Consider the following 282,374-nt stretch of genomic DNA (forward strand, 5'->3'; position numbering starts at 1 on the left):
TGTATGAATTTTTGCGTTGTTTAAAATTAAATTGATCTAAAAAAAATCATTGCACTTTCAATGTTTTATTTGTAAAATATATTATGTTTTTTATTAACTGAAGTAAAAAAAAAATCACCTTCGACTTATGGCTGTCACCTCTGTCCCACCTCCCATCCCCCTGTGGTCCAGTAGTCGCCAAGTGCATTTCTTGTTGTCCAGTTTCAAATGGCTCGAACTTGGCGTAAAAGCATTAGAGGGTGTTAAGACAGAAGACCGCCAGGATAACTTAGTGTGGTTAGCTTCTTTAAGTTACTGCTAAACAGAGACCCCATCCACAATCAGGGCTGGAATCAGCATCAATCTCCTGTACACACTAATTTCCGCACTAGAATATATTCAACATTACATTCCAGTGATGATGAACTGGTTACAAGGCAGCATATCAATACTTGGTTACAGAACCATACATGCTGATGGCTCTGTAACCCAAGATACCACAGAGGGCTTTACATGTGCATTGTATTGAATTCTATATGATCAAATCCATTATTTGTAAAGGCACGGGGTGATATGCCCGGAATTACAGAATATTGAACCGACGACGGAATTTCGTTCCCCGTTTTTACTGTCGGTAGCTCGGACTGGTACGCCACATCTCCCCCCACCCCAGTCATGCCTATGATAGCGTCGAAGCCCTGTTCACACTGGTCACCTGGGGCTCTACTTCCCTTCCCCTCTCTTCTGACCCCTTCCACCATCCCTCATCCTTCCTATCCAGTACAGCAGACGCCGGTGATAACCTAATAGTAAACGGGCTCTACCTCACTTGAGGTGAAATAGACCCAACAAAAGCCTTCTCTTCGGCTCTTTCTCAAAGATGGGTGGCACCCACTGACTGTAAGCACAACCAATCAACACTTTAGGAATTCTTTATAGCGCGCTAGGATTGGCTGGAGTGCCTCGCAATGATCCAATCGTAGATGACCTAACATGTTACCGGTACTTTCCGCTCATATGTTACGCCCAGTATATGTTCTGCCGTGGTATTGGTTATTATGCGACCCGGAAGTGTTAAAAATTATGGAACCAATAAAGTCCATTTGAAGATTAGCTACGGACGCCGGAGATGAAGCTGAACTTGCGGAGGGATCATGTAAGTATTTGACAGGTGGCCACTGCAGGCTCAAGATATGGTGGTGAATGTAACCAGGTGTGTGATGGCATGTATGTTGATGCCAGAGATACAGGTTAGGGGAGTTGGGTCAGGTGATTTAAATGGTGCAGTGCTTGTTGTGTAGTTAACATTGATCGCTGAATGAAGGAAGGGGCAGTGAGTGGGTGGCAGCTGGGGGTAAATCTTCTATGGTTTGTAGTCGAAAAGTAGGTTGTAGATTACCAGAGACCAGTGGAAACGGATGACGGTAGGTGGCTTGGCCATCTGCATCGTACTAACGCAATTCTTTGTCCGCATAAATTAAATTTGCTAAAATAAAATAATTCTTTTCTGAAGCATTTACCATTAAGGAACTTGGAGTTCAGGTTAAAAACGTATTCTACTTCTTTTTCTGAATTTTTCAACATCTTTCCTCATTTAGAAAGTTCCTCTATCGAACCGCGTTCTAATATTTTAATTCATTCTAACAACTGCTTTTTGAAATTCCATGTCTTCATAGCTTTTACCGTAAAAGTTTCTCGATTTAGACATCCACATTCTACACTGTAGTAAATTTACTACCTACAAATTTGACAACTTTACAGTTTAGTTGCGCCCTAAATATTGTGGTGTCTTGGTCGTAGTGCATTCTCTGGTTTCCATAGTGGTGGAAGATGCACTACGACCACACTCCAGAATGTAGTGTTGTTGGGCAGTTATCGTACGAAGCCTGACCGGTTAAGGTGTACCTGCTTGCTATCCAATAAACTCCACTTGGATACAAATATATTGGACAGTCATTCTTTACAAATATGTATTTTTCTTAAAGTAATTGACTGACTCTGAATACTCTATTTTTGGTGTCTTCTCCATCAGCAAGAGAATGTTTAATAATCGAGTGTTCTAGATATAATCACAAAATATCCTCATACAGAAAAAAATAGCAATGCATGTGTGTGCATGAGTACCAGGTGAGGCCTAAAGGAGCTTTGCATCACAACAGGTACATCATTACAGAGGCCAAGGCGGCATACTACAAGATCACTGACACTCAAATATTAAACACACATCCACACACACCCTCCCGCCCCCTCTAAATAACGTCTCCAAAGGTAGAACCTGGCAGTACATTTATGGTCACACTCCACAGTGCTCCATCAATCATCTTACAATGTGTCTCAGTGGACCACTTGACACCCTCTTCTGGTGACTTTCTTGCGACATTCCTTTTTAGGTTTTGACTGGCGATGCGCACGTGCCAAAAAACCTTATGAGTTGTGTGTGCAGTCGGGTATATGCCCCCTCCTCCCATTGGCTAGCTCCATAAATGGAGGCTAGCCATTGGGAGAGGGCTCTGTCCGTCAATCTCGGACCAGATTCGGGGGCGTTCCCGACAATGTTTGGCTTTTGGCGACGTCACGCTATGTCAGCCAAAAGCCGAGAACGCCCCCGAATCTGGTCCGCCATTGACGGCACTCAGCGCCCCCTCCACGAGTCCTGGGACCAGGTCTGCCTCACCTCGCAGCGCCAGATGGCAGCTTTAGGCAGAAGGGGATGTCCGCTGCACGCCTTCTCTCGTTTGCTTTGTTGCCGTCATGTGAGCTGATCTGGTGTAGCACTGTGACATCGGCACCCGTAGAAAGGTCTCGCGCAGCCGGAAAAGTTCTGCATTCCAGGAAGAGGCAACACACTGCAACAGAGTCAAGATGATGAGATACAGGCGGGAATTGTAGAGCTAGGGAGCTGACTGCAGCCCGGCGGGAGGGGACCCAGAGCGCACCAGAAGGCCAGCGAGCTTAAAGGGTGTACAAACACGGCACCCCAGAGAGAAATATCTTTATGGCGTGTATGATTAAGGTTAGTGTAGGGTGTGGCTTTTCAAGACAGAGGGCAGTACACCGGAGCTCGGCCGACTGACATAGTTGCCCGTTCCCACCCCCTCTCCCGCTCTGTGTCTCCGGACCCCGTTCCCGCCCCCCTACCGCTGCCTCGCTCTCCGTGCCTCCCTGGCCCCGTTCCCACCCCCGCCCCCCTACCGCTGCCTCGGCTCCCAGTTCCCGCCCCCCTACCGCTGCCTAGCTCTCTGTGTCTCCCCGGCCCCATTCCCGCCCCCCTACCGCTGCCTCGGCTCCCGTTCCCGCCCCCCTATCGCTGCCTCGCTCTCCGTGTCTCCCCGGCCCCGTTCCCGCCCCCCTACCGCTGCCTCGGCTCCCGTTCCCGCCCCCCTACCGCTGCCTCGCTCTCCGTGTCTCCCCGGCTTCGTTCCCGCCCCCCTACTGCTGCCTCGGCTCCCGTTCCCGCCCCCCTACCGCTGCCTCGGCTCCCGTTCCCGCCCCCCCACCGCTGCCTCGGCTGCCGGAGTTGCAGGAGAGCCCCACTGGCTGAAAGAAGATGCTAGGTTTAGCTTTTTTTCTCGTGTCTTTTCTTTTATTGAGCCATGGGGAGGGGTAGGGGGTAGGTGGAGAGGGTAAAGGAATAAGCCCTTTCAGTGCAATGCAGTTCTCTCCAGCCATCCATCATATCTACGCTATCCATCAAGTCAGCCAACTACATTCGAAAATATGTGCTCTGTCCCTGTTCATTGAGGATATCCATTTTACCCGTCATTACACAGTTACCATTGCTTGTCCGTTTCATAGGGCTCTTGCTTATGAAACATCTATCAGAAGTAATCTCCCTGGTCCATGTTTATCACTTCTAGAACAAATAGATAGCCACCCCTCTGTTGACGGTAGAAGACCTAGAATAATATCACTGTCCACCCCATTTCTCTGCTAGCTTGGAATACTCCATGTGCATTTTAATGTGTTTCCTGCAGGAACTCGATTCCTACCCTGTTCTGTTTAAGGAAAGCAAAACAAGTGATGGGTCGACTTCATGAAATAATGTCAGCCACCAGTAATCGTGTGCCCCTGTTGCCTGCGTGTGCCCCTGTTGCCTGCTTGTGCCTCCGTGTGCCCCTGTTGCCTGCTTGTGCCTCCGTGTGCCCCTGTTGCCTGCTTGTGCCTCCGTGTGCCCCTGTTGCCTGCTTGTGCCTCTGTGTGCCTCTGTTGCCTGCTTGTGCCCCTGTTGCCTGCTTGTGCCCCTGTTGCCTGCTTGTGCCCCTGTTGCCTGCTTGTGCCCCTGTTGCCTGCTTGTGCCCCTGTTGCCTGCTTGTGCCCCTGTTGCCTGCTTGTGCCTCTGTGTGCCCCTGTTGCCTGCTTGTGCCTCTGTGTGCCCCTGTTGCCTGCTTGTGCCTCTGTGTGCCCCTGTTGCCTGCTTGTGCCTCTGTGTGCCCCTGTTGCCTGCTTGTGCCTCTGTGTGCCCCTGTTGCCTGCTTGTGCCTCTGTGTGCCCCTGTTGCCTGCTTGTGCCTCTGTGTGCCCCTGTTGCCTGCTTGTGCCTCTGTGTGCCCCTGTTGCCTGCTTGTGCCTCTGTGTGCCCCTGTTGCCTGCTTGTGCCTCTGTGTGCCCCTGTTGCCTGCTTGTGCCTCTGTGTGCCCCTGTTGCCTGCTTGTGCCTCCGTGTGCCCCCGTTGCCTGCTTGTGCTGTGTGGGTGTGTGTGGAGGGCTCTGTGTGGCTGGGTGTGTGTGGAGGGCTCTGTGTGGCTGTGTGTGTGGGAAGCTTTGTGTGGCTGTGTGTGTAGGAAGCTTTGTGTGGCTGTGTGTGTAGGAAGCTTTGTGTGGCTGTGTGTGTGGGGGGCTCTGTGTGGCTGTGTGTGTGGGGGGGGGCTCTGTGTGTTTGTGTGTGTCATTTGCGAGAGATAAAGCTAGTGGCATTGTAAATGACAATGCAATTTATTTATGTTAAAAAAACATAAATTAAAAATGTCAAGAGCAATGCCAATAGCTCTAACTTTAACAAAGGCAAAACCATTGCATTGTAAATGCTTGTTAATATAGAGATGGCAACAATCCTAGTGTTTGACTATTAACAGATGTGCGAAGGTAACTTTAAGCACAATTAATCATCAAGCCCTATGACACGGTCATTTAACGAATGTACTTCAATGAAATCATCCTGCTGTGCTTAAAGTCTGATCTAGTGAACAGAGCGCAGATAAAGTCTAGATGAGTTCTTCTTGGTCTAAGCTTATCCTGTTCTACTGTCGTGTCCACAAAGGTTCATCTTCTTGTCGGAGAACTTCAACCCGGATATGGAGCACCTCAGTGCCTTGATGGTGAAAAAGATGTTAGATTCAATGGGTATGCAATGTTATCCTAATCTGTCTGAAAGTAACACATGCCTTCAATATTAATTGCCTGAAGGTCCTCGATGTAATAATACCTGTTACTTTATGGAAATGACATCGTTGATTCTAAATGATGTAGGAATGTCGGGATAATGGTCTGGAGAGTCAGTGGAAATGTTGGCTTGCCTGAGAGGAGATCGCCTCTTCAGTAGTCTGTAGTATTAATCATCTTAATTAATGTGCAAGTCACATCTTAAGTAAACCCTTAAAAGCATGTGTAGTCACAGAAGAGCATGTTCGTACTCGCAGGTCAATGGGCCAATAAGCATGTGTAGTAATAATACTCTTAATTTACATGCCATTTCTATTGAGAACCTTTACTTTAGTTTGACAACGAGAGTTGCCACCAGTTCCTGAAATGCTTAAGGTGACCCATCCAGTATTAGGAAAATGTACACATGCTGATTGGCCCTTTGACCTGTGAGTACGAACATGCTCTTCTGTCAATACACATGCTTTTAGGGTTTACTTAAGGTGTGACTTGCACATTAATTTTGAAACCGACTAATAATTTAACATTTTTACTGCAGCAGAGTAGCTTAGTCTGAGCCTAAATCTTGAAATGGGCACTGAAGAGTGATGTGCACCATTCTCTTGGTAACACTTGCCACGCTCTGCTCAGTGTAATTTGAACTCCACTGCAGGTGCCTGTCAGATAAGGCAATCACAAGTACTCCACTCTAGTCTGAGCAGTCCCAAACAGGTGGAAGCAGAGAGCGTACAAATCTGCGGGACGTCTGAACTCTGCAGTACAACAGCTCCCCAAGCACAACAAGATGAAGTGATTTATACCCCTGAACAAGAATGAAGGAAAACAAAATAGTTTGTTCATAATTCAGTCTTACACTGCCACCTTTTTAGCCAAACCTTGTATATTATAGAATCCAAATATTAAAGGATATATACTCCAGTCATAATTCAAGCGCCTGGCTTCCAACACCAAGCAGCCTTTCAAAAGACTGAAAGGAATGTATTGAGATTTTTAAAGACTACTCATTTGCGTTGAAGGCCAAAATGTCAGCCAGAAAGGAGAGGGACGGGGGAAGCAGTTCTTATAAGCGCTTTGGGCAAGGAGGCCCTGTATATTTTTTAGTTGTGGCAGTGGCCCAATGAAGTCATCCCATTACTGTCAACAAGAAAGCAACATTTAGATTGTAGGCAGGATGTGCCAAAGCTTTAAAATTGGAGTGATACACCATAACCTTTAAATGCAACCCCCTTAGACCATAACTAGGGTGACCTAGTTTTAGGACACCCCCGCGCCGCACGGCCACCAGCTGCTGCGTGTGCCCCCCCTTCCTTTGTGCCTCTCTGCCCGACTGCCGGCTCGTGACCACGCCCCCTCCTACGAGCGGCGTGGTCCGTGATCAGCGCTCCTCTCCCTGTGCCCCTGGTTCACTGTGCAGACCCGTATTAGTGCTTATTTGTGCTTATTGTTGTTTTTCCGCCGTATTGCCTGTTGAACTGTATTTGTGTTCATTGTTGTTTTTTCCGCCGTATTGACTGTCTTTTTCCCGCCTGTTGCCGCCCTCCCCGCTCCCCGCCACCACCGTTGACCCCGCCCCTTTTTTCCTTCTGTTCCCTCCCCGCTCCCGCCTCCCAGCTGCTCCGCCCACCCGCGCACTTGGCCTTATATGGCGACCGTGCGACGCAGGTGAGTGTGACCTAGTTTTAGGACACCCCCGCGCCGCACGGCCACCAGCTGCTGCGTGTGCCCCCCCTTCCTTTGTGCCTCGCTGCCCGACTGCCGGCTCGTGACCACGCCCCCTCCTACGAGCGGCGTGGTCCGTGATCAGCGCTCCTCTCCCTGTGCCCCTGGTTCACTGTGCAGACCCGTATTAGTGCTTATTTGTGCTTATTGTTGTTTTTCCGCCGTATTCCCTGTTGAACTGTATTTGTGTTCATTGTTGTTTTTCCGCCGTATTGCCTGTTGAACTGTATTTGTGTTCATTGTTGTTTTTTCCGCCGTATTGACTGTCTTTTTCCCGCCTGTTGCCGCCCTCCCCGCTTCCCGCCACCACCGTTGACCCCGCCCCTTTTTTCCTTCTGTTCCCTCCCCGCTCCCGCCTCCCAGCTGCTCCGCCCACCCGCGCACTTCGCCTTATATGGCGACGCGCGAACGCGCAGCGGGCGCGCCGATGGCGCGCCAAAGGTAAGCCCGTCTACGCCCGTCCGCGCCTGGACCGCGCCCAGTGCCAGGACCCCTGGCCCACGAAGACCCCGACCGACCCGCCTGACGTACACCGCCGCCACCCTCATCGCACTCAACACCGGCCGATTCCCAGGATGCCACCAAGCCACACCACGACGCACCCACGGACCCTTCAGCTGCCACGCCTGCAAGTTCACCTGCATCCGGACCTGCCTCGCACCAGCACCCGCCAAGTCGAACACCAGCAGCACCCACCTCAAGTGCATCCTGCTGAACACCCGCTCTGTCCACAGACACGCCATTGAACTCTGGAACCTCCTAGACGCCACAGCCCCTGACGTTGCCTTCTTCACGGAGACCTGGATGAACGCCTCTTCAGCTCCCGACATCGCCATCCCAGAGGGCTACAAGATCACCCGGAGGGATCGCACCGCCAACCAGATGGGAGGAGGCATCGCCATCATCCACAGGAACACCATCCGTCTCACGACCAGCACCGACAACACCCTGACCACCGCCGAACACCTGCATTTCCAGATCCACACCGACCCGAACACCACCCTCGGAGGCACCCTGATCTACCGACCTCCGGGACCACGCACCCAATTCAGCGAGGACATCGCCGACTTCGTCAGCCCTCATGCCCTCCCCTCCGCTGACTACATCCTCCTGGGGGACCTCAACTTCCACCTGGAGAACAACAACGACCGCAACACCAGCACCCTGCTCGACAACCTCGCCAATCTTGGACTCAAGCAGCTGGTGTCCACCCCCACCCACCTCGCCGGACACACACTCGACGCAGTCTTCTCATCCAGCACAGACATCGACTTCAGCCACGCCACAGAGCTTCAATGGACGGACCACAGCTGCGTCCACTTCACCTTCAAAAGAACTACGACCCACCACCACCAGCAACAGGCTGCCTGCAGAAGCTGGAACAAGATCACAGCAGACCAGCTCGCCACCTCCCTGAGCCAGCACCCTCCTGCCAGCTCAGCGAACCCCAGCCAGGCCGCCGACAACCTCACGAAGTGGATCAGCAACTGCGCAGACGAGCTCGCCCCGCTGAGGACCCCGCCCAGCAGACCCGGCAGCAAGAAAGCCCCATGGTTCACCGACGAACTCAAGAGCTCCAAGAAGAACTGCCGAGCCCTCGAGAGAGTCTGGAGAAGGGAACCTACACCAGACAACAGGACCACCTTCAAGCTGGCCACCCGGAAGCACCACCAGCTGATCCGCGCCGCCAAGAAAACTGCATTCAAGGACCGGCTGGACAACAACGCACACAACTGCAAGGAACTCTTCAACATCGTGAAAGAGCTATCCAACCCCAGCGCAGGAAACAACGACATCACCCCATCGCAAGACCTCTGCAACTCCCTCGCCTCATACTTCCACAACAAGATCGCGGACATACACAACAGCTTCAACAACCAACCAACGCACACCACGACCGAAGAACCACCCCCCACCACCACCCTCCACGCCTGGACCCCGATCAGCACCGAAGACACCATCCGCACGATGAACTCCATCCACTCCGGATCACCGACCGACCCCTGCCCTCACCACGTCTTCAACAAGGCCGACGCTGTCATCGCAACCCACCTGCGAGACATCATCAACACATCCTTCGACACCGCCACCTTCCCTGAGAGCTGGAAGCACGCCGAACTCAGCGCTCTACTCAAGAAACCCACAGCGGACCCCACCGAACTCGAGAATTACCGCCCCATCTCGCTCCTCCCATTTCCAGCCAAAGTCATCGAGAAGACCGTCAACAAGCAGATGGCCGCCTTCCTCGAGACAAATGGATCCCTCGACCCCCTCACAGTCTGGCTTCCGTGCCAACCACAGCACCGAGACCGCCCTCATCGCCGCCACCGATGACATCCGAGCTCTGATGGACAACGGAGAAACAGCGGCCCTCATCCTCCTAGACCTCTCCGCGGCATTCGACACTGTCTGCCACCGCACCCTAGTACAGCGCCTCAGCAACGTCGGAATCCAGGACAAGGCGCTGGAATGGATCATCTCCTTCCTCGACGGAAGAACACAGAGAGTCCGCCTACCACCGTACAAGTCAGAGGCCACCGAAGTCATCTGCGGCGTCCCTCAAGGATCCTCACTGAGCCCCACCCTCTTCAACGTCTACATGAGCCCCCTCGCGGCCATCGCACGCCAACACAACCTCAGCATAATCTCCTACGCCGACGACACCCAGCTGATCCTCTCCCTGACCAACGACCCCGCCGCCGCCAGAGCCAACCTGCACGAAGGGATGAAAGAGGTAGCCGAGTGGATGACGACCAGCCGCCTGAAACTGAACTCAGACAAGACGGAGGTCCTCATCCTGGGCTCTTCACCCTCCGCCTGGGACGACTCCTGGTGGCCTCCCGCCCTGGGCACCGCACCCAAACCGACAGACCATGCACGCAACCTGGGATTCATCCTGGACTCCTCCCTCTCCATGACCAGGCAAGTCAACAACGTCTCCTCGGCGTGCTTCAACATCCTACGCATGCTACGCAAGATCTTCTGGTGGATCCCCACCGAGACCAGGAAGACCGTCACCCAGGCCCTCGTCACTAGCCGACTGGACTACGGCAACGCCCTCTACGCCGGTACCACCGCCAAGCTCCAGAAGAGACTCCAGCGGATCCAGAACGCCTCAGCCAGACTCATCCTCGACATCCCACGAACCAGCCACATCTCCGGACATCTGAGAGACCTACACTGGCTCCCTGTCAACAAAAGAATCACCTTCCGCCTCCTCACCCACGCACACAAAGCCCTACACGACCAAGGCCCGAGCTACCTCAACAGCCGAATCAACTTCTACGCTCCCAAACGCCACCTCCGATCAGCCAACCACGCCCTCGCCGCCGTCCCCCGCATCCGAAGAGCGACTACAGGAGGAAGGTCCTTCTCCTACCTGGCCGCCAAGACCTGGAACTCCCTCCCGACCGACCTGCGCCTGACCCAAGACCACCTCTCCTTCAGGAAGAAGCTGAAGACCTGGCTGTTCGAGCAGTAGCGGCACCCCCCCACCCCCAGCGCCTTGAGACCCTACGGGTATGTAGTGCGCTCTATAAATGTCTTTGATTGATAATAATCTGTGGAAGAATGTGTGCTCGTTTAAGAGTTGCCAATCAGATGCCAATTTGGTGAAATGACTGCGCTTTTAAGGATCAACTCATCGTCCAATTTTCAAGCAAGCAGATACAGGTATGAATGTGAGCAGCAAAGTACCCTATACTGAAGGAAGAAATAGACGTTGCCAAATTCGTTGATGAATCCAGTGCCAGATTGAAGGAGATGGAGAACCAACAAACAAGAAAGGGGAGAAATAGGTTTGGCAGAAAACAGAAGCGATAATATTAAAAAAAAAAAAATCTAACTTCAAGGGAAAGGGTGCATTCAGGAAAGATAGTGTAGCGGTAGGAAGGGGAACACTATCCTACTCCACAGATGGAAACCTTTCTTACCAGATGGAGGTAGTTATCTCCTAGGCACTATTCATGAGCTCCAACTGACTGCAATGAAGAGTATCCTCGATGCAGCAGTACATCGAATTAAGGTCTTTGGAAGTATGAGAGGAACGATTGACTTTTGGTAAACTGCACTGCTTCATGCACATAACACATTCAAGACTGCTGATCAATCTATAAGGCAACCAGATCTGGGAACCCTGCCTCCTGCCCCTCCACCCTATACTTGACGACTAAGATCAAAGACTCAATAGAAAGACACAGAGCAGCAACACTGCCCACTTGGAAATTGGGGAAATTCATTAGTGAGATGAAGAGGTGCAATTAATCCTTATATTTTCCTGTGATCTGGTGTTCTACCCTAGTATAGATCCAACAAGCTCCATCCACTTCCCACTTCATCAGCGAGCCAAACACGCGTATTTGGAAACAACACCTTGCCAAAGGGATATCACCCCGATACTGGTCTACTCCTGAGGGCCCTTTGCTTTTCGACTAGTTTCCAATAGATCTGGCCATATTTACTCACCACTTTAGTTATAGTAACTTGCATGATGTATGTTTTTGAAGTGCGCATTCACCCAGAAGGGAATCTTATTGCTGAATAACAGACGTTTAATATTTCCCTACTCGAAGATATTACATCTATCGTCCACAGAAGAATGAAATGCTGAGTGGATCCGCCAGGATTTGAATCTGTGATCATGAGGTCAAACACAGGAGTCCACTGATCTGCCAGACCCGACTTGCAGCATGTGTACCCTCTATGAACTGTGGTAGGGCAAGATGAGCAACATATTCCACTAGATGGGAGTGTGCAGCCATTGCCACAGCTGAAAGTGAAAGCATACCTCCAGCAGAAACTTCAAGCGTGAGGACTGCCAAATGAGTGGTGCAGAATCCAGGAGTAGCACTTTGTGTTCATTGTGTTTTTGCTACCAGCTTTAAGGAAGGCAGCTGACTATTAGTGAATTGGGGGTGGAGGAGTTTTGAGGCTTTGGGTACGAGAGCTTCGGTGCATAAAGAATCATGGCCGTTCATGTCCCAGTAGCTGCATCAAGTGACAGAGGAAGCACTGAGTTTGTCTTGCCTCCATCTCAGGACTGCAGTTACACACACGAGCATAATTTAAAATATTTGAGGAATAGGAATCCTTCTGAACATTTTGTTTAAACATTCCAACTGAAAATACGTTTTGATGGGTTCCTTTTTTTTATGAGAAGAAGCCATTGTGGTTGGTCAACAGAAAGGCATGTAGCGTGTGATCTCATCCAGGCACTGGGAACAAAGAACATTCTCCTGTTACAAATTTGTGCTTTCAGCTCTCAGCAGAGAATAATCTTTAACACAAAAGCGCTCTGCTCTGCACCCTAATTATGGATCCTAACTGTGTTTTATTCCTTTGATTCATTTTCCGTTTGTCTTGTTGACATGTTAAGTGTACATTAGTTATACAGAGTATGTGTACTCTGGATCCTGAAAAACAAGAACTAAGATTTGTTTACTTTCCTTTGTCCTGTGAGACTGAATCGCCTTTGAGTTCCTTGTAGCTACGGAACAAGGAAAGGTCGATGGTTTTCCAGAAAATGTTTTATTTTTCTCAAGGTATTTTAAATAGTCCATGCTCTATAATCACCGTCTGTAATCTACGAGTCACAAAATTGGGGGAGGGAGGCCAGGGGTGTGAGAGTGTGTGTTGTGCCATGTCTGGTGCCCCTACCCCACTATAGTCTTGACTTCCAAATAGAATATTAAATGCAGCGGTTGAAGTACAAAGATTTGAAAATAAATGCAACTAAAGATAGTAGTTGTCATCTCACCTTTCTTACAATCTGAATCCCTGAGCATTTTACCATGGTTGTCGGCCTCTTGTCATACTGCCCAAACGTGCAGAAGGCATAGCTGTGTGACTAGGCTGCTCTCAGTGCTTAATTTGCGCAATTGAATTGGAGGTGGTGTGAACACGCACTCATGTTTGCAGCCCTTTACTTATTTTTGATGTATTTATGATTGGACTTTGAGCGAGTGAAGCAGAAAAGGAGGAAGTGTAAGTTCACAAAATAGTGACAAACTGAGAAAGCAGTATTGAAAATTAACCTCCACATTTCGCAGCACCTTGTTGGGTTCCTAAGAAAACACGTGGTCCCCTTTGTAGTGTGTGGTTTGTGCATTTATGTTCTCGAATATTCTTATAGATGCTTCAATGTTCCCTGTGTACTTGCATAATTTTATTTGACGATCAGAAATCTGGAACTGGGGGAGGGGGGGGACAAAGAGAAAACCAGCCCAGTTCCCTAGCTCCCAAGGCTAATATAATAATCACTCGCGGGTAACTGTTCCTAAAGAAAAGACCAGAAGAGCTTGCCTATTTTGGTCTTTGGCAGAGACTTTGAGTGAGACTCACTTGCAGGGTCGGTTGGGGACGGAATAGTGTGTAGCTGGGGGATTCCTCCTTTTGGAAAAAGTGCCCTCACACACCCATTCAGGTGTCATGCTTCATCATCGGGCGTTGCTCCTCGTGGGGGTGGCGCTGCGGTCCCGCGAGAGAGCTCCACACTGGTACCCTAAGAAACCTTTATTCAGGAGTCCGTGTGTTAAGGTTAAAACTGATGACAGAGAAGGCCTCTAGAAAAATTGTATCAGAAGGGTGATTATTTTCCTTCTGTTCTGTTGTCAGCAAGTGGAAGTGATAGTGGTGAGTGAGTATGTTAGGTCAATATGTTTCACGCCTTTTATGGGTCCCTGGAGGATCCTGTTACGTTTCTTCAGGACCGCGCTAGAAGGGAAAAAAAGTAAAAAATAGGAATCTGAGAGTGACGGCGACAACCAGTATTCTGATAGTACCTATATACAGGTTTTAGTCTGTGTCAATGCACCTTAAGGAACGTCCTTTAGGAGTTCCTTGATCCAACCTAAAGTGAGAGAAATGAAAGAAAAAAGAAGTGGCACTTTTTTCGAGAGAAGGACATGTCACTTATTTTTATCATGACTAATTGGTGCATATGACTGTCGCAATCCATGCGGGCAAGGAGGCATGCTGTCACACTCATACTTCAGTCGCTGGGGACCGGCTGTGCAGTGCTCATTCACACTGCAAACTCTATGCCCAAGGCATTCGCTTGTTGCGAGATTTAAGGCACCTCTACACACAGGAACTGTGCGGTAGAGGAAGTATGCTCGTGTGCACACAACTCCAAACATGTATCCCCATTCAAATTGATACAAGTCTATGATGTCAACTAAATTGGCGTGGGAGCTGTGATACGGGATTCACTCCGATAAAATATATTTGTTTTTCCGCTCCGGTGTGAGTAACTGCTTCTGGTAGAACCGTGTGATAAACATACAAACAGACACATAACCTATATCTCCTTCCCCACCTGTATTCAAGGCTGGCCTCATTGTTTGTAGTGCGGAATGGAAAGGACTATCTGCGAGTGACATTGTCAAAGAAATTAAATGTGGCCAAGACATTCCCTCTTTTGATGTGCATGCCGGAAGGAACAAGCATTTACAATGCAACGGTCTCGCCTTTGCAAAAGTTCGAGCTATTGGCATGGTAAATGACAAACCTTTTATTTATGTGTTGGTTTTGGAAACAGATAAATAAATGGCATTGTCATTTACAATGCCAATAGCTTAATCTCTCGCAAATGCCAAACACAAACACACAGACCCACACACAGAGCGCAACACACACACAGAGCGCAACACACAGTGCCAGTGAAGAATCAACACATATTGCACTATGAAGGAAACTCCATGTATTTCAGCGGCATGCCCCCACAATATACCACATGTACCGAGGCACAGTAAAATATGACCCACTTAAACATGTCATGTCCTAAAATGTACACAATACGGTGACATACACTTAAATACCCCCCCCCCATGACTATGATCAAAACCAACATGTACCCCACTTCCATTGACAATTGCTTGCAGTAGAAGGCCCTTCGCGAAGGCTAACTGTTCATCTTTCAGTTTCTTATTTTAGTATTTGGTTGTTAAACTGGTATTAATTAGAGTAAATCTTTGCCCAGACAATATTACCATGTGTAAAATTACAAAATGATGAAGTAATACCATCAAAAATTTGCACCTAGGGGACAGGGGTTGATGTGCGCAACTTACTAGTCCATGCCGCGCCTCCCCTGGAGCCACGACGGCAGGGATTGCAGGCTGCGGTGGTGCTGGACTCTAGCATTTGCAATCAGGGAGGAGGATGCAATGGCAGCGACTGGCAGGGACTAGTAGACACTCTGGGAGACAATAGGCTTAGCAAGCAGGTACCGCTGCAGCAGAGTGTCCGTAAAGCGAAGCACAGCGACATTTGCACCCACCACTGATCGCGCGAATAAAAAAAAAAGAGCGCTTAGGCTCTATATTATTGTAACTGGGAGACTAGGCAAATGGGACCAAGCGCGCTCGTCTTGCATAGCCCGCACCCCAGTGCACTTACCCTGGGTAGTTGGCAGCAAAGCGGACCACGCCACGCACACCACCATCTTTCTCCGAGGTCATGTAGATATGCCTCGGAGAAAGGGAGCATCATTTTGGGATTCTGGGGCGTGTTTTTTTTTCTTTCTTTCCTCTTCCCATTGGCTGGAATGTAAAATTCCAGCCAATGGGAAGAGGAGAGAAAGAAAGTAAAAAACACCCCCTGAATCCCCAAAAGACGGGGCTTAAATGGAGTGACATCCCCTCTCCTCCAATGGCTGGCCTCCGTTTAGGAAGCCAGCCAATGGAGAAGAGGGGCGAGTTCAAGCCCCACTCTGCAAAACATCAGTTCTCCCCAGCGAGACTGCGCAATCTTCGCCAGGCAGAGACCTAAAAACAAGCACCTCAAGAGTGTGACATTTGACCTCCGTCTTTGAAAGCCCAGCAAATATGACAAGAACGAAACAGTATTTACAGGTCTGTTTATTACAGAAAACGAGTTTGTAGAATACTGTACATACTGCTTTCGTATGGGGAGGTACGAACTCTAGCTCGACAGCCTAAAGCAAATAAAGCCAGCAAAAAGAAAAAGGCAGAACACACGAGTTTCAAACCACTAAGCCAATGGCAAGCGACGGACAGAATATATTCCCAGGTCAACTTTCTGAAATTTCACAAGATGTCTTTTTGCATAACAGATACTAGTGCTGTCTGGTAGGTTGCGACCTAAAAAGGGACTATCCAATAGCACTGAATCTGACCAAAATAGGAAACTGGCTATATATCGTATATAAAAAAGTCTATTGGTTTATCCAGGTTCCATGACCTCCGTGAGTCGGTAGATATTAGACAGAGTACAAGCAAATTCTGCTGAATTTAACACAAAAATGTTTCTAGGTTTAATGGTTCGAAGGTTAATAAAAACAAAGTACCATGTTGCGGTGTAGTGAAAGGCCTGCTTTTACAGAAGTTGACAGGTCCCGTTTCTGTTGCTTATTGCTGTATTCGGCTGTTAAACTGGTATTAAGGTGCAACCAATGCGCAGCCTTAAGTGTAAAAAAGACAATTGGGTACTGGCAACGCAAAATCGGCTGCATTAATCAGCATAATTTAGTTTTTCTTCCGGACATAATTTACTTAATAATGCCGCATAATTCGGCCCTTCCTGCCTCGTAATTTCAATGGCCCGGATTAGAACCCAAACATAATATCAATAGCTATCGCAAGCGACAATATAAACCTCTGACATATATGTCAGAAGAGGACTTGATTTAAAGGAGAGTTTAAAATAAAACCTCAAACATCCGCTCATATTTTCACCCGAAACGAACATTCCTGCGCCCCCGAGGTCTTCCCCTTGGGAAGTGCCCTAGCAATTCTACACTTGACACCCCTTGATTACGGCTTGGCACACCTTTAGTAATACCACCGTTCAATTTGCCATCGTCAAACTTGCACTTTAAGCTTACAACTGCTGAGAAATGTTGACCAAACCCGCGGTCATCTTTACACACAATGGTGTCAAACTGCCACCACGTTTTACTTGCCAACCACGAACATACATCAAGATTTGCCAAACATATATATCAAAGACTAGCGTGGTGTTCCGATTAAACTTTGCAAACATTACGAATAAACGGCCAAACGCCACTCCAATAGGCAGCTTAAGACCTTTCTTAAAGTTTTAGATCCCAGGTCGAAAACTAAGCTATAGCAAACTCAAATCGAATAACAAGACCTACCAGAAGGATAGGAATACGAAAGGGAACCAGTACTCCCTGACTTACATTTGTGGAAACATTGTACTACTTCTTCACGACCTATAAGGTACAGGTTGTACCCACACGAAGGTGAAGGGGAAAAGAGGTTTGACTAATCCGAGCCAACACTTTAAATAGATTTTTTTTTTTTAAAGCGAAAGACTCGCCCTCCTATCCGAGGCCTTTTCAATCTAGCACCTACCAAGCTGTCGGATTGGTTCCGACACCACATAGGAAATGACGCTAATAGCCATCGTAAGATAAATGAGCCACGTCTAAAGCTATAGGGACTTACCAACTACGGCTTCAGGACAAGGTCAAGACTATGCAACAGAACAAGGAAGACAACAAGTACTTAGAAATCGCTTGAGTTCCTGGCAAGCCGCTGGCCCGATCTGGCGCGAAATCCGGAAGTCCGGCAGCGTCATGCTTGTTGTGGGGCGGGACTTCCGCCATAAGCTCGTGCACAAAGTGACTCGCCGAGATGAAAGTGGTGACGCTGGGCTCCCATGCCTAAAAGGGAGCCCGGCGGTGGCGGCAGAAAAGTGGCGACTGAGGCTGTGGATGAAAAGTGCGGGGCTCCCATCAGTGAGGGAAGCCCCGCTTGTGCCACGGTAATGGAGGCGGAAGAGATGACACCCGGTGAGTGGGACTTTTTTACACCGTGGGGGCTTGTGCACTGGCTTGGGGCGGCTGGTGAGTGTGTGGGCGGCTGGTGCGTGTGGGGGCAGCTGGTGCGTGTGTGGACAGCTGGTGCGTGTGTGGACAGCTGGGGGCGGCTGGTGCGTGTGCTTCCGTGAGTGTGTCTGAGTGCGCGCGTGATTGTGAGAGGCTGCCGCTGTGACTGTGGAATGTGGAGCAAAAGATGTGCACGGCTCCAGGGGGCTGGGCATGCGCGTCCACGATGTGCAATCGGCGCTCGTACCCAGGTCTATATCCCTTGAGACCCAACTTGGCAGCAATAGGTCTCCAGCAAGACCTAAAAAATACTCGCGATGCCTCTCCCGGAATGCAGCGTATTACCTGCCCTCCACTGCTCATATGCCGGTGAGGGGCAGTGAGCGCTGCTTCCGAATATGTACCACTCCCTCTTGTCTACACAGAAGACCCGGTGACGTGGGGGAATGGAGCCAGGTGACACGCATGTAGACGTGCAACCGTTACAAAACGTGGTAGTCATATTTGGGGTAGGAAACACCTTGTAGTTGGGGTAAAACCTGATCATAATTTTGTCAAACCAGGGACAAAACGTTAAAAGTATTGATGGGCAAAACATATGTGCAAGTCCGATCATGTGCTACTCGGCAGTTATGTTTCCAAGTGTCCCCCCCCTCCCCCCCCCCCGCTCCCCCAGGACCAACGCCTAATGATGAAGCATGACACACGCATGGGTGTGTGAGGGCACTTTTCCAAAAGGAGGAGTTTTTACCTGTTTCCTGATCTGACTGGTCCTGCTTTCTAGTCATGGGCTATGCTTTTGGGAAATAAAACACTTCAGACTTACTGAGTATCTTGGTGATGAGGACCAGTGCAGGAACTTGACTCCACCCACACAGTGTTATTGTTGGTTTTGAAGCACAACAGATTATGCTGTTGTTTTCCTATGATGCAGAACTAAGTAACGTGTTGTAGAAGTTGGAGACAAAAACTGCTTAATGAAAGTCTTCCCTGTCTGTCAATTTTGGGTAGGTGTGCAATTGGAAGATTTTCAATTAAATTCTATGCGGCCATAAATGGCAAAGAAATCATAGGGTGGTAGAATTTAGTAAAATAGTGTTTGCTTTTGAAGCCTATGAAAGAGAACCCCGTTATGTTGGGTGAAATGCAAAATTCAAATGTGGATAGCAATGCTGATTTTGTGGGGAATGATGAGAGGATATTATGTATGTTCTCAGAAATTTCTGGTAGAGTGCAGATCCTTTCCACCCCTTCCCTTCTTTGATGGAAGCACCTTTACTGAGCCCATTTGGTTACAAGTGTCGTCTGTAACCTGTTGAGCCATTAAGTTGAATTATCTAAACTTGTGCCTTATTCTTAAATTTCCCCCTATTCATATACATTCTGAATCCTGTGATTTTGATTATGGCGGTAAGGAGTTAATAATGCACTTTATGCTATTTTGCACCAAGACTAAGCATTGACGTAGTAAATGGTTAATCCCATTGTGGAAAACAGTTTTAGATTGCAACTTGCACAGATTAAAGTCAGATCAGAGTTTACAAGCCTGTGGCTAGTTGCATCATGGGAGCCAGGTTTACAACCAGAAGAGCGCAGAGAACCCCTTCTATGGTTATTGATTAGCCACAGTTACATCTTATTGGGACTTTTTAAATTTACTTTAGGTTTTATTCGATATATTCTATGCAACTGGAAAGTTTATTATTAACATGTTATGTTAGGATCTTATAAGTAAATATGCTATTAAAGAGATGCATGTAATTAATACAGGCTGTTCGTTTTGCACTTCACCTGCTCTTTAAAACCCACTCTAATCCCAATAAACACTATAAGGTCTGATGCCCTACATGAATCTCAACCATTGTAATTGTGCAATGGAATCAAGTAAACCCACTTCAGCAGATGAGAAATTTGTACTCTTATATCGTCCCTGTCACAAACACTCTGGTGCACTCCATTAGGAACTCCGTTCTTTACACAAACCGGTGGTTGGTGCTAGCAAAAGTAAAACCCTGCAACAGCCCAAAATGAAGGATAGGCAGGCAATCCTGGTGTACCCAAAACCAGGCCTAGTATGCGTTGCTTCAGTGGCGAAGGTGACCACAGTCCGTCTGAGACAATGCATGTCACCCAGCAGAAGTCTGGAGCCTTATGAGAGAAATAAATATGTAGAAGCTGTTTTGGGAGGTGGAAGTGCATAATAGCGGTTTTAGGAAGTCTGTTTAACATCTGATAACATTCATTAATGTTTTCCTATTCTTCAAACCAATAATCTAACTGAAAAGAAATAGTTATGTTTATTTGCTATATTGCGGTATTAATAGCTGATGGTTTTCCTACTCTTTAAAGCATTAAAGGTTCATATGCACTATTAGATCATCAAGGCACCAAGACTTTGGCGCTCAAGAAATGCAGAGCTGGGTAACAGCAGACTTTAGTAGCAGCCTGAATTCCTCGTATTTGTCATGATATTTAGATGGGCAAAACACACAAGGTGATGGACGGAATGTTTTTTTTTTTAATTTTTTTTAATTGTTTTTTAAATTTTTTTTATCCTCATTTGCGTGCACGGCTCCAATCTATCAAAATCAAAAGACCGCCACAGAGCAATAAGGCGTATGGTCGTGTTCTGTGCTGTCTCAGCGTATAGCTGGAGGGAGAAATCATTGGGGAGGAAGGAAGACCAATTCCCATCAGCACCATTCACACAGGCCAGACATGATCTTGCTTAGGGCTGAGCCTTAGTAGATAGTGCCCGAGTTATAGAGACCCCCATAACTCCAAGACACTCAGTGATGGAAACCAGGGTAGGCAATGCGCGCATTAATCATAGGACCTGGGGAAAAAAAAAAAACCCAGGCTTATCGCTACTATCCAAGCATGGCCCAAAAAGCTCTCCTATTGGAATTTCCTGCCCTGGCGAGGTCCAGTTTAGAAATTTGAAGAAGTGATGCTCGCCATTCATGCACTGTGGGTGGTTGAGCATCTTTCCAGTGTCTACATATCTCCCTACGAGCCGCTAGAATGTCATAGAATAGCAAATTGGTTGAGGCGTTGTGGACTTTGCTATTAAGACCAAAGATAACAAGAGCAAGGTCTATAGAGATGTGTTCACCCAAAGATTGTGATAGCTTGCTGCTGATGGCTTCCCAATATACGGATAGATTTGGACAGTTGAAGAACATATGAATGTCTGTTGCTGCAATTAACCCACATCTTGGGCATACCACCAGACCTGTTAGAGAAAACTTGGTCAACCTATGCGGGGAATAGTATACCCTATGTATAGTAAAAAGGTGGTTCCTACGAAGCCACGCAGGTTTAACTAGGTCCCAGAGTGTTGAGCAAGAGGCCATCCAAAGCTCCTCCACATCCAAACCTGGTATTGATTCAGCCCATAATGATGTCGGTAAATGGAAGTTAGCATCTATTTCATCTATTATTTTGTTATACCAGAGTGAAATTTCTTTCTTTGCCACTGGGCTGTCTAGAAGGTAAGTTACCAATTCACTATAACCACCTATATGCAGCTTACTAAACCGTGCTGGCTGCTCCTTATGACTGTGCCCAGCTAGAGATCTGAATATATTTAAATCTCGACAGATTTGGGCCTACTTTGTTAATTAAATAGTCCCATGGAAGCAAAGACCCATCCATAAACAAGTCATCCCAACTATTGATACCAGCTTCTATTAACGGATTGGTAAGTGCATCCGTTGTCCATGCAGGGGGAACGGGCAAGTTACATATAGGAGCCTTCCCAGAATAGTAGCCAACTTTAGTCGCTTGCCTCACTTTATACCAAGTAGATGCAATCCCTTGTAAAACTTTTAATTTTATTTTCTTAAAGAATTTGGGGTCTCCAAATTTAAACAAGAAACCAGATTGGTCTACTCTTTCACATTCCAATAGTGTAGAAAAAAGAAGGCCCATCCCTGTAGATGTAGGAGTTTTAAGCAACATACGTGTATGCGAGAGCTGGAAAGCCCATGCATAGATTTGAAGGTCTGGACCAGCCAGCCCTCCCTTCTCCCTACGACGTCTGATTTTTTTTCCACGAGATTCTGGGACTTTTACTATTCCAAATAAAGCTGGTAATTTCGCCCTGCAGCTTTGAAATTAATTTTACATCAAAAGAAAGTGGAATTGAGTTAAACAGAAAAGAAATTTTCGGTAAGATACTCTTCTTCGCTAGGTTAACCTTACCCAAGACAGTGAGCGGGAGATGTGACCAGGCTCTCATGAGTTTCCGGCATTCTGCAGCTACTTTGGTGAAGTTTAGAGAAGCAATTGCGTTGATGTCTTTAATTATGTTTATCCCCAGGTAGCGAATTTGGGTTTTGGATGTCCCGTTATTGTCAGTTATATTCATATTCCAGGACATTGACTCTGTCTTTGAGGCGTTAATCTCATAACCTGAGACTTTACCAAATTTGAGAGCCAGATCGATTATCTCTGGGTATTCCTCATCATAGCTAGAAGTAAAAATCATAATGTCATCCGCATAAAGTGCCACCTTTTTCTCCCAGCCACCAAAAGTAAAAGGTTTAATGAGTGTACTATCTCTTAAAATTTGAGCAAAGGGTTCGATGTATACATCAAAAAGGAGGGGGGACAGGGGACAACCCTGCCTAGTTCCTCTCGTGACCCTGAATGGCTCCATCAAACCGCCGTTTATCAAAAGTGAAGCAGATGGGCACCGATATAACAAGTTTATCGTTCTTCGAAATCTATCCTCTACATTGAACTTCCTCAAGGCCTCCGACAGGTATAGCCAATTCACCCTGTCGAAGGCCTTGGTAGCATCCAACGTGAGGACAGCCAAGGGGATCGCCTCTTTTATAGCGATATCTATAGAGCCTAGTAGTTCATAAGTGAGCTCAGACAGCTGTCTCCCCTTTATAAACCCTTTTTGATTCGGAGCTATAATATCTGGCGCTACCCGGCCCAACCGATTGGCCAATATAGTGGCAAAGATTTTGTAGTCAGCGTTTAGAATAGAAATAGGCCGATATGAGCCACAATCTGAAGAGGGTTTGCCAGGCTTCAAGATGAGGGTTATGGAGGCATTATCCCATGATTCAGGTGGCAATTCGCCGTCTCTCAGAATTTGATTAAATAGGGTGACTAATACTGGAGAGACCTCTGTGATCAATTTTTTATATATTTCACATGGCAAACCATCAGTGCCTGCCGCCTTTCCACCCTTTGCTCTCCTTATAGCCTCCTCTACCTCTGTAATGGTTATATCCTCATCCAAGGAACGGCTCTGATCTAATGTTAAAGATGGTAGAGAGATACCTCCCAACCAACTCGTGATGTCATTCTGAGTTACATCAAGATCGTCTTGATATATAGTTTGAAAGAAAGTTCTAAAAGCTACTCTGATTTCGTCGTCCCTGGAAAAGGTACCCCTCGCTGATGTAACAGAGGAAATGTTGTTACGGACCAGGTCAGATTTTGTCTTCCAGGCAAGTAATTTCCCTGCCCCCTCGCCATATTGAAAATGTGAGAGCTTGCTTGCCTCCCATCTCTGCAAGACACGTTTCTCTAGAATTGCCGATAATGCGTGCTTTAACCTATCTAGCTCAACGTGTTTTTTGGCAAGGTCCTGATTGTCTATTAGACCAATATTATCGATGTCAGACTGAACTGTCAAAATGTTTTCTTCAATTGAAGTTACTTCCTCTGTATACTGCCTTCTTCTATAAGCAACTTTATTTTTAATGAGGCCTCTTAGTGTACATTTAAATGCATCCCATATAGTTCCTGTTGAGGCTGTTCCAATGTTAGTGTTGAAGAAGTAGCGTGTTTCTAACTGTAAGAATTCAATATCTTCTATTGAAGAGAGTAAGGACCTATCAAAGGACCACATTCTTGTAGGCGGTGCCGTAACCAATTTTAATTCTAACTCGATTGCCGAATGATCCGAGAGATGTATTGGAGTATAGGGTATTGAGGCAATGTCATCGGCCAAAGCTCTACTAGTAAGAATAAAATCAATTCTAGATTTATGTCTATATTTAGAATTTCTAAATGAAAAGTCTTGCCTTTGACCCTCCCTGATCTGCCAGATGATGGACGGAATGTTGCACATTGGCAAAACATTTACCCCCATTTACAGATCTGGGTTTAATCCATCATTATTTTGCTCACCACGCCACCCTAGTTCAGGCATGGTCATATGCAAATCAGTCTTGACCCTATGCCTCATGGGAACAGTCCAGACTGAACTGCCAAGCCATGTCTTCCCTGGACCGGAATCAAGCATCCTAGGACCTGTTTCTGGCTATCAGCCGTCTTCAGCCAGGATAGCTTGACTTCAATGAGCACGGGACCCACGTCTGGGCATACCCTTCCCACATAGTGAACAGCAAAACACACAAGGTGATGGACGGAATGTTGCATAATGGCAAAACCTTCACCCCCAGTCACAGATCTAGGTTAAATCCATCATTATTTTGCTCACCAAACCACCCCAGTTCAAACCTGGCCATTTGCAAATCAGTCTTGGCCCTGTGCCTCATGGGAACAGTCCAGCCCGAACTGCCAAGCCAGGTCTTCCATGGACCGGAATCAAGCATCCTAGGACCGGTTTCTGGCTATCAGCTTGTGTGTTTTTATGATATTATGATTGACAGCATTTATTAAGTAACAGACGTCCAGTTTGGTATTAGTCACACGCCACTCTGCCATGAATGAGAAGATATACTAAAGAATCAATTCTCATTGGCATATCCTAAATGCAAAAAGAGAACAGCACATACCTAGACCTCTATTTGCACATAGGAGGAAAAAAAATACCAAGGACTACATCGTTAGATCATGTATGCCACAAAGGAAGCTGGCCATCCAAATAACTATAGATAGCAATACTCTTCCCATAGGAAATTTCAAATGCACCATATGTAATGTGTGTGATTTTGCAATTGAAGCAACTAAATAGAGCATCAATGGATACAATGTCAACTTGAAAAGTCTCACAAACTGCAAAACCATCAATATCCTATATTTGCTGCTCTGCCCCTGCAAGCTGGGAAATGTGGGGTAATGTTCACGCACCATGGCTACTAGGTGCAAGGAATATCGGTCCGCCATACAAACAAAACAAGCATTTGCAATGCAATAGGTCTCGCATTAGGAAAGTTTGAGCTATTGGTATTGTAAATGGCAAAGTTTTTATTTGTTTCTTTTTTTTAAACAGCTAAATTAATAGCTTCGTCATTTACAATGCCAATAGTTATAACTTTCGCAAATGTGATACCTATAGCATTTGTAATGCAATATGTTTTGTATTTACAAACGGCGAGAGGACAAAAAAAAACTCCGGACCACTGCCTCCTCCCAGGCCTTCAAAAGGGACCTCCAAGATAGTGCCTGCTACGGAACAATTCCCTAGTGCCGCAAAGTGGCTGTTTTAAGCTAAAAAGACAACCTCTGTATAAAACTCTATTGACGTTACCACAATCCCAGACCACTTCCCTCGCGTTAGCTGCGTTTTATCAGGCAGTCCCATGTCACAGAGCGAGATTAGAAACAGGGCTCTCGACAAAAAGCTTGGTTGGTTACTATCACGATTACTCATATTCTTGCAAATTAGACAAGTTAACTTTGTATTTCTTAACTGCTATATTTGGAAAGCGCTCCAGTTGTTTCCCTGAACTGCAGTAGTTTACTTCCCACCAAACCACGGCGAACAATTTACATCAAGAGAAAAAAAAATACTGCATGTAAACACTGTGCATGAAAAAAAAAAAACACGTTAGCGTGCGTGACCAGAGAGGAAGGGGCAGACTCCTAGCAGATTGCATAATCTTCCCAAATAACACGAAGATAATAGAATATAAAATGCATAAATACATAAATAAATAAATACCGCCTTCGGGTAAAGTCCGCGCTATATAAAAATGCATAAATAACTAAATAAATAAATACCGCAAATCACCGCCGTCACTCTGCCGGCTTGCGACCAGGAAGTCAGGCAGGCCGGCGCGACAACAGGAAACGGGAAGTAGGAGGGCGGGAGCCTACCCCGCCTCCCACGGAAGAGCCGCGATTGGACGGAGCCGTGTTTGGAGCACCGGAGCAGGCAGGAGCCTACCCTGCGCCCCGGTGCCGAAGGAGGGAAGAAGAGTCCTGCTGCCGGGCCCTGCAGCTGAGGAGAGCCGCCGCACGAAGGAAGCCGGTGAGTGGGTTGCTGAGCGGGGGGGGGGGGGGGGGAAGCATGTGCGGGGGGGGGGGGCTTTGTATGTGTGTGCGTGCGTGTGTGTGACTGTGGGGGAGGGGGGGTGTGTGAGCGAGTGTCTGTGTGCCTGTATGTGTGTACCTGCGTGTGCATGTGCTCGCCTGTGTGTGCGTGCGTGCATGCAGAGGGGTGGGGGCTGCCTGCCTGCGTCCGTGTGAGCAAGGGCTGTGAGTTACTCTGCGCATGCGCGGGTACTCTGCGCATGCGCGGCTCAGACGCGCGCTCCCGCAGTCAAAACTGAGACTGCAAAAGCGCGCGTCTGAGTCGTGTCCACTCTCCTGAATACGGGCGACATTAGGTCTGTAGCAGACCCTCTCAATGCTCACGCATTGAGAGTACGTCTGCTCGACCTAAAAACGAACTGCACCACTAGTAAAGGATTACACAGAGGCACAACGTACACCTAATGACATACAGCGGATCATGTTGGAAAAAACAATACGAAGGCAGACAGTTTAAGGACAGAAATCAGGAAACTCAGAAGTTTTTTTTTTTCATATTGGACACGTATAAAAGAGGCTTGAATAGTGAAATTCCATGGGATCAGGCTATCTGATGTAATACCAAATGATTTCACGGATCCTCCTCTCATCTGTCATCTCCACCCCCCACTTCCCAAAAAAATTAGGGAAACTTGGTACATTCAGGTGGTTAGTTTTCAGATTGCAATACTAGCCATTATTTAAACTTTGTGTGAAACTTCCTGTAATATCCCTCTTGCACTCGCACTATGGAGTGCTTTTGCTGTAACCTTTGGGTTAATGAGACCTGGTATTATGCTATATACTCTCTGTCGATGTTCTTACAGTTTGACTTACTGCATAGTCCTTTCATGTTTGACAGCAATTGTCTGTAAAGTGTTAATATGAATTAAGAGGCATGTAATATTTTTACACAAACTTTTTTCTAGCTTTATGTACCCTATTTTACATAAATTAAATACTTTTCTCTAGGGTGTCTGAGTTATCTCCACACATCACTTATAACACCCAGTAATATATATTTGGTCCACATATAAATTGCTGCAGTTTTCGGGGTACTTTCAAATGTTCTTGGTTGTCAATGAAGATTTTCTTCTCCAACATGGCTGCTATTATCGATTGTTTGAGGATTATTCCCCATTCGAGCGTAACACTCAGGTCAAAGTTGGGATTTAGCCAGTAGACCATTAATAATCTTAGACATTAAGAGTAGAACAACTTCTTTACCTTTTTAATTACCCTTTATATGTATGACCTCTTTGGCATTAAGTTGTTCTTAGATTTTTTTTTTTAACAATAGGGGACCCTCCCAATATGGCTGCTATGAACACGTCCTATGAACACACTAGCGACTGGGAACGTGGTGGTGTCTATATAATGGGCACAAACAACATCTGTCTTCAACCCTTGCAGTAATTTCTTAATGTAGTCTTTGTTTGCCCCTATTAGAGCACTGGCCCTGTATTTTATTGACTCCCTCCACCAGGGAGTGTCCATCACCTAGAACTACTTATATACACTAAGTAAACATTCCATGATAACTCTATAGGATTTGTTAGCTGTCAGTGATGGATGTGTGACTATTTTGTTACACACTTTTATCAAGAGCCAGACACCTTTCTCGAAGTTATTCCCAGTTCTCATTGAATAGATGAACAAAAATAAAAACACATTTAGTTTTCTCGAAGTGTTCGGAAAGCTTTGCCATTTTTTTCTTCTTCCGGTCTTAATCCTTTAAGCTTCCCGGACTTTTGGGGTTCTCGTTTTCAACTACTATTATCCATAGACATGGACTTGGATCTATCCATGGACGTGAAATGTTTTATTGTAAATATGGGAAATAAGGTGGGACACTGGAAACATGAGTTTGAACCTATCTATGGACATAGATTATCTAATCACAGACATGGGACATAAGGTAGCACACTTGGAACGTGACGCACAAAGTAAACCGTAGCTATTAATGAAATACTTTGGAGGGCTGTGAGACAATAACCGAGATCCCTTTTGCTGTATGTGTTTTTATAGGTTTTTTCCATTACACATGGCTTCCTGGCGAAGGATGTCAAGCTGAAACACGTGTAGGAGGAGATTGAAACACAAAGCCATGATGGATACGAAATATCAATTCAAACAACCCTCCTAGTTTGAAAAATAACTTGATTTCAATAATGACTAAGAATATTTAACCTCATCGCTGCTGTTGATATTTTCCTCCTGTGCTGGGCCCCAATGATAATGAGTGTGGTCGTGACGGAACCATTCCGTCATCAGCACAGCTCAACCGTGTCTGATGACGGAATGGTTCCGTCACCAGCATCGAAGGGGTTAAAAATGTATCAAAGTGAACAATACTGTCACTATATGAAAAATATATCTGAAATGTTAATACATTGAATAAGGAAGAATTGATTTCAATAAAGAATCAATATTGTAATATATTATTCAACCTATAGTGAAGGATGAATGAGGAAGTTTGAATGAATGATGGGGTTGTTTCGTTTACAGCAATGACAAAACATTTTTAATTAATTGAACTGAATATATATTGAAATGTATTTATGTGTAATTTCTCTTTTTTTGATACAATAAAAGTATCCAATCTAATCCTAGATCTGGGTTTTGGTATTTACATTTTGATGCACCCATTACAAATAAAACATTTAAGAAATAGTTGCCTAAGCATTTTCTAATACAATTGGTTTTCCTACTCTATACAACATTAAAGGTTCATATGCAGTATTAGATCATCTAGGCACCAAGACTTTGGTGCTCAAGTAATGTAGAGCTGGGTACAGCAGGCGGAAGAACCAGCGTGAATTCCTCGTATTTGTCCATGCTACCCACGCCTCACTCTGCCTGCCCCTGTGTATCAGACACCTCTAGCGCCTCACCCTGCCGTTCATGATGCTCCAGACGGTCACCTTGACTATCCAGGAGGCCCCAGACCCTCACCTTGACTGTTGATGCCCTCTGAGACCCTCATCTTAACACTTGATATATTCCCAGTACTTGCCCTATATGTCCATGTGATTCTCAGTGCCTTACCTTACCTGTCCTGGTGCCGCAAGCTCATCTGCCTGCCTATTCATGTTTGTATGCATACACTATTTCCATAGCGCAAATCTACCTACAAGGCAGTGGAGCTTTGTACGTGGTCTAAAGCAAGCATTCAGTGAATGAGTAATGGAGAGGAAGCTGGGTTATGGACAGTTAATTGTGATGTAGTGTTTTTAAAAAGGTGAGTCTTCATCATTTTCCTAATTTGGAGCAGCAATTGGGAGGCAGTGTTGAAGTGCAGTTGAGAAGGAAGTCTTTGCTGTGGTTTGATTTCCGAAGAAGTTGAGACCGTATCGATCAGGCAGGATGGCTAAGTTATCAGAATATCAAGGCAGGAGGCTTCAAATTACTCTGCCGCCTTTGATATGCGACCCAGGCTGCCCCCGGGCCCATTTGCCACCAGGACGGGAAACACCCATCACAACGCAACTATTACAATGACCTACCATTACAACGCTACATCCATTACAACGCATGCTATTACAACGCATGCCATTACATCCCAAATGCTATTACAATGCACACCATTACAACGTAAGTATAGGTAAGTATTTTAAATAATTAAATATTTTAATTAATTAAATTAATATTAATTATATTAATTACATTTATATGTAAAATTATTATCAAAAAAATATATTTTTTAATTTAGTAATTTTAACCCCTACACTATCCAACATTTACCCTACTATTACAGCCCCCTGGAGTTAGAATAGTAATTGTAACCCCTACACTATCCAACACTTACCCTACTATTACACCCCCCTGGAGTTAGAATAGTAATTGTAACCCCTTAATTGAAATTAAGATTTGTATTAAAAATGTATTAAATTATTAAAAAAAAATATTAATATTTAATTAATATAAATAAAATTAAATACTTACCCATACTTACGTTGTAATGTATGCGTTGTAATAGCATCGGGGATGTAATGGCATGCGTTGTAATAGCATGCGTTGTAATGGATGTAGCGTTGTAATAGTTTCGTTGTAATGGTAAGTCGTTGTGATTGTATGCGTTGTAATGTCATACATCCCACCAGGACAGGTGGGAAAATTAGCATATGATTCCACCATCTTAGTTTTGGCAGAATTAGGTTTTCTGGTTTAGGGTTATGTCCACTTCCCACAAGAAGTGGTCATATAGAGGATGTAGGCACTATAAAGGTAAGCAGCCCATTGGCTAATATATGTCACTCCCTGTAACAACCCTGAATTGAGTGTTTAGGTGGTACTAGGAACTCGGATTTGATGGCTCAAGAAGAGAAGGAACTCAGAGAGCCGCAAGCAAAAGTGAGAATTGAAGACTGATTTAGGCATTTGGTGCCAAACCCTGCCTGCTGCGCTAAGGGCCTTATTATGACTTTGGCGGTCTTTGGCTGGGACTGCCAACGCTGCAGTCCCAGGAAGACAGCCAAGGCCGTGGTGAGTGCCACTGCCGGATTACAACTTCATCCTGCGGCCGTCTCACTGTAGTCATAGGAGAGCCTAACAAATATATTGCCGCCATAAGAGCCTGCAGCACATTCCTGCATGGTGTGGCATGCGCCAAGTCATGCATGCCACACCATGCAGGAACAAGGGTGTAATTCCAGGGGGGCACACATGTGCTTCCCCCCACCCCGTGCATGCACCACCAGGCCCAGAATCATCCGAGGGCACTGACGGGGCCCCCTTAACTGCATGTCAGTCACCCTTTTCATGGCTGGGTCCCGCCATGAGAAAGAAGGTGGATATGCAGGTCGGAATATGCTCTGCTGTTCCGGTATCAGCACTGCCCGCATATTCAGGCCGTAGTCAGACTGCTGCAGCGGGATCCTTGATCCCCGGGGAGGCGGAGGTCTTGTGGCGGTTCCACTGCCACACTCCCACCAGGGTTGACGGGTGGTGGTGGTCGGACAACCACCACGAGTACGGCAGTCCCAGGACTACCGTACTCTTAATAAGGCCCTAAGTCTCGACAATCGTGACTCAGAGACTCGTTCTGCAGATAACTCCGATGGGCTGGCAGCTTCCAGGAACGCTTGTCTTCCGCTGCAGCTGTCTGATTCACTACTATGACAACAACTCATAATGTTTCTGCACCGGACTCCATGACCCTTCTCATAACTTTCCTTGCTTGTCTTTGGCTTTACCAACACCAATACCATTTTTGGATACATGCCTGATGATCTATACTTGCCTACTACCGAATTCTCTTTGAACCCAACCAGGTTGGAATTATCACCGCTTTAGGAATTATACAGTCTACCGTGGCTTGGGCCCTGAAGAGTCGGAGATCACTGTTTCTCTGACGCAACTCGTGTCGACTGGCTGTTCTGTGCCAACACACATTAAAGGAACCAATAAAACTACAGCGAATATTGACTTGATGTATTGAACACAAACCTATATTGTTTAATATTGATTGTATGTGTGCACGCGACTGTCGCAATTGTTGTATGCGTTTGGTTTTCCACCACAAAGTAAGGCGTTAGTAGGGTCATCCCTTTCCTGTCAACACCATAACTAATAGGTCTGTGTCCAACTGACCTCCGTAAACTTTGCACAGCCCCACTAGTTCCTCTACACTAAAACCCTAGCTCCTAGTATCGGCTTCCAGGAACCACTAATGTTGCTTAATTCTTGAAGTAACATTTGTAAGGCACAATTTGTTAACTATGAAGTATCGCATCTACCAAGAGAGTAGATCTTCCAGCAACTATCGGGCAGTTTGGAATTTCTCCTACTCCATTGTTCCATGAACCGGCTTCTCAATAAAGAATTTAGAAAAAACAATACACACAGTTAACTATTTACACAGTCACTGCAGGCAGAGAACTTGCATAATGCGCCTATATTAGTATACAGTGGATGTGGAAATTATATTTAGATTTAAGAATTCATTATAACATGTGGATAGATTTCCATCCTCTACCAACAATAATTTATTTAATTTATTTATAATAATTTTTTGCCACATTATAGAAGGGCCATGGAATGATGTGATGCCTAGGTGTGTGTTAAAATATTGAAATGTTCAACATTGTGCTGCATAATTTGGTGAACCCTGCCGCTGTGCTTTCGCTGTTGCCTCAAATTTCTGAACCTCTCATAGCTTTTGCATCATGCATCGGTCTTTATAGTCAGCGTGACAGAATTATTTAGTAATAGAGAAAGAGATGCTTGTCCGTAGGCTGTTGAATGCTTCAAATTATTTCTGAGCGCTAATTAAATTACTATACTAGTGGATCACAAACACTGAATTCAAATGCTGTTGCACGTGGGCACTTTCAAGGGTTCAATAAGGTTGAATGCTGAGCTGCAGTTTTTTTTCTAGTGGACACCATGTCTACCCATTCTCATTTGTCGTTACAAGGAAGAGGATGATGAAGATTGCAGTGTGGCACATATGAATTTAAAGGGATGTCCTGGTGTTAAGGCAGGGTTCTAGATTGAAAGTCGTCATTTTAGCAAGTATTTGCCTATTGAGTAATGTTTCACATGTGTTGCAAGAATTCTGGAAGAAAGTGCAAGGAGAACTTTTCCTTTACAGGGGGATTTCTGAGTAGAAGGTAATACGTTTGTAGTTCATGCCTCTTACCCATTTAGCCAATACCATGGGAAGCTTAAGTAGTTACTTTTGGTTGGCAGCCATTTAACTTTTAGTGAACACTTGTACTGTGTGTTGCTTAGCTGACACATCCCTGTGCCTTCAGAACACTGCCTTGTATTCTGTGGAAGTGCCTAATGCGCCTTTGTAAACGTTTGCCATCTGTTTTATGGACTGCAACACACTTACCAGGAGGTTGTCCATATATTATTACTTTGACTGATAGTGTCTCAGAATGGTTTGAGTTGGTTTGAGTTCAGTTTGTAGTACATCAATGGTTTGATGGTGTGCTGCCTAATGACTGAGAGGAATCCATTACATAGCATTCCATACTCTGCCAAAACGGCCATGAGGTTTTTTTTTTCTTTCCCCATGCAACTGATCCTGATACAGTGGAAACGTGTTCCTTTACCAAATTCATCAATATAGTCTTACTATATGTGATTTAGATGTCATCAACTGTGCTGTCTGTCCGGTAAACTCGTGAAGTTTTCAGTCCTGGCCCAATGCCTTGAAGCTGTGTAGAGACTCTTTAGAACATGGTAGGCCACCCCAAAGGATGTAATATTTATTTTTAAAAATCATAAGGATCCGCACATCTTATCGTATTACTATTTTAGCAAAAATTATTAGAACTGCTTCCCTCTCTAACACAATAATCCATCTCATTACCTATTATGTTGCAGACCACTGAAGCCAATTGGGCAGTGTCCAAATGCAGAATAAGAGAGCAAATCAAAGAATTTCATATTGACCTGTATGAAAGACTAGATGTCTCTGAAGATTTATGTGAGCAGCTGAGCTATTGAGATAATTAGCAAACTAGATTTATGAAAAATGTATGAAGTGAACAGAGTGGTAATGAGTAATCTGAAGTCCAGTCAATCCAAGGGAAGGTACTGTTCCTATCAGAAAAATAAGAGCAAGACAAAATGGTGGACCAAAAAAGGAGGAGAAATCCTATGGATTCTTTCTTGGTGTCATCACTGGGGATGTCTTGCTTCATCATCGGGCATTGCTCTTCGTAAGGCCGGCGCTGCAATGCCCTATGAGCCCCGTGAAGGGCTGCTTTGGCAGTGATCTTCTATTGTATTTGCTGCATGATGATGTCTGTGGAGTGATTGGTATTTAGGAGTGAGGAAAAATAGGATAAAACTGTCTAAGAGCTACCAGAAAACCTTTAAATGTGATGGCTCTCCTGGCAGGATTAAAAATCCCATAAAATGGTTGGGGCTACTGTAAGGGCGTTATGTACCTGAGTAGCTTCAAATCTATCGAAAGGTCAACATGTTTCGCACCCTACGGTCCAATAATGATCCACATCGCTTCTTCAGTACTTACAAAAGGAGTGGTAATCCTACCCCACACCTATACTATAATATAAAGTGTAGGTATTCCCCTAAAAGAATGCCTGGTTCCATGTTAAAAATGTGTTGTCCAACCCTTTGGATCAATCAAACAACACATCACAATTACTCATATGGACCGTAATGGAGACTTCACATTCTATCACTTCCAGTGGTCCCTTTTGCCACTCCCAAGAGGCTTTTTTGGTTTGTTTGGGTTATGTTTGATGTTTTATGTCAGAATTTATCTGGACAAACAGATTAAGAGCAGAGTAAGCCTAACAACTTTAATGCTAGACACTAAATGGAGAGGCCTGTGAATATGGTTATTTGAAGTAAATTATTGAGGGGCTACATTGTAATTCTTAGGCATTAGTTTGGTGATGGTGAGTATTCTACCCATTAAAGTTTATTAAAGAGCTAGGAGTAGATTGGCTGTGCTAAACGTGACCTACAAACTGGTTTGTGTGAAAAGTGCAAAACCAAACATTCATCCCATTGGGATTTTACAATTGCTACAGCTCTTTATAGGAGAGTTGCACAACAGGACACATTGTACGAGTCCCTGATAAGTACATCAATTTTCTGTGAACAATGGACTGTTGGGAAACAATCCTCCAAAGATTTCTTGTATATCACATACCAGTGTACCAGCCTTTAACTGAAGAGTTACTCCTAGAACAGCTGGTCCAGATAACCTCCGAGACATACAAACGAAGCAGTGAACAACTTCAAATGATCACCTGCCACCCAGTAGAAAGGTGTCAACTGTTTGTGGTGCATTGATAGATAACTGATATTTATTGTTGCCCAATGCAATTCACATTCATTTTATTGAATAGAAAATTATTAAAGGATCTGTGGGATTCCAGCTTTTAACCATGGAGTCAAAACATATGCCTGCAGGGGATGTATTAGTTCACTGAACTATCAGATCAAGCATAATAATTTCAGTCTTGCTATGCAAATATATTTTATTAAAGCAAGAAAGTTCATCCTTTTTGCATTCTGCTTCCCGCTACTGGAAAGGCAATATTCTCAAGTGCAATATGGTTGGATTACCTATTTATCCAAAACAGATTTTCTTTTTAAACTTTTCTCCAGCTCCTGGAGGACAGCAATTATGATTCTTGGAAGTAAAGATGATAAATCGATGCAAGATCATAGATCACGAGAAGTATTACTTCTGCCACAAGCATGATTATTCGCAAAATGAATACTCAAAGGGAAACGTCACCCACTGCAAACCAACAATCTGGTGTCACACTTACTGACCTAAAATTAATCGAGCCGTTTCAGAATCTTGAATCTATAACATTTTAGGGAATTGGAATTAATTATTTTTTTGTTTGAATATTTTTATTAACGTTTTTAACATTTTGCGGTTTTCGATACAAGGTTTCATGGATGCAACAAGCAGGATTAAACACAACATCTATTGGTCTGGTGCATGTACCACTTGTTACACATGTTATTTAGGTCTAAGCTATTGAAGAATGCAGTAAGACATGCACATCTGGTAATATTTCGTCTTGGCATCCGTACACAACAACAGTTCAGCGCCGCAGTCAGTGGCAACGCATACGTCCCATGAGCTAAATTAACTTAAGTGAAGCATACCACACTGAAACCATATGGTACAGGCACTTGATAAGGGCTATACTAGCCAATATGCGCGTCCCCAGCCAGGTAGTGTTGGTTTTACGCCCATATTATGTAATGTTTCGAGTAATTGATACACCAGGGCCTATGCAGTGCAGAACATTGAGTGCGCTCTCCAGTGTCAGGGTTTAGCTATCCTAGTGGGATATCCCTGTTCATGAAATCGTGCCAACTGTTTCTCGATCAAATAATACACTCAAACTTCTGGGGATCCTGAAGTATCGGTGCGACGCAATCCGTTCCGGCGGACTCTACATGTAGCTCAGGGAAAAGTAATTTCTGGTGCAACTGTCAAAATCCCAATCTGGGAATGTTCGGACTAAACCAAACTCAAGAAAATAAGAACCGAACAAAATGCTAATCAAAATGGGGCAAGGGACAAGTGCGTGTGGGGTGCGTGTTTCGCCAATCGTTGCATAAACAGTTCAGTGTGACCCCTGGGGGGTTGGGGGGAGGGAGAGGGCGAAGGAACGCTAGTGATGCAGCAACATCCACTATCTCGTGTGTCACCCTGTGACCGTGACAAAGTGCCATCCGCTGCTGTCGGAAGGGCGCAGGCGTGGGAGTGTCGTCTGGGCGGATCTCTTGCATCAATGCTATCCCGGGGGTCTGGGGAGTGATGAAGGATGTGTGCAGTGATGAAGGATGTGTGCCTAAGCAATGCCTCTCTGTATACACACCTGGTGAAAGGCGGCCAGGATATCATCCCAGGTCTGGGCTATGGGGTATTTGCGAAGGCCTGCAGTCTCCTCCCTATGTAAAGCGACGCTTTCTGCTTTTGCCCAGTTATCAAATGACGTGCGCCAGTGTATGGCCTGTGGGGGTTCTCCATTTTTCCAGCGTTTGGTAATGAGCCTTTTTGCAGTTATGAGTCCAAGGTCCCAGAAGCTAGCTGGGATATTCGACCGCTTCGTCCTTCTGTATAGGCCCAATAGACAGGCTTCCCATGTGTGTGGCAATCCACCTCCCGCCCCTAATGCCAGTGCAGTTGAGACCTCCGTCCAGTAACCTTGCAAAGAAGGGCAGGCCCAAAGCATATGCAGAAAGTCTGCATCTAGTAATCCGCACCTAGGACAGGATGCTGTTGTCAGCCCAAAATAGCGGTTTATCTGATCAGGGGAAAGGTATGCTCGATGTATAATATAATATTGGATGATTTTAAATTGGGAATTGCGTGGGATATCTGATGTTCCGGCTAGTGCCTTACCCCATTCTTTATCGGTCCAGTCCTGTCCCCTGTCTCTAGCCCACTTGTCTCGCAGGCGCTGGGAGGAGTATTGTGTATGCATGTGTAAGGCTTGTGCTAGCCAGTGTACCAAGTGAGACCCATTACCCATCATGTGTAGGTATTGTATCAGTAAATGAGGTGGTGGTTGTACCGCAAGGCCACCCCAAGCATCTGTGAGTATGCACGTTAGTGTTGCGTGCATGAGGAACTGGCCTGCTGGAATCCCCGCGTCAGCGACCAGCGACTCGAACGAGAGCAGCGAGCCATCCTCGTACAGGGCGCCCACCGTGTCTAGATCTGCCTGTAGCCAGCTGCTCAGTGCCGCTTCCGTGAGTGTCCCAGTACCCCAGGGCGTCCCCAACAATGGCAGGTTAGGCGCATAGGGCTTAGTACTGTTTGTGAGCTTTAAGCTGCGTGCATAACATTTTCGCGCCACCGCTAAGTGTATCTGTGGTGGGCATCGGGACTTAGAGAGCGGATGAAAAAGCTTGTGTGTCTGAGTGACAGTTAAAACTGTCACATCTGTGGCAGTATTGGCCAAATTTTTCCCGCTTAGCCAGTATCCACCCACTGCAGCTGTGCTGCTAAATAATATCATTCATGGTTTGGTACAGCTAGTCAGCCTGCTTCCAACGATGCATAGAGGGTGTGTAGTGCTACCCTGGGTCGCCCCTTGTTCCAAATCAATCGTCTGCTCAGAGTCTCTAGCTCGCGGAATATGCAAACAGGAATATAAACTGGCATATTGGCGCAAAAGTACAGTAATCTAGGCAATACCACCATTTTCGTCAGGGTGATACGAGCCGGAACATTTAGCGGGAGAGAGCTCCAGAATGTCACCTGTGCAGTGAGTGAAGAGATTGCTCGTATCAAGTTCCCCTCCAACACATCAACAGGGTCACGGTAAATATACAACCCTAGCTATCGAAACGTGTTGGGATACCACACTAGCCGTTCTCCCATGATGGCAATATCACACTCTTGTGTTGCGGCATTAAAGGGATAAACGCCCGATTTGGTCCAGTTGACCCGGAGTCCCGACATTTCGCCGAATTCCCGGAAAATGTCAGTGAGTTCCTGTGTGAAGCTGGTCCAGTCACGGATGTAAAGTAATAGGTCACCCGCATATAATGACACTGCATGCATCCCGTCCGCCAGCTGTATTCCCCAATCTTCGCCTGAAGCACGCAGTCGAATCGCCAATGGTACCATCATGAGGGCGAATATAAGAGGGGAGAGGGGCACCCCTGCCTAGTGCCTCTACATACCCTGATCTGGTCAGAGATGAGCCTGCCCGTCCGGACACGTACCACTGGCCTTTGATACAGTAGCTCCACCTGTTGTAGGAAGCCCTCTCCCAAGTCATATTTTCTTAGCACCGACACTCTACAGAATCGAATGCTTTTTCCAGATCACGCACTAAGCATCCCGAGTTAGGCCATCGGTGTAGGGCCAGGCTTTGCACACAAAACAGCCGTCTGATGTTGTAGGATGTGCTGCGCGCAGGTACAAAACCATTTTGATCACTGTGGACCAGGGTGGGCACCAACGGTGCCAGCCTCTGTGCCAATGTAGAAGCCAGGATTTTATAGTCCGTGTTGAGGAGTGCTAGGGGACGGTACGACCCCAGATTGGCCCCATCCCTGCCTGGCTTCAAAAGTGATATGAGATTCGCCTCATTTAGTGTGGGAGGAAGGGCAGAGTCCTGAACTGCCGCCGCGAACATGCGCAATAGTTCCGGGATCAGTATGATAGAGTAGGCCTTATAAAACTCTGCGGGAAGTCCGTCGGGTCCCGGGGATTTGCCATTTGACAGAGAAAATATGGCAGATCTAAGCTTTTCCGATGTCAGGGGAGCCCCAAGGTCTTCCCATTGCACATCGGTAACAGCCGGTAAGGGCAGGGTGGTTAGATATGTCGATCTGTTCTGCAGTAACCTGTATGCGAGAGCAGTACATGCCCTCATAATGTGTTATGAAGGCATTGTGTATTGCTTGTTGTGTGTATACTATGGTATTCTGTGCTGCTGTTATTGACCTCAGCGGGGTAGTTTGGGTTTCCCGCCTGATCAGGCAAGACAGCAGCTTGCCTGGTTTATCCCCGGAAGCATGCGTGAGTGTGCCGCGTAATTTAGATGCTTCAGCCTGTCTAGTAACTCCGCATGTCGTTCTCTGTTTGCCAACAAGTTTGTGTCGTCGCCCTCAATCGCCTCACGTTCCCCATCCAGCAGTGCGGCCTCGACTCAATCAAGTTCTCCTTCAATCTGCCTACGCATCCCTGCCTGCGTTCCCAGACAGTGTCCCCTGACCACCACCTTGAAAGCGTCCCATTCCAGCTGCGGAGAGGAGGCGGTGTCAGAGTTCTCCTCAAAATATTGCAGGAGGCGGGTTTCAAGTGCTCCCCTGAACGGGCCATCCAGAAGATCTGGTTGCAGGCGCCAGGTTGGCACTGGTGGATGTGGGCGCACCCAGGCGAAATCTAAAGTGTGGGGGTTATGGTCAGAGTGGGTGCGTCCTAGATAGCAGGAGTCAACCACTTGGGGGAGCAGATCACTGGTCAACATGGATCTGTCTAACCTTACGTGGAGTGTGTGTGCACCAGAGTAATATGAGTATGTCTTCGTATGGGGGTTGCGCACTCTCCAGGCATCATGCAGATCTCATTGTGCAGCCCAATCCCTGAGCGCCCTCATAGCCCTGCTCACCCGTGCACTGGCCAAGGGGAGGAACTAACGATCCAGAGCGACATCCAATACACAGTTATAATCACCTCCCAACAAAAAAGGCATTCCCAGCCATGGCGCCAGTACTGCCGACAGCCGCTCAAAAAAACGGGGTTGATCAGTGTTAGGGGCATAAATGGAAGCCAATACTACAGGCTGACCGTCTAGGGATCCCTGCAGCACTACATATCTGCCATCTGTGTCTATCATGCAATGGGAAAGCGCAAAGGGAACTCCAGGTCGTACCCAAATCGGTACTCCTCTCGCATAAGCCGAATAGCCAGTAGCGTGAATTTGCCCCCTCCATTTGCGGCGGATCGCCAATGCCTCCGCAGCGGTCAGATGGGTCTCCTGTAACAGTGCCATTTGGATGTGCTGTCTTTTAAGATAGGTATAAACCTGGTAACGGCGTGATGGCGTGTGCATTCCCCGCACGTTACAGGTGCAGAATTTAACCATAGTCATAATTATCCCTCAATCTCAGCGTGACCATCACCCTCCCCCCTCCACCACCCCACAGCAGCGCAAAGTCACCTAAACAGGCATGAAAATCTGCCGTGGATCTCCACTCGCACCCATTACCCAATGATAGCAGGGAAACAAAGTACATATAAGCAAACAATCCTGTGAACATTAGGAGCAACAATACAATACCAAAAGGTCGACAGCAGAACATGTTATCGTCCAAACGCTCTAGAGAGCTTAATAACAAAAAAAAAACTTGAGTTCAGGGGGGGGTCGTTAAGCACTCGGCTCCGAAGGTAAGAGCCTAACACATGTGCAGGTAGAGGGTGTCTTTCCCCCACAGGCCATATGGCCCCTCGTACTATCTCTGGCTGGTACTTTCTATGTCTCTGGAGAGCTCATCAGGCCAGTCCCCGGCACCCTCCACAGGGGCAGGGCAGTCTCAGCAGAGTACCAATGGGGTAAGACGGTGTCAAAAAGGAAACCCCCTACCGTGTGGCATAAAGAGGTTATGGGCTTAGCAAGAAGGGGCAAACAGTTCAGAAAGACATTAATGAATGAAGTCAGCTGTTTGAGGCGTGACGTCAGGTAGGTCCGCTCAGGGGCGGCTCTAGGCTCATGGCGGCCCTGGGCAGGGAGCGTAGGTAGGCGGCCCCCGAAGAGGGGGGCTGGGTGGGGCGGAGCGCAGAGGCCAGTGAAGAGGGGGGGTCAGGGTGTTTGGAAGTGGAACAGAGCCTGAGGCCGCCAAATCCCTGCCAGAGGCCGCCACGCTAATATGTATCCATCCTCAGAGGATTATTATATTAAGGATATATATTGGTGTGGTGGCCCCTGGGGTTTGATGGCCCTGTGCAGGTGCACAGCTTGCACATGCCTAAGGCCGCCCCTGGTCCGCTGATGCCTGCGAGTCCGGCAGTCCATATATGTGTTCATCATCACTGGGGAGGTCACGGGGACTAGTCACCAGGAGCGAGTCTTCTTCCTGCGAGCCGCTTATCTCCGCCACCATCCGCAGAGCCTCCTGTTGCTCGCTGTGCATGAGTTCGGTTGGAGGGCCTATTTCAGTTTCCATCCGAGTTCTTCCTGAGGGTGATAGCCTCCGCTGGTGGCGACGTCGGGGACATCTGTTGTGTCGTGCAGTTGACCCGGTGGCCACGGCGCCGGGTTCTACATCAGTTCCCGAGTCTAGCCAGGCTTCCACCGCCACCGGGGTGTCAAAGAAATGGGTTTTGTCGTGGGCGACCACGAGCAGCCGCGCTGGGAAGAGCAAAGAGTATTTTAGTGTCAAGTCGCGGAGTCGCTGTTTCACCGCCAGGAAGTGTTGTTGGCGCTGTACCTGTATTGTGTAATCAGGAAAGAGCATTATCTTCGCGTTTTCAACCCTGACCTCAGATAGCTTCCTAGTCTCCCGCAGCACAGCATTGCGGTCTCAGTAGTTCAATAGTCTGATGAGCATGGGTCTCGGGTTGGAGCCCTCTGGGGGCCTCGCTGGCACTCTATGAGCTCGCTCAACCACAAAGTGGGGAGAAAGGGAACCCTCAGGAAGGAGGTCCATGAGCCACTTCTCCATTCGGATTTCCGGTTCTCTGCCCTCCCATCTTTCCGGCAGTCCTACGATACGGACGTTATTTCTTCGTGCCCTTCCTTCCTCATCCTCTGCGCGGTCTTCGAGGAACTCTACACGGTTGAGGAGGTCCTGGACGTGTTTGTCCGTTTGTGATACTTTGGGTGTGACGTCCGCCACGGTAGCTGTGCGCTCAGACAATTTCTTATGATCCTCTCTGAGGTGTCAGGTCAATGGCTACGCTATCCATCTTCGTCTCCAGTGACGTGCAGGTGAGTTGTAGGGATTTCTCTAAGCGCTCCATAGCCGCCAGCAGAGTGTCCAGCTTGGAGGCGGTTTGATCCTGGTCTGCCTGTTTCGCCATCCGTCCCTTTATCCGTGCGCCGCCAGCACCGGCCCTCGTCTTAGGCCCTCCAGACATGGGCAATTTGATACAGGTCTATGGGCAACCGCTCTCAAAGAAAGTTCTCTGACGTAGGGAATGTTCCGGTGCCAGTTGCCACAGATGAGCACTGTCTGAAAAGGTGCAACAGTGCCTCCTGGTACACCGGCCGCCTTTTTGTACGGTAGGGGGAGAGATTCGCCGCCCGGTGGATGCAATGAGATATACAGTTTACTTCACCTTTGTAGGTTCAGGTCCTCCACGCGATAGATGATCCACCGCAAGGGTTGGCTCAGCGGAGTTGATGGGAAGCACACTTAGTTCGCAACAGGATAACCCACCCGGTTGTTCGGACGCCCAGTCGGGACTGGTCTTTCCAGCATCTGTTTGTTATGGGCGCTGAGCTGCCACACAGTCAGTCAAAGGCCTCGGCGACCACTACCACCTCCCCAGTTCGGGCAATGCTCCCAGCCGCGGGGTGGGCCGATCCAGGTCCCCATTTCAGTCAACGATAACACCCCCCTCTCTCCTTAGACGCGGGGTGGGCGGCAGGTCCGCACCGGTCAGTGCTCCGTGCGTCCACAGCCAGTATGGATGGGACCCTGGCCCACAATCGGCAGCACATATAGGCAGGGTCAGGAGGCAAAGAAGCGTTTTGAATAAATGCCACAAGTACCTTCACTCCACATGTATGCTGCCCCTCAGCCGCGCCCGCTCATCCGCTCAGGGAGGCCCCAGCGTCGCCACCTGCAGGGCGGTGCCCCCAGCGTCGCCACCTGCAGAGCGGTGCCCCCATGCTCCAGCCGGTCTCGACTGCGGGCCGGGACTCTCCGTCAGCAGGGGGGTATGGGGGGGAGGGCATGTGGGCCAGGCTCCCTCGGGCAGGTCCGCGATGCTGCTAGTGCAGCGCCAATTTCATGAGGGTCTGGGCGCTCCGCAGTCAATCAGTGTCTGTGAGGGTTGTGTTCACTCAGCGTCGCCTCCGGTAGTCGCCTCAGGCAGGGCATGGGATCCTGTAGGTGCGCCGATCTGCGCATCGGGTTGAGAAGGCCCACCAAGATGGCCGCTCTGGTTGCCCAGTTTGAGAGCAGGGGCCCAGGGAGTTCAGCTCGCTCTGCAGCAACCCTTCGCCTCCACCCCAGTGCAGGAGGGAGCCCAGATGTGGTACTCAGGGGTCTCGTCCCGTCCGGCCGTTGCCGGGGTTGCCTCGCTGTGTCCTCACTTGATTCCTCCCGGGCCCGGTCGGGACCAGCCCGTCAATATGGCCGCCGCCGTCCTTCGCCTCCATGACGGAGGCCCACACCTCGATCGGGCACCGCCAGCAGGGGGTCTCTCTCCTCGTCCGGCCGATCTCTGCAGGCATCAGGAGGAAAACTGGCAGGATTCTGATGTCTGCTGGGTCCTGAGACCGCCCGGCTATCTCGCCCGGCCTGCTTCACAGCGCCCGACCTCGGGCTTGCGTAGGTGCAGGCGCCGGCTCCGAGGATCCGCAGCAGGGGCCGGTGCTTCCCGCCCCCGTAGAAGTGGCCACAGGCCGCCTCCCAGCTCCAGTCTTTGTCAGTGTGTGGGGAGCAGTCACCCACAGCTTTGCTGTCGACGGGGGCTGTACACAGGGAAAATTGCCTGAATGAGGGGAGCTCAGCACGGAGCTCTACCCAGGCACATCTGCTGCCATTGCGTGCTTAGCCACGCCCCCAGGAATTGGAATTAATTATTCCATTCACTTTGTGAATGGAATGTGATGTAAGGGACTACTCCAAAATGTACTCTGCTGAATCGATATCTTAAAAGTAAAGGTTTTAGAATTAATAAGTCTGCATACTCTTAAACAATATTATTGGGTCAGAGAATATTACACCACTACCGCCATTAACCATCGTGTTACGCTTCGAGAATCCTTATATCAACAAGAACATAAAGATTTTCAATACACCTTAGCCTGAACACCATTCATTGAATCAGCAGGGCAATAACAGTTGACACTCTTCAGCTACATGCGGATGAAGTTCAGGAAAAGGGTAATAACATTTTCCATTCTGATGCCAGTCGCTTCAAGTTATGAAGAAAACTCGTTCGTTCAATATTCCAAACGATGCTTGAAAAAATTCACAAAAGATGTCAATCCACAGAATATTTAGACCAAATTCAAACCGCAGCAATACTACAAAATCTTTTCTGAATAGTAATGTGAACATCGTGCACCAATATGCCTGCCACTGAAAGATATGGGTGTAAATATTAGAATGTTGCTTGGAAATCGTGGCGAGGCAATGCACAGGTGGTCTGTGATAAAAAAATATATATATAATGGACAAGTGTGGGGGGGATGCAGCCAGATGTCACACCCTTCATTCTGCACCTGAAGGCACAGTCATACATGTGAAGTGTCTTTGACCCAGTATGCCTTGAAAAAGGTCTGGGCACACAGCTATCGACTGATGAACCGTGTGTTGGCTGGACACAACTCAGGTGTTTCAATTTTAAATGGGTTCCAACATGGAATGAACCAGTACTTCATTTTCCCTTGTCCTCATTGAAGGAGGTAGCAAAAGACGGTTGAAAATGCTTGTGAAAGAAAATATCGTTATTCATTATTTACAATTGTTATGTTACTTTCTCTTCTTTTAAATGGACACAAAATCTACTGGATTCTTTTAAATGAGAAGAGTTACTAGAATAATATTTAACTCTGTGACCAATACCAAAGTCCTGTTTCTGTTAATACATACTGGGAACTAATGCTCTCCCAGTTATCCTAAACTGGGAGAGAATTCGTTTGAGAATTCACACGATTTAGGGAACATTGAGGAGTAAGTCGAGACAAACTAGCCTTATCCTCAGTAGAACTTTGTAGTGGGTTTGGGATGATTCAACTAGGGCTGGGAAATTGTTAGCAAGTACCAACTCATTTTTTATGGAATGTTATGCTAGATTTTTAAGGTCATTGGTGGTTGATGAGTAATTGTTGCCCTGTTCGTTTGAGTTGGAGTACTGAGTCAGTTGCAAAATCTATGGTCCTTAAAATGGTGTGCTGATACTCAAGTGATAGAACCGTTTTCTCCTATCTAAGCTGCTCTTTTCTCAGTAGGACTGGCTGCCTCTCAGTAAGTAAGTCCGTCTGTCCGTCCATCTGTCTATCACACTTCCTATGCTGGTATTGTTTTTTCGAAAATAATCAAATGTGCACAAAAGCAAATTGACAAAAAAGGGCAGCCTCTAGCAGATTGCCACTACTAGACCCTCCTAAAAAGTTGAAAATAATTTTAGTCCGGAAAAACGTGCCTCCTCCCTCACCTATCCGATTTCCCATCTGCCAGTTCGGCAACTGGTAGACAACCTGTCGACTGGGCATGTGATAGCTGACACAACAGGCACATTATCCATGACAACTTTGACTAAAAGGGACTGGCTCTCCGATCTAACAAGTAAGCTTGAACCTTATCTAAATTTAGGGTGCCGTTTGAAGAATTAATAAATGGGTAAGAGAGTGTCTGGACTCTTGTTGGGGCATGGCACAAGTGTAGACGGGAGCACTGATAAAGGCAGATGGCCCATATGGGCTATAAATGCAGCCAAAACATGTTGGCTCCTTATTCTGGGTAGATGAACCATTGAACTTTGCTAGCGGGAGTTAAGTAGATGACGTTTAAGGCACTATGCGTATTAAGTGGTGGGGGGGGTGATAGGAGTCTGGCTGAGCCGAGGTGTCTAGTTGTTGAGGTACATGGGGCCAATGTGGTATAAAGCATTGTATGTATTGATGAGGAGTTTGAAGAGGGCTTCTTTTTTTTAGGTCTCGCCTAGGCAGCGCGCATGCGCTACTCTAGGAGATGACCTTAGAAATTGGTCAGCTCTTTTCAAGCACTCGTGCTTGTGCTGGCATCCACCTTGCGGGAGCGAGCAGCGGCACGTGCGGCCACGGTAATTGAAAACAGATGGCCCGCGCGCCGCTGCTCGCTCCCGCAAGGTTGATGCCAGCACAAGTGCTTGAAAAGAGCTGTTTACATTTGCCGGCTCGCAGTCGCTTTAACTTTCACTTTCGTGGTCGACTTGTTTTTTATTCTAGCACTGTGGAAAATCGCCAGCAATCAGTGTATATGCACTTTCTGCAAAATAGCATGTCCCTGTCCACAATGCTATACTGCCCTCTCTTGACAGGACAAACAAAAAGCAGTCCAGGCCTTTTATTTCCAGCACAAGAAATTAATAAAGGCAAAGACTACAAAACGTTCATGTTATTTTGGAAATATATACTTTATTTGTTAGGATTAGATATTTGCTTGCACTTGGGGGGGGGGGGGGGGGGGGGGAATGGGAACAATTTAATTAACGCTCAGATGTTAATACGGTTCAGAATCCTAGTACAAATGTTTTCAACCAACTTCGACGTTACTTTGATCAAAGATTTCATGTCTGCTAGGATATTTTTCCAAGTCCAAACGAGCCTTGGAATTCCTGTTGCTTGCGCACAGAAGAAAGCGAGGTACAGCAGTTTGACCTTGTGAGTTCATTGTTTGGTGAAACTGAGCTTTCAAACCAAGTATGTGGCCACTCCCTCTTCCCAAAGCAAAGGAATTTAAACAGCCATTGGCATTGCCAACAGGTCTCACTTTTGGGACCTTATAAGTATTTAGTTATGCAGCACAATATCCTTGGTGGAACAACATTAACTGTTGCATGGTTAAAAACTTATAAGGTCCCAAAGGCGAGACCTATTGTCTGTGCCAATGATTGTTTAATTGGGAGCCAGTTGATCTCTTTGAGATGTTTTGTGATGTGATTGCAGGGTGGAAGGTTGAAGGCAAGCCTGGCTGCTGATTTTTAGAAGGTCTGGAGTTTTCTGGTCAGTTGCGTGTCGATTCAGGGCATAGTGCATTGTTGTAGGCCAGCTTGCTGATGGTGCTGTCCTACGATTATTGGTGGGAGCTAATGAAGCTCTTTTTGAGCAGCTAGAGTGTGTGAAAGCGGGAGAGGGAGACTGCATTCATTTGGCCTTTCCATCTCTCGAAAGGTGGGAGCAAGGAGGTTGTAGGCTAGATCTCTCAAGTGCTGAGCAGAGGCATGTTTGAAGAGTAAGTTAGGGTGAATGCTTTTAACCTACCAGGCCAGACACAATTTGTTGTTCATGAGTTATTGTCTGAGTTAGCATATTCAGTCTTATAAAGAGTGAACAGGACCCAACGATATGAGTGTTTTATGTAAGAACAGGATTCAACCATGCATGTAATTAACAAGGACAATATCTGTTATACGTTTTTAGTTACATTTAAGATTGTGACATACAATGACACATATGGTGAGTGTCACTATGTTCAACAACTACATGTTGAAGTAAGGTGTGCAGGATATTTTATTTTTGGTTTACACTAATTCAGGTATGCAATAACCTGCTCCTCTTATGTGTAATAGAGCTTTCACCTCATACTGTAAAAGCTGAAAAGTGATTTGTAAGTGGTCCTGCAGTGCGCAGATAGATAGATGAGCGTGCAATTCAGAGTCTATGAATGAATGAATGAATGAATGAATGAATGAATGAATGAATGAAATTACTTATAGAGCGCACGATGGCCAAAACGGCTTCCTGGCGCTGGGAGCTCTAAAGAACCGAACAGACAGGGCCAGGAGGTTTAGCTGGGGTAGGCCAGGGCAAACAGAAAAGTTTTCAGCGCTTTGCGGAAGTGTGAAAAGATAGGGATCGAACGCATAGAAAGAGGAAGGGAGTTCCAGAACCGGGGAGCAAGAACAGAAAAACGGGTTCCACCAGTGCGAGATTTGTGAAAGCGGGGAATGGTGAGGAGGGCAGAAGATGATGAACGGAGAGTGCGGGCAGGAGTGTGAAGGGAAATCAAAGAATTGATGAAAGCCGGTGCAGAGTGATCAAGGGCCCGATAAACAAGGCACCCTAATTTGAACAGAGATCTCTGAAGAATGGGCAACCAGTGAAGGGATTTGAGGACGGGAGTGATGTGATGGGTTTTGGGCAAGTGAAAGATAAGACGGGCAGCCTGATTCTGGATAGCTTGTAAGCGGCGGGTTTCATAGGCAGGAATGCCAGCGAACAAGCTATTGCCATAATCAAGGCGGGAAGTGATAAGGGCAGAAATAATGATTTTAAGGGAGTCAGGAGAAAAGAAACGAGAGATTTTCCGGATCATCCGGAGGGAAAGAAAACAGGAGGACACCACGGCACTGACCTGGCCGTGCATGGACAGGTCCTGTCTGCCCTTGATGCCCAAAGTTTTAACAGAAGGAACGGGGGTGGGAGGGGGGCCAAGAATGGGAGGCCAGAAAGCAGGGGACCAGGGGCTGGATGAGCCGCCAATCAGGACAAGCTCAGTCTTATCTGGATTGAGCTTGAGGTGGTTGGCGCTCATCCACCCAGAAATAAAGACCATGGTAGAGTGAAAAAAGGATAGGGAGTGAGAAGAAGAGGAAAGATCAAAGACGAGCTGGAGGTCGTCAGCGTAGTTATACACAGAGACCCCCAGTTCAAGAAGGGAAGAGATAAGAGGGTGAATATAGAGGTTGAAAAGAAGGGGAGAAAGAGAAGAACCTTGGGGGACCCCACAGGGCACCGGGAGAGGGGAAGCAGAAAAGCCGGGAAGGTGAACGGCTTGAGAGCGACCTGTCAAGAAGGAGGTGATCCAGGAGAGGGCAGAACCTCGTATGCCCGCTGCGCTGACACGATCCAAAAGAATGTTATGGTCGACCGTGTCAAACGCAGCGGACAAGTCGAGGAGGATCAAAGCTTGGGGGGAGTTGACGTCGGCCTTGGCTTTAAGCTCGTCAAGGACGGCTAGCACCACGGTTTCGGTCGAATGACCCGAACGAAAACCGGCTTGGTGAGAAGCCAGGAGCTGGTTTTGTTCAACATAAGTAGAGAGACAGGAAGTAACGTAAGATTCGAGGATTTTAGCAAGATAGGGGAGAAGAGAGATAGGTCTAAAGTTAGAGGGAAGAGAAGAATCGAGACCAGGTTTTTTAAGAATGGGAGAAACCATAGCAGATTTAAATGAAGAAGGAACCAATCCAGTGGAGAGAGAGGCATTAAGAAAGGAGAGAGGGGTATCGGGACAAGAAGAGAAAAGGGTTTTAAGAATACGGGCAGGGGCACAGTCAGTGGGGGAGCCCGACTTGATTTTAGTGAGCAGAGCTAGAAAAGAGTCCAAGGAGAGGGGGGGAAAAGAAGAGAAAGAAGATTTGGACACAGAGGGAACAGAGTGAGGAGGAGTAAAAGGAGTGACCAAGATGTTAGATTTAATTTTAACAATCTTCTCGATAAAGAAGTTGTTAAGAGAAGAGCAGAGGGCCTGGGAGGGAGTGAAGTGAGGGCAAGCACGGTCAGAGGTGGCTAAGTTGTTGACTAGAGAGAAGATTTCTCTCTATGTTGGGTTTTGCTTGCTGGATGCTATTTGGCACAGGTGCTAGATTTCATTAGAGAACATAATTGCTTGGCAGGGCTGGCAGCTCTGTTTAGAAGACTAGTGCCAGGAAAGAGCACATTTTATAGGTAGTTACATTGGGGCATATTTTGAGAAGTAAGTGTCCTGTGCCAAACATTCTGCAAGAAAGGACCTGAAGGACGCGCTTCCTTTTAATTAGTGGGTAATGGTGCACATTTTGATGAATGTGTGTATTTTGATAGGTGGCACTGTTTGGATCGATTGATAAGGGGGCCCTGGGTGTGTAGATTTAAAGAAGGGCACACAGGAGGGTGTGTTTGATAAGTAGGGGTTAGGGCTACATTTGCTAAGATGACATGTGAGGTGTTGTTCCTATGTAACTCTGCGAGTCGCAGCACGCCCCAAGCAGTAGATGCTTGGGATGGCCCCAATGATGAAGCATGTCACCTAGAGTCTCCCTAGAGGGGACTCAAAAGGAATCTTTCTTTTCGGCTAACCGCGGTTGGTTTTCACCCAATTAGTGAACCACCCGTATGTCCTTGGCTAGGTTCTTTTAATCCGTCATCCACAGATCCTTTTTGCTACACTTTGAACACATAGGAGGGTGAACCTAGCCCAGTCCTCCTTCTCCCCCTGTTGTGGTTGGTTTTTATTTGTGTTCTGTACCGTATTACTAATGAGTTATTGTAATTTTACCCGATCAGTTGCATAGCTTTGGAACGAAGGAGGACTGCCGTATACCAACAGTTGAAATGATGAATAGTGTAAAGCGGAGTTTCTAGCACGTAAGGATAAAGAGACCTGGTTCTGAATTGGTGCTAGCCATAAAATATAATGGCCGCTGCCACCTGTGATTGTATCAACCAATCTGTTCATTTATGAGAAGGCCTCTGAACTTTGGGAGACCCCTCCACATTTCTGCTCTGTGCACAGATAGCGAGGCAGCCAAATAAAATATACAATGTAGCTTTGAGTGCACTGCAGGTCTAGTGTAACCTTATTTTGACATCTGGCAGGTATTCCAAAGCAGATCCTATCATACTTTTTTTTTTTTTTTTTTTTACGTTTAAAAAAAAAAAAATGTAAAGTCTATGTAAGTTTCATCCCAAATGACTGGGATGTTTCAGACGTGCAGTTACACCTTTTCAATGATTACAAGTACTATTCGGTTGGATATATGTAGGGCTACTACAGTGGTGTAACAAAACTTGAGGGGGCCTCCTGCCAAGTACATAGACTCCCGCCCCATCCCCCCCCGAGGACTCACTCAGAAACTTTCAGGCCTAGTTACTGAGCTGAGGGGCCCCTTGGAGCTCGGGGCCTCCTCCCACTGCAAGTGCTGCAGAGGCCTTGGTTACGACACTGGGCTACTAGTTAGTTTATGGAGTAGTTCTGGACCAAAGTATGTAGGGCTGCCTAAATTATACAGCAAAATAAGTCTATTATGGTGCATAATGAGGTACATTCTGTTCTTGTATTGTCATTTTACAATCTAATTATAGCACCTGTTCTATGGTTGCACACATGGATACTAGTCAACAACTGAAAGATGACTAGTAATACATCCTTGAAGCACAGTTCTACATGTGGGTGCTTTTTAGTAACTTTTAAAATTAACTTCAGCACATTATTTATAGGTGGTCGATGTGTGCCAAGGGTGGTCAATCCATATGCCAGAGTGTAGAACTGCAGGATTCTAGTTTCCATGGATATGCCAATAGAAGCTTCAGTTGGCTATATTATGGGATTTTCTGGTCATCGTAGCACCATTTCTAAGCTGGTGCATGCCTACTAGCCTGTGGCAACTTTTGGACAAGGTTTAGTGGTTGCAGGGTTCCAAAGAAGTATGCATCCTATATAGGACCTCTAGTGTTGGAACCTTCACAGCATTCTAGGCTTTTCACCTCTCCCCAGCATCTTCAGACACACAGCATGGTGGGCGGGTGGTTGACTAGCAAGAACTCTTCATCTCTATGGCTTCCTGTGCCTGCTTTGGAACTAGTAATCCTGATTCTCACCTGCACGTTGCCATTTGTAGGTTCATGTCTTTTTCTCATTAATCTACCCCCACTGCATTGTCTTTTGCTTCTCAGTCAGTCAAGTTTTAAGGTCTCCTTGGGTAAGGAGACACTCTTGATTCTGATCACTTCTCCAACTGGATGTTTCTGGTCTGCAGATGGCATGGTGAAACCAGAGCTTAGGCAGAAGTGTTCTAGTTTGGTCTCAGCCTCTAGGCGGGGGTGAGGTCGGAGCAGCAACCTTCATTACTAGCTATGAAGCCCAAGATAGCTCCCTCTTGGGATCTCTCTCTGTACTTCGTCAACATAAGTGCTAAAGGACTCCATACATGTGCCGCTAAGAGGGGCACAGACAGGGGTTCAACTCCAGTCAATGTATTTGCTTTTTAGGTCGAGCTTAGCTATTGCGTAAGCAATCGCTATGCGAGAGATATAGAGGGGCACCAGAAAATCCTGCCAAGAGGGCTTTGGAATGCAGATTATGGCCAGTGCATGTGAGCCGATCGCGCACTCGCCATTTGCTCCCCCGCCCCACCCCATCAGACTTGAAAGGAAGGCGCTCGCACACCACCATTTGTCTGAGCCTCTGCATCAGACTTCAAAGGAAGCCAAGCTCCCCCCCCCTCTCCCCTCAGTCTTCAAAGGAATGCGCTCCCGAACTTGCTGGCCTCGCTCTCCTGAACCTTTATTTATTTGTTTTTCATGGTCTGTTCTTCATCCAGGTCTCTCTCTCCTTACCTCTGTTTCTTCCCCTCTCTCTCGCTTTCAACATTGTTTCCATAGATTACTTTCCTTCCCCCATTCACTAATTTTTCCCCTCCCAATACCTGCTTTCCTTTCTCTCAGTTCTCTGCTTTTTCTTTCCCACATTCTTAATTCACTTTCATTTTTCCGTGCTCTCTGTTTTCCATTCTGCTAAGCTCGGTACTTTTCTTTCATTTTTCGGCGCACTCTGCTTTCTTTTCTCCTATGTTCTCCTTCCTTTCCTCCCACACGCCGTCTTCCTTACTGCCATTCTTTGCCTTCCCTTTTGTCACATAAGCTGCCTTCTTTTTTCACATACGCTCTTTGCTTTATGTGATAACGTTTGAATACTTTCTCCTAGTCTACCTTCCATTCTTTTCTGTGCACTGTGCCCCAAGTTTCTCATGCACTCTGCTTTTCTTCTCCCATGATCTCTGCCTTCCTTTCTCCCATGCACTCTCCCAACCTTTCTCCCTTGCTGTCCGTCTTCATTTTTCCCATGCACTCTGCCTTCGTTTTTCCCTCTCACTCTGCTTCCCTTTCCCCCATGCCATTCACCTTCCTTTTCCCATGTCTGCCTTGCTGTCACCCTCGATCTCACCCTTCCTTTCTCCCATGCTTTCTAGCTTCTTCTTTTTTCCTTTCTCCCATACTGTCAGCCTTTCCTTTTTAGGTCAAAGCCTGCGTTGCAGCACAGCTTCTACAGGCAAAGCGATATTGTGAGCAGGGGATTTCAGTATGGCGTGAAGCCATGCCCATTTTTTCCCTTGGCAGGCCTTTCGAAACGGAAGCCTGCCATTGGAAAAAGCTCCTGTTTAGCAGATTTGTCTGCTCTGGATCCCGCCTCTCGACGACTCCATGACCTGCCTTGCGGTAGCACGACAATATTTTCAGAAATATTGCCTTGGCAACCATGAGGCAGGTCAGGGAGTCCTGGAGGGGCAGGATTCAGTATCCTGTTCCCGCCCCTTTTTTCTTTTTTGTGTGCGTGCCGTTTTCGTCATTGTTGCCTCGTTCTCCTTGCTGGAAGGAGGCATTGCAGTGGACCCTCCTTGTTTCCAAAGTAGCAAGAAATTCAAAGGTTAGCACTTTTCGGCTGCAAAAGAAACTGGGTATAAAGTATTTCTCGCTAGATGGTGATTTTATAAACCGCCTAAGAATCATGCCGTTAAAATGGGTACAGTTCTGATATTCTGTACACTGATACGGTGGAGTCCGACGAGGCGTGTGGTGTTCATGCCTGGCCAGGAGAGCGGACACGGGGTGGGTTCGTGGGTGAGTTTTGGGAACTGCTTAGCATAACTATCAGTGTCAGCACGGGAACATGTATCTGTGTCATTGAAAGGGGGAGTGGACCTCTGCACTGTCTGGCATCCCTCTGTGCCAGGTGAGGACTCTGCCCGTTTTGCTCTGGTGGGCATCTGAACCCATCTTGCAGAGAGGCAGGACACTATAGATCGGACCGTAATGGTGTATGGTGTCCACGAGGGATATTTATTATTTATAGTCGAGGTTATATATTGGGGAATATTAAGGAAGGGCGGGTACCCCTCGCTGGTGGGGCGCAGAACAGTTATGCACTGGTTAGTCTCGAAGTATTCCTGGGAAAGGGGGACGTCTGCGCTAGTTTGTCTGGCAGGCCCTGTGCAGGCAGGCCCTAGTCTGTTCTCGTACCTCAGGGAGTCCGTCCGCCATGTTTGCATAGTTCTCGTACTGCGGCAGAAAGGCTCTGCACTAGTTCCTTAACCTAGCTTACTGGAAGGACTCTAGTCCAGCTTGCACTTGTCTTTCTGCTCAAACCTTGCTAAACGGGCCGTCAGCACTGGTGTTTCTCGTTATGCTTTACTTGAAGGGGTGCGGTCCAGGGCGTAACACCAGCCCCAGCGGGGCACACCACTTCAGGGGCCTCCGACCTTCAGGGAACCTATTCAGAGCAAGGTGAATCAATGTTTGAGAGATACGGGAACTCTGAGCCCCTTGATTTCGTTCTGCAGCGAGGCCCCATGATTTTGTATTCTGACACTGGGCACGGCGGCCCTGCCCAGTCTGCACTGGTGGAAGGGGCGGCGACGCTGACCAGCCCGCACTGCTCTCTGCTCACACCTTGCTGGTAGGGCACCATCGCCCTATTTATTTATTTATTTATTTATTTAAGGTTTTATAGAGCGCGAACATGACCCGTGAGGGTATCAGAGCGCTTTACATATTCAAAGGGTAGTATAGAGTGCACCAGCCAGGGCCTGTCCATGCGGCTGGTGACAGGTTGCTGACTCCGCTGCTTGGTGCTGCTGTGAGATATCCGGCAGGCGTGTCCGCAGTGAAAGTGGGTGCCGTGTGTCGCACGCCGGGACCTGTCTTGCCCAGAGGTGGCACCTGGCGCAGGAATGCTCCCCTGATGACAGGCTCCTGCCACTGGGCCTGTCCGGACCCATTTTCTGCTGGTCGATGTGAACGGCAGCTCTCTGTATCGGCCTGGCCCTCCTCGGCGTGTCTGAGTCTGCCTTGTCCGGTATGTGGCGGAGATATAGCTCGGATGTAGAATGTATGGACGCGGTACAGATGAGCATTCCTAGGCCTGGTTGCCAGTCCTTCCCTCGCTGCTGCTTGGCTGGCACGCACCATCCCCACCTGGCCCTCTTCCTTTATCTACCCCTGGGGAGCTCTTCCCATGTTTGGTTGGGTTCCCTGGTTGGTCCTTATCGGTGTAGGCCTCCACCATGCAGCAGTGGTGCTAGAATAATACAAGAGCGGGGTGCTGCATCACTAAAGTCTCAGCGATTGTGAAAAATCCAAGCATCGTACCAAAAACAAGTCTAGCAAATGTACCGCGCCGATTCAGCAGGAGAGCGGTAAAGGTGTGGTGTGTAGCTGCTGGTGCATTCTAGAACACTGTTGTGGTTGCACACCGTCACTTACAGACAGCACATTTTTCATTGGAATGGATATTCCATTTGCATAGACATGCCGTTTTACTAGTATACTACAGAGCACTGAAAAGATCATCAGCGGATATTTGTCATGTGAGTCAATCACCCAAGTAAACGGCCCTGATTTATTTTAATCCTATTAAAATATGTTTTCATCACACTTCAGAATTGCAAAAAAGTGTGCTTCGTTTACTCTATCGTAATTGCTGAGCTATTTTGAATCCTATGTTTAGTCTATTTACATTATTTAAACGTTGTTGTGTGTTTAAAGGGAAAAAAGCTGAAGGATATCAGTTTTTTTAAGTTGTGGTACCATAACAAGATTGTCCTCCTATGTCACGTTTACAAAATCCTCTAAGTCCGAGAATTATAAGTAAATACAAGTTTCTTAATAAGCAGAAGTTTGTCAGAAGTCCTAGCATGACGTTTGACCTTTTGTTTTTGAAACGCAGAGCAAATGTGACCGGGGAAACAAAAATCTTGCTCATTTACCTTCTGGACTCCAACATGATTAATTTTGTGCTGCTGCACCACCCTTACTTCCAGTCCCCATGCTGTGCAGTGGTCATGCCAAAGGTTGGTGGTTCTCACCTGGTCTAATACCTGGCCCTACGCTTCTGCTTGGCCTATGGCAGGTCAGGTGTGGAGGAATGCCCCCACAGAATAGGGGTGTGCTGGGCTAATATCCCCCCCACCCCCATGGATTCACCTGGCCTAGTATCTCTCCCAGTTTATGATTACTCATCTGCAGCAGTACAGGCACGCGCAGCTCGCCCACGAGGTCATAGACGGACAGCAGATTGCTTTCACTTACCGGTGTACTGTGGTTTTACTCGCTTCATTTTCCGCATCCATTAGCTGTCGTCAAATATCGTGAGCGTTCAGTATAGCTGGTGGATGAAGAGATCTGGTTGTGCCCCGGCTTTAGGGTTGAGGCCGCTTGCACACCGCCCATAAATTAACACCGTTCATTCATTCATTCATCCATCCATTCTGTCCTTTCTGATTTGTGCGTTGGTGCAGATGAGCGCAGCTTGGACTCCCTCCGGACACTGCAGTACACCGCCTCTTATGTTGTGGCTTTATTCAAATTACCACAAAGGTGGACAATACCTGCAGGATGCAGCTGCACTTTTGTATCTCCACTTGGCTGCGTTGCCTGGCTCCGCTTTGAGTTAGCAATTGAGGCCCGAGCGACTCTTAGTTGTGACATTAGTATAGCCCCACTGCCCCTGTTTCAGGTGCCGAGGGCATGGGTCTTATCAGCAATCCCTTCTTTTCTGTTGAAAAATCACTGCCGATGCCGTAGAACTGGCCAGGTTGCTTTCTTGGTTTTCCTCTGTCTATGGCTGGCTGTGCTGCCTGTATCCAGGTAGGTCTGTACCCCATACATGACCTGGTTTGTGGCTATTTTGCTGTGGCCAGCAGCGGTCTTCTGTTTGTCTGCACTCTGGCTAGCAGTGGCTTCGAGCGATTTCTGTTTGCCTGCGATGTGGGTACCGGGGGTCCGTGCCTGCTCCTGCTGCCCACACTAGTATGTGCTGTGCTCTCTGTCTACTGGCTAGTGACATCCTCAGCCGTTATTCCTCGACTGTACTGTCATCCATACTAAACTCTGCATGGTAAGGGTAGCAGGAGTGGTTGCTGTGGTCGCAGTTGAGACTTGTTGTAGAGTCGCTCCCCGCAATATGTAGTGCCATTATCCATTTCCGTATGAGGAACATTAAACCACTATAGTGCTATATTTTTCTACTTTGCATCAGCTTTTGCTGTCAGTTTTTTTTTTTCTAGGCCCAATACAGCAACAATGCAGCACAACTTCAGCATCACTGCAGCACAACTTCAACAACAGCACAGCACCAAATCAGCATCACTCTGCACCACCTGAGAGCCAGCTTAACACCACCACCAAAGCATGACTCTGCACAACCTCCGGGTCACTCAGCGTCACCTGAGCACCACCTCCGCATAGCACCGTCTCAGCACCACTTCGTCAGTGCACCACCACCAGCCCACCACAGACTCTGCATCAGTGCAGCTCCACCTCAGCACCAGCCCACCACCTCCGCATCAGCACCTCAACATCAGCACAGCCCCACCTCAGCATCAATTCAGCACCAATGCAGCACCACTTCAGCATCAGCACTACTGCCGCATCAGCACAGTATCATCCAAGAACAGCACCAACTCAGCACCACTAGAGCACCAGTGTAGCACCACCACCTCAGCCTGACTTACCACCACAGCATCACTCAGCACCACCTCCGTATCACCCAGCATCACCTCTGCACCAGCACACCGCCACTTCAGAACTACCTCACCTTATTTCAGCACCACCTGAGTATCATTTACCATCACCTGAGCATCACCTCCGCATCGGCACACCACCTCCTCAGCACCACCTCAGTCTTCCCTCAGAATCTGCCATCTTTTGATTCTCTCCTAAAGTCTGTCTGCTGCTCATGTTGTAATTCCGGTACTATTTTCCAGCCTCCAACCTCCTGTTTATGTCCCCCCCTCCCTCCCATAACAAAAAATAAAACTATAACAAACCAGCATTAGAACAGGCAGGAAGAAGTTGCTAGAATTGCAAGGACAAAAAACTAGAAGACATTTTTTAAGTTAATTCTTTATTTGGGTCGTTCAGTTGTACGTAATGTCTTCTTAGAGATTATATTTATATATCTAGATATAGATATATATACACAAAAATGCTTATACTTGTTTATTATAACTTTTCAACATGCTGCATAGTAACCACAATCCTCTACAACATAGCTTAGACATTGGCAAAGCCAGTATCTCTGGCTAAACACTTATAAGTTCCCAAAGGCGAGACCTATTGGGTATGCCAATGCTTGTTTTCCATTCTTTCTGCCTTACTCTCTCCCATGAACTCTCCCTTCCCTTCTTCCTTGCTCTCTGTTTTCCTTTTTCCCATGTCGGCTTTTGTTTCTCTCATGCTCTGTCTTACTTTTACCCTTGCCTACTGCCTCCCTTTCTCCCATAACCCATCTTTTCTATTTCCTGTTCCCTGATGCACACTGCCTTTTGATCTGTCTTAAGGTCTACTGTTGCTTCTTTCATGATCTATCATCCTTTCTTCCATGCAGTAGGGTGTAACTTTCCCCTTAGTCTCTACCTTCTGTTCTCCCATAAACAGTTTTTAACTTCTCCCAGAATCTTCTCTGCTTTCTCCATTAGTCTATTTGTCTCCCATACAAATATTTTATTTTGCATAAACTGTATCCACCTTTAACACATGCACTCTTATCATACATTATGCCATACAACCTACCTTCCTTACTCCCATACAGTCTGTAGTCTTCTCCCATTCAACCAGACTTTCTTTCTCCTATATGCACAGCTTTCCAGTTTTTTACAGTCTCCCTGAATTTGCCTCCGACATGATGCCTCATTTCTTAGGCTGTCCTATCTCCCATACACTATACCTCCCTATTTCCCATACAGTATGTGTTCCTTTCTCCCATGCAATATTCTTAACTTTCTCTAACCTAATTCCTCAGGGGCACCACCACACCCTTCAGGGGCACCACCACACCCTTCAGGGGCACCACCACACCCTTCAGGGGCACCACCACACCCTTCAGGGGCACCACCACACCCTTCAGGGGCACCACCACATCCTTCAGGGGCACCACTCGGGGGCACCACCACATCCCTCAGGGGCATCCCTCGGGGCACCACCACATCCCTCAGGGGCATCCCTCGGGGGCACCACCACATCCCTCGGGGGCACCACCACATCCCTCGGGGGCACCACTACATCCCTCGGGGGCACCTCTCTGGGGCACCACCACATCTCTCTGGGGCACCACCACATCTCTCTGGGGCACCACCACATCTCTCTGGGGCACCACCACATCTCTCTGGGGCACCACCACATCTCTCTGGGGCACCACCACATCTCTCAGGGGCACCACCACACCACTCTGGGGCACCACTCAGGGACACCACTCGGGGGCACCACCACGCCACTCGGGGGCACCACTCAGGGACACCACTCGGGGGCACCACCACGCCACTCGGGGGCACCACTCAGAGACACCACTCGGGGGCACCACCACGCCACTCGGGGGCACCACCACGCCACTCGGGGACACCACCACGCCACTCGGGGACACCACCACATCATCACTCAGCACTACAACAGCACTGTCCTTGCTTGCTACCAACAAACATTGCCATAGCCGATAGGACTCTCATTAGGAAAGTGTAAGCTATTGGCTTTGTGAATAACAATGCTATTAATTTATATATTTTCAAAGCCAACACATATTAAAAAAATATATATTTACAATAGCTCACACTTTCCTAATGCGAGACCTATTGCATTGCAAATGCTTGTTTCATTAGCCGTCCGTAGAGTGAAGGGGGAATGGGAACTGACGCGAACTGGCATAGGAGCTTGTTTTCAAGCTTCACGTTAGTTATCTGGTAAACCGCGCTCTACCTGGAGATCCTGTTTAGGGTAATGTGAGGCGGAGCAGGTACGCATTTTGTTATTGTATTGGGGGAAATTCTTCATCCCAGACCCACTCCTAGAACAGGCGTCTTGGCTAGACTGAGCCGGCTCACCACTTTCAGCGGTGAAAGAAGCGGTCCTGTTATGAAGGGATGGCTGTGGGATCAGAAGGCAGCTACACCAGGTGTACAACAAGCGGGCTGTAGTCCCAGGCCGCTCCCACAGCACATATGAGGTTTCCCAGCCAGGCAAATCACTCCATTCTCAGCCTTCCTGGGTCAGTGCGTGACTTGCTGATAAAGTTCAGGTTTCCGTTTGCCTTCGCAGACTTGCTAATTAATGTGCTTCCCCCAGTGGCGTAACATAGGGCTTCGCAAGAGCTCCAGGGGGGGCACGACGCAGTACCCTTGCCTGGGGCTCACAGGGGGTGGGAGCTCAGGTTTCGTTACGCCACTGGCTTTTCACAATGGAATAAAACCTCTGGTTTAATGGTCTGTTCACGCACGCACCCAGAGAACGTGAGAACTCGGCTAGGCAGTCAGTGGGCCCACATCAGACCCGGAGGACTCTGACATTAGACCCCTCCGGTGAGAGCGAAGTGCCGACGGACTGTGGGCGTAAAAGGGAACCCATTGCAGCGTGTGGGAAGTCTGAGGGGACCTCTATACCTGTCCTTCCACTCACTGTCCCTGTTTCTATCCTCAGACCGTGTGCTGATCCCTGCTGGCCTCGCATCTGCCCCCGGGCCCCGGCTCTGAGAGGACGATGAGTAAGCCCCCGGGGTACTACCCTAGCGACCTGGAGCAGAGCCTGCCCGCCATCGCGTCCATCAACACCTCCTACTCCCAGAGCCAGCTCTACTCCCCGCACTACTTCCTGACTCCCGAGAAGAAGAAGCCCATCTCGGATGTCAGGCGGACTTTCTGCCTCTTTGTGACCTTTGACCTTCTGTTCGTCTCCCTCCTGTGGATTATTCAGTTAAACGTAAGTACACCCCTCTCCAACACACCCTTATCCATTTTTTTTAATTGAGCTATTTAATTAAATGTCGTTTGTAATTAGTTTTTGAGGGTCTAGAAGTGAATGACGACCGTCCACCACGAATGACTGAATAGATGACTCTTGCATCGGAGAGGTCTGTTCACTGAACTGCCTCACGGTACTTTTAGATGCAGGCGTGGATGCTGCGGCGTTTCTGATGAGGAGGGTTGGGGATCAGAGGTATGATATGATACAAGGAGGGGGAAATATGGAGGAGTCTAGAAAGGGTTATTTTGGGGTTTGAGATCGAGAGTGGAGTTAAAGGATATATTGATGGAGGTATAGGGTGAGAAATATGATCCTGATTTTTTTTTTTTTATTCGACAACCCATTTTTTACTTAGGATCGGAAAGAAGCCTTGCAGAAGGCCTTCATACATTTCTTGTTGCGTATCACAAGGCCAGTCTGGTAGTCATCCTTTTGGGGTCTTAAATGTATGACCTATTCAACCGTACTTACACTCGCTCTTCTAGCTTGCATTTGACCCTTTTTCACATTCACCCTCCCGCAAGCCCACCCACACTGGCTTCAGTGAAGAAGCATTTTCACTTGTAGAGTAGTTGCTGCCTCTCTTACTTTGAGAACTGTTGTTTATGCTATATATATACTCTAAATATGGCAGACTTGGAGTTAAAACTCTTTGTGAGTGTGCCCCGTTCCTAAGTTTTAAAGTTGGTCTGGAAGGTGAGTGGTGAAAACAGAGGAAGCTTTTTTTTTTTTTTTTTTTTTTTGCCGTTTTATATAGTGTGAACTCGACCCTAGGGTATTGGAGCACTTTACATGTGCTAATTCTAAGGAATCTTGATTATGGCACTTGCGGCGAATTTAAAAATCCATTGTATGATCGACTAAAACCTAAGAATTGTCTAATCCTTATTCATTAAAGTTGTGTGGAAGGTAATTTTTTTTATTAGATCGAGTCTGGCAACTGTGAAGTAGGCCGCAACTCTCCAGAGTTTGCAAAACACTTGTTTACTGTAGAAATACTGATGTACTTTCATGATTCAAAAAATCATTGGTCGGCTATAACTAATGAATAAATGACATTCAAACAATGGTATAGATGTCCAGTGGTAGGATTTGGGGATTTATTTTTTTTATTTTCCCTTTACCACACATGGAATTTTAGAGGGGATCCCCAAATATTACAATTTCTTAACAAAATTAATTACTTGAATCACAGCCGCAAATATTTTCCTTTTACCGTAAACTAATGTTGCACTTTTGTGCAGGTTATGTTCTCATAAAGTGCATTCTTTTTTAGCTGCTATCCCTCCGCTGGGACGTGAAGATGCCATGTCTCCGCGTGCACCGCTGCGTACTGCGCCGTGCTCTCCCGTGCACTGCTGCGTCCTGCGCCGTGCTCTCGAGCTGTCTTGCGCTTTACTGAGGTCCGTACGTGAGGCAAACTCGCACTGCTGCGGTTGCTTTGGTATTGGAGGACTTGCACAGCCACTGCATGTGTTGTGTGATGTCTGGCGGTCGTGGGGTGGGGAGAAGTTGTTGGCTCGTGTGCTTGCAACCGTCAACGTATCGGTTTTGTTTCCTTAATTGACTGTGATAATCTATGTGTTGCAATGCGACATTTCTGTAGCGCTGTGCAGGTTCGGGTATTCACACACGGGCCTTTCACTTCCTAGTCGCTCTTCGCAGTCCTATCTTATCGATTGTCTCACTTCCTCTCGCTGGTTATCTGCGACCCACGTAGTCTGGCCTGCTTACCTCATCCTGTGGTGTCCCAGTGGATTCTTGTTTTCTTTAACGGTGCGCCTCATTGGCCACGTTGTGTTAGTACTTGAAGCTGTTTGCCCTGTTAGTAGTATATTATACACAAAACTCGTGGTGTTTATATTCCCCCCCCCCTCCCCCCCCCCCCCCCCGGCCCTTTTACTTTCCCGTTTTTCACACCGGGTCTTGTGTTCAATTCAACCAATACCACATAGTGCATTTAATCTCCAAGTAGTGTCTCTACCCCCAGTGCAGTGAGCCAGGCGCAGCCAGTGCCCCCGACCCAGTACTTAAAGCCACCTTGCTCTGTCAGTGCACCTCACTGCATGACCCATGACCGCGGCACTGGGCAGCGCCCCGTTGTTCGCGTGTCTTTTGTCCTCTTCGGCAGCGTCGAGACAGAGGGCGGTTTATTGGCCAGTGCACCTCTGTTCTGCCTCCAGCGCTCCTCCTACCCTAGTTCTGAGACATGCCCATTGCTGTGCCAGGGCACGCCACTCACTCCTGACATGCACTAGTCACTCTCGTCCGGTAACCCAGCTTTGGGCACAGCTGTGCCAATGCGAGTCCATCTTAGCTCCTGGACTACGGACAGTGCACTGTTCTTCTGCGGTTCTGCTACCTTCCGCTACACCAAGGCCCACTCATAGCTCTGCCAGGGCACCTCCCTGCTGGCCGGCAGCCCCTGCTACACCAGTACTGAGATGCCCCATGCCTCAAGCACACAACAGGGCCTCTGTCCTGCTCTAGAACCCCTGCTACTCCTTGGCACTCTCGCAGCTCTGCCAGTGTATCTCGATACTGCCCTGTAGTACATTCTGAACTCCAGTACTGCACCCGAACAGCTCTGCCAGTGCATCTTGATCCTGTCCTGTAGTTCCTACTGAACTCCAGTCCTGCCCCCTGCACAGCTCTGCCAGTGCATGCCTATCATGTGCTGTAGGACCATCTGAGCTACAGTACCGCCCACCCCCTCGCACAACTCTGCCAGTGTATCTCGATCCTGTCGTATAGTACCTTCTAAGCCCCAGTTCTGCTCCCTCCCCCAGCTCTGCCAGTGCATTTCAATCCTGTCCTGCAGTACCTTCTGAACTCCAGTACTGCTCCCTCTGCACAGCTCTGCCAGTGCATTTTAATCCTGTCCTGCAGTACCTTCTGAACTCCAGTACGGCCCCCTTCCCCTGCACAGCTCTGCCAGTGCACCTAAATCCTACCCTGCATTACTCTCCTGTGATTGGTGGCTCGTGCCCCTCCGTCCTGACATGCAGTACCGGGTTCTTGAATCTACCCCTCATTGTTTCCAGTCTTGCTCTGAGTAGCTCCGTTTTGTCCGATGATCTTCGCTCTTTGGGCCCTCCCAGCGCTTCCTTTCCAATGTTCCCTTCTGCAATCACTCCAGCACTGCTTATAAGGTCACCAGCCTCGGGATCCGCAGCACCCTGTGATTTGTGAGCCTGGCCTGGAAACAAATGTGCTGAAAGGAGCATATATCCTGGTAATGGGAGCCATGACTCAAAGGGTAACCGAGTTAGCATTGATGGTGTGATGACGTCCGCGGCCCCTCGGGAGGGCTCAAGTGATTGAATCCATAGGAGCGCTCCACTTAAGAGCTCATTGTATGATTTAGGGCCCAGGCCGGGCTTCTGAGGACAGCCATCCCTCAGTCACTCAGCGCAACTCCGCCAGAACTTTCCACCATCATGTGGTTCCGGTCAGTGCTTTAAATGGAAATACAGAAGTGCGGGTACTCCTTATTTAGAGTACCTTTTTGCTCCTGATAAGTTCCGGTACTCCACCCATTAAATGTATTGCAGTAGTGCTGAGAAGTTCACATACTCTCCTTTTCATATGAAAGAAATGCAGGTACAGGACCTGCCCATTTAAAGCACTGGTTCTGGTGAGGCCTGCTGTCTAAATCGAAGTGAGGTGTACCCTCACTGTGTCACTGGGGTGTTACTCAAAGGTAGCCAATATGCAGGAGGATCTTCTAATCCGGGGAATCTTTCTATGAAGATTAACCTTTACAGGGAGGACCATAGCGGAGCGGTGCAGAGTTCCTGTAGCTGGCAAGGACACACTTCATGCCATAGACACTTTGTGTGATGCTTCTGTGCGTTGTGTTGAAGGCTCCTGCGTAACAATGCTCTCGTGCCTTGGGTGGAAGATCCCTCATGGCACAGTACTCAGTCTCTGGATATTGTGTTGTGATGAAGGCTCTCGTTCTACAGTGCCCTGTTAGTGTGTTTTACCCATGTCTGCATCCTCATGAGACTAGATGGAGGAGACCCAGCGAACCTCCATCCTCATGGAACTCACCGCAGCGTTTGACAGGGTTTCCCACCCCATCCAACACTACAGGATATCTGAATCCAAAGATGCGCATTCCGATGCGTCTGCTTTTTCTCAACTGGAAGGACTTAGTCAGTCAGCCTGACACTGTACACACACTGTACACTTCGGACTGCCACAACCTAATCTACAGTGTTGTGTAAGGGTCCTCCCTGAGCCCCACCCTTTTCAGTGCTTACAAACTCCCTCTAGTCCGCATCATCTGCTCTCATGTCATAAAAAGTCTTCTCCGATACTTACGACACCACTCATTCTTCCCCCTCACTGGCAAGATGCCCAGTACCCAGATCAAGTTCAATCGGCATGACTGAAATAGCCCAGTGGATGAAGGCCACCTGTCTGAAGCGGAGCGCCAACAAGACCAATATCATGATCTTCTGGGAGACCACTTCACTATGGAACTCCACCTAGTTGGCAAAAGAACTAGGATTATCAAAACCAAGAAATTTGGGATCCAGATTTAAAAATGGTTCCCAATGAGTCACGCCCTCATCACAAACAAACTGAGCTAGGGGAAAATCCTCTGTGCTGGGATCAACACAAATCTCAGCAGAAGACAGCAGACCACTCAGAACTCTGTGACCACAATCCCCATCAACCTCCCATACACAAGCACAAGCACAATTCAAACTCCTCACACACGCATTCAAGGCATTATATAACACTGGCCCAGCATACCTCAACAATCGCATCTGCTTTGACAAACCTCCCAAACACCTCCTCTCGTCCGCCCTCCTCTTACACATCTCACGCATATTGAAAACCAGATCTGCCAGTCAAGCCTTCTCCAACATTGTTCCTAAATCATGGAACAAACTGCTGATACACATAAGAGCCTCCTCTTCACTTGAATTCTACAAGAAGCCGTATACTTGGCTTTTCGAGTAGTCGTCTAGGACCTACGTTTTATAGACTCTCATCTGCTCCCAAGTTATAGTGCACGTTACAAATCTGCATAACTTTTCCTATTTGTTGAAGACTCTTGCAGGTGTGAGGTGATATTTTGATACAAGTCATCTAATGGCTTTGTGAATCTGTCCTGCTACTATTTTTCTGGACATCCCTTTGCAATCCCCCAACACTTTTGCACATTTGAGGTAGATCATTATGCAAGCCCACTAAAGTTATTCCTGTTTTATTGATGTGAGGAGCCAGAGCTGAGCTAGGTTGTTTAGCTGATGCCCACACTATTCCTCTTTGTGAAAGTGGCTACTGCTTTTTTGATTCAGGCCGTGAGACGTTAAGAAAACCGTGGTCCATATAATAACAGTGATATTTGATCATAATAAAATTATGTAACCAAATAATGTTTTAATAATAAGGCCAAACAATTTATGCACAGGGATTACATTGAGGTGGTAAGTCGGAGAGATGAGAAAATGTGCTCAGGCAAGAGTGACTCATGTAAATTACGCTCTGTGTGTTTCACATTATGCAGTGTAGATATAGAGCCCTATTTCACAAGTTTTCATGTAAACATGTCTGTATTTGCTATGGCGTTTAGATCCACTACAATTGTAGGAACATCATTGAGACAAAAAATTCGATGTCGCCCCAAGCTGATGACTTATCGAGGAGAACAGTTCTGTGGGTGATGCAGGTGCATCAGTCGAGGAAAGCAGGTAGTTAGCAGGCTGGGTGGTCTGAGAGTAATTAATGTTGGTATGGGCTGCATATGATGGTGCCCAATTTTAGCTGTGCTCGGGCTATTAATTATGAAGTAGCTAGAAAGGTGGACAATTCTGTCTTGGATATAGCTGAAATGAGGGAAATGCAAGTCCCGCCAACTCACTGTGGGTAACGAGGAAAGGCTAATGAAATTAGTGTGGCATCGTATCAAATGAGGAGACCGCTAAGGACTGCATAGCCATCATCCCATGGTCGTAGTGGATCGAAACGCCATTGACAAATTATACAGGCCGTTTACATAATGCTAATTTGAATTGTGGGATATATATATATATATTCTGCAAACACTGCTGTATCACTTTTGCCTGAGCACCGGGCAGGTTTTCTCACCTCACCGTTAGGTAAATTGTTTGGTCTTTATTAAAACATTGCTTATATCATTCTGATAATATTGAATGTCACTGTTATCAATAGGGACCGTTGTTCCTTTGAAATGTATTACCCCAGGTGCCTACGGATGCCAAGGTGCTTGTTGTGCTACCTAAGATAGTATGTGCAAATGGCCCATGAGGCTGACTATGGTAGCAGAATATTGTGTAGTCGGGGGTACATCCCTATTTTACTGTACCACTGCAGAGGGATACCTTACTGACTCTCTTTCTTTAAAGTCTATGCAGTCTCCCATTGTTTGGGCTCTTCACCTTCATGGTGTATGTATGTATGTGTAGTTTAAACTATTTAACCCAGTATTTCCCAAACTGTAGGTCGAAGCCACTAGTGATTTTTGGTGAGTCGTAAAAGTCCAAGCTGACTTGACGCTCAATCAGGCACAGAGAGCATGTGCCATTTCTCCATTTGGCTGTGTATCACAGCTGGGTTGGAGAAATGTTAGTGCGCATGTCGGTTTGGCCGTCCTAAGAAAGCTGGCCGAACAGACAGACGCACTTACAGTGCACAACTCTCCTCCCTGCAGCTGAGTGACGCTCTGTCAGGATTGTTCTGCCCCTGCCCTAAGGCTGGCGATTAACTACGTAAGAAAAATAAAATTATAATAAACTGTGTAATGATCCAAGGGAGGCAGTTGAGTAGATTGAGATAGATTTATTGAATGGCATACAGAAACAGCCAACCAGTTCAGTTAGAGTCTAAGGTAGAGTGAATCCCTAGTGGAATGCACCTCATGAACATAGCAAGGTTCTAAGAATACATTGGAGTCACATTTAAAGGGACAAGGTATCAATAAACAGTACAAAACAAACCTAGAATATTACATCATCTCCTTTTTAGGTCGAGCAGACCTACCCTCAATGCGTGAGCATTGAAGGTGTCTGCTTCAGACCTATTGTGGCCCGTATTGGCCTGTACCTAGGAATGTGGACACATAGCAGACGCGCGCTTTGAGGCTGTCAGATTTCACCTCGGGAGCGCGCTGCTTGCTGTGTGTGGAGTGGCGTGTCAGTTTCACTTTTTATTACTTTCGTTTTTGCCTAGACTGGCTTTCAATGAAGAACGCTTGCTGGAATGAAATGTTGTTTTTTTCTATTTTAACATGCGAAACGGGGTGAAGACTGATAAAGAAAATGACGGTAAAACGCTGGCAAAGGGGGAGCTTTAGAGCTTCAGAGTGGAGCTTCAGAGTGGAGCTTCAGAGTGGAGCTTCAGAGTGGAGCTTCAGAGTGGAGCTTCAGAGTGGAGCTTCAGAGTGGAGCTTCAGAGTGGAGCTTCAGAGTGGAGCTTCAGAGTGGAGCTTCAGAGTGGAGCTTCAGAGTGGAGCTTCAGAGTGGAGCTTCAGAGTGGAGCTTCAGAGTGGAGCTTCAGAGTGGAGCTTCAGAGTGGAGCTTCAGAGTGCAGAGTGGAGCTTCAGAGTGGAGCTTTAGAGTGCAGAGTGGAGCTTCAGAGTGGAGCTTTAGAGTGCAGAGTGGAGCTTTAGAGTGCAGAGTGGAGCTTTAGAGTGCAGAGTGGAGCTTTAGAGTGCAGAGTGGAGCTTTAGAGTGCAGAGTGGAGCTTTAGAGTGCAGAGTGGAGCTTTAGAGTGGAGCTTTAGAGTGCAGAGTGGAGCTTTAGAGTGGAGCTTTAGAGTGCAGAGTGGAGCTTTAGAGTGGAGCTTTAGAGTGCAGAGTGGAGCTTTAGAGTGGAGCTTTAGAGTGCAGAGTGGAGCTTTAGAGTGGAGCTTTAGAGTGCAGAGTGGAGCTTTAGAGTGGAGCTTTAGAGTGCAGAGTGGAGCTTTAGAGTGGAGCTTCAGAGTGGAGCTTCAGAGTGGAGCTTCAGAGTGCAGAGTGGAGCTTCAGAGTGGAGCTTTAGAGTGCAGAGTGGAGCTTCAGAGTGGAGCTTTAGAGTGCAGAGTGGAGCTTTAGAGTGCAGAGTGGAGCTTTAGAGTGCAGAGTGGAGCTTTAGAGTGCAGAGTGGAGCTTTAGAGTGCAGAGTGGAGCTTTAGAGTGCAGAGTGGAGCTTTAGAGTGCAGAGTGGAGCTTTAGAGTGCAGAGTGGAGCTTTAGAGTGCAGAGTGGAGCTTTAGAGTGCAGAGTGGAGCTTTAGAGTGGAGCTTTAGAGTGCAGAGTGGAGCTTTAGAGTGGAGCTTTAGAGTGCAGAGTGGAGCTTTAGAGTGGAGCTTTAGAGTGCAGAGTGGAGCTTCAGAGTGGAGCTTCAGAGTGGAGCTTCAGAGTGGAGCTTCAGAGTGGAGCTTCAGAGTGGAGCTTCAGAGTGGAGCTTCAGAGTGGAGCTTCAGAGTGGAGCTTTAGAGTGGAGCTTTAGAGTGGAGCTTTAGAGTGGAGCTTTAGAGTGGAGCTTTAGAGTGGAGCTTTAGAGTGGAGCTTTAGAGTGGAGCGTGGAGCTTCAGAGTGGAGCTTTAGAGTGGAGCTTTAGAGTGGAGCTTTAGAGTGGAGCTTTAGAGTGGAGCTTTAGAGTGGAGCTTTAGAGTGGAGCGTGGAGCTTCAGAGTGGAGCTTTAGAGTGCAGAGTGGAGCTTCAGAGTGGAGCTTCAGAGTGGAGCTTTAGAGTGGAGCGTGGAGCTTCAGAGTGGAGCTTTAGAGTGCAGAGTGGAGCTTTAGAGTGGAGCTTTAGAGTGGAGCTTTAGAGTGGAGCTTTAGAGTGGAGCTTTAGAGTGGAGCTTTAGAGTGGAGCTTTAGAGTGGAGCTTTAGAGTGGAGCTTTAGAGTGGAGCTTTAGAGTGGAGCTTTAGAGTGGAGCGTGGAGCTTCAGAGTGGAGCTTTAGAGTGCAGAGTGGAGCTTCAGAGTGGAGCTTCAGAGTGGAGCTTTAGAGTGCAGAGTGGAGCTTCAGAGTGGAGCTTTAGAGTGCAGAGTGGAGCTTCAGAGTGGAGCTTTAGAGTGCAGAGTGGAGCTTCAGAGTGGAGCTTTAGAGTGCAGAGTGGAGCTTCAGAGTGGAGCTTTAGAGTGCAGAGTGGAGCTTCAGAGTGGAGCTTTAGAGTGCAGAGTGGAGCTTCAGAGTGGAGCTTTAGAGTGCAGAGTGGAGCTTCAGAGTGGAGCTTTAGAGTGCAGAGTGGAGCTTCAGAGTGGAGCTTTAGAGTGCAGAGTGGAGCTTCAGAGTGGAGCTTCAGAGTGGAGCTTTAGAGTGGAGCTTTAGAGTGGAGCTTCAGAGTGGAGCTTCAGAGTGGAGCTTCAGAGTGGAGCTTCAGAGTGGAGCTTCAGAGTGGAGCTTCAGAGTGGAGCTTCAGAGTGGAGCTTTAGAGTGGAGCTTTAGAGTGGAGCTTTAGAGTGCAGAGTGGAGCTTCAGAGTGGAGCTTCAGAGTGGAGCTTCAGAGTGGAGCTTCAGAGTGGAGCTTTAGAGTGCAGAGTGGAGCTTCAGAGTGGAGCTTTAGAGTGCAGAGTGGAGCTTCAGAGTGGAGCTTTAGAGTGCAGAGTGGAGCTTCAGAGTGGAGCTTTAGAGTGCAGAGTGGAGCTTCAGAGTGGAGCTTTAGAGTGCAGAGTGGAGCTTCAGAGTGGAGCTTTAGAGTGCAGAGTGGAGCTTCAGAGTGGAGCTTTAGAGTGCAGAGTGGAGCTTCAGAGTGGAGCTTTAGAGTGCAGAGTGGAGCTTCAGAGTGGAGCTTTAGAGTGCAGAGTGGAGCTTCAGAGTGGAGCTTTAGAGTGCAGAGTGGAGCTTCAGAGTGGAGCTTTAGAGTGCAGAGTGGAGCTTCAGAGTGGAGCTTTAGAGTGCAGAGTGGAGCTTCAGAGTGGAGCTTTAGAGTGCAGAGTGGAGCTTCAGAGTGGAGCTTCAGAGTGGAGCTTCAGAGTGGAGCTTCAGAGTGGAGCTTTAGAGTGGAGCTTCAGAGTGGAGCTTCAGAGTGGAGCTTCAGAGTGGAGCTTCAGAGTGGAGCTTCAGAGTGGAGCTTCAGAGTGGAGCTTCAGAGTGGAGCTTCAGAGTGGAGCTTCAGAGTGGAGCTTTAGAGTGCAGAGTGGAGCTTCAGAGTGGAGCTTTAGAGTGCAGAGTGGAGCTTCAGAGTGGAGCTTTAGAGTGCAGAGTGGAGCTTCAGAGTGGAGCTTTAGAGTGCAGAGTGGAGCTTCAGAGTGGAGCTTTAGAGTGCAGAGTGGAGCTTCAGAGTGGAGCTTTAGAGTGCAGAGTGGAGCTTCAGAGTGGAGCTTTAGAGTGCAGAGTGGAGCTTCAGAGTGGAGCTTTAGAGTGCAGAGTGGAGCTTCAGAGTGGAGCTTTAGAGTGCAGAGTGGAGCTTCAGAGTGGAGCTTTAGAGTGCAGAGTGGAGCTTTAGAGTGCAGAGTGGAGCTTTAGAGTGCAGAGTGGAGCTTTAGAGTGCAGAGTGGAGCTTTAGAGTGCAGAGTGGAGCTTTAGAGTGCAGAGTGGAGCTTTAGAGTGCAGAGTGGAGCTTTAGAGTGCAGAGTGGAGCTTTAGAGTGCAGAGTGGAGCTTTAGAGTGCAGAGTGGAGCTTTAGAGTGCAGAGTGGAGCTTTAGAGTGCAGAGTGGAGCTTTAGAGTGCAGAGTGGAGCTTTAGAGTGCAGAGTGGAGCTTTAGAGTGCAGAGTGGAGCTTTAGAGTGCAGAGTGGAGCTTTAGAGTGCAGAGTGGAGCTTTAGAGTGCAGAGTGGAGCTTTAGAGTGCAGAGTGGAGCTTTAGAGTGCAGAGTGGAGCTTTAGAGTGCAGAGTGGAGCTTTAGAGTGCAGAGTGGAGCTTCAGAGTGGAGCTTTAGAGTGCAGAGTGGAGCTTCAGAGTGGAGCTTCAGAGTGCAGAGTGGAGCTTCAGAGTGGAGCTTCAGAGTGGAGCTTCAGAGTGGAGCTTCAGAGTGGAGCTTCAGAGTGGAGCTTCAGAGTGGAGCTTCAGAGTGGAGCTTCAGAGTGGAGCTTCAGAGTGGAGCTTCAGAGTGGAGCTTCAGAGTGGAGCTTCAGAGTGGAGCTTCAGAGTGGAGCTTCAGAGTGGAGCCACCCCTCTGCATGCACGCACGCACACACAGGCGAGCGCAGGCACACACATACAGGCACACAGACACTCGCTCACACACACCCCCCCTCCCCCACAGTCACACACACGCACGCACACACACATACAAAGCCCGCCCCCCCCACTCGCGCACATGCTTCCCCCCCCCCGCACTCGCGCACATGCTTCCCCCCCCCCGCACTCGCGCACATGCTTCCCCCCGCTCAGCAACCCACTCACCGGCTTCCTTCATGCGGCGGCTCTCCTCAGCTGCAGGGCCCGGCAGCAGGACTCTTCTTCCCTCCTTCGGCACCGGGGCGCTGTTTCCTGTTGTCGCGCCGGCCCCGCAACAGGCGCCACACTCCTCCTTCTCCCCGGCCCCCTCCTGGGGACCCGGGCTGATTCGGACAGGCAGGGCGCTCCATGCGCCGGCAGCTCGGGAGGCGGGACTTCCGGTCGGCCGCGACCGGATTGGCCGGCCGGCCAAGAGCTTCCGGGTCGCCGCGGGACTTGTTTCTATTTCTTAATAAATCAAACTTAAAAGAGACAGCGGGCCATGCTCTGACAGAGATATACAGGGGCACAAACAGGCGAGCGTGAACTTTTGTGCAGCACAGTCCAGAGAGGGAAACCTGCCCCAACTCCCGCTTTGTGCGTGGTATCCTGCTGCACAGCCTCCGTGGGTTCGAGTTGTGTTTCTGTGAACGTGTTTAATCCCTTTACACCTATTTTGTGTTCAGTTCCTCTACTGTGCCTCGTGTGTTCGCCCCGAACGGTGGTCCTGTCTAGTATGTCTAATCTATATGTGTCCGAGCCCTTTCTCGCGCTCCACGTATCCCGGTCTCCCCCCTGGGGTCATGTGGGTGTCCGATCCATCTGAAACATCATGTGTGTGTCCAGTTCATTTAAATCGGCCACTTGGGGATTTTAGCCCCCTGCCACCACCGTTCACCGAACCCACACACACTCCATGCCCCGGTTATATGCGTGACACGAGGCATCAATGTACACATGCTATATACGGGGCTTACACCAAGCACGCCATGTGCTCGCCCTTACACCAAGGGCGCCAACTCGCTGCTACCCACGGAATACCGCTTACAAGTCCTCGGCTTTTTAGAAAACATTCTAAAGCCAAAGTAAAGAACTACAACACCCATACTGCACTGGGGTGGTCATTTAAATCACCGCAATGAAATCGCGATGCTGACTCGGGGGTATGGCTAAACTACCTACACCAGAGCTCGGACTTTTACCAAGCATTGGCAGTCTGGGGCGGGGTGGGGAAACCGAGGAGGGCTGCCCTGTAAACAGTGCAGAGTACAGTACACACGAGAATGGCTTCCCCTTCCACCCTCTTGGAGCCGCCTGGCCATGCCTACGCCTGATCCGAAACGGTTTAAAGAGACCTCGTCCTGATCTGTCCGACCCCCACAGAGCGGTCGCACTTTAATTCTTCTACAGCTGTCAGACTTCTATCGCGCCTGCCGCCGCCACCCCCTCCCCTCGCTCTTTCCAGGAGCTGTCAGCCGCTTCTAGGAGCTGTCGCACACTGCACCGTGGGCAGAGCTGGGAGACGCGCCACAGATCTGCCAGACCACCCCTACCCGGAGCTGTCTTTTTCCAGGGATCTCAAGGGCCCTGATTTCCCCGCCAGTGCCTCCAGAACCCTCAACCCCTTCGCCGTAAGCCCCCTCCCCAACCAGCATGCCAGACCCTTCTCATGAATGTCAGACTCCCTGTCACTCAATTCCCATTCCCCCTGCCCCGTCATTTATGTCAGCTCCCCTGTGCTAGAGTCCAGGACCGCGCACGCCCTCAGTCCGTAGCTGAGACCCCATCCTACAGACACAAGACCCCCGCTCCGAGATGTCAGATAAAAACTATTTAAAAAAAAAAACACACTAGCAAGGCACCCTCTGGAGCGGCCTCCTTTCTAAAAGTGTCAAACCTCCCACATCAGCCTGGCCCCGCTCAGAGGTATCGGAAATGACTCTTAGAACTTTAACACCCCAAATGCAGCTCAGGCCCCCAAAAGATGACACACACACCCTCCCCAGGACTGTCAGAAACACTCACGAGTGGCCAGACGCGTCTCCCCTTGCTGTCAGACACCCCAAAGCTGTGAAACCACCGCCGCCCCCCAGACACACACACACACGTCCGCCCCCCTCTGAGCTACTAAGGGACAGCTCCTAGGCGCACGTGCCACGCCCCTGCCACCAGGGGCGGCTCTAGGATCATGGTGGCCCTGGGCAGGGAGCGTAGGTAGGAGGCCCCGGAAGAGGGGGTCCGGGCGGGGCGGAGCAAAACATACGTGATGCAATGAGCTTTAAAAGAATCTCCCACCTAGATAAAGTCAGAAAATCGTGTGAAAACGCACACAGTAAGTGAAAATCAGATAGACCATGAGTGATGTTACTTGGCTTTAAAAGAAAGTTAGAGGACGACAGTGTACAGTAGACTCCAGGGTTCAGGAAGGTTGAAGTTTTTAAAATTGTGAATTTTTACCAATTTGGAACAATTGCGTTTGGGCACAATTAAAACATCAGTCCACTCAAGCAATTCTATCAAGCAAATTGAACCCGTACTTTACAGAATTTCAAGGCCAATGCAGATTTAAAAAAATATGTAAAGCAATCTCACACAGTAAGCAAGGGCATACTGAATGAATCAAATATTTCAGTGAGTTCATTTTTTTCGCTCTTCTGTCGGTTACTGTAACCCTTTGCATGTCAGTCCGTTTTTAGCCCATGATTAATAAATTAACGCAATGGTTGTCCATTGCACCAACCCTGAATTTCTTCCTAAGGTGGTCTCTCCATATCGTGTGCCAGAACCGGCTGTCCTGGACCTCTAAGCAGCACTTCGGACCCGCCAACATCCACCACGTGCTTTTGTAGTGGCCCCTATAACTTGACTTTCACAAACAGAGCGCTTTAGGCAGAACACTGACGCCTCGTGTACACAACTCATCACTGAAGCCACGTAGTTGACACTGAACAGCACTCACCCTCCCCCCACCACAGCAACAGCCCCACAATTATAGTGTTTTTGTATTAGCAGACCAGGGGATGGGGGGCATATTGCTTTGCTTGCATCACGGCCAGTGACGGCCTGGCTGAGTCTCTTGACTGCACAACCGACACGTAACGGAAGCATGTTCGCCCAGAGGCACAAATACTCAAAGTGTGCTTGTGCACATGGCATAGCGAGGAGCACAAAATGCAAGGTGAAACACAAAGTGATGACAGGAGGATGCTTGCTTTGGCAGTTGTGTTTGCAATGTACTTTTGACCACCAGATTTGTCAGGCCCTGACAGTACAACTCGTTTCATGTTTTTGTAGAATGAAAAGCTTTTCTCGAACGTCACTGAGGCACAGGGAATGGGTACCTTCTGGGCACCAGCAGTGCAAGCTTCCACTGCACACGCGTGCCCCAAACAGGTGTCACACGGGCATTAGAAGAGACATCAGGCAACCTATCATGCGCGTGGCTTGCATCGGGTTGGCACGCGTGCATGGTGGGTGACATGGGAAGGAGGGTGTTGAGGGGGAGAGGATCTGGCATAACGACCAGAGTTGCCGACTTTGAAACTGGGGAACCAGGTTCGAGTCTGGGTTTAACATCCTGTAATTCTCGGCAAATCACTGCATCTCCCCGTGCCCATAATACTGCAAAAAAGAAATGTGAATTTGGCAGATCCTGTTCAAACCTTGCACTCCGATTTTGTAAAGCAATAGTGTGCAGCAATTTCACCATGGGGGCCGCCAACAAATTCCCTTGTTCAGGTAACACATTTGCATAATAACTCACTTATCCTTACCTGGGCTGCCCGGTGAACTGCAGTGCAGACTCGACCCCTGACTAGCTGTCACGGGTCGGGACTCGAGTGAGAGTAGACTCGTCTCTGCAGTCTGTCCGTGTCCGTCTAGCTCCAGGCGCTGGGAGTTGATGGCACAGTGATGGCAGCCAGGCTTCCTTCTTCGAGTACGTTCCGAGGACCACAGAATGCAGGCACACGCCGACGGGGGAAGCAGTATGAGGTTGAGTCTGCGCAGACTCGAATCCTCGGCTTCCGGCGTCTGCCAGACCCCACGCCGTTGGTGATTAACACCGCCACTGCCAATCAGGGACGAGAGCCGGAGGCCGCCAAATCCCTGCCAGGGGCCGCCACGCAAATATTGTATTCATCCTCGTGGCGGCCCCTGGGGTTTGGCGGCCCTGTGCAGGTGCACAGCTTGCACATGCCTAAAGCCGGCCCTGACCCCGCAACATAAACATTAACCCTTCATTGCCCCGCCTCCTGCTCGCCAAGTCATGCGGGTTCACGGGCCGTGTCCTTACCTGCTCTGTCCCAGAGGGGCTATCGGTGGCCGGGTCCAGTGCACACGGGGTTCAGGGTTTGAAGGGGTGGGGGGGGGGCTTCAGGCCAGCCCGGTCACGCCGCAGCTCCGGGGGCTGCCGCCCCTGCTCAGCTGCAGTCCTGCTCGCCCCCTCTCCACCAAAGCTGCATGGCTGGCTGCTGCAGGAGAGAGCGGCCCGGTGCCTCCAGTCCAACACCCCCGCCGGCCGGCTCCTCACTCCACCTTGAACGCCTGGTGGTCCCCTCCTTCAGATCCCGCCCCCACTGGGGCTGCTTTTGAAAATTCGGGGGTGCAGAGTGCTGTTTTCTGCTCTTCTCGCCCTTTCCAGCCTCCTCTGCTCAGTGTGTGTCAGGGGCAGAGGAGATCATGAGACAGCCCTGCCAGCTCCCGCCCGCTCCTCCCAGCCTGGTCTGGGCCAACTCCCATTGGCATTTTTGAGGTCTAAGCTACATCTTACTGGTAAGACAACTGTTAACAATATACAGGTGAGAATTTTGAAAAGGTACTCACGTTATTTAAAAATCAATGTGTGGGAGGAAAATTGTTTTCTTCTTTAAAAATCAATGAGAGTTTATGGAAAGGCACTTTTCTGTACATACTGTTTTTGAAGATGAACTGGGTTTCTCCCTTCCTTCCGTCTTTGTCAGCTTTAATATCCGCAGCTGACCCTTTACCTTTGTGCAAGGCAACGTGATCACAGGACAGTTCATGATTGTCCCACCTCCATGTCTATTCATCACACTGTCAACATCTCAATTATTTTAGCCAACTTGAGTTTGTTACAGCACACATACCATTGTCCTGAAGCTTCTCTATCCCACCCAATGCTGTGCCTTTCTCTTTTGACTTTATTCAAATGTCTTATTTCCAAATAATATGTAAATGTGAATCCAGTATTTGTAAAGCGCACAGCTACCCGGAGGCATCCCGGCGCTGGGGGCCATTGGGAAGATTAAGCAAGCTATTGCCCAGAATCACATGGTGCTGGGCAGACCCCTGCCGCCTAGCCCGGGGATCGAACCATAATCCTCTTACTCACAAATAGCGCGAGGACGTGAATTACTTTTGGAGGTGTCTCTGGAGGAGGAGAACTTTGAGGTCCCTTTTGAAGGCAGTGGTCCAGAGCTTTTTTTTGTCCTCTCGCGGTTTGTAAATACAAAACATATTGCATTACAAATGCTATAGGTATCACATTTGCGAAAGTTATAACTATTGGCATTGTAAATGACAAAGCTATTAATTTAGCTATTTAAAAAAAAAAAGAAACATAAATAAAAACTTTGCCATTTACAATACCAATAGCTCAAACTTTCCTAATGCGAGACCTATTGCATTGCAAATGCTTGTCTTAAAAGAATGAATAGTCATGAGAAAAGAGAAACACAAGGGAAAACAAAAGAAAAGCAGAGATAAATAACAGTCTAATTACAAAATACATTTGTAAACTTACTCTCTAAATCTTAAAGGTCTATTTACAATGCGAGAGCTCTTCCTGGTACCTGTGTCAGCGGAGGAAGTATTGTTGAGTACAGAAGTATTGGAGGGATTTTCAGAAACATGTGAGGAGGAATTAGCTTTAGAGAGAACCCCAGAGTCACGGACAATTTTAGCAACTCTATTGAGATTCCACCAGAAACCTCCTTCAACTTGTATGGCATTGCCTGTGACTTTAACAACTTTTACAGGAGGTCCAAACTTGCTTTCCCCTTTGCTGACATGCCCAGACTTCCTGATCCGCACATAATCGCCAACTTCCAAAACACTCTCTTTCGTTCCTTTCCTTACATCAAAATATTCCTTTTGTTTGGACTGGGCAAGTAAGACATTACTTTTAACAATGGACATGAGACTTGAAACATCTGAACTTGACTTAATCCATTTGGACATCCACCCAGGACAAAATGAAGTGTTAGGCTTCCGACCTCTCATTAACTCAAAAGGAGAGATCTTAGTGGAGGAGTGAGGGGTGGTTCTGTAAAACCAAATCATGCTCTTCAAAGCTTTACTGACCTCAACATTGCTACTTCTAGCCCACTTCACACAGTCGCCAACCACTCTGTTCATCCTCTCAACGAGACCATTCCCTTGAGGATGATAAAGGGAGCTCTTGACATGCTTGACCCCAGACTTGAAAAGAAATTCAACAAACTCATGGCTCACAAATTGCTTCCCATAGTCGGAAACCAACACTTCAGGAAAACCTTCCCTGCTCCATACATCACAAAGAAATTCAATTACACTTTTGGTATCAGCGTCTTTAGTTAGTTTAAACTCAGGCCATTTGGAAGCATAGTCAACTAAAACCAAATTGAACCTGAAACATCCACTGAGCATGGAGTAGGGACCCTTTATATCAACACCCAGCTTAGCCCAAGGACGATCAGGACATTCAACTGGCATAAGAGGGGGAACCCAAGTCTTGAGACTCTTATCAGAAGATTTACATATACAACATTCTGCAACAAAACAATCAATGTCTGAATCCATGGCAGGCCACCAGAACATCTCGCGAATCCTTCGTTTGGTGAGGGAACAACCTAAATGACCCTCATGAGCTTTGGCAATGATGTCTTTTCTAAAAGCAAAAGGAGGGATGATTTTATCATTGCGTAATAAAATACCGTCCTCAATGGAAATCTCATGCCCAACTTTAGAAAAGGGTTGAAGGGAAGCAGACAACACTTTTTCACGTGGCCAGCCCATCTTAACAAAGTTGCAAACATCTTGAAGAATACTATCCTTATCAAAAGCCTTTCTCCACTCAACTTCAGAACAAACTTGTAACTCAGGAATGTCCACACAAGCAACTAAGCAATCATCACAATCTTCATCAATAAGATTTGAAAATGGGATGTCGACATCGTCGTCACACACAGTAGGAGGAAAGCGGGACAAGAAATCAGCCCTTACGTTTTTCCCCCCGGCAATATGCACAACATCAAAATTGTATTGTAAGAGCCTGGTGACCATTCTTAAAATCCTGGGTGTACAACACTTGGTAAGGCCACCACCCAAGATGTTAACCAAAGGTTTGTGGTCGGTTTGAAGTAAAAAACGCCTACCCCAAATGAACGGTCTGAATTTCTCAATGGCCCAGGTACAAGCCAAAAGCTCCTTCTCTATCACAGACTATTGAATCTCAGCCGATCTCAACACTCTTGAAGCAAAACTGATGGTTCTTTCCACACCACCTTCGTTTTGTGTTAAAGTGGCACCAAGACCGACACAACTTGCGTCAACGGTAAGGCAACAAGGTAAGGCAGGGTCAAAGGGCTTAAGTACAGAATCAGACATTAGGGAAGTTTTCACTTCTTCAAAAGCTTGGACACACTCTTCACACCAAACGAATTTGACTCCTTTTTTCAACAAATTACTGATAGGACGTACAATGGTCGCATAATGGGGAATAAACCTGGAGTAGTATTCACAAATACCCAGAAGAGATTTAACTCCAGTTTTATCAGACGGAGTAGGAGCTTTAGAAATAGCGTCCAAAAGTCCAGGTCTAGGCTTAATTCCGTCTTGTGTCAAAATGTGGCCGAGATACTCAACTTCCGTACACAAGAATTTGCATTTTTCAAGTTTCAAAACAACACCATGATCTTGAAATAAACTAAGAACATTATCCAGAACACAATCATGAGAACCTACATCTTTGCCAAAGATCAACACATCATCTTGGAAGACTGTTACACCCTTAACACCTTGCAAAATATTACCCATAACTCTCTGAAAGACCGAAGCGGCCGACGCTAGACCAAAAGGCATGCGTTTATACTGAAACGTACCCAAAGGGGAAATGAAAGCAGTAATGTGACGGGAATCGGGATGTAGCTCAACCTGGTGGTAGGCACTGGCTAAATCAAGTTTGGTGAAGAACTTTGCTCCTTTGGTAGCTGCAAAAAGATTGTTAATGCGGGGAAGGGGATGAGAATCTACCCAAATCTCTTTGTTGACTGAGCGAAGGTCAACACAGACCCTAAGTTTGCCATCCCTCTTACGGGCTACGACCAAAGGCGAAAGCCAAAGAGAGATTCAGTAGGTTCAATCTCACCACACTCACATAACATTTCCAGTTCTTTCTTCAAATCATCTCTGACGCTGAAAGGTACACCCCTAAGTTTGTGTTTAACAGGTGTTGATCCTTCTTTTACAATGATTTTGTGCTTGAAGCCTTTTATTTTGCCCAATTTTGAACTAAAAACAGAGGGAAACTTGCATTTGAGCATTTCTAAATAATCAGAACATGTAGCAATAAAAACTTGTTCCCTCGCACCAGGTTTAAGTGTCATTCCGAAAAGACCCTGATGGAACCAACCCAATATATTGAGTCCTTTAATAGCAACATAAATTTTCCCTCTAATCTTCCTTCCCTGAAAACATAAGATGTCTTCAAAGAAGCCAAGGAGACTAATCCTCCTCCCTTCGTAAGACACAGGAGCACGGTCTGGAGGAAGAAGAGGACGAGAGTTATTCCATGTAATGTCAAATAAATCCTTATCAATCATGGTGATTTTAGCACCAGAATCTACAAGGAGTTTCAAAATTTTGTCACCAACAGCCACATCAATGATGGGGTCAACACAGGAATCAGGATCACCTTCGATTATTGATTCATCAGGAAAATCAGAGACAACTCCAATAGTTATCTCAGAATCTGAAGAAGAATCAGAATCTACAACACCCACAACAGGTTTATCAAAACTTTTCTTGTTTTTCAATTTTAAGCAGACCTTAGCAAAATGTCCCAACTTTTTACAATAGTTGCACACAACGTTGGAAGCAGGACAAGAAGAACCTTTAAGGTGTTGGGGGTTGCCACATCTTATGCACATTTGAGAGGAAACAGTTTTATTCCAAACTTTACCTTTAGTGATATTCGGTACAGATTTTCTTTTATTGAACCTAGAAGAAGAATTTAAACTTAAGGCATTTATAGGTTCAATAACTTTGTCCTCAAGTTCTTTGAGAGAAACCATAGATGTTTCTACACTTTTAGCTAATTTAATAGTGTCATCAAGAGACGGATCGCTCAATGCTAACAACTTTTGTCTGATGTTCTTATCCTTGCAATGACACACAAACTGATCCCTTATAAGTTGTTCATTGAAGTTCTCAAATTTACATTCAGATGCCAATCTGCGTAAGATAGAGATATAAGTATCAATATCTTCGGAATCAGCTTGTTTTCTCTTAAAGAAAGTGTGTCTACGAACCATAAGATTAGGTTGTTTATCGAAACGTATTTTAAGTTTCTGAATGGTGTCACTATATTCATCAGAAACAACACCTTCAGTAACAGGTAGGTCAGGGAGGTGTTTGTAGACTGACCTGCCCTCAAAGCCTAGGGAGTGTAAAAGAAGACATTTCTTACTTTCAGGGCGAAATCTAGATGCTCCAATAGCTCCTAGATAATTCTCAAAAGCATCATGCCAGATTTCCCACCTTATAGAAGGTTCGCCAGGAGTTTCCAGAAAAGCTGGAGGTGGATTAACTGACTGTAGAGTAGACATAACTAAAAAAAAAAATTGATCAATAAAATCAATAAAGCAAAGTGAGTAGTATAAACAGAAATGTGAGCCAAAAGTTGTATATAATAAAAACTGTGTGTACCAGCGTTAAATATGGGAACTAGTATCAAATAAATAGAATAAAGGTAAAACAGTACTTTATGTACGTAATTTAAACAAAAGGAGCTGTGCACATCAGCGAGTGTTCAAGAAAAGCTGTGCACAAAAATATGTTGAAAGCGGGAGCTGTGCGCATAAATAACTTGAAAGCGGGAGCTGTGCACATCAGCGAACAAATGGTTGCTAAGCAATGAACGCTGTGCGCATCAGCGGTGAATGCGCGAAAATGAAGATAAGAGCTGTGCGCATCAGCGGTGAATGCATGAAGAATGTTCAGTACGTCATAAAGACGAATGGTAGGACCAATCCCGACAGTCAAAGCATTCGTCCAATGAAAAGGAACAATAGAAGACGTAGGGTGATGACGTATGACGCTCTTCACAACGCTCTTCACAAACGTGCTGACATGGAGGCTTGAATAGACGTCACAGGACTGCACACGGAAACAGAATGCAGAAGATCAGAACTCCAGCCACAGAAGGGCTCGAGGTATGGCTCGAGGTATGAAATGTAATTTTTTTAATTGACAACGGTCAAAGCCAAGGCAGAGCAAAAGTATCAGGAAAGGAAAATAAAGTAGAAGTCCGAGTAACCACAAACGATGAATAAGACAAATAAATAAGAATAAATAGTCTTACAGTTTTCAAGTAGTCTTTGTTTGAAGTCGGTTGATTTAGTCCAACGAAGGATGTGGTTCTCGAAAATCCTTCCTGATATCTCCGTATTTGTAGGAATTAAGTGTAGATAATTCCGAAACGGTAGAAATATACCTCCGTAATTGTAGAGAGCCCGTTTGATGATTCCGTGTTGAAGTAGGAAATGCCGACTCGATCCTTAAAGTGACGGGTGGTCAACAATAAGCAGGAACGAAGCTCTATCTCTTGATGGCCAGACCCAAGGGTATTACACAGCACGCATCGTCGCCAATAAATTTATGTAATGATCCAAGGGAGGCAGTTGAGTAGATTGAGATAGATTTATTGAATGGCATACAGAAACAGCCAACCAGTTCAGTTAGAGTCTAAGGTAGAGTGAATCCCTAGTGGAATGCACCTCATGAACATAGCAAGGTTCTAAGAATACATTGGAGTCACATTTAAAGGGACAAGGTATCAATAAACAGTACAAAACAAACACTGGTTTTAATATTTTATTTTTTAGTGGGGTGACGTCTCCGCCATAATGGAGGAGCCGCCCCTGGTGAGTCTTGGGCTGTTCTCAGTCCCATTCTGTTAAGAGCTACAGTTGGGGCTGTGATACTGCATAAGCATGCAAGATACTAACCCAAGGTGGAAGGGCCTGGGCACCGGCTGGCAGTTTCCTTGGGAGCTTCAGACTCTGAGAGGTTTCGCATCTGAAAGTGTTATGTTATGGCAATTTTTAAAGCGCACGATTACCCGGAGGTGTCGTGGCGCAATAACTTCTCCCTAATGCATGGCTAGAAAAAAGAAAACGTTTATTTATCAAAAAGCCAGGTCTTCAGCCCTTTCCTGAAAGCTAGAAGATTGGTGGCGTTTCTCCGATGGAATGGCAAGCCATTGTTAGGAGACGTAAAGGAGCCACTGTTATCCGCAATGCCCAGACCCTTTCGATCTCCAGTGTGGAGTGGTGTATATTTGAGAGATGGCACAGGTAGGACTTGGCGTGCCAGAAGATATAGGGTGCCTCAGACATGGCAAACCGTATCAGCAGGCCTCCCTATCCGTTTGTTGGAACAGCATGGGACATAGCAGAGATTGTGCCTCAAACCACTATTCCCTGTGAAATCTGCAAAATTGCAGGTAACTATTTTTAAAATGCACTATTGCCTTCACTGTTTTTAAAACTTAAAGTACTTTCCACTCATCCACTTTGTGTTTTGCACTTCGATCCCGGCAGCAGCGTTTTCCCCCGGTCCACCACGGATTCTTCCGCTTGAGTGGAGGGAAACTACACGTCCTAACCGGAAGTGCTTTCCATCACGCATACTTGGATAGCAGTGTAGCTGCTGAAAGTGTGTAAATTAGGACCATGAGCCCGACGTGCAGCTGGCGCGCCAAAGGCAAGCCCGTCTGCACCAGGCCTAGGGCCAGAAATCCTAGACCCTTGCCAAAACACTCCGGACCTGCTTCGAATTTTAAACTAAATATTAAGACGCACACTAATGGACTCATATATTCTGCTGAACAACTAATGGCCCTCTACATACCCCCACACCCTAATTGCACCAGAGAACACCCACTTAAATACAAATCTTGCACAAACTGTGGCTTTCTCTTTACTCCCAACCCTGAAGCCAAGACTCACTTGCCCAGCTCAACTCATCGGCCTCTGAAAATAAACCCTTCTCTTTTATCAGTCTTAAATGCCGCTCTCTACCGAAACACAAATACGATATTTTTTATTTATTAGTAAATGACAAACCCGATGCAATCTTCCTCACAGAGACCTGGCTTCAAGATAGCTCAGGTCCTGATATAGCTGCTGCACTACCCGATAATTATGCCGTAGTAAGGAAAGATCGAAACGCCAAAATAAGAGGTGGGATAGAGGTTATCTTTAAAAAAACAAATTCAAATGCGCTTTTGAACACCTGCCTTTCCCACATTGTGAGGCTGCCCTTTTCAAACTACTACTATCCCCAAAATTCACCTTTTCTGGTGTACTGGTATATCACCCCCCCACCCCTCCCCCACTTCTTCCTTATGTACCACGAGCTTTGTGGAACTCATAGCCCCTTTAATTATGAACGCAGCTAATTTCTCCCTCCTTGGAGACCTCCATCTCCATTTAGAAAACTCTTCAAATAATACTAGCGCAAACCTGATCGCTGATCTAACCTCTCTGTACCTTCATCTAAGAAACTCCGGCCCTTCACATACAGCAGGACACTGCCTTGATCCAGTCTTCTCAAACCTCACTGAGATCTCTTGTCACCCGACGCTGCCGACAAGTTTGATTAAATTCGACCTAACTCTTCCAGCACATCTATCTTCCACTCCTAATGTGCCAATCTCAAGGAGCAGAAATTGGAAAAAGTTAGACATTGTAGTCCTAAACACCTTTTTGGATTCCCATATACCCGGTCCAGTATCCCAAGTAAACCAGCTATCATCTTCAGTACATAACTGGCTTTTGGAGGCCATGAATACATGCTTACCTGTAACGAATAAAAAGAGTACACAACCATCTGCCTCCGGCCCCTTGGTTTAACGTGACACTAAAAATGGAAAAATCCAACTGCAAAAGCTTAGAGAGAAAGTGGAGAAAGAACTACACTTCTCTGTCAAAATCGGTCTATAAAAGTGCCCTAAAACACTATCATAAACTCTGCAAACCAGCTATAGCAGAATATGTCTCAACTACTATTGCAAACGTTGCTAACTGCTCTAAGACTCTTTTTAATACCGTCAAAGAACTGACGGGATCCAAAACTCAAGCGCCTGCATTAACTAAACCCAAATGCGAGATCCTGGCCTCATTCTTTGTTCAAAAAGTGGACAAAGCCTGCATTAACTAAACCCAAATGCGAGATCCTGGCCTCATTCTTTGTTCAAAAAGTGGACAAAGCCTGCATTAACTAAACCCAAATGCGAGATCCTGGCCTCATTCTTTCTTCAAAAAGTGGACAAAGCCTGCATTAACTAAACCCAAATGCGAGATCCTGGCCTCATTCTTTGTTCAAAAAGTGGACAAAATCTATCATGATATTGTGCTCAATCAGGCAAAGACAACCTCCTGTTACCCCACCACTTCCCCCTATCCCGCTCGACATTGACCCACTCCCTAACCTAGCAAAAAAAAAAACAATCTCCCCGAACGCTCCCTAACGATCTGGCCCCCATTCACCATAGAAGATCTAACACACCTAAATAACATCAAATCTGGATCGCGGAATGATCCCTTACCTGCCTCAATACTAAAGCAGCTAAATGCTTCCTCATTGTCGGCGATAGTCCATCTTCTGAACACCTCTCTACAGGAAGTGGTTATTCCATCATCCTGGAAGCACGCTTTGATTCACCCACTCTTGAAACAGGCAAACGCTTACCCGGATGAGCCCAGTAATTACCGCTCCATATCCTTACTTCCCATCTTCTCTAAGATTTTAGAAAGACACATCCACCAACACCTCAACCGTTTTTTGTAACAACACATGGTCTTCTCCATCCCTCCCAGTCAGGCTTCACAGCGGGCTTTTCAACTGAAACCACCCTAGTAGGGGTCCCGGAAAGCATGCGTCAACACCTGGACAATGGAGACACTGTAGCGCTCATTTTACTAGATCTAAGCACAGCTTTTGATATGGTGTCTCATACTGTGCTAATTAACACACCCCTGTCACAAGGCATAAAGGGTCTCACCTTAAACTGGCTCACTGCCTTCCTTACTAAACGTACCTTCCAGGTCTTCTCACACTCAGCCTGCTCAGAAACCCACTCTTTTGCCCATGGGGTTCCTCAGGGCTCTATCCTCAGCCCCTTGTTATTCAATCTCTGTTAGACCACTGGCCAAGGTAGCAGAAAAATCAGGACTATTCCTTTTTTCCTATGCCGACCATTCTCAAATCATTTTCTCCTGGTCTTCTCACAAAACTAATGACCCATCAACGCTTAAAACTGGCTTGAACAAAATGGCTCTCTGGATGCAGCAACATTTTCTCAAACTAAATGGAGAGAAAACTGAGATTCTGTTATTGGGAAAGGAGAAAGAGCTATGGAACCCTCAACACTGGCAAAATGAAATGGGCAATCTTCCATCTCTGTCTTCCAAGTCAAAATTCTGGGCATCATAATTGATGACTCACTTAGCATGCATCCTCAATCCATCAAAGTTGCAGCTACCTGCTTCACCATTCTCAAATGGTTAAGGAAAATCTGTTGGATGCTACCGGGAATCCACCAGAAAAACCGTAGTCAAAGCTCTAATAACATCCAGACTTGACTATGGAAATATCCTTTACCTAGGGTCGAACAAATCAGTAGTCCATAGGCTGCAGATGGTACAAAATGCCGCTGTTAGGCTTCTGTGTAATGTCCCAAAAGCCACTTCCATCTCGTCCTACAGACACAAGCTGCTCTGGCTTAAAATTGAGAACCGAATCAAATTTAAGGCACTGAGTTACATGCATAAAATAAAATCCTGCTGCGCTCCTCGTTATCTCCAGTCTTTGGTTAGTCCCTACCTTCCCTCGCGAAATCTCCGCTCTGCCACACAAGTGAGGTTCATTGTACCAAAATTCAAACTAGCCCGGATGGGCGGCAAGGCCTTTTCCTATCTTGGTCCCGCAATTTGGAACTTTTTACCCACAATACTCTGCAATGAAGCCAATTACAAACAGTTTTGCAAGTCTTTAAAAACCTGGCTTTTCGATAAATAACCACCCTGGCCACCCGTTATCTCCGTCTTCTGTTGCGCATTACAAATTGAAAAACTAAACTATGCCCATCCATGATTCACTATCTTATTGCCTACAACCTTATGGAAAAGAAAGGAGCGCAGCGGGTGCTAGCTGGGAGGATGTGAATCCTCCTATCCCTCTTGTGAAGGAGCTATGTTCCCAACAAGGGAAAAATATAGGAAGGGAGATCTTTACAGAGGTTGTGGAGCTCCTGGGGCTGTACTGAGTGTTGCAGCATATCTTAAGCCACATTAGGAGTGACCTTTGTGATGGATGGCCATTTGGATTAGCCGTGTTAGGTCCAATACTTCTAAATATCCTGGTTTTCCTGTAGATGGCGAGGTGACCTCATAGGATAACTCTCGATCAGGCACAATAGCTATAATAAATATTCAACCATGGCACCCAGTCAATACTACTGGGTCCTGCCCCCTTGGGAGACACATTAGTGTACTTTTGGTTCTTTAGGATGAGATTTGTATTCTTTCCCATTTAGCTTTAGATGGAAGACAATTTAAAAGAATTATGCATCTTTTAAATGGTCCTACTTATGTCTAATGTATTTAAAACCAAGAAGAGAACTGTGCCTTTAGTTGGGGCTTTAAAAGGGTTTTAAGTGACATCCTATATATAGGTTGATTATCTTAGTGTTTACGAATGCCAGTGAGTATCATAGGTCTCTCTCTCAAAGGGATTTCCTGTACGATACACAGGTGTTGGTGCCTTGAAGCACTTGTTGGCTGTGCTTAGGTTTCCCAGGGTAAGCTTTATCTTTTAGTCTTCATACAGTTTCACCTCTGATTTCCGCAGCCCTTCTCACTTCTTTTTGTTTTTTTTCTCATCCTTAGACCAGTGATGGGATCAAGGAGAATCTGAGGAAGGAGATTTTGGAGTATACGTTTTCAAGCTCGTTCTTCGATATATTTGTAAGTGACACCTGTTTTAAGGTCTGAGAGCCAAGACCTTTTCATTTTACTACCATTATACAGATAATAAACTTACTTATGGGGCCTTCAACCAGCCCTCTTCATATTTTGGTCTTTTGTAGTGGGTGGAATAAATGTCCATAACTCAACAATATACATCATGGGACAATGTGTCGGGTGCCAGCATGCTGCCCTTTCGCAGATCACAAGGAGCACGTCCAAAAAGTCAATTAAGTGCCAAGGACTGCTATTGCAATGTGTCCTCTGAGAGCAAAAAATGATTTTGCTTTTTGCCAATGTTTTTTTTAATGTTTTTTTTTTATTGCGAGCCCAGCAGTTTTCCTAATAAAGTTTATTTATTTGAAACATGATAATACAACAGTAGCATTGACAAACTAACCAGACTGGCGACAATGCCTATCCCATTGACTTTGGCTGTGTTTGCTTCCACATTCTTTAACTCTAGTAATATGCAACAGCAATCCAAATCTACAGGATTTATTTCCCAAAACCAGGATAAAAGCGTGCAACATGCAGAACCCATGATTAAAACAATGTATATTCAGATATCTTTTCTACGTGTTCACGACATACAATTTGTTTCACTGTGTTCCTGTTTTCAAACTCAGTTTAGAAGCAGAATACTCACTCACTCCTTCACCCCTCTGCAGTGCTCCGTTGTTAATACTGAATTTTCTTTTCCTGCCTCACTTTTGTTCAGCCATCAGTTTCTGACCTTTCCCCATTTTCCCCCTCAATTCCCCGCACTTCCTGTTTAGGGTTGCAGGTGAAATAGAAAACAGACTACTGCAACCCATGTCCCTATTCTAGTGTTCAGGTTTTCGGTTTTATGTTTTTTTGCATAAACATAGTTATTGTTAACTTCTAACCGTTCATTAAAAAAAGTGTGCATGTTTCAAAACTTTGTGTTTACAGTTTGCATATATCTATATCTATATCTTTACATTTGTTTGCTTTGCCTCGTCCGGTGCCTTGAAGCTGGTTGTGCTAAAAAAATGAAGTAAACTAATCTAACCTGTGGGTCGTTCCAGGTGTGCGATAATGTCCCCTTTTTTCATTTTGAGTATTCACAATTTAGACATTCGTTCAGAAGTGTCCTTGGCCAATGAAGAGCGGTAGATAAGACGGTCTGGCTTCAATCAGGATATTTCTTCAGAAACCTTCACTACATTGAATTTACTCCTTCTAAAAAGGCTTCTCAGAAGACCCTACAGGCGATAGTCCAAGGCACTTTATTTTTGACAGCAGTGAGGACACCACTGAGTACAGGGTGAGATGCTGTTCCATTGGAGTGCAAGAGTCCTCCTTCAAGAAGATCCTGAGCGCCCTCCCATCCATTGGTGGCATAAGATCTTTTACCCTTGACCACACTATTTTACCCTAGAGAAGACCTCCACTGACAGCGTGGAATGCCTGGAGTACCCCACAGCTGTCAAAGTGAGATCCAGTCATCTTTGACTGCATGGAACTCCACATTGGCGGACATCCACCATAGCCTACAGACTGAGACTCATTCATCAGGACTCCAGGAATGTTCTTTCTTGGAGAAAATTCTCCATTCACCCCTGTCAATAAAAGAAGGAAATTGGGCGAAACGGAGAACTGGAGCCCAGCCCCCAAGACTGTGCAGAAATGTTTGGGCTAATTTGAGCACGAAGCCATGTAGTGAGCAGAAAGGCGAGGCTGTTAAAGTAAAAGATAACACAGAATGAAATCCGTTATTCTTAGCAAACCAGAAAATGCAAGTGTGATTATGGGCCTCTATTGGATCTGGGACACGATTTTAAATCTGCACCACACTGCCTTTGAGTTAAAATGCTCCATCTAATCTCCATTTCACAAACTCCTCTCCACCTCTAATCCACACACCTTGTTTCTCTTCTCTAGGTTCTTGCCTTTTTTCGATTCTCCGGCTTGCTGCTGGGGTACGCTGTATTTCGTCTTCAACATTGGTGGGTGATAGCGGTAAGTAGTACTGTAACTTTTGCCCCATATGGCGGTGCACACTGTGATAGTCATGCCTGTTGGTTGAAGCGGTGATGCCTGGATTGAGTAGAGGTCATGGGACTAGTGAGTTTAGGGAAGGCGCTGGTTGTGTTTGTAGCTACATGGTTTAGCAGCAGCCAATGCTGGAGCCAGGTACTTGGAAAGAGGTATGGCCACACTTCCAACCAAATTAGAGCTTCAAGCAATCAGATTTATAAAGTGTGGCTAATCACCTGATAGGGTATCCAGGAGCTTGCAGGCGCTAGAGGCTTATTCGACCAGCCAGGCCTTGAGGGCCATTAGGAATCTCAGTGAGGTGATGGTCCGGAAGTGCGTGGGGAGTATGGCGTGAGACCATGTTTAGAGGAGCAGCAGCGGATGCTACTCTGAGGAAGGTGAGGCTTGCTGTTTGGAAGGCCGCAAGGACTGCGATGCTTGGAACGGGAGATGCTGTTGGTCTTTGGAAGGCAGTGTGACAACTGGCGCTTTGGGGAGATGGGTCATTCCCGTTTTGAAGTGGAAGGTGGAAGTTGGCCTTTAGAAGTGGGGAACTGCAGAAGCCAATGCTTTAAGCTGACTGAAATATGCAACCAGTGCGGGCTTCTTAAAGTGAGTGATACAGCTGCTTGGAAGGAGAGATAATGGACAGTAGGTTCTTTAAAGGTGAAGGGCAATTCAGATGTTTGTTTCTTGGGTGGCATTAAATAAATCCAATGCTTAATTCGGCTTCATTTAGCAAATCATTTCTGCATTTTCTCATTGGTCCACTTCGGATTGCCAACCCCCCCCAGCAGGTCAGTGAGAAATACATGCTGTCCATGAATTCTTCGAAATGAAACGGTTCTTTTTTTTTCCATTTTTATACACAGAATATCTCACCACTTTTTCTATCGGTAAATACCAACATCTCTATAATTGGAAGTGAGCAAATACCCTTAAAGCTGCTACAGATGTTGAGCATTTTTGCACTCGTCACTATATATATGTTGTATTTGCTCCAAAAATCAACAAACTGTCATGTTAATAAAACAGAACTTTGTCTATTAGTACTTTTACCTATTGGCAGTGTGCGTTTTATTTATTATTTATCGCGTTATTTCAAATCTAAACAAAACTTTGACATTTAAATTCGCTTATTCATGCTGGCAGATCTTGGTTTGCTGATGCAAATGTCTACTTTGCTAAATGAGCGCTCAGACAGCATCTGGTTTATCTGGTGCTATAGATACCCTACTCTGTGTAACCTGTGGTGGGATGACCTCCGACAGGACTGGATGGTGGAGGGATTCTGGTGCTTTGAAGGGAGGTGGATGCTGCACAGAGCTGTGGCAGGCGTCCGCTAGTCCCCGAATGGCATTAAGTGAATGTCAGGCAGGTCACTTCATTGGTTTTTCTAAGGGGGTATTGAGGTGGGTGGGCCTTCGGAGTATATCCGGTATGGTGAAATGTGCACCACTCACTGTTGCCTTTGCTCTTTTCTCAGATCACCACACTCGTGTCCTGTGCCTTCCTGGTCGTAAAGGTCATTCTGTCCGAGGTGAGTTGGCTGTTCTCAGCTCTGGCCGCTTGTGCCCTGGTTCAAGTTTTACACAATGACAGTTTATGGTTTCTAGTTTGACTAGTCTGGGGTGAAAGAACTAATGTATATTAGTGATTTTTCTGTGAAAGAGTTGACTTTAAAATCTTCCTGTTATCAAAACTATCATATGACCTTAGGCACACAGTAAAAGTTCACAAGATAATAAAATATATATATAGTAAACATTTGTGTCCTTTTTTCATGGTTTGTTTTCGGCCAGTTGGCCAACCAGCGTCTCGTCATCTTAGGGTACATCCCTACGACTTCATCGGGGCTGTTTTGCCAAACAGTTGTTTAAAGCCTTTCCTCTACTCCCGGTTGACAATCAGACCCGGAGTAGCCTGTTTCGTACTTCACAGTTAAAACCAATATCGCGTATTGTTTTAAAACGCCGCCAGTATGCGCTCTTCAGTCCGCTTCCATATTAACATCCGTGTGAAAAAATTATTTTCGAAATTGGGAAAGCCCTCCCGTGGTAGTATTCCAAAATTCGCCTGAGCATGTGTGCTGCAGTCTTGGCGACAGTCGTAGGGATACCCTAAGACGACGAAACACGTGTTAGCTAAACAAAGAAGGCTAAAAGAAGAGGCCAACTGGCCGGAAATAAACCATCAAAAAAGACATCCATGTTTACCACTATATATTGTATGATCTTGTGAACTCTTAGTATGTGTGCCTAAGGTTGGTTATATGATTTGTTTGTCAGTCCTTGGATGGGGGAGTTGGTGAATCTCCCCATCCCTCATCAAAATCTGATTTCTTTCAGGCGGCAGACTTACAAGAACCTCTTTCTTGGTTAGGTTGTAAATGTAAATGTACAGGAATTTATATAGCGCAAATCACCGAGCGGTTTCTAAGCGCTTGCTTAGGGAACCCGTCCTGGTATTCCCCTGTGAGATAACCCTGGCAGGGTATCCGCAAGGTGAAAGTCAGGCATCCCGCCGCGAGGGGCCGTTGTGGAGATTAAGCAAGCTATTGCCCAGAGTCGCAGAGTGTGAACCTGTGAATCGAGTAGGCACCGGAGCGAGAATTGTCAAGTCCATGGACATTTTAGGACTCAAGACCCCGCCGAGCCGGGAATTGAACCCTGGTCCCGGGCTTACCTCTGCTTCCAGGTCTGCCTCCTCAAACCAGTGAGCCACACTTCTCCACGGTTGGCAGGGTGCTCCATGATGAGGAGATTAAGGGTGTCACAGTTGTCTGATTAAACATTTTTTTTAAATGGTAACCACACCGCACCCGCACGCCCCATCTTGTTTTGCACTGAAATAATTCAATTTCCATTGACCCCTTTGTGACACTTCTCATATTGTTTTTTTTTTTTTATTGTTACTTTAGGTCTTGCCTAAAGACAGCTTTAGGAATACATATTTTTACAATTCCTATAAGCTTTGATCAGCCCCTGGCTTATGACGGGATAAAGTTAATATCTGTCTAAGTTCGATGCTACTCACTGGCTTTCTCTCTATTCTTGTTGCACCCCTGGAGCATAGCTTCTGTACCATTGTTATTACTAGACGATTTGTATCTTTAAATTGTTGACATCATGGAAATAATGTATTTTTGTTTTGCCCGTCCACCCACTACCCCATGCGCCCCGCATTTCCATTCTGTTCTTGTGGTCTTGTATAGTGAGTGCATGGCTACCTGGAGGCCTCCCATATCCTCCTTTCTCAGTACTGTGCCACCAGTGAGGCCCGCACTACTTTTTTTTTCTTCATTTCTCAGCACTTCATCCGGTACTGTGCCACCAGTGAGGCCTGCACTACTTTTTTTTTTTCTTTCTTAATTTCTCATCACTTCATCCGGTACTGTGCCGTCAGTGAGGCCTGCACTACATTTCTCTGCACAGTAATACATAGCGTACCTGGCGAATGAGGCCTACACCTCCTTCACTTGACGCTAAGAGTGCAGTGCCACAGCTCCTCGTGAAGTCTACTCTGCCTTTCTCTGTGCGTTACCATGCAGCCTCTGAGAGCTACATTTGGCTTCTCTGCACAGTGACGCTTCCAGTACTGCACCACCTGTGATGTGTGTAGTTTATTTCTCTGCACAATGACCCACCCATACGATGCTGCTGTGAGATCCACAGTTTAGTTCTCTACACAGTAACTATCCCAGTACCGCACCACCTGTGAGATCTCCCTGTAAGTGCCTTTTGTGCTATCTACAGCTCCTTTCTCTGCACAGTAGCTCTCCCTGTACAGTGCCTGCTGTGAGATCTACAGCTCCTTTCTCTGCACAGTAGCTATCCGTGTACAGTGCCTGCCGTGAGATCTACAGCTCCTTTCCCTGCACAGTAGCTCTCGCTGTACAGTGCCTGCCGTGAGATCTACTCCTCCTTTCTCTGCACAGTAGCTCTCATTGTACAGTGCTTGTCGTGAGATCTACAGCTCCTTTCTCTGCATAGTAGCTATCCACGTACAGGGCCTGCCGTGAGATCTACAGCTCCTTTCTCTGCACAGTAGCTATCCGCGTACATTGCCTGCCGTGAGGTCTACAGCTCCTTTCTCTGCACTGTAGCTATCTGCGTACAGTGCCTGCCGTGAGATCTACAGCTCCTTTCTCTGCACAGTAGCTATCCGCGTACAGTGCCTGCCGTGAGATCTACAGCTCCTTCCTCTGCACAGTAGCTCTCGCTGTACAGTGCCTGCCGTGAGATCTACAGCTCCTTTCTCTGCAAAGTAGCTCTCGCTGTACAGTGCCTGCCGTGAGATCTACAGCTCCTTTCCCTGCACAGTAGCTCTCGCTGTACAGTGCCTGCCGTGAGATCTACACCTCCTTTCTCTGCACAGTAGCTCTCGCTGTACAGTGCATGTCGTGAGATCTACAGCTCCTTCCTCTGCACAGTAGCTATCCGTCTACAGTGCCTGCTGTGAGGTCTACAGCTCCTTTCTCTGCACAGTAGCTCTCCATGTACAGTGCCTGCCATGAGATCTACAGCTCCTTTCTCTGCACAGTAGCTATCCGTCTACAGTGCCTGCTGTGAGATCTACAGCTCCTTTCTCTGCACAGTAGCTATCCGCTTACAGTGCCTGCCGTGAGATCTACAGCTCCTTTCTCTGCACAGCAGCTATCCGCGTACAGTGCCTGCCATGAGATCTACAGCTCCTTTCTCTGCACAGCAGCTATCCGCGTACAGTGCCTGCTGTGAGATCTACACCTCCTTTCTCTGCACAGTAGCTCTCGCTGTACAGTGCCTGTCGTGAGATCTACAGCTCCTTTCTCTGCACAGTAGCTATCCGCGTACAGTGCCTGCCGTGAGATCTACAGCTCCTTTCTCTGCACAGTAGCTATCCGTGTATACAGTGCCTGCCGTGAGATCTACAGCTCCTTCCTCTGCACAGTAGCTATCCGCGTACAGTGCCTGCCGTGAGATCTACAGCTCCTTTCTCTGCACAGTAGCTCTCCCTGTTCAGCACCACCTGTGAGATCTGCACCTCTTTTCTCCGTACAGTGACGTTTCCGGTATTGTGCTGCCCCTGAGATCTGCAGTTCTTTACTTTGCACAGTGACGCACCTCTGAGGGCCACACCCCTTCACCGCAGCTCTCCAGCAGCAGCCTTTTCTTGAACCACACCGCTTCACATGACCACTGTTTCCTCTCCTCGTCAGACTGGGAATGTCCCTTCTGAGCTCCGATTTCATTTCCTTCTTTCTGCGACTGTATGAGGCTCTATCGCAAGATTCTACTTTCACGTCCCAAAACCCCAGTCTACTTTACAATATCCGTCCTTTGTTCTGGTCTACGTCCCGCAGGCCTCCGAAGCGTCGTCATCTTGTGCAGGGGTCATGTGTGAGGTCACCTCTGCTGGCACCAGGGCCTTCAACCACTTTAGCCCAGGAGTAACAGCTCCCCTGCGCATTGTGAGCGAGCTGTGCGGTGCTTCTAGGGCAGTGGTTTCCAAACTTTTTTAACCCGTGGCTCCCTTGACCCAATAGGCAGTTGGCCGTGGCTCCCCACCATTTTTTCACCGGCGGGTGGGGGGGGATGTAAGCAAGACCTTGGGAATACTTCCTGTTGGCTTCCTTAAAGTAATTGGGATGCAATGAAGGTATTGGGAATAAAAATGATAACAGCTGCTAGCTAGCTTTAAACTACCAGCAGACCATTATTCATTCTCCATGCCAAAGACTGACAAATTAATATTTGTCAGTCTTTGGCATGCTGCTAATCAGAGCCCACTGGTATAATCATTTTCAAACTTTCACACATGAAAGGCGAGTCTGGCTGCTAGTTGTAACAAATAAATGCAATAGCCGAGGGGCATCGATGGATGCTACAGATGTGGGGCTAGGACCTCGTTGTGCTTGCTCTCCTGCCCCCTCGTTGTGCTTGCTCTCCTGCCCCTTGCTCTCCTGCCCCTTGCTCTCCTGCCCCTTGCTCTCCTGCCCCTTGCTCTCCTGCCCCCTTGCTGTGCTTGCTCTCCTGCCCCTTCGTTGTGCTTGCTCTCCTGCTCCTTCCTCTCCTGCCCCCTCGTTGTGCTTGCTCTCCTGCCCCCTCGTTGTGCTTGCTCTCCTGCTCCTTGCTCTCCTGCCCCCTCTTTGTGCTTGCTCTCCTGCTCCTTGCTCTCCTTCCCCCTCTTTGTGCTTGCTCTCCTGCCCCTTGCTCTCCTGCCCCCTTGCTGTGCTTGCTCTCCTGCCCCCTCGTTGTGCTTGCTCTCCTGTCCCTTGCTCTCCTGCGCCTTGCTCTCCTGCCCCCTCGCTGTGCCTGCTCTCCTGCCCCCTCGCTGTGCTTGCTCTCCTGCTCCTTGCTCTCCTGCCCCCTCGCTGTGCTTGCTCTCCTGCTCCTTGCTCTCCTGCCCCTTTGTGCTTGCTCTCCTGCCCCTTGCTCTCCTGCCCCCTGCTCTCCTGCCCCCTTGCTGTGCTTGCTCTCCTGCTCCTTGCTCTCCTGCCCCCTCTTTGTGCTTGCTCTCCTGCCCCTTGCTCTCCTGCCCCCTTGCTGTGCTTGCTCTCCTGCCCCCTTGCTGTGCTTGCTCTCCTGCCCCCTCGTTGTGCTTGCTCTCCTGCTCCTTGCTCTCCTGCCCCCTCTTTGTGCTTGCTCTCCTGCTCCTTGCTCTCCTGCCCCCTCTTTGTGCTTGCTCTCCTGCCCCTTGTTCTCCTGCCCCCTTGCTGTGCTTGCTCTCCTGCTCCTTGCTCTCCTGCCCCCTCTTTGTGCTTGCTCTCCTGCCCCTTGCTCTCCTGCCCCCTTGCTGTGCTTGCTCTCCTGCCCCCTTGCTGTGCTTGCTCTCCTGCCCCCTCGTTGTGCTTGCTCTCCTGTCCCTTGCTCTCCTGCGCCTTGCTCTCCTGCCCCCTCGCTGTGCCTGCTCTCCTGCCCCCTCGCTGTGCTTGGTTCTTTTACTCATTAAGGATTGTAGTTTTTCTTTTTTAGCCGAGGTCCATTCCTCTGCTTCTTCTTTATGGTAGACCCATCAAACCTCAGGTGATAACTTGTCAAATATTGTCCGATTGCCTTGTGGCTTGAAACAATCTTTGCTGATCTTTCGTGTGGTGGTAGCCTTAGGTCAACATCCGCGTTCACCAGGTTCAAAGTAAATGGTGCCAGTGTACTTTATATTCTTCTACTGAAATTCTGGATGGTTTGCCTCGTATTTCACCGACGTTTGTGGGCTAAGCATGAAGTAGTTGTGTCGACTTCAATAATAGCACTGATGTGATTCATACATTTTTTGACACTTGATTGATTCCGGTGTCCCCATGTAGGAAAAGAAAGAAAATGGGGCTTGGCTTGTTAGAAATGAAGCCTGTGCGCAGCGTTTGTGTGTTTATTCATGCATGAGTGTGCGTGTGATCGTGTCTTTGTTTGTTTTAATCGCGCATAATTACTCTGGTGTTGTGGCACTTCTGACATCGCTGCACAGGGGGCCTAACGCGGCCAGATGCTATATTTCCACATAGTGCGGTGGCGCCCCTGGCTACTGATAACGGCGCACCAGGGCGCCGCGGCGCACAGTTTGGGAACCACAGTTCTAGGGTCAGGAGCTGCCCCATGCATTGTGAGTGAGGGCCCGGGGCTGTGCGGTGCTTCTAGGGGTCAGGAGCTGCCCCATGCATTGTGAGTGAGGGCCGGGGGCTGTGCGATGCTTCTAGGGTCAGGAGCTGCCCGTGCATTGTGTGTGAGGCCTGTGCAGTGCTATTAGGGGTCAGGAGCTGCCCTTTGCATTGAGTGAGGTTCGTGCAGTGTTTCTAGGGGTCAGGAGCTGCCCTGTGCATTGCGAGTCAGGGCTGTGAAATGTTTTTAGGGGTCTGAAGTTACCCCGTGAGTGAGGGCTGTGCAGTGCTTCTAGGGTCCGGAGCGTCTAGGGTCCGGAGCGTCTAGGGTCAGGAGCTGCCCTGTGCATTGAGTGAGGGCTGTGCAGTGCATCTAGGGGTCAGGAGCTGCCCCATGCATTGCAGAGCGGCAGACCCTGATGCAGATGTCCAGGGTTCAATTCCCCGCCTCGCCGAGTCTTGGGCTCAAAAAATTCCACGGACCTGATAATTCTCGTCTCGGTCCCTATTCCAATCATGGAGTCCCACTCTGCAACTCTGGGCAGTAGCTTGCTTAATCTCCACAACGGCCCCCACAACGCTAAGGATGCCTGGCCTCCACCTTGGGGGTGCCCAGGAGTGGACACCTCAAAGGGAAAGCCAGGATGGGTTCCACAGCGGTATTCGTACAAGCGCCTTGAGACCCTTGCGGGTGAGTAGTGCGCTATACAAGTATCAATTTACATTTTTTATTTTAAATTTATCAATTTACAATTTACAATGCACAGGGCAGATGCTGACCCCTAGAAGCACTGCCCAGCCCTCATTTGCAAGTGTGGGCTTGGGCTGTGCAGTGTTTCCAGGGGTCAGGAGCAGCCCTGTGCATTGTGAGTGAGGCCTGTGCAGTGATTCTAGGGTCATGAGCTGCCCTGTGCATTGAGTGAGGGCTGTGCGGTGCTTCTAGGGCCAGGAGCTGCCCAGAGCATTGTGAACGGGCTGTTCTGTAGGGGGTCAGGAGAGACCCCATGCATTGTGACAGCTGTGCACTGCTTCATGGTGCAGGAGCTGGCCCGTGCATTGTGAGTGAGGGCTGTGCAGTGCTTCTAGGGGTCCACTCATTGTGAGTGAGGGCTGTGCTGTGCTTCTAGGGGTCCCGTCATTGTGAGTGAGGGATGTGTAGTGCTTCTAGGGGTCCCATCATTGTGAGTGAGGGCTGTGCAGTGCTTCTAGGGGTCCCATCATTGTGAGTGAGGGTTGTGCAATGCTTCTAGGGGTCCCGTCATTGTGAGTGAGGGCTATGCAGTGCTTCTTGGGGCCAGGTGCTGTCCTGAGCATTGTGAGTGAGGGCTGTGCAGTGCTTCTAGGGGTCCCATCATTGTGAGTGAGGGCTGTGCAATGCTTCTAGGGGTCCAATAATTGTGAGTGAGGGCTGTGCAGTGCTTCTAGGGGTCCCATCATTGTGAGTGAGGGCTGTGCAGTGCTTCTAGGGGTCCCATCATTGTGAGTGAGGGCTGTGCAGTGCTTCTAGGGGTCCCATCATTGTGAGTGAGGGCTGTGCAGTGCTTCTAGGGGTCCCATCATTGTGAGTGAGGGCTGTGCAGTGCTTCTAGGAGTCCCATCATTGTGAGTGAGGGCTGTGCAGTGCTTCTAGGGGGTCCCGTCATTGTGAGTGATGGCTGTGCAGTGCTTCTAGGGGTCCCATCATTGTGAGCGAGGGCTGTGCAATGCTTTTAGGGGTCCCATCATTGTGAGTGAGGGAGGTGCGGTGCTTTTAGGGGTCCTGTCATTGTGAGTTAGGGCTGTGCAGTGCTTCTAGGGGTCCACTCATTGTGAGTGAGGGCTGTGCAGTGCTTCTAGGGGTCCCGTAATTGTGATTGAGGGATGTGTAGTGCTTCTAGGGGTCCCATCAGTGCTTCTAGGGGTCCCATCATTGTGAGTGAGGGCTGTGCAGTGCTTCTAGGGGTCCCATCATTGTGAGTGAGGGTTGTGCAATGCTTCTAGGGGTCCCGTCATTGTGAGTGAGGGCTGTGCAGTGCTTCTAGGGGTCCCATCATTGAGTGAGGGCTGTGCAGTGCTTCTAGGGGTCCCATCATTGTGAGGGAGGTGCAGTGCTTCTAGGGTCCACTCATTGTGAGTGAGGGCTGTGCAGTGCTTCTAGGGGTCCCGTCATTGTGAGTGAGGGAGGTGCGGTGCTTTTAGGGGTCCCATCATTGTGAGTGAGGGCTGTGCAATGCTTCTAGGGGTCCCATCATTGTGAGTGAGGGCTGTGGAGTGCTACTAGGGGTCCCATCATTGTGAGTGAGGGCTGTGCAGTGCTTCTAGGGGTCCCGCTATTGTGAGTGAGGGATGTGCAGTGCTTCTAGGGGTCCCATCATTGTGAGTGAGGGCTGTGCAGTGCTTCTAGGGGCCCCATCATTGTGAGTGAGGGATGTGCAGTGCTTCTAGGGGTCCTGTCATTGTGAGTGAGGGCTGTGCGGTGCTTCTAGGGACCCCATCATTGTGAGTGAGGGCTGTGCAGTGCTTCTAGGGGGTCCCATCATTGTGAGTGAGGGCTGTGCAGTGCTTCTAGGGGGTCCCATCATTGTGAGTGAGGGCTGTGCAGTGCTTCTAGGGGTCCCGTCATTGTGAGTGAGGACTGAGTGGTGCTTCTAGGAGCCCAATCATTGTGAGTGAGGGCTGTGCAGTGCTTCTAGGGGGTCCCATCATTGTGAGTGAGGGCTGTGCAGTGCTTCTAGGGGTCCCATCATTGTGAGTGAGGGCTGTGCAGTGCTTCTAGGGGTCCCATCATTGTGAGTGAGGGCTGTGCAGTGCTTCTAGGAGTCCCATCATTGTGAGTGAGGGATGTGCAGTGCTTCTAGGGGGGTCCCATCATTGTGAGTGAGGGCTGTGCAGTGCTTCTAGGGGTCCCGTCATTGTGAGTGGGCTGTGCAGTGCTTCTAGGGGTCCCATCATTGTCAGCGAGGGAGGTGCGGTGCTTTTAGGGGTCCCGTCAATGTGAGTGAGGGCTGTGCAGTGCTTCTATGGGTCCCATCATTGTGAGTGAGGGCTGTGCAGTGCTTCTACGGGTCCCATCACTGCTTCTAGGGGTCCCATCATTGTGAGTGATGGCTGTGCAGTGCTTCTAGGGGGTCTCATCATTTTGAGTGAGGGCTGTGCGGTGCTTCTATGGGTCCCGTCATTGTGAGGGCTGTGCAGTGCTTCTAGGGGTCCCGCTATTGTGAGTGAGGGATGTGCAGTGCTTCTAGGGGTCCCATCATTGTGAGTGAGGGCTGTGCAGTGCTTCTAGGGGTCCCATCATTGTGAGTGAGGGATGTGCAGTGCTTCTAGGGGTCCCATCAGTGTTTCTAGGGGTCCTGTCATTGTGAGTGAGGGCTGTGCGGTGCTTCTAGGGGGTCCCATCATTGTGATCACCACCCCCTTTTGGCTGCCATAAGTGTGGCAGGGTATGCTCAGACGTGAGTCCCTTGCTCACTTTGCCACTGGATTCAAGCAAGCCGGGCTAAAGACGGCTGGAATGCCAGAAACCGGTCCTCGGAAGCTTGTTTCCGGTCCAGGGAAGACATGGCTTGGCATTTCGGACTGGACTGTTCCCATGAGGCACAGGGTCAGATTGATTTGCATATAGCCATGTCTGAACTGGGGTGGCAGAGTGGGCTAAAGAACGGTGATGGATTAAACCCAGATCTTTTGACTGGGTGTGAGTGTTTGATTCAGATGCTCCGTCCATCACCACCCCCTTTTGTACCGCTGTTGGTCTACTATAAACATGGGCCAGCCTCCAAGTCCATCATTAGAAAACCAGCGTTAGTAGAGCCAAGAGTTCTGGCTTTAACCCCTTCGATGCTGATGACGAGCTCAGCTCGTCATCACCCACGGGTGTCGTGTGCTGATGACGAGCTGAGCTCGTCATGGTGCCACTAAAATGGCATTTTCCAGCACAGGGGGGGGGAAAACGCCTAGCAGCCAAGTGGTTAATGAGCTAAAGTTTGTGAACAGCATTTCTATATGACTGTTTTGCCATATTACAGTCAGACCTATTGGATTTGATAATGCTTGTTTATTAGTGTATGGGGCGCTCCTGCTGGAAAAGTGCTAATTTGAACTAAAATATTTACAAAAGTGATTAACATGCTAAACAAATTTCTTTCTTTATACAATGCATACATGGCAAAGCATTTAATGTGTGACCGATTTAGTGCACTTTTAAAATGTACAATAGTCCATCGTGCATTGCAATGCAAGCACTCCATAGGTGGCATGATAATACATCAAACAGCCCCTAGCATCAGAGGAGAGTGAAATAGTTGCTCCTCTGGGCGGAGCCGTAGTACACTGCATGTATATTTTAAAGAGTTGCTAATAATAGGTCTAGACCCAGGCCTCCTATATATCACGCAAGACAACAGACCCTCGCATTAAAGAAACACACTTTGTCATATGTTTACATTCCGTTTATTCCACGGTTTATGTAGCAGGTTTATTGATGGCTCGGCTCATGTTCCATCTTGTAAGGCCAAACCAGCCCCCTATTAATCTGATGGATGGCCCTGCCTTTAGCGGAAAGATCTGCGTCCTGTGATTAAATCTGAGATATTCCTGTGTTTTCGGGAGGTGTGCAAAGTTACCCTGCTGTGCTCTAGAAGTCAATAAAATATGCGTGAAAGCGCAGCAAAGGCTCTCTTAACAGTTGCAGAAATGCAAAGAAAATAAGCATTTGCAATACAATAGGTCTCGTATTTGTGAGAGTTTGAGCTATTGGCATTGTAAATTACAAGAAGCAAGGCTGGAGGCAAAACGGGCAGTTAATGCCAGCCTTGTTTCTCGTTATCAATGACTAGAAGTACAAAGTGTGTGTTTATGCACCACTTGCAGGTTTTCAAAACACGCAAATAAAAGGCATTGTCATTTACAATTCCAATCGCTCAAACTTTGGCAAATGTGAGACCTATTGCATTGCAAATGCTTGTTTTTGTGTGGTGTTGTGTTGTTGCCACTGAGCCCCTCTGTTTGGGTCATGCGGTGGAGCGGGCTCCACCAGGTCTATACGATCGTTGCTTCTGTTGGTGCCTCTCTTAGTTGATGGGATCACCCTGGTTACCAGTCCCCCAGAGGGAAGGTGTTATTTATTGCGCCCAACAAAGCCCGACTTCTCATGCTTCAGAAGTCACCCGGTTCGATATACTGGTTTTGGGGAATAACGTGAGGATTTTGGTGCCCACTAGAAAACACTGTACTGATGTTTACCTGTTTAAATTCTGCTGGTTTGACCTGCTGACCTGGTGTGCGGAGGTTATCACCCAGCAACCAACACAGTTCAGACCCCCTGCTCAAGCATGGGTGTGTGCTTGAATCGGACCCCACTATCCGCCCTACCCCCCAGCCCACTCATGATCCGGCCCTAGTAATAGGAGTTTGGTACCAAAAAGCAATGTAGGGGAAAACTAACCGCGGCCAGTGGCCACTACCCAACTTCAGTTTCAGATGCGTAAAGAGACTGTGTTTAATGTCCTTCAGGGGTGGACTATGACGGTGCCTGCTGCGATTGTGGTCGAGCTCCAGGGGATGTTCCTCCGCGGATGAAGAGTATATGGACCCCCCCACCACTCATGGTGCATGCTATCACACTTAAATAGTGTTACTGGAACTAGATGACCGGACTTTCGCCCCCTCCAACCTCCCAATCAACTTGATCAAACACACTCTGATTCAAGGCAATTTCTTAACCTCCCTCCGCTTGTTTCTTAATGCGTCAAAACTGGGAATCTAGCGTAAAATACTGAAGGAACCTCCCAGGTTGTCCGTGTGCTGCAGAACCCTCGCGCTGACGCACGGTGGCGCTATGTGCTCGTCTATTAACTCCTTTGTTTAAACCCATGATTGGTGAGCTTGTACTTTCTGGGACGTCTATTACTGGGACGTCTTGCCACTCCTAGCCATCTAGACGACCCGGAAATATTCAATAACATGTAGGATCTGTTTGAAAGAACTGTAAAAAGGTGTATTTGGGATCGCTTTATTGTCCCATGAATGATTTCAGGAGGACCTTGCAGACTTCACTGACGTGATTGCTCTTTGCTAAGTGTATCTGTGTCTTGTCCCGCGCGCTCCAGCTCCACAAGCGATGGCAGCTGTTGCAGGGAGACAGTGAAGAGTGAGCCCAGATGCATCCGCCCAAACTCATCGCAGAAGCCCCCTTATACGCGGACTTCACAAGGCCCGGCCTGCTGCCTGCAACCGCCGCTGGGTGCCACTGGAGGTGGAAGAGTCGTCTCTGCGGCTCAAGCACTTCATGGTGAGATCAGACTTCACGGCGCTTAAAGAGTTGAGTGGCATCCGGAAAAGGAGTTTCTCCTCTTGGCACGGCCATTGAATGTATGATTCTTTACATCCTGGGTGAACATTGATCTGCTCCATCTGACTATCTATCCGTCGCCGTCTTCTGCCCTCTCCCCTAGGGCTGCCCCACATCAAGATGCTGCTGCAGGGCACTTAGGATCACTAGTGACCATACGAGATTACAGAAAATGAATCTTTCTCACTAGATCTCGCTTTCACACTATTTCATTCGCCTGCACTTTTTTTGCCTCCCTCGTACAGACCACCTCCCTCCCTCTTCACATTGCGCCTTTAAACGTTTTTGCGCGTTGCCAGGTCCAAGCACAATCTCCTGCTTTCTCTGGCCAGATCACATTAGTGGTCATTGTCGAGCATTCACCGGCTCCCTGCCTTGGTCGTGGCCAGGCCCCTTCGCGTAGTCTCACCTTGAAAGGGCTTGTGGACCTCTCCACTCTCTGCCTGGCTCAGGCACACCTTCCCTCATCCTGCCGCGGTCTCCCTGTCGGATTTTTACTTTTTTTTCCTGGCTCTGTGGCACTACTCGGGGCTTTAAGTGGGATGAAAAAACGGGGGGGGGGGGGGGGGGGGTCTCTCAAAGGGGCGTGGTCAGTGTAATTAGGGGCGTGGCTTTAAATCACTTACGCAAAAAATCTGTGCTTAGCATAGTGTGCTGCCCGACTTGTATGTTTCTGTCATTGCATCCAGATATTTGATGCAAGTAACATCATGCCTACATTAAGTAAGGGATATTGGCTTTGTCAATGGTTATTACTTGCAGAAGATAAATAAGCTGCAACTATGACTTGTATATAATATTGACAAAGCTTCCAAATAAATCCCTGGTGACCCTACCACAATGTTGCTGTTCCTGAGTTTCAGAAAGAGAAGGGAAATCCAAAAATAAAATTACTCTTAAAGGATTTCCCTTCCCCCACAACACTCTCCTGGCATGACGTCATGCTGTAACTTCTCTACTACTGAGAAGTGAGCAGTGTGAGGAGAGCACATCCATGTGCCTGCTGTCTCGAAACGGGTCTCTATCAGGCTTTGTTTTGCGCCCTGGCACTTTTTTCGAGACTGCAGTGACAGCAAACAGCTGGCACTGCAGTCTGGGGAAAAAAAACGGACTGCCTGTGTCAGGGCTCAAAACAAAGCCCGATAGAGACGCGTTTCGAGGCCCCCTGAAAAAAAATGCTGGTGCTCAGACCCCTTGAGACCCGGCCCACTTAAAGCCCTGGCACTACTACTGTTTGCTTGGCCTTGTGACGCTACTATTATTTGCCTCGCCCCGTGGCACGCGGGAACTGGCGGGAGCTGTTGGGGTGCAACGGCCGTGCAACACGTGGGGTGCAGTCCCCTGCTATGCCACTCTGTCCTATGCACAGTACATGCACTGCAGGAGGGGGTAGCTGCAGTACAAGTTTCCACAGAACACCGTATAAGTACTGCAGGATTGCTTGAAAAAAAGAGGGTGCAACCCCACTAGCCAAGAGAAGGGGTACCACAGGTGTATGATACATTTTACGATCGAGGGCCGGAGTTTCCGCGCATGAAATATAGCACAGCAAGGTCCCACTATTAGTGGATGAAATTGGGGATCCCTTATATCTGAACCAACCAGTTCAAGGATTCCTAGCAACATCGCAGGTCCTCATATTGACAACAATCCTTGGATTCCTAATTTGGACCAAGGCTGTAGGGGGCATCTGACTGCACCTCCACCATTTAAACACTTAAGGAGTGTTGTGCCTATGAACCAGAGATCGTGTAGAATTTGCGCTTGGAGCCCTAAGGAGCCCAGTCCACATTGATTGAAGGATACAAGTTTCTGATCCATCCCTGGAATTGATGAGGACTTTTCCGGGTCTTAATACAAGAGAGACTGTTATATAGTTTTAGTCTTGAAGAAGGTGGTTTCATCAAGAAAAACTCCACCGAAACACGTCAACGCCTTTGTTTTTTATTTTATATATGGTTGCACCCAAGGAACTGGTTTATGTCCAATAGATAGTAAGGGCTGTGAACATTTTAACAAATAGAACGAATTTCATATGGAACAACCGAAATTAGATGTGATTTATCAGTTTGCACTTTTATTTGTTTGTCTCTCATTATCACATGTATATAACATTGTGTTTTTAATGTATTGTTGAACAGTGGACCATCCATCAGATACTAAGAGAACTTGGTAAATAATATTTTTAATAAATACTTTTTTAATGCATTCCCTTGTCTCATTACATGTACTATAATTGGCCAATAGGGTCTGGGGTCTTTTGATTGAGCGTGTAGAGCTGATGAACTGTGTTGTGTAAGGTATGAAAGAACACTAGAAGTTATTGTGAATGTTCTGATCCTCCCAAAGAGAATCTCGCATTTTTGATTTAAGTACTGCAGGAGACGGCAGCTCTAGTGCAAGCTTCCCTGTGCACAGCACCTGTACTGTAGGAGGCTGAAGCTGCAATGCGAGCTTCCACAATGCTTACTACAAGTGCTACAGGAGGCAGTAGCTGCAATGCAATCTTCCACAATGCACAGTACAAGTACTGTAGGAGGCAGCAGCTGCAGTGCAGGCTTCCCTGTGCACAGCACCTGCACTGCAGGAGGCTGCAGCTGCAATGCGAGCTTCCACAATGCTTACTACAAGTGCTACAGGAGGCAGTAGCTGCAATGCAATCTTCCACAATGCACAGTACAAGTACTGTAGGAGGCAGCAGCTGCCGTGCAAGCTTCCACAGTGCACAGTACAAGTACTGCAGGAGGCAGCAGCTGCAGTGCAAGTTTACTTTAAACACCAGTCCACTTGAAAGACTGGTACTGCTGTAGTAGTGTGTATATATATATGACAGCCCTGCAAGCTTCCCTCGTCTGCGGGTATATTGAGTCCTAATATTGTAAGGCGCATATTGGGATACCATGTCAGATTTTGCAGAACAGTCAAACCATCGGAGGAATGCGGGAAACAGGAGTGATATTAAATAAACATTGTCTAAACTTAGACTTTTGTTCTAACTTTACCTTTGTGAATCAGGCCCTGTATTTACTCACAGGCTGGCGTGGGAGACATCTCCTTGTCCATAGTCATGCGTTTAGTTTCGAGTTGAAAACCGCCCTGTATGTACTTATAAGCTGGTTCCTAGTGACCGGAGTCATTTGATTCTTCAGGCAATTTGCTATCATGTAGTGTTGTATTTCAGTTTGCACCCACTTGCCTTTTAAGACCCTAACTGGGAATGTTGTTCATCTGCCCGGTCTTGAGTAGGGAACTAGAGCATGTTCTCACTCCCCTTCCTCAGACGTCCTTGAACGTCATGCTGACTTCTTCTGTTATAAACCTGCATTTAAAGACCTGGAATGAATTGCAGCTTTGTAAATCGGAATTGCTCATTCAAGTTTTATTACAGTTAATGCCAGAAACACAGCGGAGTACTCCGCTCTCAGTTGGTGGCTGGAGTGCAATAATGAGCCAGGCGTTTATATACGTATGTGGTATTGCTATTATGCAAACCTAGCCGAAAGGCAGCAGAGTTTTGTACATGGTCAAAGGCAAGCCTAAAGTTTACAAGTAAGAGGACAGGAGACAGAGTTGTCAATGGTTAATGTATTGTGTTCCGCGATGTAGTGTTCTTTAAAGAGGCGAGTCAAACTCTTTCCAGAATTGGGGCTGTTCTGACTTGATACTGGGATGTTGTTCTAGATCCTAAATGAATAGATGGCTTGCACCAATTTTCTCAAAGATGCCCACTCTTGAGTTCTTATTAATTGTTGCAGAGAACCCAAGTTGCCTCCGTGGTTCTGTCCGTCTTTTTTTTTCCCCCTTTGTGTTTTGGGATTTGGAATCTTTCACTTCAAACTCTTGTGGGCAGAGGCACATGATGGAGTTTATCTGATGTGTGAGGTGTCCTTTTCAACTAGGTCTTCCCTAAAATCATATGCTTTGTCCCTCCAGTGGTAAGACTGAGCAAGCCCTCCTCTGAAAACTAAGCACAAAGTATCTGGTGTGTGAAGTCTCAGTATCTTTCTAGTTGAATAGTTTGGTGGTACAGCACCAGAGACTCCACAGTGGGTGAACCAGAACCCCCTGTATCCTTTTAATTCTGGCAGCATCCATGATGGTGGAGCGCAATAAATGGAAGCGAAAGAGCAGTGGGTCATTTCAGAGGGGTCAAGGTTGCCTTCTCTTGGAAGAGTGTAAACTAAAGGAAAAGGTTCCCAGCACCGGCGCCTGCTCCTTGTGCTCTTAACTGTCTGCCACATTATAAAGTCCACATGCAGCTGAGGCGGATGGATCCCTCAGTAGAAGAGGATCTTGTGTCCACTTCCTGACACCATTGAACTCCATGCTCAAATAATGGACCTATGCTGCAGAGTTGGTCCCAATCATTTTGTGTGTTTATAGAAGTTGCGCTGAGATCCAACCGAGCTCTTGAGAGTGAAGGCAGGTAAGTGAATGATTATGTTGTCCTGCACTCTGCGTTGTAGCTGAGGCAACAATTTCGTCATAACAGATAGCCAAACAAAGTGTCGCATCTCACGTCTTGTGTACCTCCTTTCATTGCAGCTTCTCTCGAAAGGGGCGTTCGGCTACCTGCTTCCCATCGCGTCCTTCGTCATCGCTTGGTTGGAAACCTGGTTCCTTGATTTCAAAGTCTTATCTCAGGAGGCCAATGAGGAGAGATGTGAGTTGGCTACTTGGGCTGGGAGCGCTGTGTTTTTGTTTCCTGGATTCATGCTATCCTTGCCGATAAGTATGGGCAAGTTGAACAGAAGCCAGCTGGCCCAACTAACATGGCACTACTGCCCTTGGGGAGACCTGGCACTACTGCCATTGTGGACATGGGGAAGCATGAAACTACTGCCATCGGGGAGACAAGACACTACTGCCATTGGGGAGGCATGACACTACTGCCCTCGGAGACAGGACACTACTGCCATTGGGGAGAAGGGGAGGCATGACACTACTGCAATTGGGGAGACATAACACTACTGCCATTGGGGAGATGGGGAGACATGACACTACTGCCATCGGGGAGACATGACACTACTGCCATCGGGGAGACAAGACACTACTGCCATCGGGGAGATTGGGAGGCATGACACTACTGGCTTTGGGGAAGATGTGGAGGCATGGCACTACTGGCGTTGGGGAGGCATGGCACTACTGGCGTTGGGGAGGCATGGCACTACTGGCGTTGGGGAGGCATGGCACTACTGGCGTTGGGGAGGCATGGCACTACTGGCGTTGGGGAGGCATGGCACTACTGGCGTTGGGGAGGCATGGCCCTACTGGCGTTGGGGAGGCATGGCCCTACTGGCGTTGGGGAGGCATGGCCCTACTGGCGTTGGGGAGGCATGGCCCTACTGGCGTTGGGGAGGCATGGCCCTACTGGCGTTGGGGAGGCATGGCCCTACTGGCGTTGGGGAGGCATGGCCCTACTGGCGTTGGGGGGGGGGGGGACATGGCCCTACTGGCGTGGGGGGGGACATGGCCCTACTGGCGTTGGGGGGGACATGGCCCTACTGGCGTTGGGGGGGGGGGGGGGGAACATGGCACTACTGGCGTTGGGGGGGGGGGGGGGGGGAACATGGCACTACTGGCGTTGGGGGGGGGGGGGACATGGCACTACTGGCGTTGGGGGGGGGGACATGGCACTACTGGCGTTGGGGGGGGGGGCATGGCACTACTGGCGTTGGGGGGGGGGGGGGCATGGCACTACTGGCGTTGGGGGGGGGGGGACATGGCACTACTGGCGTTGGGGGGGGGACATGGCACTACTGGCGTTGGGGGGGGGACATGGCACTACTGGCATTGGGGGGGGACATGGCACTACTGGCGTTGGGGGGGTCATGCCACTACTGCCGCTGGGGAAAAGTCGGGAGACATGACACTACTGCTATTAGGGAGATTGGGAGGCTTAATCTGGCCCCTATGTAACCAAAGTACATTAACAACGGAGGTCTAGGAGATGGGTAGGGGGAGGTGCACAGATTTGAAGGACTGTTTTAGAGGCTGCTACACATTCTCCAAAAAAGCGCTTCAACACCCCATCAGGGGTAACGAGCGCTATATAAATACAAACCTTTTGTCCCCTCTTCTATCCCTCCACTACCCTTCTGAAATCCAAATAACTGACTAACCTATCCACCACTCAATTTACTTTCATACTTCACTATACTAATTCAACACTAATCCTTTTTGGGTTCCCGAGTAGTGGGCTACTCTCCAAAAAGCGCTTTGACGCCTTGTCAGGGGTAGTATATAAATGCAAATACCATACAATACATTAGCCTGAAAACTATCCTTTACCACCCAATCAGACACTTTGAGGAGCCATGATTGGAAGAGGTTGGGCTTCAGTGCAGAAAGACTTCAGAGAACTTCACCTCAGACAAGAGGACATCTACACCTTTAGTATCTGCCCTCGTTCCCCCAGCCTTTCTGTACACAAACCGGCTGCTCCTGAAAGACTTTATTGGGCTGGCCAAGGAACTGTGATGCTTGCATCTCCTGTATTAAATAGGTCTCTTGTTCACTCTTTCAGGGAAGGTTATTTTCATAAGTGTATTTTTAAGTACATTTTTTTTTATTTCAAAGTATTTTATTGAAGATTATATAGATATATACAGTACAGTAGTAGTGGTGCGTCATTCAATTTCTTTACTCATGTGAAATGCTTGCCAGTTCTATCCTGGATTACTGGGGCAGTGGTGTCTGGGTTCCACACAGCCATATCGCACTGGCAAAGGATGATGTGAGTTGGGTTTCTAGTAGGAGTAATTTCACCAAACTTCAACTTTCATTCTGTAATGACAACTTAAGATAAAGCCGTTAGCATCATTAAACCTGTGCATGTGCGCTCTTTCTTTTTGTTAATTTTCTCGCAATTTTGTTGGTTGCAGGGTATCTGGCGACACAGGCTGCGGCCAATCATCAGCCCCTGCTTCAACCCCGGCCCTTCTCAGGACAATTCTACTCTCCCCCGGAGTCCTCTGCAGGTGAGAAGGGGATGCCTCTAAAATCTTGAAGGGATTGGGAGCAGCTGAAGTGTCCCTGCACTACGGGAATCTCTTGTGGCGGTCTCGCGCACCCAAACCCTGGGCATGAAGATCTTATTGTATCCTCTGTGATGCATCCTTGCCCTGGTGTTGGAAATGCCATGTATGATAGTGTACATTCCCATTGTGCTAGTGAAAACTTGTCCCTTTCGGATTGTGCCTAATTGTTCCAGTGATATTGCATCCCTTTCCATCATACAAATTTGCACCAGCTATAAATTATTACCAGAGGCCTCTACTCTAGTGTTCCAGTTAAAAAAATAAATAAATAAACACCCTTTGTCAGAAAATGTCCTCTAGTACATGAAAATCTGTTATCCTGGCGGTTACCTGTCTTTTGACCTGTGTCTCTTTGCCCTTTTAAGGATCTGACAATGAGTCTGATGATGACGGGACAGGGCGGCAAGCAGTCACAGCTCAGGTACATTGTCTGGTTTGCTCATTGTTGAAGGAATAGATAATTTGGTGGAATCTCGAGGATATATTAGGAGACGAGACTGCCCTGCTGGCTGAAAAGATCCAATGTGGAGTGTGGTAAAACCTTATTAAAAGCTTTGAGGAGAGTTTGTTTCTTCAACTCTTACTTCTCCTTCAGCTTTCCAAGTAGTCTTAGCCAGGTGGGCCTCTCTTCTCCTCTCTACCAGTAGCTCGGGTATCGCAAGCTGGGCTTTCAAACAATATGCGGCTCTAGATCGCAGAGGGATAAGTGATGGGTTCCGACTATTTTGACCTACTGTTAACTTTTTTGATATGGCGCTCTTCAGAAATGTTATCTTTGCAGTGGTGTTTGTGGAAGAAATGTGTCAGCAGCTTTATTTGCATCTACTTTAGACCTGTATATTTGTGCTGGGTGAGCGGTGACTTGAGTCAATTTATAATTTACAAAATATCCACTTTATTTTTTAACAAGTATTTCCTTTCTAGTACACATTCTGACTTGACTTTGGTAGGCAAAAGAACCAGATAAAATAGTTAGAATTAATTATTGTCTTAGACAGTGGAACTAGTAAATATTTGAGACTTATCTGTCTAGAGAAGAGCCAGGTGAAAAAAGTTACACTTTATTTGAATATCAACCAGTTATGCAGCTTGTCTAGCCAAATGGTTGACATTGGATCCCAAATAACCTTCATTTAGGGACGACTGTGAAGGGATTTGGTCTGGCCATTGAGAGAGATAACTGGTATGTTGCTTTGTAATGGAGACTAGTTTGAGTAATTCCTTCCCTTCAAACCAGAGCGTGTCAGGAAGCTTCCAGCATCTGTTTTTTAAAATTCTGCCCACTGATATGCAAAAATGTGTGTCCATACTCGGGCGGTGTCTATCACCGAGCTCTGTCATGGAAATGCAAAGTCAAACAAAACAGACTAAGCCCGCTCTATAGTCAGAGTGCTAGTTGAAGAATTCTGGAATGCACTGATTGCCTCAGTAAACTTTAATGTACATATTTTAAGCAGGAGAACTATGGACCTATTTGCCTGACAATCTTGTTATATATCAGCAAACACAAGCCGTATTACACTGACTACTTGTTTACAAATATCTCATTTGCACACGTTTTTATACACAAGATTTTTTTAAAGAAGTTTATCTGATAATTGTTTACTCTTTGTAGATCTTTTCTATTGTAATGGTTTTAATTAACTAAACAATAAAGCTTACAAATACATAGCCATACTCCTAGTATCCATAAAACGATTGTACTCTACCCGCCCAGTCATTCAGAAGTGTAGGTTGTAGGAATCTAAAATGTGTGATATGAAACAAAAGAAACAGAGGGGTGTTCAGAGTTGTCCAGTTTGTTACTTTTCGGATATTTCCTATATGATGCCGGTCAGCGTTGAATGTGCACCTGGCTTTGTGAAGTGGGTCTCTGTCCCAAGCACCCCCCAGGAATAACCATCCCTTGTGTTCCAGGAACGCGAGTATGTGCAGCAGGGCAAGGAGTCCTTGGAAGTGGTCGAGCAGATCCTGGCACAAGAGGCCAGCTGGAAATTCGAGAAAAGCAACGTGAGTGAATACTGATGGGATCTATGGCAGAATGTGCAAGGCATGAGTTTGTATGATCAAATAATGTATTTTCTTGGGAAAGGCAGCTCTTTTTATGAAATCTGAGTCCTTTTCTTGCTGCATTTCACCTCTTTCCTCCAGCAAGTTGGTGAATTGTCAAGTTCCCTTTCTACATTACACATCTGCAGGTGCATTGTATCTGCAACTGGATGTGTATTTAGGAATACTCAGCTTTTTCTTTTAGATCTATTGGTAAAACAGTCCTGCTAGTAAATATATTGTAGAATTGTGATCCACCAATCCAGTTCCAGCAGTTGGGCTTTAAGTCATCTTGGCGCAGAGCCTGTTCCTGAATACAGTCCATAAATATAGGTACATGGAGCAGTCACCATTAGGATCTATTTCTGATGAGCCACTAATTCAAAGATAGTAGGATATTGGTGACAAAATGACACCCGAGTCCCTTGGTGATCAGTCAATTCACTGAGTGGCACACTAGTTTCCAGTTGTTCAGAGGGCCGGTCTCTACTACCACCTTGAAATCCCTAGAACCAACTTAGACCATTTTTTGTAAATATGCAAACTTGGATGGAACGGAATTGGTATTTAGCAGCCACGTAACTGACCGGTCTAACTCAGTGCAGGTCTGAATCATTGATGAACCATGAATGGCTTGTAAGAAGAGGGTATAAAAGTGGAGCAGTGCAGAGGGTACAAAAGTGGAGCAGTGCAGAGGGTACAAAAGTTGAAATGCGGTAGACCCACTCCACAGATATAGTGCGATTTTAGAGGTATTATCTACAAGGCATAGATGGTCCTTGCGTTTAACAAACTCCTTATAGGAGTAAGAGACTCCAGAAGGAGCAGGGGATAAGAAAGACCAGGCTATTAGTCGCAGGGACAATCTAGACTGCTGGCCTGTCCTGGTGATTCTCCTAGACCATAACAAACTGTTACTCATAACCACATGAAGAATAAGGCAGTTAGCCCCCAAAGGAGACCAGCAGACTGTGATCACCACCCAGAATATGGTGCAAACGTTCCACGCCCTGCGTTGTATCAGAGATGTGTAAATGTAAACAGAAATACATTCATTCTTTCCCTGATGTTTGCCCTGGTCTGCCCTTTCCCCTGTCTGTTAAATCAGCCACGAGTGGCTCATTCTCCCGCTTAGCTGAATCGGTCACTGAATGCTTATCTTTTATGTATGACTGACGTTGCCTGCCTTCTTTCATGGCTGACGTTGCCTGCCTTCTTTCATGGCTGACGTTGCCTGCCTTCTTTCATGGCTGACGTTGCCTGCCTTCATTCATGGCTGACGTTGCCTGCCTTCTTTTATGGCTGACGTTGCCTGCCTTCATTCATGGCTGACGTGGCTCACCTTCTTTTAGGGCTGAAGTGGCCCAAGGATGCTCCTCCTTCTACCTGTCTGATGTTGCGCTGCACTGGGCTCAATTAGGAAGCATTTGTGAAACCACAGTCAGTTTTCGTCTTCTGCACCTACATTTCCTTATAGTGCAGTCTGTTTTAATAAGTTCTATATGTTTTTTTCGTTATTCAGGAAGTGGGAGATATTGTGTACACCATCGAAACACCATTCTATGGGAAGTCCTTTATCTTGAAGGTAAGAATACCTACTTAATACACTCCTCTTCACACAGAACACTGGCTTACTTTTCTACTCAATATCACACCTACCTGGGTATTTTCTGCTTCATGCAGCACGTCTTTCTTTAATCGGCTGAGGCCTAAACTACTGCTCCTCTCCATGGCTAACCCACACCCTTTCACAGTGCAGATGAACAGGTCTTCACTCCTACAGTTCACTCAAATTTCATATACACATGTGCATTCTTTCTTTAATAAATGACACCATCCCAAGATCCATCTGGATATTTCTTAACTCGTTCATCGTGCAGATGTACAATATTGCATCCTCTATCATCTCCCAAAATACAACAGGCCATTTCCTATTCCCTTCAGAAAACACCTTGGTCTCTGGTCTTTCTAGCCACCTTCAATCCTTGTGTGTCCTGCCTTTTGAGCCCAGTAAGCTCGATAGGCTGCAAGTGTACTGCATTAATGTAGTTTTGGAGTTGTGTGTGGATTTCTGGTGATGGCTAAAGTTTGTGTATGTAGCATTGACGCAAGCCCGCTAGCCTTGCTCTGTAAGGGTGGACTGCACAAGGCAAACTGTCAAAACATCTTTAATTAGATATAAAACACCACAAGATATGCATCAGTAGAATTCTTACGTTTCTACTTCCTGATACATATTTACAATTCCTGTGAGAGTTAACAGACTTTGTTCTATCCACCTTCATTCCTGGGTCAATTTTATGGTTTTGCTTAAATTCAGCGAATCAGAAATTACCATATTTCTAATAAGAGGCAGGTGGAATATTTCTCCTGATCATCCCACCACCGCCCCTCTGTCCAACTTTCTTTACTAGATAAGATGGACAGATGTACATCTTTAAGCTACTGTTAATCTGCCATATCTGTTATAATGCGCGGACAGCCATCTAGTCTGGAGAACGTATATTTGTACTCCTTCTGGCCACAACCAACTAGCTGCTCTCTCTCTTCTCCCCCTTCTCCTGAACCTCATCCCCTTCTTTCTGCTGCTGTTTACCATCCATGACTGGCTCCCTCATTCCAGGCTTTATCCCACTTATGTCTGATACATTACTTATGCATGCTCTCGTACAGGACAACTTTCTTTCTTAGCAGCTGTCCATCTCCTGTTTAAATCTTTCTCCTCATAAGGTCTTTCATTTCTTCTATTTAATACTCTTTCCCACAGGCTCTTTAATATTAATGACTCGCCACTACCCCAGAGCTGTTCTCCATTCTTGTAGCTTCTCTCCCTTCAGATTGTCACCCATTCTTGACTTCCCTTCTTTCAGCCTCACCCATTCAGGGCTCTTGTCACCTCTATTCTGTCATCCTTTCAAGACTCTTCTTTATCTCCAGAGTCAGCAATTCATGACCTTTCTCCTCTGGTCTAAAAAGCTTCTACATTTGGAAGCTGTGCTCTCCCTCTCCCAGTGCAAGTTCTTCTGTTTAAACCACCAGTGACACTCTTCTCGAATACCTGTAGTGCACTTTATCGTTGCAAGGCTGGCTGCTGCCCCTCTACCTAGGCAATGCAGGAATGACAGCGGTGGCATCGTAGAGTGGAGCTGAGCACAGACCTTTGCATCTGTACTCCTGTGGGAGTTAGGAGCAGGTCCGCCGGCATCTCTCTCATAAAGTTCTTTCAATCCTCCACATGTGGATTCTTAGTCTTCCTCATGACTGGTAGATGCGTGTGTTTGTCTATGAATTGACTTGTGACAGAACATTGGAGTCCATGTATATGTGTGTGCTCATAAAATGATGGACTCCGTTGTCCCCGGCTGGTTGTTGACCTTTCAGACTTGCCAGCTTTCAAATGCGCATCTTTCTCCTTTGCCAAAACCAAATCAGGCCGTTTAGTGGGAAGAGTTAGCCGGCCACTGCTTCTTCAGTGTAGCAGAGATTCCTATGAACAGGCAAAACATGAAATTCCCCCTTTCCTGTCTGTGACCACCTCCTGTTGTGAAATGGTTCCCCAGCAATGGGCCATTACACATCTACACAAGCAATGTCAGGAGATATCACAGACTTGGAGTAAAAAAAAAACTAGACTCTAATGGCTGTAAGAAAACTCCCCCAGGCATTGAGTAACATCTGAACATTAAGAAAAGACAGCATGTCAAACATTTTAAATACATACAGCTCCTACATGTCCTATGATCAAGTGTGGGTAAGACCACTAAAAGTACAGAAGAATTGATTGTGGAGGGTAAAACTCTAGACACCGTTTAAAGCCAGGAAAGTAATCTCTTTAGTCTATAGTAAGCTACTGAATAATACCCAGAGGGATTTAGCGAACCCTATAATCGCACTGAGAAGCTGGCAAAGGTACACCTGAGCGGGAGGCCGGAGAATAGGCACTCGAGCACTCTAGGGAGCTCTCGTTGAGATTGTGGTTAAACTTGGTGCAACTTGGTCCTTCACAGAATATACATGAGGGCTCAGATCTTTGCTAGAACGGTTGGGGACACTTACCTGAGGGAATGCAGTGAACATGGAATCCTCATGCAATATGGTAGTGAATAGTAATAGCAAATTTCTGGCTTGGTGTCTTAAATAGCTGCCACCCAGGGATTACCACTAGGCTAGGAAACAGCATCTGTACATCTACGAACATGGGATGATCAGACCTTGAATAGATACCAGAGATTGATTGTGATCTTGAACTTCAATGTAGAAAAAGGGACATCGTATATTGATTGGTCATCCCATCACCCCAAAATAATTGTGGATTGGAACAAAAACATGGACTGTTGCGTTGCAGCAGCAAAAAACAGTTGATGCTGCCATGGGCTGCCCTAAATATATTTTGAAAATGTATGAGGCATTGGATGAAACTCAATTTATCTGATCTAGTGTGAGGATGGAAGGAACAGTAAACCAACCAGAAAATTAGGTAGAGCAGCCTATGGGGAACAGAAATGTTGCCCTACAACCAAATGAGCTAGTTCGTCAGTCCTGCACCTGCCACTGGGTCTGTAAACTTTTTCTAATTCTGTGGAAACTTGTTAATGATGCAGCACTGTAAAGCCCTGCAAGAAATTATCTGTAAATATTCAATATGTTACTTGTTAGAAAAAAAAATGTCATACTTGTTAGAAAAAAAAATGTCATACGGACAAAACAAAAATATTAATGAAATATGATATAACATAAGGCAGCCTCACTGAATGGCAAGGCAGCCTCACTGAATGGTATGGCTTACTCACCAGAGGAAGGGTAAGTTCAAGCTTCTTAGTTTGTTGTCACTGCTTTTTTGCAACTGTCTTTGAAGCAACTTAAATCAGGGAACCTTGCCGGAGAGACTTGTTGAAGGGCCTGTGGAGATAGGAAGACAAGCCTGCGTATGACAAGGAGGTGGACTGTCCCTGCCAGTCTGAGTAATCTGATTTACAAAGGGTAGCCAAGGACCAGCCGACTGAAAAGGCCTGCATCGAGGACATCTTGATGTACTCTGTCTGCCCCAGAGCCACAAGGCATCTTGAGCCAGCTACCCAGGAACAAGCACGATGGTCTCTTAATTGAGGAAGTCGCTTTATGGCCCTCACAGTCGAAAAGAGCCTGCATGGTCGCAGACCATTCTTTGAGCCTCCCCCTCTGCTACTCCAGGAACTCTGGAGAAATAGAGACTTCAGTTTCCTGGCCTGGGGTTCCATCTTGTTAGCTGGAGGAGGTTGTCTTGATTCTGGAACCATTGTAAATGACTTAATAGCTTCTCTTATTTGAGAGATCACTAGTCAAATCTGCAACTAATAACACTTGGTTCTTGATGGCCTCTCAGTTGTATGGCGTGGTTGTTACAGCACTTTGGTGCACCTACCACCAAACCATCTTCACCAACACGGTTTGCAGTTCAAAATAAATTCCCATACTTCCAAAACCGCAATCAGAGGGACTCCTACTGTTTAGTTGCATGCAAGCCAGCTACTGTCCCCAGCTTAGAGTTCAGCGCTTGACTTGGTCCCCTTTAATTGGCACGATGCGTCACTTCACTGGACACCACACAAAGTCCTTGAAGACTCTAGAAAGCCTTTGTGAAGGGTGGACACTTGTTTGCTTCGGTGTTGAATTGTTTGGCCTTAGGAGCTTGGAAGATGCACAGCTTGCATCCCTTAAATAGGTTTAGCTTCAGTCTACAGCCTGATTCATCAAGCCGAATTCTGAGAATCTGGCCCTTTGCAAGCGCTATTTTTGCATTTGGGACTCATCATCCCAAATGCAAAAATCGGTAATAGCGATTTCGCTTTTTTGCGGTGAATTACATTTAAGGAATCTCTATTTGAGATTCCTTAAATGCAATTCATCATCCATTTAAAATGTGCGAATTCGCAATTTCGGCCCGCTATTTACCGCGAGGTCAAACCTCGTGGTAAATAGCAAACTCAGAAAAATGCTTTTAAAAGCATTTTTCTGAGTTGCATGTTGCACACACACATGTCCTTTGGACATGTGTGTGCGCAACACCTGTTTAAATTAGCATTTAAGGGGTGCTACAGGGTGTCCTCTGGACACCCCTGGCACCCTTTAAATCGCTATCTTATTTGCGATTAGCTAATTGCTAATCGCAAATAAGGAATACTCCCCATTCATTCCTATGGGCCTTTTGGCCCATAGGAATGAATGGGGAGTTATTCCTTATTTGCGATTAGCAATTTGCTAATCGCAAATAAGGAATCAGTAGGAATCGCAACAAATTTTGCTATTCTTACATGAATCCCGTTTTGCGAGTCTGGAATAGCGATTCCTTATGATTCGCTTTTTCAGACTCTCAAAACCTCCCAATGATGAATCAGGCTGTAAGTCCCTGAATATGAATAAAAGACACAGATTACCAATAGTGTAACACTTTATCTTTCCATCTGAATGTTCCCTCTCAGTGACTTTTTTGAAGAAGCCAGCACTTCTGAACGAGCCTTAGAAAAGGTTAAACATTTGTCATCACTTAAAATAGTCTACAGGGCTCAGTGTTAAGCTGATTTGGGGCACCTAGCTTTTTACGTTTTGTGGTGGTTGTCTAGGATAGAATGTGGTAGGCACTTCACGTTTTCATTTTGTTCTATTTTTAAGCTTCTTTAATGTACTTGCATGCATTAACCTCCTTTTTCTTCATAAAAGTTAAGAACTGACTGACCAGACCTTAAAATTATTAATGGTTATCTGTACTATAACACTGTTTCTGAGTGTTTAATCTGACACCACCTTTTGAAATAAGTCTTGAATGCAGTCCTGTGAAAGTCAAGTGCTGAAAAGGAGCATTTGGTTATTCAAATGTGCACAGATGTTGTGGCATTGGCACACCACTGAAAAAGAACATTCATTTCTTAAATTAAAGCCAACTGTCTCCAATTTTGACGACTTCTCAAAACCGTGCTTTTTCAATCCCCTTCGATGACTCTGTAATCCCTCATTTACCTGACGCTGACATCTAGGCACTCCTATAGCGCAGAGATACCCCTTTGGGGGTGATTCGGGCACTCTATAAGACACATACATAAAAATAAATAAATTGCCTCCAACTGGCATTAAAGCCCAAGAAAAGTCCTTAAGCTTCTCTCCTGCTCTTGTCCATTCATGACCATACATTCTCAAAGCTCTCGCCTACTTGGGTTAGTTTTCCTCCTTCATTGTGGCTCCCATTCATGATTCTCTTGTTTATAGTGGCTATTTCCTTCAGGTCTTCCTCCTTGCCCATTCTTAACTCCCCTCTCTGCAGGTTGTTTTCTGTTCATGACTCCAAGTGTGCTTCTCCCTTTCCCCCATGTATGCCTATCCCTTTCCCCCATGTATGCCTATCCCTTTCCCCCATGTATGCCTATCCCTTTCCCCCATGTATGCCTCTCCATTTCCCCCCATGTATGCCTCTCCCTTTCCCCCCCATGTATGCCTCTCCCTTTCCCCCCCATGTATGCCTCTCCCTTTCCCCCCATGTATGCCTCTCCCTTCCCCCCATGTATGCCTCTCCCCCATGTATGCCTCTCCCTTTCCCCCCATGTATGCCTCTCCCTTTCCCCCCATGTATGCCTCTCCCTTTCCCCCCATGTATGCCTCTCCCTTTCCCCCATGTATGCCTCTCCCTTTCCCCCCATGTATGCCTCTCCCTTTCCCCCCATGTATGCCTCTCCCTTCCCCCCCATGTATGCCTCTCCCTTCCCCCCCATGTATGCCTCTCCCTTCCCCCCCATGTATGCCTCTCCCTTCCCCCCCCATGTATGCCTCTCCCTTCCCCCCCATGTATGCCTCTCCCTTCCCCCCCATGTATGCCTCTCCCTTCCCCCCATGTATGCCTCTCCCTTCCCCCCCATGTATGCCTCTCCCTTTCCCCCCATGTATGCCTCTCCCTTTCTCCCCATGTATGCCTCTCCCTTCCCCCCCATGTATGCCTCTCCCTTTCTCCCCATGTATGCCTCTCCCTTTCTCCCCATGTATGCCTCTCCCTTTCTCCCCATGTATGCCTCTCCCTTTCTCCCCATGTATGCCTCTCCCTTTCTCCCCATGTATGCCTCTCCCTTTCCCCCCATGTATGCCTCTCCCTTTCCCCCATGTATGCCTCTCCCCCATGTATGCCTCTCCCTTTCCCCCATGTATGCCTCTCCCTTTCCCCCATGTATGCCTCTCCCTTTCCCCCCATGTATGCCTCTCCCTTTCCCCCCCCATGTATGCCTCTCCCTTTCCCCCATGTATGCCTCTCCCTTTCCCCCATGTATGCCTCTCCCTTTCCCCCATGTATGCCTCTCCCTTTCCCCCATGTATGCCTCTCCCTTTCCCCCATGTATGCCTCTCCCTTTCCCCATGTATGCCTCTCCTTTTCCCCCATGTATGCCTCTCCTTTTCCCCCATGTATGCCTCTCCCCCCCATGTATGCCTCTCCCCCCCCCCCATGTATGCCTCTCCCCCCCCCCATGTATGCCTCTCCCTCCCCCCCATGTATGCCTCTCCCTACCCCCCCATGTATGCCTCTCCCTTTCTCCCCATGTATGCCTCTCCCTTTCTCCCCATGTATGCCTCTACCTTTCTCCCCATGTATGCCTCTCCCCCCATGTATGCCTCTCCCTTTCTCCCCATGTATGCCTCTCCCTTTCTCCCCATGTATGCCTCTCCCTTTCTCCCCATGTATGCCTCTCCCTTTCTCCCCATGTATGCCTCTCCCTTTCTCCCCATGTATGCCTCTCCTTTTCTACATGTATGCCTCTCCCTTTCTACATGTATGCCTCTCCCTTTCTACATGTATGCCTCTAGTCTGTCCTAGCTCTGCCCTATGCATGCCACTCTTCCCCAAGACTCTAGCCCACTGGCTCATTTGTTACTTCTCAAACTCTCACTAATTGCTCTCTTCCTCCACAGGTTCTCTTATGCATGTTTGTTCTCCCTTTAAGCTTTGTCCCACTTGTAACCTTCTTCTCCTCTAGGCCCTCTCAAATTCATGACTGTATTTCTTCCCAGGCTCTCATACAGTGTACTGCTGAAGTGATCTACCAGGAGCTTATCCTGCAGCCGGAGAAAATGACCCTGTGGAATAAAACCGTCTCTCTGTGTCAGGTGTGTAACCCAGGAGTCAGTGCATCAGCATCAATTCCTTTGTCTATTCCCATTGTGCCTACCCTGCAACCCTGTCATCCTGCCTGTCCCCTTAGAAACGGGGAAGGAGGGAAGGAAAGAAGACCATGTTGTACAACTTGCAGAAGGCCACTAACATTTCAGTTTTTAGTTGTCTCCGAATACAGCGCTTCCAGGGAGAGATTTTGGTTACAGAAACTTAAAACTTGTGCCTTTTTCCAGTTTCATATTCAGCTTGGTGCTTTCACTGTTCCATGTGCTCACTGATATAATCAGTCCTCTGAACCTGGTAATCTCAGATCCATCCATCCATGATTTCCAACATGCACTGTACACCTACGATTCAATCACAGTGAATAAATCCTATTTCTAGAACACACTGCTGCCTCATCTTGGTGTGCCTGATGCTGATGATCCAAGCATGGGCGAGACTCAAAGAGCAGAATAATGATTCATGCAAGTACAGGCCGAAGGCCCAGCCATGATCCATACAAATGTAGAAGAACAGAGGCACAACCATGGTTCACTTGGGTACAGAAGACCAAAATATAACCTCTGCAAGTATACAGGGGCCCAAAGACCCAGCCATGATCCTTTCAGGTATGTGGGATCCCTGGGCTATGCCTTACACCCTGCAGGTACATGAGACCCAGCACTGAATAGTAATGTTTGCAAGTACTGGAGATCGGGGACACAGTCATAACCACTGCAAGTACAGGAGACTCTGGGCCCAACCATAACCACTGCAAGTACAGGAGACCCCGTACCCAACCATTACCTCTGCAATCAGGGGCCCAACCATAACCACTGCAAGTGCTGGAGACCCGGGGCCCAACTATAACCACTGCAAGTACAGGAGACCCGGGGCCCAACCATAACCACTGCCAGTACAGGCGACCCAGGACCCAACCATAACCACTGCAAGTACAGGAGACCCGGGGCCCAACCATAACCACTGCAATCCGGGGCCCAACCATAACCACTGCAAGTGCAGGAGACCCAGGACCCAACCATAACCACTGCAAGTACAGAAGACGCAACCATGGTCCTTGCAATTGCAGGAGGTTCAGGGCCCTATCATGACTCCTTTAAGTATAAGAGACCCCTGGTCCAAGCATGATCCTGCAAGTACAGGAGTCCCAGGGACAACCATGATCCTTGCCTGTATGGGACACCCTGACTTAACCAGTCTGCCTCACGCAGACACTCTCTGCAGTTACAGGTAACCAGGCCATTCTCCGACTGCACCCTATGTCTGTTCAGACACAGGCAATACAGAGCCTAAGTGCCTCTTCCTCTAATGCGTACTCTATAGAGCTATGATTGACATAAGGTAATAGAAATGGCAACTTGAATTGATGCAGAAACAGATTTTACCCTTGTAAATAATAGGTACAGGGAACGTCTCTCAATAAAGAAACGTAAGTTGAAGATATTCTGTGCCCATGCAGCACTGTAATCTTTTTAGATGGCGATCCTCACACTTAACATTTGCAGTTGGCTTCTCCCAACACACCAGCGATGTTACCCAGATTCCAAATAATAAAAAATGAACAACAATCTGCTCCTGTGCGATCATCGCTCTGGTTTGGCCCAGCCTGTAAGGTTCCTAAATCTGATTATGTGTATCTGTCAGTAGGGTTGTGATAAGGATCCTCAACACTGCTGTTGCACTCCCACTTCTATGGCTTCAGGCAGTAGCCCACTGTACACCTTCTCTAATAAGCGTTGCACAGTTTGAAAACTAAAGTGGATGCTACATGGGTGGAGATGACGCGATTTACTGAGTGGTAGGGAGAATGCATTCAGAGTTTTGTGAAACACTTCCTACAATTCACGCAGTAATAGGGCTTTTGAAGGGATAAAAGCCCGATCACTTTTTCACTCTGAGGGATGCGGAAGATCACTGTACTGATCATAAGTAATATTCTTTATGGGCATTGCAAGTCACTTAAGGACAACTCGAGATTCACAAACTATGACCACCGTTGACATGCTGTGACATAAAGCTTTCTTTTGCATTACAGTTCTAGAGGAAGTGACATCACATAGTCTCTGACTACAATGGCATCACAGGAAGCCACGTCTTCGATGGACATGCAGTTCCTAAAATAATTCTACAATCTTGCAGAACCTGCTAGGAACAGCCCCAGTAGGATATTACTACAGATACCATCAAAATTATTTCTGCACTGTACAACAATTACCTGTTTTACAGCATTGCGAAGTTGGACAATGACTGAGAGTGAACCAATCCTTTGAAAGATAGCATTAGGGAGGAGGAGAATGGGGTATTGGCTTGCTACACTATTGCACTTTAACCAAAGACCTTTTCCAGTAGTTGTCAAAGGAGGTATTGTAAAATGTGAAAAAGTCTTTGGTTGAACAGTAATACTAAGTTGGATTTCTTCTCAACAGCAATTCCATTTATTGTACACATCCTTGGCCCCCCACGTTCACATTTATAATAATTGCAAGGTTCCGCCCTGACGAAGGCCTAAACCCACGCAGGCCAGTACAATAGGGCCGAGAATATGTTGGCGTATTTATGTTAGGGTCATAGGACCACAATATCCTTATTGCCCCTTCCTAAAGATTTTAATTTCCCCGCTCACCCCACTAATAAAAGTACACCTGGGGGTGAGTTAGGGCTTTTTATCTTCATGTAAACAACAAAAACAATAAAATCTCTGTTCTCCCTGAAATATGGTTGAGCCCACCCTTACCTTTAGGAGTTGGGGTGAACTCAATGATCAAGCATGCCACTACTAGAGTGGGTGAGGGTTATAAATAAAAAAAATAGGTTTTTCCTCTTACCACCTCTGAGTGCGGTGGGAGTATGTTATTTTCTCCTTCTCCTTGATCAGTCACTTCAAGCAGTGAGTATACAATTTTTGAGTTAGGATTATTTCAGCAGGAGTACGTTTCCCCTCTCCTTTCCACCCGTCTCAGGTCTTGGAGGTTTTTTCCTAAGACCCTTTTTGTTATAAGACTGGAGAAAATACTTGTGGTTAGATGATTGTAAGAAGGTAAATTAACAGTGAAAAAAGAGGTGAAGTAAACAGCCTTATATCCTGGAAGAAGTAGATATCCGTCAACAACCTAAAATGTAAATTCCTTGCACCTTGGCTAGACCCAACCGAAATACTGTAATTAACCTCTTAAACAACAAATGATGTTAATGTAGCCGAATGGAGCATAATCTAAGAATTTGAGAAGTCTCCTGCAAAGCTATTGCAGTTTGAATCAACCATTCATAGTAACTTGACTCCCCTGAATAACCTAAAATAAATCCTGAAAATCAATTAAAGCCTGAAGGCTTTCCTGAATGCAGGTTTCTATTAGTGTAGAGGCAGGGCGAAAGAAGTGTGTGTGTGTGTGTGTGTGTGTGTGTGTGTGTATATGTATGTATGTATGTATATATATATATATATATATATATAATCATCAAAACCCATTTTCCTCCGAAATTCATTCAGTTTGCATCAATTAAATGTATTTTAAGTGGCGCTGTGCATTTTACTTCCTTTACAAGGGTCAGCAGCAGAAGTTCAATATCCTATATATATTTTCTCTTACAGCCAGCACTTATTTTGCCCCATTTCAACAGGCAAACCAAGGATTTTCTCAAAGCTTGCTGTGTGTTTTTACTGTATGTGACTCTTAAATATCTTCTTACTGGTATAGAAAATTAACTTGTCATACATGTTTGCAGTCTGGATAGGAGGGTCTTGTGGGCGTAAGTGATATTGTATCCTCATATTGCATTTCCTGAAATGTAAGTCATGGCTGTAATCTGGTGGAGGGCACCGGTGGCTCCTGTACATTACTGGTAGGAACCTGTTCCTTGACTGTTGTGACTACAGGAGAGGTTCCTCCCTGATGTGACTCCCTTGTGAAACATCGAACAATTTTAAGGTGAAGATGGTGGACTGGCAGATGAGACTTATTCTTACCTGCATGCACATGATTGGTGCAATAAGGACTGATAAAAGGAGTACAGCTGACTGCCATGATGAAGGCCCTAGACCCTCTTACAAGGGATCTTCTGGAGGCCGAAACATGTTGGCAAGGATAAGGACAATGTGTTCGAGCCTAGTAGCAGCCTTTTCTTTAATGTTTAATCCATCTGAGTGTACCCAAGAATAAAGAAAATAACCGGGTTTACACGGAGGTTGTTTTAAAAAATCATCTGGACCCCATTAATGACCAGAGAACACTTAATCTGATATCCCTTCTCAATGAGGTTGATCCACCATGTTAGTATCATGTTAACATGGTGGGACAGACTGGCTGATGATGAAGTATGCCATAAAGAGTGGGAGTGGCCTTTCCGTCCAAATCTTTTTCCTTTTTTTTATTTCAACCTTTTGTAACACATAGTTCTGTAATTCCAGAAATTAGTATAGAAATGTAGGTCTTGCCATACCTTGGTGTGTTAGGCTTCATGTGTCGAGGATGTACGGCAGGCAGGCCTCTGGCTCCCTTACTGTGATTTATTTTATTTTGATGAGTCATTGCCCCAGGTTCCCCATAGCCCCCAAACTCCAGACAGTGCTGCAATATGCCTAACTAAAAAAAAAGATGGATGTGTTCGAAACCTAGACCTTAAGGCTACATGGATAACCGTTCCAGTCCAGACAAAACAAGGTCCTTGCCAATCACATAGTGCCCTTTGTTGAGTGAAAGCAGAACTCGGAAGCCGAACCCTCAGACATGCCACTGTACTTGCGTAGAGTACCTATGAATACACTCCGCGCTTGGACCATTGGATCACATTTGATCTGCTCATTTGGCAGACAGACTGCTGCAAAGAAGTTCTGCAGCTGTCCTATCTTTTTTCTAAAAGGATTTGCAGGACCTGGATATGGATATGATTGAAGCTATACTTGCAGTCCCCTTTCTGCTACTCCGTTATTGGAAAGATCAGTGCATATTCTATTAATGAGAAATAAGCAAACGCAATATCCCTTAATAGTTGTTACAAGTTTTTAACACTGAGCCACAAACACAGAGGTATCTGTTTATCATAGTTTGGTGTAAGACCACAAAGATCTTCATTTACGGATGTAAGCTCATATGTCAACGCCATTTTTCAAGTGTTGCTTTTAGAGCGGAGGTTTCTTTTCTGGGTGATTTTGTTCAGTTCACTAAATAGCACCCTACAGCTGTTGCTGAGAATGAATAATACACCAGAGAGACAACATCATGTGGTGAGAAAAAGCCCCTCTAGTATGAGCCAAGAGGTGATTGATTTCAACCAGCCAGTTGCAGAAGGGAACAGAGCCTGTGTCTACATTATGCCTATTGTAACCAACAGGTCTTATAGGCAGCAGCACTATGTACCCAATCTAAAAATTGTCATGGCCGCGAGGGAGCTAAATCACACCCCTTCTTTCTAAGTGAGCATCTCTGCCTTGCAAAAGGGGCCTCAGTTTAATGAAGTATTGGCCATATTACCTTACCCAGGGGTGAGGGGTAACGTTTATCATCTTAGGGCAGCTCGAGCTACCGCCTTATGACTGATGTAATCGTGCAGGACACGGAGGAGCCGGGCAGCTTGGAGCTGTACTCACCCAGTCCATGGAATCGAGTTGCACATTTCTGAGCTGGGGACAGGAGGCTCACAGCAGATAACATGCAGCAGTACACTGATCATTTAGTATAGCAGAGCAGCACACAAACGCCAACCTAGCATTCGATAAGTGATGCCAACTTGTTAAATGACCTACAACTTAACACAATATTTATGTATTTAAGGGTGGGCAGCTGTGGTGTGTGATTGGATGTTCCAAAGTAGTTTCAACGCAGTTTACTCTGGCAGTACGTTCTGCTAATGGGTCAAATTCTCCCGCTGCAAGACCTACGCCTTTGACTTCACGCAAACAGTTATTTGTGTATCGACTACAGACCTACACCGGTCCCAATATCCTAAATTTAACCTTCGTTTTGTTTTCTGAATGCAGGTCCTTCAAAGAGTGGATGATAATACACTGGTGACCTATGAAGTGGCTTCAGGGGTTGCAGGAGGTGTCATCTCTCCCAGGTATGTCTTTAAATATACTACCAGGCTTGTGTCTTCTTCTGCACGTATGTCAATACAATGTACCATGGTTTCTCAATGCTGGAGGTGTTTTGACACAAGTCACGTAAAAGGTTTCTCTGCCATCTGAGTTGCATGTCTTCAACGATTCCATTCAAGTGGGTCACCAGATTTGCACTGGACAATCTAGGATTCCCAAAGTATTAATTTACTCATCCCCCTCCTACACCTTTATTATTGATGAATATACAGGTCTCCAGGTTTATCTTCATTGCATTGAACACATTGAGTACAGGTAATTTGTATTCTTTACCAGAAGCATCAGTGCGGGGCCCAGCAACCTGTCTGTTATCGGCTGAAGAGTAAACCAGATCACGACTGTACTCAATCAGACGTAGTGACTTAGTCTTAATATCCATGCCGACTGAGACATTCCTAACAGTCTTTGCTAGGTAACTAAATACAGACACATCAGCTTGATACTTCTAAGTTCTACCCTTCTACGAATCATTGGAGCAAACATCTGTGCCAGGAAAGAGTCAATCAAGTGGATTTATCGAACTAGGTAAATCTCCCGAAAGGGTAACCAGGCATTTGAGGGGCATAATCGTTCAAGTGCTCTCCAGAAGTCCAGTAAAGGGGTGGAGGTCCGGAGCTGCAGAGGGAGGTCGTTCAACGTTTTTGCTGCGAGGTAGGTGGAGCGTCTTCCATTGTTGCTTTGGTGGCTACGGGCGGCGTGGGCGAGTGAGAAGGAGGCAGAGCGTAGTTGTTGGATCATCAGCTAGAATTTGCATCTCTTCGGCATGGGGAGCCTGTAGAATTTTCTAAGGTGGGGGGTGATGTGGGTCCATTTGTGGAGGTCGAAGATGAGTCTTGTGGCAGAGTTCTGTATGGTCTAGGGTACCTGTACAAGGTGTTTAGCGTTCTAGCGTAGAGTGCGTTGCCATAGTCTCATCTGCTGGTGATTAGGGGCTGAGTGACTGTACGCCTGATGTTCAGGGGGAGCCATTTGAAGACTTTTCGAAACATTTGAAGTGTGTGAAAGCAGGCGGTGACAACTTTGTTGATCTGGGACTTCATGATCAGTTTGCTCTCCAGGATTATACAGAGGTTTCTGACGTGGTCGGTCAGTTTGGGTGATGGTCCTAGTTCTGAGGGCCACCAGGAGTCGTTCCAAGGGGTGGTGCTGCCGAAGATCATCACTTCCATTTTGTCCATCTACATTTGGCATGATGCTCATAGATTCTGATGTGAGTTCGGAAGCTGGATATCACTACTATCTGCCACATCCATTTAATGGGGGCTATGCAACCTGAACAGGCCTTGAGTTTGTTCCAACTCTAAGTCTTCTGTTTATTGACTGTCTAGGCTTGCCCAATTTGTTTTTGTCTAAGCATACACGATTCACCAACAATTTGTCATTGGTGCTCACTTGAAGAAGACTGCATTCAAAGGTGGATGTGTCCAATACTGTGTTAAATATGTCTCCTAAGGATCACCCCTTCATCGTAATCGCAAATCTCCCTGTTCATTAAGCAGTTGACACATCAACCAACTCTTTTCCCAATAACCTTAAACATACTTGTTCATCATTGACTACATTGACGAACGGCTTACTTCTTAGACTGCTTGTCTTCTGGACTTCAGCAGCCAAGGAATCTACTTTGCAGCAGCTAGAGATCAACAGAGACCTGATGGGCAGAGCTGTGAATGGCTGACTACACTCAGGGACGCCTGGCTCAGGACATACACATTAAGGCCTAAGGCATGAAGGTGCTTTTTGATGGCCAGACCTTTATATGCACCTCCGACTGGTGAAGTTGTTGAAGTGTGGATGGCTATTAACTTCTGAATCCCAGAGTACATTAACTGCTAGCTAGCAAAAGTCTGTTTATCAACATTCACATGCTTTTCTATGATCGCCGCAATACAGCCTTCACAAAGCTCCGTACTTTTAGCCTCCACTGGACAAACTGCATCAACAACAGACTCTACCCAGCTCTACGGGGCCGCACACTGCCATGGGCGAGTTACTCATTGTTTGTGTCCGTCCGAAAAATAATCTACTAAAGTAAGATTCTTTGTTCCCTTTTTCAGGCCAAACTTATTCTAGATCTCCAGACATCCTAGCCATTTCTGAACTGACCCGGAGAGACAAAGCTTCATTCTGGGTGTCCACGGATGTTAACTATCCAAGTGGGTGATTCAGAACACCTTTCGTGCAGAGTTTTGTCTTGAGGGTTAAAGCAGTGTTTAAGCGGAGAGCCTGAGCTGGGGCTGTCCTCTAGTAGATCAATTTGTGACAAAGGACAGTCATCAAGATTTTCCCTTCTCATGTACGTAAACGGGAGAGAATTCCATACGAGGGTTGTGTTTAACTAAAATTATCGGGTGCGTTCCGTTATGCCTTTCTTTATATTCCTTTGGTTCACAAGAATCTTAAGAAAGTCAATGCATCAGACAACTTGGACATGGTCCTCCTAGCTTCATTCAGCTGCAACTGCGAGAATCATGTGAGGTTGTACGATTATTGCGGAATATTTATCTGCATGCCACTCAGTTAGACCACTTAACCACACACCATGACACCGTCCTTAGGACAAATCTATTTCTTGTATTAACCATCAAATAAATCTAGTCTGCAGCTTTAATCTTGTACTTTGCAAATACCTGAAATGAATGAGCAGACTAACCTGGTTGTTCCAAACGAAGGTGTATGTCCGGTTACATAACGATTTTAAGCCAATTTTGCACTGTTACCCTGTAGTTTTGGCATCAGAAGGCGTCGATTGGCTGTCTGGAAAGCTCTCATGTGAGATCAGGTCTCATAGGTAGGCTTGTGGGGGTGGGGTGGCTGTGGAAGAACAGCTGATGAACACTATGGCAAGTACCCTAAGGATGGGCATAGAGATTCAGACACTAGGGAAGAGGCCTGATTACGGTCGAGCATGAGGGGTCGACGCAGGTCGATGGTGCTTTTGAAAGAGACTACTATTGGGAGTCTTGAGAGATTAAGAGAAACCGGCTGTTTCACTGAAATGAAATGGTGGTCTCTGTTTCTTAGATGGTTGAATTGATGGGGTTCCTCATGGCTCATCTCTGTGCATACCTTCTTCAATCTATACCTTGCCGCCTTTGACATTTTCAAGTGCAGGTGATTGTCCAATGCTACGCTAATGATAGACACCCTTGTGGATGTGCTGTTCTTGGACCCCCCCACACCACATCTAGATCATGTTCATTTACTTGCAGGGGTTCAGCCTCCCCAACAGTTATCTTCAACTTAGCAATTTCAAAAAGGATGCTTATATTTGCCCACAAATGCAGACCTTCTCTAGCAGGCCTATCAACTCAAAGAATCATTAGTATGGACTTGCAGCCTACAAATAAAGTTTAAAAGCTCAGCTTTTCTTTAGAACGGCAATGTCTCTTCTGCCTAAAGTCAGCTTGGTAGTGGCTTACTGCTAGTTTCAGTTTATGAAATGACATGCAATCTTTCTGCTTCTTTCTGGGGGAAGAAACACAGGCTTTAGTTGACTGTGCAGCAATAAATCCCTCTTTGGACTACTGCAATTCCGCTATTGCTTAATACCTCAAACTTTGCCAAGTCCTCCAAGTCAGAACTGTATCTGGCTTACATGTAAAGGACCTTAACATTCATACAGAAAAGTAAATATCTTTTCACAGTTCTGATTCCACGTTGGTTCTTGGAGTGGATATCCTATTTAGCATAGTACCCTTGGGGGAGACGCTTTTGCTGGACAATAAGCTCTTCCCTACACTGATAATCTTCCGGAAAAGACTAAAGATGTCTGTTTGGCAGACAGTGCTTTCAACCAGTGCCAAGAGACCTAGCAAGTCGTTTCCACAACATAAGTGCAGTCAGTCATTTAGCTTCGCCCTCTACTTTGTTGAAATACTTGACTTCCTGCATCCTGCTCTGGTCATTAAGTATTTGCTGCTTTTCCTCTTTTAGGGATTTTGTGAATGTTCGCCGGATTGAGAGACGAAAGGATCGCTATATTTCCTCAGGGATGGCTGTCTCTCATGCAGACAGACCTCCTCATCCCAAATACGTGCGGTAAGCATTTTTCTCAATCTTGTGGGTGGGATATTTCTCCAGAATTTGAAGTGTGTGTGTGTGTGTGCACATGCAGGTGTATACACGACCACTGGATGTCTTCATGTAGCTTCTTACCATTGTGCGTGTTCATTCATGTCCTCTTTCTTTCAGTGGAGAAAACGGTCCTGGTGCTTTTGTGGTCTTGAAGTCTTCCCGGAATCCAACAGTGTGTACAATCATCTGGGTCCTCAACACTGACCTCAAGGTAAGTTGGATAGTTCATGCCCTTCATTATTCTCCTACACCGTCGGGTGTCACCCCACCTCTGGCTTTTACTCTTTCCCTCTCACCCAGAACCGTGATCCTGCTTCTGCAGTCATCGCTCTCCTCCATACTCCTCTTCCGCCTTCATTCCCGTCGCTTGTCCCCCCCCCACCATCTCTACTAGACTGTCTGCTCCGGCATCCATCATCTCTACTTTCTCCAGCCTCAAAGCCTCTACCTGTGACTACATCTTAAATCATCCTCTGCCTACATGCAGTCTACATGTTCTGTCTCCACTCCCCTGGCCCCACCCACTTTCACCCTTCTCCATCCTCCACTGATCTCCTGCACCTTCTATGGCAAGGTGTCCACTTGCTCATGCTCCTCCTTCATCCCCCACTTTGTTCTGCACCCCACTATACAATATTATTGCTGTTATCTGGCACTGCACATGATGCCTCCAGCCTGTACAACAATGCAGCTTGCCTCCCTCGTTGTCTCTGCGGATATTGCCGGGTACATGGACTCATCCATCTCCAGTCTTTGCTGCAGTAAGCTGGCCCAAGACACCTATTCAATGTCATTGCGAGCAGTGCATGAGTTTGACCGGGTCAACTAATACCACTCTTCTGCAACCCACTGTGTACTCTAAATACTCTGTAGGGAGAGGGATCTGACAGGAACTTCTGTGCTCTTATCACAGTGGAAGATCAGATTTTCATAGTTAAAGTTGGGAATCTGGTTCACTCCCATATGAGGATCACAATACTAAATATCTATTTCTGTCTAGAGAGCGCATAGGCTGCTCGTACTTTTGCTCCCAGGGACACAAGTGTAGGGGATGCAAAGAAAGATGCCCAGTCAAGTTTACTGCAGCAGCATTCTTGAGGGTCCTCCTAAAGCTTCAAGGGGGCACACAAGTAGATTGCCAGGAGGTTTTAGAAAAAGATATATTAGAGCTCCAGGGGACTTCACTGGTGGAGTGAAGGAGCGGATTGTGTTCAGGGTTGCGTGTCTTTCTGTGAAAGCTCTCACTGAAAGTGTCGGGATTGTGCATTAAGCTAAGCATTGTGTCCTGAATAGGTGTGTGCATTTCCGGTCTTCCTTCTGAATGTTCCAGCAGGAAAGTTGGAGGGTGCACGCTCCTCATTCCATTTCATAGCAAACTTGTTAAAAGAATCACCTAGGAGCTTTCCCTGCTCTCCTTGCCTAGTGCTGATTCACTGCAGGCAGCTACCATTGCTCTGAGTACTGTGTGCCCAATCACTGAAACTCTAGAGGAGGATGCGAAGTAAACAGCAAACCAGCATACCAGTCTTACAATGTTGTAAAGAGAATGAAGGCAGGGTACTGGGTGTCGGTGAAGAACGAGATTGAAGTGCAAGTGACGTTTGTGCTGTGGAATCTCTGTAGCAAACCTGGCTAGGGATGGATGGATGGATGGGTGGATGGATGGATAGATGGATGGAGTGCTCGGATTAATCTCCACACTGGCGTTTGCTTGTATTTTTTCTTATAAAGCGCTAACAATCATCCTGAGTAGGATATCACGGCGCTGCAATAACTATGATGAGCGGTTTGGTTGACCTGAGTCCTACAATTTTAGTCTGGTTTGGGGAAAAGGAAGGTTTTCAATTGTTTCCTAAATGACAGGTGGCAGCCCCGTAAGTCTGAGAGCCACGGGCAACTCATTCCATTTGGTTGCGGCTATGTGGGAGAAGGCTCGCTCTCCCATCCTGGCTCTCTTCACTCGAGTAGTTCTTGCTCTTGCTGTGGATTGAGAGCAGAGATTTCTAGTTGGTGCATAAAACTTAATCTTATTTCTTAGGATAAGTGGGCCTGTGTTATGCAGTGCTCTGTGCTTGTGCCTTATACCAGCCTCTAAGCAGGCCTACAGTGGCAAGCTTGTAGAAAAAAGTGCAAATTCCAGCAATCCGAAGAAATCATTCATGTTATTTTCCTGATACACAAACTGATAAGTGAATGAAGGACTTGGCGAGGCCAATGTACGGTTATACATCTTGAATAGGTATAGCACACTGACAAGGCAGAAAAGGTGCTGTTTTTATTATATAGATTTAAAAAAAATATATAGCCTTGTATAAGAACAGCTGATAACTATGCTTCTCAAAATGCTATCTTAAAGTCTTCAACAAATAAAAATAGGTGGTTTTGGCCTACCCAACTGCATACACTGCTGAATGTTCATATTGCTCTTTCCGCTTTGTTTCAGTCCAGTTTGGTGTGTTTATCCCAGCTGTATGCTTTAGCAAATGTTTTTGTGGCCCCATGGCTGCATGCAGTAATTGCTGTTGACTGTATTTGGGTCTGGATTTTTCTCCTGCTGATCAACATCTTTCTTTCTCTTATAGGGCCGCCTGCCCAAATATCTCATCAGTCAGAGCCTTGCAGCGACCATGTTCGAGTTCATTTTTCACCTTCGCAAGCGTGTCTTGGAGGTTACTAACAATGGTGTGCCTTAATGACTGTTCTAGACGAGAGCCCTCACGTTCCTGTATCCCCTGCATCCATCCTTTGCTGCTTGTCTTACTTTATCAGTCTCCTGCCTGCTCAAGGCCTTCTTGTCGGGACTCCTCTGCTGTGCTCTGGAAGAGCTTGACAGTACATCCAGAAAGCAGCTGCTGTTGCCCAAATGGCAAGGATTCAAAGTGCTTGAACTGGTGATAGGTGCTATCCTTGCAGCTCTTAGGATGTGCCAAAAACTGAGGAGCAGACAAGAAGCTTTCTGGCATTCCTGGGGACCAAAGTCCTAAGCATTTAATGCCTGGTGCATGAGCTCCTAACCTTCTTCCCTGAAAGACACTAACTGTGCCCCTCTGGAAGAGCCTTTGCATTCCTCAAAGCATCCATCTGAGTCTACACATTTCCGTCCACAGGGTGCCGTACACCTCCATGTGAAGTTCCTCTGCTGCTCATAAGTTTGATAGAGACCTTCTATCCAAAGGCTGCGATTCAGTACGTATGAAGGTGCTCTTCCTTCTTGCCTTGACTTTTGGTGTTTCAGGATTGGCTGATTGTTTGTTAGGTTATTTTTTTTGTATCTGGGTGTGCCTGCCTTGGTTTTGAGAATAACCCCACTTGCTCATAAGAATGGATATCTAAGGGGCTGTGATGATGCTCTGATTAACACATGGTCGAAACCAGTTTGTCCCTTTATATGCAGCATTTGAGAGGTCTTTGAAGAGGTTTTTTCCAGTGCTGCAATAATCTGAACAAAATCTTCTGTTGTGGCAGGACCATGTAATCCTATCCCTTATATGTTTGTAGTGAAAAGGCCCCTCCCTTGCTAGTACTGACGTTATCGTGGAGGCTTCTTACAGGTATGGAACACGACCCAGGATTATCACGCTTTGAATTGTGGTAAGCAATCAGTATGGCTATTGAGCATGTACATTTGATCATTGTCACCATTGAGCCAGATCTGTTTAAATCAGAAAAAGGTGACTAGTTAAGATGATCATTGGCTACGGACTGTCATCTAATGGCTCTGGGATGCAGAATTCAGGCTGGGTGGAGTTCTGGCCACAGACCAGTCACCCCAACAGTGGCTCCACGCCTTGATGAGAAACTGACCTAGCATCCTGGATGAAAGGACCAGGAAGTGCAATGGGAACTCAGTATTGCAAAGACCCGTTTGACTTATTTATTGATATGGAATGCCTCTTGTTGGTTTAAGATGACAGACACACTTGCCAGTGTGTGTGTTGCCCTTCTTCCTGCCCCTGCTTGGTTTCCTTTTGTTTATTTTCCCTAACTCTGCATACCTCTCCAAAGTGGCAGCAACTGGCAGTGCCGGTGCTGTTCCGTTTTCCATCATGCACCCTAGTGTGTGGGTGGCGGGTCTAAGCGAGGTCCTCTGCCATTTGCTATGATCACCATGTTCCTCTGCTTGTGGCGAGACCTCCAGTGAAGGTCCACTCGGCGAGTGGCTTTAGCCTTTGTACTGCATTTGTCTAGTATCACTGTTTTCTGTTCATGTTGTTCTGTGACTGATCATCGCAGCCGCTGCTAATGGACTTTGTGGGTCTTAAAAGAAATGTGTGATATATGAGAAAGGCGGGGGAGCAGGAGGGCATGGGGAACAAGTCTTTTCTGTCTCTATAGGGGTAGGGTGTTGATATAGGGTTGCGAATGCCTTACAGTACTAACCACCTTCAACCTTAGTCACAAATTGGAAGAGGGTGAAGGGGATCACTTCATTAAGCCTGGAATGTTTTCTTCTAATTTGTGGTTTAGGATCCCAGTTGCCCTTTATGTTTCTGTCCTAGTGGGGTCATGAGATGTGGAGTGCAAGGCATATGTGGCTCCACCAAATTTTCTCTGTTTTTGATTGTGTATGATGTGAATTGGAGCATTTTCGAGGGCTCCAAGAATATTGATGGAAGCAAGGTTTATTTTACTGTGCTGTGCCCCAGACCATCCTGCAGATGATGACTGAGAGGCAGCAGGCACAGCGTTCTTTTAACGAGGTTCACAGGACTGCGCTTTTGGGGTTTGACTTACGGTTTACGTCTGAAACCAAGTACTCACAGGAACCCGTGGGAACTTTGTTTGGTCACCCAAGTTTACATGCTTAATGTTGTCAACAATCGCACCCGGATTTAACATATCACCTTTGACATTGTTTTAACTTAAACCTTTCAATTTTTTAACACAAATTTGGATTAACCAGACTCTTTGGGGATTCAAATATCTTTTACTATGATGTTTTTGCACTTTTATGTTTGCACTCATTTACCATCCGGCTCTTGACGCCATCCTTTGGATTTCGTTAAAAATCCTTTGATCATTGATAATTCATCATCTCCCTTTGAAACGTTGTGCCCATATCGAAGAAAAATTAAAAAACCTTTACAAAAATGAGAATTATTGTGTGTGTGTTTTTTTTATACTAACTCTGAGCTCATCTGTGCCCATTCAGTCTGCTCATTTTCCTACTGTGCTGCTGGCTCTACTTTGTTCTCAGTTTACACCACTCTTCCCCCACGGTGTCATTCATACGTCTATGTGCGATCTTCTTCCCTACACCTGAAATGGGGTGGATGGATCCTGCCAAAGATTCTTAGGCAAGCCGGTGATCCTGCAAAGCTGGGATCGGCCTGTCTTGTAACGGAACCACTGGTTATGAAGTGTTAAAATGAAAAACTAAAACGACGGAAAGCCTCGAAGTCCAACTACTCTTTAATGCTAAATAGAAAGCGTCAATCAAAAGATCAAAGACCATTGTCATTTCAACCGACCAAGGTTCTCACTAGAAAACGGTCAGTTAGAGCACAGAGCTTAAAAACATGTACAATTGACCTAGCATATATCCAATTTCTCTGACTACAAATGTAAATGTAAATTGATACTTGTATAGCGCACTACTCACCCGCAAGGGTCTCAAGGCGCTTGTACGAATACCGCTGTGGAACCCATCCTGGCTTTCCCTGTGAGGCGTCCACTCCTGCGCACCCCCAAGGTGGAGGCCAGGCATCCTTAGCGTTGTGGGGGCCGTTGTCAAAACAATTCAAATACAAAACAAATACAAGTCAAAACAATAAGATTACTTGACGAACTTGTTTAGGGTAAAAACGTATCGGATAGTGCAGGTGTTAAGATCTTCCCCTCAAGGAAGTGCAGGGCAGCCTTGAAGGGAAGATTACTGGAAAATGTACAACATGTAGCATTAGAGCCTCTCAGCCAGCTAAGGCCTGCAACCAATATCATGGGAAGCTTCAAGCAAATATGACATAATGTTCATACTTGATTTACAGTTGTTACATTTGTGATTACATATATGGTTCTCTTCTTTTCATATATAAAGAATATGTAAACCAAATGCAAACTAATATTACGTATTTCTCAGGAACACATGTACAGATATGTACATTTATTGCTATTTATACCCTTTAGTAGTGTGAGCCTTTCCAAAGGGCAAACTTGTGCAAATGATCCTCCTCCTAGATTTCCCACTATATCTACTACCTGTAAATGTATATATTTGCTAGGTTTCTTTGTGTAGAACTTGGATGGAAGAGTAGTTGAAGATACGACCTTGGTGTTCAAAGCAAGCCCCTTCTTTGCAATTCTACTAGTGACATGTATGTGTTTCCAACCCAGTGGCATTCTTACCAAAGGAATCCTTACACTGCATTTGTGGAAGAAAGACCACTTCTGAAATTGGGAGGACCTGATCATTGATAATCCGGACTTGGCCTTGGGTGTATTAATGTTCCTTTTCCTGCCCTCCCAACAATTCTGGATTGTTTTTTGGATTTGCACTGCACTATATCTAAAGTACTCGTAGCCTTCCTCCACAGCGGTCACCTAGATGCAGAACAATGTGATTGAATCCTTTCATTTGTACCATATTTGATATTTCCACCCCAATTTACAGTTTGTCAGGCGTGATTTTACCTGCTAATATTAGTAAATAGGAAAAACTGAAAACTTACAAAAGAGCATGTAGTCCAACCTGAATATCGGCAATTGTCACCTTACCTAGCGACCTTATAGCAGTGGCCAGAAAAAAGCTCTGCCTACCCTCAGTTAATTTAGCTGGATTTGCCTAGTAATGGTGATAGTAATGAATATGTGATTGTTCCACTGTATGTGCTTTAGCATAGTGCTCCAGGGACTACAGAGCCTTACCAAAACCTACTCTTTTGGCCCTGACTTAACCACATTTCTTCACAAAAAGAACTAGCATGGGTAATTTTCAATTCTGTAATAATTTTGGGGGTATGGATAATAATAGTAATTAATTATTACAAAACCTTTCATTGTAGTCTTCAAATTTCAGAACTTTCTATTACGATACTCTCAAGTTTCTAAAAGCGGAGACACTAGTAGCAAAGCAAACTCCCAACATAAGTGTAATTGTTTTTCATCCGTATTGAAGATCATCATTTACTGTCATTAATTGTTAGATTAGATATTCATGGCTGCTAGGTTCCCTAAACAAGATCACTGGGAGCCTATAATCTTGTAAGATATGAGGGCAGAAAAGAGTAAAAGGATTGGTTTAAGATCCGGTTGGGTCAGTTTGAGTATAAGATTGCCAATCTGCTAATTAAGTGAACTAGCAACATTTCGGCGTTTTTGCTAATTCAGTATTCATGAGCTGGCTGTATGTGTTTTGATTTATTTGGATGCCATTCTAATCTAATCTACTAATAGGTAGTGTAGAAACCCTAACAGCTTATCTATGAAGTGATCCAAAATCCGTGACAACGTGATCTATGTGGCATATTATTTGCATGCGTGTTTCATGTAGAACAGCATGAATCCAGATGCTTTTTCACTTTGTCGCCAGGGTTTATTCTGAATTATAATAAGAGAAGATTGGAAAAAAGCTAAACCTTGTTAAAGACTCAAGTCTTTTTGGGGTTTACAATTTTCTGTACAAGATGTTCTGTCATGGGTATGAGCCTTGCATTTACACTGTGTTAAGTCAGCATGAGCTTATTAACAGTTTAAACGCCATTTTTCCTTTTTGCTGCCTTTAAACATTTGTAATAATGTGTGCCGTGTGCAGAGTCTAGCAGACTGTTTGGCTTCACACGAGAATAATATGTTTTCCTATAGTAGCAGCTTTGCTTGGTAAGCTTTGTCTGAATAGTGAGTGCCGAGGCCTTCAAGGTTATTTCAACACAGTGGTTGTTCGGTCTGATCAGCGCACGTTCTAGACATAACATATATGCAGCTGTGGCCACCTCTGATTTTGGCGCGTTTAATAATGCACTGCGCAGGCATGCAAACACACTTTGGAGAACATTCGCATGCAGAGAGATGGTGTAGAAAATGATGTGATCCATTTCTACTAGGACCAGAGGTATGGGGCCGCCCTTGTAAACCCAAGAGACCTTCTGTAGATATAAAAATAACCTACCAGCAAGGGAGGGTGACATCTAGGATAATCTAGCCTATTTCCATTTAGCATTTTAACATGCTTTCTCCTTTTGTATTTTATGGAATAGTAACTATGCTGATAATCTTGTTGCTTATAATATGTCTGCTTGTATTAGCTAAGATACCGCGCCTGAGAACACGGCATTAGAAATAAATATTTCAAACTTGCACATGTCTTCATTTACTCCCTGTTTTGGACTGGTATGAGAGTATAACGAAAGAGTGTTCATGTGTCCCACATTGCCGGAGGTATTCTAAGTTCCATGTTCTGGGTTGTCTAATCATTGGGGGTATGGAAGAACCAATGAGACACTGATTGCTAGTCTGGTAGGGGATTTTGGTTACTAAGGTGAGTTTTGGACACCCTAATTCACTGAGGTTCCAAGTCTCTATGCACAGTTCTGTGTATGAGCAGAATCCCTGCTACAGTTCTTCTTGCATATTTATTTATTTATTGTAGGCCACTTGACCAGGCCAAGAAGTGTATATGGAAAGAGAATAAAGAAATTGAAAACCACAACCATTGTTTCAGCCACAGTGCTTCAGTAACTTCGGTGTTTGATACTTCCAAGATTTAGCTACAGAGCAGTGTCACCCCAGGTAGAGGAGGATTGATGTGATAGGCCTTTTTAGTAAAAAAAAATAGTAGCCTGTTCTCGAGTGCCCCAGCAACTGGTTTAAACTGGGAAATGCATGGAGCAGCTTGTGTGCCCCAGGTAGTGTCTGAAAAGTATTCACTGAATGCAACCCACCTTGCCCCAATACACTAAAGCCTGTCTAGGGACAGGAAACCTATTGTCCAAGCCTCCCCTGCTTGAGTTTCGTCCAGCAGCAGGAGGTCATACTTGTGTCTGTACAGCAGCATCCATTTTGTGATGCTGGGGCTCTGTTGAACTTTAACCGGGTATATCAGTGTGTACATGTCTTCTCCCTCTAGAAGGGTGGAATGCTACCCCCGTCGCCAGAAGTGGCGGGGGGGGTAGTATTCCAAAGTGTTTGACACCTTACAAGACATGTTTTGATAAAGCCAAGCCAATCCAAAGTTAGCATTAACCGCAAGGATTATAATGCACTTAAGAGTATATGGTATGGCTACATCATAGAACCGCTATAAGGAGATATTTACGTAAGCTGCAGAGGGGCTCAACTCATGCTAGGGCACCCTCTCACAAAACCAAGCACTCTGCCTTCAGGGTTGTCAAGGCCTGCCATAGTAGTGACTTATAGGGGACTAGGTGTCTATATGTAAAAGTAGATATAGGTATACCAAATCTAAGTAAGAGGTGCTTACACCACCTTATGGAGGCTGCAAGTGCAGACCTGTGGTGCCATTTTTGAAGGCTTCCCAGGGGTGGCATAATACATGCTTCAGCCCCTGGTAGGCCTCTGGTACCATATACAGGGACTCGCAAGGGTAGCGCATTAACCAATCTGGTATGTACCTAAAGTACATGGTATCAATTTAAAGAGAGAACAGCCAGGCTGTGGTCCTGATTAGCAGAGCCACAGCCAGACTAAAGTCGAAAAAAAACAGTGAAACGCAGCAAAAAGTGGGGTAACCATAGGAAGCTGACCCTACTCTCCTACACAATATAAGGTGCAACTGAAGTTAATCACCTCAGTGTCTGTGAAAATAAGTAATACTCACGGCTACAGTGACCTTATGGTAGTGGTAATGAAAATGAAACCATACATATTCAGAAATGCACTTTTGCATCAATAGAGGAAATTTAATCTGTTCTTTCTGTATAACTAAACAACAGTCAGGAAATCTGCAGCAATGAGCTTTGAAGATATGGGTATCGCTTCGCCCAGTTAACAACTATGAAGCAACGAGGAGAAAGGATCCGAAGGTTAAAGCCTGTGCCTAACATCTCCTGCAATGGGAGACCTTCACGCAACAGAGAGGTGGATATGCACAGCCACTGTCCAGCCAAAATGGCTCCGGGATGCACGTGCGTCGTTTTCAAAGAAAGGTGCTCTTAAAACAAAGCCTGAAAGGCAAATGCTTTTCAGACATGATACCTCGTTCTGATGGGAATAAGACTACAAACGCAGAAGCGTTTCAGCGGCTTCTTGAGTCAAAAAGTATAAGGAAGACACCTCCATCAAGAGGCATTGATAATGTGGCTCGTGGCAAATAAAATATAGAAACTAAGGTTTAGTCTAGTGATGGTGACTGATTAGATGCCTCGATGAGATACTTCAAAGCACATAACACTAGTCTAGCTCAGAGGGCATATCAAAACAAACTAGTTGTGCATAATTTTTCTATAATTCTTCAGTTCGAGAAAGAGTAGGCTCTAGGGCTAGTGTTACTGGATCATAATCTATGGCAGATCAGAGAAAATACAGATAATCTTAGAAACAGAAAAACAAATTTCTAATCAAGTGGACTATGAATGTTTTGTTGAATATGTGAACGTAAACAAAATAATCTCAAATTCACCTACAATTGTGGCCATGGCTGCATACCATTTCTAGACCTGATTATTAAACACAATGGCAATAAACATATTCCATCTCTGTACTGGAAACACAGGAAGGAACTACTGTTAAAGTAATTTATTTTTTATCACTATGCGGAAGCGTAACGCTTTTTGTCCAATACCCCAACCGCATTGGGCCCTCCTACTATTGGAGTATCCTGATCTTCATTTATCTCTAAATCTTCAATGTACCTTTTTTAGACGATAAGAGGGGTGAATTCCCATCTACTCTCCATAAAGGTTTTTTACTTACTCAAATAGTAAATGTAAAATGTAAATTGATACTTGTATAGCGCACTACTCGCCCGCAAGGGTCTCAAGGTGCTTGTACGAATACCGCTGTGGAACCTATCCTGGCTTTCCCTGTGAGGCGTCCACCCCTGGGCACCTCCAAGGTGAAGGCCAGGCATTCTTAGCGTTGTGGGGGCCGTTGTGGAGATTAAGCAAGCTATTGCCCAGAGTTCCAGAGTGGGACTCCATGATTGGAATAGGCACTGAGGCGAGAATTATCAGGTCCATGGAATTTTTGAGCCCAAGACCCGCCGAGGCGGGGAATTGAACCCTGGTCCCGGGCCAGACCTCTGCATCAGGATCTGCCACTCTAACCATTGAGCCACACTTCTCCACAAATAGTCAATTTCCCCATACTTCCTAATAGTTGCATAGTTCAATGAAATAACATTGACACAAATAAAGTCACAGACCAGATTTAGTTTAATTATTGATTTAAAGATCCAAAATCATTCATTATTCATAATCGTTTCAATAATTCAGTTAGTAATACAATTGCTTTAATCAAAGCTTTCAGCATGTGTGCAAAGACATCCGAATCAAAACTCAAAGGTACAGAATCCGACTACCATTGGGTAGCAGGATAATTCTCCAGGTCTAACAAAGAAAGAGCTACACTAATCCAAGGATAGGAGATTAAAGTCTCTATGGCATTGTCCATTAGCTAAAGAGAGAGTCTATCTCAAGATTAGATCTGGTTCAGCAGGGCAACATTTCAGTCCATCTGCTACTGAATGTAGCACAGAGCCATAAATCCAAAATAAATTCGAAAAATCCTCAAATTAGTCTGCATCGAAAAGCAAAGTGCATCTCTCAGAGTAAAGAGAAATTGGGAGTGCTTTGCCATACACAGAAAATTAAATTGTGTGTTGCCCCTCCTTCCGGGTTCCATCTTATATAAGATTTCTTACAAATGTTTGCATCAGGTGGTGTCAAACCACCATTGAAGACATCAGTCCAGGATGTAGAATTAGCACATCAACTAATCTCACGCATTACATGAGAATGGAAAAGTATGAGTTAATATCAAATGCTGAAAAGAAACATTATCAAAACATACATGCTATGGTTAGCATAACTTTCAGGGTCTCCATATTCTCATGAGAACCGAATCCCATAATGTCCATTGGAATGTTCACTCTGTAAGCATGGAAAAAATAACTATTTCTAATATCAGTAGGCCATTGTTTAGCTGAGAACATGTTTAAACTTGTACCTCTAACATGAGGCATTGCTCGATTTCAGAATCACATTATCATTTTATAAACTCAATTAAAGTCACTTAAAATCAAAATAATTTCATAAATCCATGTTCATTCTCATATATCTTGAAACTACACCTTATTCATACTTGGGTATACTCCATTACTGCAAAACTTTACTGTAGCATAAAAGTTTCTAGTGAAGCACCATGGTGCAAAGGAAAGGCTGTATGGGAGTAAAAAACTTGAATACCTGTTGGCGCCAGAAGAACTGGAGAAAACGCCTGTGTGAAGGAAACACTGGAACGCACAGGTAGGCGTCCTCCAGGTCTATACAAACCGTCCAGTCAGTGGGGCAGGGAAAATCACAGAGGAGATTCCCTCCATCTTGAAGTGGCAATATACTAGCCCCTCGTTGAATTTGTGTAAGTTCATAACTGGCCGTTGTCCTTTGTATACCAAGAATATGTTGCTGATAAAGCTGTGAGAATGTAGAGTGGTTGGGCAAATAGCCCATGTAGCCAGAAGTGTGGGGGACCTCTGCATCCACCAGCGCATGTTCCTGTGCTGAAAACTGGACGGCTCTTGGGTGCACTGCTCGAATGGGGGAACCAAGGAACTCTATTTGAATCCCTTGGATGTTCTGTAGGATGCTCGCATTGGTTGTGATCTGTTTCCAGACTTGGATAAAATTCGCTAGACGCCCCTCCTACTTTTAGGAAAAAAGCAGGGTTGACACTCACTGGAATTGGCAGCCTGGTCGAAGCCTCTGTGCCACCTTCCCCTAGTTGGGTAAAAGTTGCCGAACCGGGACTGGTCCCGATATTGTCCCCCTCTGCAGCCTTACCCTCTAGGTTCGTATTGCGAGGTCTGACTGGTCGAGTGGCTCCTGCCTCGACTGCAACCCCTGCCACCCCCTTCCCCCCCTTTGAAAACCAGAGTGGGGAAAACTCTTTAAATGAAGGACTCTCCAGAATTGGCAGCCTGGTCCAAAGGCTTGAACTTATTCACAAACCTTCCCAATTCTTTGATGAGTTATTCCCCTAGTTGGGTAAAAGTTGCTGAACCGGGACTGGTCCGGATATGGTCCCCTTCTGCAGCCTTACCCTCTAGGTTTGTATTGTGAGGACTGACTGGTCGAGAGCCCCTGCCTCGACTCCAACCCCTGCCCTTCCCCCCCCCCCCCCCCCTTGAAACCCAGAGTGGGGAAAACTCTTTTAATGAAGGACTCACCAGAATTGGCAGCCTGGTCCAAAGGCTTAAACTTATTCACAACCATTCCCAATTCTTTGAGGTATTCCCCAAAGAGCCCCGCTTGGACCACTGTGCCAGCCTTTGAATCAGTCAGATCAGCCAGCTTTGGGTCTACCGCTATGAGCAAGGAACAGCAGCGCTCCATGTACAGCACACAGTTTCCAGCGCCCAGAAAGATGATTACGCACTGTGCACATCCAGACAGGACGTCAGGGGAAATCAAAGCACTCAAAACTTTGGCGTCTTCTGCCATCTTGAAGAGCAGGCTTAGAGTATCGTGCTCACCAAGATCTATCAATCAATCCCCTTCTTGGGGTTCTTCATAAACTTGGCCAAGAAGATGGCCATCCGGAGGTGTAGCTCTGCGGTAAGAGCCACGTTTCTGTCTAAAGAGGGGCAAAGGCACTCTACCCTCAAGCGATTACACGCCTCTTTGCCCTTAGGGGCCCACATTTTTGCTGCTACGTGCTTCACAACCACGTGGAGGGAGCAGTGGGGGCATCAGGCCCTGGGACCGAGGTTATGGGTGAGTTGTGCCAGGCCCATGAGGGGCTCGCGTCATCATCAGAGTCCCCATGCCCATCATCCTCACGGGGATCAGGAGAGGCCTGTGGAGGGGAAGTGTACCTGGGTCAGTTGAACCCAAATCTTTGCTGCAGCCCCCCTACTGGGTGGAAGACCACCCTGCACGACGAGACGCACCATAGGACCATCACCGCAGCGAAGGAGAGCTTAGAGGTCCCTCTGCAAGGTACTGTTACACACTCAAACCGAATGCGAGCAATATTCAACAACTAACTGCAAAACAAACAAAATAAGGCCTAATCACACAAGCAAAAGGAAAAGAGACTTAAATTGGCTACGAGCAGCGAAGTAAGAGGCTCTGATGTCACAAGAGGATGGGCTTCGTAGAAGTACTGGTTTGTGATTGGATACCGATGGACTGTCTCTGCAGTGTTGTCTCTTGTTGATTTTCACTAAATTCCCTGTGGTTAATGAGAACTGTAGTTGTGTTAAAATATAATGAAATGGCTGCTGTTAAAATAAACAAAGAACATGTTGGCATAATCTTCACCTCCAGTCCTGCCATGGAATCCTCATCACATGCATACATATATTCTAGTCCACATGGGACGTCGGTCTACCTGCGCACTCTTGCTTGCTCCTACTCATGCCAGGTACAGGCATCTCCAAAGTCCACCTACACTCTAAGGAAGACTGTCACTATTGAGAAAGTAGATTTTATACAGAGGCAGTCATCCCACGAGGAGTACATGATGAGGAAAAAAAAATGATCAAGATGTCACCTTCTATACACTTTGGGTGCACCTAATAGCCAATGAGGCAGAAGTTCTACTGTCATATGTCACAAAAAAGCATGGACCTTCAACAGTGAGCTTGTATATTCTAAAGTCCAGTGTGAAACGAACAAAGGCATGGCAAGAAAAAAACGAACAGGATATGGTGGCACATATTTTCCACTGTATGCTAAAACCTTAGGTCCGATTTATTGTTTGGCAGGAAGCCGACTGTCCATCAGAGAGGTGGAGGACATTACGTCCAACACCCTGATGGGCTACTGCCCACCCTATCTAGAGATCATGGCCTGCCCAACAGTGATCTTTGTTTTCAGAGAAATCACCATCATTGGCGCTTCCTATGAAGGCACTGCAAGTTTGTTGCGCAGCCTCTGTCTTTCAGATGGCTGCACACATTTGTTTTTTTGCTTTTCAAAGAAAAAACTCCCTAAGCAGGAGTTTATTATTGAAAAACATAAATAAATGACCCCTCTCCCTCTTAGGAGTCTTCGCCCAGAGCGCAGAGGTAATTTTCTTTTTTGTCTGTTTGAGACTGTCAGGTTTTTTCTGGTGGAGATGAAAAGAAACTATTCATCAGATTGTTCACTCGAAATGGAGCAGATGGTCCAATATCCCTGCTGTGACGCCTCCTACCCCTTCACAGTGCTTAATTTCTAAATAAATAAGTGCTAGGGCCCTTATCGGGAGGCCACTGCTGCTTGCACTTCCCATTGGCCGTGCCAGTGCTTCCAATTGCAGTACCTGCACAACTTTGAACCATCACACTGCTACAAATGTGACAAGGCAGACTATTTGAGGCCCACAAAGCAATACAAATGGCTTCAGTAGCAGGAGTTAGTTGAATTTAATGTAAGCCTGGGCGTAGTTCGCGTAGCCGCACTCCGCGGAGCTACGCGAAGATGCACTTGCACTCCGCGAACTCCGCATAACTCCGCGAACATGCGTAGTAGCTTGCTTCACCCGTTCGCAAGCAGTCTTTCGTCTTCGGGAGCGCCGTGGAACTCTGGAACCTGCTTGACACCACATCTCCAGACGTCGCCATCCTCACGGAAACATGGATGAATGCCTCCTCAGCGCCCGACATCGCCGTCGCCATCCCGGACGGATACAAGATCACCCGGAGAGACCGCGTCAACCAGACAGGAGGAGGCATCGCCATCGTCCACAAGAACACCATCCGCATCACGACCAACTCAGACGACACCCTCACAGCCGCCGAACATCTTCACTTCCAGATACACACTGACCCCAAGACCACACTCAGAGGCACCCTCATCTACAGACCCCCAGGACCTAGCACACAATTCAGCGAAGACATCGCAGACTTTATCAGCCCGCACGCCCTCGCCTCCGCTGACTACATCCTCCTAGGGGACCTCAACTTCCACCTGGAGAACAACAATGACAACAACAGCACCACCCTGCTGGACAACCTCGCCAACCACGGACTCAAGCAACTGGGGAACACCCCCACCCACTACGTCGGACACACGCTTGACCCAGTCTTCTCCTCCAGCAAGTACATCTCCTTCAGCCACTCCACCGGACTCCACTGGACAGACCACAGCTGTGTCCACTTCAGCTTCAGAAAGACCACGACTCACCACCACCCGCAACGGGTTCCCAGCAGGAGCTGGAACAAGATCACCACCGACCAGCTCACCACTTCACTGAGCCAGAACCCTCCCGCCAGCTCAACGGACCCCAACCAAACAGCCAACAACCTCACACAGTGGATCACCAACTGCGCTGACGACCTTGCACTTCTGAGAAACCATCCCAGCAGGCCCGGCAGCAAGAAAGCCTCCTGGTTCAACGACGACCTCAAGAACTCCAAGAACTGCCATACCCTCGAGAAAGCCTGGCGAAAAAACCTAACTACAGACAACATGACCACCCTCAAGCACGCCACCCGCTAACACCACCAGCTGATCCACACCACCAAGAAGACAGCATTCAAGGAACGTCTCGACAACAACGCACACAACAGCAAGGAACTCTTCAGCATCGTCAAAGAGCTCTTCAACCCCAGCGCCGGAAACGACGACATCACTCCCTCGCAAGACCACCGAACCGACACCCCCCACGACCACCCTCCGCGACTGGACCCCGGTCAGCACAGAAGACCCCATCCACACGATGAACACCATCCACTCTGGATCACCAACCGACCCATGCCCCCACCACGTCTTCAACAAGGCCGACTCCGTCATCGCACCCCAACTCCGGGACATCATCAACTGCTCCTTCAGCACCGCCACCTTCCCGGAGAGCTGGAAGCATGCCGAACTCAGCGCCCTCCTGAAGAAACCATCAGCGGACCCCGCCGACCTCAAGAACTACCGCCCCATCTCGCTCCTCCCCTTTCCTGCCAAAGTCATCGAGAAGACCGTCAACAGACAGCTTGCTGCCTTCCTCGGGACGAACGGATCCCTCGACCACTCGCAGTCCAGCATCCGCGCCCACCACAGCACCGAGACTGCCCTCATAGCAGCCACTGACGACATCCGAGCCCTGCTTGACAACGGGGAAACAGCGGCCCTCATCCTCCTGGACCTCTCCACAGCATTCGATACTGTCTGCCACCGCACCCTAGTGCAGCGCCTCAGCAACTTCGGAATCCAAGAGAAGGCACTGGAGTGGATCATCTCGTTCCTCACCAGAAGAACCCAGAGAGTCCGTCTCCCCCGTACAGATCCAAGGCCACCGAAGTCATCTGCGGCGTACCACAAGGATCATCACTCATCCCCACCCTCTTCAACGTCTACATGAGCCCCCTCGCATCCATCGTATGCCAACACAACCTCAACATCATCTCCTACGCCGATGACACCCAGCTGATCCTCTCCCTCACCAATGACCCAGCCACCGCCAGAACCAACCTACACGAAGGGATGAAAGACGTAGCCGAGTGGATGAGGAACAGCCGCCTGAAACTGAACTCAGACAAGACGGAACGGAAGTCCTCATCCTTGGATCATCAGCCTCTGCCTGGGACGACTCCTGGTGGCCCCCTGCCCTGGGCAGCGCATCGAAACCAACGGACCACACACGCAACCTGGGCTTCATCCTGGTCTCCTCCCTCTCGATGACCAGACAAGTCAACGCCGTCTCATCATCATGCTTCAACATCCTACGCATGCTCCGAAAGATCTTCCGATGGCTCCCCACCGAAACCAAGGAAGATGGTCACACAGGCACTCGTTACCAGCCTACTGGACTTCGGAACACCCTCTATACCGGAACCACAGCCAAACTCCAGAAAAGACTCCAACGCATCCAGAACGCCTCCGCACGACTCATCTTGGACATCCCCCGACACAGCCACATCTCCGGACACCTGAGAGACCTTCACTGGCTCCCCGTCAGCAGGAGATCACGTTCCAACTCCTCAACCATGCACACAAGGCCCTCAACGACCTGGGCCCCAGGTACCTCAACAACCGCCTGACCTTCTACACTCCCACCCGCCAGCTACGATCGACCAGCCACGCCCTCGCCACCGTGCCACGCATCCGAAGATCCACCATGGGAGGAAGATCCTTCTCCTACCTGGCAGCCAAGACTTGGAACTCACTCCTCATCCACCTCCGCCTGACCCATACCACCTCTGCTTCAGTAAGCAACTCAAGACATGGCTGTTTGAGCAGTAGCGGACCCCCCTCCCCCAAGCGCCTTGAGACCCTCTGGGTGAGTAGCGCGCTATACAAATATCCTGATTGATTGCCTGCATGCTCGGGATGTGTAGCGCGCGAAGTTACCCATGAGGTTTGTCCCGCCCGCTCGCGTCCCCTTATTTCTGGTCACTACTAACGTGTTCGCGAGTTATTCTGTGCCAGATTGCAGGTTCTGCGCGTTCGGCAACTCGATCTTACCGACAAGCATCCTCGCGCACGCGAAAATGCTATTGAGCGCGCGAGAACTACGCTACGCAGCAGTTTGCGGAGTATTTGACAACTTCGCGTTCTCCGCGGAGCGCGGAGTTGCCGAAACTCCGCAAACTCCGCGAACGGAGCGTAGTTCTTCGCCCAGGGTTAATTTAATGTACATTGAATCAATAAACAGCTGCTGTACTGCTTATCTCTAAATTACACAAACGGCGCCACCATGTGACAGCTGTCATAAGTGCTGGTGATGACAAATAAAAGTCAATGCCGGGCACTGGAAACCATTGGCGCAAATTAAGCACTGGCCATGAGTGTAAGCTTTCTGGTTGCAGAGTTAGTAGGGGCACTGCCCTCGGAAAGGATGATGGCCTATCTTACAAATTGGGCAGACTAAGGGTTTGTTGGGCAGGCTCTTTTGACCAACTACATAGTGCCCTTGTATCTCCAGGGAGATCAAGACTACATAATTGGAACAGGCTGAGTAGGCTCCGTACCATGAAAAAGGTAGAAGAAAAAGACATAACTTTAGCAGCTGTGGAAACGGTGCTGACAAGGAGGAATCAGCCTCTTCATATTTTCCTTGATGCTTGCTCAGCAACAAAGCACGCAAGGGCATCCATCATTATTTGTAGGTCAAGCCTTGGCAGCGCATGTGCTGCTCTGCTAGGCATGCTGTATTGGAGTAGGAACTTGAAGCCCACTCTCCAACCATATTTGTCACAGGCTTGTGTCAGTCTGTAGGTGCCGGATATCTGATTATGAGTGGGTATTGTAACACCCTGCTATCACTCTTGGAATTCTGTACAAGCAACATGATTGAGAGTTTTCAAATCCTGATGTAATGGTAGGTATGAATGTGCAAAACCATTGAGTTTTAAATGATTTTCCACCTATTGGTTCCTACAGTGCTGTGGCCTTGAAATACTTAGTGCGAGAGATTTTCTCATTCTGACTGTCAGTATAATAAGGAGATTTTTTATCTACAGCTTTTCATGTAGAGGCATTGTCAATTTATATAAACATTCCTGATCTACCAATTGCGTATTGACACTCCTCTAAGATGGCGACCATGATTAGCCATCCTTATTCTAGTAGTGACTTCAAGATGGCCCCCCGGACTGGTTGATGCTGTGTACGCACTGTCGAAAAACTCTTCCGGGATTGAGGGGCGTGCCCACAGACTCCTTCGGGGTTGGGAGACGTTAGGATTTTATTTTTATTTTTTTTGCAGATTTATATAGTGCAAACTTGCCCCAAAGGTATTGGAGCGCTTTACAAGAGCGCAGGGACATTATGTGATTTTTCCCAGATTCACAGAATGTAGACGTGACTCCGAGGCTCGAACCTTTGTTCGAGAGGGAGGGAGGGCGGGCAAAAAATTTCTGTGGGACCACCCGGCTGCTGTGTCACTGCACCACAAACAGTGTGCAGTGACACAAAATGGCTGATTAAATAGTGTGCCGCCCAAAGGAGCCCAACCAGCCCAGCTACGGCAAGCCCCAAGGGTCTAGTTTCCTCCCCCTCCCCCCCCCCCTCCCCTGGTGCCCCAAACTTTCCCGGGGAGCCAAGCCTCCCGCTGGTCGGCTGCCCCCCAAATCCCCATTGGGGCACACCAGTAGATGAGTGGGGGGTAGCACTGACGCAGACACCAAATTAGTGTGATAAAGGCCGCTTTATTGGAATCGGGTGCACCTAAAACAACAACCCACCTGGCCTGTGCCGAACAAAACTACTGCTCACTAAATAACAACTGCCTGACAGCCCCCCACCCCTAAAGTTAACCCCAACATTGCAACTGTATTACAAAACATCCGCTCAGCAACCTACCCCCCGACTGAATGACCACAGTGACCTCCATGACCTCACCCCCCGCCTACCATACAGTCCCAGGCCTCCAGCAAATCCCCCCTATCTCCTTAGGAAAGCGCCACTCGAAAATCGCTTACGACTTTCTCCCCCTAGGACTCCTGCCTCCTGGGATACCTGAGCACCCCCAACGCCCCATCCAACGCCTCCTTCAACTGCACTATGTATAATTCCATTCCGTACCTTGACAGGTGAATCCCATCCTCCCTGAAAAAATACACTGCGCCGTAGTGCGATTCCGGGTGCTCCATCCTCCCCACCACCTCCCTGGCACAAAAGTCCCTCATCTCCCGATTAATCTTCCTCCGTGCCCTGTCTATAGCTCCTGGGCGCTCCGCTCCCCTCCAAACCCGCCTGGGAATAAACTCGGACCAGATCACTTGACAGCCCGCCCATTGCTTCTTGATTTCCCTCAGGTCCCTCTTCATTTGCTTGAGCAATGCCAGCCCCTTACACTGCACCAAATCGTTTTCGCCCAGATGAATCACCACCACATCCGGGCACACCCCCCTTCTCACCACCGTATTCAACAAAGGCAACAACTCATGCCAACGCCTACCCCCTTTACCCCTCCAGTGACAACGGTATAGCCCTTCATCCAATCCCAAATTGAGTGTCCGATGCCTGTCCCACTCCGCATGTTCTGCCCGCTTGACGAATGAGTGTCCCACAATATACACATTCAAAACAGCCACCTCCGGCTCCGCCACAGCACCTGTAAAGACGCATATATCAGAAACGGGAATCACTGTAACAACACCCCATCCGCCTCCTGCAATCTCACATACGTCTGGTAACAATCCGATTTCCACCGTCCCAGCCTCTGGATCTCCTCCTTTCCCCAACCCCTTTGTGCCGCCTCCGTCGCCGCCCCAATCCGGAGGGAATGCGTCCCGTACGCCATAGGGTCCTCACCCATGTACCGCAGGACCCACAACGCCTGAGCCGCCTTCACTCTGTCACCTCCACCCCGACCAAAAACCTCCCCCTCCTTCTTGCACCGGCTCGCCATCAACCTCCTCCCCCACGCTGCAGGACACACCCGCTCCCGACCACCTGGGCCCAACACCACCCACGTCCCGACCCCCCCGCTGGTCCGTCTTTGAGCGACGCAAACGCACCGCCACCTCCTGCGCTCGCAACTCCACATCCTCCCACAACACCCCCGCCCCCCCTCGCGCCCAGCAGCTCCGACACTCGAAACGCCCCAAAGAAAAGCCAGGACATCAAGGTAGAAAACAGGACCGCCTCGCCCCCATCTCTGCACACCGAAGGCAGCGCGCCAATGACTCCTTCCAACAAATTCACCATGATGGGCCGTCGCAGCCGCGCCTTCGCACCCTTCTCCCTCGCCCACCCCTCCAGCAGCCGGGTCCCCAATTCCCCCGCCGACGGAGGGTAGCCCCACCACAACTTGCCCATGAACTCCACCGCCGACAGCTTGCCCGCAATAGTCACCCGCAACAGCCCCTTATCCATGAGTGCCAAAATGAAGCGCACCACCTGCTCCTCGCGCAGCCACCGGTCCCCTCGCCTTACCGCGCCAGACAGCAGGAATTCCTCCCAGGCTTGCTCGTACGCCTTCCAGGTTGACACCGCCATGGACGCCTTCACCAGCTGTAAGACCCTGCCTTGCCCACTGACCACAGTTCCTCCGGCACCGGCGTCTTGACCTCCTCCGCCGCCGTGGCTAGCCCATGGAACCTCTCCGACTGTGAACGAGACAAAGCATCTGCAATGTCATTGTCCACTCCTGGGACGTGTTGCGCTTGAAACAGGATGTCATTTTCCAAGCAACGCAAGACAAACACCCTCATCAATTTCAGAACCTGCGGGCCCCGGGAAGACTGTCTGTTCACCACTTGCACAACGGCCATGTTGTCCACCCGAAACAGCACCCGCTTGTGCGCCAGCACCCCCGACCGCAACCACCAACGGGAACAATTCCAAAAACGCAATACTCCGCCCTCCTGCCTACCATTCCTCCGGCCACTGCTCCGCACACCACTTTCCATCCCAGTACAGGCCGAAACCGCCGCCGCATCAGAGTACATGGTGACGTCCCACTCCCAATCCTCCGCCGGTGCCATGGGTACTCTATTGGCACATTCGCAGATCCTCCTTCATTCCCGCCGAGAGGCGCACATGGTGATGAGGCAAGGGCAAACCGGACAACGCCAAACCCAGATGCCAGCAGAACGTTCGGCCCGCCCCCACAACGCGACAAGCAAAATTCAAATGACCCAACAGCACCTGTGCACCTCCCTCACCATCACCTTCCTTTTCGCCAGCATTCCGTCCACCAACCCCAGCATTGCTGACATCTTGTCTTCCGGTAGGCGCGCTTCCATGACGACCGAGTCGAGCTCGATACCGAGAAAGGACAACACTGTACTGGGACCGCACGTCTTCTCTGGCGCCAGGGGAACACCGAACTCCCCCATCAACCCGGCCAAACCGTCCAGCTGCCGCTGGCAGTCCGCCGCCCGGGCTGCCCCACCAGGAAAAAGTCATCCAGGGAGTGCGTCACTGACTCAGAGCCTGTGCGCCTCGAAAAAACCCACGGAAGGAATGAACTGAAACGCACAAATGGCACGCACGAAATGGAGCACCCCATCGGCAGCGCCTTGTCCACAAAAATGAGTCCCTCAAACTGAATCCCCAGCAACTGATGATCCGCCGGGTGGACCGGAAGTAGTCGCAAAGCCGACTTGACATCGCATTTTGCCATCAGCGCGCCCCTCCCCGCCGCCGAGATGAGCCTCCGCGCCACGTCCACCGACAAGTAAGTCACCGACGCCAAGTCTGCCGAAATGTAGGCATTACCTGACTCCCCCTCCGGCCAAGACAAGTGTTGTATCAACCGGAACTGACCCTCCTCACGCTTGGGAACCACCCCGATGGGGGAGATGATCAAGTCCGGTAACGACGGCTCCTTGAACGGGCCCGCCATCCTACCCTCCCTGACCTCTTTGAACAGCTTCTCTCTCACATTGCCCTTGTGCGCGTTCACCGACTTCAGATTGTCCGCCCAGCGGGCAATCCGAGGGCCCTCATAGCCCAGCCGAAACCCCTCCCGAAACCCCCGACGCAGCACCGCCGCAACCTCCGCCCGCGGATATGCCGCTAGCCAGGGCTCAATCCGCTCGACCTTAACTGGCGTACGAGCCTTTGCCCATAGCTCCGGATCCCCCCCCCTCTGCCATCCCCCCTCCCTCCACCCTGTCTCCCCCCCCCCCCTGCCTGGGCACCTCCCTGGGCACCTCCCTGGGCGGGCTGCTGGCCCGGTGGGCCCCCAAGTCCCCAGCAACGCAGCACTGGATGCCGCTGCCCGCATTTCTAGCACTTGTGTCGGAAACGGCATGCCGCCCTCCCGCACGCTCCCTATATTGAAGTCCCAGCAGGCCCCCACTCTGGCCTGGCTGCCAGACTCCTCCTGCCTCACCCCTCCACGGGTGGGCGGGCTTTAAAGGGGGGCGGCACCAGCGGCAAACCGCTGGCCGTGTATTTGGTGCGGCCAAACTTGGCCCAGCCCATCGTCTGCTGGTACAAATCTGAATCCAGCTCCCCACATTGCGCCTCCTGGTCCGCCGCCATACGCGCCCGGAATTCCTCATCATAGTGGGACCACGCGAAACCGCCGTTCGTCACCTGCGCTCTCCGCACCACAGCCATGTATTTGAAAAGCGCCACGGACCGGTTCGGAAACTTCTCACAGTACACGCTTGCGTATATTAGGAAAGCCGCTGACCAAGTAACCAACGTCAGCGGCACCTTTGGGCGTCTAGCCAACTCCTGCTCCTCCTCTTTCGAACCTTCCTTAGACGTCAACTCCCTGTGGGGCAGCTTCAAGATATCGAGGTACTCCCCCTTCCATATCTTCTCTTTCGTCGCCACGGAAAGGTGCGCCCCCAGCGGCTTGGTAAGCCCCATGTACGGTAACTTACGCACCAGCACCACACAACTCTCCTTCCCTCACCCGCAGCGTCTGTCCCTCCGACTGCCGCCAACCCGCCACTCGCGCCGGCCCCGTCGCCGCCTGCCGCCGCACCGTCCGTTCCCACTCCCGCATCCTGCACATACCGTCCCCGCACCAGCCGCCATCCGTCTTCCCCCTCGCCCCCAGTCCCCTCTAAGACTTGCACACAGCGCTGCTTGCCACTCCCCGCTCCGTCTCCCGCCTGACCTGGCGTCAAGGTCGGCGTCCTTGCTGGATCCCGCCGCCTCACCAGTGGAGCTGAGGGGGCTGTCACTCTGGGCACATCCTGCCTTGCCTGTAATACACTGCCAACTGCATTACTCGCACCCCCCCCCCCCGAATCTCTCCTGCCTCTTCCGACTCTCCATCAGCCGGCGCCACACAACCCCGGACCCCCCTCAGGGGTTCCAGCCGGCTCAACCCCACTCTCTCCTGACACACCCGCATCAAATCCAACAAATCCACACTCCCACTCCCATCCACCACACTCGCATCGCAAACAGAAGTTTGTGCATCCATCCTCAAACCCCCACCCCCGGCGGATGTAACAACCCTTCGGAGACGAAACCCGCCTCCATTCGTCGGGTTCATGAACCAGGTCCCACGCTGGAGCTCGGCCGCCCGCACCAGACAGAGCCGGCCCATCCTCTCGGTGGTGTGGAGCCCCATGCTGCTCACGTGAGCACCCCGCAAACAGCTCCTGCCAAGGAAAGAAGGTGGAGTCCAGCATGCCGGGGTGGAAACCCCCCCCCCCCCCCCTTCACCCCCCTACACACCTCTGCCACCCCACCCCCACCCCAGCGTCGCCCCCCGCCCCCACCCCGCCGAGTGGCCTCTGCGCCGCGACGGGATCCCCCCGCCACCCATGCCCCAACCCCCATCCCACTCCCGTTCCCCCGGCCCTCCCCACTTCCCACACCCCCAACTGGGCCCCGCATCCCCCCCTGCGCCCCCTTCCCAATCTCCCCCCGCTTCCTTCCCCGTTGCCGCCACTACCTCCTGGCCCGCCACTCCCCCCTACCACCACCCCACTACCCCCGCCCACCCACCCTGCCAACCCCGGCACCCCCCCTCCGCCTCGCCATTCCTGCGCCACCGCGCTCCACCCCCCCCCTGGCCCACCACTCCCCCCCGCCTGGCCCCGTCCACAACCTCTGCCTTGCCGCCCTCGCCCCTGGGTCGCCTGCCTGCTCGGGCCCACCATGCCTCCTCCCTCCTCTGACGACGAAGAACTCCAGTCCAACTCTGTGTCCTCCCCCCCCCCCCCCAACTCTGTGTCCTCAATCAGCAGCGGTGATGCATCTCCCCCCGCATCCCCCCCCCCCCATTATCCCACCCTGTTCCACGAGCTGGGGCACTGCTCCACCCTCCGCGTCCCACCCCTCCCCATCAGCCCCCGCAGCAACCCCTCCCCCTAGGCCCCCCGCCCCACTCCCCACCACCACATCTGGCACCACCACTTGCACCCCTTGGGCTGCCCCCACCCCCCCAGGCCCTCTAGTTCAATGCCTGCCTCGCGGGACACCCCCACCCCCCACCCCCCCATGGCCCTCTTTCCTCCCCCCCCACCCCCTCCAAGAAAGTCAGCGCCCCCTTTTTGCCCTTCCGCCCGGCCCTCCCTGCCCCCCCTCCGCGCCTTCAGACGCTGTGCGGGCTTCTCGCGCTGTCCCCCGCCCCTCGCTCCCCCGCCCCCCTCACGGAGCCTGCCGCGGCCGTGACCGCGAAGGCTCGCACGCCAGGACAGCTGCAGCAGCGCCGTTGGCAGCGCGCCGCTGCGGCCTTAACTGGAGGTCGGGCCGCACCATGTCCATGCGGCCCGCCTCGCCCAACAGCTGCATCGCCTCGGCCACCCTGGGATCGCCGAAAGCCGCCATCACGCCGTACTCGCCGAACAGAGCCACAAGCCACAGGAACAAAGCAGAAGTACTAAGCTACCACTGCGACCGCAAAACCCCGCTCGCTACCTGTCACGCTCTCGAAAGGCCTAAAACCCGACAACAAATTTCTATGGGAACCCCTGGCTGCTGTGTCACTGCACCACAAACAGTGTGCAGTGACACAAAATGGCCGATTAAATAGTGTGCAGCCCAAAAGAGCCCAACCAGCCCAGCTACAGCAAGCCCCGAGGGTCAAGCTTCCTTCCCCCCCCCCCCCCTTCCCTGGTGCCCCAAACTTCCCCGGGGAGGCAAGCCTCCCACTGGTCGGCTGCCCCCCCCAAATCCCCATTCCCAGCGCCAAAATCGGCAATCTAGCCGACGGACCACATCCTCTCCAGATGCGTCTTAATGAACCCGATTCCTCTGCAATCATTAACTGCATCCTAAATGTGAGCACCCTGCCCGGCGAGGAGTTGATCCTACAATTTAAAATGTTTGCAGACTAGAAATTGGGGGCTTAAAACTTGTTTTTTAATGATTAGATTATAACAGTCGAGGCTCATTGATTTCATCCTTAGCGCTAGTACTGAGCCCAGCGGTGAATTGACTTTAAAACTTCAGATGTATGAAGATTGAAAACTTGACCACATTGACTTTGGGGGGTTTATGATGATTAATTATAACGGGTGTGGATATTTTATTTCTATAGGCCCCAACCACGATTCTATGATATAATATTGAAAGAAAGTGCCCTGGGATTTGGAAAAAGGGAAGATTTATCCTTTTGATGGTAACATGCACATATTTACTTTCAGGTGTGAAATTTTGTTTGCTTTCGTATTTGGGGGGCCGATACCCTCCAGGTCCACTTCTGGTGAGTTGCTGATAGTCCACCTGGCAACCAGCTTGTAACTATGTTGTTTAAATCAAAGTATGGAAATGGCATGGGTGCTGTCCTCCTATGATGTTGTACATTTTAAATGTATTTTTCTATGTCTGACTTATCTTTCTCATTTTTTTTATCAACCCCCACAGGTCAGGTGCACTCTTGAGGTGGAGTTGAGTCCGTGTACCCTGATGAAATTGCCACAAATTTTTTGGGCAATTAAACATGTTGGCCATTGAGGTTAAAATGGTCTAAGCGTGCCATTATTTTTTAAGTGAGTGCGAACGCCATTTAAAATTAAAGAATATGGGTGATAGGTGTCCGCAACTCAGGGGAAGTTTAGTTTACCTCCTTTACACTATGGGGCTTATATGGTAGATAGATATCACTTTCATTGATACTCCTCCCACTTTTATTTTTTTTTGCATAGTAATTGGAGTTAGGTCACGTTCTTTTCTATCAGGAAAGTGCCAATGATGACACAGTGAGCCAACTGGTGAGTACCAACCAGTAGCTCCATGGATGTTGCTTACTTGAGGCACTTTCTAACCCACCTCACATTTTTAATAAAAATGTTCTTGAATTCTTGTTAGCCCGTCCTGAGACTCTAGGCCGGTGGGCTCTAGACATAGGTGGTTGATGATTTTATATTAATCTGAATAACACATGGGTGGGCATGACTAGATTGCCAGTGATGCCTTGCTGAAGCAGTAGGATGTGATTCTCATTCAAAAATTCTTTAAAATGTATGTGTTTGCTTATAACCATGCCTTTGTTTTTTTAAATATATGAGTGGAGGGCGTCCTGGTTGCATTTCCCTCTTTTGCTCCTCAGTTGATAGGTCATTTGTAACCTCCCATGAGGACTGGCCCTTTTCCTTCTGTTACACGTTATGTCTAATTTAGCCTGTAAGCACTATTTTCTTTGAATTTCTCCTACGGCAGGCATGACATGCTTTCCTGCAGCATTCAGCGCACCATGCCTGCTTTCACTTTCCAAGCAGCCCATGACAATGGGGACGCTTCTTTGAAGTGAAATAGGTCTCGCTGCATTTACGAGAGCTCGAGCTATTGGCATTGTAAATGGCAATGCCTTTTATTTGTGTTAATTATCAAAACAGATAAATAAAATGCATAATGCCAATTAGCTTAAACTCTCGCAAATGTGAGACCTATTGCATTGCAAATGGTTGTTAGAAATTGGTACCAAAGCATATCCTGTCTTTACAGCCAAGATAAAAATAGTTATCGATGACAAATCATGGGATTTGAAAGAATCGTGAAAGGGTCTCCTCTTTCTGAAAGCTTTAAATATCTTAGAAGAACAAATACATGAAGATCTGACTAACGTGGACTTGATTATCATAACCAACTTAGAGAAAAGACTCTCAAACATGAATAGGATGCCACTCGATGGAGGACCGGATGGACACTGATGGGCGAGCACTTTACTTGTGAAGTTACTCAAAACATAATTGAGAATAATTATTTGAGTGATTTAAAAACGGTTTTCACAACCAATCCTTTACCTGTTACACCTCTTCAAAGATGTTCTCTCTCCATCCACCTCTTTATTGTAAACGCATCCCACATACAAACCCCAGCTTTCCATCATAGTCAGTGACCTGCAGATGAATGACTCAGTGATGGCTGGTGAAATGCTGATGTATGCCAGATGTTCAGGAAAACCACAGACATTGTAAAGGGTTTCTACTTAGATTGATAGCAGATGAATGTATGTAGTGGATATCCTTAAAATCTAACATGGCCATGGCTGGTGCAAGCCTATGTTGGGCAACCCTATGTTGGGCAACCCTAACCTCTACCCTCGACTTCAATATCTGGAGGCCGGAACCGCTAAAGAACCCACAAATACTGTTGCGTACAGCGCCCTGGAAACTTAGAACTCACAAGAAAGGTAAATCCGAATGTAATCAACACTAATCAGCAGTCACACAAGCACTTTACTGCGTTAATGCCAAACAATGGACTCAAGTGAAAACGACAACAATGAAAATGTTGTAAAAATGTTTTTTGAAAGATTTTGTGAGCGTGGGGCAGTGCACATATATGTTTGTTGCACCAAGAGCATGCTGATCTCAGGGGTAGCAATGCTATGTGCTGCGACACCACTGCAGCAGTAGTTGGCCGCTTGTGTTCCTTGAGAGAGGCCCTTTCCATTGACTTTGTGTTTTAAAGAATCATGATACCACTTATGGTCCGCTATTGAGAAGGAAGACTAGCAAGACCCCTGCAAGTAATTGATTGTTCTTCTTGCAGAAAACACAGACCTTTTCCAAAATAAATATTAACAAGCATTGGCATAGCCAATAGGTCTCGCTTTTGGGACCTAAATAAGTATTTAGTCATGCAACAGTTGATGTTGTGGATGTTGTGCTGCATACCTAAATATTTGTGTGGTCCCAAAGGCGAGACCTATTGGCTATGCCAATGCTTGTTCTTTTATAGAAGATCTCAGGGCCTAGTAATTCGCTAGGTATTATGCTGGATGTTGTGCCTTCTAATATAGAATAATATAACACAGCCAGCTCTGCAAGTTTCAGCTGTTACCTTACCTAATTGCGGTCATGTTCTCGACCTCAGAAGAGTGAAACGTCAAGTCGACACTACAGGATTTCAAACATGTAGTTTGCAGTTTACTCTCATATCTTTGCGGTTTGCGCCTTAACCGACTGAACTATCAAATAGTGGTGCACATTCAAAAGTTATCTGCTACTCTGTGAATACAATTGTCTGTTATAGGGCAATTAAATGTGTTTCAGGTAATATATTGTGCCTGTGTATTCCCTGTTACCAGGCTTCTGTGGAAAGAGGCAAGGCATCCATGTTTCTATTCTGTTTTACATGTCCTTTTCATATGACACACAATTCCCCATTGATTTGAGGAGACTTGAATTTAATGCTGAGAAAGCTATGGATATATTTAATAATATACTAGCATACAAAGGGAACTTACACTGAATATTAAACACCCACATTAAACGTATGTTGATGGAGCATTGGTCCACCCCCATTATAATAGGAGCGCCCCCCTCCCCACAATGTGTGAACTGAAATGAGGAGCGCAAAGGCCTTTATTCCACACAGATCCTTCTACAAATACACAAAGCCTTCTTTTAAATTGTTTGTGCTGTGACCATTAGCTGGGATGCTTAGACATGGGATATGGCACCTCAGAAACAGGTCCAGGCGCTGATCAGAGCAGGAGAGATTGGGATGAGACGAAGACGCCACTGTTTCTGCAGAAAAATCGAACGTTTATCAGTGTGACACCTCAGTCCGCGGGAGAGGAACGTAAATACGCCAATTAAAAACACTTTTCCTCATGTGTAGCCAGCTAGATGAAAAGCTCTCTTTCGCACGTTTTGAGGAAAGCGGAGAAAATGCAGTGAGCCCTGCATTAGACTCGGTGGCTGGCCGCCCCGCAGCCCCAATAATTCTCGTGCCAAGGAAAACCACCAGAACGACTGCTGCCGACAATGAACATTTCACACGTTGATCGAGAGATAGACCCCCGCGAACATCAAGAAACATCCCAGCAATTACTGGCAGGAAAAGGTGGGCTGATGAAAGGGCCCTGGACAAAACATCTTAACAGCAAAGCCATCAAGGGCCCTGCTTCCTGCATCCCCCACCCTTGATCTGTGCGTCCTTTGGCGTTCAGTGGCAGTCACTTGTTAGAGGTGTGGGTAAGTGTGCATGCGTGTAAAAGCCTTCATGTTTCATTCACCAAACAATTCCTTAGACACACAGATTCTGTACTTTTAAACATTTGCCGCGGCGAAGTGAAAGAAGTGCAAAATCTCAGGAGCTGGCTACATAGAAATGCAACATTGGCCCACAATGTTTCCGTATTGCTGTGTGGCTGCTTTTTTTTTTTTTAATCGCCTTGGACATGAAGCATGTTCCGGCTGTGTGCGCCTCACAGGCTGGAGAGGAGAATGCGCAAGAAAGCTTGATCAAAGAACCCGCGCCAGCTGTGCACATCGCGCGCGCTCTTGTGCGCGTTCTAGCAAGCTGGTCGCTGGCAAAGTAGCACTTCTCAAAGCAGCTACTAAATGTCTCTCCAAGCAGCACATGCGCGCTAACTCAGCGAGACCTAAAAATGAAGAAAATTTACAAACGTGATTCCCTGGTATGAAACATGGTACAGATAAAGAAGGTTTGATACAGATAGGCCACCAGATTATTCTGTCCTCGGGACCTTGTTCATTTAGTGAACAGAAGGACCAAGGACCTGTCCCAGAAATTGCTCCTCTGTAAATTCCTTTGGATACCCTCCTATCTCAAGCCCCTCAACATGTTGCTCTGATCCTTTTGAACCAGGAGGTATTGGCCTCAGAGTCAGTAAGGAAGACCTGTAAAGAGAAACATGAATGTCGAGATCCTGGATCACAACCAAGTTGATCCATAAAGTCGAATATACTGGTGAGACCAATCAGGAGTTCACATGTGGCCTAAATGAAAAAATGTGAGATAACCTCCCTTTCAAAGTCCAGTAATTTAGATTAAACAAGAACCTCTTCTGCCCAAAAGGAAATGAAGAGAATGATGTTCACTTGCGGAGACAACAAAACAATTTTGGTTCTCGGACATCAACGCAACTTGGTGACAAGATTGAGATGTGAATTAACCCGTATCTGGATCTTTTACAATACATAGCTTCCGAGGAGCACTGTTTCTGTTGGCATCTACCAGGTTAGATTCTGGTAAGAATAAACCTTCTCTTTTCACTGATGGCAAACACCCACATTAGTATGCAGCTCTTAATACCCACAAATGACAATGCCCATTACAGGGTAGGCAGTAGTACCCTATTTCACTATGAACACTGCTGCAAGCAGTAGTGGCTCCTTAAGCTCTTGGGCACGGCCCCGATTCTGCGCCTGTGCGGCACATTCCGATCGCATTTGTGGTCATGACTGCCGTCATCAGCACACCAGCGCTGTGTGCCATGACGGCTCCCGGCCGTCATCAGCATGGAAGGGGTTAATGCCTGAGGTGGCCCTCTGCAGTACTATGCGTGTGGGAGACATTTGCTGTCCAACATAACCTCAAAAGGTCACCCCATATTTCCCTTTTATGTTCGGGAGAGGGGTAATTATTTTATAATCATATCACAGAAACTTCCACCCAACCTTTATTTCTTCTAGAAATGAATTATTTGGCAATGATCCATGCCATATGACACTAAAGTCTTAAAAATAGCATTAATTGTATTATTAGTTATACAAAAATATAATTCCTTTTCATAATACATTTGCGTGCTCTTTATATTATTACATTTTTCTTTATCATAAGTCCCAAAACCATTAGTCTCATGCATACCCATCAATCACACATCACACTCCATAATATTCAAGAGCGGTCTAAGATGTCTATTACCAACCAATCAGAAAAATACATCTGTTCTACAGTCCTGTGTCATGGTCAGTAGCCCATGCAAGGAAACGGTTAACACACGTTTTGGTAGATTATATTTCTATAGATCCATCTTATTCAGGAATAACTGATGTTAAAAACCTTAGTTCATCTGCCTCATCAGGGGTTTGTGCTATCATAGAGAGTTGCTTCAAAGTGTCCCAAGTTTTAGATAGATCCAATTTTAGTAGGGATAGTTAAACAATCATGGTCAAATTTCATGGTGTCTTTGACCAACGTCGTGTTCCTTGTTTGCTCTGGCTTGCACACTGCCCGTAAGATGGGAGTGTATTTCAAATATCATGTACAAACTAATCCTGTGCGATGCATGTATTCACCAGATAAGTGATGCACGTATTCACCAGATACCGGATTCTGTGGATCCTAGAAAGTGGAATTGAATCTGTCGGCCTGGGATAAGATACCTCACATCCTGCTGCAAAGGCATGGATTAAATAGACAACCCATGTCTCGCAACAGTAAGAAATTCATGTTAGGAGCACAGTGACTCCATTTAATTGCAGGAACAAAGAAACCATTGTTTACGTCAGCAGCCACATACTCACTTAAGCTTGAGTATCAGTGGCTTTATTGTTTGGATATGTAGTAGACATGAGTAAACCTATCCATAAATTGTGATGGTTCCATTCGAGAGGTTAGCCACTCACGGGGACTCTGATCCTGCTACATTACTATTCACACAGGTGGATCGTTTATATACGTGTGTAAGAAGGAGAGGGGCCCCTTTATACCCAAAAGGAATAGGGCACTTACTCAGTGAGAAAAGAAAAATCCCCTTGGGTAAAATATATTACGGATTAGAACCTGTTCTCATGTATCACACATACTTCTATACTCTTCTCATTATCCACACACACAGAGATTGGACCATATATAAAGGGGTAAACAACTTCAACACTTTATGTAAAAAAATATATATCGCATATATTTATTGTTTGCATAACAACATTTCACATTAATAAGCCCATCAATTCATGCATTTGATAACACAAAAGTTAATAAAACCACAATACATTAAAAAGATTAATCACAGTAATAATAAAGGAGTTTATATAGCACCTGGTTACGCCATCTCGGCGTGTCCCCGCGCTGTAAGCATGAAAACATATAAAGAGTGAAACAACCAATAGCTAGACAGAAAAAAATTGTTCTAAACATTTTACACCTCCGTCATAACATAATATTACGGGCATGGAAATATGCAATCTGTAAATAGCTTTCTTTCACCAATGCCCGATGGACGGATTGTGTATCAAAATATAGCGTTGACGTGTTTCAATGGGAAACAGTGGCGTCACTAGGGGGGTGCGGGGGGTGCGGACCGCACTGGGTGACACCATCCCAAAGGGGTGACACCATCAGTGCGCTTTAAAAAGTGTGTTGCAGCTGGCGGCACACATCGGTTCTTGCACGGGCTGCTCCTGTAGGCTTGGGAGTCCTCCTAGCAACTCAGGCTCATCCTCCGAGAGTGGCAGGTAGTGCTGCTACACTGTATCTTTTTTTTATTCCTGCGGGGCGCGCAGCGGGGCTCTGAGTCACTAGATAGCCTGAGAGGCGCCATAGCCCGGCCCACCGTTCAGTGTAGCGTCGCATAAGGACGTCACGTCCTGCTTCCAAAAAGTGCAGAAGGGAGGTATTACATGTTGTGAGAACTCCCTCTGCTGCGGACTGGCCCATCTCTCGAGTGTTACTCACTTGTTTGTGGGCGACGGGGGGAATCATGGTGTTGCTCGGCCCCACAGCACCCTGCTGTTCGCACCAGACTGACCTGCCCTGCTGGGCCGCCCGCGATGTAGGGGAGGCAGGCTCAGGAGCTAAATGATCACTCAGACCGCCGGCAGCTCGGGCCAGCCAACACGAGGCAACATGATGCTGGCCTGGTGTGATCGCAGGTAAGGGCTCAGCTCATTAACATTGAAATCAATTCAGGTTAGTTAAAAAGTTGAAACGAAAGCTTACACTAGGCTAGTGGTTTTGAAAATATACAGGCAGGCCTGGCTGTGAATTAATGTGTGCCTCAGTCTCCTGAGGAGTGCCCTGAAAATAAATGCCCGGTCTGTAGTCGACTGCGGCGGCGGGTCGAGTCAGCTGAGTCATACTCATGTTTTTGTTAACTTTATTAATTTGATAAATTGCATTGCGGTTGAGAAAGGATCCATGTTTGGGGCCTATTACATTCTGGTTTGGGAGGCTCGAGTCCGCCGGTCTTGGGCCCCACATGGGACAGAGAGCGGACTGGAGTCGAAACTAATGCTCCGCATAATGCTAATTGATTGCCAGAACCAAGGGGCATGGGGGTGGGGTGGTGGGGGGGAGTCGGTGTAAACTGGCAGAGGCACGATGAGTTGTTAATTGTTTTTCTTCCGGCCGCCTGGCAAAACAGGTGTTTTTCCTGCCTCAGCTTGTGCCCCAGCCCTGGCCTCCGGAATTGTTACTTTTTCCTGGCAACACTGGTACGAAGTTTTCACCACACAAGCATAATTTCTCTTTCACCACCCAGGAACATGGTTTGAATTATATTCTGCATCTATATATTGTTAAAGGAATCAAAGTAGCAGCTAGTCCATTTACAGTGACAGATTTACATATCCGATCTTAAAAAGATCTTTATTTTCAAAAAAAGGAATTGTTTTCTCTTTTGAAAGGGACCAGTACTTAGGTGACCACAATGTGTCATAAATCTAAACATTGTTTATTTGTGCAAAACCAGTATAATATAATGTCCAACTTTTTTTAGGTCTTCGTTTTACACCTTTGTGAATGTGCAATTTGTATTTACTCATTTATTTGCACTGTTGCATGTTAAGAGGAAAACACCTCCGGGTTTTGCGCTGGCACTTCCCAGCATTCTTTGTTTTACCCTATTGCCCTAGCAACCAATAATGCCTGAGACTGAGTGATGGTGTAACCAACCTAGTTGCACTTGCTATGCTATTATTTTGTGTTTTTTTTTAGGCTAGCGCAGGTCATGAATGAGCAGATCAATTATATCATCTTCTTAACAACTGCTGTGCCTGACTGCTCTCTGATAATGAGAACTATAGTCACACAGTCTGTGTCTTGTTAGTGCCCTTTCATTGCTGGTGTTTTACAGAAGTTTTAAGATGATCTTAGAGTTTATCGTTGTTCAAATGGGGATAATTTCTGATATTTATATGTTTTCCTTGTCTTCATTGCTAGATTTTGCTCGCAAGAAAATGTCACTCATAGTCCTCGTAATGTCACTCACTCTGAAATTATGACAATGTCACACATAGCAATCTGAAACCTTGGCAGCTATGACCATGGTCCGTGCCAACAATAATCTTGGCCGGCGGCCGGGTAAGGTTTGACAGACAGTAATATTATTTTGCATTTTGGTTTCACGGAGTCCGTGACACCAAAATGCAAAATAATATTTCTGTCTGTTGAACCTTACCCGGCCGCCGGCCAAAATTATTGTCCTAATTAGCATCCGGGCGTCAATGACGTTCGAAACGTCACTCACGTCGTGACGTGGACCCGGACCTGACGTTTTAAAAATCCAAATGCTACAAGTAACAGCGCGGGCTGCTAATGCTCTCCAGAAGCCCGGCCTCCTGCTCATCGTGCCAGGCAACGAGGGCTCCTGTTTCCTGCCCTTGGCAGTCGGAGCACAGAGCAGCATATTAAGCTGGGAGGCGGAATGCTGAAGCAGAGGCAGCGCTGCCCATGCCTGTCTGCACAGTGACGGATGGCTTTGTCCGAGTCCTGCCTGCCTCTCCTAACGCTCCAGGGTGAGACATTCAGAGGGCCCCTCTCCCAACCCTTTCTCCAGTAGCGATCCTCGAGCCCCAAAAAGTTTATTTATTATTTTTTGTATAGCGCGGACTTTACCCGAAGGCGTCAGAGCGCTTCACAATAGGAACTCTGTACCATGATGATTAGAAAATAACAAGTAAACAAATTACAAAAGCAAACGTTAAGTTGCAAAAGTGACAATTGTGAGCAAATAAAATACATGAGGTTGGTAGCAAACGGTGCAATACAGGAGGAAAAAGTGACATGTGTACAGGTTACAAGAGAAAACAGTACAATTAGAGGTATAATACTGCATAATCTGGCAGACACTAAAGCACAAGAACAAACGTTACGTAGGCAATGGTGGCACTTGTGCAATTATCTTTTGCAAACAAAATGTGAGAGGTAGCAAACAGTGTGCTACAAGAGAAAAGTGGCGTGCTAAACACTCCAAGGCCTCAAAAATCTTACCCGACCCAACACCAAGAAAGGGGAGGATGGATTCCGCCCCTGAGATTCTTGCGATGCGGGCAAGAGGAATCATTTCAGGAAAACCAAAGGAAAAAGAAGTCCCTGCAGGCTGAACTCTAGCTAACCGACCCAGGGAAGTGAACCAGGGTTTTGCAGCGCCAGGTGCACGCTTGTCTTCCTCTGCAGCTGGTAAGTGGCACCCCCATTCTTCCCTTCGCTGTGTTTGAAAGTATGCCCTTTGAGGATTACAACCTGTGCTCCTTGTGTCTGAGCGTGCGATATACCCAGTAAACTCCTTTGGTCTGTAGTTGCGCTATTGTGTGCAAGTGTAACGTACTGCCCACTGGCTATGAGTTGCACATGGGTGTCATGTTTCCATAAGTTACTGTGCGCATCTTTCTGAGTCTGTGCAGATGTAACATGCTATGCCCGGAAACAGTGTGGCCCTGAACGGGCATGTAGGGTTCTTGTGCTGCCAGTAAACCTGTGTCTAACTGGGCATGGGTAGACTGGTGCCATGCGTAGTGTGTGTGTCCTGTACTGTCCAGGACATGTGTGTAGCTGCACATGACACGCGGGTGCCATGTGCATTTTAGTCCCTTTGTAAAGCTGTGTAAGGGTATCTGGGGGGCATCATGGATTCATGATGTAAGTCATAAGGGGGTGACACCATGAGTTACCCGCACTGGGTGACACCAACCCTAGTGACGCCACTGATGGGAAATACTTTATGAATCCATCTTTCTCAAGACTCGTATTATATACACTCTGTCTTTTGTTAAAAGTTTTCATGCAGTCACCTCCTTCAATAAGCAAGACTTTCCTGCTTGCACTCTCTCATCATCTGTGCGTTGACGGTATCACTAAAATCCACAACTTGGTGGGAATGCTCCTGTATTAAAACTTTCAACTTAATATAAAGGGAATCACAATTGGCATAATCCAATCCAAATTGGGAGATGGTTTTGTCGTATGCGGAGAATTTATCTGTATGTTCCCCTTTAGCCAGAAAATGCTCGCAGTCGAGGACCGCCTTTATCCCTTTATTAGTCACTCCAAGCCACTTATTCATTTCTTGGAGACGAATACTCTCTCCCCATCCCTTTTATATTTGGGTTCAGATATCCGCAATCGTGGGTTGCTCGGACCAACGATCTTCACCCTCCGGTCGTTTGGCGCCAAGACCGATTTTTTCTGCCTAGCTATTGGTTGTTGTACTCTTTATATGTTTTCATGCTTACTGTGATTAATCTTTTTAATGTATTGTGTTTTTATTAACTTTTGTGTTATCAAATGCATGAATTGATGGGATTTTTAATGTGAAATGTTAAGCAAACAATAAATATATGTGATATTTTTTTTTACATAAAGTGCTTAAGTCGTTTGTATACAACACCTACATCAGACCCTTGTGGCCTCTTATGAAGACCTTGAGGAGAAACATGGTGGATTCCACTTATTGAAGTACCTCTGGTCATAGGTGGCTATCTTTGAGCTAAAAGGCCATCAGCTAAAAGTTTGTCCCACTATCCCTAACTTGTCAGCCCTGAAAGAGGCTCAAACTGTCATGCTTTCAATGTCAACACGAGAACCATGCATCTCACTCCTGATTGCGAATGCATTCAGTAAAATGGATGAACCGTCACATTAGCAATCCTTGGGGACTTTCACTCACAAACTGCTAGTCTACAGCGACCAATCCCTCTCGGAGACCCTCACTCACACAGACGGTTTAATGCCCAGTGTGTTGGCGTCTAATTGGAACTCTTCATGGTGTCCTCCGTAGAGCTACCGACAGAACAAGATGGTGGCTTGGAACTACCCAAGACGAATGGTGGCTCAGGCAAGGAAACAAGCAATAAACAGCTATAGAGATGCCCTCCTCTCGCCCCGTTCTATACAGAATGATCAAGAAGCATGACCTATCTGTATCACAACATATAGTGTTGCTTCCAATCTAGTCTCCAAAATCATCCAGAAACACTTGCTTATTTTGAATAGTGGAAATCTGTCTATGCCTAACCCCATATTTTCCCACAGAAGAGGAAAGAGCCTAAATGACATGTTAGTACACACTTGGCCGCGCACAGTGAACGACCAACACCGGACTGGTTATTTAGGGTACGGGGTAATCCCCCGGTAGGCTGGATGGGGTTGGGGCCGGCTTTTTCAGAGGGGGCATTTTTGTTGCTGGGGCAGATTGTATTTAGCAAAATCGGCCCCTCAGTAACAAAATTAGAAGGCCACCAGCCGCCGGTCTGTCCATGACAGAGTCAGAAAGTCTCTCTGCACTAGTCTGTCTGACCTCCGTCCGCTCCGTGCGGGACCTGAGCACAACTGCCATTGGCGAGGTGCAGGTGAGGTGATGATCTCACCTGTCCTCATCTCACTCAATGATGCTTTTAATTCACTCGTCCACTAAGTCAGGCAGGCCAGTAACTTACAAGCCTGCCTGACTGTGTGGACAGGTGAATTAATTTACTAGTGTGTGTGCCCAGGCTGCGCGCAGGCCACGTACACTTTCGGCACCACACACGGCCCACAACAACTTGTGACCAGTCCTGCAGGGAGTGATTGATGACTGTTACATGCGTGAGCGTCACCACCTGACCACCAGAGAGACCAAAAGCATCCCCGAGGGTGCGGCCGCGCATCAGTACAAGCCAGGTTGGGCGAACTTGGGGAGGGGGGGGACAGATTATTGGTCCGACTCAGCACGACGCGCGAGTCTGACCAGTAATCTGCACCCCCTCCCCAAGTTCCCTTGCTTGCATTATGCATAAAATAGTAGTGCGCACGGTCAATTTCTGCTTGTTAAACGCCCGCGTCGCAGGCACTGTAGACCGGCTGAACACAGAGTAGAAAATTGCAAAAACCACAGTTGATGGACAGAATGCAGAACAATGTCTTACATTCACCCCAGTACAAAGATCTGGGCCTAAATCCATCGTTCTTTTGCACTCCACACCACCCTAGGTCAGACAATGGCTATATGCAAATCAGCCTTGACCATCTGCCTCATGGGAACAGTCCAGCCCGAACTACCAAGCCATGTCTTTCCTAGACCGGAATCAAGCATCCAAGGACTGTTTTCTGGCTATCAGAATTCTTCAGCCTGGATAGCTTGACTCCAGTGATGTGGAGAGCCTGGGACTCACGTCTGAGCATACCCAGCCCACTCGGGGTGAAAATTGCAAAAAACACAGTTGATGAACAGAATGCAGAACAATGTCTTACATTCACCCCAGTACAAAGATCTGGGCCTAAATCCATCGTTTTTTTGCACTCCACACCACCCTAGGTCAGACAATGGCTATATGCAAATCAGCCTTGACCCTGTGCCTCATGGGAACAGTCCAGCCCGAACTACCAAGCCATGTCTTTCCTAGACCGGAATCAAGCATCCAAGGACTGGTTTCTGGCTATCAGCCTTCTTTAGCCTGGATAGCTTGACTCCAGTGATGTGGAGAGCCTGGGACTCACGTCTGAGCATACCCAGGACACTCGGGGTGAAAATTGCAAAAAACACAGTCGATGGAAGAATGCAGAACAATGTCTTACATTCACCTCAGTGGTGGTTCAGGCTGGACTGTTCCCATGAGGCACAGGGTCAAGGCTGATTTGCATATAGCCAGTGTCTGACCTGGGGTGGTGTGGAGTGCAAAAAAACAATGGATTTAGACCCAGATCTTTGTACTGGGGTGAATGTAAGACATTGTTCTGCATTCTGTCCATCAACTGTGTTTTTTGCAATTTTCACCCCGAGTGGGCTGGGTATGCTCAGACGTGGGTCCCAGGCTCTCCACATCACTGGAGTCAAGCTATCCAGGCTGAAGAAGGCTGATAGCCAGAAACCGGTCATTGGATGCTTGATTCCGGTCTAGGACAGACATGGCTTGGTAGTTCGGGCTGGACTGTTCCCATGAGGCACAGGGTGAAGGCTGATTTGCATATAGCCTGTGTCTGCCCTAGGGTGATGTGGAGTGCTAAAAAACGATGGATGTAGGCCCAGATCTTTGTACTGGGGTGAATGTAAGACATTGTTCTGCATTCTGTCCACCAACTGTGTTTTTTGCAATTTTCACCACGAGTGGGCTGGGTATGCTCAGACGTGAGTCCCAGGCTCTCCACATCACTGGAGTCAAGCTATCCAGGCTGAAGAAGGCTGATAGCCAGAAACCGGTCATTGGATGCTTGATTCCGGTCTAGGACAGACATGGCTTGGTAGTTCGGGCTGGACTGTTCCCATGAGGCACAGGGTCAAGGCTGATTTGCATATAGCCATTGTCTGCCTAGGGTGGTGTGGAGTGCAAAAAAACCGATGAATTTAGGCCCAGATCTTTGTACTGGGGTGAATGTAAGACATTGTTCTGCATTCTGTCCACCAACTGTGTTTTTTGCAATTTTCACCCCGAGTGGGCTGGGTATGCTCAGACGTGAGTCCCAGGCTCTCCACATCACTGGAGTCAAGCTATCCAGGCTGAAGAAGGCTGATAGCCTGTTAGACGGACCTGGAGGGTCGGCCGAGGACAAGGGGAGAGGTCTCCGGGGAGAGCCGTCTCCAGCGATCGTACAGACGAGTAACTTCCCCCCCCCACAGAGGTACACCACACAAAGATAAGGTTTAACGTTCTTTATAAGCAATCTTTAGGTACGGTAGAATGGTACAAGGAGGTCAGGACTCAGGGGTCCCCTCGATTCTAGTCTCTTGGATGGGAAAGGGGGTAGCGGGACAGTCTTGTTACCAATCTGGTAGATGCGATGATATGATGGGTAGCTCACAATCCTCGAGCTCGGTGTTCTAGGAGGACGGGCCGCGGCAGCGCCGGCAGGTCCCGAGATGATCGTAGGTAGCGACGGTCCGCGGCAGCGCCAGCAGGTTCCGATGAAGGTGGTAGTTACAACGGTCCGCGGCAGCGCCAGCAGGTCCCGACGAGGTTGAAGGATGCAGAAGGTTGCGGCAGCGCCAGCAGGCAGGACGATAGTTCACAAGGCAGGGCTGCGGCAGCGCCAGCAGTCCGTCAAGGATGAGTTCTTCACGGTGTCTCTCGACTCCAGGATACAACTGCCTTCCTGCTCTGGAGCTGCCCCAGTTATAGGTCTGGCGCCCTTTGATGTCCGGACCCTCGCACTTGGAGGTCGGGAGGTCCGGGATGAGGGAGTCCAGACACCCAGCAGGGGGGTGGAGCCAGCGCCTGGGGGAACTGGGGGCGATCGGCACCTGGCGGGGGAGAGCCATCGACTCTTCTTTCTCCCATTGACCTGCCAAGTGGTCCGTTCACCTCCTGGGTGGATGGTGGTGCCGGGATGTCGGGGCCTGGCCAGGCCCAGGGTTAGGGTCGAGTTGAGGCCACGCGGCCTCGTGGTGCAGTGTCCAAGATGGCGGCCGGGCCGGGCGATGGAGCTGACAGTGGCTCGGCCCAATGATACAGAGATGTCCGGGGGCAGGAGTCCCGTAGGGGACGGAGTGCGGGTTACTTCTGTGGGTCACACCTGGAGGGCCGGTGTTCGGGCCCTGTCATGCGGGGAGGGAGCAAGCCCTTCATGTGGCCTGTCCAACATGCGTCCCCCCCAGCTGAAGGCGGGGAGAGTCACCCATCCTCTTGGGGACTCTCCTCGTCGAGGCGGAAAAAGCGTGACAGGCCATCCGCGCTGGCGTGGTCTTGGCCAGGTCGGTGCTCCACAGTGAAGTCCATCCCCTGCAGGGAGATGGACCAACGCAATAGTTTGGGATTTTCCCCCCGCATCTGCATTAGCCATTGCAGGGGCCGATGATCTGTTTGCACCCGGAAATGGGTACCGAAGAGGTAGGGCCGGAGCTTCTTGAGGGCCCACACTACTGCGAAGGCCTCCCTCTCGATGGTGCTCCAGCGCTGTTCTCGGGCCAGTAGGCGTCTACTGATGAAGGCCACCGGTTGGTCAAGTCCCTCGGGGTTCAACTGGGAGAGGACAGCCCCGATGCCATGGTCGGAGGCATCAGTTTGTACGATGAATTCCCGGCTGTAGTCGGGGGCCTGGAGCACAGGGGCGGTGCACATGGCGGCCTTCAGCTTCTCGAAGGCCGCTTGACAGTTTGGAGTCCAGTTGACCTTTTTCGGGTGGTTTTTGGATGTGAGTTCTGTGAGGGGCCCCACAATGCTGCCATAGTCCTTCACAAACCGCCGGTAGTATCCGGTGAGCCCCAAGAAGGCTCGGACCTCGGTTTGCGTGACTGGAGGCTGCCAGGACTGGATGGCAGCGATCTTGAGTTGAAGAGGGGCCACCAGACCGCTTCCCACTTGGTGTCCGAGATAGGTCACGGACCCCTGACCAATTTGGCATTTGCTGGCCTTGATTGTGAGGCCGGCCTGTTGGAGGGCCTGCAGGACCTCTCGGAGGTGGCGGAGGTGGTCTGACCAGTGGCGTCTGTACACAGCGATATCGTCCAGGTAGGCGGCACTGAACTCTTCGAGTCCCGCCAATACCTGGTTCACCAGTCGCTGAAAAGTAGCTGGAGCGTTCTTCATGCCGAATGGCATGACTTTGAAATGGTAGTGGCCATCGAGGGTGGAGAAAGCGGATCGTTCTTGAGCCCGGGGGGTGAGGCCGATCTGCCAGTAGCCCGCTGTCAGGTCAAAGATGCTGAGGTAGCGGGCAGCCCCCATGTGGTCGATCAGTTCATCTGCTCGGGGGATAGGATGAGCGTCGGTTCTGGTGACAGCGTTCAGACCCCGATAGTTGACGCAGAATCGGAGCTTAGGAGTGGTGCCTGGGGCAGCAGCTTTGGGGACCAGCACGACCGGGCTGGCCCAGGGGCTGTCCGAGGGCTCGATGACCCCGAGCGTGAGCATTTTTGACACCTCTTCTTGGATGCAGGCACGTACCCGATCTGGTACGCGGTACGCCCGATGTCTGATAGGGGGACTGTCCCCAGTGTCCACGTCGTGCAAGCACCAGGGGGTGACCCCTGGGGTGAGGGAAAACAGGGTCGCAAATTGCAGCAGGAGGCCCCGGCAATCTTGGCGCTGTTCCGGGGTGAGGGCATCTGAGAGTCGGACCCCGTCCACTGAACCATCTTTCTCACGGGTCCTTAGGAGGTCAGGGAGGGGCTCGGAGTCTTCTTCCGCTCCACTGTCTGTAGCCATCAGTAGGCTGAGCTCCGAGCGCACAAAGTGGGGTTTGAGTCTGTTGGCGTGGAGGACCCGGAGGGGGTTCCGGGGAGATTCCATATCGATGAGATAGGTGACGGGGCTCTTGCGCTCGACTACCTTGAAGGGCCCTGTCCACTTGTCCTGCAAGGCACACGGTTCGGTGGGGGACATCACCCATACTTGTTGGCCAGGTTCGAATTCGATGGAAGAGGCATTTTGATTGTACCATTTCTTCATGTCCTCCTGACTGGCCTCAAGATTCGCTTTTGCTATTTCTTTGAATCGTCTGGTCTGATTGCATAGGGTCAGGAGATACTTGAAGACGTCTGGAGGGGTCTTCAGGGGGGCCATCTCCCAACCTTCTTTGACTAGGCTGAGGGGCCCTCGAACAGGGTGTCCGTACAAGAGTTCGAAAGGGCTGAAGCCGAGGGACTTCTGGGGGACTTCTCAATAGGCGAAGAGGAGGCACGGGAGTAGCACATCCCACTGGCGACGGAGGGGCTCTTCCAACCCCCCGATCATTCCCTTGAGTGTGCGGTTGCACCGCTCGACTAGTCCGTTTCCTTGAGGGTGATAGGGGGTCGTGAATCGGTAGGTGACCCCGCACTGTTGCCAGAGGGATTTCATATATTTTGAAATAAAGTTTGTGCCTCTGTCGTTGACGACTTCTCGGGGGAAGCCCACCCGGGAGAAGATCCCCATTAAGGCCCGGCCGACCACCGGGGCTGTTACAGTTCGCAGGGGAACAGCCTCGGGGTAGCGGGTGGCGTGGTCCACCAGTACCAGGATGAACCGATGTCCTTGTGCTGTTCGGGGGTCCAGGGGTCCCACAATGTCTATTCCCACCCTTTCGAACGGGGTGGTAACAACCGGGAAGGGTTGCAGGGGTGCTTTGAGTTTGCGGCCGCTCTTCCCGCTGGCCTGGCACGTGGGGCAGGACCGGCAGTGGTTGAGGACGTCATTTCTCATCTTTGGCCAGAAAAAGTGGGTCACCAGGCGACTGTAGGTTTTGTCCTGTCCCAAGTGTCCAGCCAGAGGGACATCGTGGGCCAAATTCAACAGGAAGTCTCTAAAACGGAGGGGCACCACCAACACTCGACTGGCCCCTAACTCCGCGATTCTCTGTTCACTATACAACAGGTCGTTGTCCCAATAGATCCAATGGGCTCCGGCGGTATCTCCCGCGCTCTGGGCGAGGGCTTGCTGTCGTAGTCCCTCGAGGGAGGGACAGGTCTTCTGCTCTTGACGGAACTGTTCCTGGGTGGGCCCCCCTTCTTGACGCCACTGAGCCAGGTCGGGAAGGTCCTGGAGCTGAGCGAGCCTTTCTGGGGTTTGCTCTGGGGGGTCGGTATGGTCGGTGTCCTCCACTGGAGCGATCAGGGGAGGAGGTGCTGGCCATTCTGGTTCTTCAGGTCGGGGGATGGGACGGGCGGCCATGGACCGGGTGGTTACGCACGCCCAGTCCGGGAGGCCCAACATCCCCAGGTGCTCTCTTCTTTCCACGGCGGCCCACGGGGAACTCTCGAGATCATTCCCCAGGAGACAGTCCACGGGGGCGTCATCCCGGACCGTCACCTTCAACATGCCGGAGACTCCTCCCCATTCGAAGGGGACGCAGGCCATCCTACACAGACTCTCAGAATTGTCGGCTGAACGGACGGGGCAGAGAATGTTCGGCAGGATCTGTTCTGGGGTCACCAGGTGACAGCGGACGGCCGTCACACTGGCCCCCGTGTCACGTAGGGCTTCAGCCCTGCGCCCATTAATGTTCACCCACTGACTGTATTTTCTGGTGTTGGCGGGTAGGGGAGCCCGCGGGATCATGTCTCTTCCCCCTAGGCACGCTAGAACCATGGCGGCCGGTTCCCACTCTTGTTGTTCTTGTTCGTATTCTTCCTGTTCTTCGGAGATTTGCTCCTCTCCCAGCGCGACGGCAGCTACCTGGCGGGTCCCCGGGGTCTGGTTCTTTGGGCAATTCGGATCATTGGCGTAGTGGCCGACTCGCTGGCATCGGTGACAAGTGACATTGGCTCGGAACCCCGGGCGCATCGGGGGGTTGACCCGGCTGGCCGGGGGCGGGGTGCTGGTAGCCGGAGCGGCCGGGACGGTGTCTCTTCCCCGTCCCAGGCCTCCTCCTCCTCCTCGGGGACGGTGCTGACCTTGGTTGTTCCTGTTCTGTTCGTTCGGCCCACTCCGGCCTACTCGGGTGCTCTCCCATCGGTCAGCCTCGGCGGCGAGCTGCCGTGGATCAGTCAATTTACTGTCGAGGAGGTGCTGCCTGAGCTCGACGAAGCAGTTGTTGGAGAGGTGCTCCCACACAATGAGATTAAAAAGTTGCTCGTAGGTCGTTACGTGGCTCCCCTTGATCCAACCCTCGAAGGCTCGGCTGAAATAGTTCACATATTCCACCCACGTTGTACCCGGGATTCGGGTGCAGTCTCGGAACCTCTGGCGGTACATTTCGGGTGTAAGCCCATATCGAGTGAGGAGGGCAGCCTTCATGTGGTCATAGGACGTCATTAGATGGTCTGGGAGCTGTAACAGGGCATCGCGGCCTTCATTGACGAACCTCCCCCATAGACCGGCTCCCCAGTCACTTCGATCGATCCGGTGGGAGGTCATGGCTATCTCGTAGGCCTTGAACCACTGTTGTATGTCGTCGTTTCGGAAATACTCTCGGACGACATCCTTGGGGATGTGGACCTTTGGTTCTGTAGCTCCTGGGGTGCGCGGTTGCTCAGGCACCCCCAGGTCTTTGTTTTGCTTCCATAGGTCTAACTCTGCCAGTTTGCGCTCGTGTTCGTATGCTAGTCTCTTTTCTTCGAGTTCTCTTTGTCTCTGTTTTTCTTCCCGCTCTTCTCGGAGCCGCAGATGTTCTAGGTTCAGTTTTTGTTCGGCTAGTTTTAGTTCACCGTCCATTTTGAGCCGTGCCATTTCTAACTCATGTAGTCTGCTTCTTTCTCTCTCTTGGATCTCTTCCTGCGAGAGACCCGTTCTTCGCTCTTCGGGAGCAGTGGTGTTCCTCTCTGATGCTGCAATATTTTGGTCCGGGGGTCCGACGGCCCCGGTTTCTGCCCAAGACTCAATGGCGTGCTTGAAATCGTCTTTAGTGCTCAGACCGGTGGTAGCAATGCCTAGTTCGATGCAAAATTGTTTCAACTCACGATGGTTGTACTCTTCCAATTTGTCCATCTGGAATTTTTCTGCGCTCTCTCTGGTTGTCATTGTGGTTTAGTCGTGGGGTGAGTCACTCTCTGTACGTACGCGTTGATTCGGATCGCGCCGCTGGCCACCAATGTTAGACGGACCTGGAGGGTCGGCCGAGGACAAGGGGAGAGGTCTCCGGGGAGAGCCGTCTCCAGCGATCGTACAGACGAGTAACTCCCCCCCCCCGCAGAGGTACACCACACAAAGATAAGGTTTAACGTTCTTTATAAGCAATCTTTAGGTACGGTAGAATGGTACAAGGAGGTCAGGACTCAGGGGTCCCCTCGATTCTAGTCTCTTGGATGGGAAAGGGGGTAGCGGGACAGTCTTGTTACCAATCTGGTAGATGCGATGATATGATGGGTAGCTCACAATCCTCGAGCTTGGTGTTCTAGGAGGACGGGCCGCGGCAGCGCCGGCAGGTCCCGAGATGATCGTAGGTAGCGACGGTCCGCGGCAGCGCCAGCAGGTTCCGATGAAGGTGGTAGTTACAACGGTCCGCGGCAGCGCCAGCAGGTCCCGACGAGGTTGAAGGATGCAGAAGGTTGCGGCAGCGCCAGCAGGCAGGACGATAGTTCACAAGGCAGGGCTGCGGCAGCGCCAGCAATCCGTCAAGGATGAGTTCTTCACGGTGTCTCTTGACTCCAGGATACAACTGCCTTCCTGCTCTGGAGCTGCCCCAGTTATAGGTCTGGCGCCCTTTGATGTCCGGACCCTCGCACTAGGAGGTAGGGAGGTCCGGGATGAGGGAGTCCAGACACCCAGCAGGGGGGTGGAGCCGGCGCCCGGGGGAGCTGGGGGCGATCGGCACCTGGCGGGGGAGAGCCATCGACACTTCTTTCTCCCATTGACCTGCCAAGTGGTCCGTTCACCTCCTGGGTGGATGGTGGTGCCAGGATGTCGGGGCCTGGCCAGGCCCAGGGTTAGGGTCGAGTTGAGGCCACGCGGCCTCGTGGTGCAGTGTCCAAGATGGCTGCCGGGCCGGGCGATGGAGCTGACAGTGGCTCGGCCCAATGATACAGAGATGTCCGGGGGCAGGAGTCCCGTAGGGGACGGAGTGCGGGTTACTTCTGTGGGTCACACCTGGAGGGCCGGTGTTCGGGCCCTGTCATGCGGGGAGGGAGCAAGCCCTTCATGTGGCCTGTCCAACATAGCCAGAAACCGGTCCTTGGATGCTTGATTCCGGTCTAGGAAAGACATGGCTTGGTAGTTCGGGCTGGACTGTTCCCATGAGGCACAGGGTCAAGGCTGATTTGCATATAGACAGTGTCTGACCTAGGGTGGTGTGGAGTGCAAAAAAACGATGGATTTAGGCCCAGATCTTTGTACTGGGCTGAATGTAAGACATTGTTCTGCATTCTGTCCATCAACTGTGTTTTTTGCAATTTGCACACAGAGTAGAAGGCAGCTGGTAGTAAAGTGCATAGTGCATGAGTGTCCTGTCCTTCTCTGTATAAAGTAAGTGTCCCAGCGACTGTCACTTGGCTTAAGTTGAAATTGTAGCAGTTCCACTCCCATCTCGGCCTCGCTCGCATGATGAACCTACATTGTAGGTTCATCATGCGAGCGAGGCCTGAGTGGGACTGATGGAGGCGCTACAGCAGGGGGCGGGGCCAGCATAGCTGCCAAGGTTTCAGTCTGCTATGTGTGACATTTTCATAATATCAGTGTAATTAAGAGTGACATTTCAACGATTATTAGGGACACTTTCATGCGAGCAAAATCAAGCACTGAAGAGTGACTTGACGTCTCAGACTCGCCCCCGCTGCAGACTGCCCTGGGCATTGTGCAAGCACTGTGAGAATGAGACGGAGGCACAAGCAGTTGTTCTTAAAATAAAAGAAGTGTGGGTGCTCATGGTCCTAAAGTGTGTTACGCCTTAGTTTGTGTAAGTAAATAAAAGTGGCATTCTGCGGACACATGGCACACTTGAATGAGCTGGTTTTCATTGTTTGATTCACCTAGAAAAGTGATGAAAGAGACGAGAAGTACATTAAGAGCTGTTATTTTACTACCTTGTACGTGGCTGACCAATTCAAATGAAAACAAAACACCAGGGAAGATCTGCAGTACGAATCTACAACACTGTAATCACGATCTCATCCCCAATATATTGTACATATGTAATGTCATCCGTCTTTAATCGCCTTAGGCGCTGCCGCGATTCTGCGCCTGTCCGGCCGTTTCGAAGAGTAGGCGGGTTCATGACGGCCCCCAGCCGTCATCAGCACACGAGCACTGTGATGCATGATGGACGGGGCCGTCATCAGCACGCAAGGGGTTAATATCTATTATCACTTTGGTCATAGCAGTGCTGGATAGAACAGTCATATTAAGAGGACTTAAACTGCATGAAGACTTTTGTCAGCACTTCAATGTAGCGAATACAACAGTGACATTTATTTTCGAAGAATGCAGCGCTCACACTGCTAATTACCGATTGGGGAAAAAATGACATTTAAAACTGTAGAGTTATGTAAATGCAATTCTTTGTTCAAACACAGGTGATTGCAGAGAAAGAGAAATGTACCTTTAAAAAGATGCAAGTTTGGAAAATGGCAGTAGCTCTTCTATTTCGACGCAATTGGCAACACCTGTGGGAAGCATTTATATTGTGTAAAATTTGTGTGTTTTTGTAAGGTTGACAAGGGCTGTGAGGACAGCCGAAACGCATTCCTGTTTCTTTTTATTGAAATTAATGGTGCCAGATCTTAAACAGGATAATCCACATTGAACGCGAGTGCTGGCTTCTTTTGAATGCGGAGAGGGGGGGTTAGAACAAATAAACAAACACGCGCGCTCGCGCTCCTGGAGTACTAAAAAGCAACTAAAACAAGCATTGGCATAGCCAATAGTTCTCGCCTTTGGGACCTTATAAATGTTTAGCCATGCAACAGTTAATGTTGTTGCTGTAAGGATATTGTGCTGCATAACTAAATACTTTTAAGGTCCCAAAGGCGAGACTATTGCCTACGCCAATGATTGTTGTAACTTAGACATGTGTGCAGAAGCACTCCACTACGTGCCGGCACAAGAGACCCGGTTAGGGATGCGCTCCGGCAGGATGCGGTCCTCGGGTGAACAGATTCAGGTGCAGTGGCCGAGGGCAGCCATGACAAAGGTGTGACTACAGGCCTCCTCTGCCCAGCGTGATCATGACGCACGAATAAGGTGTCTAGAATGTATGTTTTTTCCATGCATGTGTGTTTGTCATCATTTTGTTATGTATAACAACTATCTTTAAAAGCAGTTTATCAATCACGATCTAGTCACATAGGGCTAAGTTTTATCACAATCTTTTACGCAGTATGACAACTGGATTTTGTGCATTTTGAAGCACCTATGCACCAAGAGTGTATCGCACATTCTTCGCTTTGAACATTAACTTGTTGTCAGCCTTTGGCTAATGTTTTTACTCTCCCTTCTTTTTTGTTATACAGAAACGCAGTGACGTTAGACGTGAGAATTTACCGGGTTCATTTTATTGCTAAAGTTGTACATTTGAGAAGGGTGAACCCAGTTATTCCTCTTCCTCTCCCCCTACTTTTGATGGATGTCTGGTTACAGACAGAGAGCTCTGCAATGCAATAACTAATAGAGATTTCATATGTACGATAGTGCATTTACCACTAATTAACTTAGTGTGCATTTATTTTTCATTTAAGCTGTATGGCATCTTATATGTAGTCACCTAAGGTGGAAAACTGAAAGAGTTACAGAATATTTGTTTATCTTAGCCATGCCTTTGACCCCTCCCCACCCCCACACTCATCCGCCCCATTGCATGCAGCATCACAGTTCCAGTTCTTTTTTGATGCACCCCAACCCACTGCTCACAACTCACGGAAACTATTAATTCATTTCTGTCCAGCCAGTGTTTTACTTGAAAAGAAAAAGTACTTTAATCACATTACACAGCTCAAAACTACACATGTAATACAGAGGCCTATATATCACGGAATAGGTGATTAGCGAATTCTCAATGTAGGCTGCTTCTGAAATCTGGGAGCTCGTATGCTGGGCTTAGATGCGCTCCTAGTCCCTTTTTTTGTATATTGCTTCGGAATTCTGAGAAGTTGTGTGAAAAGAGGAGTGTGAAATACCTTGTTACCCCAAGAGCTTGTGGGGTAAATCTCTTTTCAGTTTCCGAATGCTTTAGAACCAACAATAATACCGTAGTAATAATGATGACAAGATAACGTTGTCTTGATGCTACCACTGTAGCCCCCTTTGTGCCTGTCAATGTTACTGTGGTCCCCAACATCTTAGTTGGACATTGAATCTTAAAATCATTATGCGAGGGGCTCTCTTTCTACATGTTGACACTGATGGCAGTGCTCTCACTTTTGGGTTGGAATCTATGAAGATTGCCAGTGCGGCCTCTGCCCCAGCCCTGCTGACTCCCTCAACATCCTACAAAGATGTGGCTGTGCTCCAGTTCAGAAGAGGTGGAAGAGCGTGAGCAGAGGTAAGCAGACAATCACACTCAACCCTGCCCTCTCAGGGGAGGGAAATCTTCCTAGGGCCCCAATCACAAACCCACCACCAAACCAAAGGAAAGGTCCACCCCTGGTCCCAGCAGTAATCTGATGAAGGATTTGAAATGAACCCACCATATGAGGCTGCAGTTTGTCTTACCTCCAAGCCCTTAGAGGCACTTCTGTTTAGGATGAGCTACAGAACACAATCCTGAGTACTTGTAAAGCAAAACCTTCAAAGGTGCTTTTTCATAGTGTTTGTTCTCTGCAGTCACTTCAGGTACATTTGGCCAACCTCATCCGCACTCTACTACAGACTGATGTTGCGGTGGTGGGGGCGCTTAGGATCAGAAGAAGGTGCCTCGTTCAGGGGCACACTGCAGCAGGACTAGAGTCACGAGACCTCACCCCAATCCTTGCACGGATACAGCTGACCAACATCCAGCTCTTTTTGCAGAGCTTCTCACAGCCCTCTTTTCTCTGCAGCCTTCTCTCTCTGCACATATACCTCCAGTACCTTTTGGCAGCAGTCAGTGGACTTCTTACCTCATTGAGGTTAAACGCAGCTCTTTCCAGCAGGATACAGAACCTCCAGGTTTGAGGTACTAAACCTGGCAAGCGGAACTGGCATTCAAAGACCCCTGCCCTGGAGCTCAGAAATCTCTCCTGGTCGCCACTGGTTGGGAGCTTTGACATTGATGGATGAGAAACCATGACTATTTCTCCTCGGAGTCTAGTTCTGTTGCTGGTCAGTCTAGTTCCAGGGAAGTGGACCACAGACTACTCTGCAATATATCTTTGACCTGCAGATGAGGTAGGAAGAGAGGGGGCGGAGGTAGCTGAGTGTCCCCTGTCGGTCTGTAAAACACCGGCTCCTCATGAGAGGGATTTTGCTACATGACTTTTAAAGAAAGTTTCTGCAGCCCTCCTCTGAGGATGAATAAAGCTGGCAGGGGTTGCCTCTGTGCTTCACAGAGGAAGGGGTCCCAGTGTCTGTATAAATTAATGTTGTACAATCAAAACAAATAATTAGCAACACTAACTAGGTCCACATTGTTTTAATCACAACGAGACTGGGTATATCAAATATACACAAGAGTAAATCAATAAGTACAATTGGTTGTACGGTGCCCCAGGGAGGGAAGGAAGGGTAGTGGTAAGTGATCAGGTGAGGATAAGGTAGTGAGGTAACGTAAGTGACAGTAAAATCAATGAATCAAGAAGACTGTATTTGTGAGTCATATACAGTTAGGAAGACAAATAGTTCATGACAATTGGTTTAGGAGATCATACTTCACATTTAACAATAAATGAAATGAGTGATGGCGTGAAGTTGATAGACCAATGGACGGTTGTCGACGTTTCGACCACCTAAGTAGTGCAGGGTTGATCGTGACCTTGCTGGGGGGTCTTCATCAGGACTGGAAAGAGGGGCAGGCAACCCCGCGGTAATTGTCGATGTCTGCACGTGGTGGCAGCGAAAGGTAAATATAGTGACTGTGGAGACCGGTGCTTGAAAATGCGTCGGGGACCGGCCATTAATCAGAGGTCCGGGAGTCTTTGGAGCTGCAGAATCAATCATGCAACGGACGCCGCTCGAGAGGCGTTGAAACGCCGACAACCGTCCATTGGTCTATCAACTTCACGCCATCACTCATTTCATCACTCTCACGACGAGCGGGTGCCGCTCGTCGTGAGAGTTTCCTGACATTGCAGCCTGACCCTCCGCTACAGGAGTAGCCCAGAACTTTCTGCCAATTGAGTGCCTCGACAGCGTGTGGGAAAGATCATCTGTGTGGCCGCAGCGGAGGTGAGAGGCGCCGCTCCGGGACTGCGAGAACCAGCATTCTCCAACAACAGCTGGTCCTCTTCCCGTGTGAGCCGCGCCCCCTCCCAGTGCCACGCCCCCACCTGTGCGTAGAAAACCTCTTGCGGCCCCCGCTTCGCGGGTGCCGCTCGTCGTGAGAGTTTCCTGACATTGCAGCCTGACCCTCCGCTACAGGAGTAGCCCAGAACTTTCTGCCAATTGAGTGCCTCGACAGCGTGTGGGAAAGATCATCTGTGTGGCCGCAGCGGAGGTGAGAGGCGCCGCTCCGGGACTGCGAGGACCAGCATTCTCCAACAACAGCTGGTCCTCTTCCCGTGTGAGCCGCGCCCCCTCCCAGTGCCACGCCCCCACCTGTGCGTAGAAAACCTCTTGCGGCCCCCGCTTCGCGGGTGCCGCTCGTCGTGAGAGTTTCCTGACATTGCAGCCTGACCCTCCGCTACAGGAGTAGCCCAGAACTTTCTGCCAATTGAGTGCCTCGACAGCATGTGGGAAAGATCATCTGTGTGGCCGCAGCTGAGGTGAGAGGCGCCGCTCCGGGACTGCGAGAACCAGCATTCTCCAACAACAGCTGGTCCTCTTCCCGTGTGAGCCGCGCCCCCTCCCAGTGCCACGCCCCCACCTGTGCGTAGAAAACCTCTTGCGGCCCCCGCTTCGCGGGTGCCGCTCGTCGTGAGAGTTTCCTGACATTGCAGCCTGACCCTCCGCTACAGGAGTAGCCCAGAACTTTCTGCCAATTGAGTGCCTCGACAGCGTGTGGGAAAGATCATCTGTGTGGCCGCAGCGGAGGTGAGAGGCGCCGCTCCGGGACTGCGAGGACCAGCATTCTCCAACAACAGCTGGTCCTCTTCCCGTGTGAGCCGCGCCCCCTCCCAGTGCCACGCCCCCACCTGTGCGTAGAAAACCTCTTGCGGCCCCCGCTTCGCGGGTGCCGCTCGTCGTGAGAGTTTCCTGACATTGCAGCCTGACCCTCCGCTACAGGAGTAGCCCAGAACTTTCTGCCAATTGAGTGCCTCGACAGCATGTGGGAAAGATCATCTGTGTGGCCGCAGCTGAGGTGAGAGGCGCTGCTCCGGGACTGCGAGGACCAGCATTCTCCAACAACAGCTGGTCCTCTTCCTGTGTGAGCCGCGCCCCCTCCCAGTAACACACCCCCTCTCCGCCCAAGAGAATATCAGCAAGACCAGCGACGCGCACAGCGGGACGCGCGCGGGTCGCAGCCGGGGCGAAGACCGGGCAAAGAGCGGGCCGTTTGAGGCCGTTCGAGACCGTGAGGATACCGGGCCGGGCCCTCCCTCTAAGCCCCACTATTTACGCATTTCTACATCATTCTTCTGCATATTAACGAGATAAATTCCTCCTAACCCATCTCACTGAAAATGAATACCAGGAGTAACAAACTGAAGAAATTAAAAAAGGGAGGGATCGGAGAACAGCTTCTAGGTCCAATGGACGATTTTCTGACCAAGGCTAATACTTTTATCGACCAAAGTATTAGTCTGATAGAGGAAAGAGTATCTACAGACCCCGCGATTGCGAGGCGATCCTCTATGGGACCATTGGCCACAGCAAGAACTCCAGAGGTAGAAAATGCCCTAGCCGATTCACTACAAGGCAGCAAAAGGCTTAGTCTCCCGAATAACGTAGACCTCTCAGCCTCTCAACTTTCCCTTTCACTTACCAACTCCGATTTAGAAAAAACACCTGAACTCTTACGCGAGCAAACGCCAGAAGAAGTAAGACAAGCAAGAGGGAGGAGGGAGGGGGCTGTCAAGAAAAGGAAGGATAAGGGAAAAGCAGATATAGTTAACGGAATCGAAACAGCTGAGACAACTGATCTAACTTAGCCCCCAAATCTGGCTTGCTCGCCACCAAGAGCGGCGGACCCTACCAATCATCAGGTTTTAGTACACCATTCCTCACCTAATAACAATATAAACACTACCGTAATAGGCTCACCCGTTATTATTCCCCACAGCAACGAACCAGGTTCCCTTGATCTGGTAAACAAAATTACCTCAGTACTAAAATCTTTATTTCAACCCCTTGAAATGAGATTAATAAATATTGAGACCCAAATGCTAATAATTACCAAATCTCTGCAACCTAACTTAACTCGTGAACCCCAAAAAAAGGGAACAAATAACCAACCTGCATCCTCCCCACAAAGCAAAAAAGTTACACAAACCTGTCCTGTAACAAAATCACAACCAGTTGCAAAAGATCCTGTAGTAGGAAAACCACCTCCGGTAACAACAATACCAACTCCTAACCCCAACACACTCCCAAAAGCCCCTGTCATAAAAACAACAAAAGTAACCACGCCAGCCCCTAAAACACCAGTTGCTACAAATGATCCCCAGAGCAAACCAAACCCTACGGTAAATAAAGGTACCACGAGAGGAGCTTCTGATGGCAGATCTTACATGCATCTCCCACCTGAAGCATCGCCATTCGTGGTCGTAATCAGGCCCGGACTGGCCGTTGAGGGCACCGGGCAATCCCCCGGTGGGCCGCATGGTTGGGGGCCGGTTTTGGGCCCCTGGGGCCGTTTTTGTTACAGGGCCGTTATGCTGCAAAAACGGCCGAAAACCGGCCCTGTCACAGAGCGCGGTCGCACCTCTCCCCCTCCCCTCTCCTCCCGGAGGGGGGGAGGGGGGCCGGCCGAGCACTTTGCCAGGGCCGGTTCTGGTTCCCAGTCCGGCCCTGGTCGTAATGACGGGAGTACCGGAATTAGCAGGGGAGACAACAGAGCCTAACTGGTCCTTAAAGAATAAGGTTCAATATTGGCTAAATACAAATCGCCCTTCTCCCCCCAACTGGACAAGCAGGATAGCAACAGTCAGTAGGACCCCATGGGTGGGACATACAAAAAAAGTAATACAGGGTGATTGCATTGTGATCACTTTTGAGGACCCCAAAGTTGTCGAGTACATGTGCTCTTGGGAACAACATAACCCAAGTGGGGGAATAGACACAAAGAGTCTTTCCTTTTTCTATCCCAAAAAGCATTATAACAGCTATTTCAATGAACAAGACAACTTGTGGCGTAAAGCAGTTCCACAGCCTTGGGATTTTACTAACGCTAGACCCAAAATCCCCCCACAGCAGAATGGTCAAGACCCCTCCTGGTGGTCGGTCGACCCAAATTACTATCAACAGGACGGCCCATGGCAGGTAATGGGACCCCGTAACAGAAGAAGAGAATGGAACAATGGGGTGTTCCACCACAACGGCACTTTAGACCCAGATATGTAGAAACACCATTTTGGGAAAACTGGCTGGGTATACCAACAATGAACCGGTACAGCAGCCTGGAGATGGTCGACTGACCATTACCAGATCCCACCAACGATAAACCAACCATTTTATCTCGGGTCCCGGAAAGGAAAATGACTACAGGACAAGATAACAGGCCACGATCACTGTCTGTCATCTTCTGGAATATAGCGGGACTTCGCCCCAAAATAGACGATGGTTCAGCAGCTCAATTTCTAAAGGATGGCAAAATAATATGCCTCCAGGAAACATGGGCCACAAAAGAGCTGCACATCGCAGGTTATAAAACTCTTTTTTCCCCAGCCCTTCCTAGCACTGTGGGTAGGCCCAAGGGGGGTTTGATTACCTATATAGCGAATACAATCCCTAGCTTGAAACTCCTTAAAATTGAAAATACACCAAATTTCCAATTAATTTCCATTTCAGTTGGCAAAGACATTACTGTCATCCTAGTAAACCTCTACAATAACCTAGAAGAGGACAATTTCATCAAAACTCTTCAGACAATCCAGGAAAAAATCGCTAGATATACTAAATTATACAGCAAAAAGGCTACTGTCCATTTACTATGGGGAGGAGACTTTAAATACATCCCTGCCCATGTTTGAACAACCATAACTGTGGGATAGTGGACGAGCAAGATAATCCCCTTGCCCATTTCACCCATGATGGAAAAGGGGAAGCGATGAACAATCTCCTTACAGACCTGGAACTGTCAATAATAAACAAGCAAAATCCGGATGATAATACTTTCTGCCCCACATACCTAGGGAGGGGACACGAGACCACTGTCGATTATGTCCTTTCAACGGATGGGCTGAGACAGCTAACCACGGACTTTACTTTATTGGCAAACAACTTAAGCGACCACTCAGCGCTTAGAGTGGATCTGGACCTCCTAAATCACCCAACACAGACAACCATAATCGCACACACTCTTTCCCAAAATCGGTTAGAAGTGGGCAAAGTAATTGGTTTTACGGTGAAATGGGGTAAGATAGATCCAATCCAACTAAGCAGTAACATAATAAAGACTCTATATTCTAACATAATAAAATGCCTAGATTTGGAGTCCGATGATAACACCATCCTTGAAAACTTCAAGATTATTTTGGACAAAATCAAACTAATGCTGACCAGGGAAAATAAATCAAATAATTTAACAACTCCAGGCTGGTTCAATCATGACTGCACCACCTCATTAACCAAGCTAAAAGAGGCTCTCAGACAACCAAAAAGAGACAAACAATTGATTAAACATCTAAGACTCCAGTACAAAAAGGTCAGGAAACAAAGAAAACAGGAGCTGAAACAGTCCCTATGGAACGATTTACACAAAAGCTCACTCACAAAAAACAGTGAGTCTTTCTTGCGGATTGTGAAAACCCCTTTTCTTTCTGACTCTAGCAGACCTCAAATCGACGTAGTGATAGAAGAGGAAACATGGGTAAATCATTTCTCCCATATATTCAAACTAACATCATCAAATGAAGAAACAACTCATTCTCATCCTCCTGTCGACTTCCCAATAAACATGCAGTTTGATATCCTTGAGGTACTGCAAGCACTGAATCTAAGCAAAGGGGGCAAAGCCCCAGGACCAGACGGGGTCCCTGTGGATCTCTTCAAACAACATCCGGATCTCTGGGCCTCTATACTCACTAGAGTATGCACTGCAACAGCGAGATTGGGCTTAATGGAGTCTTGGTCCAACTCCATTATGGTTCCTATTTTTAAAAAAGGGGACCGCCAAGACGTCAAATGTTATCGACCGATTTCTTTATTAGATTCCGTAGGAAAAGTAGTTGGCAGAGTAATTCTGGAACAACTTCAACAATGGGCTGACGACAGAAAGATTTTATCGGACCTTCAATTTGGTTTCAGAGAAGGGTTTGGAACTGTAGAACAGGCCCTCAACTTAAGTCTAATTGTGTCCAAGTACATCCACGCAAAGCAGGGGACAATGTACATGGTGTACGTGGACTTGTCCTCTGCTTTCGACTGCGTATCTCATTCAAAGCTATGGACTCTTCTGCGAAACATGGGGGTGGATCCCCCACTACTGGACTTCTTAAGGGAATTATATACGGACGCTTCTGCGAGAGTGCGCTACGGGACAAAGGGAGAGCTCACTCCGTCATTCAAGGTAGAGCGAGGAGTCAGGCAGGGGTGTGTCCTAGCCCCCTTCCTCTTCTCCCTGTATACAAACGGGCTGGAAGAGAAGATGTTGAGAGGGGGGCAGGACCTCCCAAGACTAAAACAACGCATGATCCCGGCACTGCTCTACGCGGATGACGCAGTAATTTTGGCTCGCACCCCCATAGAACTTCAGAAATCCTTAAATAAATACGCTGATTTCATGGGTGCACTAGACCTGCACATAAACGTGAAAAAAACGTTCGTAATGGTGGCCGGTGGAGGGAGAAAGCGAATAAAGAACATCACTCTCAATAACCAAAATCTTGAGAGAACCCCACAGTATCCCTATCTGGGCATAATGATCAATGAGAAACTAAATTGGAAAGCAGCTATTGAGTCGAGGAGACACCTTTTTAGGAGAGCCAATACTGCCTTGATTAGCTTCTCACAAAGACTTGGAAGGAGATCACCAGTGGAGATGCTACAAATCTACTCTGCAAAATGCCTAGCCATTGCCCTATACGGGGCTGGCGTTTGGGGACACGTTGACGCTGCATCTCTTCAAACAGCTGAGAACTCGTTCACTAGATTCCTCCTATCTGCCCCCAAGTGCTCATCTACATATGCATGTCATATGGAACTGGGAATCCCCTACATAGAGGACCTAATAAAAGTCCAGCCACTGCTACTCTGGAGGCGCATATGGTTATCCGATAAGAACATGCTGACCAAGGCCATTCTAGAGGATTCAATGGCCCTGGATAATGCGCACAGAATAGCCTGGCTTACCTACATTAAACGATTCTTTACGGATATGGGTTTAGAAAGATTTTACTTTAGTCCACTATCTCTGACTGAGATAAGCAAGAAAGAGCTGAAACAGAAGCAATGAGCCTCCTAGAGTCACTCAGAATTACCCTGCTTTCAAATAAACAATCTGTACAACACGCAAACATGGTACAGCTAACGCCACAAATCCAGCCTTATCTTGCATTGGAAATTAACTCAAATTTAACGAAAGGATGCTTTTAGCTAGACTCAGACTAAATCTGTTTCACAGACTAGTCGCTTTCCCGCAAACGAACACTTGGGAAACAAAATTGACTTTATGCCCCTGTGATGAGACTTCCGCACAAACATGTATGCACACGATACTGTTCTGCAAATACTACCTCCCTCACAGGAAAATCTGGCTATTCCCATTACTAAAAGTCTGGGGTTTTAGACAATGTCGCCGGCCATGATTCTTTTACAGATGTTAGACTCTGAGCGCACCTGTTATCATACACTGAACTTTTTAAAATGTATTATCAGGCACCGAAGGAATCTTTAAAAATCTTTTTTGTGTGATTTATTTTTATGTTGTAAATTTCATATTGCTGCTTTTATGGTTTTATAATGACAAAAACCGAATAAAGAAATGTATATATATATGGAACTCAGGTCCCAGTGACTATGTTTGGGTAAAACCCCCCGTACATTCCCCTCTGTGCTTCACAGGCAGCTACTGCTCTCCACCCCTCCGTCCCGCCTAGTTCAGTTCAAATGGGCACAAGAAGCTGAAATGAGCTGCGGAGTCGAAGGTAACTCAAAAGAAACTCCAACTTTATTGCAATCAAAGATCACCGACGATGGCAGCAACCAGACGACAGCGATCCCAGCAGTAACTGAATCAACAGTTGTGATCACGGCCGACCACCCACTTCCACATGGTATGTCAAAAGTATTTCAAAGGACAACAATATTAAAGGACGCAGTGTGACTCGAGCCTGTGCGAACATGTGCATGAGGCCATTTATGAGTCACACTGCTTACATTACATCACAGAAGATTCCTACATGTTCCACTCATTAACATCCTTGCCCTCAACCTCCACCTTGTCAGCTATACACATACAGAAGTCACACAGTGGATACCTGCTGGCACATAGGAGGCACCACATACATATTTCATGGCTGGCTACTCTGCAGGGGTGTAACACAGGCCCCCGCAGCCCCAATGTTGCCGGGGTCTTCCGTGCTCCAGGCTCCTCCTCTGCGGCTGCGCTGCCTGCAAGCACTACACATCCATCTGGGATGTGATAGCTTACGTAACTTAAGTTACGCTGACCATCATTGCACCTCGCTGCAGCCTCGTTTATAAATTAAATGATACGCTGCGTACAGAAGTCTCCACGTCCGTGCCGTCTTCACCCTCTTAGGATGGGGCAGATAACCATTGTCATGCGCATTTCGCAATTAAAAGTTAGCGTGAGAAGGTGAGGCATCCCCGAGACGACTGAGAGGGACTGTGTGGCCGCCGGCCATAATTACATTATTGTTAGCCCCTGGCTAGCCTTGCCTGTCTTCTGCCGCCCGCGCCTGCCACTGAAGCTGCAGGTGAGTGTCGGAGGAGCGAGGAGTTTCGGAGGTTGAGGTGGGATGCATCATCTGGCAGGGATTAAAACTCACTATAGGCCCGCAGCAGCCCCGTGTTCCAGCCTCCAGGGGCCCCATCAGTGCTGTAGCTCACACAGACAGCACTACACTTCTCTCAGCGTTGATTGAACCAATTGAGTTGCTTCATAACAGCCCTGCCTCATAAATTAAATGGTGCATGCTGCGTGCGGGGGTGCAGGTGACCTGGGTTCCCAGGCCCATCAGCAAGGGGGTTGAAGGCAACTGCCCCAAGGACAGAGACCATTTGCATATTTACTTACCTTTGTAAATTCGTTACCAAGGCTTCGTTTTTTTCTGGTTCCAGTAGCCCCTCGGCTCCCACTCTGCCCATTCCTTACATTTGAAATTTACATTTACTGCAGTAGTGTGTGAATGCATTTCATGAAAAGGAATATAAAGTAGGGTTGCCAAAAGAAAAATGCCAGCAATATGTTGTTTAAAGAGCCTGGAAAGACCTCGTGTTGACACTAAATAGGGTTATAGATACAAAAAAGAATGTATTCATTTGTTATGTGACCTTTCTATCTTTGTTCCCTTTAATTATCACTCATGGATCATCCAGACAGCCCTAGAACACAAATAAAATTGCTTTCTCTTTATATTTGCTGTTTGAAGAGTACACAGATAAGTGCTGAAAATACAGCTTTAGGTGACTGCTTATTTTTTGCCCGTCTGGGACATCAACATAAGTTGCTGGCAACCCTAATCATAAGACTGGAAGTTTGTTGCAGGATCAGCACATTATTTATTTCCTTAACCCTCGATCCCTATTAATGCCATTATAGCAATAGTTTAACTTATATCTGAAACCCTACGCCACCGTCAATAACATGCTGAGTTACTTCAAGTGTCTTGGAATGCACCCTGCATTCAGACAACTCACTCCTCATTCTTGCCCTTCACTTTTACGCTCACCCTGCACTCACAGCGATCACAATGCACTCACAACTGATCACCATGCACTCACACCATTCACCCGCTCACCCTGCACTCACAGCTATCATTCTGCACTCACAATGCACTTGCGCTGTTCACCCTGTACCTCACCCTGAAGTCACATGAGCACACTACTCATCATTCCCTCACCTTTCCCCCTCACTGCTCAATCGGCAATCTCACTCAAACAAGCCAATCACTAACCATGCATTCTTTCATTTCACTCTGCACTTACATCCGCTCCCAAATTCATATGGTCACCTTACTCACCCTGAAGTCACTCCTCTACTCCACTCTCACACTGTTGCATCGCTCACCATGAACTCACATGGGCACTCCTGCCACCCACAAAGTGCAGAGGGTTACTGTGCCTGCTACAAAGAATGTGTACCATGCAGATCACAGAACTGAGTGTGAGTAAACTATGAGTAGCGCTATAAAAAATGAAATGTTTGTCAGAAAGGTGCTATAGAGAGATGAGGTGCATTTTTGATGAGTGATAGTGAGGGAATTCATGGAGAAGGAGGAAATGGAGGAGGGGTGCCAAAAAAGACTGTTGCACCATGTGTGACCAGTGCTATGGCCACCCCTGGCTAAGAGTGGTAGCCCCCTCTGAAGTTCGGGTTATCTGAGGCTTAGTTCGGTGAAGGCCACTTGGGAAGCAAGGGGTAAAGCCAATCCGTGAATGGGCATAGGTGTGCCACCTACAGTGCCACACCAATTTGATCTCCATAGTGTAGATATGTCTATCTCTGGACATTATATGGTACTTCCCATATTTTGAACCATGAGTGAAGGCTCACAGAGTTGAATGTGGACTTAGATTTTTTTAAGCATACTGCTATGCTAATACAGAATTTTAAACCATGTTACTCTGAACATCCTAAAAAACTTCAGTATAGACTTGCATTGACAGAGGGCGTCCGGCAGAGATGCATCTTAGCGCCTTTTCTTTTTATAATTTACACCAATGACAATGATGCTTTCCTGGAAGTGAAAGATCTTGATTGTCCATTGGGAGTTCCCGGGCCCGCTCCTCTCCTATGCGGACAACATTGTTCTAATGGCCATAACAGCAAATGGCCTCCAAAAATCACTTTGTGCATTTTCTGATTTTATGTTATCACTGGATTTAAAGGTTAATTTTGAGAAATCTTATGTTATGGTCTGATGACCTCAAACAACTAAAACAAGAAACTATGCGGTTGGGCAAAAAAGGATTGATAAAATGAAAAATGTTAACTATTTAGGGAACATTTTTAATAATAAGCTGAAGAGGGATCCGCTTGTGACTACAAGGGTGCATAACGTAGGGTGGTTGAGGGACTTTTCCGATTTGCATCTAAATTAGGGCAGAAACCGGTGACTGAACTTGTTACACTCTGTAAAGACAAATGTGTTCCGGTGGCAACATATGGTGCAGGTGTTTGGGGGTACCATAATTGTAGACCACTGCAAATCATGGAAAATAAGAGCCATATGTATCAACATCTCCATTTGCGATTCTCAAATAGCTATTTTTAGCGAATCGCTATTTGAGAATCGCAAAATGCTATGTATGTATGATTTGCAATACATTTTGTGAATCCTACATATTCCTTAATTGCGAATCTCAAATTGCGATGCGCAATTAAGGAATACCTCCCCTTTCATTCCTATGGGCCTAGAGGCCCATAGGAATGAATGGGAAGATATTCTCAATTTGCGATTCGCAATTAGCGAATCGCAAATTGAGAATGCATTTTCAAGGGTGCAGGGGTGTCAAAAGGACACCCTGTTGCACCCCTGAAATAAGCATGGGTGCACACGTGGCAGTATTAGTAGCTGTATCTGATATAGATGAATTATAATTATTATTGTATCTTCTTAAGTGCCTTATTTAGGACTGAACAATGAGGATTTTAATCTTGTTATCTTGTTTGTATTCCTTTTAAGAATTGAACTGATTTAATTTTTTCCATGTTGTTTGTAAATAGATCATGGTAACTACAAACTTTATTATCGATTTTATGTACTTTTATGGTTTCTTCTTGAAAACCGAATAAAGTTATCTTGAACTTGAACTTGACTGTTGCACCGTGTTTGACCAGTGCTATGGCCAGCCCTGGCTGGGAGAGGTAACACCTCCGAAGTTCGGCTCTAGTTGTGCCCTTGGTTTCAATCCCCCAACCAACTCAGGACTTTTGTTCTTGCTTCTCTGATTTGTTATCTGAGGCTTAGGTTGGTGAAGGCCACTAGGGAAGCGAGGGGCAAAGCCAATCCATGAATGGGCACAGGTGTGCCCCCCCCAGTGCCACACCAATTTGATCTGCATAGTATAGATATGTCTATCTCTGGACATTATATGGTACTTCCCGCATTTTGAACCATGAGTGAAAGCTCATGGAGTTGAATGTGGACTTGATGTTTTTTAAACATACTGCTAATCTAATACAGAATTGTCAACCATATTGAAAATAATGAGTTGCTCGAAAATGTATATTCTTTGTAGACAACAGTGTGTATAATGTGAGGGCACATAAGTCTCTTACTCCTCCCAGTATTGATGTTAATTATTCATCGAATGTGTAATGTTCATCTACATTTTTGAAGATCAGGGATTCATCTTCACAATATCCTCTATGTGGAAAAAAGAATGTGTCCATCACTATGCAAAACAAACCCCTTAATATAGTGTGCTTTACTCCCTTCTAAAATTCTATTGCTTTCATCTGCAAAAGAGAAAGAAAGATGTTCGGAATCTTACTTTTCCCTTTAACAACTAACCACATTATCATCTTCCGCTTTACTCTGAACATCCTGAAAAACTTCAATATAGACTTGCTCAGACGGAGAGCTGTTATATGGGAATGGCGTGTATTGGAAAAACATGTGTGCACATATTTTAAAAGCAAGCTTACAACTAGCTACTATTTGCTTGAAATCATGTGCCGCTTGAACAGATTTGGATGCTTCTTACTAAAATGTACATGCCTTTGCTTTTCCAAGTTGTGAACCAACGCGAGGGGCTGCAAGATATCTTTTCAAATTATTTAGGTGCATTGGCTTTGGTGCCCCTTTGCCTGTCGGACTGTCTCTGGCCACCCTGTTACTTCCATTTACATACTCACCATTTGGTGATGGGCTGCTATCTTCCCTCACACTTGGTTTCATGCACAGTAAATTCTCAGCTCCTGTTTCATGCCAGGGCCCAGGCCTGATTCTAAGTGCTCTGCCACGTATCATGTTTGTCGAGCCATATCCTTGGGATCGCCTCTTGCGAAGGCTTCCTTTACATTTCCCAGGCCACATTTACTACCTCTTAAGCTGTCATTACTGGATGGGAGATTGTTGCAACTATTAAAGGAAGATTCCATCCAGAGACATTTTAAGGCATGGGCAAAGTGGGCTCCTGCCCAGGGCCCCAGACTTTCAGGCAGCCCCCTGAAAAAAACAGCTTTGTTCTGCAGAGTCTTGCCCTGATGGCATTAAATGATTCCTGAACAGATTGTTTTAAATACAACTTCCCTTTGCTTTTTTTTATATTGGTGATGTGTTTCCATTACAGACATTTTGTAGAGGAATGTTGTGTTTCATGCAACATCCATAAAATAGTTTCTTTTAGATCAAATCTGGACCTCACACACATGAGAAATGGGAGAGTGAGACAGAGATTATTTGCAATAATATTAGCGAGCAGCTGCTGTGTTACAATATTGAAAACACACATCACTATCCCTGAGTATTACATGTAAACACATTTAGAATTTGGACTAGTGTGTCTGTGCACGGTCTGTGACTCGCCCAAAGAGGGCATGAAGAGCTGAATAGGATGCAGTACAGCGCTCACAGGGGTCCCCAAAATATGCTTGGCAGTTGGCCCCTAAAATCCTTAAGATGTTCCTGGTGCCATCTACGAATATGATGGCCCTAATTACCACATGGGCTGGCTCGTCTAGGCCCATGGAAAATACATTTTGTGTATAAATTTCAGCAAAAAAACAAATTGTAGCAAATGTACAGAATGTTTAAACTCTGCCTAAGTGTTTCTGTGGTGATTACAGGAAATACGACTGGCATAGTACATCATTTCTCTTTGTATTACAAGAGTGCTCTCATCGCATTCCCTCAGTGTGAAAAATTACCTTCGTCAAAGAGTATCATGATGCAGAAACGAACACTACAGCAATTACATGTCGACAAATTCCGAATTGCCTGAAATTATCAGAAATCAGAGTTGTTTGAACCCACAAAGCATTTATCAAATACAAACTTGTGGTTTTTGGGTGTGTGACATGGGAAATGTGCTGTCTGGCATTTATTTTATTGTGTACTACACTACTCCACTATAACCATGTAAGAGAAATTAATAGTAGTTCAAAGTACCGCACATTGATTGCACTAACTTCCTCTTTCCTGGACTGCCTAATGTCAAAATAGCAAATATTCTCACTTAATGTCATCATAAATGGTACAACAAGATGAACAGCCTAACAATGTCTAAATTATAATGAAATACATGTCCACTTTTAAACGTATTTATCATTCACATGGGAGGTAATATGTTCCATCTCCCACATTATTTATCTGAAAACTTATTAAAAATAAGTTGTATGAACTAGGGCACTCTTGCAGGGAGTAACAGAATGGAAATGATGTTAGCCCAGCACAGTGTCCTGGAATCCGGAGGTTAAATGGGTGGTAATGATGGAACACAACTCTGCCTGGCTTATTACATTTGAAATGCAGCCCAGGCATTTTTCTCATCCATTGGTATTAATGATGACAATCGGTTCCGTAGAGCTGCTGGTTGCTGCCAGTAATTTGGGGGTTTCAGAACTGCCTCTGTCATCATGGTACCCCTCTAACAGCTAATACTTCTCGAGATTGAGAGGGTCAGCATGAATCGCACTTCTGTTCTCCAATTACCATTATCGCTATGTTAACTTTCAATGAAACGTTAACGTTTAAGAGTTTATAATTCCATCAAAGTGTCTCCTGTCTGCAAAGCAGTAAAGAGGGAGAGAGTTCAAGAAATTATATTCTATTAGAAAGCCTGAGCCATCTTCATCTGTTTTCTACAGTTTGTAATCCAGAAATTTCTTTGGGAGGCAGTGTTAAGAGCAACTTGTGCTTTGCACAAGTTTGCGTCAAGGAGGTGTACTATGGGTGGTTTCATGACTGGGTGGTTAATGTGTAGTCCCATACAACCAGTGCTTTAAATAGGCAGGTGCTGTCTGGTAATGGGAGCCTGCACTTCTAAAATTTGAAAGGGAGAGTACCTGCACTTCTTAGCACTGGTGCACTACTTTTAATGGTAGAGTACCTGCACTTCTCAGCACTGGTGCTCTACTTTTAATGGCACAGTGTCAGCATTTCTCAGTTGAAAACAGTCACTCTAGATCATAGAGTACTCATGGTTTTATATGTCAATTTCAAGCATTACAAGCACTCAGCCAAGTTATTGGGGCAAATTCCTATTTCCTAACATATTTGTGGCTGGGGGATTGCAAATATCTACCTCCTTAAAGTATCACTCTCATCTTGAACTCACTCATCTCTTGCAGTACAGCGCTCACACACTCATCATTCATTCTCACCTTGAGTAAGCTCACAGCCAGTCAGCTGAACCTGCTGCAGAAGTGGTATGCAGCACAGAGATTTTTCTGATCTAATCCAATTAGCTACAGGTGGCCTTTCCGCTTCTTGACACCTCGCAATGACAATCAGAAATGGGATGCTTTTACCAAAGTCCATTCCAGCAGATATCTCCTCTGTTCTCCACCCTTTAATCTACACAGGAGCATTAACTTTAAACAATAGACACAGTATTTTCAGAACGGACCACTTCGTACAGTAATCACCAAAGTGGGATTATGAGCAAAAGAAATACCATAATGGGACCTGCAGAAAGATGAAAAACAAAATAGTGTGCATTATCTCTCACCTCAATCCATCAGATTGCTAAGCGCTGCATTCTATTGCACAGAAGCTACACGCACCCCAGTCAGTGGTCCTCATGCACAATGTGGAATGGGAGCACTTCCAACATAGCATCAAAATGAATACAACGCCCTTCCAACCCCACACCCTACACATATTGTAGCTTGTTACTCATGTAAGCAAGCGCAAGCGCTTCAGTGCTCCACATAGGGGTAGGAGGCCGTCTATAAATATAACAATACAATACATTCCAGACAGCACCATCCATTCATCTCCTGTCTTCTTGGCTCTTCCCTTAGCTCCTGCCTCTTTGCAGCCGTCCATTCAGTTCATGCCTTCTTGCATCTATCCCTCAACTCCTGCATTCTTGGCTCTTATCGTCCTCATCCAACCATTGAGCAATTACCCCCTTAATCCCATCCCTTCTGCAATTTCCTTTTTGTATCTTTCCCTTGAGTAAGCACCTTCTTGTATCCATTCCTCCGGTGCCTGTCTTCAAGTATCCCTTGCTCTAACTCTTTACATCAATAGTTGCAATTGGATGTTTAAGCTACCGTAGTGTTTAGTAATAATGCTTTGTATTTTCCATCTTTCTAGGCAATAGTGGTACAACAAAACCCACAATTACAATCTTTGTGGTGTGCCAAAAATATTCTTACTGCTACTTTCATAGTCGTGCACCCTACTACAACATTGACTTTCTACAATTACATTTTATTAAAAGAAATGAGCAAATAGCCAAGACAGTATTTAAGCGGTGCTCATAAGCGGCAAATTAAATCAAAACAAGAGCAGTTTAAAGGCAAATTCATGAAAATTTGCTATGTATTAGTGTACAGGTGATCATGGTGCATCATCATCTCATGTATCATTACCAGAAGGCGATGCAGCTGCATCATCAACAGGAGACAAAGCAGCATCGTCACAATCCCAATTGTTCCCACCACACAACCAAACATTACAGTGCTCTGATCAAACCACAGATGTACCTTTTCACAGTGAAGCACCAATTGTGCCAGCACTGTAGGCAACAACAACTATAGTAAACATAGAAAGCAAAAGTAAAAAAAGCTGTGTCAGCAGTGCCTCCATCTATTACAGAAGGAGTCGGAGAAATTTCAAGTACATCAGTCAAGCCTACACTGCAATCAGTGACTGACGAAAGTTCAGAAACTGAGAATACACCATCAGCAGAAGAATTTCTGAGTCTACTATTACAAAGAAGTAAAGGAGGTGCTGAAATTGCAGGCGCACCAGGTGTGTCACTGCTGCTACCAGTGACTGAAGTAAGTGAAGAACCTACAAATGTGCAACTTGTTTCAGCAGTATTGCCAAACATTGAAGAAGAAACTGAAGACATTATGAGTGAGGATGTGGAATTGCATTTAGAAGAACCAGAATCAAGCAATAGTCAGTTTTGCAAGGATTTGTATCCAAGTGAAAGAGGGAACTTTTTAGACAAACCTTGGCATGATACCGAGTTACAAAGGGTTGTCATTAGAAGTGGACCTTGCAAGCATAGAAGACCCTTCAAACTAGATAATAAAAACATGTGCTTTTCCACAAAGTACTACTACAAGGAAAATAGGACTGGATGTGAGACTCCAAGACTGTGGCTGTGCTAATCTCTAAAAATGGACAGTGCATACTGTGAACCTAGTTGGCTATTTGGAGATAGAACACTGTCATCCTATCAACAAACATGGGCTAATGGTATATAAAATTGGCAAGGCATGTCTAAAAAAATTAAAGAACATGAAATGACGCGCTCACATTTAGCAGCTTGTTCTGCACATGGAAGATGGAGGCAGGATGAGACGATCGATACACAACTGGAATCTGACTACAAAGAGCAGGTGAACTATTGGACACAAATTCTGAGGAGGATGATCGATGTTACACTTCTGTTGTCAACTTACAATTTACCTTTCGGAGGACATAGAGAAAAACTGAAAGAAAAAGATGGTGGGAACGTTTTGGCAGTCATTGAACTTTTGGACAAATATGATGCTGTTTTAAACCATATGATTACAAAAGAGAGTAGACTTAAATACTTGAGTCCTGCTATTCAAAATGAGCTTATTGAAATGCTTTCAAATAAAGTACAAAATGAAGTAGTAAGTGAAATAAAAAATGCACCATTTTTACTATGTTATAATGGACACAACGCAGGACATTAAAAAAGAAGACCAATTAAGCCTGGTTATCCGATATGCAACACTGTGCCTTAATACTGAAGAAATTTCAACAGAAGTCAAAATTAATTAAATCTTTGTTGGTTTCTATAAAATTACAGGCCAAAGTGCTGAGGAGATAGCAACAGAACTTATAAACTTTATAGCGGACAAAGGCCTGGTGCTTAATAAATGTAGCGGTCAAGGATATGATGGTGCCAGCACAATGAGTGGTATATATATAGGGGAGCGCAAACAAGGGTAATACAGAAAGAACCAAATGCAGTCTATGTGCACTGTGTTGCTCATAATCTGAATTTAGTGTTGAATAATGCCTGCATGTACGTTCCTGAAATTGCAGAATTTTATGACATTCTACAGAAAGTATATTTATTTTTCAGCATCAAACTGTGAGAACTTCTTATAATTACAAAAGAAAGCACAACTCATTCAAAGCCAACACTGAAGAGACTCTGTCCAACACTGTGGGCATCCAGAATATGATGCTCTCCATGCTCTACGCTATCATTTTATGGACCTCATGAAAGCACTTACTACCATTTTACTGCAGTCTAAAAAGGTTGATGAGTGCACTTAAACTCACGGTTTTAGGAAGTGAATGGAGACTTGAGTTTGTGTTAATGGTTGTAATCCAGTCCAAAGTGCTGGAGACAATAAATATTGCGTCCAAACTGCTTCAGTCTAAAGATCTGGACCTTTTACAGGCATCAAATATGTTAAGTAGTGCAGCCAATACGTTTGCCATTTTCAGAGAACAGTTTGTTAATCTCAGCATCTTCACTTGCAGCTGCATGAGGAATTAAATTGCATTTTACACAAAAACTACCACGATGCAAAAAAAAAAAAGCTTTCCGATAATCTCCGTGAAGACCAAAGGGTTGCAGTCCCAAAGACCATTCTAAGGTGTCTGTGTTTTATGGTAACATAGAAATTGTTGTTAATCAGATATAAACTTGATTTGCTCGTATGAACACCATAAGCCAATGCTTTCATGTCATGATGCCTTCAGAAATCCTCAGAGCTAGTGAGGAGGAGTGGTTTGAAGCAGCCATGACCCTGGCAGCTCATTACGAAAAATACTTGTCCCTAGAGTTCCATAACAACTCACCGCTTTAAAAGCAGTGTTGAAAGAACAAATACAACTTATCTCAGGTGGCACAATAAAGGATCTGGCTGACCTTTTATTTTTGAGAAACCATGCAATTCTGCCCAGTGTTTTGGATGTTGCAACAGCACTGCAACTTTTTCTTACAATTTCAGTTTCTGTAGCCAGTGCAGAAAGGTCATTTTCAAAGTTAAAATGAATCAAGAACTGTTAGACCTGTCTGCCCTTTGGGTAGTCCCTCCTAATTAATTATTTATTTTTGTCCCCTTTTTGCCCCTCAAACCCTTTTTAGGTTTCGACTTTTGGCGAGGGGCTGCTAAGCCCCTCCCAGTCGAAATCTTTTGTGCTTAGTAGTGAGGTTAGGACAGCCTCTGTTTCCAATTTGCTAGCTCCATAAATGGAGACTAGCCATTGGGAGGCAGAGGCTGTCAATCGCGCTTTCTCACGAAAACGCGATTCGGGGGCGTTTCTGGTGCTTTTTTTAAGCCCCGCCCCTTTGTCCCGGGCCGCGCTGCGATTGGCTGCCGGCCCGGGATACCCCCGTGACGTCATTCCCGGGCCGCGCTGTGATTGGCTGGCCGGCCCGGGACACCCCCCTGACGTCATTCCCGGGCCGCGCTGTAATTGGCTGGCCGGCCCGGGACCTGACTTGTTTTCAGTGCGATGGTTGGCGAGGCAGATGCTTTTGGTGTAGTGGTCACTCCTTGGACATCTGTATTCTGTTTGCCCCCGCAGCAAGTCAGATTAGGCCACGTTGCAGTTACCATCTCCTTAAAGTAGTATCCTGATCAGACCTCCTCTACCCAAAGGTTGCACCCCAGTTCCTGCGCAACAACAGCCCTGTGGGGGCAGCGGCCTTGGGGTGTCTCTGTGGTCAGCGTAGGAGACGGAAAGAGCAAACATTGTGCCGGTTAAATCCTGCCAGAATTTGAATGCGGCGTGAAGAAGCATTAATGGATCTTCGCAGCAGGAGCTCAACCAACTCCGTTACTGTAATGTCCGAGGAAAAGACCACAACGCGAGCGATTAAGAAAATTAAAATATCAATCGCTTTCCGTTGTTTAATACAGCTGATAAGATATAGCCTGAGAGTGGACTGGAGACGCTCTGGTATGAAAGGAGGAGCAGCTTCTTCCTTGACGTACTGCGTGTCCAATTGAATGTAGCTCGAGGGCTTAGTTCAGCCAATCCTGGCACAGTGTGTGGGAGGTAGGCGGGATGGTGACCACCAGGAAGTGATTCTAGGCAGCATCGGTGCTGCACCCATAGCAGCAACTTCCCATTTTCTCGGAGTCGGGACAGATAAGCAGCCAGCCTAGAGTGAAACAGCATGTACCGTTGATAACGTTGGAGTGGAGACGCGAGGAAGGTGAGCGGCGCCGGCCTATCTGGGGGGCTTCTTCTGCTGAGTCTCATTTTTGTACATCCATGTGATGTACACATTGCTCATGTAGACCGCATTGTGTAGTGCTTGCTTTGGGATTACAATGTGTTAACGTGCGTGTTGCAGGGATTAATGTCAAACCTGGAGGTGACGTCCGAAGGAGGGACTGGAAGGGAGGTGGAGCAACAGAAGAGTTGTGTTGATTGTGTGGTTTCTTAAATGTGGGTGTAATCAGTTTATTGAGAGTGTTTGACACACAGATCCTTAATGCACTGTCATAAATGAATGGCCGCTTTAGTTACATGGAATCATTGTCCCAGAAAGTTTGATAGGGACATGTGGGACAGCATACCTATTAACTGCGTTGCAGTTTAACTAGCATCAGTGTGATGCGTGCGCATCTACTCGCACTAAAAATCATGCCAGTTCGATTCAGCAACCTCTGGAATGAAGCATCCCACGAGCCCGTTGTCGCCAGTATTAGCATAGCCTTATTGAACGTATGTACTGCTCTTGCACAGCCCAGGTAGGCAGTGACCGGTCTCTGACTTGCACACCTAAAACTCTCTTCCAGTTCTACTGCCAACTCTCCGGAGGGGTTCAACCGCGCTTCCGGGCTTTTACCGACTTGGAGAGAATTAACGAACACGCCAAGTCCTGTAAATATGAAGACAGTGACCCGAAAATAGCCGATTAACTTGTCTACTCTCTTGCTTAAAGAAGCAACGCTCGTAAAAAAGGAAACATTATTTATGGGAATATGATTATTTTATTCCACACTTCTGGTCCTTACAGGATATAAAGAATCTTTCGAGAGCAAGACGCAGAGGATTTAACCAGTTTTAGGGAAGGAATACAATGAATAAAGTACACTATGCCATACTTCAAAAAGATTTCACAAGGTACCCGAGTTCCATAGCCTTATAAATGCACTCAGCCTTCGCCTTGTTCCTCTGTATGGTGACAGAACTCCTCGGTGACTTGCAATGTCCTTATAATGTATGACCGAGGCTACTTTATTCCATATATTATTTACCCACAGTTGCATTGTAAACTGTTGTTAAGTAATCTCTCACATTTGTTTATGGGCGTAGAACTATGTGCAATAATTAAAAGTATGCAAAATAGCTCATAGTTAAATGTCAACAGACGACACCTGTTGATATCTATAGGCAACAGATTGAATTCCCATGTAGGCAAACTCACCCTCCATCCTTCCAAGGTCAATTAGTTGGGTACAACTACATTGATGAACAGTAAACCGTGATTAGACCAGCAGAAGTGTCCTATGAAGTGCTATGTAGGAAACAAGAAGCACATTATTATTAATTCTAATCAAGCAACCTACCTCAAGCAAGCTTACTGCCATAAAGTATGTCAAGAAGATTAGGAGTGGCGCACCCCAAACTATTTAGGTGTGACATGACATGCTGACATGAGCTAGGGAGACAGATGGAGTTGTGACTGAGGCTTGGCTAAAGTTCCCACCTTCCAACCTAAGCCTATGAGAGCACCCTGGCCAGTGCTCCCTCCGCAGGCTGAGCAGGATGAATAGTCTTGCAAACATACATTGCGTAAACCCATATTGTCCTATGAGGAAGCAGTGGATTATGGTTCCTATAATAATAGCCAGGGTCCGCAAATGAAAATTAGTGTAAGCTCATAGTAGGGATATACTCACTTGGGTGAAGTTCAGTCGGGGTCAGCAGCTCCAACCATGAAGAGTTATTTATTTGCTAGATGCAAATATCTGACACAGCTGCACCCTTTGCAAGTACAGCAGACGTTGTGCCCGGCTGAGCTGCCCACGTAGCGCCGCCCCAAAGCGCCTCCCTACCTACTCACCAGTAAGCGCCTGGTAGGTCGCAAGTGGCACTAACCCCCAACACGAGCTGGGATTATCCCGGGGGCTTCAGTCCCATCGTGCCTCTCTTCTCCGGACTGCGCAGGTACTTCAAAAGGCAGCAGCCAGTGTCAGCTCACCACCCCCCCAACCCACCCCCCGGGCGACGCTGACTCAGGTAGCGGCCGCTCTCACGCGTAAGTTATAGGAGGGGGGAGCGTTCTCTGCCCATCAGTTGTAGGAGGGGGGGCGCTCTCAGCCCGTCATCGGCAGTAGCAGCCCAATCGGGCCAGGCAACGTCCGATCGCCTCACGCTCCCTAATCCGCCTTGAGTGACAAAGCCGGATCGGGTGAAGTTGTGCGAGTCCCCCGGGCGCGGCGCTCCCTCCCCGGGTGCCGGAGGAGACCCCCCAGGCTCCTGTGGGCCTCTCCCGCAGGACTGGGGCTCCCCGTTATTGGTGCTGATGGGCTGCGGTGTGCGCAGCTGGAGGAATTCTAAAATGCACCCTCCCTTAGGAGTTCGACCCGGCGGATTCCCACAGGTGGCACTGGGAGGGAAGGGGGTGGGAGGCTAAGACTACCGCTCCCACGGGAAAATGCTTTTTACGAGTATGTGAGGGATTTGGGATACAGCCCTAAGAGTATGGGGATGTTAATAATGGAATAGGATTGTGGGGCTTATTTGCATATGCCTAGGATGTGGCTGTGTTTTGTTGGGGTGACTGGGCTTTGATGTCTGGACTGGACGTGGGATGGGACTTTGTAAGATCTGATTAGGTTTTCACTCGGCGGGAAGGGGGGGCGTTGGGTCTATCAAGGGTCTCATAACGGAGGGCATGAGGGGGGGGTGCCCATACTGGACTTTCCAGGGTCTCACAAAATAAATAAAAATAAAATAAAAAATCTGTTCAGGGTCTCGGATGGAGGGGTAGGAAGGGGGGGGGTTCTTACATGGTTCAGTCCAGGATCAAAGAAGGTGGGGTCGTAGCTGGGAGTCTCAGACAGACCTGTTCATGGTTTCCCCCTATAAGCAGATAAAGGCGATCTCCCACGGAGCTGTCCAATGTTTCACTCCCAGGAGGGGAGAGGGCGCGGATCTGCCGGAAGTGATGTTAAGAGGCATATATAAGAGATTATATGTCAGTAATAAACATGACACCGAAGCCTATTTTACATGCAAGTTTGTGCTCGCCATTAGGAAGTGGTAGTCTCACCCCCAGAGTCTACAAACATTTAGAATGGATATTTTGATGGAAGCAAGGGCTGCTCCATTTCTGTTCGATGACACCCGGTTTTACACTTGCTGCGGCTACAACCCTGGGGCGCCAGTGGTATTACCGTGGAAAGTCACGCAAAACAGGTCAGGCTTTGAAAACCGTCGCTGTGACAGCCTCAAATGTAAAACCCCAGGCGGGACAAGGTGTGGAACCACACCCCCACAGAGAGGCTGGTGCCACACCTCAATAGCAGGACTGCCTTCTTTCCGTCATTAGGGGCATCGTATCCAGTCCTCATCCTTTGTCATCACCTAATGCATTATGGGTATTGTAGTCTTGCTTCCATTGAACTAATTAGACTAAAACACCTGAAAACCATGACTGCTCCAGTGTGTGTGTATGTGACTGCTCCAGTGTGTGTGTGTATGACTGCTCCAGTGTGTGTGTGTGTGTATGTGACTGCTCCAGAGTGTGTGTGTGACTGCTCCAGTGTGTGCGTGTGTGTGTGTGACTGCTCCAGTGTGTGTATGTGTGTGTGTGTGACTGCTCCAGAATGTGTGCGTGTGTGACAGCTCCAGTGTGTGTGTGTGTATGACTGATCCCGAGTGTGTGTGTGTGACTACTCCAGTGAGTGTATGTGACTGCTCCAGAGTGTGTGCGTGTGTGACTGCTCCAGTGTGTGTGTGTGTGTGTGTGCATGTTACTGCTCCAGAGTGTGTGTGTGTGTGACTGCTCCAGGGTGTGTGTGTGTGTGACTGCTCCAGGGTGTGTGTGTATGTGACTGCTCCAGGGTGTGTGTGTATGTGACTGCTCCAGGGTGTATGTGTATGTGACTGCTCCAGTGTGTGTATGTGACTGCTCCAGAGTGCGTGTGTGTGACTGCTCCAGTGTGTGTGTGTTTGTGTGACTGCTCCAGTGGGTGTGTGTATGTGACTGCTCTGGGTGGGTGTGTTGGGCTCTGGGTGTGTGTGTGTGTGGCTCTGGGTGTGTGTGTCTGGGTGTGTGTGGCTCTGGGTGTGTGTGTGTGTGGTAGTAATTGCTGTCTGCTGAGCTCGTCCGTAGGGTACAATAGGTCTCACATTTGCGAGAGATTAAGCTATTGGCAATGTAAATGACAATGCCATTTATTTATCGGTTTTCAAAACCAACACATAAATACAAATTTTGTCATTAACAATGCCAATAGCTCTAACTTTTCCAAAGGCGAAACCGTTGCATTGTAAATGCTTGTTATCTTTTTATGTCCACTGAATTTTTGAGGTGTTGTCCTAGGGGTTAGGTGATCTTTGCCCTCATAGTCTTTTCTTGAGGCCTTGGCGCCTTCCTGACTAGATTTATAAGGTACCCAAAAATGGTGGCTATTAACTGCCATAACTGCCACCTTAGGAGAAAGACCCATAGGTTAGAATAGGGACCTTCCAGAATCTTCTGGACCCTGCTGGACCTTTGGAGGGGAGCCTATATTAGGCGGAATGCAAGGCAGCCATTTTAGAGGTGACCAGTGAGTGCTAGAGTGGAACTGGTGAGGAGGGAGGCGACTCTGAGGGGGAGGACAGTGCTTTACCAGGAGTGGGATTGACCTGTGGGCCGGCTGATCTCCTCTACTGACCTGTCCCCACCGGTGTTGACCAAACCCTGCCATGGTAGTCCACACCTAAAATTCTTAAACAACCCCCAAGACATTCCAAGGGCCCTGGGGACTCTGAGACGAGTCGCTATTGAAAGGGTGAGGAAGCCTAACTCTGAAGGGTCATTCCTAGAAACTGCGGAGCTGAATTCACCCCCCCTCCATAATGCTTGTGAGAAGCTAGCGATCCCTTCATCAAGGACTCACCGCGCGTGGATCTGGTGAGACCAGCTGACATCCCTGTGGGGTGAAGGCGCCCTATCCGGCGCAGATTTCCTCTGTGTGTTGACAGAGATCTGAGTGGCGTCGGAGGAGGCGGAGCAGCGTCGGAGGAGGCTGGACGTGGGAGGCGAATCCGCTGGCGTGAGGAGACAGCGAGGAAGGAGCAGCCGTGTGAGTACGCCGGAAGGAGTGCAGCGACGTCGATTACTGCGCAGGCCCAGCAGCCTGTGTGAGAACGCCGGGAGGAGTGCAGCGGCGTCGATTACTGCGCAGGCTTAGAGGTGCGGGTCTCTGAGGAGTGCACCGGGCGGCAGTGTCTGCTTTTGGCGAAGCTTCTGAGGGTGAAGCGTCTCGACCAGGGACAGGGGCGCACTGAGAACCAGGAGTGACAGAAGGCGCTGTTGTGTCCCCGGGTAACGGCGACAGTCTGAGCTTGAACGGCCATCTAACCCTAAACAAGTAAGCCGGGGCCGCATAACGGGAGGGAGGTGAGGAGCGTCACAGGGAATGTGACGAAGCAACGGATGAGACTGTGAACTACTCCCCAGGTTGAGGACCGGTTTCCGAGTAAGGGGGTAGAGGCAATAACATTACCCTATGAGATCGGATCCTCCTGCTCAAACGAGGCTAAATACTGTTTAACTGCACAGTACCAGAAACCAGGAAAAGGGGCCGATCTGGGGATAAGTAAGTGTGTGGGAGCTGCACCTGACCCAGAACGTACAGCGCTCGTAAAGGGGGCCCACATAGCCTGAAGTGGGTTCTGGAGCAAGTTAATGTAGCCTTGAATCAGATAAAATAACTACCTGTTTGTCTTCATTTAGGCCCCAGCTGTTTGCATCGAGTCATTGGGTGACATTACTGAATTTGGGCTGTAAACCTTTGCAACTTGTGTGAAATATCCATGAAGCTACAGGGGTAAAGTACAGCTTCGCCGTATTGTAAAAGAGCTTGTCAAATGCTGAAACTTGACCTAGAATTGTAGAGTGTGGAACGCTTGTTTAAATTACAGGGTCATCATCCAGTATCTTTCTATTGGGAGGAAGTATTGCTAATATCATACAGAATTTGGCACAAAGTAATAATGGCATGTGAAGATATTTAATGTACTGAAATCTGCTAATAAGCCGTAAATATAACAAAGAGTTTTTATAAAGCAGACCGTATTCTTCTAAATCTGGTGTGGTGTCGTTTTTGCATGGATGAACACTGAGATACTACTGGGTGGAGCGCAAACTTTACACTTTTGCTTCTAGGATCTGACTGTCGTGCCCTAGGCCAGGCTACTCTATGTGACTTGGCAACCCCAGGTCCAACATAATTGGTGTCTAGCGGTGGGATTAGAACTGTGTTTGCGTCCACTCTTTAGTAAGAAGGTGTATTCCATAGGCCTACACTTGGAGTTTTCTCCTAGCGGACTTCTCAATTATTTCTTTTGTTTTTTCCAAATTGGCTCCTGGTGGTGGGTGGAGGTAGCTTCGAATTGCCCTTTGAACCAACTCTTCCCAAGTGATTATCCCAATATCCCTCATTAGCAAAAATGGAATTTGCTCTGGAGGAACTGGAAACCTATTCTGTAGCCCAGCTTAGAGACTTTTGCCAGAAGATGGGAGTGTTTTTTAAGCGTGGTGCCAAGAAGGGGGAACTCCAGACCAGTTTGAGGGATTGGGTGGCAGCACAAGGAGAGGGAAAGGAGGAGGAAGAGGGGACGGACCGGGACACAGTCATAGGGGTAGAGGGATTGTTCCATCCTGAGATGGAAAACCTACTCCCAGGACCTAGGACCTTCTCAAGGGGGGGCAGCAGTGTCTCAGGAAGAAGCTTAACCGAAGCTGAACTAGTGGACAGGAGGGAAAAAAGACAACTAAAGTGGGAGTTAGCCAGGTTGGAACAGGAGAGGGAGGAACAGAGGATGGCTCATGAGTTGAAACTTAGGGAGTTAGAACTCAAGGCCCTACAGTTAGGACCCTCCAATTCTCCAAATGATGGCAGCGAAACAAAAGAACTAACCAGGGAATCCAGACCCTACCTATCCAAAGATATAGTTCCAGCTACAGCCCAGGGGATGACATCGCCAAGTGGCTAGCTGCCTATGAGGTCTCCTTAAGAGCCCATGGGATCCAGGAAAAACACTGGGGGGGTGGTTTATACAAATATATGCCTCCTACTGGACGGGACACACTGTTGGCCCTAGAACAGGAAGAGCAGACCCACTACCCTACCATGAAAGTGGCGCTAATTAGGAAGTTTGGGCTGACCCCAGAGAAGTACCGACAAGAATTCAGGAGAAGTCACAAATTAGGCTCGCAAAATTGGGTGGATTTCCTGGATTATGCAAGGAAGGCACTAGAGGGTTGGATACAAGGCAGTGAGGTGAAGGACTATGAGGGATTATATGACCTTATTCTCAAAGAGCATCTACTCGAGAAATGTTTTCCCGAGCTGCGTCAACACCTGGTGGATAGCAAGCTGACCAACCCCCGGAAGCTTGCAGAGGAGGCGGACATCTGGGCAAGTACCCAGGTGTCCTCAAAGGGGACTGGAGGGGATTCCCAAAGGGCCAGACAGGGCGCCCCCCAGAAGAAGGAGGGGAGAGATAAAAAACGGGAGTTCTCAAAAGGTCCCCAAAACAGTTTCCAGGGAAAGAGAACAGGATCCACCCCTAAGGCTAACCCGCCCCGGAACCCTCATCCTGGCCAAAGCCAGCAGCCAAGGGTTGTCCACTGCTTTGAGTGTGGTAGTGTTGGACTTTATAAGGGAGATGTCAAGTGCCCAAAGAGACCACCCCCTCCCACTGGAGGAAAAGCCCCAGGAGTAGCTAGTGTAGTGCTCGGGGAGGAGTTGCCCTTAGATAAGGGGGGTGAGTGGGCGGGTGTCACCTTAGTGTCCCTGGGAGATCGGGAGATGGTTCCAAAGATCCAGGTGCCCTCAAATACTACCAAGTATGGGCAATGGGTCACCATCAATGGCCAAAGAGGGGAGGCTCTGAGAGACACAGGAGCCAGTATGACTATGGTATGGAGTCAACTGGTGTCTCCAGAGCAGGTGATCCCACATGTACTCCACCCCGCCGCGATGGCTGACGGCAGATTGGGCCACTACCCTGTGGCCGAGGTTCCATTTGAGTGGGAAGGGGTTGCAGGTTCACTTCGAGTTGCCGTAAGCCCTGCCGTGCCAGTCGATTATCTGCTGGGAAATGACATGGAGCACAATGCTTGGAGAGAGGTGGAATACCGGACTCATACGGAGATGCTGGGTACACCTGACTGGGCCTGTGCGAGCACCAGGTCTGCGACTACCCAGAGAGGGAGTTCGCCTGGGCTGGAGCCTGGAACAATGGCCCAGCCCGCTGCCAAAAAGGGACAGACCCGAAGACAGGAGAAGCCTGCTTCGGCTTCCACGCCCCATGAGACAGATCGGCCACCTGCGGTGGTGGGCCAGCAGTCCGTGGAGGGGGAAGTAGTCTCCCTGGAGGACTTACCTATCCCTGCCGAGTGGCATGTGGAGGGAGGGCCTACCAGGGAGGAGTTCTATAAGGGCCAGAAGGAGTGCCCTACCCTTGAGGGACTGAGGTGACAGGCCGAAGCCCAGGCAGCAGGGAACGTTGCAGGGCACTACCACATTTACTGGGAGGACGGACTCCTCTACAGTGAACCCAAGGTACCTTTACCCGGTTCATCACAGGCCTTGGTAGTCCCTCAACGATATCGAGCCTTTCTGTTAGAATTGGCTCATGAGATTCCCTTGGCAGGACACTTAGGTCAGGACAAGACCTTTGCCCGGCTTGTCCCCCACTTTTACTGGCCTCAGATAAAAGTGGCATCTGACACATACTGTCGGACGTGTGTATCCTGTCAAGCCAGTGGGAAGACAGGGGTGAAGCTGAAAGCTCCCCTGGAACCACTACCTGTTGTTAGCACCCCCTTTGAGAGGGTGGGCATCGACATTGTGGGGCCATTAGATCCACCAACTACAGCTGGTCACAGGTTTATCCTGGTTCTGGTGGATCACGCCACGCGGTACCCAGAGGCAATTCCTCTGAGGACTGTCACTGCACCTGTTGTGGCTAGGGCCCTGATGGGGATCTTTACCCGAGTGGGTTTCCCCAAGGAAGTTGTGTCCGAAAGGGGGACCAACTTCATGTCAGCATATATGCGGGCAATGTGGAAGGAGTGTGGAGTTACCTACCGGTTCACCACTCCATACCACCCCCAGTCCAATGGACTGGTAGAAAGGTTCAACAAGACCTTGAAAGGCATGATAAGAAGTCTGCCTGAGAGCCTGCGGAGGAAATGGGACGTCCTCCTACCCTGTTTGCTATTCTCCTACAGGGACGTGCCGCAGAAGGGAGTAGGCTTCAGCCCCTTCGAGCTTCAGTATGAGCACCCTGTACGTGGACCTCTCAGCCTGGTGAAGTATGGATGGGAAAAGACTCCCAGAAAGCCTCCCCAGGATGTGGTGAGCTACATGCTAGCCTTCCGGAGCCAAATGGCAAAGTTGTGGAAGCAAGCGTCTGACAACTTGGAAGCCAGCCAAGCAGTAATGAAAGAGTGGTATGACCACAACGCTCACCCGGTGGAGTTGGAGCCTGGCCAGAAAGTGTGGGTGATGGAGCCTGGAGAGCTAAGTGCTCTCCAGGATCGCTGGACAGGCCCCTTTGAGGTGTTAGAGAAGAAGGGTAAGGCCACCTACTTGGTGGATCTTAAGACCCCTCGACAGCCCCTATGGGTGCTACATGCTAATCGTCTCAAACCCCACCATGAGAGGCCCGAGGTCGTCTTGATGATGGTGACTGATGGAGGGGAGGAAGCGGAAAGCGAGCCTCTCCTTGACCTTTTTGCGTCTCAGGAAAAGGATGGGTCGGTGGAGGGAGTGATTCTCTCCCCATCCCTAACTCCTGAGCAGCGGGAGGACTGCCGCCAGATATTGGAGCAGTACTCTACGTTGTTCTCCCTTGTCCCGGGAAGGACCCACCTGTGTACCCATGATGTGGACACAGGAGACAGCCCACCAGTGATGTCAAAGACCTACCGGCTATCAGACAAGGTGAAGGCCAGCATCCACGGTGAGGTTACCAAGATGCTGGAGCTAGGAGTCATTGAACCTTCCAGTAGCCCCTGGTCCAGTCCGGTGGTTTTGGTACCAAAAGCTGCTCCACCAGGCACCACTCCAGAACTAAGGTTCTGTGTGGATTACCGGGGACTGAACTCAGTGACCAAGACTGATGCTCATCCGATTCCTAGGGCGGATGAATTGATTGACCGGCTGGGAGCTGCCCAATATCTGAGTATATTTGACCTTACTTCAGGGTACTGGCAGATCTCCCTTACAGATGGAGCAAAAGAGAGGTCAGCTTTCTCCACGCCTGAGGGACACTTCCAGTTTTGCGTGATGCCCTTTGGGCTCAAGAACGCCCCTGCCACTTTTCAGCGGCTGGTGAACCAGGTCCTCTCCGGAATGGAGACTTTCTCCGCTGCTTACCTGGATGACATTGCCGTCTTCAGCAGCAGTTGGGAGGACCATTTGCGTCACTTGCAAGCTGTTCTCCAAGCCCTGAAACAAGCTGGATTGACAATCAAGGACAGCAAATGTCAGACTGGGCAGGGGTCGGTTGTGTACCTAGGCCACTTGGTGGGTAGGGGAACAGTGCAGCCCCTCCAGGCAAAGATTGAGGCAATCATGGCCTGGGAACCCCCCAAGACCCAGACTGAGGTCCGAGCTTTCCTGGGCCTCACAGGTTACTACCGTCGCTTTGTGAAGGGGTATGGCACTATTGTAGCGCCCCTCACAGAGCTCACATCCAAGAAACAACCTCAACGGGTAGTCTGGACAGAGGCTTGTCAGCAGGCCTTTGTGAAATTGAAACAGGCAATGTGTGCAGCACCGGTCCTGAGGGCCCCAGACTTCTCCAAGGAGTTCATTGTCCAGACAGACCCATCAGAGCATGGCATTGGGGCAGTGTTATCGCAACTCATTGAAGAGGGTCTGGATCAGCCTGTAGTCTTCCTGTCCAGGAGACTGCTTCCCCGGGAACGGAAGTGGAGTGCAATTGAGCGGGAAGCTTTTGCGGTGGTATGGGCTCTGAAGAAGTTGCAGCCATACCTGTTTGGCTCGCGCTTCCTGGTTCAGACTGACCATCGACCTCTTCGTTGGCTGATGCAAATGAAGGGGAAGAACCCCAAGCTGTTGAGATGGTCCATCTCCCTACAGGGAATGGACTTCCGGGAGGAACATCGGCCTGGAGTGGACCACGCCAATACAGACGGTCTCTCTAGGTATTTCCGCCTTAGTGATGAGGACACCCAAGGGGTTGGGTAGCTCTCCCCACTTTCAGCTGGGGGGGACGCGTGATAGACCTGTCTGCCCTTTGGGTAGTCCCTCCTAATTAATTATTTATTTTTGTCCCCTTTTTGCCCCTCAAACCCTTTTTATCTTTTTATGTCCACTGAATTTTTGAGGTGTTGTCCTAGGGGCCTTCCTGACTAGATTTACAAGGTACCCAAAATGGTGGCTATTAACTGCCATAACTGCCACCTTAGGAGAAAGACCCATAGGTTAGAATAGGGACCTTCCAGAATCTTCTGGACCCTGCTGGACCTTTGGAGGGGAGCCTATATAAGGCGGAATGCGAGGCAGCCATTTTAGAGGTGACCAATGAGTGCTAGAGTGGAACTGGTGAGGAGGGAGGCGACTCTGAGGGGGAGGACAGCGCTTTACCAGGAGTGGGATTGACCTGTGGGCCGGGTGATCTCCTGTACTGACCTGTCCCCACCGGTGTTGACCAAACCCTGCCATGGTAGTCCACACCTAAAATTCTTAAACAACCCCCAAGACATTCCAAGGGCCCTGGGGACTCTGAGACGAGTCGCTATTGAAAGGGTGAGGAAGCCTAACTCTGAAGGGTCATTCCTAGAAACTGCGGAGCTGAATTCACCCCCCCTCCATAATGCTTGTGAGAAGCTAGCGATCCCTTCATCAAGGACTCACCGCGTGTGGATCTGGTGAGACCAGCTGACATCCCTGTGGGGTGAAGGCGCCCTATCCGGCGCAGATTTCCTCTGTGTGTTGACAGAGATCTGAGTGGCGTCGGAGGAGGCGGAGCAGTGTCGGAGGAGGCTGGACGTGGGAGGTGGAACCGCCGGCGTGAGGAGACAGCGAGGAAGGAGCAGCCGTGTGAGTACGCCGGAAGAAGTGCAGCGACGTCGATTACTGCGCAGGCTTAGAGGTGCGGGTCTCTGAGGAGTGCACCGGGCGGCAGTGTCTGCTTTCGGCACAGCTTCTGAGGGTGAAGCGTCTCGACCAGGGACAGGGGCGCACCGAGAACCAGGAGTGACAGAAGGCGCTGTTGTGTCCCCGGGTACCGGCGACAGTCTGAGCTTGACCGGCCATCTAACCCTAAACAAGTAAGCTGGGGCCGCATAACGGGAGGGAGGTGAGGAGCGTCACAGGGAATGTGACGAAGCAACGGATGAGACTGTGAACTACTCCCCAGGTTGAGGACCGGTTTCCGAGTAAGGGGGTAGAGGCAATAACATTACCCTATGAGATCGGATCCTCCTGCTCAAACGAGGCTAAATACTGTTTAACTGCACAGTACCAGAAACCAGGAAAAGGGGCCGAACTGGGGATAAGTAAGGGTGTGGGAGCTGCACCTGACCCAGAACGTACAGCGCTCGTAAAGGGGGCCCACATAGCCTGAAGTGGGTTCTGGAGCAAGTTAATGTAGCCTTGAATCAGATAAAATAACTACCTGTTTGTCTTCATTTAGGCCCCAGCTGTTTGCATCGAGTCATTGGGTGACATTACTGAATTTGGGCTGTAAACCTGTGCAACTTGTGTGAAATATCCATGAAGCTACAGGGGTAAAGTACAGCTTCGCCGTATTGTAAAAGTGCTTGTCAAATGCTGAAACTTGACCTAGAATTGTAGAGTGTGGAACGCTTGTTTAAATTACAGGGTCATCATCCAGTATCTTTCTATTGGGAGGAAGTATTGCTAATATCATACAGAATTTGGCACAAAGTAATAATGGCATGTGAAGATATTTAATGTACTGAAATCTGCTAATAAGCCGTAAATCTAACAAAGAGTTTTTATAAAGCAGACCGTATTCCTCTAAATCTGGTGTGGTGTCGTTTTTGCATGGATGAACACTGAGATACTACTGGGTGGAGCGCAAACTTTACACTTTGCTTCTAGGATCTGACTGTCGTTCCCTAGGCCAGGCTACTCTATGTGACTTGGCAACCCCAGGTCCAACTAGAACTATCTCTGAAGCACAATGACACAGGAAAGACTGTCAGGGCTTGCAACTTTAAGCACTGAGGGGCATATTACCATGGAGGCGATAAGAAATTATTGCCGCTTTTGTAGCCGTTTTTGGCCGAAAAGCGGCAATAATTTCATCGCCTTATCAGCAAAGACACGCTATTGCGTGTTTTGCTGAATTAGCGAGCCTTTCAACAACGCCCAGCTTTGCATCTCTAATGAGATGCAAAGTGGGCTCTCCAGAGCAAAATAATAGGAGAAATGTCGCTAAGCAACATTTCTCCTGTTATCAAGCTGCATGCTAACATGCAGAGCGGTAGGAAAAGTAGTGCTAACCACAGTTAACGCTACTTTCCTAACGCCTGCTTGTGACCTGATTTAGCCATGTAATCCAATGGGAGGTGGATTACATGGCTAAGATTTACCATGCCCTATCAACAAGGTTATCACCATTTTCAATGAATATCGCTGGAAAACCAGCGATATTACATTGAAAAGGGCGTTAATCCCCGCTATCGCTGGGATTTTTATCTCCATGGCGTTAAGCGTTGTTAATACAACGCTAACATGGAGATTATCGCCAGCGATAGCTGGCTATAGGTTTTTCTCACGCTAACAGCGGTCAGCGATAATTATCGCTGCTGCTTGTTAATATGCCCCTGAGTGTGATCTGGCAAAGATTATTTCAGTCAAGTACATCTCTCTAGTTCAGTGAACCAAGCAGTAGTAGCCTTTGGCCACCGTTCTAATTTGCCAGCCACTCTTACTGGTATAAGCAGTCTTCAGCCTTGTATACCAGCCTTCAAACTCTGCAATTAATTTAATCAGACTCCTGCAAGTACTGTTCCTACTCATAATGTGATTTTTTAAATGTATCTGTCCTCTGAATCCCATGAGGAAGCAGTAAATAATATGGTATTCTGCCAGTATAGCATTCTTTAAATAGTGTTTGCTTATATATATATATAGGCTACCTCAATATTCTGAACATACGTTTATAGAGGCAAGAAGAAATGTTTCCAGTTTAACCTGACATATATGACCCCCTTGACGCTTTCTTTTACACAGACAAAAGGGGCATCGTTTGAGTTAACAGCTTTGTTTATTTTGCTGCTGAGATTGTTATTGTTTTGCCAGTCACTTAACACCTTAAGAGCGTCGAACGTTCAGCGCCCAGTGCTGAACGTTCGACGAACGAATTCTGGCCCGTCGGCCAACGGTCGTGCGCAGCACTGGCAAGGTAGTGCTCGCGACGACAGTTGGCTGACGGCAGCACTTAAGGTGTTAAATAGTTGCACCTTTATGCACAAACTAAAGGGGCATACTTTCTCTAACTGGTTTAATATTCATGCTGCTGAACTTGTAATTATTGTTTTTACCAATCACGTTAAAATATTTTCACCTTTTACACAAATAAAAAGGGCATGGTGGGCCAGCGACTTTTCTTGCATTAACTCAATCGCCTTGGTGCTCTCTGCCCTACCCTGCTCACATACACTGACATCAAGTCCTAAAAAACATTATTTCGGTGTTTGATCAAACGTATAGAGAATTGCATATTTACCTATGGATTGTTTCTTTGTGTACAGAGATTGTTGCTATATTTCTCATACCAAATGCCCAAACTGTCAATCTCCATGTAACGCGTGTATGTTAATCTGCTTTGCTATTATTCTGTCTGACCCAAACTAAATAAAATGTTTAAAAAAATAAAATAAAAGGGGCATTGTTTGACTGGACGGGTTTGATGTTTATGCTGCTAAATTGTTATTGCTTTATTAGGCACTTTGAAATATTTATGCCTTCATGCACAAACAAGAGTTAGTTTGACTAAATAGCTTTGATTTATGTATGCTGCTGCTTGCTGTACTTGTTACTGTTTTACCAGTCACTTTGAAATATTTGCACCTTCATGCACAAACCAAAAGGGCATTGTTTGACTAAAGTGGTTAGACTTTTGTATGCTGCTGCCTGCTGTACTTGTTACTGTTTTGCCAGTCATTTTGAAATATTTGAACCTTCCAAAAGGGAATTGTTAATCTAAACTGGTTTGATTATTGTATGGTGCTGTAGTCGTTATTGTTTACCAGTTACTTTGAAATATATGTGCCTTTATGCACACACCAAACAGGGAATTGTATGACTAACCTGCCTTCATTTTTGCATACTGCTGGACTTGTTTTTATCATGCACTTTGAAAGTATTTTCACCTTGATGCAAGAAGAAAGTTGGATTGTTTTACAAAACATGCTTCACTTTTGTATATTGCTGGACTGGTGATTGCTTTATTATGCATTTTGAAAGTATTTCCACTTTTCTTTTGCTTTACCAACTACAGTTTGTATAGATTCTGTCATTAGGTACTTGCTGATATGGTTTGTTTTTATTCTACATGCAGTGTTATTTATGGTGTTGCTTGCACTTGTCTGCTGTAATACATGTGCCTTAAATCTTGTAATTAGCTTTGTTTACACTACAGAAATTACAAATTAAGATAAACATCTGCATCAATGTTCTGAGGTATCCAAACAGTTTTCATCCTCAGCCTGTTTTGTAATGCTTACTAATAAAGACATGATGGTAGAAATTGAAATGGCTTCCTTAGCTCATGTTATTATCATTCACAACCCTTGACGCTAGTGTGTGGCATGCAGATAATTCACCAGTCTATTTCTCTTGAATTTCAAAGGATACTGACTTTTTGGTTTTGTCTTTCAAAGTTTCAAGTTATTGTCCATTTATGCCCCGGTTACTTACCGGTAATCTTCATTACTCCGAGTATAGTCTTCCTCGCCACATGATTTACATAGTGAGCTTTAGCTCCACAACAGAACCCTCCAAAGCAAAAGAAAAACACCTCCCACCCCCTCCCAACATGGCCGACCAGTCCCACCTGACCTCTATAAGAGGCGGACCGGCCCAACCAACAGCCTGATCTACCAAGCAAACAATGAAGCCGATAGCCAGACAGGGAGGGGGGGAGGGAACTCATGTGGCGAGGAAGACTATACTCGGAGTAATGAAGATTACCGGTAAGTAACCGGGGCATTACCTCCTCGTTAGTCTTCCTCGCCACATGATTTACATAGTGAGCAAATACCCAAGCCAACAAGGCTTCATTGACCACCCTAAAAACAACACCACACGGTGAAGCAGAGAAACCAACCCAAGGTTGAAGTAGAATCAATGACAAGAAAACAGGGATCACAGGAAACCTGAAATCAAGATATAAAGGAAAAGTAGGCCAGCCAGGAGCCGCAGCACCCGCCTACCGAACGGCCCCAGCGAAGACCCCCGGGACCGAAAGAGTCCCATGAACAAGGCGGGGGACGACACCGCCGACGCCCGACAAATCTCCACAGAGGAGACACCCTGAAGGGGGCCCAGGACACCGGACCACACCCCGTGGACCGACCCTGGACCCCCGCCGGATCCACCGAACCCAGCGAAGCGTAGGAAGGGAAGATAGCCTGTGGAAGCCAGCGAACCAAGGTGGAAAGAGGGCCAGCGGCCCGAACGAACCGGGCCAACAGACACAACCAGGCCATCCCACCGGGAAAGGAAAGACGTGCGGCCAGAGAAGCCAAAACAGCACGCCGTCAACCAGCACGGACAAGAGAGGAACCTCGTCGGCAGGGAAAAGGCGGCAAAGACACCACCCGAGCCCGGGACACCAGGTAAGGAACCCCGGGAAGGAAACGGGGGACAAGCCGGAGGAACAGCCAGTCCGGCAAGGCCCGCAATAAGGGAGGGGAGCGGAGGCACGACCCCCGCACGCCCATCCGCCCAGCAGACACCACTGCCACCAGGAATAAAACCACCTCAAAGGTGGGGAACCGCAAAGCCACCGAGGCCAGGGGCACAAAGGGCGGACCCAGAAGAGCTCGTGGACCGAGAGAGAGAACCCGCGGGGGAGACAGGCAGAGCGTCCGAGGGCGACGGAGAAAACAAACACCGGAGCCAAGCGAGCCACCAGGGAAACCAGCCCGTCGAACACCGGACTGTGGAAGGCCCGCAAGGCAGCCCAACGGGCTCACCGGGAAGAAGCGGCCACGCCCAAGGAAAATACCTCAGCCAGGAATCCAAGACCCGCAAGGGGTCCACGGAGGAGCGGACAGCACCAAGCCGACCGCACCAAAGCCAGAGGGGAGCCCCTCGCCAGGCACAGTAAGAGAAAGCGGAAGACCAGTGGTAGCCCAGCAGCAAAACCACCGCCCCAGAAGATCAATCCGATCAAGCAGCGACAACCGCTCAAGAATCAGGCCTGCAGAAGGAGGCAGGCCAGCAGAAAGGGCCGGCTCATCCCCGCCTCCGGGTGCGGGGGACCCAACCCTGGAACGAGAAGACCCCTGTACGGCCAGAAGGCTCGAACCGCCAGCTCGCAAAAGGAGCGGGTACCAGGGGCGGCGGCCCCGCCGGGAACCACACACTGGAACGCCCCCCGAAGTTGCGAGTCACTGCGCAGGGGCCAAGCCACTCAGCTCTGTCTCGTTCCAACAGAAGGCCATGCGTTGCCGAAGCGAGCGCCCAGGAGCACCCCGGCCCCGCCCAAGCGAATCCCGTAGAGGAACCGCGAGAGCAGAGGGCACGGGGGAAACGCGAACAGCAGACCGAAAGGTCAAGCGACAGACAGGGCAATCACAAGGACCCGGGAGGAGAGAGCAGAATCCGGGCAAAAGGGCCGAGTCCCCCACTGTGAACAGGGCCACCGGAGGCAGACCGAGTCGAGGCCCCAGGCGTCGAAACACCACCGGGGTCAGGGCGAGACCAGTCAACGAAGGCCAGATACGACCCCGTCGAACCGCCCCCACCCAGTCGGACCCCGGGGGACAGCCAGCCCGAAGGGACAAGACAGGTGACACATACACCATCAGGTCGGTCGACCCGACCAAGACACGGGGACACCGGAGCATCGGTGCAAAAGATGGCAGGCCAGGAGGACCGTTAGTGGGACTCAAACCCACGCCTCCCGAGGAGACTGCGGCCTAAACACAGCGCCATAGACCACTCGGCCATCCTCCAGTCACCTCCGAGCACGAGGAGCCGCGCGACTGCAGGAGAACCCTACGACCTCCAAACGACCCGGCGCCAAAGGACGCCCCCTCCCCTGACAGAACCAGAGGGAAGTACCGGGACCAGGCACACGCCCCCCCGAAGGAGGAAAAGCCCGAGACGAGGCCCGAAGGGGCCCCCGTACAGAGGTCAGGAAGCCGACGGATGAGAGACACTGCCAGACGTGGAGCCTCACCCACGGGGGGGAAAAAGAACGAGGCCGAGTGGAATGCTTCACGAATTTGCGTGTCATCCTTGCGCAGGGGCCATGCCAATCTACTCCGCATCGTACCAATTTATGTACATGTGCTGCCGAAGCGAGCACCCCACTCGCAGGCCGCCCCACAGGCCAATCCACGGGCCCAGAAAAACCTACAGGTGAGACAAGGGAAGGAGCAGGGACCCCAACCCGTCGAGACGGTGGGACCCCGCGGAAAGTCCGTAAGACCAGCAAGACCGGACAGCAAGCCCGAAGAGCCCAAGAACCGGGACAGCCACGTCCCAGGACGGGATGCAACGGAGGCAACCGCCCCCCCCCCCCCCCAGGGGACCCCCTGGAGAGAGAGGGCCGAAGTCAGTCTCTAGGGGCGAAAAAAAAGGGAGCGGCAGAACCAGTATGAGACCGGTAACAGCCGAAACTCGGGCCCGGACCCGCCGAAGGACCCCACCCATGCAAGGGCGGGACGCCTACACCCCCAGGTGGAAGAGGATTCTGAAGGAAGGCCGCGGCGAAAAACGCTGTCACCGCCGACAAAGACGCAGCCAGACCAGACGGCCGAGCCCGCCTCGCGGCCACCAGGGTGGTAGAGGGTGACAAGAACCCCCCCCCCCCCGTCCCTCACAACGGACGCCAGCAGAGGAAGGGAGTCCGGAGGCACGCGTAATAAATTATCAGTTCCGTGGGATTTTGAGCCCAAGAGCCGCCGAGGCGGGGAATTGAACCCTGGTCCCCGGCTAGACCTCTGCATCCGGGCCAGCTGCTCAAACGAGTGAGCCGCACTTCTCCACTGCATCCGGGAACCACCACCGCCTGCTGGCGGAGGTAAAACCAAGCCCCACAAGGAACGATGCACGAACCTGCGGGACATCCCTGCGCAGGGGCCATGCCGGACATCACAGAAGCGCAACACGATCCAAAATTTGCGCATAACCCCCCAGCCAGGGCCCAAGGCGTTAGCACGAAAGCCGCTGAGGACCCTGAACCCGGCTAACTCCCTGAGGCCCAAGGAGGAGTCCAGGCAACCGAAGCCCTGTGGGGCCGACGTGGAGAGAAACAACCCGCAATTGCCCAGAGGAAAACAACGGAACCCAGGGAACACGAGCCCAAGACCCGCCGAGGCCTGGGCCAGACCTCTGCACCAGGGTCTGATTGGACCATTGTGTCCTCTTCACAGCTGCAGAACGGGACACCACGAGTGGAACACTCGAGACCGGGGCAACCAGACGGCCCAGGGCGAGTCCCCCAGGGCGTCAGAATAGGGAACACGGACAAAACCGGACCCAAAAGAGGAACTGTCCCCACGCAGCACCGTGCCCCCACAGAGTACGCAGCAGGAATAAAAACACTACCCCTTCACATTGTGATGAATGCCAACAGCCAGGAATTACAGGGTCGACACACAAAACATTTTGAAAAATTCCTCGCGGGACACCTCTACAGCATTGGCAGGATTCGAACCCTGGCCTGCGAGGACCGTCCGTACCGAAGGCACAAGACACCCCATTGAGCTAACAACAGCCGAAACTCGGAGCACTTTACAATGAAATGGTTCCCCGGACCTCCGAGAAGGAGACAGACGCGCTGTCAATCCAATGAAGGAAAACGCACCTGGAGGCAACCAGAACTTAAAAGTACTCGCAATTACTAGAGTAATCACGTTATCAGTAATTTCGTGCCGAAGAGTAACACAAATCCTTCCAATTACTCTGGGCCCGCCCCCGAGAGGTGGGAGGCGCCCGGAACCAATCACAGCGCGGCAAACCGCCGCGGCCCGTAGGGCAGCCACATCCATGAAGGGAGGCAGAGGCGAGACTCGGCCGCGACCAGCGTCCCAGGCCCGCAGGAGGGGAGCACCCGGTCCGGACCGCAGAGCCCCCGAGGACCCGCCGAGAAAAAGGTAGGACCGAGTCCGCCCCCCCCCCCCTTCGTGTACCTGAGGGAATCCCAGTTCAGAAGCCGGACAAGCGGCCTCACAACAAGCTGCGCGCCCACCGGACACAACGCCCCGCCGAAGCGCCGCTGAGTCGCTGACCCCTGCAAGGCTCCAGCACGCCGCGCACTACGGAAACCATGTGGAACGTATTCCATGTGCGTGCATCAAAACCTGCACCCCCTTCCAATTATAAAATTGAAATGCGAGTCACACACCGGACTCGAACCTGGGTCATGTTTAAGCGCCAAACCGAGAGTCAGCGCCCATGACCCCAACTCGGGGAGAAGTCGAATTACACACGCAGGCAGTGCCACAGCGCTAACTGCTGCCTGAGGGTGTAAAACATTTGCGCAAAACACCCCCGTAGCCGAGGCACATGCATGTAGTCAGAGCGCAATTCCAGGCGGTAACTAAACAGTGGAGCCAGGAATACAAGAAACACCCATACTTGAGGGGAGTGACAAACACCAGCATGACCACATACAGGAGAATGCGCAGGACCCAAAAGCCCATCCAATGGCTCGGGCCCCTCAGTAACGACCGGGGGAGACACGGGCATGTACAACAACACCACACTCCCGGCCGCCCCCCCCCCTGTAGACCCTTGGCACGCTATAGCAGCACCTAACCGGCCCCACAGGACCGGGGGAAGGAAGAGGGGGGCGGGATTAGTAGGCCTAAGGCACCAGGGACCGCTAGAGCAGGTCCTCCACCCTAAACCCCAAGGGCCAGCTCACGCCGGCCCAACTTACCTGAACAGCGCCTCTGGAGAGTATCGCGCAGAACAAAAAAAAACAGGCTGTTGGTTGGGCCGGTCCGCCTCTTATAGAGGTCAGGTGGGACTGGTCGGCCATGTTGGGAGGGGGTGGGAGGTGTTTTTCTTTTGCTTTGGAGGGTTCTGTTGTGGAGCTAAAGCTCACTATGTAAATCATGTGGCGAGGAAGACTAACGAGGAGGTAATGTACATTATAATTCAGACCCTTCATAGTTGTTGTTTGTTCTTCAACAATAGGCAGTTCCTGAGACAATAAGATCGCGCCTTGGCATTGTTCTAATTGCTACCTCAGTTAAATAATCTGATTTTGACAGTATTGTTACAAATGGTGTAGCTTATATGGTAAGAGTGTGTCCCACTTTCTCATTAGAACTTTAAGCAAGAAAATATAGAGGCATTTCATTAAATGTTGGAGGTTTCAAATCAAATATACCAGGTGGTGGGGCAAAGTGGTAGGTGGTGTGCCGGGCCACGGGGTGGGGAGGGGCCTCCACGTGTTTTGCAAGGGGGCCCCTCAAGTTTCATTACCCTCACTACTACTCTGTCTCTACAGAGCAACCAATCCTCATGGACGCCATTTAGGGGTCTGGCTTGCTCTTTGCGACCTCTGGCACTTTGTGACCCCTAGACTCGGAGGTGGCAAAAGCATTGCCAAGATACGCCTCAGAATATCTACTCAGCTGCTAACTATGGCAAAAGTGCTCAGGCCAGCTAAACCACACTGAATAGATGCCCTGCTGAAATGGGCAGGCCTCAGAGTGAGAAAAGAACAGTTATTTGATTGGCTGTTTGCAGTGGACTCAGGCTGCAGAAGCCACGCTGAAATCAACCAATAAGAGGGCTCCTCAGCACTGTGCTTTACAAGCACTGTTTTGTCGTCCACGAATACTCATTTCCTATTGGCTGATTCATTTAGCCAGGGCAGGACACACAACCTGAGTTGGCACGTTCTACCTCCGACTGTTCCTCCACACTTTATGTACTGGTGGAGCTGTGCAGCATATGGTAGCAATATCGTGCTGCAGCTCTAATTTAGTTTTTCAAGTTGAGTATGTCCATGCGTCTGTATCGCATCACCTGTCTGACTCGCCCCACCTTAGTGTCTGATACAGTCGTAACATCAGTGGGCCTCAGGTAAGTTGAAAGTGACATTACATAATTGTACTAAAACTGTAATATAAACTGTTGTAAGAAAACACCATTAATATTTTGAACAAAGAAGACTTTGAAGGCCCGAGATATCGCTTGGAGAGATACTATATAAACATGAATGACGGCTCCTCGGTGGCATAAATCAACCCTGGCTGTCATAGAAGTCTCAGATTCCGTGCCAGGTTAACAACAAAGAGCAGCCATGACAAACAAGCATTAGAAATGCAATCGGGCTCGGATTTATTTGAGTTTGAGCTAATGGCATTGTAAATGCCAATGTATTGTTGCTATGTGTTATGGAGTGTGTTCATGTGGTGTGTACTGCCAGTGATCTCCTTGTGAGTGTGAGAATATTGCACCGTTACTGCCTGTGATGTCCTTCTTGTGAGTGTGAGAAGCTTGCACCTCTGCTGCCTGTGGTCTCCTTTTGAGCGTAAGAAGCTTGCACTGCTGCTGCCTGTGATGTCGTTCTTGTGAGTGGGAGAAGATTGCACCTCAGCTGCCTGTGGTCTCCTTGTGAGTGTAAGAAGCTTGCACAGCTGCTGCCTGTGATGTCCTACTGTGGAATTTTAGTTTGCGATCTGAACATCATCTGCGCCAGCTTGTCACCTATGTACTACGTGCACGGCAGCCATTTTAGATATCATGGTCTCCCTGTCCACGATCAATCGCCAGCGCGCCCCTCTGACCCAGCAAGCATCCTCCGCGCACCCTGGCTCCCCCTCCCTCCCCCTCATGAGCATGACCCTTCTGCATGACCCTGTCCTTGGGAGTCACGCCAGCGCCTGACCAACACCTCCTCTCCTCCCATGAATGCCCCTCTGTTGATAAACCTTCCCTCCGCACTGGATTGTCCACGCAGCATGAATACCACTCCATTGATGACCCCTCACCCCGTGTCCAGCTGTCCACGCAGGTCCGAGGCCATCGCCTAAGCCGGGAGATATCATTTACTGCCCCTTATTGTATGAGGTCGCTCTCCTTCAAAGGACCCTCTATTGATCCAGGCCTCCCCACCCCCTGTGATATGATCAGGCGCACACATCCTAAGACTCGACAGAACACTCAGCTGCGTGATGACCCCCTCCTCTTATCAGCAGGTTGAGGACCTCTATTGTGAAGGTATATGGGGGTGGGATTGGCACGAGGATTACGGGGATGTCTTTTCCTTGCTTTACAAAGTTCTGATTGTAATAAAGAAAGGTCACATGCCATAAACCAGTGTATAAGAGGCCAGGCCTCCGAGAGGCTGTTAGAGCACCTCGAGACGATACCTTGTTGTCTCATCTGATGTGTTCTGCTCCGTCGGAATAAAACTTCTGTTTCCTGCCTTCTGGTCTCCGGCGCCTGCCTCATTGCTTGGTAAATTTGAATGGTACAAGGGCGGTTAGCGCCGGGCAAATCTCGAGAAAGGTCCTAGCCCTACCTTTTTCTACAATTGGCGTCCCAAAGCGTGGGGCCCATCAGCGACACGTGGATCCAGTGGGAGAGGTCCCGATGACAGAGTGAACGACTGCAACGATCGGGAAGAGCTCGTGTCCGATAGACCCTCGTCTGACAGCCGATCATCCGACCTTCACTAGTTCTGAACAGACCTCTCTCGAGTGATCTACGGTCCTGACTGGGAACCATCAGGAGTGCCACGGGCATCACGAAGGAGAGAGGACGATCGGGCGCTGGATCCAGAGGACAGGAAACCGTCCATGCGGTCCGGGTAAGGTCGTGTAAACACGACGAATTGAGAAAAGATTGTTTTGTTTGGATAATACTAGTATTACGCTTTGTTGAAACCTCTGGAGATTCGCTGTCTGCAAACGGAGAAAACAACAGGCTCTCTCTTTGCAAACAGTGAAGGATAGGTAACGCAGACTTTTGTCCCCGTTGTAATCCGTCGTGCCTATCTTCCTCCCCCACTGTTTCCCGAACTGTCGTTCGTGGATTATTGTCTGGAGATTCTTTGTCTGCAAACAGGGAAGAACAAGGTCTCTCTTTGCAGGTAGAGAAAGAGTGGGTAACGATAACTTTTCGTGCCCACTTATTCTCCCCACTGAATTGTTTTGATTGACCGATTATTCGGTATTGGTTCGTTTGAGGTATTCACCGCCGGCAAACAACGGAGAATAGAAATATTCTGTCTAGTCTTTGCCCGCCGTGATAAGATAGGTAGTGCAGACTTTTGTCCCCGTTGTAATCCGTCATGCCTATCTTCTCCCCACTGGTTGGTAGCCTGTTTAGCCCGGACCGCTTATTAGAGATGAACCATCCAGCTCCACTGGAGGGCACCCCTAATAAGGACATGTTCACTAAGTATGGACTAGTCGCTATAGCTTACACTAAACTATGGCATAAATATACAAAAAAGAACCCTGAAAGTCAGTGGCCACTGATAGGTTCCTTTAATGAAAATAAAATAAAAACATTAGAAATAGCGCTCCAGAAGAATAAGACCACGCCCACTATGCTCGACAGTATCGGCATGTGGCGCAAAGAAACGGAACAACGAAAGAAAAGAGAAGAAGCAAAAATAGGGAAAGAATTACGAAAGGCAGCCCACCTGGCCGCAAAGCAACTAGAAGAGGAAATAAAAGAAAGAAAGGAAGCTACACAAAACCAAGAATCAGGGTCGACAGGCCAATGTCCTGTTAGGACCCCCTCTGCGCTCTACCCTGAATTGCCCTCCAAACAACGAGCAAACGATGAGTTACTGCTAGGTCCCCCAATCATCTACATGCCCCCTCCGTATGCCCCCTGCCAGCAACACCCGCGGGCCCTAAGTGTAAACGAGAACGACCTTGGCGCTAGTGCACCGGCCCTCACGGCCTCCGCACCAGCCACATTAACAACATCGTCAGACGACCCCGAGGCTAGTAAACAACCACCAGCCAGACCAAATAGGTTGAGCAAAGATGAGCGGGATGGGATCGACAAAATAGCAAAGACATTAGTAGAACGAAGGGAGAGCGAAGATTACACAATGAGCGTATATAATTCACATGCCGACAGCCACAGACGGCATTTCATCTTGCGATTCAGCTACCACACCCTGAACGCATATGAAGATAGGTATCGAAGTAAGGGCCCCGCTAAACTAACAACACTGTATAGGAAGATTGATGTTGGGGATGGGACTGAATGTGAGGCGACGGAGCTCTTCATGCAGATGCTTGAGGTCTTCCGCCACCTCACGGAACAAAAACCAGAAACCAAGGTTACAGTCCCTGAAACAACCTCAGTAGCAGTAGCCAATACTATGATGCCTATCAGAGAAGCGGCCCCTTACTGGATCCCGCCACGGGGCCAGGGAACAAGCGATGATATCAATAATGAAAATGCAAAAGGGAGGGTTGTGTACAATTGGGTTTACCAACCATGGGACCGACAGGATATCCTAACCTTCAAACAAACACTGCCCGATTTAAGAAAGAACCCGACGGCATTTTATACCGAATTAGGCACAGCCTTGGGTTCGACAATAATGACTTTAGCGGACATTGACTTGTTCTTTGGGTTATGCCTGCCAGCTGACGTGTGGAAGCAAATCCGGAAGGCTGACCACACGGACCTGTTTGGACATACCTGGGACCAACTCGGTAAACTAGATAGACAGCGAGAGCCAGGAAGGAAACCAGTGAAGGACATACTGGAACTCCCAGACAAACTAGTTCAGAAGTTAAAAACACTGATCCCGGAAAGAAAGGTAGACTGGTCGATAGTCACGGCCTGTCGACAGAAACCCCAGGAAGATGTGTCAGAATACTTCTCCCGATTCGAGACAGTGTTCTCCGACTACAGTGGCCAAGACATGACCACCGCAACCGGACAGCACCTGTTTGTACAAAATTATGTAAAGGGCCTAACACAAGAAGTCTCCCAAAAACTGCAGACGAGTGAGAGTAGTTGGGGGGCCTCCAAACCCGCAGCTATCCTTCAGATGGCTCAGTATTACGAGCACCAAAAGAATGAGAATGATAGGGCGTCCGAGAGAAAGAAGAAGGATTTAAAGGAAAGGGTAATGATAGCCCAGATACAGGGTATAGCGGTAGGACGGGAACACCAAAGAGGGAACTACCAATCAACCACCCCCAGAGATCTACCTCCTAAAGATCACACCCCAACACCCCACACTGGACGTAGAGACATTAGCAATGACCAATGCGCCTTCTGCAAAGGGTTCGGACATTGGAAATCCCAGTGTCCGGTTTTGCTAGAAGTGAATAGAAATAGGGACTCCAGGGATGTGGCAGGTGGTCCGAGAAATAGAGTACAAGGACGAGGGCACACCAACGACACCAACAATGACAGATCAGGGAGACTGAACACATTTGACCGTCCCCGACAGAACCAATATCAGCTGTCCGAAGGTGAAAATGCCCCCGACTTTGCATAGGACTGCCAGGGGCAAGGGAGGGATCCAGTCGAGCTCTGTGTTGACCAGCAAGGTCCTTATGTCACCGCTAAGGTCCTGGGTACAGAGTCTCCATTCTTGGTAGACACTGGGGCGACACGTAGTGTGTTATCAAAACGACTGATTCCAAGGGCACCCTTGTCTGGCTCACACATAACGTCGATAGGTTTCGATGGAACGCCCTCCACTAACCCCCTGTCCGTACCTATTACCTTTGACCTAGAAAACAACACCACTGACGCGACATTCCTGCTTTCCTCCAACTCCCCTGACGCCATTATGGGCATTGACTTACTGAAACATTTTCGAGCTACCATTAGGTGTTCCCCAGATGGAATACGAGTCATCCTGTACGACAACCCAGACATGCCCAGATCCCGTCCCCCACGACACATGTGCTCCATAACTGACGCTGACCTGTCCCTGCTTGACACCCTGCCTCCGTACCTGTGGGCCAAAAATGACTCTGATGTGGGGCGAATGATGATTGATCCTATTCACATAACTGTACGACAGGACGCTATGCTCCCGAAACTCCCGCAATACCGGATATCGCCAGAGGGTGAGAAGGCACTGGTAGCGATCATTCAGTCTCTGGTAGATGCAGGAGTGGTTGAAGAGGTGGTTAGCAACGTCTGCAACAGCCCAATCCTACCTATTGTTAAGAAGCAAGGTGAAGGAGATGAGAAAGCGTACTGCTTCATCATCGACTTGCGAGAGATTAACAAAGTGGTTGTACCCCAATATCCTGTAGTCTCTGATATCACCACCATTCTGACCCTCATCCCGTCCACTGCCACCACCTTCACTGTTATCGACCTTAAGAACGCGTTTTTCTCTATCCCCATCCATCCAGACAGCCGTTATCTCTTCGGCTTCACTTTAAAATCCCGCTCGTACCGATTTTGTAGAGCTCCCCAGGGGTACACTGAAAGTCCCAGCATTTACAGCCAGGCCCTCAAAAGGCAGCTAGATGCCTTTCAGCTACCAGATGGAGTGGTGTTGATCCAATATGTTGACGATATCCTTTTGGCGGCCGACACCACCCCACTTGCCACGACAGCCACTGTCCAACTCCTACACTTTCTTGCAGAAAATGGCCATAAAGTCTCCAAAAAGAAGTTACAGTTCTGCCAGCCACAAGTGACTTACCTAGGCCATCTTCTGTCCAAAGAAGGGAGGAAACTTACACCCGACCGAATCCAAACCATCCTAGACACCCCCATCCCAAAAACACAAAAGCAGGTCCGCTCTTTGGTTGGCCTAACCTCTTTTTGCAGACAGTGGTTGCCTAATTACAGCCTCATTGTGAAACCATTACTTGCCCTGCTGACCAAAGATGTCCCCTCCCCGCTTCCTTGGACCACTGAGTGTCAAGCCTCCTTTAAGGAATTACGGGATGCACTCTGCTCAGCACCCATCCTCGGAACCCCGGATTACTCCAAACCCTTCTCCCTCTTCACCCACGAAAGGGAGGGGTGTGCATTGTCTGTCCTAACTCAATCAATTGGTCCTAAGCAACGCCCTTGTGCCTACTTCTCCGCCACTCTTGATCCTGTAGCCAGAGCTTTGCCTGCCTGCCTTCGAGCAGTAGCTGCCGCTGCTGTCTCTATCCGCCAGAGCGAAGGAATTGTACTTTCAAACTCCCTCACTGTGTTAGTACCCCATGCAGTCGACACCCTTTTGAACCAGACAAAGACCCAACACCTGACTAGCGCACGACTGACAGGGTACGAGTTGACTCTGCTTGCACCCCACATCACACTAAAGAGATGCACGACTTTGAATCCTGCCACATTACTACCCCTGCCTGAAAATGACCCCGACGTGCCTCCCATACACGACTGTGTGACCCTCACGGACGAACAGACTAGGAGTAGGGTTGACCTCCGAGACACTGCTTTTTCTGACCCCGATGGAGAGCTATGGGTAGACGGCTCATGCATCAAACTCCCAGATGGCACCACTTCAGCTGCCTATGCAGTAACGACAGCCCGAACAGTAGTTGAGACAGCCTGCATCACACAACGATCTGCCCAGGCAGCAGAGCTGATAGCCCTCACACGAGCATGCATCATAGCCACAGGGACCACCGCGAACGTATATACAGACAGCCAGTATGCCTTCGGAGTGGTCCATCATTTTGGACTCCTGTGGAGGGAGAGGGGATTCCTGACGTCCCACGGCACCCCGATCCTCCACGGAGATCTAGTCTCCGCTCTGATTGAAGCAGTTCTCCTCCCCAAACGATTAGCGGTGATCAAATGTCAGGCACACAAAAGGGTGACAGACTTAGTCGGACAAGGGAATGCATTGGCCGACATCACTGCACGAACCACAGCTGAGAATAGGACGGTGACACGCATGTATGTGACCAGGTCACAAGCAGAAAAATGGAGTGACACAAGGGTAATGATCAGAGACATACAGTCGGCCAGCACCCCTCACGAGCTGACTAAGTGGGCAAGGGTGGGTTTGAAGGATGAGGAGGGCTGCTGGCGAACGAAGGATGCAAACAAATGGTTGCTGCCCGACTCATATCTGATCCCCATACTGACGATGGCACACTCCCCCGCACACATAGGATCTGCACCCATGATCGAACTCATTTCCAAAGTCTGGCACAACGACAAAATCCCTGACTCAGCCAGACGCCTAGTTCAGCAGTGCCTTATCTGTCTGCAACACAACCCCGGGAAAGGAACTGTGGTACCACGGGGAGGGTTTGGGACCCCCAATCACCCCTTTGAGGTCCTCCAGATGGACTACATCCAACTAGAGAGATGCCAAAGCCTGAAGTATGTACTAGTCATCGTATGTGCCTTCAGCAAATGGGCAGAGGCCTATCCAACCCGTGACAACACTGCCATGACTACTGCCAAAGTACTACTGAAGGAATTCTTCCCTCGCTATGGCCTTTGTCGAATTTTATGGAGCGACAATGGCCCCCACTTCATAGCTGAGGTTGTCCAACTAATCCTAAAGGGGTTGGGGGTGAAGCAAAGGTTTCATGCGGTCTTCCACCCCCAATCCGCCGGTCTGGTGGAACGCCATAATGCCACACTGAAGCTGAAATTGGCAAAAATAGTGGCCACCACTGGACTTAACTGGCCGGATGCCCTCCCACTGGCTTTGCTATCAATGCGCTCCACTCCCACTAAACACCATTTGACCCCCTACGAGGTCGTGTTTGGGCGACCGATGAATCTCTGCACTGCTCCCAAACCGACCTCCATTCATGACGTCCCAGACGTCCTACTATCTGATTATCTGTGCAAATTAACTAAGACGTTGTCTGTCATTCATCAACAGGTGCAGCAGGCCATCCCCGATGCTTCCAGGGGCCCCGGCCATGACATCCAACCGGGAGATTTCGTGTTGATACGAAATTTCCAGCGGACCAAGAGTCTGGAACCGCGGTGGACGGGCCCCTGGCAAGTGCTGATTACGACCCGAACGGCGCTTCGAGTGGAGGGGAAGAAGCACTGGCTGCACGCACATCATTGCCGGAAGGTCTCTGCGAACCTGGCCACGACAGAAAACGTCAGCACCCAAGAAGAGCTCCTGAGCAAAGATCGACCGATATTGGACTGTTATCCCGATACTGAGGCACTCGAACTTGCAAAATTCTCTGATCCCACTGTGCCATCCAGAGAAGGGTATTTCCTGCGTCGAAAGGAGGGAGTTTCGGCTAAGTAGGCCACGGACTAAGTTGAATCTCAGAACGGTGACCTAAGCATCCAAGGGTTACTGGGAGAGAAGCTAAACGAAGTCTGTGGTTCTGCCCACTACCGAGCCCCTTGAAGGTGATGGAAGCGCCAGATAAGAAGATGATGGAAGCGCCAGATAAGAAGATGATGGAAGCAACAGGAAATACCCAGTATAGAAATCCAAAGACTGACAACTTGCACAATTCAAAGACAATCGCACTCTTCATTGTCTTCCTCTTCTGCCTCCTCCTCATGACCTCCTTCTGGATTCTGGAGGAAAGCACACCGGCTCATGAGGCATTGCTACCTACTGCACAGCCAACACCCCTGAAAGAGCATCACCTAATCTCTCTGTCGCCTCAGCTCCGAGAAAGGCGCAGGGAATTCTGGAACAATTCCTTCGTGCAACTGTTGCACCAACACAACCTTGCTGCAAATGCTACGAACTGCTGGATCTGCGGGTTGCTCCCGCATGCCACAGGACACTCCATCCCCTTCATCCCTTCTCCTTTCTCAGTTCATGGCTCCTGCCTCGCCTGGTTGATCCTCATGCAAGAGAGCCACAAGGACAACGCCACCTCCAGCCGGACAGTGTCACACTTCTACTCTGGGTTCTGGCTGAACAGAACCGGAAAGACCCCTACTGCCCTGTGTCCTGCGCTCGCAGGCGCCACCTTCCTCAAAGACATTCCAGCCAAAGAACGAGTCGAAGTACAGGTACTCCACAATCCAGCCAGAACCACCTTCTCTCATCTGCAAAAACAAACTACCGCCACCCTGACTGTGGCTCTGTCTGTTATCAATGTCACCGGTCTTGTGTGCCTAGAAGGCCAGGGAACGCAACTGGTGGGTCACAGCTCCTGCCGAATCACCAGAACATTGGACTCAGTTGACCCCCCTTCCTTTGTTGCTTCTCCGAACATGTACTTTGTGTGTGGCACCAAAGCTTACACCTGGCTCCCGAAAGGTTGGAAGGGTATCTGTTACATTGCCTTCGTTCTTCCACCTACATATGTAGCCCCTGCCAATCACCACCGGCAGAGGCGTGCAGACGACATTGGACAAGCCGACTCCACCGGAGCACAGTTCCTGGATGCAGCAAAGGGACTTGTTCCCCTGTGGGGCCCAATGGCAAACAGCCGTGCTATCCGACACCTGACCCAGGCAGTAGAAACAACGATCAACATCACGGCTGGCATCCTCGCCAACAACACTGCGGAGCTTCAGGCGGTCCGCCTTGTGACCCTTCAAAATCGTCTTGTCCTAGACGTGGTCCTAGCCGACCGAGGAGGAGCATGCCGCATCATCGGATCTAGCTGCTGCACCTACGTGCCAGATAACTCGCCTTCAGTCTACAAAGCCATTGAGCACCTCCACAGACTTTCCTCGGAGGTTCACCAAGAACAAGAAGGATGGTCGCTCGGGAGCTGGTTTTGGGACACTTTGAAGAATTGGGGTTGGAAGTTGTTTTCCTTCGTGCTGATACCTGTTGTGATATTATGTGGGTGTTGCTTAGGTATCCAATGTCTGCCACCTTTGTGCGGCCTTGTTTCTAACTGTATGTGCCCAAAGACTTTGGACTTCCGAAATGAGCACATGAGCCCCCTCTATGAAGTAGAAATACGTGGCCTTATGGGGATAAACCCAAACTGACAAGTTGGCGAGACATGTTAAAAGGGAGGACTGTGGAATTTTAGTTTGCGATCTGAACATCATCTGCGCCAGCTTGTCACCTATGTACTACGTGCACAGCAGCCATTTTAGATATCATGGTCTCCCTGTCCACGATCAATCGCCAGCGCGCCCCTCTGACCCAGCAAGCATCCTCCGCGCACCCTGGCTCCCCCTCCCTCCCCCTCATGAGCATGACCCTTCTGCATGACCCTGTCCTTGGGAGTCACGCCAGCGCCTGACCAACACCTCCTCTCCTCCCATGAATGCCCCTCTGTTGATAAACCTTCCCTCCGCACTGGATTGTCCACGCAGCATGAATACCACTCCATTGATGACCCCTCACCCCGTGTCCAGCTGTCCACGCAGGTCCGAGGCCATCGCCTAAGCCGGGAGATATCATTTACTGCCCCTTATTGTATGAGGTCGCTCTCCTTCAAAGGACCCTCTATTGATCCAGGCCTCCCCACCCCCTGTGATATGATCAGGCGCACACATCCTAAGACTCGACAGAACACTCAGCTGCGTGATGACCCCCTCCTCTTATCAGCAGGTTGAGGACCTCTATTGTGAAGGTATATGGGGGTGGGATTGACACGAGGATTACGGGGATGTCTTTTCCTTGCTATACAAAGTTCTGATTGTAATAAAGAAAGGTCACATGCCATAAACCAGTGTATAAGAGGCCAGGCCTCCGAGAGGCTGTTAGAGCACCTCGAGACGATACCTTGTTGTCTGATCTGATGTGTTCTGCTCCGTCGGAATAAAACTTCTGTTTCCTGCCTTCTGGTCTCCGGCGCCTGCCTCATTGCTTGGTAAATTTGAATGGTACAAGGGCGGTTAGCGCCGGGCAAATCTCGAGAAAGGTCCTAGCCCTACCTTTTTCTACACTACTCACTACGCTACTCTACTCACTACTCTACTCACTACTCTGCACACTCTACTCACTACTCTACTCACTACTCTGCACTCACTACTCTACTCACTACTCTGCACTCACTACTCTGCACTCACTACTCTGCACTCACTACTCTGCACTCACTACTCTGCACTCACTACTCACTACTCTACTCACTACTCTACTCACTACTCTGCATACTCTACTCACTACTCTACTCACTACTCTACTCACTACTCTGCACTCACTACTCTACTCACTACTCTACTCACTACTCTACTCACTACTCTACTCACTACTCTACTCACTACTCTACTCACTACTCTGCACTCACTACTCTGCACTCTCTACTCTGCACTCACTACTCACTACTCTACTCACTACTCTACTCACTACTCTGCACTCACTACTCACTACTCTACTCACTACTCTGCATACTCTACTCACTACTCTACTCACTACTCTACTCACTACTCTGCACTCACTACTCTGCACTCACTACTCTGCACTCACTACTCTGCACTCACTACTCACTACTCTACTCACTACTCTACTCACTACTCTGCACTCACTACTCACTACTCACTACTCTACTCACTACTCTACTCACTACTCTACTCACTACTCACTACTCTACTCACTACTCACTACTCTGCCCTCACTACTCTACTCACTACTCACTACTCACTACACTACTCACTACTCTGCACTCACTACTCTACTCACTACTCTACTCACTACTCTGCACACTCTACTCACTACTCTACTCACTACTCTGCACTCACTACTCTACTCACTACTCTACTCACTACTCTACTCACTACTCTGCACTCACTACTCTGCACTCACTACTCTGCACTCACTACTCTGCACTCACTACTCTGCACTCACTACTCTGCACTCACTACTCACCTCACTACTCTACTCACTACTCTGCACTCACTACTCTACTCACTACTCTACTCACTACTCACTACTCTACTCACTACTCACTACTCTACTCACTACTCACTACTCTGCACTCAATACTCACTACTCTGCACTCACTACTCTACTCACTACTCACTACTCACTACTCTCCACTCACTACTCTACTCACTACTCACTACTCACTACTCTACTCACTACTCACTACTCTACACTCACTACTCACTACTCTGCACTCACTACTCACTAAGCAACATGGAGTGGGTTGGTGAGAAGTACACCGGCAAGAGAGTTGGAGGAAATATATAAGGGAAGTGACACAGAGGGCTGTGGTAGGAATGAGAAGCAACGGCCGAGAGAGCAATGTGGAGCAGGTGGGTGAGCAGCACACAGGCGAGATAACAGATAGGTGTGTGGGGGGGGCGTAACACAAAGCGCCATGGAGGGGAAGAGAAGTAATGGGTAATAAAGCAACCCCAAGGGGGCGAGGCACACTGGGAGAGAAAACAAAGCAGGGAAAAGTAGGCCACAAGAGCGATCACAACATGGAAAGAGGAAGGAAGAAGCACACTGGTGACAGAGAGCAATATGGACTGCTGGGTGAGAAAGTACATGTGGGAGACAGCTTAAAACCACACACACTCTCCTGGAGTGAATAACCATAAAGAAAACAAGTTGTGCCTGAAAAGCAAGCAGTAGAAGCATAGAAGACAGATAATCAAAATAGATTTTTAAAGAGGCTATGCTCCCATGGGAGGGTCAAACACAGGACTGACAACCTTGGGCACAAATAAGAAGCAGAAAATGAGAGCGACAGGAAAGCCTGCCAATGCAGAGCATTATGTAAGCTCCAAACCACTGTATGTGCTTGGTAAGCCCACAATATGGCTCGCAACAGCCAGTGTATGTGCTGTCTAGCACCCGCAACCTTAAAAAATGGGCATTTATATCTACACTGCTTCAACAAACTTCTGTCATAATTATCTGTTTCGCTAAGTAGGCTTTGAGAACTAAACAAATCAAGATTTCAGGTCCAGACGTCACACACCATTTACAACGTACCACGCTTAATTTCTATTTCTAGTCTATTTTTTTGCTAAAGAAAGATTTCCAATCAAGGATGTGAGAGAAAACAAGTTGTTTAGCAATTACAACGAATTACTGAGACATTCCAACTTAACAGCAATTACAGGCGGGCAACATAAGCACCGAAAAGCAGCAGGCAGCCTGCATTTAAGTTTCCCAATAATGTCAGAGGCAGGTAAAAGGCCGAGCCTCTGTTTTACTGACAGCAATTTAGCGCACACGACACTGACGGGCGCACTTAAGTGCCCCGAAACCTCGACATCCATTTAAAACGAATTATGCCCAACTGCGATATTTTTCCCTCCGTGCTGAGAAAATGCGGGGAATATCGATCTTTCTTTCAAGCGGATATTCTTGTTTATGCATTTGATAGAAAGCCTGAATACTTCAGCACGCCCGGACAGCTTGTTTTCAATATTTTGTAAAGGTGCTGGACAAACAGAGCATGGTAATACAGCAAAGAATCATTACACTTTTCTGCAAGCCTGTATCCACCCACGAGCTCTGTTGCTGCTGAAGACTCAGAGCATCATCAATCTAAATTGTAGACTGAACTCTGAGAACACCAGTTAACCCCAAAAAGTGCCTGCAGTAGCTGGCTGTTCTTTCTACTTACACATATCAATTCCCACAGCCCCAATACAATTGCCTTTCCTGTCTGTGACCTCTTGCAAAGACAGACAACCATGAGCTAAATGCAAAATCCGAGAGAAAAGGCTCTGCTAAGCAGACTCTGCGTCGTAGGCCTCTCTCAACGGGGGCGTTTCTGGTAATTTCTCCATCTGCCAGAACAATTTGCTTATGGTTATAGGGCACACGTCGCTGCTGGCCAGTCGAACAGCAAGGCACCGTCACTTCCAGTTACTGACAACAAAGCAGCTTGCCTTGGGTAAGGATTCATTGTGACACGATAAATGTCTCTGCTAATATTAAACATTACACTGCCTGGAACACGGGCTGTGCAAGGTCTGCAGTGGGTTTCATGATAAACGCTGTAATGCTTGATGTACCATAGTGGAGTAAGAAAGTGGCATTTTCATATTAACGGAAGCTTCCCAGATCTCAAAAGTAAAAAAAAAAACAGGCGATGACGCTGCCGCTTGGGAGCCAATCCCAGCGCGGCGTTCGGTGAGGGGGCTCGGCACTTCGAGCCAATCAGGGCTCTGCTCCTTCGGTTCTCGCCCTCGGCGGCCCCGACCAGATGCCGACCTTTGCGGAGATGATTCCGGCCACGGGCAGCGGCGATTCACAGGCGGCCAGCAGATTGTACGCGGCCAGGAGCGGGCAGAGTGCTTGTGAAGCCCCCACTCTTGCTAGGGGGATAGCTTAAAAAATACTGTGCCTGCCCTTGAAGCTACAGGAAACTTCTTTCCATTATCTCCGCCGTGAACGCGGCACCCTGACAGCTCCTAATTAAAATGAATGGACTGGTAAATGTTAAACGCGTGCATGATACATGCAATGCAATGGTGAACGCGCTCGCACACGGGCACTCTGACAGCTCCTAATTAAGATTAATCACTCTCCGTGCTCGTTCGCGCACAGAATATGCCATGAAACTAACATCAATGACGGACAAAAAGTAAATATAGCCTATCACGTCAAGGCTACTAAATAGACAGCACAGCGAAGACGAATCACTAGGCAGATGCCATAAAACACTAAGGAATGTGTCTGCCCAGAGCCCTAGAGATCCTTTTTTTTTCTTTAACATTAGGATCTCGGAAGCTCCACCCCCACTTCGTGGCGGCCGAGGCCCGAGCCCTAAAAAGGTCCTCATGCGGGACCGCCATGAAAGCTGCTTCTTTGTTTTCATTATGGCTATTGGTGAGTCGGAGGTCTGTAAGTGTTTTTAAGTATTTCTGTTATGCACTTCATGTTTGTTGTTGTTCTGAGCGATCTGAAAAAGAATGCTGGTGGGCCTCTGGGGTGCAAGGTGGTGGGGGGCATTGTGGTGTGAACGCAGAGCTGTTTCCCAAGTTTAGATACACATACTCTAAACTGTCTACTCTAGGCCCAATAGGGATTGGGGGCGAGGGGGCGACCGTCAGGGAGACTCGCACCTCTGGGGATTTTGGGCTGGGTGGTGCGGTCTGCGCCCAATTGGGCTCTCTTCGGGCTCCAATTGGGCTACGGGGGCGGGGGGGTACTTAGCCGGCCATTTCAGGAGCTGTGTCACCATTTTGGAAGGTGACACAGCCACCGTCCAGCATAGGGAAAGGGTTTTTGTCAGTTTAGGTTAGTTAGGCAGTTGGAGTCCTACTCACTTTAATGGGATGGCAGTAAAGGATGCGTGAGTCCAGGAGGCAATGAGGCTCCTGGCAGAGGCTAGCCGCATGGACCTCGTCCGAGGCCATGACGAGAAGGCAGCCCGGCTGCCGCGTCGAACAGCAGGGGGCGTGGCCGCAGCGGGTTTCGCATGTTCCCCCCTGCGGACCGGGGCAAGACAAAAGGCCGTGGCAGTGGCAGGGGCAGCGGAGCATGTGCGCCCCCTGAAAAGCAGGAAAAATGGGAAGGAGCTCCCTGAGGCATCCACCCCTTACATTTATGGAAGGGAAAGGAAGGGCAGTGCGCAACCATAAGCGCCATGAGGGCCCCACGGCGGTGACCGTCCTGGGTGCCACAATCAAGCAGGAAACATTATCCTGGGCGACCTGGGGGGCATGAGCACCTGGGGGGTGCTAGCGATCAGGGGGGCCAGAAGAGGGTTTTGGGGGAGTCCCACAGGGCCATGCATGTAGAGCCAGAGCTAGGGGGTGAGGTCCGGGGAAGAAAAGAAGGGTTAGTAGGCAGGGGGACACCTAAGCGGGGGAGGGAGGTTGGGGAGCCCCAGGTGGTCATGGAGGAGGAGAAATGGGAGGAGGGGGGTTGGGGCCCAGGGACGAGGCGGTTGTGGCACTGGACATTAGAGCATGGTTAAACGGGCGTCCTGGGGGTTGAGGGATAAGTGGTCTGCAGGAGGGGGTGCAGGGGACCCCAGTGGGGGCAGATGAGCACCTGGGAGGCGAGGGAGAATGGGCGAGAGAGCATTTTCCAGACTGGCAGAGAGAAGGCTAGCTTCACTGCTAGAATGGAGTGAGGGGGAGGAGGAAGATGAGGGGCCCAGGGGTATGGGAGAGAGATTCCCACCAGCCATGGTATATGGGTCAAAGGAGGGTGGGCCCGGCAACGAAGGGAGGACACTCAGCAGGAACGGGCAGGGGAAGGGGGGAATCGGTCAGGTGAGTGGGGGAAGTAGGGTGGTTTACTCAGGCACCCTCAGGTGGCTCAGGTAAGGGGGTACTGGTAGTGGTACATAAACAAGGAGAATCCTACCACTAGTTGGAAAGAAAAGTGAAGAAAAAAAGGGGGGGGGGGGGGAACACTCAGTGTTGTGTAAAATACCCCTCACACACCAACAGGCCCCTTGGTGTCATGCTTCATCATCGGGGTCTTCGCACCCCGCTAAGGGGATGCGGCACGCTACGACCTACGACTACGCGGGAGCGTTGACAAATCAGACTATGTGTGGTGTGTGTTGAGTGCAAGTGAAAGGAATAGGATGTGAGTGGGAAGTGTAGTGAAAAAATTAAAAAGTACCTGGCCAGTGGGTAAAAAGAAAAAACTTTATTCTGTACCTCTGGCTGGTGCTGTTAAAAAATGTGCTAGATGGCGAGGTTTTGTGTCTTAGTAAGGGACAGAACCTCTGGTGTGCGTCGACATGTTTCGGTACATGCGTACCTTCTTCAGGACGGGGCACAACTCCCAACCCTACTCACGTTTCTCTACAAAACAGGATTTTTGTTCTAATTTTCCTAAAAAGTGATTACATTCACTAGAGACAAATACAATGTGCCTACAGCGGATTTTTTTGGAGCATGTAGTTACATGTCCTGAAAAAAAGAAAAAAACATTAGGTTTGGTTACCATATAGGTTGGCTCAGACAGGTGCAGTCACCTGGAGCCCCAAACGGTTGATTTAACCTGTAAAGGGAAAAAAATAGACATACAGGACACATAACACACAAACTCACACACACTTATGACAGACTTAGGATTTAGTGTTTTTAAACATACTTATTGTATGAGCTGATTAAAGCATCATGAGCAATTCCTGAACATCAGGGTAGGTAGGTGGATCCACAATCTATAGGAATAGAAGAGTGGGATCAGTGTTGTTGTTTCTACTCACTTGTTGGACTCTGTAATGTACCCACAGAGCTTAAACTCTGTTTAGTGAATACTCACGAAATCCGCCTTAGTCGGCCTCCTTCCACCACCCTGTGCTGCTCCGCCGTAAATGATGTACGGGTGAGCTTGGTGGTATTTAAAGGTGGATGAAGTGAGTTCTCATTGGTTAATTAGCGGAAAGGCTAATGACCATATAAGGGTGATGACCTTGTTGACGCCCCTTCCATGTGTGTGGTTTTGTCACATGTACCATGAACACCACCGTCATTTGTTAATTACCGGGTTTTACCTGTCCATATATGGACTTTCCGCTTGCTAGCCACTCACACTCTGATATTTTCGCTCGCGCTGGGGCAGCGCCTGTATGATGCAGCCGCCGTTCTCTCTCCTTCGCGCATGCGCGCTGCCCGGTCTTCAGTGTTCCATTGCGCATGCGTGCTGCGCATTGTTCGAGTGCGATCCGCGCATGCGCGTTGTTAATTGCGCTAGTCATCGGTGCAGCTATTTCGCCCGGTTATTTCCTCATTGTTGTTTTTGGTAGTACATTAGGATAGTAACCAGGTGGATCATTGGATTAAATACCACCAAGCTCACCCGTACATCATTTACGGCGGAGCAGCACAGGGTGGTGGAAGGAGGCCGACTAAGGCGGATTTCGTGAGTATTCACTAAACAGAGTTTAAGCTCTGTGGGTACATTACAGAGTCCAACAAGTGAGTAGAAACAACAACACTGATCCCACTCTTCTATTCCTATAGATTGTGGATCCACCTACCTACCCTGATGTTCAGGAATTGCTCATGATGCTTTAATCAGCTCATACAATAAGTATGTTTAAAAACACTAAATCCTAAGTCTGTCATAAGTGTGTGTGAGTTTGTGTGTTATGTGTCCTGTATGTCTATTTTTTTCCCTTTACAGGTTAAATCAACCGTTTGGGGCTCCAGGTGACTGCACCTGTCTGAGCCAACCTATATGGTAACCAAACCTAATGTTTTTTTCTTTTTTTCAGGACATGTAACTACATGTTCCAAAAAAATCCGCTGTAGGCACATTGTATTTGTCTCTAGTGAATGTAATCACTTTTTAGGAAAATTAGAACAAAAATCCTGTTTTGTAGAGAAACGTGAGTAGGGTTGGGAGTTGTGCCCCGTCCTGAGGAAGGTACGCATGTACCGAAACATGTCGACGCACACCAGAGGTTCTGTCCCTTACTAAGACACAAAACCTCGCCATCTAGCACATTTTTTAACAGCACCAGCCAGAGGTACAGAATAAAGTTTTTTCTTTTTACCCACTGGCCAGGTACTTTTTAATTTTTTCACTACACTTCCCACTCACATCCTATTCCTTTCACTTGCACTCAACACACACCACACATAGTCTGATTTGTCAACGCTCCCGCGTAGTCGTAGGTCGTAGCGTGCCGCATCCCCTTAGCGGGGTGCGAAGACCCCGATGATGAAGCATGACACCAAGGGGCCTGTTGGTGTGTGAGGGGTATTTTACACAACACTGAGTGTTCCCCCCCCCCCTTTTTTTCTTCACTTTTCTTTCCAACTAGTGGTAGGATTCTCCTTGTTTATGTATCAGTGCCCGTGGAGTAGGAATCCTACTTGATACTCTACCTCCCCTCTTTGTTAAATATGGTACTGGTAGTGGTGCCTGGACCAGGGGCAGGCAGGGATACTAACCATGGCCTGCCGGACATTCCATTTTCCTTGCAGGATCAATGAGCACGGGCAGGCATACCTTGGATGAGTTGCATGCGGTTCCACAATACCGGGAGGAAGTGAAAGCAGCATCTAGGGCGGCCAGCTGGACCACGGCGAGGGACTATGGTGGCAAGGATGAGTGGAGGTCTGAAAGGGTCACATCTGGGCGACAGCCCAGTTGGGCAGAGGTGCCCCCTAGGGCAGCGGTGACAGAGTTTGGGCAAAAAAGGTAAGTGGAGGCGGAGGGGCACCCGGAGCTCCAGCCGAGTACATGGAGCACTCTAGAGAAATTCATCCAAGAGGCAAGGCTCAGGGGGTACAAAGGGTACAAGAGGAGGGGGCAGGCCCGGCTCCAGGAATTTTTATTTGGGTGGGCCAAGAGTGCTTTCGGGTGGGCCACTGCGGCAGTCGCGACTCGCGGAAGGGAGTGGGGGGAGAGGAATAGTGGGTTGGCAGGGGGTCGCGCGCAGAGGTCTGGTGGGGAGGGGTTCAATTTAATAATATTCAAAGACGGTATTAACAAGGGTAGTCCCTTCCTAATAGCGAGCCGCATTTGTATGCGTCATTGTTTTGCGACCACAATTAAAGTCACAAAACACTTGCAGTTTACCTCCTACTCCAAATAGGTAGTAATCCACTTGAAAGAGGAAGGGGTCACCATGGGAGCCCTTCCCCTTTGTGAAAGGATGTGAAAATATTTTTGAAGAGCAAGCAGTGGTCCCACGGACTGCTGCCTGCTCTTAAAAAAAATGAAACAGACATTTCATTTTTCTTTTTTAAAATGCATCCCATGTAAGGTCCCTTTGATGTGACAAGGAGGTTTCTGAGGTGGGAGTATCAGGCAAGTAACACTACTCAGCCTCCCTCGTTGCCAGCCTTTAGAGAGAATCTCTCTTGATTACTAACGCCACCTAACCCCGGACTCTGCAGAACACTCCCTTCCAGCCCTGATTATCCATTTTCTACCATCCATCTCTTGTGCACCTTATCTCACAGCTGACCTTGGGCCCCAGCCCCATATCAGCCACCATCCGGATCCTTTTTCATTATTCCTGGTAAAAAAAATTAGTAAAATCCCCCTCAAACTTAAAACAATAAATATACCAGTAAATATAGTTAGCACACACTTTAAAATATGTTCCACAGTGGCCCTAATGACCCGACTGCTAATTTAATAAACAAAAACAGAAAGGCCATGACAGGGTTAGCTTTAGTGCTGGTGTGGAAGGCTTTATTGGTGCCCCCCCTTTTGACCTCTTTCTCTTTACTACCACCCTCCAACAGTGCCCGTCATCTCTCCGTAGCCTTTCTCCCTCATGACCTCCTCCTCAGACTCTCACACTACCACTCTCTACCAGTGCCCCTCATCTCTCCCTAGACTCTCCCCTATTGACCTCCTTCCCGGATGTCCTCATTACCACCCTCCAACAGTGCCCCTCATCTCTCTGTAGCCTCTCCCCCTCATGATTCCCTCCTCAGACTCCCTCACTACCACCCTCCAAAAGTGCTCCTCATCTCTGCGTGGCCCTCCATGACCTCCTCCTCTGATTAGCTCACTGCTACCCTCCAACAGTGCCCTCATCTCTACATAGACTCTCCCTATATTCACTTCCTCCTTGGATGCCCTTATTGCCACCCTCCAACAGTGCCCATCATCTCTCCGTAGCCACTCTCATATGCTTTTCATTTGTGGTATATCGCTACTCGTAGTGTAGGGTTTCACAGTACTTTATATAATTCACACATTATGCAGAGACAATGAATCATACAAATATGTAAATCAGCCTATAGGGAATGTCACATAAGCCAATGAGGATTACCGGGTATAGGATTCACATGTCAGCCATACTGGTGGGCAGTATGTGTTAAGAGGGATATGTCTGGAGAAGCACAAACTCAGGATTTAAAGCACACCCCAGTGGTTAGGGTTTGTCTTTACTGATAAAAAATGTACATCTGCCAAAACGAACTCTTTATAGCAACATTAGAATAATGAAAGAGTGGGGAAATTCTAACTATATCGCAATACACAAAAAACGTTCTAATTATATCATGCAGGTTTGTATGCAGCTCTTAGAATACAGTTCATATGTCACTGTCCTATGTTAGATCTGTAACTTCTGAACTGCAAGTAACAAAAAGATCTCTGTGACAAAGGCAGTAACCCACTGAGCTATCCACATAAACTACAGTTTATCTGCATCCCAAAACTACAGACAAAAGATTTCTATCCAGCAGGACCATTAATCACCAGAGTTATCTGGACATTTGTACTGTTGTCTTGCATTTGTGGCAGAGCCAGTCATGAAAATGATACAAGTAATTTAAGTGAAATATACACGGCATACACAAAGTATGTGTCTTGCTGGGCCCTCACAGATTTTAAAAATATGAAAATAGCCACACATTCTCGGAGCATACATGAAGTATGTATCTTGTTGGGCCTTTGGAGGTTTTTTTAAAAACGAAATAGCCACACATTATCTTACCCACTGGGTTGGAAATCTGTCTCACAGCCCGATCTAATAAGCAGCTGAAGGGGGTCAGGAAAGGTGAATCAGGATAAACAAACTCATTTTCTCCAGCGCTGAAAAGAAGGAAATATCCATGCAGCACGCAAAGGTCACCTGGTGCCAAAGAAGGGATTTGTCCCCTTCACCATGTCCCTATTCTACCACACGTTGGCGAGGACACAACTCACCTTTCCAAAGGAGATGCGTGATTGGGGTGCCTGAGAGAGCGCCAAGGCCCAATCACGCAACTCCTAGAAGGAGATGATAAATTACGTTCAGAGGAACGTTTTAAATTATAGTGCAAATTTTCTGTTGCCTTCTTGACGTCGCTGCAAAGGCCAAGATTCGTGTTTGGGTGGGCCAGGGTCATGTTTGGGTGGGCCTGGCCCACCCTCTAGAACCGGGCCTGGGAGGGGGAGTGGGAGGACATCCCACTAGTCTATGATGAGGGTAGTTTGGAGGACAGGGAAATAGTCGCTGAAGAATGGGGGGACAAGCAATTTTGTGCCTAGTGTGTTACAGGAGGCGGGACAGGAGGCGGAGTTCCCGGTTAAGCCTCAGACAACTCGACCCTCTGCCCGACTGGTTAGGCAGTTGGATGCAGTGAGGACACAGACCATGGCGCCAGGTAAGAAAGGGGAGCGGGATAGGGCTGTTAGCCCAAGGCTGAGGGTGCCCACAGGGCGGATGCCAAAGGTGACGAAGGGGACAGTGAGATTCAGTTCTGCAAGGGACGATACGTTCTGGATGTAGGGGTGGGTACAGAAGAGCAGAAGACAGAAAAGGGGGTAGATAAGGGCCAAGAAGGAGGGACGATGGGCAACAAGGCACAGAATGACTCAATGTAATGTGGTCTTGTATAGCGCACTGCTGCCCTGAGGCGTCGGGGCGCTGTGGACCGCTGTGGAACCCGTCCTGGCTATCCCTATGAGATGGTCACTACTGGGTATCTCCAAGGTGAAACCAGGCATCCCCGGCGAATGTGGGGGGCCGTTGTAGAGATGAGGCAAGCTAATGCCCAGAGTTGCCGAGTGTGATCCCTGGTTAGAGTAGGCACCGAGGCGAGAATTATCGAGTCCGCTGACCCTGGTCAACGACCCTGCCGCGTCGGGAATTGAACCCTGGTCCCGGGCCGTTCTCTGCTTCTGGGTCTGCCGCCTCTAACCAGTGAGCCACACCACTCCACTACAGCGATAAAGGGCTCAGGGGAGGACAAGAGCGATAGGGGACAGGTCAATTGACAGAGGACAAGGAAAGTAAGGAGGTCAGATTGCTAAAATTGCCATATATGGGTGCGACAAAACCATTGGGGGCACACCTCATGTTAGATACAAAAGAAACAAGCACTGGCGTTGCCAATAGGTCTCGCAGTAGGAAAGTTTGAGCTATTGGTTTTCTAAATAACATTTTATTTTTTTGTTTTGTGATTTACAATGCCCATACTTTTAACTTTTCGTATTAGGAAAGTTTGAGCGATTGGTATTGTAAATGACACTTTTTTAATTTATGTGTTGGTTTTGAAAATAGCAAAATTAATAACTTTGTCAGTTACAATGTCAGTAGTTTTAACTTTCGCAAATGTGACACCTATAGCATTTGTAATGCAATGTGTGTTGTATTTACGTGACTTAGATGTATTGATATTACAAATAACAATGGCTTTTAATTTTGTAAATAATTAATACTTTAATAAAAGTTATGGAAGCCAATAGCTGCCTTCGCATAACTAACATACTTCGGAACATGGGGGGGGCATGTGTATCATTTTAGAACAACAACAAAAAAGTAATGCGTAACGTTGCGGTGCCCATTGGACCCGAAGAATAATGCAAACCGTAAACACTCGCGTAATAGAGCGCATTAGTTATAAACATACATTAAAAGACCTGCGAATGTTTACACTCGAATAGTTACACATGGTAGCGGTGACCCAGTCACTGGTGCTGAGGAAGCAATCACTCCAGGTTACTGAGCCTGTTCTGCAATTTGTGGGCATGGCTGAAAATTACTCGTGTCTAATATAGAAGGAAGTGACCGAGGGCTATGCCTAGGATCGGCGTGTCTGCATAAAGCGCAGCCACTCATACGCCTCCCAAAAATAGACAGGTCTAATGGCACTCGATCTTCAACTGCAAGGCTTGATCAGGGATTGTAGGCGGGGTGGCCAAACGCACAGGGTAAAAAAGTATCGAAAAGCAGTAGATGGGAGTGCCATATGTCAGCTGGTAATGACACATCACGGAAGAGGATATACACGGATTACTAATTCTGAAGTTTGGATGCAAGGGCTCTGTGGTCTCACGGAACACGGAAACGGCTAACAAAAAAAGAGGGTCTTTGAAAAGTATACCATCATTGTGCTTAAACCCATCGTACGCGATCGTGGGATTGAGCTGTTTTTTTTTTTTTACTCCAGGTGTGGAAAGCGTCTTCGTTCAGAAACTGAATGGAACAAAAATCACACTGTCCGAGCCCTCTCCCTTCCCCTACACATTGCTACTTACACCAAACCGCTAAATCTAACACACCTGCCCATTTCCCCATCACAAGGTGCGTCTTTCCTGCTCCCAGGGTGCACAGAGATGTTAAACAAAGAGCATGCTTTATGGTTATAATTATAAACACTGCTGCATCCGACAGCGGTCAGTCAGTAAAGTATCTGCACTCCACTGAAACGACACTCTGCTGCGCACTCGAAATTCCAAACATTGCGTTACAGTAAGTGGCGACAATTAAACTCAACAATATCGTAATACCATATACGGGCCTCACGATTCAACTGAACGTTTCAATATCATGTGGGAGTGGAAATAGCCTTAGCTGTGACATTCTAGACAGCTCTAAACACTGAATCGGACATGTCCTGGAGTGGTTTAGTAAGATCAAACAAGCGAGGCTTGTAATTATGAATGCCAGTACAAAGGCCATACATGAAGAAGGACTTCCAAAAGAAGACAAAGAAAGGGAGTTATCCCTGAAGTGGTTTAGTGTCTATGATTACAATTATAAAATATTGTAAATTCGGATAACTCAGTAAATTAAGTGTTGCTGCTAAGAACTGTATATAATCTGCAGCTCTAGGTTCGCAACACAGAATTGGGAGCCATTCATAAACGTCTCAGACGATAATGTGTTATGACTTTCAACATGCATGGAAGCCAGTGTTGTATGTCGCAAGCAAATGACAGGCGCAAAAGTGATGTTAACACGTATGCCAAGCATTAGAAACTGTAGATAGGTAACCGAGCAGCCCATATCAAAATGTGCATCGGGGCCAATGAAAGGTTTCGGACGAAAGAAAAAAGTTTCAGACAAGTTAAGTTAAAAAAAAATCACAAGTACGGACAAAGTTAGTAGGGCTGACTATGGCAAGTGTGCATTTTTTTCCTTTTGGCAAACGTGCTAGATTAAACAAAAACAAAAAACAAGCATTGACCGTGCGAGCGGCCGTGAGCCGCGATATGTGGTGGGGGAGGGGGAGAAGCAGGAGTTGTGTGCGTGAGCGCAGCAAACAGGAAACAAGAGCGCCGGGAAACTGAAAGTACGGCCGGCCACCGGCCAGCCATGAATAATTAGGGGAGGAGAAGCCGCTGAGCACACGCTGGGAGAAGACCTTTGATGTGCTGGCGGCCGTGAAAAAATGCAATTAGGAGGGAGGGAGGGAGGCTGATGCGCGTGCTTGTTTGGTCACGTGATTCACGTGAACTCAAAGAAAACAGCACGAAAAAACCCTTGGTTTCACGAGGATTTTGAGCACTTGAATTCTCGCCATTTCCCATTCCTTGGGAATGGAAAAGGCGAGACCTAAAAATCTGGAAGGGAGAGTACGTTGACATGCTGAAGCTCCTAAATACGCAATTGTGATCCAAGGAGGGATCGAAAGAAGAGGAGCTAGAGTTATCTCGACGGCCCAGGGATCCTATGACCATAGAGAACTGGATGGCAGTCTTTTTGATTTTTGCAAGTGTGTACTACGAGAAATATCGGAATAGGTCTGTGGCCTTGTTTAAATACATGGACGTACTTAGGAGGGCGCTATTGACGTACGGGGTTACGCGTGGTCACACTATGACGAGGAGTTCTGAGCCAGACTAGCATGGGACCCCGAGACAAACTGGGGGGAGATTGACACTGATTTGTATCATTAGAGCAGGGCAGGGCAGTTAAATTCGGGAAGACAACATACACAGCCAGTGGGTTGCCTTTAGTTTAACACCCCTTTCAAAGTCGCCCCACCCGGGAGGGGTGGGTGGCATATACTCTGAAATCAGCGGTAGGAGGGCCACGGGCTTGTTGGGACTATAACAAGGTAACCTGCTCCCGGTAATATTGCATATTTCGGCATGAATGCTCGAAATGCTCAGGAAGGCCCCCATTGGTACAGTGTTTCGGGCAGGATATGCAGGGCAGGACCAGACAAGGGGGCAGGGTATCCAACACCAGAGTGCCAATAGCGGACGGCAGGGTATGGGAGGCAGGGGAGGCCGAGGGGGATATGGTTACATGGGCAAAGGCTCATACACCCATTATACTGGAATGCTTAGAGGCCTGGCTAGCACATTACCCATGAGAACAGGAAGCGGGAATACTGAGTACGGGTTTCAGGGAAGGTTTTAAATTGGGATACGAGAGCCCGAGGTTGGCAAGATGGGCAGAGAACCTGAAGTCAGTGGTGGCTCACAAATCAGTTGTTTGGGGGAAATTGCAAAAGGAGGTACAAAAAGGGTGCATGGAGGGGCCACTTGCAGTTAGCCCGATAAAGGACCAGATTATTTCTCTGTGGGGGTGGTGCCAAAAAAGAGAGGCCAGTATTGTTTAATTCAGCATTTGTCATGGCCGCAAGGGGTGTCAGTGAACAATTTCTTTTCAGAAGACCTGACATCAGTGTCTGCAGTAAACGTAGCCAGGGCCCTGGTGGAAGGGGTAGGAAAAGGGGCGAGATGGCAAAATGCGACATCAAGGCCGCCTTCCGGTTGCTGCCAGTACACCCGGAGGATTTTCAGCTGCAGGGTATTTAGGTGGATGGGAACATCTTTGTGGATAAGGCTTTACCAATGGGGTGTTCGATGTCATGTTGAAAAAGTTCAGTTCATTCCTGCAATGGGTTTTCTCTTGGAAAACGGCAAACGAGACAGTGACACATTACCTTGATGATTTTTTTCCTGGTGGGACGGCCTGGTTCAACAGACTGCCAACAGCAGCTGGAAAGCTTCCAGGAACTCATGGGGACACTGGGTGTACCTTTGGTGCCGGAGAAGTACGGTGTTGTCATTTCTGGGGATTGAACTAGATTCCGTGGCTATGAAGGCCAGGTTGCTGGAGGATAAAAAACTGCCCATGAGGGTGTTGATTGATGACATCTTGGTCAAAAAGAAAGTGACAGTAAGGATGGTACAAGTGTTACTCAGACATTTGAATTTTGCATGTAGGGTAGTGAGGGCAGGACGAACATTTTGTAGAAGACGGAGCAGGTCAATAACAGGCCTCACGCTGCCGCACCACTACATGCGCTTGTCGACAGGGATAACGGAGGACTTAAGAATGTGGTGCAGGTTTCTGGAGGAATTTAATGGGATCCCCATGTCTGCACCAGAGGAGTGGAAATGGGAAGTTCAGATATTCTCGGATGCTGTTGGAGCATGGGGGTTCGGTCTATACTGGCAGGGCAAGTGGTGTGCGGAAGAGTGGCTGCATCATTGGAAGGGAGAGGGCAGGAGCATTGCCTTTTTAGAATTGTTTCCCCTTGTAGTAGCGGTCACGCTGTAGGGGCAGAGGCTAACACATAAAAGGGTCACTTTCAGGGTATGACAACATGGCAGTGGTGCAGGTGGTCAACGGGCAGTCCACAAGGGATGAGCAGGTCCTAAAGCTAATGAGAGTTTTCATGCTAAGTTGCCTAAAGTACAACATACAGTTCAGGGCAAAGGACGTCATGGGTGTAGACAATGACATTGCGGATGCTTTGTTTCCTTCACAGTGGGAAAAGTTCAATGGGCTGGCCACGGAGGCAGAATCTCACAAGACGCCGGTGCCCGAAGGGATGTGGTCTGTAGGAGAAAAAGGATGCTGCAACTGGTGGTAGGGTCATTAGCGGTTTCTACGAGATAGGATTACGGACAGGCATGGCATGAATTTCTGCAGGGAGGTGCAGAGAGGAGATCTGGGTCGTGGGCAAAGGAAGAGGAGTTCATTCGTTTCATTTTGGCCCTGATTGAGAGGGGTTTGTCGAAGATTACCATAGCGGCGAAGAAGGCCGGCATAGCGTACTTGGGCAAGCTAATGTGGGGATATGCCCCAACAGCAGGCGAGCTGGGGAAGCTTATGCTAGAGGGTTGGGCCAGGGAATCGGGTAGGGGACAGCAGGCCAGGTTACCAGTGACTACGGTTATGTTGGGCACAATGATAGAGGTGCTACCAAGAATCTGCATCAGCCAGCAGGAGGCGGTCTTATTTGCTTCATTAATGTCTTGGTTTATTTTGGAGCAGTAAGCGTATCAGAGTTGTTGGGAAGGAAAGGGGTTTCAGGACTGCAGTGAGAGGAAGTACAGGGATGCGAAAAGGGGATCGACGTAGTCACCATCATCCTCACTCAATCGAAGATGGATCAAAGGGGTTTGGGGAGTCAGTGTTACTTTGGGCCAGTGAGGAACCTCTGATATGCTCGGTGTAATGGGGGTGCGCTTTGCAGGGAGGAACAAGGAGGGAGGTGGGGGACGTCTTTCATAGAAGGTCAGAGCAGGAAGTGATGTCGGCGCAGCTACTATGGGTCACGAGGCATTTGTTAAAACTTCTGGGTGAAGTGCCAGAGGCCTTTGGAACTCATTAATTCCGGATAGGGATGACGTCTGACGCAGCAAGGATGGGTTGGGACTCAGAGAGGCTAAAGCAGTTGGGACATTGGTCTGCTTTAAACACTATGTCAAAGCAGGGAGAAAGGGGGTGGGGAGGGCTCTAAATATGTGATTCTTTTTCTCACGCATTTGTCTTTTCAGGTGCAGTGGCAGGGCCAGACTTGGCGACGCTATCAATTTGGATAGTCGGGCACTCATTTGTAAAATGGGTGGAAAGACATGAACAGCAAAAAGGGAAAGGTGTAAATCTAGGACTAGACCCGGAACTGTTTAAAGTTAGTTGGCATGGCAAAGGGGGCATGCGGCACAAGCTTTTTCCAATTTTAAATAAGTTACTTCATCGCCATGTTTGTCTGGATGTGCTGATAATTCACTTGGGGGAAAATGATCTAGTAGTGTGTAAGGGTTTGTCTCTTTTGAAACAGATGAAACGGGATTTGAAGGAGATTAGGCAGCAGTGGTCAGGGTGCTTTGTGGTGTGGAGCATTGGAGGGGAACCGAGAGGCCTGCTGCCATTGATAAGGCCAGGAGGAAAGTAAATATGGACATGAGGGTTTTTTGTAGGGAGGCACCCAGAGCTAAAGTATACAGCAGTGTATTTTTTCAGAGATGATGGGGTGCATTTGTCTCGCTTCGGGATGGAGTTGTACCTGATACAAATAAAGGAAGTCCTAGATGTAGCCCTGGACATACGAAGATATCCTAGAAGTGGTCTGGGGGTCAGAAAAGTCATAGGGACTATTTCTGAGTGACGTTGGGTAGCTATTTCTGGCCAGTTTTACTGTTTCATTTTATGGTTAGGGACAAGCAGGTAATGAGGTTAGGATAGGATATAGGGCTGGACGTTGTGGGCATAATGGGGCTATAAAGGGCTATGCGGAGTGCCACTGAGACGAACCAACCTCTGCACACTCCGCCTAGCTCCGCTACACACCACCCGCCTCTCACCTGCGCTATTAAAAGCTTACAAATATCTATTTAAAAGGCCCACAAAACTCCTTACCTTATCTTCCGGCGTCCCCTGGCTGCCCACTTCCGATATTGCGTCTTCTTCTTGAAAACTAGGCATGCATGGGCGCCCGCGCATGTGCATTCCTCGTGAGAAATGCGCATGCACGGGAGCCCTCGCATGCGCAGTTTTCATGAAGAAGTCGCAAGATCGGAGGAGGGCAGCCCGGGGATGCCGGAAGATAAGGTAAGGAGTTTTGTGAGTCTTAAAATAGATGTTTTTAAACTTTTAATAGCACAGGTGGGAGGCCAACTCCGCTCCGCCGCGAGTGTGCAGAGTTTTGCCAGCTCCACCTTCTTCGTGGAACAGGCAAAATTGTGCACATTCCATGGGCGGAACGAAGTTGTCCGCCCACCCCTAATAGGATATACTTGGTAGATAGATCCTTAGACAGGTAGAAAAGAGGTTACAGGGTTTAAAGGGTTAACAGTCCTTGATCGAGTAGATAGATCTTTAGACAGGTTGAGAAGAGGTTAAAAGGTTTTAAAGGGGCGAAAGTTATTTCTCAGGTTGTGGTCTGTTAAATAAATTGCAATTGTGTTTGGAGAAACCTTACGGGTGGGAGGTGGAGGATTCGTAGATGAAGCCTGTGTTGCTAGTTATAGTTTTGTGAGGCAAGGGCCAAGGTTATGTTTTGTAAGGTGCACCTGTCTTCAATAAAGTAGCCTTTTTCACACATCTGGAGTGTCAATTGTGGTCCGTTCTGCGCCCTGCGGCCCTATAGATTACATCTCATGAAAGACATTAATTGTAAAAATTCTGCAGTGCGAAACTATATTTCGAGGAACAAGTGAAAACAGGCTTAGAACGTATAGCCATACGAGCATCGCAAATCAAGAAAGTTAGCCCCAGGCATAAACACCATAAAAACACCCCTATATCATCAGAAACGAACATGGTATATGGAACCACTCTTATTTTTTATTGCAGGTTTATATATAGCAAACTTGGCCGAAGAGCATTAGCACATTTAACAAACATTTTACATGAGAGCTAAACGTTGCTTTGAGGTTAAGTCATTTGCCAAAGCTAGGAGGAACACACATTAGGCAATACTTATCTACCCTGATCTATGTATCTGGATTCAAACATTAAAAACATGAAAATAGGTAGAGAAAAAAACATGCTTGTAAACAAACACAGAGGGTGTCTTCCAGAGGCACACTACCCTTCCCCACCATTGCGCCAGAATTCTCTGCCTCTTTCAGCCTGCAAACTATGGCCCTATAAGTTAATCGAACAGGTGTGAAGCCAGCAGCATTAATCCGCTGAGCATGCCTTCTCTAAAGGGCCTACATGACCCAGTACTGCGGTCCACCTGTACAGCTGACATACGACATGACGAAGCTTACCATATCGGCACTGGTCAGGCTCCTTCTAAGGTTATTTATTCATTGGCTCACTGGAAGTGAAAGGGAAAGCGGGATACACTCTCTGTCCCAACACTACATTTAATGTTCACTAAAGCCTGCACGTGGCCTGTGATCCACACACCCAGCATATGATGCTGTAGAAATGCCAGCGTACGCTCCCTGCATTACTGAAAGAAAAGTGGTCTCCACAGAACACTGAACCTTGTGAAGACCATAGCTGTAGATGCATGGCTCTGCGCCACTCACAAGAGGAGGATTCATTTCTAAAGGGTAAAAGATGCAGTTCTTGAAGCACTCCAATCAGCCTCAATGCGTTGCCTTGTGTGAGAATGAGTTTGAGTGAGTGTGCACATGAGTTAAAATATGGTATTAAGCTTGTCAATCTACCATTGGCCCGAGCATACAATTCTTCGCTTATAAAGGCACCAATGGCGAAAAGCTGGGTCTGTTATACTGTAGGCATTAGCAGGTATCTATGCCAAAATACTGGCACTGTTAGGCTAGAAGTAATTCTAGGCATGAGGTACCTTCCAGTATGCTGGAACTAGCATACTGGAGGAAATTCTGCATAATGTTGGCAGGCGCTGGCATACTGGAGTTAATTCTTAACATAAGGGAGGACGAGTAAGGCTCCGGGGGTACCCATTACAAAATACTGGCCCTAACATTGTTAGAGGGAATTTTTGACATAAAGGTCCCCCATGGCAGTGATAGCTGAATTGTGGCACTAGCTTGATTGGCCAAAAGAGGTACTTTGAGCATGTGGGCGGCACCCATCGCAAAATGCTGGCATATGAGAACACCCATTGCATATTTGTTTAACCAATTGGGTAGATTCATGGAGAGCATCAGGTTGCATTGGCCTGGCTCACCATGAAAGACTTGAATATTTAATAAGCAAGCTTTCTGAGGATACAAACCCTTTGGCTTTTAAGCAAATGTATGTGAAAATTATGATTTAAGATGCACTATTTGACTCTAGAAGAAGCATGGCTCACCTGCTTCATTCTCTCATAGCACTTCAGGGCAAGTTTTACGCCCAACCACTTTTTTTTTGTTCTAATATTTTATCAGATTAAAAAGAGCATATAAATAGTTAAATATAGTAAAAAGCAATACATTAATATAAGAGACAGTTACAAATACAAAGTTAATTCTGTGAAATATGTTTCCTTCATACCAATATAAATAGTATATGTTATAGTCAATACCAACAAAAAAAATAGATCAAATTCGAAGGTCAGAATGTATTGCTTGATAAAAAGAAGAAAAGGTTGAGTAAAAGAAAGAAAAAAGGAAAGAAAAAAAGGAAAGAGAGGAAAAGATGAAAGAGAAAAGGAGGAAGAATAAAGGTAGAAAAGAGAAAAGAGAAGAAAGCGTTGAGAATGAAAAAGAAAGAGTAATCAGATAAAAGGTAAGTAAGTAAGGAGTCTCCTGCACAAACAGACGGAACGAAAAAAGGAAGATTAAGAAGACGACACAAAGGGATATTGTTCTACCAATCCTTTAGAAGCCAAGTCCACATATCTATCTAAAGATCTCCACACACCACTAGAAATAGAGGGAGAAAAATGATTCTCCTCCACAGAGGTATGAGCCCCACGGAGAAAAGAGACCCAAGCCCACCAGGTATGATAGGATAAGGATCCAAATGATTTCCATTCCGTAAGAATAATTTTAACCGCAATTGTCAGTAATCAATCTAATAAAGACATATATAAAGTATCCAGCGGTAATGGTAATATCGTGGCCCATGGGCCCAATAAAATTAAAGGTAGCGAAAGCTGGAATTGAATGTTAAAAATTAGCATAAGATGTTTATGATTCAAGTCTCAAAAAGGTTGGAGTAAAGAACATTCAAAAAACATATGTTGATAAGTACCAGCAGCTGAATAACAACTCCAACATAGATCATCATATTTAAGATGAAGAGAATGTAGGCGAACCGGTGTCCAATGTAACAAATTAAGAGAGAAGAATTTAGACTGGATTAGGGAGGGGGCAATCTTATTCCTAAGAGAGAATCTCCTGATAAGTTGCCAAGTTTCTGAAGAAATATGTGCAAGAGAATCATGGTCAAAATGATGAAGCCATTTTTGTTGTGTAACAGTAGACACCAAAGGCGGTGTGGAAGATAGAAATTTATAAATCTTAGAGGCCACATGACCCGATGTCTACCATATAGATAAGAGTGAAATAGTAGAAGAAGTCAAAAGAAGCCAGACCTTAGATACGGCAGCCTTGATCTTTAAAAAAGTATAGAAGTCAAGACTAGAGAGAGAAAACTGCCGAGCAAAGCAGAAAAAGGTAATGGGTCATGATTAAAATCATATAGATGCTGAACAAGGGTAATACCTTTGGCAGCCCAATAAGCTATCAACTTGGAGTCAGCCTCAATCTGAAGTCTAGGATTATGCCATAGAGAAGACTATCTAGATTTATGAATTTGATTAGAAACTTTCATATCAATCGCTTTCACAGCAGCAATGGTATCTAAAATAATAGCACGAGAGAAGGGGATAGACAATGTGGACATAGTTAAAAAAGATGAAGTAGGTAGAGGAGAAGATAGTTCCCGTTCAATAAACATCCACGGAGGAGTGTGAAGAATGTCTGTAGAGAACCAGAGAGCCCCTTGAGAGGCCAAGAAAGCCACTTGATAACGATCCCAATCCGGAAAATTACAACCTCCCATGTCATAAGGTTTGCTCAAGTGTTTATATGCTATTCTTGCTCTCTTGGCACTCCAGAAGAAGGTGTAAGTGAGGGAATCTATTTTGTGAAAAAAAGACGAAGACAATTTAACAGGAAGCATTGAGGACACAAAATTGATAATTGGGGTTATCATCATTTTTAGAGTTTGAAGACGTCCCCACCACGAAATATATTTAGGTGACCAGGTATCCAAAAGTTGACGAACTTTAAGTAAAGTTTGGGCTTCATTGTACGAAACCGTCCCTGTAATAGTACTACAAAACCAGATCCCCAAATATTTAAGACGTCGTGATTGCCACTTAAAGCCAAATGCAAAAACTACAGTTGATGGACAGAATGCAGAACAATGTCATACACTCACCCCATTACAGAGATCTGGGACTAAATCCATCGTTTTTTTGCACTCCACACCACCCCAGTTCAGACATGGCCATATGCAAATCAGCCTTGACCCTGTGCCTCATGGGAACAGTCCAGCCCGAACTGCCAAGCCATGTCTTTCCTGGACCGGAATCAAGCATCCTAGGACTGGTTTATGGCTATCAGCCGTCTTCAGCCAGGAAATCTTAACTCCAGTGGTGTGGAGAGCATGGGACTCACATCTGAGCATACCCATCCCACTCGGGGTGACAAATGCAAAAACAACAGTTGATGGACAGAATGCAGAACAATGTCATACATTCACCCCAGTACAGAGATCTGGGCCTAAATCCATCGTTCTTTTGCACTCCACACCACCCCAGTTCAGACATGGCCATATGCAAATCAGCCTTGACCCTGTGCCTCATGGGAACAGTCCAGCCCGAACTGCCAAGCCATGTCCTTCCTCGACCGGAATCAAGCATCCTAGGACCGGTTTCTGGCTATCAGCCGTCTTCAGCCAGGATAGCTTGACTCCAGTGGTGTGGAGAGCATGGGACTCACGTCTGAGCATACCCATCCCACTCGGGTGACAAATGCAAAAACAACAGTTGATGGACAGAATGCAGAACAATGTCATACATTCACCCCAGTACAGGGATCTGGGCCTAAATCCATCATTTTTTTGCACTCCACGCCACCCCAGTTCAGACAGGCCATGTGGTTTTTGCATTGCAATGCAAAAGGGATACACCCCATAAGGAGCTAGCAATTCATAACATATAATAAATGATATATGAAGCATAAAAACAAAGAAAAAAGAGCATTTCATGTATAACAGATGGAAACATCATAAAAATATGACTATATCAGCAGAATAAATATAAGGTAACCAACCCATAAAAAGTCTAATGACAACATTATAAATAGCATTACTATAGAAAAACCTTACAATTCATTAAGACCAGGCAACAATCGAAGAATGAAAGACCAGAATACCAAACAATTATCTAGAACAGGAGAAGAAAGATAATAGAATAGAACATGTTATTAAAATGCAAAAAAGGTTACCTAGTAAGGGCGAGAAGAGACGAACGAAACTTCCAAGCAAGCCAAAATACAGATTCTACCAATCAGAATATAGAAAGGACAAAGAAGGTAGCAAAGATAATGAACACCACATAAAAATAAGATATAGAGACGTGCCAAATATATCAAATAACCATGAATAAGAAGACAAAGGAAAACCATTCGGACACTGAATACTCAAAGAAAGAGGTACTACAAGGAAAGGAAAGAGACACATACGTAAAAAGAAAAGAGACCACTCATAAAGCCACAACTAAGCCAATTATAAAAAAGAATAAAAGAACTTGGGGCCCGATTCACAGAATGAATTTAAGACTCAATCCTAAACTTACTACTATTTTGGTATTCACAGAATGCACTTACTACTTTTGGCATTCACAGAATGAACTTACTACTTTTGGTTTTCACAGAAGTTAGGATTTTGTCTTAAGCTTGTCTTAAGACAGATTTAAGACAGACTTAAGACAGACTTAAGACAAACTTAAGACAGATTTAAGACAGACTTAAGACAATATCCTAATTTAAGTCTGTCTTAAGTTTGTCTTAAGTTTGTCTTAAGACAAACTTAAGACAAAATCCTAACTTCTGTGAATACCAAAAGTAGTAAGTCATTCTGTGAATACCAAAAGTAGTAAATTCATTCTATGAATGCCAAAAGTAGTAAGTGCATTCTGTGAATACCAAAATAGTAGTAAGTTTAGGATTAAGTCTTAAGTTCATTCTGTGAATCGGGCCCATAGCCAATATCATATAGATTGATCCTGCAAAGAAAAGAAAAGATTAGAACATATTAAGCACTGTAAATGTAATCTATAATTTTTTCCAAAATGCTAACAAATATTCTCGCAAGGAGCGCAAGAATATAGAAACCAGTAGAGACATAGCATATACAAAAATCCAAGAACTATTCAGGAACCAGAGGCACTAGAAGAAGGCGAAGACTCCATCTGAGACTCAGCGTGATTCTCCAAAAAAGTAGACAGATCAACAGGTTCATAGAAAATCTGAGAACGGCCCTTAAAGGTTTTTCGAAGGACCAGCAAAAGAGAATGGTATGTTCATGTCAAGAAGACGCCGTCGCAAATTAAGGAAACCTTTCCGTCGGATGACAGTATCTCTGGCAAAATCTTGAGATATAGCGATTCTGTGACCCTCCCAAGTAATCGCTTTAACTTTCTGCATCTGCGCCAAAATTTGCTCAGAATGTTGATGTCGCAATGGTTTAAAAACCACTGATCTAGGGTGAGGAGAAGATTTCAATTTGAATGAAGGAACTCTGTGAGCACGCTCTATTTCAAAGTCTTTCTGAAACGAGATATTCAGCACAGAAGGAATCCAGTTGAGAAAAAAGTCAATCATAGAAGGCGCCATTTTCTCTGCATCCTCAGGTAACCCAAAAATGTGCAGATTGGATCTACGGTTTCTGTCTTCCTGCTCCGTAAGATCTCTCCGCAATGCAGCCAAGGAGCGCTCCATGTTCTGCATAGACTTAGACTGCTGGTGTGTGGAGTCTTCAACAGCAATGATGCGCGCTTCAGCATTGGAAACTCGAAGTGTTAAATTCTTAAAATTGCTTCTAATTGCCGCAACCTCAACTTGAAGCAAGTAGGTATTGGTTTTTGTACTTTGCGCAATATCGTGAACAGAATTCAGGTGAGAGAGAATTGCATCCAAAGTAGTGCCAGAGTCTTTCGGGACAAGTTCTGGATTAGGAGAATTATGTTTAGACCTTTTAGGAGTAGTTTTGGAGTCTTTGGTTTTGAGAGAGAGACCCATCTTGTCTGCCATGAGAAGAGGCAAGAAAAAAGAATGAAAAAGGTCACCACGTAAAGGGTATCTCCACAACCTGTATATTAGACACGCCGCTGGGCAGGAGTAATCACTTGGAAAGAGTAGCCCTATGAGCAAAAAGATTGAGGAAATGACACTGTATCGTAGTGTCGCTGTATTGTGGCGCAAGCGTAAAAAATAACAAGATTTAAGCAAGAGTAGCAGGCAAAAGTCAAATAGTATAGGCACACAGGCACACAGGGAGTACTTATCCAAGTATTCGCCGACGTTTCATTCAGCTTATAGGAGCCGCCATTTTGAGTAGCTTGTTGAGGAGAAAGGCTTCAGGTGAAATAAAGTATATTGGGAGCGTCGCAGCCTCTTCAAAAGCATTCACAGCCGTCTTCCCGCATTCCGCCGTCCGATGCGATCATTTTCGCACGCAAAAACAGGCTCTGTCAGCGAGTTTTATTGCGCACCTCCAGGCGACGTGACGGAGCTCAAAGAAACGTGGCCATCTCGGCTGCGCAATCCACGCCCCCCACGCCCAACCACTTTCTAAGCTCATCGGCTGTCACTGATAAAACAGCAGCTAAAGAGTGTCTCGGTGAACTCTGTTTACTATCTGCAGCTTCCACAGGGACATTCCGCTTTGTAAATAAATTCAGCAGTGTAATGCAAACTCTTCTGATTAATTAAAACATGACTGAAAATATGTTCCTAACAAGTTCTTCCATTGTTTCATTATTGTGAATACATGAAAAATGATTTTGTGAAATAAAAGCTTCACCTTTGTGCATCGCAATGGAGCGATAGTGCCTTGCAAATGGATCATAAATCCCGATGTTTTAACAATAAGGAATGCTTTAAACTAATAACATAATTACTATTAAAAAAGTATGGTCATTGCCAGTAAATTCATGTGGTCATTACTATTGTGTTTTTTTTTTAACTAACACTTATCAATCCAAATCTCGTTGCTGTATACATTAGGTAAACTATTACATCATGACTTTCTGTGGTATAAATAATTTAGGTTCCCAGTGCTGTTTTGTGGCACTATATATTCTTCAGACACACTCATAATATTTAATATAATGCAAAGAGAAACATGTGAAGTTACCCTGCCATATCATGCCAGCACCTTAGCGTAGATAGTGTTTAAAATAAACATTTGTTGTTGCGGTGTTGTTTTAGTAAAAATGCGGTTATTATGGAGCATCCACGATATCAGTTATTGTGATTTCATCAAAATTAAGGTCACGTGACATCACTGGGAAGAATCGGATCAAAGGTCATATGGTGTCTCCTAATGTGATACCATTATGGCCAAAGGGTATGTGATGTCACTTCCGCTACCCCTTGCATTTTGGGGAATTGACGTCCATGCCATTCCTGTGACATCCATGAATGGAGCAAAGGATCCAGTTGAACTTTATAAATAAATAAATAAATAAATAAATAAATAAATAAATAAATAAATAAGGAGCTGGCAAACATTTCAAAGAAGTGAGGCTGGTAGGCCCCTCAGCCACATCCAGCTGCTGCCATCTGTGCCTTATCCTCCTAACCCAGTTAGATTTCAGTGGTGACTCCTGTGAAAGGGAGGTACGCCCTCGTAGAACGTTCTTTACTTCCTGTTGGAATAGAAATGTCCGCTTTCTGGCCCAGGAAGCGGGACATTTCTATTCCAACAGGAAGTAAAGAACAGAGATAAACATACTTTCTACGAGGGCACAACTGAATCAAAGTAACCATTTTGGAGAAGACATGTAAGGCTATGAGCTCATAAGCTCGAAAGGTCTTTTCCAGAGATCCAGGTCTTGTGCAGTCAGTGTCACATGTTTGCAGATAGTCAGCTGCCTCTCACACCAAAAACAGGGCAGGCCTAATAACTGTAAAACTATTGTTTCTTATGTACTATTTATGGCTTCTGCATTTATCTATGTATGTCATTCCCTGTGGGGCATTATTATTTTTTCATTTTTTCTGTGATTCATGTACAAAGTAATAACGTGGAGCTGCGAGAGGCCTCTTTTCAAAGAAGCATTGGCAAACTCTATAGGTCGAGCCAATGGTTTCTAGCCACACAGACAGTATTCGGATGCTGTGCAGCACGGCTAAAGTTTATAAAAAGCCTTTGACGTGACTGCCCACGTCATTTTGGAGACGTGCACACTATACATGCACACACGTACAAAATGATGCAGCTACTTTATTTCTTTTTATAAGTTACTGTTGGGATTCAAAATTCCCCTGCATGGTGACAGACGCGGTTGTATGACAGAACCCTGCATGCATTTACCCCCCATGCCTTTACATTACAGTCAGTACCGCGACTGAGACATTATCACGTGGTTACTTTACCACACAAGCCGGTACAACAACTTTCTTTAGGAGGTGTTGGACTTCAAAATAGTATAAATTACTATTCCAACTCCAGTCTACACACCAGTAGGGACATTTTTGGACTTCAAAATCCAACACCAGTCCAACCACGTGCCCCATACAGCAAGTTGTTGTATCGACTTGCATGGTAAAGTAATGTGCTGTAATGTCGCAGTGAGAGTAGTGTCTGCATTGTAAAGGCTGGTCTTTGTTCCGACTGCAGGTTAACCCCTTCGCTGCGGCGGGAATTTCGCCGCAGCGCTAAGGGGTGGGGGGCCCGAACGGTGCTCGCATTCTCGTGATGGAGCCGCTCCGTCACGAGCCGCGGTTGAGCTGTGCTCATGACGGAGCAGTTCCGTCATGGCCCCGCCCGCTCAATGGAACATCCAGCGCAGGCGCGGAATTCGCGCCGCGCAGGCGCGCCGAGCGGGCCATGACGGAACCGCTCCGTCATGAGCACAGCTCAACCGAGGCTCATGACGGAGCGGCTCCGTCATGAGCATAGAAGTGGTTAAAGAGGTTTCCTGACAGACGTATGTCCTTGCCCTGAGTGCCCCAGCTGCATGTATATCGGGACCCTCATAATGATTTTTAGTATTGGGCAAACATCAGGGCACACGTCCTATAATAAGAAGTGGGGGGACTGACAATATGCAAATGACCTCATGACGTCATAAAAGTCAGAGCTCGCACGTTTCCTACGTCAAGTCCAAGTTTTTACTCTGTAGTCTGAAACTTGTAGTCCTACTTGTCCCATTAGAAAATGCGCAAATAAAGACATCGTATACAAAGTAAAAACCTGGACTGAGGGAACTACTCATGCAAGTCTCTGGGAAAGCTGGGGTGTCTGCATTACTAGAGGAAGCTGCCCCGCAGCCAAATCGAATAACCACACCTGATAGCAAAGAATCGCCGTGAATGCTGCGCAATTAACCTAGTCCTTTGCCGATTTATGTTTTAAAGGCACAGGGCGGCAAATAAACGCTGTTTCATATTACTGCAATTAGGACAATACTGCTTACAAAAACATTTTCCTTTTTCATCCACGCCTGTGTGGCCCAAGTTCTTGGCAGTGGGGACGGGGTCCACCCTGTGAAAAGAGTAGGGGACGCCGTTCACCCACATGGACTCCCGACTCGAGCCCTGGCAAACATGGATCATCCATGCACACCATTAGCTAAGCCTGCCTCTTGGTAATGCAATATTGTTATTCGGGGAGTGGTGCACCAAAGGAGTTATGGGATATAAGTGTGTTCATGGCAGCAAATCTGTTTAGAGTTTTGTATTGTGAACAGGCTGTTTTACGTGTGTCAGAGGAGTGGTGCCTACCGGCCCATTCATGTGAAGTTCAGCAGCTGTGTACTTACCTCACCTTTACCTGCATGGATTGTGTGTAGCGACAGACAGTGCGTGATACTTGGATGTATGACGTTACAACGCATACTTTTACCACGCATGCCTTTACAACGCGGTTTTTACAATGCATGCCTTTACAACGCATAGTGCTTTGGGGCGCTGGATAGTGAATAGTTTAATTTACTATTCCAACTCCAGTCCCCGTGGATAGTAGGGAAGGTGTTGAATAGTAAATTAAACCTATTCCTTATCCTAGAGGGCCCCCAGCGCAATGCGTTGTAATGGTTTGCGTTGTAAAAGTTGCGTCGTAAAGGCACTGCGTGGTAAAAGGTGCGTTGTAAAGGATGTTTCCTGTGACACTTGTGTGTGCATGATGGGATGTATGAGAGCCTATGTATGATACATAACATGGAGGCCAGGGGGTTACACTTTAGAAGCTTAGGGCCTTGAAATGTTGGTGGTAGTAAGCATGACAAGTCCCAGACAGGAGGTGCGGATTGCTGACATTTTTGAGGGATTGGGTGGGAACACACTCTGGAGGAAGGGAGCAGAGCATCCTCTCTGTGCACATTAAAGGTCTCTTTGATTCCAGGAAGAGTTATTGGTCACTGGGGCCTGGGCTCATTGTCTGGGAGATGGTGGGACTGATAAGGCTGGCACTGTGGACCAGGGAATCTTGATAGAAGGGAATTTGTAGATCTCTGAAACTTTGTGAGGTATATTTCAGTGGAGGATGACAGCCCGATTTGATCACCAGCTACTTCCTTGGACTGTATTTTGGATCAGTCAAAATTGGATCCACCACTGCTGTGGCAGACTGTCCTTTTAGGAAAGAAGAGGGCAGACGAGAGAGCACTTCAAAGGAACTAACACCCACAACTTGAATTTCAGTGGACCAGACACCAAATCACACTTGTGTTTGAAGTTGGACTATAACTGTGGAAGCAAGAGTCCAACATTTAGCATTGTTCATGGGGAGAAAGAAGATTGCCTAGACTTTGAGCAGCTACTACCAGGCTGGGAATCTAGATCTGTCAGTCTACCTAGGCGAGGAGCCTACCCTGTACCTGGAGCACCAGCCTTCTGCCTCCCTGCCAGTGTCCCCTGTGAGGGGAAGAGAGAGCCTGGAGAGAGAGAGGCACAGCTGGGATTCTGGTGAGTAGATCCCGGTGAGCAGGTGTGAGATATCTGGTCCAGTCCGAAAAAGTATTGAGAGAGAACTGTCTGCTCTCTCGCAGAAGTTATTAACTGTTGTGTAGTTGTCGGCCATCACCTGTTGCAGTTTGCTTCGTTGGGACTGAGACTGTGGGGACTGTCTCCCAGTGCAGTTTCCTTTGTTGGGGCTAGTTCCCCGGAGCCCAAACCGTGAAGAAGAAGCCTCTGCACCCAGAAGCCGTCGTCTGTGAGCCATTCAGTGTGCTGCCCTACATACTGCAAGAAGACACAGCATAAGCTGTGCATCACAAGGGCAAACATGCCCCGGTTCCAGGACACTTCTGAAGGCTGTGGACTGTGAGACTGGAGCAGGGCCGAAGGACCTTTCAAAACTTGCACATACTTGGGGGATAAGCGCCAGAGGAGCTTAATTTTCAAGATCAAGCCAGACTTTGATGTGCATTGCTAGCGTGGGCAGCATCTCTGGGGTCACCTCCACAGTTCTGCCAGTGACACATTGTTAAGCATGGAGGATTGGGAGAGTACCCCCAGTAGTAGGGAACTAGCTTTGAGGGACTTGCATTGGGGACATTGCCCTGACCAGTATTAGGGCATTAGTCTTGAGAGGCTGGATTGTTTAGTGTTTTGCGTACATAATAAATAGTGCTTTTGTTGCCAAAAGTAAGTATTAACCTCATCAGAGCTTCGAACGTTCAGCGCCCAGTGCTGAACGTTCGAAGAACGAATGCTGGCTCGACGGCCAACGGTCGTGCGCAGCACTGGGGAGGTAGTGCTCGTGACGACCGTTGGCCGTCGGCAGCAGTTAAGGGGTTAAACTGGACAAACATATTTTTGGGGTCACTGTGGCTATTTTAAGTTTTGAGCATCTGGACAAACATATTTTTGGGGTCACTGTGGCTATTTTAAGTTTTGAGCATATGCCTATTTTGACCTTTCTCCCTCTGAAGAGCCTTGGACTGCTAGACCCGCACTACCACTGAGATCCAAGTGCTGAAGGGATAGTACTTTTGTTTTGTTAACAGAATTGTATTGGTTCTTAACATGTACATGTATAGCTTGAGCCATACAATAAATGCACCTGAGTTATCTCTTCGTCTTACCCTTCAATAGTCATCCACCCCCACCCCAACTATCCCCCTCGCACTCCCCGAGCTGCGTCACTCAACACCAGCATATCAACAATATTAGAGCCTAGTCTATAGGACTTATTCCAACCATAGTCTTAGTCCCACCTTTCTAGATAGCGGAATTAAAAATTGCGTTAAACAGTTTTAAGCATTACCCTTCCTTTAGGTCCCTTCTCTTTCCTGTGTTCCCATACTCCCCGTAGATGTCCCCTCACCAAAGACCCAAACACCGCCAAAACCAATCTACACGAAGGAATGAAAGAAGTAGCCGAATGGATGAAGAACAGCCGTTTAAAACTAAACTCGGACAAAACAGAAGTCCTCATCTTAGGATCATCCCCCTCTGCCTGGGACAACTCATGGTGGCCACCGGCCCTGGGTACAGCACCCATACCTACAGATCACGCATGCAACCTGGGCTTCATCCTAGACTCCTCCCTCTCGATGACCAGACAAGTCAACGCCGTCTCATCTTCATGCTTCAACATCCTACGCATGCTCAAAAAAATCTTCCGCTGGATCCCCACCGAAACAAGAAAGACAGTCACCCACGCACTGGTCACTAGCCGACTGGATTATGGAAATACCCTTTACGCTGGAACCACAGCCAAACTACAGAAAAAACTCCAACGCATCCAAAACGCCTCAGCCAGACTCATACTGGACATCCCCCGTCAAGCTCACATTTCCGGTCACCTGAAAGACCTCCACTGGCTCCCCGTCAACAAGAGAATAACGTTCCGTCTCCTCACCCACGCACACAAGACCCTCTACGACCTAGGACCCCAATGCCTCAACACAAGACTGTCCTTCTACACACCCACCCGCCAACTACGATCATCCAATCAAGCCCTCGCCGCAATTCCGCAGCCTTATTCTATTGCTACGCCTGCTCTGAGGTGTGCCCTTCCAGATCCAGGACCAAATTAATATCCTCCCAAGGACTCAGCTCATACAACAACAATCCCAACCCTCCAAACCCAGGACAAGAAGGCAACATCCTTCTATCCAAACCAGCATTCCAACAGAAACCACACGCATGCAAACCATACGTGAAACACTCAGTGGGGTGTGCACCAACATGGGCACCTCCTGGCCAGATACCTCACCACCCCACATCATGGAGTCAACATACACTCACAGCCGAGGGGTCTGTATTCTTACCCACCCAGGAGCAGCTCAGCTGATCCTGATGTACTCTCAGTCAAAGATCATCAGCTGTACCGGGTCTCAACAGCAGTAATACAGAATGGGAGCCCCACAAAGAGATCGATCCGTGATCAGATTCAAAGTCTTGAATGCCACCTTCCTCCATCATCAATGGGAGGGCTCGCTCCTGATCCACTCATCGTCGCCACCATCTCCACGTCTCTCAACTGTTCATGCTGGACCTGTGCCTTAGTGAGGAATGTCCTGTTGAGACTCCAGGCCTGTCACCACGATTTGGTCCGAACAGACTTACGTCCTGACGGAGTCCCGGTATTGTGAGAATGCAGCGCTGGTCTATCCTTTCCCACATGTCCTGCAGCAATTGAAAAAACTGACCCCCATCTGTGGTGACCACTCGCAGCCTGGCAGGAAACAGCATGGCACAGTGGACCCCCAGCTGGCACAGACGCCTTTTAGCTTTCAAAAAAGTGGGTCGCTGTTCCTGGACCTCCCTATTGAAGTCTGGGAAAATCATGCCCCTACTGTTCTAAATTTTCAGATCCCCATGAAATCTGGCCTGGTGCAGTATGTTGGCCTGGTCTTTGTAGTAAAGTAGTTTGGCCACTGCATGGCGAGGAGCGGCACCAGGAGGCGGTGGGTTCGCCAGGGCTCTGTGTGCCCTCTCCAGGGCAAAGAAAGGGGAAAGTCCATCCGGTGACTCATTGTCCCTCAGACATCTTTCTTAAAAGAACAGCATGTTAGGTCCCTCTGCACGTTCAGGCAGGCCAATCACCCAAAAATTGTTCTTCCGAGCCCAATTTTCAGCTTCCTCTGCTCTATGTTCCAAGGTCTCGACCCTACCCTCCTTACGGCAATGCATTCTCTAGGGACTCTATCTCCGGGGATAGATCCGTCAGAGTTCGTTCGGTGTTTGTGACCCACCCTGCCAGGCAATGGTGATCATCCCTTAGTATCCCCATATCCGCCACAATAGTGTCTATTTTTGTCACCAATGCTTCCCAGGGGTTAGTAATTGCCTGCAATATAGTATCCAAGGTAGCCCCTTTGGTAGTTCCTGGATGGTTAGCTGCTGGCTCATCATCCCCCTCAACCTCACAGGGCCCTCCTGAGGACAGTGCCCGGGGGTCAATTTTATTTGGGTGGTCTAACCCTTGGTAGCCCTCAACTGGAAGTGGCTAATATCAGGAACCTGGTGGTTGCTCAAACCTCCCTATGTAGCGGGGTCCCCGCCAGTTCCAGTTCAGATATTGCCAGCAGAGACCGCAGGGAGAGTCGGAAGTGAGGCAAGCCTCCTCAAAATGGCCACCTTCTGGGGCCCTCTCAGTGGCAACAGGTGGTAGCAAAGCAAATCAGGGCCTTCAGTGTTCTTGTAAAATGTTTATATAAGTCTACTATAAACAACACCTTGTAAAAGGTTTTCTGTACCTGAACTGTAAACTGTATCTTTTCAAAGCATTATAATATAATGCTACTATAAACTATAATGAGCAAACATTTGCCTTGAACTTTTACTACAAATTATAGCTTGTAGGGTGTTTTTCTATACCTCTTTTACAAACCCCTCACCACCGCTTGCACATGCACATGCATACACCTGGGTGTATATACAATCTTTGAGCATGGTAGCTAGGTCATCACATTTTATTTTTCACTAGATAACCTTCAAACTTACGTCTTGCAGGCAGACACATCTGTGTACACACATTCACAGGTGCACTCAGAAGCACATAATTTAAGGTGTATGAAACTGTCTGGCAGAGGGTTATTTATGGAAAATACTTTGAATATTGTGTACAAATGTTTTATTCTGTATGGAACATAAATGAACATCCACTTGTTTCTGTAGTTGCATGGTTCTGGAGAAGTTGACGCTCTTGACTGCTTTTTAATGTGCTTTTTAATATACACTTCTCTACTATAAATAGTGTGTCTTGTAATTGTTTTAATCAGTATCTTTATAAATTATACCTTATGAAAGGATTTTCTTTTCATTTCATCTACCCTCAGATATATGTATCATACCCATTTCTGCTTGTGCTCTCCTATAAACCATCGTTTGTAAAAAGTAGAAACTGTACCTTGTAAAAGGTTTTCTCCCCTCCTCTGTAATAAAATATACTCCACTAAAAAGGTATTCTATAACTGTACTACTGACTGGACCTTGTAAAAGGTTGTCTCTAATGTAAATTGCACCCTTTACAAGTTTTCTCCATACCTTTCAAGCCAAAGATATCCTATAAAAGGCTTTTCTGTACTGCGGCTATACATTATATCTTGGAAAAGTTTTCCTTTTCTTTTGCTATAAATTAAACTCCCCCCTTCCTTTAATCCACGCTATAACTAGTAAGAAAAATGTGCTGTGCCTTTACTATAAACTATACCTTATGATTGTGTCTTTCTTTACTGTACTTAGTGAAAGTTTTTTTCTCTCCTTCTATTATAAACTTTACACTTTGAGAGGTTTGTACATACCTTTCCTGTAAAAGGTGTCCTGTAAAATGATTTTGATTTTTTTTTAACTCTATCATATATCATACCTTGTGAAAAGTATTTATTAATATTTATGCCTTATGCCCATCTGACCACCTACTCCCGCACGGACCTTCTTGCCCTTCAACACTCAGGCCCTCTGGACTCCCGTGCAACTGGTGCCACCCAAAACTATGGTATCTTCATCTCCCCGGGCCCCTCGCCTGGTATTTGCGATTTGAGTGCCCCGACACGACACTCTTTCTCTCCTACCATCTCACCTGGCGTAGGGTCCGCTGGGCCTTTATCTCTAGCGGTTGTATATCTCAACACTCGTTCGCTGGTGAAACACCAGCTTGAGATATTTCAGCTGTTGGATGATGATAACGTGGATATCCTCCTACTCTCTGAAACCTGGCTAACGGAAGATTCTGCCCGGGGTATTCTCGGTGCTATCCCCACTGGTTATTATATCTTACAGTCCAATAGGACCGGTGGGAGAGCCGGAGGGGGGGGTCGCAGCTATTATTCGTTCCCAGCTTAAGTTTACCACCCTGGAAACTTCCACCATTGCCAAAACTGACTGCCTCACTCTTAAATTCTCCTCTTCTAGGTTTTCTTTTATTTGTGTCCTTGTTTATAGACCCCCTGACAGCATGCCTCTTTTTTCTCATCAGTTCGGCGAACTGGTCTCCAGGCTAATCATTAACTCCGCCAAAATTCTTATTATTGGCGATTTTAACTATTGGCCAACTGACCCCCGGGAGAGTAATATCTCCGAGGATTTCACTGATCTCCTACTCGGTATGAATTGCCGTCAACATATCATTGTAGCTACCCATAGTAAAGGTCACATTCTTGACCAAGTGTCGACGACCAACCTTGATATCTCTCCTCCATCAGTGTTTCCTTGCTCTTGGTCCGATCCTTCCTTTATTTCATTTTCAATTAACCTCACTGTGCCTGCCCTCCCCATCCCTATTACCAATTTTACTGCCCGCAATTGGAAACGTGCTAATATTGCAGAATTTCACGCCATCTTGGCTTGTACTGCCCCTAGGGACCAGGCCTCGCTGTCCGATCAGGCTCGCCTTCTCGAGCAATGGCTAGTATCTGCCAGTGACAAAGAAGCCCCGTTAAAAACTATAAAAACTAAACATCCCCATGACTCTCAGCGCTGGTTTATAGACCAACTAAAATCGGATAAACTGTCCCTTCGTCAAGCGGAGCGCCGTTGGAGGTGCAATTACGACCCCATCTCCAAAATTGAGTATATGGATTTACTGAAACAGTACAAAAAATCTATCCTATCGGCCAAAACCTCTTATTTTTCCCAGAAAATTTTGGACTCTGCCTCTAAGGCTAAGGACATTTTTTCTATTGTTGAGGAGCTCACTCTGCCGGACCGTGTCACTGCTCAACCCCTACCCACCCAAGCTCTTTGTGATTCCCTGAATTCGTATTTCATTGAAAAAATTGCCACCATTAAAAATAACATCCCCTCCCCTTCCTCCTCCATTCCCCCTCCTTTGCCCCCTATGAACCCCTGCCGATTTGATGTTTTCCCTCCCATCTCCCTGACCGAGTTCACTTCTTTGTTACATTTAGTGAGCTCTAGTTCCCCTAACGATTGATGTCCCCCGCAAATTCTTAAAGACACTTTCTTGGCCTGTCCTGACCCCCCTCTGTCACTGCTCAATAAATCGCTTGCTACTGGCATCGTCCCAGACTATTTCAAACAGGCGGTCGTATTGCCCATACTAAAAAAGCCGGGCGCCGACCCTATGGTCATGAGTAACTTTCGACCGATCTCTCTTCTTCCCTATTTGGGGAAAATCTTAGAGAACTACGTCACTCGCTGCCTCAGTGCATTCATTGAGAGCTCTGCCTTTTTGGATAATCAGCAAGCTGGCTTTCGGCCAGCGCATTCCACCGAAGCTGTTATTGTGGCTGTGATGGATGTCCTGAGGCAAGGCGCCGACAAGAATATCGCCCAAGCCCTTGTATTGTTGGACCTGTCAGTGGCGTTTGACACGGTCGATCATGCCATCTTGATCGACCGTGTCAACAAAGCGGGTATCCAAGGAGTGGCCCTTTCTTGGATCACATCTTTCTTGCATCAGCGCTCCCAAGCAGTCCACCTGTCCACTTATTCTGCTTCTTATTCCCCTTTATCTTGTGGAGTCCCTCAGGGCTCTGCTCTGTCGCCACTTCTGTTTAACCTTTACATGCAACCCCTCATGGCATCCCTTCGTCACACCCCCGTTACTATTTTTAATTATGCGGATGATTTACAACTGATTTTTCCTCTTTATCCCTCCCCTTCTTCCTCCACCAATTTTCAATCCACTGTGCTTGTGATCTCTGAGTGGATGCATTATAGTCAGCTGAAGCTTAATCCTAACAAGACTGAGTTGGTGTTGACGGGGGGGCCAGCTAACCCCTGGACTTCCAGCTTCTGGCCGCCCTCTCTTGGGCCTCAACCCTGCCCCGTCAACTCGGTAAAGAGCCTAGGCGTTATATTATCTAGTGACCTGTCTATGAGGCCTCAAATCAATGCAGTAACATCTTCCTGCTTTTTCCATCTACGCAGGATCTGCAAAATTCATAGATTCCTCAACACTGGCCTCAGTGTTGAGGAATCTACGAATTTTGCAGATGACTCATTCTTGTCATCATGGCTCTTGTCACCTCGCGTATTGACTACGCCAACTCCCTCTATGTTGGAATTCCTGCTTACCATCTCCATCGGCTGCAGCTGGTGCAAAACCAGGCGGTTAGACTGGTCTTTCATCAGCCCAAACACCAACATGTCTCGCCCTTGATGAGAAGATTGCACTGGCTCCCCGTGGCCTATCGCTGTTTGTTCAAACTTGGCTGTACAGTTTTTAAGGCCCTTACAGACCAAGCCCCGGCCTTTACTACATCCAGCCTTCAGCGCTACACCCCCTCTAGAGACCTCCGGTCTGCCTCTCACAACCTGCTTTCGATCCCAAGGTTCAAATGCAAAAAGCATGGCGGATTATGCTTCTCTTTCCTGGCCCCCACTATGTGGAACTCCCTCCCTATTTCCCTTAGGATCTGCCCTCGTTATGTCTGCTTCCGCAAATTACTTAAGATTCACCTTTTTCAGCTAGCCTACTGAGTGAACCTGCCATCCTGTTCCCCCGCAATTGTTTTGAGCGCCATGAAACCGTCTGGTGACCGAGCGCGGTACAAATATTTTTAACATAACATTTAACATAACATATGTAAAATTATGCTATCTGAAAATATTTACTTTCCTCTACTATTAACTACTACTTATGAGTGATTTGCTATACCTTTACTATAAACTATACATCCTCTCCCTTAAATCTTATATAGGAAAATATTATTCTCTTCCACTCCTGTAAACTGTACCTTGTGATTGTTTTTAATTTTCCTTTAAACTATACTCTATAAAGGTGCCTGTCTTCCTCTACTATAACCTATACCCAGTGAGAGGGTTACTCTATCTTAACTACAAAAAACACTTTGAGAAAAGTTCTGTCCTTCTTTGCTATAAATTATACTCTATAAATGCTGTTCCTCTTCCTCTACTATATTAGTGAAAGGTTTGCTCTGCCTCTACTATAAACTACTCTTTGTGAAATGTTTATCCTTCTTTGCTATAAGCTATACTTAGTCAAATGTTTTTATGTACTGGTACTATACATTACACATTGTGAACAGTTTTTCATTTCCTTTGCCATAAACTATACTTAGCAAAGCTGGGTCCCTTTCCTCTGCTGTAAATTATAACTTGTGAAATGTTTTAACTAGCTTTACTATACCTTGTGAAAGGTTTACTCTTTCTTTGCCATAAACTATACTTTGAGGATTCTCTTTGCAACAAATATGAATTTTCCCTTGTGAGATATTTGTATTTGCCTTAGCGATAAACTATACATAATAATAATAATAAACTGCGCTCCTCTTCCTCGCCTATGAACTATGAGCTGCAAAAAGTTTGCTTTCCTTTACAAGGAACTACACCTGTGTTGTCTTTTGTGACATACATAGTGAAAGTTTTTAGGTGTCGCCTAAGCAGCGCTCACACTGTCTCTTCGAGATGAATTTGAAGCTCCTCCCATTTTCCAGCCATCTTTTCAATTGGCTCATGTTACTGTCCTTTCTAATTAGTTTCTTTTGATTCTTGAATAAGCTTTGTAGTCCCTCCTTAGTACCGCCTTTTCTCCTTGTGTAACCTCCCATGAGGACTAGCCTCTTACTGTGTTGTTACTCGGTATGTTTTAATTACAGTCTCTGAGCACTAGTTTCTTGAATGGCTTACTCATGCCTGCTCTTGCAGCCAGGACATGCTCTCCCAAAACTGCTTTTTTTTTTTTAACTAGCCTGGCATGCCTTTCGTGTGCGCGCCTTACCAACTGCTTTTTTTTAAAGCGCTGCAACGTCACGCTTCCATTTTGAAATTTTTATTTATTTAATGCGCCACACCTCATTGCATATTTTGCGCCTTAACAAATGCTTTTTTTTTAAAGTGCCGCAACGTCGAACTTTAAATATTTTTTTTTACTGTGCGACACCGTGCTGCCGATTTAGCATGGCAGCACATACCTGTCTTTTCTGCGTCACGGCTTGCCTAAATCAAATCTTAAAAATCTTTTTTTTCCTTTTCAATTGACACAAAATGCTGCACTTTAATTTTAACAATGTGGCCCATGTGTCTATTGCCAGCAGTTTGGTGGCTTCTAACATTTTTGGCCCTTTTCCCTACATGACCAGGTTGGTGCTGTTCTCTTGCCTGGACGTAGCTCCGACCTCCCAACAGCCCCTGCAGACATGACGGATAGCAGCAGGTTTATTTACCTGCTAACTGAACATCACAACAGAAATGCGGCAGGCAGCTGACCCCAGAGCAGGGGCAGCAACTTAGCACATAACAGCCCTAGGGACGTTCACAGCATGCGGCCTGCAAGGCATGAGGCCCCATGCATAGCACCGCTTTCTAGCAGGCAGTCCGGCTTACAAGGCCAAAGATGCTTTTTCCTTCTCCCCCTCCTTCCTCCTTCTATGCATGTGTGTACACGATTTCTCGTGTAACCTTCATTATGTATTATTTAAAACTCTTGCATCTTCCTGATTTCCTTAAACAGCTGCTCGTTTTGACCTGGAATTCCTGGGCGTGGTCTCACCTCTTCTTTTGATTGTCGCCTACCTTCCTGTTTATTTCATTTGTGTAAACTTAATCAGGTGTAACAAGTTAATCCAGCATTGCTCAGAGTTTAAATACATGTTTGTGTTCAATAATGTACACTAGTCCTGTAATTCAGCCTTGGTATCAGTAGAGGCACTCTGGACAAAAATGACATGGAAACAAGCATTTGCAAAGCAATAGATCTCGCATTTACAAGAGTCTGAGCTATTGGCATTGTAAATGACAATACCTTTTATGTGTTTTGAAATCCTGCAAGTGGTGGGTAAACAAGCACTGTCTTTTTTTTTAGTGCGGATTTATATAGTGCGAACTCGACCCAAGGTATTGGAGCTGCTTAACATAAGCACTGGTTACATTACACAAGGGCACACTCAGGCACGGGGAGATTAAGTGATTTGCCCAGAATCACATGATGTGGACGCGACTCCGAGGCTCGAACCTTGCTTTCCAGCACAAAAGTCATCCTCTCCTTGCCTTAGAGAAGCAAGGCTGGCAGTAACTGCGCCTCTTTTTATGTCTCGCCTACGCAGCGCATTCGCTGCATAGGAGGAGACCTTTAGTAATCGATTCACTTTTTGGGCCAAAAACGTGCACGCATTGCATTGCTTGCAATGGCAACGCGTGCACGTTTGCAAATTCCTTGTGGAGCGAGCTTTGAAACAATCTGTTTGTAATTAGCAGATGGTTCCTGTTCGCTCCCACAAGGGAAACAGGCACAGGCCCCCTCCTCTCTCCGCTCCCCCTGCTGCCTCCTCCTCTCCTCGTCGAGGCACACGCGCTTGTATTCAAATGCTTTGACGGTAGCGCGTGCAGCGCATCCTGACTAAAGGTTGCTTTTAGCAGCTCTCCCAAGTCTGCCCTTCCTCGCAAAGGCTACCTACACACATCTTCATCAAACAAGACCAAGATGCCTTTAATTCACTTCTTTAATCAGGTTATTTTTTATGACTAATTAATGTGCTTGACTTTTATTGACGTTGACAAGGCTGCGAAAGATGTGCCGAAGTTAGATAATGTAATGTGTGGGCAAGCAGTAATGACACAGACGGAGCTGTGGTATAAGTGAACAAAGATGTCTTTAGTTTCAGAAAAGACGCGTTGCCTCAGCTTTTCCCTTCCCATTATTACAGCTTATTGAATTCTCTCAGCGCGAGGCGGGCGCGCTTGTATTTAAATGCCTTGAGGGTAGCGCACCCAGCGTATCTTGACTAAAGGTTGCTTTTAGCAGCTCTCCCAGGTCTGCCCTTCCTCTCAAAGGCTACCTACACACGTCAAACAAGATGCCTTTAATTTACGTCTCTAATCAGGTCATTTTTCATGACTAATTCACGTGCTTGACTTTTATTGATGCTGACGAGGCTGCGAAAGACGTGCTGAAGCTTGATAACGTAATGTGTGGGCAAGCAGTAATGACACAGACGGAGCTGTGGTATAAGTGAACAAAGATGTCTTTAGCTTCAGAAAGGATGTGTTGCCTCCGCTTTTCCCTTCCCATTGTTACAGCTTATTGAATTTGCTTCTGTGAGATTTCTGATGATAACCGGAAAAAGAGGCCCTTTTGAAGTTGTCTCTATAAGATACTAAAAATCTTTTCTTATGGTTTACCGAATGTGATGTGAATGGAGCGAGTTCTTTTTCTGGCCGCTCTTGGCGATTTCTACACCTCCGTTTATCATGTGTTAATGAATAGTTTCCTATTATCGTTGAGAGCTCGAGCGTGCGGTGTCACCTTTATTATGCTTCTCAAGCATTACTTAGAGTTCAGAATTCTACATGCAACAAATTTAAGTACAACTCCAGTTTAAACAATGGCAAACACACACAAGGGGCAGTCTTCAATACTGTCCTTAGCCAATCCAGTCCTCTGCCCCAGCAAAGCGACCCAACAACCGGTGTGTCATAGTTCGAAAGTGGCAAATTGCTACTCAATAGGCAGCATTAGACTGAATTGTGAATTAAAGATATTTCTAGATCAGGTACTTAAAATGTAGGCAACGGGAGCTGCCTTTATCTACTGGTGCATGTGTTAAAATAACATGTTTGTAATAAATAAATAACAAGGCAGAAGAAACTTCAAAGGTATTGCAGTGCTTTAAGAGGGCAAAAAAGGCGAGAGATCTCTCTGAAGGGGCATGTCCAAAGAAACGTAAGTAGGAATTTTTCCAAGAGGTGTGGCCCATGCAATTTAGGGAGTGGCTCAAAATGCATAAATTAAAGCCTCATGCTTAACACAGCATGCCATCTGCCCTGTCATTTGGGTGCCCCGTAGGCGTTTACTGCTGTTGCATCAATACAACAATGGACGAAGCCATAAAACAAGTCATATCTATTGGCTTTGCCAATGCTTGTCAGCTGTAAATAACCATTTTGTTGTGAATAATTAGAATTGAAAATGTTTCAGTTCTGAAAATGAGATTGTGAATAAAGATTCTTTATTGGAATGCCATACGAAGTAAAACATGCTGCATATAAACAGAAACTACATCACAATCATGCATTATGTTTTGCAGCCATTCTAAATAAATTGATCAGTGCTTTTGAGTTGAGGGAATTAATATAGGGCCTGCTAGGGACCCTTTTCAAAGTCAGATTTTAATTACTGCCAAGTTTAAGACCAGGCAGGACCTGTCCCACTTAAAGCCAGAGGTTCTGGATTCCGACCGTGTTGAACTGAATTTGAAAATCACACTTGAGTTTGAGTCTCGGTTAAACCCAATACTCTGACAATTTTAATTATCACAAATTTTGATTACCAAAAAAAAAAAATATATATAAAAATAAGAAAGTAAAATATTCCACAACCCAAAAGAACTATAATTGCAATTTCAAAGAAAATAACAAAAATATGAAAAAATACTAACAAAAACTCCTAAATATAATAAATATTATTAAATGCACAAAATTAAACTTGCAGGTATGTTCACCTTCTATATACTTCCCAAAAATGTAAAAAATATACTTATCAACAATATTCCATTCCTAAATATACTGGTATCCATGATATTCTGAACCATCGATATTTTGGCTTCTGTATTAAGGATCCCCCTCAAACAAGCTCTCTCATGAGCCTTTCGTCCCAGAATAGGTGGGGTGCATTCCTGTTATAGAGTGGGAGATAGTATGGGTCTGACTTGTTGCCATGGAAACCGTTCTTCTCTGTCACAAATATACTTCTACTCACCCCAATTTTCGAATGGGCACATACATGCATCCTCTTCTGCTTAGAATAATGAAAGTATCAAAGCATTTCAGACCTGATTCTGAAACCTACAGATTATTGGCGCACAAAGTCTTCTAATTTCTCTCACAGGAAAGGCGTGAATTTGTAACAAAGCTAATCTGTTCTGTAACTATCAGACTTTTTGGTGTGAGTGTATTGGCTTTTCCAACCATGCATTTGGTTATTGCATCACTTTTGTAGTTGTGAACCCTCTGTTTCCTTCTGCAATGTGAATATTTCTGTTTCTGTATCGCATCATAATACAGCCTATTATATTTTGCCATCAGTTTCAGACCAATCAGCTGGCACCTTCAACAATTCAGCAGTTGACAGAGCAACAATAGTCTATGTGGAACCAGATTGTGGATGAGGCGCTGCTGAGGC

The 282,374-nt window shown here is 47.6% G+C and overlaps 1 protein-coding gene and 1 non-coding gene across 3 annotated transcripts; one reads left to right on the forward strand and one right to left on the reverse strand.

The window, feature by feature from the left end:
- Positions 1 to 1,024: 1,024 nt before the first annotated feature.
- Positions 1,025 to 137,500, forward strand: STARD3 (StAR related lipid transfer domain containing 3). Of its 2 annotated transcripts, XM_086924348.1 has the most exons (15): positions 1,025 to 1,135; positions 60,419 to 60,697; positions 88,040 to 88,117; positions 90,026 to 90,103; positions 91,608 to 91,661; positions 108,571 to 108,688; positions 110,910 to 111,005; positions 111,431 to 111,486; positions 112,983 to 113,075; positions 114,637 to 114,699; positions 122,136 to 122,231; positions 128,216 to 128,295; positions 132,269 to 132,373; positions 132,527 to 132,620; positions 134,992 to 137,500. In XM_086924348.1, exons 2-15 carry the CDS (start codon positions 60,479 to 60,481, stop codon positions 135,100 to 135,102), a joined length of 1,341 nt encoding a protein of 446 aa, XP_086780474.1. In that variant the 5' UTR covers positions 1,025 to 1,135; positions 60,419 to 60,478; the 3' UTR covers positions 135,103 to 137,500. The 2 variants fall into 2 exon arrangements, with proteins under 2 accessions (XP_086780474.1, XP_086780475.1); XM_086924349.1 differs by lacking the exon at positions 60,419 to 60,697 and having other exon boundaries at positions 1,053 to 1,135.
- An 86,260-nt stretch (positions 137,501 to 223,760) lies between these two features.
- Positions 223,761 to 223,867, reverse strand: LOC147717543 (U6 spliceosomal RNA). Its single transcript, XR_015296250.1, has one exon. It is a non-coding gene; the product is annotated as a U6 spliceosomal RNA (small nuclear RNA).
- Between the last annotated feature and the right edge of the window lie 58,507 nt (positions 223,868 to 282,374).

The sequence above is a fragment of the Lissotriton vulgaris genome, chromosome 5 (genome assembly GCF_964263255.1).
Source record: "Lissotriton vulgaris chromosome 5, aLisVul1.2, whole genome shotgun sequence".
Taxonomy (NCBI): Eukaryota; Metazoa; Chordata; class Amphibia; order Caudata; family Salamandridae; genus Lissotriton; species Lissotriton vulgaris.

What these genes read in the sequence shown, in the direction of transcription:
- STARD3 (XM_086924348.1), top strand. Translation starts at nt 60,479, where the DNA reads ATGAGTAAGCCCCCGGGGTACTACCCTAGCGACCTGGAGCAGAGCCTG. An exon ending in GCTCGTTCTTCGATATATTT is followed by an intron (nt 88,118 to 90,025) that starts GTAAGTGACACC and finishes TCTCTTCTCTAG; the next exon opens with GTTCTTGCCTTTTTTCGATT. An exon ending in GGAGGCCAATGAGGAGAGAT is followed by an intron (nt 108,689 to 110,909) that starts GTGAGTTGGCTA and finishes TGTTGGTTGCAG; the next exon opens with GGTATCTGGCGACACAGGCT.